The sequence below is a fragment of the Salarias fasciatus genome, chromosome 6, assembly GCF_902148845.1.
Source record: "Salarias fasciatus chromosome 6, fSalaFa1.1, whole genome shotgun sequence".
Lineage (NCBI taxonomy): Eukaryota > Metazoa > Chordata > Actinopteri > Blenniiformes > Blenniidae > Salarias > Salarias fasciatus.
In genome coordinates this window covers 13,230,966-13,474,646 of record NC_043750.1, presented here as the reverse complement: position 1 = coordinate 13,474,646, position 243,681 = coordinate 13,230,966, and the positions used below count along the sequence as shown (strand labels likewise).

Genomic DNA, 243,681 nt, shown 5'->3' with positions numbered 1-243,681 from the left:
TTACCATTAGAATCCAAACAGTGTCTGTGGACACAAACTGTCATGGAATATATCCCCAGAATTATGTGTAACACTGGAAGAGGTTTCTCATAACGGCACACACCCAGTCCTGAAGGCCTTCTGGTTGTTCTGCAGCTGCAGCGCTGCTGCTGAGGTGCATGTGATCGGGGCGCAGACAGGAGCCGCAGCGGGTGGGGTCGAAGGTGTTGGGCTGGAACTTGCGGCAGTAGTGGTCCTCAAAGGGGGGCGCCATGCTGATGGTGCTGAATCCACCTCGTCAGCTGTGGTTTGAACTGATGCTGTCAGGAACCTAAAATAGCCCCAGATTGATTAGTGTCAAGAGTGCCGGAGTGGCTGTTATTTCCCAGGAGGCTCTTGGAATTTAAACACAGTTCATTAACGTCACATTAATAATAACCATCATTAGAAAACACTTGAGTCCTTATTAATTACAGCTAGGCAGGATATAAGATATGGAAAGTTGATGTGAGAGATTTAAGTGTTTAAATTGTGCATTTGAGGAAAAATAGCACTTCAAAGAATGAATACTTTCTGTTTAACAAGTCATGACACTATGTCATCCACAAGGTAATGTCTTTTTTTTTACAAGAAAACTTTCTCAAATATTCTGTTGAACAGATACACACCGCTCTTGCTGGTGTACATTCACAGGTCCACAATATAAACATTACCTAAACACACTGAAAATAGTTAATAAATGCAAAGCAGTGTACCTTCGCCACAGGATCCAAGTTCTTCATTTCCAAAATGTGTGTTTCACTGTGAAACCGTGCTGAGAACTTCCATTGAAAGCTCTTGACTCCACAGTGGAGATGAGTCTGGTGTGTCCAGCAGGTGAAAGAGTCTGAAAGAGTCTGGGGTCTGTTTTTTTTTTTTTTTTTTTTTAATCAGGAAACAACTTGTCATTGGTTTCCACATGGGAACAACATGGGGAGTGTGTCCTATCAAATATCATCCTCTTTAGAAAGTGAAACACGGCACTGATGCCCCTCAACAGATGTCTTATGGACAGTGGGAGGACGACGCACAGATGGTTCCTGCGAAACATAAAAGAACAGAGCAGAGACGTGCAAGACAGGGGCTCAGCAGCTTCAGCTTAGCTGTCAGTAGTTCCACACGTTAATATGGATCAAGAATAGAATCTAAATGCTACCTCTCTGGTTTTAGTATAAAATCAACTCTAGATAGATGGATAGATAGATAGATAGATAGATAGATAGATAGATAGATAGATAGATAGATAGTGCAACAAGCTGCTTATCACTGGAAACATGAGAAGATAGCTCATCAACAGCCTACAGCTTACAAAAACTATTTTTAAATCTAATTGGGTTTGCTGAATTTGATAATCTTCAAGAATAAGAATGGCTCCAGTGTTCTTGTGTAATGTTGTCAGCAGAACTGCTCCAAACTGATTAGGAGTATTATTCATATTTATTCTTCTTCTGAAAACTGAGACTGTTTGGTGTATTTTCTGTCCATGGGTTTATTGGACTGTTGCGAGACAGGTTAGTTTCACTCTTCTGATGATGTGTTGTTGCAATAGCAATAAATTCTTTTTCATCACATCATGGAATTCCAGTATGAAGTACCAAGTTATTTCAGGCAATACTACAAATTTGTCTCATGAATTTGCTGGACTTTCAAGTTATGTGTAAAATTTGAGTCACATTAGAGCGTTTACAACCCACTTCCTGTTTCCAGCAGGTGGCGCTACTGTTGATGGTCATTATCATCAAATGGCTGTAAGTAGGCCTGAACTCTGATGCAACAAGTAAAGTCTGAACCTGATTGGAAAACAATGGGATCATTTACACAGCACTTCCTCTTTCCAAAAAAGACAATGAAGGACATGCCGTCTTTTCAAGGTGGACAAACTCTCTGTTGCATTTTTTTTCCATAATCACATGACGGGATGAGGTGTGTATGGTTCTCTGCTCCACCGTGTGAAGTTTGTGGCAGATCTGATCATCCTCGAGCTCCAGTGTCCTGCGTGTTTTCGCTCTCTCCCTCCTTCACTGCTGAAGTCTTCATCGTGCTTGTTAAAAAGCCCAGTAAGGAGCTCTTACTGCAGTTATTTGTGCGGCAACTCGACCTAAAACTTTTAGGATCCCAAACCTCGAGGAACAGGACTGAGAAGCCCTGGCTTGATGTTTCAGGCCAATCGGATCATGTTCAGGCTTTTCGCTTCCTTTTATAGGAGATTTTATCAGCTTTTTCTCACCAATGCCTGTTCTGTGAACCGACCAAACTTGAGGTAATTTGGCATCAACCCCCAGGATGAGTTTGTACTTTAAAATGTATGAATAATTTAGCTAAAAATCCACCATATTTTTCAAAGTAACTGGCTTTTATTGACTTTTTGTTCCACGTACCCTGCATGTTTTGTGTATCTTGGGATGTTACCTATAACCGCTGTAGGTAAAATGGGATGTGGATGCTTAATGTTATACATTTTTCAGGTGGCGCTATTGAGGCTTGTTGTCAGTCACATGTGCATTTCCCCAAAAAATTCACATTTCTCACTGGGTTTGGTGTGTGAACCAAGTAAGATAACTTTTTGTGTATGTTTAAGGCCTCAAAAGCGCACAGAGAGAATTTTTTTTTTTTTTTGATCACTTCCAATATTGTTCTTACGTATTCAGACACCCTTGCTGCTCAGACCCGAATTACACTATTTCACCACCAGCAAGTAAAGTATTGAGTGATCTGGAAGAATATATGCATATTGAAATCTGAATGTTGCTATGGTAGCACTTCAGTAATTCAGCATCACGTACACTTTTATTTGGCGAAACTCTTCAGAGTATTATGATTGGATATTTTAAGTCTTTGAACCGGCAGCGAGCTGTTGGCAGTTATTTCAACCTCATTAGCAGCAGTGAAAGCTGTTATTTTGATCTCTTATACAAACTGACACCATTTCCAAAGATGCTTAACGTGGAAAAGAATTAAACTTTTCAAACTTACTTGGAAACAATAGATAAGTGAGTATAGCGGATGGATGTTCGGTTTGAGTTTTAATAAAAGAGGGAGACGAGAGACAGTCAACATCAGCTTAAAACTCAACATCTCAATATCTGCAGCAAACCTTCAGGAGGTGTTTTCTGAGAGCTGGTGGGGTCATTAGTTAACCCCCCGAGGGCAAGAAGCTCAGGGACTGTTTCTCAGCTCGGTGTTTTGACAAACCACAAGAGGGTGTCTGTTGATTTCACAAAGGCAGAGGTGTGTGTGTGTGTGTGTGTGTGTGTGTGTGTGTGTGTGTGTGTGTGTGTGTGTGTGTGTGTGTGTGTATATACTGTGTCGAAACTGAAGGAAGACCAGGACTGTTCAATGCTCATATGAACTCTCTCTCTCTCCCTCTCTCTCTCTCTCTCTCTCTCTCCCTCTGCTACCTGCTGTGCACTCACACTCTCACCCACAACAAAAATGGCCGTGCACCATCTGCTTGCAGATCCCACTCTGCTCATCAAACATCCACAGAGATATCAGTGTATTTATAAGTGGGCTTTAGTCCTGTTTTAATCTAAAATGATTGGTGAGCGTCCAGCGCCGAGGCCCACTTTGCATTTGCACCAGTGTGCGCTCGCGTCTGCTTTTAGAAGTTTGTGATGATTAATTACGGTTTTGTAAACCTACATTTTGTCGTGCAGCGTTAGCGAACGCGCTCCTCGGGCGCAAGAGTATAATTAAACACTTTTGACAACCGAAATGACAATTAAGGAGAGATATTTTTGTCCTCTTCTGCGTGTGACATGCAGACCGTCGCTACGTTTAGCTGCTCTGGCAGCAGTTGCTATAATGAGGGAGCAGGAGCAGTATCCATGGAAATGCAGTCAAGAAAAGTTCATCTCACACTTAAACTCACAAACCAAACAGGAAGGTAAACATTTTAACGTCTGCATCGAAGCTGCTTTGTGATCACTGTGACATTTTGATGTGATTTCATTCACATCAGTATTTTAAGAGCAGACCTTCTCATTTTCTTTTTGTTCTGATAGATTTGTCAAGATTGCTCATGAGAAACCCTCCCGGAAACCGAGGTCTGAAAATGGCTTTTCATATTCACAGATAGTCACAAAGAATGATCTTTTTTTATCTTTTTGATCATTCTTGGATTTCCTTAGTTATTCACAGTAGTTGGTGTAATTTTTTTTTCTCACTGATTGGAAACAAATCTCAACAATCTATCCTGTGAATCATCTATAGATTTAAAACATGTTAAAAATATTCCCCTCACTGTTTCCCAGCTGTCAAGCTGAAGTATTTCCATGTGATTCCTTGTGTTTGACTGCACCTCAGCAAGATGCAGAGACACGTGAGGGCGCGTGCCATGTGCTCCGTGTTGTGGGGTTTACGTCACAGTTACAAATGTCATCACGTGTGATCGATCATTTTCCCCTGCATCACTTTGTCTGCTGGAAGCCAAACGACATGAAAACACAGCCGTGTGGAGAACGAAGACACAAGATCAAAATCCCTGATCTCCAACCACACATGAGTGATTAAATCTCTAATTATTACTCTGGGATGTGGGATCAAACTTGACCGAGCCTCCTAACCCTCATCCTCTCACCTCAGGCAAGTATTGACGTTTGACCACTCTGAATAACCTTTTGAACCCAACAACTGTCTTTTTCTCTGTCAGATCAACGAGCCCACACATTTGACAAATCAATATTTTATCTTTTGTTAAACGAACTGTGGTGCTCATCTTCAAAGAGCGGACCGATAGAAACTCTGAAATTACACAGGACAAAAACTACTCTTTGAAATACATCTCCAGATTGTATCACATTGTTTTAACCAACCACAGATTTTCCATCTGCAGGTTTTTAATGTACTTTAATTCACTGCTGCAGCATATTGCTCGATTCCCTAGAACACTACACTTTATACCGTAACATTCATATCATTCATAAAACCCTCGTTGCTTTGCTGTGAATAAAACACATTGAAATCTTCCAGTTTTTACTCATTTTCATTGTGGTATAAACAGGGTCTAACTCTCAGGCTCCTTGGCTTCCCCGCCTCCTGTCTGACTGCTGTTTCCCGTCCTGACGTCTTCCACCAGTGCCTGAGTGTTTGATTGTCGTCACCTGGTGGCTCGGGTGAATAACGGGCTTGTCTTGTCTGCTCTGGTTGTCGGTCCGTCTGTGTATCTCTGTCTCTGTGTTCCTGAGTTTTGTTCTTCCTTTTTCAATGATCATTTGGATTATGCTCCCTTCCTCCCTTAAACTTTGAAGATGTTATTGTTTGTTTTAATTTTGTTAAATTTCTTGAGGGTTTCATCTTCAACAACGCTGGTGTGTGGCTCTGAGTTTGAACTTATTTGACCAATACTCTCTGAATGTTAAGTCAATTCAGGCAGTTTTTAAATTGATCAAAAGAGACAAAGCTGAAGAAAACATACTTTATCGTATTAATAAAACCCTGTAGTCAAAGAAAGGGCTTTTTTTAAGTCTCTGATGATGGAGAGATCTTTGAAAGAAGGGTTGGAGCTCAGGTGAAGATGGAGGTCTACAGGTTTACAGGATGTGGAGGTTCTCCATGGACAGGATTAGGAATAAGTATAATAGAGGGGCAGCTCATGTCAGACAGTCTGGTGGGAAAATGAGGTTGATACAGTTCATTCATGAGAGATGGTGCCCATGTAGGGAAAAGGATAAGAAAAGGATGGAGCCGTCAGCCAAGAGGAGAAGAAAACTGCCAATGAGGAGCTTCAAAGATGCGCTGAATGAGGGAGGAGATTTTACAGGAAGCTGAGGGTATTGGAAGATGATCCTCTTGGGTAATTCCCAACATGGAGAGGCAGGAGGGAGAACAGTCAAACAAAAATGTGAAAGCATGAATGACTCATCCTAAGAGTTTCAAAAAAAGAGTAACTTGGACTGTTACGTTTATGAATCCATATACCGTGCAAGAAACCTTCAGCTGAACAGATCACCAAAGCAAACTTTGTGGTAACAGTTAGACAGTCATCATTGTGTTAAATGACTCATTTAGTGTCTAATTAACATGAAAAACAGGAGATTCAAGCTGCCCGCAATGATTTTTGAGAACTGCCACGCATGTTCCCACCCTCGTCACTGTCTGGAAGAATAGGTTGGAAGGTGTGGGTCAGTCTGTATTCACCAATCGTCACAAATATCACATTTCCAACAGGGATATTAACATCTGAGACACAAAAGTTTTCGGATGGTTTGACTTTCATTGCATGAATGGATTGTTTTTCCAGCATTTTGTAGTGGATGCTGTGTAATTTAGAAATCAGACACTTTAGCCACCACTAAAATTAAAATGATGAATGCAGCACTTATTTATAGGAGAGAAAACACAAAATCCTGCAAAAAAAAAAAGAAAAAAAAACATGCTCTGCTCCTATCTCTTTGTTAATCTCATTGATGGATGAAAAAACATGCACTGAATGAGAGCATCCACAAAGACAGAACTGAGTGCTTCTTTTGTTTCACATGTTAGTGAAATTATTCAACTGCGGAGATTGATGTTTGGCGCTGATTTCACCCTCCTCCCTTCCCCTCCGGCCTGGTTTTCTAAAAACACGTTGACCTGGATCAGTGCTCAGAGTGAGAAATGAGGCAGCCGCCTGCTTCCCAGTAAATTGGCTCTCATGGCATTCGTGGGGGAGTCATCAGGCAGGGCCGCGGAGACGGACCACACGACAGAAAATAGCTCCCATCAGCCTGCTTATCACATTTAAAAAAGGACCAAGGGAGAGTTATGTGTGCTGATGTGTGTGTGTGTGTGTGTGTGTGTGTGTGTGTGTGTGTGTGTGTGTGTTTATTTCTGCCATGGGGACCCAAATCTGGGGTCGCAGTAGTAGTTAGCACTCTTGACTTCCAACAGGAAGGTCCCCAGTGAGATGGGATTGCGGCATTTCAGCGCTGAGTTTGCATGTTCTCCTTGTCTGTTCATGGGTTTTTGTCCACATACTTCAGTTTTCTCCCAAAAAAAAACATGCATTCAAAGTTGATCACCATCAATAAATTGCCTGTAAGTGAGTGTCTGTCTATGGTGTATCCTGCCATTGATGCTGCACAATACTGTCAAGAAAGAAGCTTCAAACATAAGAGTATGCATATACAATGACACAACATGCAATCACCATGAATTGGACATACTATGTACAGTACGTTAGCTAAAATCAAACAAAAACAGGATGTGACAAAATCACACATCTGCTGCTATATAGCTCTCCTATCTATCAGTGGCTGTCATTTGTTTTTCTTTTACATAAATGGGTTTTATTGTAGTAAATACTTTGAATTGGCCTGAGATGTTTCATCACATCAACATTATTACATATGTGATGGAGACATGTTGAAGGGTCAGGCTATAGGCTGAGGGTCAGGGTCACAGTAGGTCTGTGCAACATTAATGTAAGTCAATGCAATGTTGCTAAAAGGCAGGAAAACACAATGCGCGTGTGCGTGTGTGTTTGTGTGTGTGTGTGTGTGTGTGTGTGTGTGTTTGCAGGGTGGAGTGTGGCAGTCTCATCATGAAACACAGAAGCGCCTTCAACAAAATGTATGCCAGCGAAATGCTTTAATATCTCACTGCCACCTAGATCGGAGCTATTTCTACACACAGATGGCCGTGTTGGCAGGAACGACGGTCTTTCCTTCACCTAACTCAGCTTCATGTCCCGCTGCATGACTTAACACTCTCTAATTAGAGGGTTTTCTAATAGACACCGTGGCTGACATTTCTACTGTGCCTGCAGAAGGAACCTGTTGTAGCACAGGTTGTTTTTAACCTTCTGCTCAGTCATATTCATTAATTCTCACTTCTTTGTGCACAACCCACATTCGTTTCCCAAGTGTAAGTGTCACCCTGTATTTGATTGTAGAAGCGATTGTAAAGATGAATCATCAAAGTGCTGCTGTTAATGGCAAACACATCAACAACTTTTATTTCATTCAAACTTACGACATGAAGTACAATGTGTTCCTTGGGCGGTGAGTTATTCTCAGCCTGCTTATTCCCTCTTGAGCACCCACTTAGTTAATCTCCCGACCTCTGACCTCAGCCCACACAACTCCGTCCAGCATGACTGCACCCCAACAGCACGCCTACGCAATGCAACACCCACCTGTTGTCTCATGAAACTAGAAAGAAAGGAGCTTTAAAAATAAACTGCGCAGAGAGAAAGAGAGGGGGAGTGTATATTTATGTGAGAGAGAAAGACCAGAAAGACGGGTGAAATAAGGTTTCCATGGAAACTAAAGAGTTGTGTCTCTAATTGGCAATAATAGTTGAAAGAGGTCTGAAATATGAAACCTCAAACCTGGACTCACATGTCTGAGAGGAAATGGTTGACACTGCTGTAATCAAGCAAGATTTTTTCTCATATTTATCATTGTTGCTTTTAGATTTATTTAGACTGGTGGAAGTTGTTCAATCTGCCCATCGCAACCAGAATGTTTTGGCAGGAACATCAGCTTGTATTTTTGTCTATTTCTGACAGGAATGAATGGTGAAATGAAACGAGAGTAGGAGGGAATCATTTTGGCACACAGGTAGCACTCCAGATTGATTCAGTGTCCCAAACAGACACTGATCAGTGAGACCGCCAAAGGAAAATCCCTCTTGTCATAAAGCCTGTCAAAGCTCGTCACATGACACTGCTGCAAATGATTGGGTTTTTTTTTTTACGTCAAACATTCATTATCTGATAAACTGCTAATTAGTTTAATCTGTAAAATGTCAAAATATAATCAAAGCTAATTGATCCAACTTGCCATTCAGAATTGAGAGAGAAAAAAAAAGAAGTAGTTTACTAAGGCAAAAGATCATCCATCCATCTTTAAAACCACTTGATCCGATTCATGAGGCGCTGGAGACGATCCCGGCCGGCTGTGGGCAGTCCCTCTCACTGCAGAGCAAACACAGAAACAGACACTCACATTCACACCCACAGTCAATTCAGAGGCACTAATTAACCTCGAATTCCACTTTTTGGACTGCGGGAGGGAACCGGGCCCCCCAGACAAAACCCACGCATGGACAGGGAGAACGTTCAACGTTGCAACGTACAAACTACACAGAGTTTTGTCATTTTAAACGACTTAAAAAGAAATAGGAAGCAGAAGTGACAAAGCAAAACATTTTCTCTGAAAACTCACCGGGCTTACACAATGATCATTTTCTTTGTGGTGTTTATCGAGATTACTTGTTTCATGACTGTTTTTTATGACTTTAATGAAGCATTATTACTTTTCACAGACCTTAAGAAATTTTAAATCTATTTTAGATTACATCATATAATTATACACATTATCAATGTGCTTTAACAATATATCAGCAATTTAGATTTTCATTGTTATTGCCATATTTTCGGAGAAAAAAGTTAGTTATTAGTTTCTCTGACCAAATTAATATGTGGGCTAAAGCCTGGGCTTATTGTGCTTGCCTACAGCACTAATTAATAGTTATGTAATTCACTCTGCCACAGCAGTACAGCAACACTAATAAATACACAACACTGCTGAAAAGAAATGCATAACTAAACAAAGGATTCATGTTTTTTTCTTAGGTTTCATTTTACTTTTTACACCTTTTTGCAGGCACTTTTTTCAAAACTTATTTTCATTGTATATATTCTGTTTAATCCACAACTTGACCCAGGCATTCAAATGAACCACTGTCTTTTTAAGTCTTCCACTGAATGGATTCCTCTTGGTGGTGCAGTGTTCAGCTTTCTTGGCAGGTTTGGGAGTGTTGTGGCGTTTCGGTGTGCATGCAAAGAGTTTCTCAGGTACTCTGATTTAATCCCTCTCTGGACACACGCTCATTGAGTGAAGGAGTGTGTCACTGTTGTTAGTGTGTTTGATGGTCTTTCTCAGGCACTATTTTTCTGACGACAAGCAGAAGTATCTTTGCTTTTGTAAATGCAACTTGAATAATAATGAAATTAAACAAATCAGGTGTTTTAAGGCACGTGGATAACAGCTGTACTCAAAGAAAGCTTGTTTTATTGATCTCCCTTCTGTATTTTAATCGAGTTGCTCTGGAAAGCGGTCTTAGCGAAGCTAGTTCTGTCAGTAATTGTCTCTGCCTCTTGAAGTTGTTGACTCGGTCTCGTCTCAGGTTAGGTGCAGAAGTCAGAAGAACAGGCTCTGTTTCCAGTGTACACTAATATCTGAATGAATCAATATGGAACCAAATGATGGATGTCAGAGAACCAACATAACTTAAAACACATAACGCCACTGAGGCACAGTCATTGAGCAGTAGTGTTTTATTTTTGCTTCGTTCAACGTCTGTAATCGAAATGAAAGAAAAGATTCTTTCCCTTGGAAGCAAAATCTGCTCTTCCAACAGCTGTATGCCTCTGTTGTGGCTTTTTGTTGTTTTGATGTGGTTTTTGCTGTTGTCTTGTAACTTTTCCTATTGTGTTGTGGCACTTTGATGTTGTGTTGTAGCGTTGGCCCTTCTGGGCCTCTGTAGGTCTTGATTTATCACTAGACATTCATATTTACATTTGGACCCAGTGGAGCTAGTGGGGGTTTGGAGTCATTGCTCAAATGCCCACAGTGGTAACTTGTGTCTGCAGTGGAATTAAAATAAATTTATGGTTCAGTTTTTTTTGTTTTTTTTCTTTTGTTTTTTGACATTAGTAGAAAAGATCAGGTACTTTTTTAACTGGTGCATCTACATAGGCTATACTCAGCAATCAGACTTTCAGTGTTGCCACTGACAGCTATAACAGATCACTGCAATTTTCAGTATGTGCAGGAGTGTTTAATATAACTACAAAAGTCTTTACTTTTATCGTTGGAGTATTTGGAGTGGGCGACACTGAATTATTCAGATCCACATCTCTTTGCTCAGGGAAAAAACAATAGCATATATATAAATAGGAACACAATCAAAGCTCTCTCTCTCTCTCTCTCTCTCTCTCTCTCTCTCTCTCTCTCTCTCTCTCTCTCTCTCCCACGTGCACGCACACTCTCGCGCACGCGGGCGCGCACGCGGACAGCAGGGATCGGGGCAGATGAACAACCAGCAGGAGCGACTCGTTCAGCCACCATGGAGCGACGAGACGGAGCTCAGACTGGAGGCAAAAACAAGTTTGTGAGAGAGAAGCCCGGGAGCAGACTCGCGTAAATAATGTTTGACCGCTAAAGAAACACGGAGGAAAAGAAGAGAGAGGACTGCAACTACCCTAAACCTATCAACATCTCTTCTTTAAAACAAAAGAAATATTATTAGTAGTATTATAAGGATGAAACCTTTGTTAATCTTCAAGTGAATCAGCCTGCCGTCGCCCACAGGTGAGTGATGAAAGCTTCTTGTTTCAACTTTTTTTTTCTGGTGGATGTGTGGTTTGCCGCGGAGGTTATTTCCGCAAGAAGTTATTTGTTGTCGATGCGTTTTTATGGTTGATAACTCCAAAAAGTTTTGACCTCAGTCTTACCTTATATCGGAACTTAAAAATTGTGCTGTAAGAGACCTGCTGCAGCCTCCTGTCCCTGTTCAACAGTGTCAGTAATTACCTAACTACTCAGAAATCACAGTCGATGCCCCAACAAAACGCCGGTGATGCTCACGAAGTCAGCCGGAATAAATGTACTCAGTGTAAACAGAGAGAGGAAGAGATTTTAAAGGCCAAAATCATTTTCAAGGTTAGGGTAGCATACCTCCTCTTCCTCCTCCTCCTCCTCCTCCTCCTCCTCCTCCTCTTCCTCCTCCCAGCTGTCGATTCTCCCTGCAGGCTGTGGATTGATTTTCAGCACTGGACAGCTCCCGTGGCCTCAATCAAACCGACACACGTCACCGCCGCTGCTTCGTTTACAAACTGCCCCGTCATAACTTGTGGCGGCACAGTGTGGAGCATTGATCTGCGTTCAGGTCTTCCTCATGCAGGACTGCAGAGGAAGCTGATGGAAACACAGTTCACACAGAGGGGCCAAGATCAGGCTGGTGTCCCAACATCTCCCTCTGACTTGATGCAGCCTAAAAAGTTGGATTCCTTTATTTTTTTTTCTACATCTTTTTTTCAGAATTAGAGGATGAAAAACGTTCTAACCTCAAGTAAAACATGGTAGCAATTAATTCAGCCACCCTAATGTTGCTCATGCAAAACAGTGCATTAAAGCACACACTATATAGCATATAGCTACATCAACATGTAAGTTATATGCTAATGCGCTCAATAATCTTGCAAGCTTTATATGTAACTGTCACATATTCTTTCAGCTTTGCGTTGGATGATATATGGGGAATTATTGAATTCAAATGTCTGTCCTTATTCCAACACAAACTCTCCTGTTTCGAGGTAACTGTCATCTATTTTAGGGAAAGAAATGGGAAATTAAGTGTTAAAAACAAGTTTTTCTTTTTAAATTGTAACAAAATTCAAATGCAACAATTTAGTGAAAGGATGATGATATATGTGAAATACACAGCACAAAGCATGTGCATCTTGATTTTCTTTTTCCAGATATCTTTTTTCTGCACATTTACAGAAATGCAAAAAAATTGTGTTTATTGCACTGCTATAGTGCATACACTGAGGTCTTAGTTGGCCAGCCTGATTTATCAATTTACTGAAAAAAAAAAACTTCATTATTAAAACATTGAATTTTTAGGAAACAAAAGAACAAATAAATGAATAAATAAATAAATAAATCAGCTCCTGGCTTCAGTTCCGAAAAATCAAAACAGCCCAGGATGTTTGTCAGGATTATATAATCATTTTTTTGTGCTTAGTTAAGAGAGCACAAACAGACTACTGTCCATTGTTCATCTGTTGCTGTTAATTTATCCAACATTACTTCCAGTATTCTGTGTGTGGGAGGACTGAAGTTCTCCAAGTTAAAATAACTACAGTCCCGCTGAGCGCCCAAGCCCCCTATTTTTGCTTTTCTGTAGGACTAGGACGCAGCTTGGAGCGAGTGATGTCCACAGGGACATCCAGACTTTCCTTCAAGGAGAAAATATTTTATAGAGAAATGCAGAAAAAGATTGGGAAATTCAAACCCAGTCACCCTAAATTCAGAACAAATATAACTCTTTTATGCATTTCTCTGGATTCTAAAGCAAACGTTTGCACTGTACTCTGTACTGTGCACTTTTCATGGTTGCGGAATGTGTAAATCCTGTCTTCTATAAATGACATTACATGTTGTAGTAACATCCTCTGACATCATAATCTCTTCATTATAATCTGTATATTTTTTCACACTCTGTCCATCATGAAAGACCCTCGCAGCTGTAAATCCCCACACATTTATCTGTCTCTCTTCATCTTGGATGTATGTATATATGTATGTAGGTATTTTTGAATCTTTGTCTCTTTCTGTCTTTTTTTTCCTTCTTCCTGTCCGCCTTTCTTTTTTTGCCCACCATCCTGCTCTCATGTCATCAGATCTCAGATTACACAAAAGGGCTTAGGCGATTGTCGTCCACCTTTAACATTGTTGTTTGCATGGGAAGATTAACAGAAATAGTAATCTGGTATTCGGTGAGGGCTTCCTCCTATCTTACTTCCCTTTGCATGGGATTATGATGTAAAATATGCCAGTTGGGTTCCTGTGACGTAGCTCAATAAGAGCTCTGCCAGAGCCGGGCGTCCCCTGTCATGATCGCTGTAAAAATAATAACATGTCTTGCCGAACATTGTAATTACTGCCGTTCGGGTTGTTTTTGGGTTGGCTGCAGTGTGCACGGCTCCCTTGTCATGTCAGTCAGTTTTTCTGCGATTGCCTCAGATGATACACCTTCAAGCACACGCAGCAAATCATCCCCATAGAGAGAGACGGTGGGAGAGGAGAGACGTTCCTATGGAGACAGCAAATACAGTAACTATGACCAAGATTAATTACAGCAACTCCCTCACAGGACTTCTGTCAGCTGAGGTAAAAAAAAAACATCAGACAGGTGCATGTTCACAACAGTCTGCATCTGTATTGGGAATGTGGAGTTTAAAGGGTTGTAACATGTTTAGCCAGGTCTTGTTGACAGATTTACACAAAACACTTTGATAAACAAAACCTTTAAACAACTTGAAAATCCAGGTTTACCTTCAACGTGTTCACTTGGATCTTTGAGTAGAAAATATTTGAATTGTCTAAATAAAACACTTGATTGATCAGCGTCAGATGCCAATGTGATGATTGCAGCAAACTAATTAATTAAAACTCCCTGTTTATATATGTAAACATAATAATAACAAAACATCAAGTATAGTTTTCATGGTGGTCATGGGGAGGAAAGGTTAAAAACTCCCTGGGCTTTTTTCTTCTTCCATGCAAATATTTGTAATTCAGGTTTTTGACTTTGCAGTTATTGTGTTCATCTTTTGTGTGAATAAAGTGGTAAATTAAAGCATACTTACCCTTTCACTTAAGAATCCTAATATCATCAAGTCATTTACTCTAGATGCAAACTCTGAAAATCCATCAATGAATTTTTGGGAACAACAGTAAATCGTAATGTTTAGGTAAATGCAAATCTTACCTGAGGTAAAGGTAAATCTATATTTTTTTAATCAGTATAGCAAAATTTTTCGTAAACCAGTGTTGAAAAAAACTGTCTTTGACTGATCATAGATGTGCCAGCAGATCTCGTTCAAGTGCAACACAGAAAAGAGTGCCCACTTTGACAAAAGTCAAAATAAGATTATGTTTTATTGAAAAGCAACATTTGACAAATAGCGCATAAGAAAAATTACTATATATTTATCGGTTTCCATTGTGAATCCCGGTGAAGTCGGGCAGCATGTGAGCTGCCCTGCGTTGGTCTGATCCCACACTGCTGGCACTGACTCAAGACAGACCCGGCTGACCTGGCGTGTTGACTGGCATGTCTCAATAAGAAAAGGCCGTGATGTCATGGAGGAAGACGTTCTCCCAACTGTGGGGGTTATCCAGCTGACGTAATCATCTGCCCTTTCGGGATTATCCACTCGAAGATCATCCCTCATCTGGCCACTCAGCAGCCAGTCCTTAACATCTGTCCTTGGTGTAACACGAGTCTGGAAGCAACACACACAAGGGAGGCACCAGGCCGACATTACATGACAACAAATCCCATCAAAATCTGTACGTGTGCGTGTGTGTGTGTGTGTGTGTGTGTGTGTGTGTGTGTGTGTGTGTGTGTGTGTGTGTGTGCATGCGTGTTCATGAGCAAAAATGTGTGCACCAGTGTCTGTGTTTATTATTGACGCGGCAGTGTTATCGAATGAAGCCTTTTAAACTGCAGTTGTTAGAAATTTTCCCAAGACAATCCATTACTACCTGTCATTAGCACAGGGGCTGTCAGCTGATTCACGTCAGCTGGAGTTATTTCACGTACAATAAAACATAAACCACGAATGCCCTCTTGTATTGCGTGCGATTGGCCTTCCTATCGGTTATGCAACCTGCTGCTTTTTGGTCCTCCTGGTTCCCAGCGTGCTGACATAATAAGCAGAGCGAAATCACCCTCCAACCTTGTCATCAGGCCAAACAGCAGATCAATTGTTCCTCTACCAGTAGATTACCACTGATTCATCTCTTTTTTAAACCTTTGTCCCTTCCACTGCCTGTCTGGTTTTCCACTCCTGGTTGGCCTGAAGGTCCCTAAGGCTAATCACTAGCACGGACCTGATCAATAGGCTTTCATTACAAAAAAACTGTCTGGTCTGCTCCGTGCATTAGGGCAAGGCCAAACTTTTCACTGAGAGATTTTTGACTGTGATTTTTTTTTTTAGCCTGTGCACCTCTCTATGGAAGGTTATTTGGCCCGTGGTTGGTTTTAATGCTTTCATACAGAGAGAAATATATCCGTAATCATTTGATGGTTTTCAAAAAATAATGTTCTCCCGACTCTCATGGGCCACAGTGGAAATCTGACCTCATATCATTGTTCCACCTGAGGCTTATTTATGTCATTTTTTTTTATGAAATACTGGCTGTTGTTACAATAAATCAAATACTAACCATTGGAGAACTCTGGGATTCCCCAAGCAAAGGACTTTAGATTCAATCAAATAATCATACTTTATCATTTGAAGGTGCCTTTTCTATTTATGCTTCAGGTCATTGGAAAGCAGAGAGAGAACCACACATCAAAGTGGCATATTTAAAATGTCACGCTCCATAGCAATTTATTTTGTATTTTGTTCATTTGAGCACCAGAGCTGTATAAAAAATATAACAGAGATATATTTTGATATTTTTTCCAGATGTTCCTGTTTCCCTCTTAATAAAATACTGTGAAGATGGTAAACACTGCTTCCTGACGTCAGAATTAGGTTTTTTTTTTTAAAAAAAAGCAGTAATATCGCTGGTGTGAATATCTAGGATGTAGACAGCATGTTCCCCATGACACTATGTGTTTTTTGGCATTTCCACACAGAACCAAAAGGTCTTCTTTGCCTCATCCACAGAAAATGTATCATGAGATATCAGCGCTGACGACAAACTTAAGACAGACCTGAGCTCCTACTGCCATCCTGTCCAGCAACAGTACGTTAATGGTTGGAACTGCCCGCCCCAACCTACATTACTGCCCCCGCAGACACAGCCTGATGATCACTGGTGCCATGGGAGCGGTGCGAGTCAACAGGTAAGAGCAAGGACAGGCCGAATCATGTCAGTGGCTTCAGCTGCTACTTTCTACTCTGACGTCAAAAATGTTCATTTGTGTTTCACTACTAAGTCAAACAAGAGCACAATATAGGATCAGTAAGTATTTGCCAGAATATTTCCAAGTTGAAACAATGTTTGAGTTCCCAGAAAAAAAATATTACTGGCTGAATCATCAAATATGTCTTCGAATGAAACTTTTCTTCTCTGAGCAAGAGCTGCAGGATATTAGTATGCAGCTGTAGGAAACTGAGTTGACTGAAATTAGGTTGAGAACCATTTTTTTGAAAAACTATTTTTCTTTCCCTACAGAACATGAGTGTTTTGTTTTTAATGTAGCTCAGTTTTGCCAGATGAAAACTAGCCATCTTATTTGCAACCAATCGTAGGGTTGCAGGAAAGGTATATATTAATAAAGCGCTGTGTTCGTATGCTGCAGTTAGCAGGAGGGGCTACAGCCCTCTGCTTGTAATGGTGTTGCAGACATTAGTTCTGTGGCCCATTCACTGCTGCGAGTTACGACAACCATTACGAATTTTTACTTGCCCATTATTGGATTTCAGGAAGAGGTTACTTTCTAGTACCTTCAGCTGCAATCACCCCAGTTAGTACTACTTGTCTGAGCGGTTCTTGGGGAAAAAAAACTTAATTTCACAATGAAGCAGGCTGTCGTATCACAAGTTCATGTTCCAAAACTATGTTGTAATTATTTTTCTGAATGATATCTGTGGTTTTGTGTTTAAAAGGATGCACCTCCATTTCTTCTTCTTATATGCATGCAACTGCAATGCAATGCAATTACAGAAAGCTGCAGGTAATTCCCATAGTTTAGTGTCACCATGATTCCTCATCAGAACAAAAAAAAATCTCTTTTATGACTTTAGATGCCTCAGTGAGAAGATGTTGAAAAATAAAATACAAGCAGACTTGTCTCATTTTTAAGCCATGTGGATATAAAACCAAGTTAAGAATGAACTCAATGACCATCGTTGATGTGAAAGAACCATCTAATTTAACATAAGTTAGCTATTTGATAAAAAAAAAAAAAAAATCACTGTTCTTGTTTCTTAGCTTACCACAGCTGATATGTTTTTTTTTCTACTTTTTGATGTTTCTCACAGTTTTCTCTGGCTTCCTCCAGATACAGCATCGTTTCCACAGACGACGATGCCCTGAAGATCTCCAGCCTGGGGCTCCACAACGGCCACAGCCCTCTGACTCAGCAGACTCTGTCTGGGGCCATGCGAGGTGAGGAGGGCGGAGGAGGCGGAGGAGGAGGAGGAGGAGGAGGGGACTGCCCAGGAACTGATGAAGGCAGAGGCGCTTTATCTCTGAGGGTCACCAACGAGCCCATCGTCCACAACAGCTGCCGCGCTTCGCCTTCGTGCCGCCTGGGCCTGGATCTGAGCACGGGACGCCTCCGAAGCCGCTTTGTGAAGAAGAACGGCCAATGCAACGTGGTTTTTAACAACATGGAGGACAAGCCGCGGCGCTACCTGGCCGACATTTTCACCACCTGTGTGGATATACGCTGGCGCTACCTGCTGCTGATCTTCACCACCACCTTCCTGCTGTCATGGCTGCTGTTCGGCCTGATATTCTGGGGAGTGGCGCTCGCGCACGGGGACTTTGACCTTCGCGTTCCCGTGAAGGACGGGGATCCCCGGAGCGCCACGGAGGAGGGGAAAGACGAATGGCGACCGTGTATTCTCCACATCCAGGGCTTCATCGGGGCTTTCCTCTTCTCCATAGAGACCCAGACCACCATTGGATACGGTTTCCGGTGCGTCACCGAAGAGTGTCCGATCGCGGTGGTGACCGTGGTGGTGCAGTCCATCGTGGGCTGCATCATCGACTCCTTCATGATCGGCACCATCATGGCCAAGATGGTGCGGCCCAAGAAACGGGCACAGACCTTGCTGTTCTCTCACCATGCTGTCATTGCGCTGCGCGATGGCAAGCTGTGCCTCATGTGGCGCCTGGGGAACATGAGGAAGAGCCACATCGTCGAGGCTCACGTCCGTGCTCAGCTCATTAAGCCGCACATGACTGTGGAGGGCGAGTACCTCCCCTTAGAGCAGACTGACATCGACGTCGGCTACGATGACGGTTTGGACCGGCTGTTCCTGGTGTCGCCGCTGGTGGTGGTCCACGAGATCAACAAGAACAGTCCGCTGTACAACCTGAGCCGGGCCGACCTGCAGAAGGAGGACTTTGAGATTGTGGTCATCCTGGAGGGGATGGTGGAGGCCACGGCCATGACCACTCAGGCACGCAGCTCATACCTGGCCAAGGAGATCCTCTGGGGGCACCGCTTTGAGCCCGTGGTGTTCGAGAAGGGCGACCGCTACCACGTGGACTATTCCCGCTTCCATAAGACCTACGAGGTGCCCTCCACGCCCCTCTGCAGCGCCAGGGAACTGAGTCATATGAGCGGCCGCGGTGGGCAGTCCTCGTCCTCGTCCTCCAGCTGCTCCCGGTCGCCGTCGCCCTTCGCCCCCAGAGCAGCCCGACGCCTGCTGGGCTCCCACTCGCCCAGCGCCTTCTGCTACGAGAACGAGGTGGCCTTGTGCTGCGGGGACGACGAGGACGAGGGGGACGCGAAGGAGGAGGTGGCGAACGTCAACGCGAGGAGCGACCGGGAGGCAAAGATGCGAGATGACATTCATTTGGGTTTCAAGGAGACGTTTGTGGAGGAGCAGACGGTGGAGATGCTGTGCGTTCTGGACACAGAGAATCAGCTCGGCCTTGATAGACTACAGCCCAGCCTACCTTTGTACATCAGCAGAGAGTCAGGGGTCTAATCAATGGTAATGGCTGCCCGTCCATTTGTTCTCTCTCTTTGTGTGCATCCAACCAAAGTATTGAACTTGTGTAAAAATAAAAGATGGAGGACACGAATTAGACTGTACATGCACGGGGAACAGAAAGATCTTTTATGAAGATGCCATTAAAAAATGCACATGCACACACACACACACACGCACACACGCACACACACAAATTCAGCTCATCTTTCAGTCATAACATCAGCATCTTCAGGACACACAGCTCATGTACTTGATGGCAAACAGGTAATAGTCTGAAATCACGGTGTCCCTCAGTTAAAGCATAATACGAGTTTTGTTTTCCAGTTTTGTAAATATAACATAATCTTGTTTTAAGTTTAAAGGGATTTTACATCATAAACAGATAAGTCTTAAGGTATTGAAATTTATTTCATTAAAAAGAAAAAAAAAAAGCTTTTCACAAATGCTTCAAACTTCAACACACTTGTTTTCTCTGTAAAAAATAAATTATTTCTGTATGACTTGTTTTCTGACTGAGTACTGTCACTTTTAATATTCCAAAAGTAATCTAGTTTCCTCTCGGTGTGTTTCTTTTGAATCCAAAGTAACTGAGCACAAATCAGAAACCATGCAGCAGAATCCAAACACCTCGTCTAACCTGTGCAGATGAAGTACCAAGCACTTTACTCTTACATTTATCAGTGGATACCAAGCACAATTGTGTTATGTTTTGTATAAATAAAACATCCAATAAACAACAGAAAGCTACGGAGCCCCGGACATGACATGGTAAAAAAAAAAATTTAATTGTGGCCACGAATTACTAATTCGTTCCCTCGAATTAATAAATCGTGCGCACGAATTACTAATTCGTTCCCTCGAATTAATAAATCGTGCGCACGAATTACTAATTCGTTCCCTCGAATTAATAAATCGTGCGCACGAATTACTAATTCGTTCCCTCGAAATAATTAAATCGTGCGCACGAATTACTAATTCGTTCCCACGAATTAGTTATATCATTCATATACTGAACAGTTCAGTAAAGTTGGCAGCATATTGACAGATACGGACTTTCAGTCTCAATAACTCTTTAACAAAATGTCAGTAACATACAAAGGGCGCTGCATCCCATCGTTGTGAGGTGGACGATATGCTACAAGTTCGTTTTTATTAAAAATGTCTGTCTATCAAGCAGCAGAAACAATATTGATTTCAATCAGCACCCGGTAGTGCTGCGGGCTTCAGGGACCGTCTACAATTTACAAGACGCAGCAACAGTGAAGACAAATAGCTAAAAAAAAACAACAACAAAAACCCAACAACTAAAACAACAACAACAACAAAAAAAACATAATACCACCACTGGGATTTACTACAGTGTCACCATAATCGCTACAACATTCATTTGTCTCCTATCAAATTTATTGGATAAGGTATTTGTCTTCACTGTTGCAGCGTCTTGTAAATTGTAGACGGTCCCTGAAGCCCGCAGCACTACCGGGTGCTGATTGAAATCAATATTGTTTCTGCTGCTTGATAGGCAGATATTTTTAATAAAAATGAGCTTATAGCATATCGTCCACCTCACAACGATGGGATGCAGCGCCCTTTGTATGTTACTGACATTTTGTTAAAGAGTTATTGAGACTGAAAGTCCGTATCTGTCAATATGCTGCCAACTTTACTGAACTGTTCAGTATATTGTAATGACTCTTGAGTCAGTATTAGTTAAATGTGCTGTTGCACCATTTTTCCTGAGGGTGGCACTCTAGGATTAGAGAGGTGGCTGAAGCCAGCCTTTTGCTGTTGTTCATGGACTGTTGGAAAGAGTTAGTTTTTGAGAGATCGGCGTGGGTTACGGCCGTAACAGTAGCCCTGTGTTGCTGTTTGTTTTGCCTAAGTGCAATAAAAAGAGCCGTGTGGAACGACCTGGAGACGTCTGGTGCTTCGCAGATTGCAGAACGTTACAATATGAATGATATAACTAATTCGTGGGAACGAATTAGTAATTCGTGCGCACGATTTAATTATTTCGAGGGAACGAATTAGTAATTCGTGCGCACGATTTAATTATTTCGAGGGAACGAATTAGTAATTCGTGGGAACGAATTAGTAATTCGTGCGCACGATTTATTAATTCGTGGGAACGAATTAGTAATTCGTGGCCACAATTTAATTTTTTTTTTACCATGTCATGTCCGGGGCTCCGTAGAAAGCACTGTTTAAACATGAAATATTTCTGTTCTGTGTCTGTTACACTTTTACTTTACAGTTTTAAGTACTAATTTTCAGATTGTGGATGACTCATCTTGATTAATTTCCTTCCAAACAGGGGAAATTTTAGAAAATTTTCAAATTGATAAGCACTTCACAATACTAAATATAATCCATCCCATCATCCACCTGTCTGTCCTTTGCCTTCTCTCACCTTTTTCAGAGCGTGTTTGACATTATTATACAGCCTCCTAAAAGATTAAAGCAGAAAACTGAACATGATAGTCAATTAATGCATTCAGCTGTATTTATATTGCCAAAAAGATTCACTGCGATCAAGAAAAATAAAACATTTGATGATGATAGTCATAACGGAAAGTTTGCTCAGGAGGCCTTGATGAATGAGAAGAGACAGGTAATTCAGGTCTTGGTATCATTTCCACATACATACAAGCCTCAAAACTTACTGAGGGTTAAAGTTCAGATCACTATAAAGCCAGGGTCAAAATTGTGAAAGAGGCTCTTTTTCTGGTTAATTCTGAAGTCTACCAAGTAAAAATGTCATGAAATTGGCATAAAGAATAGAAAAAAAGATCATAATAACAATAATTGCATTAGTGTGAAGTATTTTTGGATCATTCTCACTCACTCAGATCATAGTGAATCCCCTCTCATCTGAAAGATTTCAGCAGTTTTATGCATTTATTAACAGCGTACCCATCGTCCAAGTGTCTCACTCCTGATGTAAACTCATGTGACATATAGATGAACTGTTGTTTCATGTGTACATATATTTAGACCCTTTCTCAGTATGATCATCCAATCACAGAAAAGATTCACAATGGGGGGTTCAGGAGGTGTGTTCAGATTAAACTAGAGAAACTAACATATAGTCACACCAAGCGCAAAGACAGAATTTAATGTGAATCTTTCTCTCACTTGACAAAACCAACATTAAAACCTCCACATATGGAAAACCTAACATCCTGTAATCTCACACACAAAGCCCCCATAGTTGGACTTGAACTGAAGAAAGAGAGAATTGTATGAAATGATCACTTTCTCTCATTTTTGAAGATCTTCCATGTACTTTTATCTGTATTGAATCGTATCAACAAATGAAGATGCGGTCCATGAAGCTCTGATCATGTTCTGATAAAATGAAGTCGCCTGAACTTACAACAAAGACAAAACAACCTCTCTGGCTGTTGTGAAGGCGCCACCATGTGGCTGAAGGGCCGCATGTCCATCCGTCCACCCATCAAGCAGAGAAACAGGCTCACGTTCAGTCCGGCAGGTAAACTGGACTCTTCACACACAGGCGCGGGGAGAACATGCAAACTCCAGGCAAGAGCACGACCCAACTGCGTGGATGAAGGTTTTTCAGGTCAGTTTATTCTACCATCTAAAGACTTTATCAGAAAATGAAATGACTACAGTGTGTCTGGCGAGATGAGAAAGTGGAATTGTTTTTCTTTCATGAGGCATTTTTTATTCGACAGCTGCCGCTATGTCCTCAAACTGTATGGAACACAAATCATTAAAAAGTGTAAATGTGCTTATGTGGCGTTTTTTTAGGAGAGGTAAGTCGAACGATTCATGCACAGCCGACTGTGTCTCGTGTCATTGATTTAAATTGTGAATGAGCAAAATAGACATTTTCACTAATTAGCACAAATGTTTAATGGCTAGTAATTGAATAAAACATACATGACAATAGTTTCAAACTACTGCAAACACGGTTTTCTAGCAGTGTAAGGATGGCATCTGTAAGGTAAGTTTTTACAAAGTGTGATGAAACAGTAATGTTGCTGCTACATGATAAAGTGTCCACCGATTCAACACGTGACAAAAGTAATCACTCCCACACCCACGATAAAGCAAGGCAACTTTATTGATGAAGAACATTTTAACAGTTCAAGGAGCTTTATGAATGCATTAACACTCATTAACATCATGTAGAAATCACTAAAGAGAATAAAAAGGAAAGCTAAAAGCATGATTCAAAACTTAAAAAAAAACTCAAGCAAGAAGAATTTCATAGAAAGCAAAGGATTAAATACTGGGCAGTATAAAAATAGCAATTGTTTTATTGAAAGACAGCAGCAAACTCCAAGCTCTTAAATCTTGTTTTGAAAGAACGAGAATAAAGAATAAGAATCTTTCCTGCAGTTTCATTGGAGTTTGTTCCACGTATTTGGTGCAAAATAAGAAAAAATCGGTTGGTTCTGACTCTTCAGATGGAAAGTAAGTTTTGATCAGACAAAATCAGAAGCACAACAATTCAGATAAGACCAGCTGACATGAACCCAAACCAACAACTATGGGCGAAAAGATATGAAAACATTTTCTCAAATATTTAATGTGTATGTGTGGCTCAATATGAACCATGAGCCACACATGGTTCAAATAACAATATGAACTATTTTTGTGATTTTCACTAATTATTATAATTTTTTTTTTTTTTGTAATTTTTCATTTGATTGAAAAAGTGCTGAAATTTAAATGACTCTTTTGAGACAATATTTTCTCCAGATTGCAAAAATTTAGTTTATAAATCTTTTGCTGTTTGTAAGATTATTGGCTTTTTCATATTACTGAATGAAATTTCGAGTAAAGTTGATCAGATTTCATCTTTTTGAAAAATATTTACCACCTACTCTGTGAATGTTGCTGGAGTTTTTACCGACTCTTTCTCGAGGTCACTTCACATGATCAGATCTTGATCTTAGCTTGAAACCCATCGGAAAGCCTCATGTTATCTTCACACAGCCTGAGACTCAAACCTCTTCTTGTTTCGGGATGAAAGTTCCTCATTATTGTTAATTAGTGCTCTAATTTCATCCCTGCAGCTCTTCTTTTGCTTTTCTGATGTCTTTGCATTGCTTCACTGAACCAAAGCAGATGAAAAGTGGTCTTGGTGAATGTTCTGTCCTTTCCTCTCCGACGAGACATTTCCACTCATTGAGGCGCTCGCCTCTCCCTGCTGTCATCCCATCCTGCTCTGCGGCTGTTTTCAGATGCCGGGTAATTATCCATATCGTCACATCCCCCTGTCATCAACGTCAAGGAGGGAGAGCAGCTGGGTGACCCCCGTGGCCTTCTCTCAGGCCGCTAATAGCTGAGTGGGGATCCTGCCTAATAAGTTGGTGTGCGTTGATCCTCGTGTAGGTTAAGTGTGTGCGTGTGCTTTCATGTGCGTGACTCCCTGTGTGCCTGCGTGCCCTCTCTGGCCTCGCTGGCTGTTGGCGGCCCGAGGCCGTGCGACCAGAGCTGGTGACGGTGCGAGTGCTCCGCGGGGGACAGTATTCAGGCAGCGGGAGCCGAGGCCGAGCCATCTTTGATTCTATAATGAGCTGTTGTCTGCCGTGGAGCTGTGAAGCAGCTCGCTGCAGAGACAGAGGAGTATTGTGTGTGTCGCTCAGCAGAGGAGGCCCGACTGGACCAGGCTGAGAAACACCACAGGGCAAACACCTTCTGGATGAGTGAGTGTGTGTGTGTGTGTGTGTGTGTGTGTGTGTGTGTGTGTGTGTGTGTGTGTGTGTGTGTGTGTGTGTGTGTGTGTGTGTGTGTGTGTGTGTTTTACAGCTCTATTTTTAACTTTAATTGCATCAGACATTTACAATAAAATCCGACTCAGAAGCATTAAAATGACTTTATTTATCCCTGAAGGACAAATAAACATACAGATCAATATGAACAAACTCAGAAACACTGACATCGAGGTTACAATAAATTAATGAATCTTTCTGTCACAGATAACACAAATAGATTCACAGCTAAGTGCTGGTTGGTTGAAGGTAAACTGGGAAAAGGCGTGCCTTCCTCTCCTTAGTCCAACGCTGATTGAGTTTACATTGGATTTTTTATTCCTGTTTCAATCCAAATAGAGCATAAAATGCTCTAAAATGACCGTCTAAACGCCTGAAAACTTTGTTAGGAATTAAGTTTAAATCTGAATAAACCAACCGCTTTATTCTCCGTCGGGAGCAGAATTATGTGTAATTAGGTGCGACTTTTGTCTAGTCGTTCTGCGCATGCTTAAAGGTCACGATGACGCAATATTCCAAGATGGCGGACCGCATCTCGCGATTCGACTTGTACTGACACGATTTATTTAACGGGAGCTTTAGAAGAAATGGATATGATGGACGGGCGCATAAAAATGCAAACAATCTCAAAGCTGCAGCATCAAAGTTAATCAAGAAACAAAGACGAGAAAAACTGCTGCCAAAATGCATTGCTGCTTCTGGGAGACGCCGCTACGTCACGGCCGGCCCTTGCCCAATCAGAACGCTTTGCAAAAGTTCAATTATTTCAACTCGAGCGGCGAGTGAATTTTCGCTGGAAACGCTCGCCGCTCAAGATTGAGCGACAGTCGCATAATTACATTGACTTTGTATATAGTCCCATCAAAAATTTCGCGTCGCGTCCGGTGGAAACACAGCGTAACTCGAGCGGCGAGCGTTTCCAGCGAAAATTCGCTTGCCGCTCGAATTGAAATAATTGAACTTTTCAAGCGAATTCGCTTGTTGACGCGCCAGGACAACCTATCAGCATCCTCCTGATAGACCTACTCAAAGGCTTGGAGTGACGTGATGCCACGACGAGGGTTTTTGCATATTCGTACCAGCGATAAAACTCGAGCGTCTAGCGCTGCGCGATTTCTTTTCGCGTTCACCACTTCTGGTGGAAATGCAGTGTTAGACTGGATTGAATCCCCGGTTCTTCTCATGTTTCCCAGCTCATTAATGTAAATCTGAATTGCTTATTTCAGAACAAACCAATTCCAAATTGAAAACACCCGTGTAACCACACTCACTGTGGGCAATCTGGAGTCAGCGGCGAGCGAGGAAGAGAACATGCTGGATGTCTCGGATGAGATGTGGAAAATTTCGCCCTCAGGTTACAGACGCTCATCCCTGAGAGCAGCCAACAAGCCAATTCTGAAATATTTTTAAATGATTTGTTTCAAATGTGATGACTCAAGGAAAGAGCATTTGAACCACATTTGCAAATATTCTGTAGCTAATAAGCAAATACATTCTATTATATTAGGACTTGATTTAATAGACGTACTTCAGGGACATCCAGTTCAGTTCTCTTATGAAATTAGTGCCAGTAATCATCATATGCCCTTGTGGTTAAAGTCATACAGTCAGTCACAGGAGGGCCGAGGCCTTTACAGTAAATGCAGCTTTGCCTTTTATTCTAAACTATTTCTCCTCTCTGCTTTTCACTGTCTGCCATAACATCAGAAGGAACGACACTTCACCGGAACTTTAAACCCACAATAGCAAGAAAGACATTAAAAGCTGGTCAGGACGGTCCTCCTTCGCCTCCTCATCATATAGAACCGCTCGCGTTCTCGTGTTGTTAGGCCGACGATCTTATTTCCACTGAGCAACATGGTAAAATAATTTATTCAGTGCCACGGTAACAATAATAAACACTTGTACTCTTGGTTATATTTAGGAAAATGCATGTTGCTCGAGCAGCTACAGTACATTAGACGGTATATCACTCTGATTGACGTCTGTTCAAAAGATTAGTCTCCATCTCGTCCTCTGTCCGCTATACTCTCACGTATTGCTTTGACTTACTTTCTTGCTGATTGCTATCATCTATGTCTTGAAATGACTGTCTTGTGTTTGGCACAATATAAATAACACTGCACTGAACTGAAAGCTGAATCTTCACCTTTATCCTCAGTTGGGATTAACTGCATTAGGTCTGTGGTATTGATAAACATCGTCACCGTCTATTCAGTTGGCACCATAATGATTCAATCCAGAATATCTGTGAGTGCACATGGCAACAAAAACTGTCCTTTTCACCATCATGTGAACATCTTAGTTTGGTTTTACGTTTGGAAAATCCTTCATATGGAAATCAGTCTTCACCCAGTAGTATCAAGAAAAGGACGACTCAAGTCATTTTGGCTTTCAAAAAAGGAGAAGAATGTAAAATCAGTCCAAATGTCAGAGAAGGTACAGAAATAAATCATATTCCTTTCTCTCTACTGCCAAATATCCCATCAATCTTTCTGCCTTTTTCTCTTTTTATCTGAGTCTGTGCTCGGAAAACAACGGCCTCTTTCATGTAAGCTGTCTGTTCCAGAGAGCCTCAGGCCCTCTGCCTCTTGTTCACACACACTAATTAAATGTTCTGAGAAGTCCTCATGATTGGAAAGTTTGCACCGTCTACTTTCCCTTTTTATCACATTCTTTTTCTCATACAGAAGAAAGAAAAATCAAGTAAAATCTATTTTAGTGAATATCCTTGATGACTTTTCAGAAGTTGTTTTTCTTTTTAATGAGGACACAAAACTTACTTTTATTTAAGGTTTGAGTATTCAGAAGGTAAACTGTAAAATCAGAAACAGGAGGTAAGTTTATTAACTTGTTCTGGAAAAGAATGGCTGACAGCCTTCATTACTTTTAATAAAAAAATAACATTTGGAATTGTCAGAGCAGGAACTTTAAAGTAAGCAGTTTCAATCTCTTTCTATTTGTTTATTAATTTATGCAGGTAAGTTCTTATTTGATTCACAGCAGTCATCCAGATATAATCCAATACAGCCTGCATGGATGTCCATGTGTGTGTTTCCTATGGAAGTCTTGAATCAGCCTGTCTTCGGTCTCTCATATGAAGAACTAAAGGCTTAATTGCTCGACTGGATGCTGATTGAAGAAAAGCCTCAGAGACAAAAAAAAGTTCCTGACCTGAGAGTTCACCTGGATCCATCTGGCTCCGATTTACTCGTGTTACTTTGCGGGACTTTAATCTTCTCCGTTTTTGTCTGCTTGTCCTTGTTTTAAAGAAAGAAACTTCCAATGAGGACATAGCATGAATGAATACAGACCTATGTTTAAATTCAATCTGGAAAATAATAAAGTAATTGGTAAAAACTATTTTGATGACAACATTTGGTTTTTGCAGCGCCGCAGGGTAGAATATTAAGCGTAGCCAACAGTCGGCATAAATGCATGACTAAACAGCGAGGGGCAGCTATGACTGAAGGGCAAAATCGTCATAAAGTCGCACCATGAATGCCACGATTGTCCCTGTCACCATCATCCCCATATTCATCACCGTCATGAGCTTCAGCATCCCAGTCAGACGGGTCGCTGACTTCCTTTCAGCTTCTGTTTCAGCCTCCAGCGTATCTTCGTTCAATTTTTTGCATCATTTCAGCAAATAAATTGTGTTTTTTTTGTTTTTGTTTTGTTTTTTTTTCTGCTCCTGTTGTTCATCTCTTTTCCCTGGGCTGCTCTCAGTCAAGCTGAGGCCGTTGCAGTAGAGATGCGGACACAGCAAACCGCTGAACAATAGGCCATTCATGATGCCCTGCAATGCAATGATGATCCTGCTCTGCCCTCCACCCCCCACCCTGCACCAGCCTCCACAGCTGCACAGGAATGTGGTCCAACAAGTTACCCCCGCCGCCGCCGCCGCCTCTCCTCCCTGCTGCGGCCGCCACCATCTCCACCAACACCACCACCTCACCAGTGCCATCGCAACCCAAGCCCCTCTTCCCCAAATAAGAAAAAAAAAAAAAAAAAAGATGAAGAAGGCAAGAAACTATAGAGGGGGGGAAACTCTGCAGACGGAGCACAAAGAGAGGATTCATGCTCGGTCACATACACTCCCAGAGAAAAAAGAGGGGCACCCATTTAAGTGTGGTGCAGCTGCACTAATTCACTGGATGAAAATGGGTGAAAAAGGAGTGATAGAGGTCAGATAGCAGAATCTTTTTTTATTCATGCCCATGGACGGCGTGTCACTGCATCATCGCCACTTACACAGTCTGCAGGACGGATAAATCAAGAGATAAGTCCAGAAAACACCTGCGGCCATTGATTTCTCCAGTTTGTTCCAGGACTAAAGTGAATTGAGGAGTAAGACTGTGACCCACTTCTGGCTGTCTGGGCAGCGGCTCACCGCTCCATGAACTTTTACAAGATTCAACATAAAGCTTTGCATGATGAGTATGTTACTGAGCCACAGAGCCTGTTTATCATCTAGAACGACGGTAAAATGGTGAAAATGTCTCTATTTTTTTGAGTGAAATCACTCCGCAGGTTTCAGATACCAACAGGCGGAGTCACATGAGCTCCAGTTTTATTGATAGAGCAGTTTAAGAGCGCTGGAATTCCCCCGAGGAAACGCAGGGACCTCAACTCTTTTTGCTGACGCCTTGAGAGGAAATTGTGTTTATAAATTATGGACACTGTTTTTCACTAAATGCAGAAAAAGAGCATGAGAAACGCTGAACTCATAATTTCATTTTGTATTCGCAGCTTCAGCCTCGCAGAAAGGTCATTCGGTTGTTTTGGTTTGGCTTTTTTTGTTTTAAGCCACGGGGCTGGTCTCTGCCATTTCTGACACATAATTTCAGATCATTTTTGTCAAGTTCGTCATCATTTGGAACAAATGACGGCATTCTTTTCAGGTCAAATGTGCCTATTGACACGGGAGTGAATGCTTTCCACCAATTATACAACAGCTTAATGCAGAATGTGACCCAGCATGTGAATATTTGACCGCAGTGCATGCTTTCCTTATCTGCATCCCTCTCTCTCTCTCTCTCTCTCTCTCTCTCTCTCTCTCTCTCTCTAACACTCTTCGCTTCTGTCTGTTTTCCTCTTCCTTGCCTTTTCTCTCCATCCATCACCAGATTTCAGGAATTTCCCTCTGGAAGCCGGTCATGTAGCTGAAGCTTCCTCCATCTTTTCTCATTAGGTATTTTTGTGTCGTTCCTCAACCTGATAACTTAATGTTCCTCCTTAACAAGGTGCCTCACCCTAAAAGAATATTTCCATCACATGACGGCTCAGATTCACATGAATCTGGCATAACCCATGAGAAACCGTGCACCTGAAGACTGACTCTTTGACCCCTTCCCTCGCGGCCGGCGGCCGGGATCTTTGACCTCCCTCCTCGTCATGGGACCGACTGTCCTCCCATCTTCTCCCTGCTCTCCCCCGGGAGCTGCAGGAAGCGCGCTCTTGTGACACGGCGCTCTGTGCAGTCATGGAGAGGCCCATTACAGCGGTCACATGGCAGGTTAGCAGAGACTGATGCGACCATGTGAGCTCTATTTTCTAACAAGCGCCAGCTGCCCCGAGGCTCATGATGGTTTCACACAGGGCCCAGAAAATGTTAGAAAATGCACGCAGGGTTTGGATTCGGGGCTAAATGTGGGTGACTGTTTCCTGATTTATGAGGTTTTTCTTTTTTTTATTGTGTTGCACATGTCAGATCAGAAATGGAAATGAAGAAAAGATTAACTTCCAGGGCCTTGTTTTTGGTTTCAGTTTAAATGCAGGAAATATTTATGTGCTGAGATTCTCAAGAATATGATTTCAAGTAAACTATGGGCTTCAAATAAAGAGTTGACAAAAGTGTCCCTGAGGAGGATTCTTCATGCCTGCTGTAATTACATATACATACAAATAATTAATTTTTTCTTACTTTTTAAGCTAAACTCAGTTGTCCAAAGTAAATTCAAACTACAAATACATTAAAACAAGTGTTTGAATCTTTTAAAAAAGTACACCAAATAATTTATTATTGGTTATTGGTGCTCAGGCCTTTATATAGAATAGAATAGAATAGAATAGAATAGAATAGAATAGAATAGAATAGAAGTGATCACATTTATTCCTTAACTTTCTAAAATCCCTATTTCCTCTGCATTTAGTCAATTAAATCTATTCTCAAGAACTAAAGGTTGAAAACAGAATTAAAGAATTAAAAATTAAAACGATGTCAATTCAAGCATTACAGACACATCTCTGTCTGTGTCCGGTGGCAAAGACCTGCAGGCAAACATTCAGAAAGTGACTTCACCATAAAAATTGGGAACCGCAAAGCCTTTTAATCAGAGGAGAAATCTTTATAGACGAAATTAAATGTATAATACATTGATCCGTTTCAGACGTTACAACAATTTGCGGCCAAAGACAAACTGAAGTTCAACATAATGTCAAAATAAGAGCTTTGGTGACGAATGAATTAATTTCCCTTTGTGTTCCGTTCGTTAAATGTGAAACACGTTCTCTCATAACAGAAGTAATAAAACGAACAGCGGGGTTTTTGTGCGAATCAACGGGACTTCAAGAAAGTCTCTCAACTTTGATTTCGGAGATGAGTTCAAGGCCAGAACCGTCTCTCTCTCTTTTTAAATTACTGCTGGAGTTAAAGACGAAAAAGTTTTGGATTTTCTATTCTTTACATACTGAGTACGGTAGGTTAAAAAAACAGAATTTTATTCAGTGTTCTCGAGATTCTGTTTTTAGAGAAAACAGAACGAAAAAGTCCGGTTTATAAAATGCGCTTCGATTGTCTGCGTTCTGATCACAAAAAGACGGAAACTCCTTCATAAAGATTGCACAATATAAATTGTGTGCCGTGATTTTACTTTTCGCCCGCAGTAGAAATGCATCCAAACTATTTATTTATTTATTTATTTATTAGCTCTGACTTTCTTTAAGCTGTCTGTATTGATAACGTAACAAATCTAGCATGAAGCAAAATCAACACTCAGCCAGAGAAGACAGCAGAGAAACTAAATAATAATAATAATAATAATAATAATAATAATAATAATAATAATAATAATAATAATATATTCTGACGGTGACGATATGTTAAGATGACGCCTGATATAATTGTAAATAAATGCAACATATTACTTAAAAGATTATCTTTTTTGTTGTCGCTTTTTTTATTAAAAAAATTAAACGACCCATTAAATCACCTTTACTAGAACATTTTGTTTTCTTTTATGGAGGACACTCTTACTGAAACCACCTTCCCCTATCAGGTCCGCTCCCTGGGGGCCTCGCACATCCAGCTGCTCTAACCAAAGCTCCTGCGTAAAACCGCAGTCTGATCCTCCAGTCCCTCAGTCTGCTCTGCTCGGGCCCTGGTGTCAAAAAAAGAAATAACTTGGAGAAGAAATGCGCACATTTCAGACACAGGCGCAATCCCCTTACATCGTTCAACATCGACTAAGAACAAAACAAAAACAAAGCAACTCACTTCCGAGCCTCGAGGCCTCACGCAGGATCCCAGTCTTGCCTGTTGGTTAATGGGGTGCGGCATGTCGGTGTCTCCCCCCCCCACCACCATCTCCACCTCCACCTCCACCCATCACCCTCTCATCCCCAGTCACAGCATCTCCGAGGCCTGGATCCAGGTGCTGCAGAGCCTGTTCGGGGGCAGAAAAAGTGTCGGAGCTGGAGGAACTCAGAGATCCAAGCGCGGCCCGTCTGCGGCAGAGTATTTTCTATGTGTGCGCGACCAGTGTCTATGCTCGGACATAAGGGGAGAAAGACGCACACATCGCTCTCTGTTATCATTTTTTTTTTCATGTTTGCAGCACAAAACTGCTTTTTGTTCCCCATTTTTTTTTTCATTGACGAGGGTTAATGGATAGAGGCTTGGGCGTTTGATCACATGGCTACAATTCACCTGAGATGGAGACAAAGAGAGCAAAGAGAGACGGGAGAGGGAGAGGGAGAAAACCGGGAGTCAGGCTCAACATGAGAGGCAACCGGCACACAGGGGTCATTGTTGAAATCATTTTGTGTGTACGTGTGTGCGCGCGTGTATGTGTGTGTGTGTGTGTGTGTGTGTGTGTGTGTGTGTGTGTGTGTGTGTGTGTGTGTGTGTGTGTGTGTGTGTGTGTGTGTGTGTGTGTGTCCGTCCGGGTGCGCATCAGATGCTCCTCTCATCTTTCCCACCACTCCATGCTTTAAAATCACAGCGTGGACAAATCGTCCATCCGTCCATGCACATAAAGGTCGGAAAGCGATTAAAACAGTCAAGATAAATAAATTATCCTCTGATTCATATGACAAACTTGGGCTTTGATTTGTTGTGAGTCATGTTTTTATTTTTTTGGAGCTCGTGCGTTCACTTTATCAGTTTTCATTCAACAAGTAATAATGATGGATTAATTGTGACTAAAACCCAATTACGATTCAATGTTCATTCATTCATGATGTATTAAAAAAAAAAACCTTCAAACGACTTCCTGAAAATGTGATTTATAAAGCTCTAAACGCATTTAAGTTTTCTGTGAGACTAATTTATGAAGCTTTAATGCCAGATCTTTTTAGAGGCCGTGAATCTGAATCCCCATCTAAGTTTTTCTTTTTTTTTAAATGTTTCAAATGGCACCACGTTTAAGTCTGATGAGTTTTATAGGAGGCACACATCCGGTACCGGAAGAAATAGCGTTAATTCAGAGTTGAACTTTACAATTCGTGTGCGATTTTTATGTATTTTTTTTTCAGGAATGTAACCACAGAGGGCAATAACTCCCCTCGCGATTGTTTATTTGTTTGATATAACATGTCAACACGTCTCAACAAAGCTGGCCTTCTCCTGCCTCTAAATGGACGCACTGTAGAGTCATTTAAGCCACTCCGAGGTAAAACTCTCACCTCTTCTCCGCTGGAAAACGTTGCAGTGACGGACGGACGGACAATAACAGTGCGCCGCTCCGGGCCAATCAGAGGGCGGCGGGGTAATTGAAGGACCAATAGGAGCGCTGCTTTTGGCCGAAGGGGCGGGGCTGACGGTGTGCTGGAATGCTGCCTCTCTGGGAATGTTTTCCACTTTCAATCACTTTTTTTTTTCGCTCAGTCCTTCTCACAAGGCGCTCTTTAAGCCCCGGTGTTGCCACACAGAGCAGCCATTCATCGGCTCTACAGTCAGCCACACACACTCCTATGCTGAACCACTGGGCATCTAAATTGGTAAGTTATGTAATTTTACCTATAAAACAAAATTTCTTATAGAAATCGGAATATTTCGTATTGATATTTCGCTGCGTCTATAACATGTGTCTCGAATTACTTTAATAAATCAGGCATTATTTTAATTGAAGTTTGTGCCTTCCAAAATATGTCATCGACGGATTACATCTTTTCCGGATGTTGCTTCTATAACAAACATAAAAATTACATCCATGGTGTAGATGAACTTTTGACTGTAATATGGTCACACGCGATGCGCTTTGCGGTTGATTTGCGTAAATTTGGAATGGCCCGTTATTTACACAATTACGTTCAAATATTTTTAAAGAATATTTTTTCTCTAAGTGTGTGTTTTCCTGAGTGGTTTTTGTTGTGTGTGTGATTTTTAGATTTAGCTGCTATATCTGAGGAGGATTTCCATCCGGCGGTGGAGACAGTTTGGACACTTTTACGCAGCATGGCTCTGGCTGAGAAGAACCAGCAATAACCGGAACAGTTGGAGACCGCAGACTTTGATTAAAATAACTTTGGACTATCTCATAATAACATCGCATTTGAGGGCTATCTTGTCATCTTAGTTAAACTTTGGGAAAGAAGAAGAAGATAAAACAGAAAATGTCCGGTGAGGAGCACAGCCTGTCTGAGGCGGAGCTGAGTCCCGGAGGGTCAGACGATGTCCACTCATTGTCACCGACCCAGGCCGGAGCGCCGCCCGGTCAGGACTCCCCTCTGACCGGGCCGCCGCCGCAGCTCACCGCGCTGTGCGTGGCGGAGGGCGACGACCGGAGTCGGAGCGGAGCCAAATCGGAGGAGGAGGACGACCGCTTCCCGATCGGCATCAGGGAGGCGGTGAGCCAGGTGCTGGATGGATATGACTGGACACTTGTGCCCATGCCGGTGCGCGTAAACAACGGAAATAAAGCGAAACCGCACGTCAAAAGGCCCATGAACGCCTTCATGGTGTGGGCGCAGGCGGCGAGGAGGAAGCTGGCCGACCAGTACCCCCACCTGCACAACGCGGAGCTCAGCAAGACCCTGGGGAAACTGTGGAGGTTTGTATGAGGAGGGGGTCCCACTGGGCAGCAGCGGGACGTAAAGCGACACGTTTCCTCCACGCTCGTGCGTAAAGGTTAAAATGTAACATTTTGACAAATTCTCAGCTCAAAGTGATGTTAAAAATTGAACACATCTCATCAAACAATTATCATGATGATTTTCTTTATTGTATTGCTTCAAGAAAAGGAAAAAAAAAAGATTAAATCACCAAAATGACAAATCACTCCCAAATTGATCCATTGCGCACGACATCAGTTGGAAACGCATATCCGAATTTCCAAACATATTCTCAGAAAATAATTTTCCAATCAACCCCGAGGGTAAATAAGACTAAACCAGTCCGTTTTTCTCCCCCAGGCTGCTGAACGAAAACGACAAGAGGCCATTCATCGAGGAGGCGGAGAGGCTGAGGAAACAGCACAAGAAGGACTACCCGGAGTACAAGTACCAGCCCCGGAGACGCAAAAACGGCAAGCTGACGCCTGCCAGCGAGTCCGACAGTCAGGGGGAAGGGGAGGCCAGCCACTCCCAGTCACACTACAAGACCCTGCATCTGGAACACAACGGAGGGGCAGGCTCTCCCCTGAGCGACCTGCACCACCACCACCACCATCACCACCATCCTGCTGGTAGGTGGCTCACGTGCTTCCGTTTTCCACTCAGTGGGGAAATAGGTTTTCAAGCATCTCATGTAATTTGATCAAGAAAAAAAAAAGGCAACATATGAAAGACAGTTAGGTTTTAAAGTTCACTTGAAAATGTTGTTGACTCTTCTTTCATTTCTAGGTCAGGGTCACAGCCCGCCCACACCCCCCACCACCCCAAAGACAGAGCTCCAGTCTGGGAAGCTGTCAGATGCCAAGAGGGAGGGGGGAGCCGGAGCGGCTGGGGGATCAGGGGGGTCCAGGGGAGCCCTCGGAGTGGGGGCCGATGGGGCGTCTGGGGGCCCGTCATCGAGCGCTAAACCCCACATCGACTTTGGTACTATGGACATCGGTGAGATCAGCCACGAGGTGATGTCCAACATCGAGCCGTTTGACGTGAACGAGTTTGACCAGTACCTGCCCCCGAACGGCCACCCTCAGAGCGGCGCCGGGGCCCCGACGGCGGGGTCCTCGGCCTCGTCCTACGCGTACGCGCTCGCCGCGGCCAGCGGCCACTCGGCCTGGCTCTCCAAGCAGCAGCAGCAGCAGCCTCAGGCCTCGCCGTCTTCGTCCGACCCCTCCAAGGCTCAGGTGAAGATCGAGTCGGCGTCCGCCAGCCACTACGCCGAGGCCTCCTCCTCTCCCTCCTCAGGCACCCATGTCACCTACACCCCGCTCAGCCTGCCTCACTACGGCTCCGCCTTCCCCTCGCTGGCCTCCAGGGCTCAGTTTGAGTACGGAGAGCACCAGGCCCCCGGGGCGTACTATGCCCACTCCAGCCAGGCCCCGGGGCTGTACTCAGCCTTCTCCTACATGGGTCCCACACAGAGGCCTCTGTACACCACCATCGGAGACCCCTCCAGCGTGGCCCCCTCTCACAGCCCCACACACTGGGAGCAGCCTGTTTACACCACACTCACAAGACCCTGAGGGAGACCAGCTGAGCAGAGGAAATATGGGAAGCGTGTGAGTGGATCAGTGTGTCTGTGTGTGCGAAAAAATGCAAGCATGTAATTGTTTGTGTGTATGTGTGCGTGACTGGGTGTGCATGTGTGTGTGTGTGTGGGTGTGCCCGTGCCATATTGACATTATTTTAGAGGTTTTTACAATTTTTTTTTTTTATTTTTTTTTTTTAGCCAATATAATGCGAGATGCATCCACGGGGCCTGATACAGTTAGAAAAACTGCCACAAACACACACACACACACACACACACACAGTATAGAGTGTGACTTTTCAACAGCCAATCATAAATAAGAAAAACCTTAACAAACGTGTGCCATCATAAATTTGCGTACGCAGACGAGTGCGGACAAATGGACGTCAGATTGATGAGTGACCGATCGGACTCAGAAGTGATGGGTTTAGACTGACATAATCAGTTTTTATTAACCAAACTAAAGGATGTTTTCTGTTATTTTATATGAGTAGTAAGTTTATTGTCATTGTCGATATCTAGGGTGTAACTTTATTGTGACTGTTTGATATTACGTGTATACATCAGCACCACTGCTTTGGGAAAAAGCATGTTTTATTTCACTAAGATAGGGTTGTTGTTTTCATGGCCAGCAAAAAGAATAGTTGCGTCTTTTTTTTTTCTTGATGTAGATAGCTGTGTGTATCTCTGTCCTTTCTTTACAGTGACTTCAGTGAATTTAATAATGAAGCTTTTTAAGGGGAAAAATAGGAAAAAGACAGGGAAAGAGAGCTTTTAGAGACGCATTTCAACTCAGTCTTGGACATTTACCTCAATATTATTCATTTTGTGCCAATAGAAAAGGAGAAATATGACCCTGGGTGGCTGATCAGCTTAATTAAATTATTACAGAGCGTTCACTCTGTTCTGTTCTTGCATTTCGAGTGCCTAACCGTTTGCTGATTTACTTTTGATATACCAGTAAATGAGTTAAAATCTATAAGTTCAAAGTCTCAAACAAATCTCTTGAGATAATTGGCCAGCTTTGGGTTCTACTTAAGGATTAGAATCACATGTACGGCCGTTTTACGCCACATGTAGGCCTGAACCATGTTTTCCTCTTTACAGTTTCTTCCTATGTTTGCGTCTATACAGCCCTCTTCCTCTTCACCAATGTGAATAATGGTCATTACCACGGCGTTGCCTTCACCACGTGACACATACTTTATCATTTTATACTGACCCTTTTACCATGTAGTTATTATTTTTATGTAAGTAATAATGTGTCGTGTGTCACACTTTTGCTTCTTCCATTTTGTATAATTCTGGATAGTTTTGGAAAGTGTTTGCTATACATTCACTTGAGTATTTTGCTTCCTTACAAGAAAAGCAATGTTGAAATATTATTGTTGTCATCTATTAAATCAATTTATTTATAAAAAAAAAAAAAAAATCATGCTGTGTTGGACTTATTTCATGCAACAGTGACGCAGTTAGTAAGCGAAGGGTGAAAAATAAATTAAAACCGTACTGCTGACGTGTGAACTGTAATAACACAATCAGAGCGCCACCAACCTAAGCTGTTTAGTGTGTTTGTGTGTGTGGTAGGCTAAAATTGACTACTAATTCCCCACATTTAATCGGCTGGGGACTGCGTGTTACTGAGAAAGACAAAGAGAGCCATTCAGTACGGCCGACGGACAGAAACAGAAAGAAGGGGTGGGTGTAAAGAGCCAGAGGCAAGGCCAATTTCAGCTCAGCAACCAGTGTACACTTGGACTTTTGTACATGGCTTTCCTTTCACGCTGCCTTCTCCTCTCCACCTGAGGCTCCCTCCCTGCCTCCACATTCAGCTGCAGTTTAAACCCTTTTCTGAGGGCATCCAAAACAAAAATGTCAAGCTCATGACTGGCATTGTGTTTGAGGGAGAGCCTGACAAACAGGGTAACACACGCAACGAAAATCACAGATAACAATCTGAAAAAAAGGAATCATCTGTAAAATTATTGGGAGTGGATGAAGAAAGGTTGCCAAAACATTCAATTAAAAATATTTTGAGAAAGTTGGAGGCATTACGATGAACTTGATTAAATCCAAATGATTCATTCAAGTGGCCCTGATAAAATCATGCAATGGTCGATGAGCATAAAATAAAATACTCAAACTGTGTTTCATTAGTTTGAACTGCCTCCAGGCCATTATACAAACTGAGAAACAAACACATTGTTCAAAAGCTTCAGAAGTCTGTTCATGATACAAGAGCTCAGGCAGAAAGTTTGAATTAAAAAAAGGTGGTCACTTTCATTTTTGTTTCTGGGAGAGAGGTCAGAAAGATCTGAATTTATGAATATATTCATACTTAAGGTTGTAGCTGGTGGGCCACCATAACGTAAGGTGTGTGTAATATTTCACCTCCATCACATGAGCAACATGCTTGGCCTGACTATTAAAGTTTCCATAATAACATACAGCAAAATACCACTGCGATCTACAAGCTCAAATGTGACTGAACTCATAAAACAGAATAAAAAAGTATACGGGTATATGGGCACCAGCTTAAATAGGAAAATACACACTGGTTTTACACTGTGTGTGAATGTTATATTCTGCTGTAGTTGGTGGTAACTGCAGCATCAAAAGTACCCTGGTAGATTTTCATTACCTTACAGGCTCACCCAGTAAACCAACATGAGCTCGGCAATATAATTATGCTTGCTGTAATTTGTTTAACCTCCCAATAAGAACTAAATATATATTCTTTATCTAAAACCCTGCAACTGCTGAACCTGTTCCACGTACAATCTTATGACTGCATTTTTTCTTTATTGCATCAGCATAAGATTTAGTTCTGAACTACATTCAATAAAATATTTGTTTTTTTTGACATAATTTCATCTCTCAAATTGCACAGCACAGTGATGTCCAGCCATCCATCCATCCACTTTTTACAACTTTTGGTCGAGGAGAGTCAATAAAGCACATTTTGGTTAAAGGCAGGAATTGCTGCGGTGAGGTCACCAGTCCATTACAGGGCAAATAGTTTAAATGACATCTTTCTGAGAATCTCGCGAAGCCAAACGTTATTACCTGAATTTATTGGGGACCTTCTGCAATGAATTACATCAGATTGTTCATGTTGAACCGACTCGGAGTTCAGAGTATGTCTCAGTGTTACCCTGCAGCTCCGCTGGAGGCGCTGCGGCGCATCGAAGGACCGATAGAACGACAAAACGAAGAAGAAGCCCGTGACGTCAGCACAGGGCGCCAAATGCGCGAGACAGAAGAAGTGGTGGAATATTGAGCGGAGCCGCTTTAAAGTCAGAAGCAGGTCAGAAATAACTTTATTCACATAAATCTAGACATCTCCTGCCTCTCTGCCTTGACTAATCAGAGAAGCCAAAATATATTAGCGTCTGCAAGCCTTCTGTTGGATTGGTGTGAAGTTTATAGCTTTTAGCTAAAGGCAGAATGTTTACAAATTAACGACGGAGATAAAACACGTTTCTGTCCGCTGAGCAATTAATTAACGGTCCCTGTTGAATATCCCTGCGGCTGTCGGGAAGAATTATAACTCTCAGAGATTACAGATTAAGGCGTAGACGTTGTGGATTGAGCGCGTGTCCTTCCTTGCAGCAGTCATGGACCTCGGCTCGTTCGAGGCGGATAACTCCTCCAGCTGCCGGCTGGCCTCCCACATCCCCGAGGTGTGCCGGACCGAGGACTGCTGCCTGGGCATCGACGAGGCGGGCAGGGGGCCCGTGCTGGGTACGCAGCCTCATGAATTACTGCTGTGTATCAGCAATCAGCAAGTGTTGCAGAACTGCATCTTCCACCGGCACAAAACAAGAGAGATCCACTCAAATCAGATATATATGACTGTACAGATGCCATGCATTGGTTCAGTTATTGTTGTTATTATTGTTTGTGATGCAGGTCCCATGGTGTATGGAATATGTTTCTGTCCAATTTCCAAAAAGGAAGATCTGAAGGACTTGAAAGTGGCAGGTAATCCTCTTTCTGATTGAACCTCTGCCATAGGCTCAAAATCAGCCTTTAGAATACAGATACATATGGTCAGCGTGTGCCATTGCCTCTTGAATGATGTTATTCTAGGAGCAGGTCGTAACAGATTTTGTAGTTGTTCCTCACTGCTTATTTGTCATCATGATAGAAGAAAATGTGATTAACTGACATCTCTATACGAATTCCACAGTGTAATAATGTCCCAGCACAAAAAAATACACATTGCTGTAAATCCAATTTTTCATTGGATTCTCAGATCTGCATCTAATCCCCCAGATTCAAAGACTCTGACTGAGACTGAAAGAGAAAATCTTTTCCAAAAATTGGATGAGGCCAAAAGTTACATCGGCTGGGCTCTGCAAATCCTCTCGCCGAACACCATCTCTACCAGCATGCTGCAGAGGTACCCGACGCTCTGAGCGCATATCGTTCATTGCTTCAAAACACACTCTAACTTATTCTGTGTTTTTTTTTTCTTTAGGACAAAATACAACCTGAATGCTCTTTCCCACGATACTGCCATTGGTCTGGTACAGTATGCCTTGGACAGTGGCGTACAACTGAAGGAGGTATGTGATCTAGTCGCAACATGATCTGTCATTGTCAAGAGATTATTTATACAGTTTCTTTATAGAATGTTCAGTCCATTAATGTAATAAATAACTTGATTTTATATTTTTTGTGTTTAATGAACCCGATGCCTTTTTTTTTTCCATTCATTCTTCATTGGATGCTTTCTCCTTTTGTCTCCACCTGTCCTGTCTATCCGTCTGCGTTCCTGACCATGCAGGTTTTTGTGGACACAGTGGGCCCAGCAGAGAAGTATGAGGAAAAGCTCTCCCAGCTGTTTCCGGGTATTGAGGTGACTGTGAGGCCAAAAGCTGACTCCCTCTTCCCTGTCGTCAGTGCAGCCAGTATCTGTGCTAAGGTAAGTGGCCATGTGTGTATCAGTGTACACCTGTCAGGTTGTCATGATGGTTTCGGGTCACCGAGGTGACGCTGAAAAGCTCGACGTCTATTTTGTTCGTATTATCGTCTTGATATTTCAGGTTGCCAGGGACCGTGTGGTCAAAGACTGGAAGTTTGCTGAGGACCTGGGAGAGGTGGACACAGACTACGGGTCAGGATACCCTAATGGTAATACACAGCTGTTTCAGTCCTCCCAAAGCAACATCCTGGAATGATCTGTGCACAAAAAGCATGTAATTAAGACTCAGTTAAATTCTGTATGCCTCACGATGCTATCTAAATATGACTTCTGACTTCTTGGTCCTGGAGGGCTGCAGCTCTTCAGAGTTTCACAGTGGAGCTTCATGATGACACATTCTTTGAAAATAAGTGTGGTGGATCGAGAAAGAGTTAGAGCATTGACATGCCCAATAAAAATAACATCATTATCTAAATCCTGGAGCTGAAGATTTTGTTGATATTTCTCCCCAATATTCCAGTGTCTGAACTATTTAATCTGATTTGAATTTATTCTTTTAAATCCGTGCATGTGTAAATAAGGAATTAAAGAAAATGGGACGGGAGTGGTTGAAAAAAACAACAAATGTAAGATGCAACAGTGGAAAATCAGTGTAGAGCCACTTCTGGAGTGGAGGAGACTCAAATTTTATGTCAACTACAATGAAAACTACCCTTAAGGCTGTGCTCAGTCAATGGCACTATGTTTGGGAAACAATGGGAAATTTGACTCTTACTTCACTATTTGCAAATGAAATCCAATAATTGACTGAAACATTTCCAAAACAGATGCAAACCTCCTCAGATTATTCCTCCTAGTTGTCAAACATCCTCTTTTATATCATCGTGGATTCATACCTTGGCTAGATGTGACGTAACAGCTGTATGTGTACGACGCGACAGTGACGCCTGCTTCTTCCTGTTTCCAGACCCCAAGACCAAAGCCTGGCTGCTGAAGTACATGGATCCCGTGTTTGGTTACCCTCAGTTTGTTCGATTCAGCTGGAGCACCGCACAGACTCTGATGGACAGCAAGGCAGCGACCGTTCATTGGTAAAGAGCCTCTGTGCTGCAGTCCTGGAATGGATGCAATTAAAGGGTTGATTTAAGGCACTGGGGACATTATTTTGCCCTTAAACATGATTTACAGTCGACCGTGAGCTCCAGGGGAAACTGCTCCATGGAAATTAGTGACAGCAGGTTTTGGGCTGAGAATTTTTTCATTAAAATTTCTTTAATAGCAAGAATATGGTTTTCAGTTTCAAACAGAATTCAAAAGAACAGAAAACGTCACAAAGTGTGTTTAATTTAGTGTGTGTGTCTCGCCTGCATCAGTGTGTGAAAACCGCAGGTCCTTTGATTTCCAGTTTACGCGTGGTGCCAGTGCAAATTGTCTGACCCGAGGGGACGGGCCTTAACCACAGTGTGAAAACCCGTCTGGAGTTGTTAAATCTTCTCCTCAGGGACGACGACGACGAGGAGACGGGGGAGAAGGCGGCTCAGCGACAGAACAACCGGTCCATGCTGTCCTACTTCAGCGCGTCCGCTGGAGGTAAAGACCACAATCCAACCCGCAAGACGCACCGCTTCTTCACTGAGCGGCGGCTGAAGAGCCTCAACACACTGTGAAGACTCACCAAAGGACACACAGCTCATGGGAGCTCTCTTTTTTCACTCTGTGGTGTCACTATAAATCCCTCAACCATCACTGACATTGTTTTTGTATGAACAAATGTAAAGTCAGATCATAATCTTCTTTTATTTGTACTCATTGTTCTTGTTTTTTTGATACATAAAAACTTCGCTTAAAGCTGGTTCTTTGCATTCCTACAATCCATATTTTTAAAGTCCTGCTGCAGTGTTTTTTTCGCCTCTGTCACTCATGGTTTCGTCACCAGCTTGTTTTATTAGTTTTCCTGCTGCAAAGCACCTGTTCAGAGCTGAAAAGTGAGAAAATGTCTTCTTGACTGTAGGAGAGGGAGAACACTCCAATGTGTAGTTTTGCCAGTTAGAAAGGTAATACTGCCCTCTAGTGGCGACATTATAAAAAGACTGATCATTTGAGTTTTCCATATTTTCATCATAATTTGGAAAATAAATTGGTCTTTAAACACTGAAATCCTTTAATTTGTCCAAATATTCACAATAAGTTCTTAATCCCTACAAATTTATCAGTCAGTGTTTAAAGGAGGATCCATAACTGTTTTATACCAGGAAAATATAACAGTGTGTTTATCATAGAAGCTGTGAATCAGTTAATCTGGAATGAAAATCACCCTTTTTTCCACCAGGATCCCGTTCACGCAGTTCAACTTTTGAAAAATCAATTTTAAAAAGGTAGATCAATACTGCTCATCATCACATACAAAAGCCGTTAAAAATAATTTATTAGGAACTCTCATACCAAGTAAAAGACATTTTGTTCAGGCTGATTCATTAAATGGAAATGTCTTGGTTTGTGTTCTTCTGAGTTTAAAATAGGATGGAGACTCATCTTTGATGTTCAGTCAGATTTGAGCCGAACTGAGTTTGTTTTTCCGCTCAGTGTATTTTTAGTTTTTAAGAGATGGCTTGGCTCAAAAAAAAAAAGAAAGAAAGAAAAAAGGAAAACAATGTCTCATTACAAACAGCTTCACTAACTAATTTAACAATCATGTTATGTAACTTAATCAAAAGACAGTGCAACTCCTTAACAATGAATTTAAATGTAAAAAAAATAAACATTTAGTTTTTTTTCTATGCTGAGTCCAGACTTGTTCTTAAAAACATTTATTTGTAAATTAAATTTACACACTGAAAGTAATTTCCTTGGGCAGTAGGTGGCACACTGTGTCTACACACAAAACAGAAGGATCTTTGGGCACAATGTGAGCAATCACTAAAATCCTTCACTTGTGCAGTTTGATCGTAACATTGTTCAAATCTGAGGTGTAAATATTACTAATACACACTCCTAAAAAGCATGTCTGACGATATAAACAGCTGTCTCTTTCTTCATTTGTAAGATTTCAGATACCTGATGAGATCAGTGATGAATGACTTTAGACGTCAGCAGAAACTCTGAACCAAATCATTTTTTACACTCTTAGCTGCAGTATTACACATTAAACAAAGTGAACACAGATATTGTAATAAAACTATTGTGAAGGGTGAATCCGCAGGAAGCTTGATGGTGTCGCTGGGCTCTGGATTAATCCAACAAACTGTTCAGACGGATGAAATCACAGCAGCTCTTCTCTAGTAAATCTCTCTGTCTCTTGATGGGCTTCATCTTCTTCAGGCTGACGCACTTCACACAAAACTTTATCACAGGAACACAAAAGGTCTTCATAAAAATATATATTTCCCATTGCTTTGCTATAAGGGTTCCCTGCTCGTTCCCCCTGCTGCTAGTCGTCGTTGGGTTTGTGTCTGGCCTCCTGGATCTTCTTCCCACAGTTCATCGCTAGAGTGGAGACGGCGAACGATGACAGGATGATGATGGAGGTTCCCACAAAGTGAGAGGAGGCGCCTCTGGGGGCGGCTCGCAGGGCTTTCCTGGGGAAGCTCTCGGCGTTGAGGGCGGCGGTGGCGGTCATCGTCTGGGCCGCGGGCTCCATGGTCGTAGCTGGTGCCGTGATGTCCGAGAGCTGGAGGCAGAAGGTCAGCGGGTCCCTGGAGGTCCTGTGTCCGCCGGAGAGTCCGCAGGAAGTGTCAGGATCTCTCTGCAATGACCAGCAGGTCTCGCTTGATCTGTTGCGTCCGGTCTGATACGCGTCTCTACTCCTTCTTAGAGGTCCATTTATAACCTTCCCAGCCTTTTGAGCTAATTCCTCCCAGTAGCCCAGTGTCCGACTGCGTCAGTGGGATTAAAATAGAGCGTCCACGCCTTGGTAAGACTGGGGTGGTGATCTGTTTCAGCTTAAGACCGTCTAATCTAATGCTATTAGATCACTCTGGCACTGTTACACGGTGAATGACTGGACTTGTTTATGGGAAAGAGGCTTGTTGACCTTGCCCTGTAGTCATATAATTAGCAAAAGGTCTCAAACAGCGATGACACTAAGACACTTGTAGCTGTCCAGGGATTTCTGTCGGACCTCCTAGTTTCTCTGGCAAAACGCTTCAAGTGTATCTCGACACCTGCCACTTTGGGTAATGTCACAAACTGACAGAAAGCACATGTTGAAGAAGAAACTATCTGCCAAACCATGGCAGGTGTTCACAAACAGCATTCGGGAGAAATAACCAAGTGTCTCCAGACAAAAGGAAACTAAGTGCTCAGGAGGGGAAGCAGATTAGGACGCACCAACGTTTGGCTGCATGTCTGTTTTTCCATTGATTAGCGGCTGTGGCTGCAGCCAGGATGAGTCACCACAGACAGGCCAACCAGGGCTGCCACATTTTTTCTGAGCACGCACTGTTTGTTCTTCTTGTGAAGATAAGGCGGTGTACAGCTTGAAAAGATCATTAAAAGATCCAGATTAGTTTGGCGAGGAGAGTACGTGTGATCGGGAATCTGCAGGATGACTGCACGGATTGACCTTTAAGTTTTAATTAACATCCTGTGAATCCAGTCTACCGAAGCTGAATTAGGATGAAATATCCACCGAGGAGGACATCACTCATCGATACATCACACTGATGTTTGCACACCCGATTTATCTTAGTCTACCGTCTTCAAAATCAACATTATTTTTGCTATTTGAAAGTTTGTGTGATCATCTGCAAATTGTTTAAGATAGAAGATAAAATATTGTGAATAATATTCGACAGACAGGAGGATTTTCTGCAGCGTCCTTGTCAGGAAACGACAGCACGTCCAATGAATCGATTACACGTCTTCTAAAATGTGGCACTTTGTTGCTGGACTGAAATGAAGAAAGTAACATAGCAGGAAAATAGCCTTGCATGCAGAGAAAACTCATTTGTTTATACACTTGTCATAAACCAAAGCAACATCAGGAAGGTGTTTGATATGATCCTTCCATCTCATCTGTAGCGGAGCCAGAGTGGGGGCAAGGGGGCGGTCGCCCCAGGGCCCACAAGGTCATAGGGCCCCGTTTCATGTGATGTGTTCACATTTAATCGGAAATAAATTATTATGATAAAATGTGCAGTGTGTGCGAGAAGGTATACGCATATGAGTGTGGGCTCCAATTTGCCAATTCTTACATTACGGCTGTCCGTGAATGCATCAGAGCTGTAAGCCAGCGCTGATTGGCTGTGCGGCATGAACGAGTTTTTTCTTTTGCACTTGATCTGAACTCTTTGGAGGGAAGTTAAACAATATGCTAAACACTATGCTAGCCGCTAGCAGTACTACCCAAAACCTAACATCGGAACCACTGGTGAGTCAGTGAAACCTTCAAAAATATTATCTTAATGAGAATGCTGTGGTCTTAAACACCTGGCTATTTGAATGTACCTTGTGTTGCTCTCAACTACAAGAGACCGCCGAGTCTATTTTTTTTCTAATATACGTGAATTCCAAAAGATACAGATAGCTGTGTCTATATCTGTCTGAATAGATTGTGTCATTTTAGACCAGCTGTGTTCATTTTATATTTAAGCTGTATCAAAGATGGTACAGATGTAGCCCGTGACCTTTTAATGTGAGCTTTCAGCACCATGGACAGCGGACGCTCTGAGATTGACACCATAGATCGTTAATATGAATGGATAGAGTTTTCGTGACGTCACCCATAGCGTTCCGTTCCCAAATGCTGTTCTGCAGACTTCAGTGAGTCCAGCAGGACGTCTCCATAATCGAACATTTGAAACCGGATGTAAATGGGATTGGCCCAGCCTGTCACGTGACCGCATCACGAGGACAGAGGAGGCTCTGTGATAGGGCGATTATGCAAAACTTTAACTCGTAATATAAAATCAACAGATGATTTATCTGAAAATCAGAGTCTGGTGAAGCCAGCACGGTTGTAGAAACTAGTGATAGAGACCCAAACCTGGCGCTTTATATGTTTATTTTCACTCAGAAAATCGGCGTTTTTGAATGGGTTCCAATTAGACCGGGGCTCTTTTTGAAACCAGCATCATCGCCCCCTGCTGGAATTTCCCCGGAATTACAGCTTTTTGCACTTCCGCATTATCTTCATGTTTTATGAGCGGAGGTTGGCGCTTGATTGACACCTGTCAGGCTGCATTTGTCTGTATGTGTGTGTGCGTGCATATGTGTATTTGTTCTTCAGAACAAGTTTGTGAACTGGTTTGTGACTTTATTCTGCTTTCTGAGGCATATAGGTTTTCTTGGCTCAATAAAAGTGAGCATTATTGTGTTGTTTGATGGTAGGATGAGGTATTGTTTGAATGGTAAAATTACTGTCATAAGGGCCCGTCGAAAATGCTCCGCCCCCTCTGTACTGAGACCCACGCTCCGCCTCTGCATCTCATCTATAAAACATCCCATCAGCAGTGTCTTGTGTGCTGTTTTCAGCACCAAGGTCAGTGTCATGACCCTAGTTAAAGCGGTCCGCAGGTCTCTCTTAATCCCTGCAGCTGTCACACACAGCCCCAGTTTCTTTTCACGGCATCCTTTCTGCTAATTGGATTGCACTGCTTCCTTTCCACGACTGACACAGAAAGCTTTTATGAATGAACACGATGCAGACCGACAATGAGTCAGAGATCGAGGAAGGGAAGACATTGTTACATAACTTGAAAAGCGCGACGTCTCCTTCTCTCATATGTATGAACAAACTGTCTATAATTACATGAACAGCCTCATAAAAGACCCATGTCTGCTGTCCTGCAGTTTGAGAGCTCGATCCTAATGCATTATTCTTTAAATATTGTAAAATTACCTGCATTTTAAGGGAGATATCATTAAATATGTGCATGCAGCTCCCATCCTTCACTCAGTCATCTGGTTCAATTTGGCCCTCTGCTACAGATGATGAATTTGTGGCCCTCATGATCAGGCTGCAAATCTCTGAGCATAAAAAGCCACGTCGTTATTTTTTTATAGGCTCCATTCTGCATGGGTATGAATCCAGCGCTACATTTTTAATCGATGTTTCTGCGACAGTCATTAAATCTCTGCTGGAAATCCCATAATGCTCTGTGTATTCCCACAGCAGCCCGAACAGTTTGATTTAAAGCTGCTCCTTCTCTGTGAATCCGCAGCGTGATCGGTAGCCACGGTATCCTCGTTCTCCATGGACGCTGCTGTACATCAAACTTAGATTAAATGATCTCTGTTGGGCTGCCTCAGGAGGTCTGGCATTTTCACCGGGCTCACTCAACATATGGTGGCTCCTCTTAATTGGACTAGCTGATCCTGACCACATGGTGTCCCTATTGCCTCAAAATCATCAGCAGATTTCTTTTCCCCATGGCTTGTCTAGATGATTTAGTTCTCAGAGTTTTTTTATTTTTTATTTTACATTATTAATGATTTAGTTCATTTTTTTAAGTCCTCTACAGAGATGTGTTTTTTTTTTCTCTCCTATAAAGACAAAACCAGCAGCAGTTTTCAGTGACAGCTCAGGGGCCAGCAACAATGATATCACAACCGTCTCACAAGCAGATGTCATAATACTCAGTCACAAACATAAAGTCACTGGTGGATTTAAGAGAATAAAACAGAGTGTCTCATCATGCTGCTGCCTGTCAGGGCCGGGATATATAAGGCAACAACTGAACTTAGCTCTCGAGGTGCATGTGGTGGAGGCAAAAGAAAATGAGCAGGTTGGGGGACAAATTGTGATGGAGAGATGACTGACAGAGAGCAGCAGGCCGAAAGGTGTAAATACACAGTGTTTCATCGGGGATTGTGTGACTGCAGACAGGCCAGAGTCCTCATTGTGACAAATGTCCGTCATTAAAATCACTCACAATCACATGTGAGTTTGAGAACCTTCATCACAGAGGATGGAGCATGTTATTGGCCAGGAAGGCAGTGTGATGCTTTGAATGATCCTTTCACTATAATCTTTAGTCCTGTGTGATATTTAAATGTTATCCCAACACGTAAAACCTTTCTGGACACTGCAGCAGGCCATGGACAGGACTGCCATGGCATTAGTATTCGCTGATGGCTGAGGAGTCTTTCACCACGATCTGCCCTTTTCGACTCAAAAAAAAAAAAAAAAAAAACTGTTTAGAGATGTCTGAGGAACATTTCAACTAACTGAGCATGCAGCCTCACAATTTCCAAGATCTTGATCCGACTGAGTGTTTGATATGAGTACTGGATGAACATGGCGGATCTCTGCACGGTCTCTGCACGTTTGACTTTATCAACTACAGGCTAAGTCTAATGTGTGAAGTACATGACCCAACAGGTTCTGGGAGCTCTTTCAGCAGACCTCCACAGCAATAATCCCTTGTTTTCGCGCCATTCTGAGTGGGCAGGGAGGGAGAAAGAAAGAACTCTTGGCTCAAATATTCTGGAGTCAATGGATTTCATTGTGATGCGAATCAGAATCCAATGAAAATCTGAGCCGGTTGAAGTGTTACTTTCTGTGTATGTGTTTGCAATAAACTTATGTCACAGATATTGTGAACTTATGAGCCCCAAACTTTATCTTCAGCCAACACACGTGTCTGGACATGTTTCATCAATATGTTGTTTTTCATGTTGTAATCATTTAAGTTATGTTTTCTGCCACGTTTTATGGGAAACCCCGTTGACAGCGTCCCACATTGTGGATGATAAAGTTTTTCAATATTTCATAACGGGACCAGAAAAAAAAAAAAATTCAAGTTGCACACATTATCTTTACCTCTTGCCAGCTTTGCGGGTTTATGTATGTATGATGATTCACCCCAGAGATTGTGGATTGTATGGTGTTTTATTTAGAGAAGCTTCTCTTCCAAGACTAGGCTTTTAACACAGCTTGTAGTTCTGTGACCCACTTCCAGGCAGACGAGCGCTGGAAATGAGACGAGGTTGAAGCTGCTGTGGCTTTTTAAAGAACTGAGGTTTAACGGAGCACATCACTGATATTTTATTTAATTTTCGCAAAAAAAGCACCTGATTTAACTTTATCTTGCACAGGTAAATAAATTGAAACACTTAAATCCTCCTAATGCTTTGGCAGTTTAAACCCAGCTGTCATTTAATTGAATGTCAATTAGCTCCAGCTCATCTGCAAAGAGACACTTAACAATCAGACACTTTGTGCAGAATCAACCAAAAATGTACAGGAAATCAAAATGTCACTGTAATAGTTTGGAGAGGAATTCCTTCAAATTGCAAAAAGCATTGTTGCTGTCCTGTATTTAGCATCAAATGTTTATTTCCTGAGTATCCGGTGAGGGTTCGTCATGTGTTGTTCAGAATTAATAGTCTCAATAATGCGTGGTTCAAAAAATAAAAGCACTTCATAGGGAAAACAGTCAATGCAATATTTTAATGCTTTTTGCCTCTATTCTCATTCATTCATAGGTCAGTGTGCTTGAAATATCAACACATTATATGATGTAAAATGGAAGCAATTAGTCCCTTAATCAATTAGTGCTGTGATTGTGAAAGGGGGATGCCGGAGGATTAAAGGGGTTAGTCCTAATTCCCTGCTTTCATGCAGCAAAGCTAATGTGACGTTGTTAACCTCAGTATCAGCTGCAGGAAATTGAAATATAATCTGCAGCTGCTGGGATAAATGCATAATGTCTTGTGTCATTTGAAATGTCAAAAGGTCACCGGTTCTAAAGTCTGAGTCAAGGAGACAGATTCCATTTCTGTCCACCGCGATACGCTCTACATGTACCGAATGTGCTTTAATGACATGGACACAAGGCGATTTATGTAACTATGAACATATTGTGGTTGCCGATGCCAGACAGGCTGATCTATTTAGATTTTGTAAGCACGACCATTCCCACAGTTTAAAGAAAATGTGAAAAGAGCCATATTGTGGGATTCTGAAACATGCCTCACACAGCCACACAATATAATTAAATCCAATAACATCTCTAAATGCTAATGTTAAACCATGAAGATAATGGACTCCAGCAGTATCACTGCCAACCACAGCCAAAATTAGACACAGTTCACCTAAACCAACCAAAACGAGGCCATACAAGTGGAAAAAAAGGTCTCATGATATAATGATTTTTTCTTTCTGTGGCCGCTTTAGCTGGTGAAGTTAGAAGTTGTTGTAGCCACCATGAAAGCGCGCAGCCACATTGCCATGTCTCAGATCTCACAGGCTGCTGGTGGTGTGAGAATGTGGGAAGATTTTCTTGGCACACTTTGGGCATCTTTGTACCAACCGAGCCTTGTTAAAAAAACACCACAGCGTACCTGAGTATTCGTGCTTTTTATGTTCAACTCTTCACAGGTGCCGTGTTTAAAAAAGCCCAGCCATCCCAAACTGGTGTCTTGAACTGGAGAATAAGTTCCCTGTACCCAAAATTACTGCCACAGTGAACAGACCTCGATCCAGCAGAGCACGTTTGAGATGCACGGGAATGTTGCATTGATGTGAAGCTCGAGTCTGCAGCAACTCTGTGATACTGTCATGTTAATATGGAGCCAAATCTCCGGGGGATTATTTCCAGCACCTCGTTGAATGGCACAAAGTGGAAATGCAGCTCTGAAGCAGAAATGTGATCCAGTTCTGCTGCTTGTACCTCATGTTGTGGCATGTCAGTGGAGAAGTCCTATCAATTAACCAAACGTTTGTGGATCTGTGGATCTAAGAATGGCAAATACAACTCGATCTTGATTCCTTTTTTTGAGAGAGATCTGAAATATGCAGTGTTTATTGCTAGGATTTAAACTGCATTTTAAAAAGAGTGCAATCATGTTTTCACTCCCACTGGTTGTCTGCATGTTACAGTTTGTGTTGGCTGCCCTCACACGCACACAGAGCGGATGTGGAAGCAGGGGGAGGCACTTTCAGGCTATGAAGAGATGCGAGCTGACGTGGCTCTTGTGAGACTGGCTTACCGGGACGGGAAATGGGATCGCACGAGCGGCAGGCGTACTCCAAATCCCAGCCCTGCCAAGCTGCTGGCTGCAGGGAGCCGGCCCGGCGTGACCTCCCCGGGGGCATCTTTTCAGAAAACTATGACATCATTTCAGCAGAGCGAAGGGAAAAAAAGGTTTCTGCCTGTTCTAACTGTGCGTTTTACGAGCTTCAGTCAGCCGCCACCTCCTCCCCCTCCCCAAATCTCACAGCAACTAATGAACAAAAAGATGTAAAATTCATGTGCCTTCATTCATTATTTAATATTAATGAGAAAAAAAGAAAGCTGCATAAGCTGAATGTGGTGGAGACGTCAGGCAAGCTAGTATCTGGGTCATTCCCAAAAACATCATTTTTCACCTGCTGACACTTAAAGCACATTTACATGTAAAGGATATTTCCGCATATTCTTTTTCCTTTTTGAAGATGGGATAGAACAAGATCATCGCAGGGCTGACTCGGGCTGAAAAACCAAGATGGGATTACAACTGACCAAATTGGATTTTGAAATGTGCTAATTAAATATGTCATGCCGGCATAAAAGTGAAAGGTTGAGGGAGAAATAGATGATGGGAAGTAACACATTGTGATCACTGAAACACCAGCTCAGCTTAATATTTGCAATGATATCTTAAAATAGTTCTTTTCAATACAAAGCAAGAAACTGTGTTTTGTACTAAATACAGTAAATGCACATTGTGAGGGAGCTATAAATGTGTGTGTGTGATGGGGGGGCTGCATTGTTAAATGAGTAGAGCGGGGCTATGTATAATTTATCTTCCAATAGATTATGTTCAATATCACTACTACCCATTTTAGGATATTTTTTTTTCTTCCCCTCATATCTAAAGCAGACACCAAGTGAACATCAGTCTATGTCGTCTCTGCTCTGAATTGAATCCATTAGTCATCCATTTAAAACCTCACCTCACACCGTGCCGCTTCGGCTGTCTCTTCGCTGGCTGCATCACAGGTCGCCTCCGTCCTCGCCGGCTTCACCCCTCTCTGGACCACCGGTCTCCTGATAACACATTATTATACATCATATTAAAAATCATGTACCACAAGGTAGATTATTACTGGGTGGGATTTTTTTTCTCCCTTCCTGTTCTGTCTGAAAACAGTGACACACTTACAATAGCATTATTATGACAAAAAACAAACACCTGACTTTAATACTTTCTGCTTTTTCTTCTTTTTTTTTTTTTTTTTTGCTTTTTTTGATGGTGGTGGCGGCATAATGTTTAAACAATGTTAATGAAAGTATTTTTTGTATGAAAACAGTATGAAAGTTTATACATATATATATACATATATACATACATATAAATATATATATATATATATATATATATATATATATATACATATATATACATATACACACACACACACACACACACACACACACACACACACACACAAGAAGACCCTGTGACAACTCTGGTTTTTATACAGCAGCAGATGTTCTCATACTCAAAAGAGCTCATCTGGATGAGATCGCTGTACAACACTGCCACTAATATCAGCATGTTACAAATCACATAAGAGACCACATTTTCCATTCCATACTTTATTGCACGATGTAGACACGTATTTACCCAGTTAAAGCGCAAATTGCTACAGGCTTGAGGAGCCTTGTAAAGATACTATAGCTAACAGGAGCAGCACTCACTGAAGACTACATAAAACAAGATGCACTATTAATTTTGGTGATATGTACCATGACCTTCTGGGGTAAAAAGATTAGAATCAAAACTCAGTTTTTCATAATGTCACAGTTACGTTCAGACTTTGGATTTTTTTTTAGTGTGGGAACAGAGAACTAACCACTACACCACCGTCTGGCCTGATCACAATTCACATGAACTCAAAAAGTCTCATTTTCTGAAATATTTCAGCAATATAAACCATTTATCCAACCAGCTGCAGCATCTCAAGAGTTTCTCTCTCGACTGGTCACCTTTGACCATTCCTCCCTCTGTGGTACTTTTTCTTGTGAGAATGTTTAACAGTGTAAAATTACTCAAACTTTGTGTGAACTGAAACCTGGACTTTACCCTTGAAAGCTGCCTTGCAGTCAGCGATTACTGCTGTGTGGCGTTGCACTGATTTCCTTTGTGTCGATGAGACTGTGCAGCCTTTGTATTGACGGTGCATCCACATGTGTTTGCAGACTCAGCGAGAACAGAACAGTCCATGAGATATGAATATTGGACAAATAGAAAACATGTGGTCTCAGTTCATCTGGCTGCATCCCAAAATGTGTTTTCTCTCCAGAAGCACAGCGGTGGGAATTTCCATTCCGGCGATCACTCATTGGCATGTTGATCAGGAATGTGGATAACTGAAGGGTGAAGAGCTGTGAAATGTTATGTGGCAATGAATCCCGCTTGTGACAGGTGTGAATGTTGAATAATGCATAAAGCTCGCTGCCATTTTTCATTGGAATAGCAGTGGGAACATGACAGCTGGACGTGTTGACTCATGGGGATGTTTTTGTGCCTCGTACAATAAAAAACAAAACTGTGTTAACTCCTAAACCCAGAAGTAACTTAATAACTCTGCAGGGTAACGTCATCGTGAAAGCTGTTGGTATTTTGAAGATAGATGTCAAGTTAGTTCATAAGAAGTGTTGAAATCGTTTAGAATATTGATGCCGTATCAAATATAGAACTTGTAATTTTACCAAGTAGATTTTAGACACTTTGTGTCCAATTCAAATTCATTACCAATAGTTGCCTACTGGTGTTAGTCTCTGGGCCATTAGTCCTGACATCTAACATAAAACTCCAGAGATAAGTGCAAAGTGACCTCTTACACACAACAGATCACTAATGATTGCAAAAAAGAAGACAATGCTGTCATAAGAATATGAAAACACCTGCAAACACGAAAGGGCAGAGACAGAAATGAGCACAACCACAAAAAACAACCAGAGCGATGCTAAGGTAACAAAAAACAAACTCCAAAAATACCCCCAGTGCACCCAGAGACAGAAAAAGGACACAAAACAACCACAAAGGCAATGCGATTGCAGAGACAAATGACCTGACACACACAAAAGAAATGAGACAAAATTGCCACAAACAGACCAAGAGGACAAAGAAGAGAAAACTGCTCAAAAAAGCAAAACAAAATGGCGACATAAATACTTGAAGCAATAAAAACCAGACCAGAAATGAAACGTCTCAACTCCAGCCTGCAGGCCAAATGTGACCCTTGCTTCATTTCTAATTTCCCTGGAACAATTATCATGATTTACCTACAACACAGGTGAAGTGATATGCTCCACTCCTGTTGAATAGCCAAGCCCTTATGTTCTTCTGTAAGCACCTTAGGGAAACGCCTTTCACCCCTATTTCATCCAATTGAGGAAAGTGGAGGTCCGCTGCAGCACATCTCTGCCCGGGGACTCTTGTCTCATTGTTGCGCCCATGATTTAGTGCTGAATCGCTAAATGGATGGTTCAGTCAGTTGCAACGTAGTGATTGTATTGATTAGGTTTGATAAGTAGCAGTCAGGGCTGCAGTGTGGGTTGGCAGAGGAGTGCTTTTGTCTCATAGTCGGAATATCTCTGGCAGGACGGGGGGCCGCAGAGTTTGCATGTTGTCCCTGAGCGTGCACTGACACAGTCCAAAAACATGGGTGTGAGGATACACATTGCTCTTAAATTGAGACGTGTGTATGAGTGTATTAGGTTGTATATCTCTCTGTGTTTGCAGTGATGGACTGTTGACCAGTAGACAAACTGTATTTTTTTTTATTTTTGGTCCAGGTCTAGGAAACTGTACACTTTTCCATTGGTGTGAATGTGTCTATTAACTGTGTGATGGAGAGGTGATCTGTCATGGTGAGCAGGTATCAGCTTCAACACACTGAAATGGATCAATGGATTGATATTAACAATAATAATACACCGGTAAACTACTGCTTCCTGCTCTCATGCAGGCATGCTCTTTGAAGTCACTGGATGAACCAAAGTGATGGAGAACCACGGCACAGCCCCGGAGCCTCCGGTGGTGGAGGGGTTAACCCTCATCTGGTAGTAGGAAGTGGGTGGTAGGAGCCGAGGATGGAGCCTGTGTAGCAGCCACACTGATCGCTTTTCACTAGAAAAGCGGCGTTACACCCGCGGAGGACAGACTGATCGCATCGTGCACCCCGGTCTGACCGAAAACGGACTGATCCCTCCCGCAGGACGAAAGCGAGAACGACCAAGAAGCCCCCCCCCCCCCTCCTCTTGTAGTTTCTCCACCGAATATGTGTTTGTATATTTCACCAGAGGGGGACGAGTAGAGTCGCTACAGATCCTCCTTGATCGTGCCTTTTTTTTCTCTTTAAAACGCGATGTACCGTTAAGCCCGGATCTGCAGGTTTACGTGCAAAATGCATGCGGCGAAGCGTGTTTGCAGAAACGCGCCGGTGCCTTCGCGGCTCGTCGTCCCGGCTGCTGCCTCCACTCTCCGGTAACATGTAGAGGATTTCGGCTGGTTTTTTCGAGCTGGGCTGCATCGGCGAACCGTCTCTAAATGATGACAGTAGTTGAGGTGATTTACTTCGGCTGTTATTGGTGCATCGGGCCGCTGACGGGTTCAGGGGGTCGTCGTTAGTCCGGGGCCGTGATTCGGTTTTTTTTTTTTTTTTTTTTGTTGTTTTTCGGGAAGAAAACCCGGGGGGGAGAGAGAAGTGTGCAAAGTTGTCGGCTTTATCTAATCGGTGGTGTGATAACCTGAGGTCTGGCGGTCTGGCCTCGTAAGGGTGGGGGTTTCTCCCGTGTCTCAGCCGGACTTCAGTTCACACAGAGTGTACCGACTCCCCGGTACCGCCGGGCTTTGTCAGCATGGGGGGTCCGCTGGGGTCCAGGACGGGACCGCCGCTGCTTCTGCCCGGTTCAGACACGGAGGCTCACGGGTTGTGAGACGAAGTAAAGTTAAGTCAGGCTAGTTCATTCTCAAGCGAAGGGTTCGTTTTGTTTGTTTGTTTGTTTGTTTTTTTGTCACCTGGAATCCACGGAAGGCGCGAGGTCCTCGCGCAGGTGTGACCCGGACACGCGCCATGGATGACTCCGGGATCATCCGGAGGAGGAGGCTGCAGGTGAGGACGGCTCACAACACGCGCTCATTCAGCGCATGTCTGCGGGAGAAATTAGAGCCGCTGCTCGGTTTCAGACATGCCACACGCTGGACAAGTTCTTACACAACACGGAGAAGAAAAGAGGACAAGTTTTATTACAACACCAGTCTGGAGTTGACTCAGAGCTAAATGTCTGAGGCTAAACTAATGTTAAGATAACATTTAAAATATATATGTACATTTTTTATGCTTCTTTGACCATTCCTGACCCTATTACACACTTTGACTCTGACTATTTAACACAGGGGTGTCAAACATAAGGCCCATGGACCAAAATCGGCCTGCAATAGCCTCACTTATAAAAAAGTAGAACAGTAAAGCAACAGGATGCTTGATGATGGAGTTATTAGCATTTTCATTGTGTGGGTTTTGTCTAGGTACTTTAGTTTCCTCCCACAGTTCGAAGACATGTCTGAGGTGAATTGGCATTTGTTATTTGACAGTATGCATGACTGTGAGTGTGTGTGTGTGTGTGTGTGTGTGTGTGTGTGTGTGTGTGTGTGTGTGTGTGTGTGTGTGTGTGTGGTTATCGTCATGTTTGCCCTGTGATGGACTGGCGACCTGCCTTTGGCACACCATTAGCTGGGATCGGCTGTCACGTTGATGGTAGTTTTGACGAAATGTGATGGGAGATGAATTGATGGACGAGAAGCTACACTGTTTGTTATTCTGTAAGGACAACATTTATATTCTTTTTTTTTACAAGAAGGATAGATATGGTCAACAATATAGGATTATTATTATTATATTGATACATAAAATCACGTGTTTGGAAGAGGCCTACAGATCTTCACAGGACTCTGTGCCAGATCCATGCTTATATATTTTGAACTTAACAGGCACTCTGTGCATTGGAACATGGTAAAATGCAACACTGTTGGTGACTGAAGTTGGTGACTAACGCTTAACAATTAATAAGAATTCCTTTTTTTTTTTTTTTAATCTTGGTTACTTATGTGCAACATTGTCTCCTTTAGCCTTGTCTTTGAGACAATGGAAGGATATCTTCCACAGTGTCGACAGTATAGAAGAATCTTATAGCAGAAGCTTTGCCTTTTGTAAAAGGCAGCACAAAGCGATGAAGCTGTTGTGGACCTGTTTTTGCATTTGACTTGTCATTGACATGATCGTGAGACTGTGATAATCAGTCCAATATTGAAGGTGGTCTACCTGAAGGAGCGTGAGTAGGTGGATTACATTACTCTGTTGCATTTGCATGTTGTTTTGTCACTTTGCCCGTATTTTGTACACTGTGACTGACATGCCAGAGCGCTGGTAAAGCTTCCTTGGAGGCTTTCCTCTGTGGTGGGCGCATGAAGCTAATCAATTGAGGCAGGCAAAGCTCACTATGCCGGGGCACTGTCTGCCAGTCTGTCTCAGCTTCCGTTGAATTAATTTACAGTACAAATAGTTTGCTGCACACTGTGCCAAAATACCCTGCTCTACTTGATTTCTCATCATTTATGAAATGCAGACAGTGGATTTCCTGCTCAGCTTTGATTGTTCAGTTTATAGAGTGCGGTAATACCTCTTCTAGGCTTTGGAGTTTCCATCCCTGCAGGTCCTGTGCTCTTCCTGTAAGGCAGTAATAAATTAAAGATGCAATGATAAAATGCCCATCTGTGAGGGAGCTCGTCTAGACACTGTCGTTTTAAGGACAAGACTCTCCGCTATCTCTGCCTCTGTTGAACTGTACTTATTGAACTCTATGTTGGAGATTTCCACTCATCTGTATCTCAGTGACATTTAGACTGAGCCATTTGATAATTGCTCTTTTTTCCAGAACAGTTTAAAGTGCAGGAAAAGACAGTAGTTTTCCTCAGGCAGTCATATGATGTTTGTGTCTACTTTGCGCATTGGGTTTGAGTTCCCTTTGTGAGTGAATCACCATTATGACCCAGAGCACTTTTTTTTCTTTAAACATTGATTAATTTTCCAATTATTGCCTGAATTAATTGTTTTCTGCATTAATTTATATCGGTAACCACATAATCATATTTCCCGAAGCCACACTTGACATATTCAGACAGCGTCCATGTACAAAATGTTCAGTCTGAAATTTAATTTGATGAAGAAAAAAAGCAATAATACACATATTCAATGGCAAAACATGTATGTTTGAGGTAATCTTTAGGGATGGGACGAGATCTCGTGTCACGAGATCTCGCGAGATCGCAATGCCGCGAGATCTCGCGAGATCGAATGCCGCGAGATTAAGTAAGTTTATATCAAGGCAAAAACTCTTTATTAACTGGAATATTGACGGAATGATACATTACAAGGCGCAAAGCCATATAAACACGTGCAAACCCCTGAATATGCCCATATTCATATTTAAAAATCCGGTCGAAAAGGACATGAAATACTGTTCTGCGCATGTTCTATCTGCAAGGAATCTTGATCTTTTGAGTCCACAAACTACACTTGTGATGCAGTTTAATTGATACGACGTAAAGAAAATGTGCGGAAACGATCGTTCAGTTCTTCTCTTTTATTGAAAAAACAGTGCATCGCATCAATGCACATTTTACCACGTCTTACCGGCTCACACTCTTTTTCTAACAACATGCAGAGAGAGCCTGCAGCGGCTGCAGCGCCCTTCTTCCTCTGTGGTGTCTGTGTAAAATAAGGTTGAACATGCAAACAGCGCACCTAGTGGCATGAAGTGCAAATGCAGTCATGGCGTCGTCTGTGCGCCGCGGTTTGAATGGGAATAGGGGAACTAGGCAGCCGCATAGGGCGCAGTGTAGAGCGGAGGGCAACGTGGCCGTACAAGAGGCACTCCGACCCGACACTCCATGCTCTGACGCTGCATGTGAGTACCGCGCTGCCCCCCACACCTTAGCCCCCCCCCCCCCCCCCCCCCGCCCCCCGTCTCGTGTCGTCTCGATCTCGTGGACTCAATTTCGCGAGACATCTCGTCCCGTGAAATTTGTGTCTCGTCCCACCCCTAGTAATCTTGCATAGAAATTTGGAGAAATAGCAATCAATCAGTCTTGTAGTTAATATAGACATCGTTTAATGTCATAGAGTGGTTAATATGCCATTGCTTCAGTTAGCTTTTAATATGAATAAATTCATTTGAAATTATTCGAATGATCAAATGGTTGTTATTGGTTGAAATGTGTGAAAAACAGAGGGAGTAAACGGAGCATCCAAACATCCACATTTTAAAGCGATACTTCAACATTTTGGCAAATTGGCCCATTTAGCGCAATTCCTTAGTCATTTCGAACAGCATACTTACTTTTTTTGTGAGGGCGAGCTCTTGTTTATTCAGAGGCGAGTCGGGGAAGGTTTTCGGGACGGACACAATGGAAGTGAATGGTATTTTTGTTCCCCCTCGTCAAACTCATCAAATACAAAATCCAACAACCCCAAAACACTTTGGTGGACACGTTATAATCCGCACATTCACTACGCTGTGGAACACCAACAAATAATATTGTAGCGTTACGACATTGAAGCAAATACTGGGAACTACTTTTTCTTTTGAAATCACTACGCCCAGACGCCATGTTTAGTAAGTAGTTCCGTCTTAGCAATCTTCGCATAAACAACTCAATCTCGTAATTTTGCATTAATATTTCACAGCGTAGTGAATGTGCGGATTATAACGTGTCCACCAAAGTGTTTTGGGGTTGTTGGATTGTGTATTTGATGAGTTTGACGAGGGGGAACAAAAATACCGTTCACCTCCATTGTGTCCGTCCCAAAAACCTTCCCTGACTCGCCTCTGAATAAACAACAGCTCGCCCTCACAAAAAAAGTAAGTATGCTGTTCGAAATGGCAAAGGAATTGCGCTAAATGGGCCAATTTGCCAAAATGTTGAAGTATCGCTTTAAATATACTCAGTTTAAACTTCTGCAAGAAAAAAAACAAAACCCTGCAAGTCCTTAAATCTAGAGCGTTTGAACCAAACAACCTATTCTTTTTACTTCATAAAATTATTGTAAGTCTTTCTTTCAGCTCCACTCCAAAAATATATCCTTTGATAGTCTTCAAACCTGGACTTAAACTAACTTAACTCCTCACACTGGGGCACAGACCAGAAAAGGAAAGACTCTCAGATCTTTTATGAAATGTAAATTTCCTGCAAATGATGGCCAAAGTTTGTCAGAATAAAACTTCAGTTCTCCTCCTTCATGCAAGACTAAATGTTTGGCAGAGTTCATTGTGTAGATCAGAAGACATTCAATCACTTTGTCGAGCTCAATCATTTTCGTGACGGAAATCTTTCTTCAGAAGTTAATTGTATCTGAATTTCACACCATAAGAGACGGCTGGAAGCGGCCAGTCTGGCAGGAGGGGACACAGGAGATAATTTGATATGAATATAAAGGCTTGAATGTAAAGTACATGCTGAGACACACACACACACACACACTCCTGCACAGTGAACTTCGTATCCGACTAAAATCAAGATCCAACAGACGTAGGAAAATCACTGGTTAGTATGTGTGTGTGTGTGTGTGTGTGTGTGTGTGTGTACACATACTGTGCTTACACTGAGGATCATGTCTGGGCTTGTTTGTGTGTGTACGTGCATCACATTCATACTTGGATGCACAGTATTAGATGTACACATAAAATCGACTCCAACCTCCTAGCCTTTGCTCTCCATTTCCATCGAAGTGGTCGATATCCATATCTCAGACGGGGGAGGTCTAAATGCTGAGGATGTGGTGCAGTTGTCAGGCCCATTAGCAGGACTAATGGTGGCCTAACAGCCCTTTGTACCCTCAGGGAGGAAGACCAACCACCAGCAGCGGGACGGGCTGAAAGGACTCGAGGCCGGGAGGAGGAGGGGGGCAGCATAGATTAGAAGTAGGCAGCAGCTGTGGGCTGCAGGAGACCCCATTTAAGTGGCTATTACGATATGTGGATCTCTTTACGGCCCAGATCAACTTTCACACCAGACATAAGGGAGGAGGACTGTATGCATCTATTATATGTTCCTGCTCCATACATGTGATCGCTCCACTGGACATCAGTGGACTGAACTCACAGATGATGCTGAGTTATAGTCAGTTAAACCCCAAAATTTAACTAAATATATCTTTTTTTTTCTTTTCGAGGCACTAACAGTTTTTAAAAACAGGTTTATCTATGTCAGATTTTCAGTTTTAGCTGGCACAGTGCGGGTGTGCCGACTGCAGGGATGTGGGTGACTTGTCTATTATCTGATTGACAAGATCTCTCCTACTGTAGGACACAAGTCACAGCACAGCTGCAGTCCCAATTCTTGAAAGTGTTGACAACAACCCTAACATTCGATTTGTCGTGTGAAGCGACGATTGCAGAACTGGTTGTGTGTTGGAGCCGGTGACGTCACACGTAAACAGGAAAGGAGTGTGTCGGGGATGTGACTGAGCCGGTGTTTCTGATCTGCTGGTTTCCATGGTAACTATTGACCACCTTCCGACAGTCTCAGCGGTTGCTGCTAGTTACAGCAGATATTACAAATGAGTGGGAAAAAACGTATAGCAGCCCTCAGAGCTGCTGTCCTGTTCGAAGCTCTTGACTTCATCAATACGTCGATTGCTTTTTTGGATTCCACTTCAGTGAATGTGGGCAGAAAATGTGGGCAATACAGTTAACAATGAACAATGGCTGAGAATGGAAAAAAATCACAAGTTTTAAGTATCAGTAGTTGATCGTGTTATAAAACAATGCACCGCTGAAGACCCTCACGATTTAGGAATGGGCTTTTCTTTCTTTAATGTTGCTTAATCCTGGCCCACGAGGTTCTGGTCAGTGTCAAAAAACATGAGGTAAGTTATTTCAGTGAAGTGAACCTTTACTGCACCGTTGTAGCGAACGGCCAGTCGCCTGCACGGTTAACATTCCTCTGCTACAGCACTGCTCAATCTAATCTTTGTGTCATCTTCAAGCTGTGTTGAAAGCCTGATAACAAGCCAACTCTTGCTGTGAGGTGTGCTGGAACCATGACACCCAGAAACATGTGGTTTTGTGGCTTTTTTTGTGTCAAGTCTTTACAAAGCGCTCTATAATTTCGAAGACTATTCACAGCCTTCAGGTGAGAAACAAAGCCACTAGCCATGAACTTGAAACTTAGTGCCTTGCCCATAAACATTTTAACCTGTGGCGGCAGAAACGACTGACTCTGCGATGAGCCTCTTTTCCCCCTGGGGGATTTCTGTGGCAACTAATTTCTCTGTTAAATAAATGGATTTTAAATGGATTTTTCAGTAAAGTGTAGTTGTCTAACCTAATAAAGAATACATACAGCAGGCGTAACTTTACACCCTGTGTTTGGCTCAACATATTTCATTAACTTCTACAGGGATTTGCTTTTATGTCTGCTACTGACTTGTGAGGGGAAAGTTGTTCTGTCAACTAATTGTGTACATTCATACTTTTTAGTGATCAAAGAGTTGCTGTTGTTTGGTTGCTTGCAGCGATGAGGAGCGTCTCCTCTGAGGGTCTATAAAGAAAAGATGGATGCCATTCTTCTCCCGCAGCCTTGGTTTGGGAGTTTTTTGAAGCTAGGCAGAACCTTTTAGCTCAAGTGGTGAAATATAACGCTTGTGCAATTGGTCAGGAATTTTAAGTGGATGTGGATCATGTGCAAAGCTGAACATGTCACCTGCATTGATGGATTATTTTTCCCATCTCCCTCCAAGAGTTGTGTACATGATGAAAATTAACCCTCTAATAAGTGTCAGGAAAGTTTTAAAGTATCTAGTATACTACTACTAAATATTCACGAACAGTTTTACACAACGGCTACATTAAAATAAATCACCTATCATTTGCTTTTCTTTCAAAAAGCCTAATATATTTAAAAAAGAGTTCAGCTCTGACGATGATGACTGTCGTTCCTGTTGGCGTCGTCAAAGCCCCATTCGTAGCTGCATTGTTTGCTGTGGGAGGGAGCGTGTCATGAAGATGAATGTTTTTTTTCCTGAAAATCGAGATTGTTGTGCTTCCCCAAGCCGCTGTAGGTGTGCGGAGTATACTTACACTTAACCCATATGCTCCTTCACTGACTCGCACAAACAAACACAAGTCATGCTGCGTGCCTCATCCCTCGCTGATGTAGGAGTACGCTACTTACACGCATGCACACACACATACACACGCACGCATGCATGCATGCACACACACTCACTCAGTGGCATAATTTGTCCAATATTTTGTTCTGGGCAGTGTGCCCATTTCCAATATGCTAAGCACAAGGGATAAGAGTGTGATCACTGCAGAAGATCCAGCTTCCTTTGCCAAGTCTTGTCACTCACTGCCATGCCCACTGCTTTGTTCTGCCTCGTCTCGCTCCTCTGATGTCAGTATCATTCAGAAAGGGTCGCTTTTATACTGAGGGAGAAAAGTGTACATCAAAGCAACAGATTGGTGCACAAATATATTTGGGAATAGCTTCAAATATCTGAACTACTTTTGCAGGGTTTGAATTATCGTGCCAAACACAAATAAAGCGCAAAAGGATCGTGTCCAAATTAATCCCCAAAGCGGAAACTAAAGAAATATATTACAGTTCTTGAAGTTTTGACCTGTTCTGTCAAGGGTAACAAAGAAGCCATAAAGGTTAGAGGGAGTTGTGTACTTCACTGAGATTATTTCAGACCTCTAAATAAAGGCTTTCAACTCTAACTTGAAGGCTGGTAGGCTGCTAAACTGAAAAATGCGGGATGTGACATTTGCCTTGCAATCTGCTGTCAGTTTTGGCAGTGGAAACAGAACAGAAGCCTCACGACGCTGCCCAGAGCAGCAGCATATTAACATTTTTCCTTTCTTTAGTTTCCAGTCGGCCTTGGCTTTGTCCTTGAGTAAATATACACTGGGGGGGGGGTGCCGTAGAAAGACCATGTGACGCCCTGTCGTCACTTCCCAGGCAAAGTTGGCCAATAATTTTATCTGTTTGAACTGTCCTGTCATAACAAGCATGGTGGCTGAGGAGAATGTGAATTATGTGCTCTAACTTGTAGTGGAGAAGCTGTGCATAATGGATTAAATGTACCAATGAGATGTTTGTTTTGCATCTCCACGGTGCACACGGGTCACACGAGAAAACCTCTTAGCCCGCTTTCCATCTCTTTATTGTGTCGTCGATGGGGTAAGACTGCCCAGGGAGTGTTTGTAAACTGGTGAGTAGATGTAAATGTACTCAGAGCTCTCAGTGATGACACATTGTGGGGCAGTGGACCCACATAACCCCAGATATCCCCAGATTTTTCCTTGTTAAATAGTCACATTATGTGTCACAACAAGGTCACTTTTTCAATTCCATGATCCACATTTTTGCGGCAGTGGTGTCCTCGAGGTTACAGCTCCAGTCTTGCACCACTGTATCCTTGAGGAAGGCCCTTATTTCCTAAGCCGCTCAAATTGCACCAAGAAGTGCATCCGGCATAAAACTTGAGACAAATGAACCAGGCGGGAGCTTCGGTGACCCTGAAAGGATCAATACGGTCTCTGTCACTCTCAACTCAACTCCAGAAAATCCCTGTAATTAGTCTTTTTCGTACATTTACACGCTCTCTCTTTTGGTGTGTGTGGGTTGCCTCAGGACACTGAGTTTTCATCCCACAGTCTAAAAACGTGTTTGAAGTTTACTGGTGACTTTAATCTACCCGCTCTTTACCGATTGTTAGGTGGGATTCACTCCAGCCTCTGGCAACAAGCTGGATTAGCTCAGTCGAGAAGACAGATTGAAATTATGATGCAAAACGAGGCAAATGATGGTCACAGCCGTGTTTATCTGACTGGGACTCCGCTTCTTTTGAACAGGTCGTATGCTGTTAATTTACAAAAATCAACAACTGGACACATTTTCTCACCTACCTAAAGGCTTTGCACAGCACATCTTGTGAATACACAGTTTACTTCAGGACTTTTACTTCTGATCTCAAAGATTATAAATTGAAATAAATAGCAAGGAGATTAAATGAATGGGAAATGGAAACTACATGATCGATTTTTTTTCGTTTTATAAGCTTTTTTGGATTGGAATTTACCAGTTCATGCTATTGAATGCGACCACGTGACGACACTCTTTTCAAAATCACCACATGCTGAAGGAACAACTGCAGTTGCCTAAAATTACTTTCCAATGTTAGAAAAGTTGAACTGACAGGTACCAAAAATATAATTTTTTATTTAAAAGCCTGAAAACCTGGAGACATTTTGTTAGCAGGACTTGTCAAGTAAAAAATCTGCTTATAAATTCATGCGAAAAAATGTGTCCTGTGACAAATGAGAAGATGATGCAGCTTTGCTCTGTGTGCGCTTCACTGCTGCTGAGATTGCTGCTGTGTCGGTGTCTTAAAATAGTTTATGGCGTTTACCTTATGAGGCTTTTCAGTGCTCTTCAGAATGGAAGAGTTTCATCGATTGCTTTCATCGATATGTCATTGTTTGATCGATTACATGTTCAAGCTTTTACATGGTTACCAAGAAGAATAAAACTGTTTTGAAACGGAAACATTGCACTCACAGATGTGCTATTAGATTTACCCTTCATTGATGAGAGGAAGATTGCCCTTTATAAATGTTGTGAGGCAGCAGATTAGTGCTGCAACTATTGATTCCTACATAACTGATTCTTCTGAGTGGATTCATCCCAATAACTGATTGTTTTTCAGGCCTAGTATGTATGTTGTTGTGTGTTGTTTATCAAGGTCGATTTGAAATGAATTCATTGAGATACAGTTTACTGAACAGAAGCTAAAGAGATGGAAGGTGATGATTTTTGAGTATTTAAGATCCTGCGATGGTAGAAAACCTTTTCAGTTTGTTAATAAAAGTGTTTGGAGAGAGTTATTGCGCCAATAGGTGGGAATAAGATTTTCAGTCTCACCACAAGTCAGTGTTTCAGCCCAGAAATTGACCAGGTAGTTATTATTCGTGTGTGTGTGTGTGTGTGTGTGTGTGTGTGTGTGTGTGTGTGTGTGTGTGTGTGTGTGTGTGTGTGTGTGTGTGTGTGTGTGTGTGTGTGTGTGTGTGTGTGAGAGAGTTTTATTGTAAAATCAACCCAAATAATACATAATTCAATATTCACTGCATCCTGATTTGATTTCAGGACAAATATCCTTTGTCTACATATTCAGCTGTGCGTTCGCATTGTGTGATTATCAGACTTTTTGTAAAATTTTCTGGGAACTTTCACAGAATGACGTGTTCGCCTGCACTGAGGCGACTGTCACTGTAAGAAATGTAAGAGACGGCCAGTAACATGGCAACAGTACGTAGAGTCGACGTCTGTCGGACAGAGAGTGAGAGGGAGCAGGTGTTCAGGTTTTATCCATTAGCCACTCTCATCACCCTGTGTACACACACACACACACACACACACACACACACACACACAGTTCTATCACTGTTGGACCTTCATATTTTTAATGCTTATTTTCACCATGCCAGCCAGTCGTCTAACCGTGACCTAATTCTGATCTCAGCCTCAAAACCACAACTTACTTCTTCAAAATGTGAAGATGAAAAAAAGAAAAAGAAACGTCGGTGTGGTGTCCCACATTTTGGTGTCCTCCATGTAGGTCTGGCTCCACAAGTGTAGTAAGCTCTCTGAGAGAATGAAATGAGGACACACACACACACACACACACACACACACACACACACACACACACACACACACACACACACACACACACACACACACACACACACACACACACACACACACACACACACACACACACACGCCCGTATGAGACTCCTGTGGGGCTCTCTCTGAGTCAGCCTGGCCCGGCTCACTTCCTCTTGATAAAAGCGTTGTTGCGTTCCAGACAGAGCTCAGTGCGACCTATGATGTCATCCCATTGAAAAAACTGCCCGTTTCCCGCCGGATTGACAACGAAACTCTCCATATGATGTGACCAGTAAACTGATTTGTCTTTATACAACGTCGGAACTCCAAAACAGTTAAACGAGGAACATTAATATCTTACTAACTTTTTTTTATGGTTAATGTCAAGTTACAGTGTGGTGTTGATTAGCTCAATTCAGCACGAAGAACATGAAATGAATGAAATATGGCTTTGCACCACACTAAACACACAAATCAGTCATATTAGACATCTAGCTGGCCTTCCAACAACAAATACTCCAACTTTTTATGTGTCTTACTATAACGCACTTTGAAATAAAATTAAAGGCATAGTTCGGGATTTTTGACATGAATCTGTATGGCATCCCCGTCAGCAGTGTTGTGCATTCACACAGACTTACCCCTGACAGCGTCCACCGATCCTGTCCGGTTTTGGTCCAGACGAAAGCAGTCTGGCAAGTTTGGTGGGGTCACCAAAATAAAGCGTTTTGATTCTCAAACCAATATGTGTTCCAAAAAGTTATTTATTTGCGTCACAAACCGTTGACGATGAAAAAGTCAGCCCTTGTAAACGCTTGGCACTATTTTCTCTCCCTTCATATCACTCCACGCCGCCTCCAGCTGGCAGCCGCGCTGGTTTCGCTTTGTTTACCGCTAGTAAAGAGCTAGCTAGCTCTAGCTCTAGCTGTTGGCATCTCCGCGCCAAGTCTGTGTCAGTGCACAACACTGCTGACGGGGACGCCATACAGATTCATGTCAAAAATCCCGAACTATCCCTTTAAGGTGATTAAAGCATGCTCTCTCTCCATTAATATAAGACATGTTATAGCATTATAGAGGGAAATGCATTACAGATTTACCTATTTTTACTCATGTTTTGTTTTAAAGGTACTCATCCGATTCTCTCAGAACTAGAATTAAACTTTGTTCAGAAACAGTCAAGTCTTCATCATTGGTCTGGGCAGTGAAACTGTGATGCTTTTTAAAACATAAAAAGTTTTCTCCAAATAGTGAATTTGATGTGCTTGATTATTTTTCAGTTTTTTAGTCATGGATCACTGTATGGTCTGTACTGACTGTTTTACTGGTCAGATTTTTCCTTGAGCGTTTTAGTGTCACTGTACCCCGAGCACAAACATTTCTGCTTCACAACTTGAATCTCGGTGCTTTGTGTTCTCTTGAAATATGACTTTGTAATTTCTAGATTCGAATTGACGATAAGTATTAATGTTTCACAGTGTTTGATTGAGGGGAGTTTCTGTCTTGCGACTGTCTGGGGAACAGGAGCTGCAGATGTCAAGTTATATTTCATCAGCTTAGCTGTGGATAGTTTAATGTCTGTTTATACAAAAACAACTCCAGAGAGAGAGCCTCAAGATGAAATATCTCTCTGCTACAAAGACATTATTATCTTATTTTTCTGTCATGACTTGTGATTCTGGTCATTTAAATTCATTTCTATTCACTGACATGGTTCGTTGTCATTAAGCCTCCCCTGAGAGGAAAAAAGCCTGATTGATAATATCTTTCTTGAGAAGCCATTGAGCGGTAGAAAATAGCTCGATAAGCAACGCCGGACGATCCGACGATAGGAATTGACGGTAAGCTGATCTAACCTAAACCGAATGTTAAATGGTTTTAAATTGGTAATAGATGGGCAACAGATTCATCCCAGTAGATTCTAATCACATCAGTGGCCTTGCTGTTGTGTCCCAGTGTCATAAATATAGCAGCAACATTTTTTAAATTGACTTAGGCTCCACTCAACCTGGCGGTTCCTGAATCTCTGAAGTCTCCGAGCACTCAGGCGGGATCAGTTTACAAACTGCTCTCCAGTTTGCCTTTGCCTCGACGTGAACCGATACTCATGCACATTGAGCCATTTCACCCTCAAGTATGGCTGGAAGTCACCATGCTGCTCTGTATTTATCCCAGAGCTCTCTGGTATGACAAGAATTATACAGATTTCACACCACGGTTCTGCTGACCTTTTCATCAGACCATCAGAAACACGAGCTTTCAGTGTCTGGTCAGTTTATTAGCATCTACTGGATTTATTGACTTTACTGGTTGATTAAGTATTTTAGTTTTCAATATAAATATCTTAACCGTAACTTATTACAGTGATTTGTGGTTGGTGAGGATGGGTTTGTGTAAACTGGGGAAAGCAAAGAAAATCCCCTTAAAAGGATATTTAAAGTTGCGTTAAGTGTGCCAAATACCCCATCTCCCGATGCTATTAGAGACGGAAATGATTCCTGGGTGTCCTCTGGGATTTGGACCGTCTGCAGCATTTAATGGACGATTCCTCGACCTTTTCAGAGGTCAAAATCTTAAAACTATCTGGACTTCAGCAATAATCAAACTGCAAGCTAACTCCTCTAAAAGCATAGCGTCCTTCACGGGGAAAGCAAATGCCGTTTTTGTGACGTTGTGGCTGCACTTTGTTGAATAGAAATAGTTTTAGGGAATTCGAGGACTTTAGTGAACTGAATTAAAGCAGCTGCAGTCTATTTCATGAATTCTAGGATTAATACATGAACTGTCGATTTCAAAGGCCAGTAAAAATTCTCAAAAAGGCTTTTAAAGAAACTGTCATTCGTGATGAGCGGGCAGATGCTGCAGGTTGATATATTTCTTGTCGGCCTCAAGAAACCCTTCAATGTAGAGACAACACTAGTATGAGAAACAATGATAGGTATTCCAGTGAGCAGTAAATACACATTAATGAAATTTAGCTGGTGGTGCAAAAAAAATCTTCTAATAGAATCAGCGATATGACTGAAAACTCACTAATTGTGTTTCGTTGTAATGTAATTGTATCATTGAAACAATTCAGCCTCGAAATGAATTGCTGCTGTAACTGTGCTTATAAAGAGACATTAGAGGTATTATTATACTGACGTATATTTCATTCACGCACAGTAAATTAGAAGCTTTTCTTTAGTTTGCTGCTCATAAACAAAACTGCAGAAACATGCTGAATGATGTGTTCATCTGATGAGTCTCCTAACTGTATTTCCCTTTTCTTTCTTCCCCTTTGTCTTCTGGTTGCTCTTTCTCATCAGAAGGATCTACCTCTGCCTCGGAAAAGTAGCAGGTGAGTTCAACTGGGGCATGGTTTTTTTTTTTTCTTACTTTCTATATATTTCTATATAAATGTTATGAATGGTTACTGCTGCGGTTAATGTGCTGATGTAAGTTTCCTGTAGGTGTGTGTGTGAATGTGTGCGTGTGTGTGTGTGTTTGCTCATAGTAAACTGCGATCAGCACCAGGATTTCGGGGGCTTTTCTTTTTACTCTGCAGGTTTTCTGTGGTCTCCCTGGTTTCTTACCACAATCCAGAGACTCTGGTGTCAGGCTGATTGTTGTCTCTGAATTGTCTGTAATGAAGTGTGTCATTGTTTGTCTCTTTGTGTTGGCACTGGCATCCAGTCCAGGATGTATCTGAGAATCCTCCCGAAGTCTTTTCTTAAAATCCCTCTTTTATCTCTCGAGTGTTCTTTTATACTTCACATGTTTTATTTTAACATTTTATTAGTAACATGATTTGAATTGCGTTTTTTCCTCACAACAGTAATTCCTACACAGTATTTATCATATCTACAAAAATGAAAACGAGTATAAGAAAGCAGAGGAGTAGAGCCTTGTGTCCCGATATTAATGAAATTCTTGGAATTGTTTATTCACAGTCAAAATTCATCAGTCTGTGACTCATTTATAACATGATGGTACCATACAAAACAGAAATATTGAATAACTGGCAGATAGTGATAGATGGAGTTATGTTGGAAAAAGCAGCACAAGCACGCTCTAATTACACGTTTTGACAGTCGAAATAAATTCAGTCGATCCCTTAGCAAAAAAAAATCAATCTAAATAGTGGTGGAGTATACATTGTATTTTTAAAATATTATCTCCAGTTTCTGTGTTTGACTATCTCTAAATACTTACATATATTTCTTTGTTGTGTGCAATGTTGTGTGCATTTTTCTTGTGACACTTGCATAGTTTACTTCTGACTGTAACGGCAGGAAATTATGTGGATGATATGAAAATAAATTGGGGAAAAAAAACCCACTTATATTTCTGTTTATGGTGCTGTGTGTTTTCTAAGTGGAAGAGTTAGAAGAGGATGGAATAGCCTATTTTCTGACACTTGGACTCTTTCCAGTTTTGTTATAGGACGTCATGGTCAATGATGCTATTGTGCGGCGGGAGCCTTGTCTCCAGACTGCAGCGTGCTCCAGCTTGGCATGAGCCCTTTCACTCATAGAGCCTCTCTGTCGGTCCAATCTGTTGGACCAGTGAGCTGTGCAATGAAAGTTCAGCTGCAGGAGAGCCCTGCTGTGACCTGGATGCCCCGTGTGGACGGAGGGAGGCGGGGAGGGGTTAAAGAGGAGAGCAGAGCGGTACATGGTGTGAGGCACACGCCTTAAGCCATCAAATGCTAAGTGAGCAGAGTGAACTAGTGATGGCCTGTTTGTTGTTTTCTGGCCCCTCGTCCTGTTGAGGTACCAGACAGTCGGGAGTGCCCCACTGTGTTTGCTAGTAATTTTTAGATGTAATTGGAGATGTATTAATTTTCATCAACACGCCTTTCATTGAAAGCCATGTTTGTAATCTAAGATCTTGTTTACATGATGCCAGTGTTGGTTTTTATATATTTTAGAAGATATGACTAAATAAGCAACGTGGTTCTGTACTACACTAATAACACTGTTGAGAACAAGAATTTCTCAACTGTCGAAACAGCCGTCGACTTTCGGGTTGAGACTCATGTGAAAGCTCATGTTAACTGCTACATACAGATGTAGCTTTACCACCATCAAGTATGGAATGAATGAATACTGTCATAGTAAAGCGACCTTGAGTTCACTGAAAAAAGTTGCTATATAAAACCAATGCATTATCAGTACTTTAAATTAACTGTTCTATTCAGTGTTGAAGCGATAGGTGAAGAGAGAAGAGACTCGAATGTCTCCTGAGTTGCCTTTTCTGAAACTGTAATGCATTTTTGAATTTGTTTCTGGGGTAAACAAACAAAACTATATACTGTATGAAGTTATTATGGAACCACAATTGTTTTGAATTCATAATATTACATTTGTTTCAGATTATAAATGTAAAGTTTGAAGAATAAGTTAATGATTTCTAACGAAAGGACTACTTCTACGGAAGATTTGTGCTTTGCCAAAACTTTCTTTATTTGCTTCTGTGATGCCTTCTTGCAAAATAAGTCGAGAAGCGAATATCTTCTCGTTCTTTTGTGATCTGTCTTTTTGCATTTCTATTGTTTTGTGTAACGAGCTTCGTTGGTAAATGTGCTTAAATGACAAAAAGTCATCGCCGTCTTTCTTGAGTTGTGACTTGGCCTTGTTGTGTGGACGTCGCTGGCTGCAGTGCCAACAGGAACTGTTAAAAGTTAATTGAGGATGCTTCAGTCCAATCAATCACGGTTGCAGTTGACCTCACTACCCTCTAATTATTAGCCATTATTTTAAGTGCTGTTTTCTGGATGACATCATGTAAGTAGAAAGCAGGAGGAAGCAGCCCTCTCATGTTTCATCTCAGCTGTGATTGAACCCTTGAATGAGATGATTAATGGAAATTCCTCCAAAGTATCAGCATTAAAGCCACGTATTAACATTCACAGCCTGACTCTCAAAACATGACTGACTTCTCGGAGAGAAAGAGATGGATACAGCTGGCGTCTTCGCAGATAGATAACATTCAGTGGCTAAATTAGAAGCCTCTGGAGTCAGTTTCTGTGTCATTTAGGAGTGAGTGGGATTGAATGATCCTGAGAGGTTTGACAAAACTGATTAAAGTATCTTCATTTGCGCTGCATGCAGGAGAAACGTTCACGTTGGAGAAAAAAAAATGGTTTCAGATGTGAAATGAGATGCATGGTGGTGTAGCAGTTCACACTCTGACCTCACATCAGTAAAACGCTGATCTTTTTGAATGGAAGGTTTTCTCCAGTTACTCTGACTCCTTTCTTAAGCTCCAAATACATTTTAAGTTTTTTTTTTTTTATTATTCTAAATTTGTTCATAAGTGTGTCGTTTTCTCCTCGCCCATTGTCACTGAGGATTAGCTTCAGCCCCTCCCCAACCAAAATGTGTAAAAAATCGTCCCCCTCACCCACAAATCCCGCTCTCCTAACTCTCACATCACACATGGCTTGTCTCATTTAGTAGTAGTTTTTCGTCCTTGTTGGTTGAATGATGGATTGCTGAGGGGTTTTCACATGATATATTATTATAATTGGCCATTGCTTATGATTTGCCATCACTTTGACCTTTAATAACCACTGTTATAAAAGAGGGATTAGATGAAATATGTGTAGAATTACTATAAACTGTGTGCGACTCTGTCCATGGTGCTGAAAATCACTTCTTTTAACTTTAATTTTACATGGAGTGTTTTTGTATCATCCTTTCCCTCTCATGATAGCTTCTTTTTTCTTCCATTTGAACAATCCTATATCTAGACACAGTTATTTTTTTAACATATTTTGTCTTCATTATTCATTAGCTGCATGATAGAAGCATTAAGGGGACTTTAGTTTGAAGGGTCACTCTTTTGGTGGTGAATCTAAATTACTCTTCAGAGTTTGACCACGTCCTCTCTGTGACTGCTGCTCCTGAAAGCACTCCACAAATCAGGCATATTTTTCAGAGAGTATCTTCTGTCTGCTTGTCTGAAGATGCCTTTGAACGTGGAGGGTGGTGTAATTTTCCACAAAATGCTTACACTTTGCCAGCATCATTTCAAGTTTTGAAACCCTTGACATTTTCCTGAAATCGCCGGAGTCCACAACAACATATTGCCCCGCCACCTATTTTCGACTTTCCCACTTTTGTTCGATGTGAGAGGAATATGAATCACTGAACTGTCACAAATGTCAGTTTTTCATGTCAACTGTTGTACTGAAGGCGCTGGAAAGTCAGAGTGTTGTAAATATGAAGCGTGACATTCATTCCCCGTGTGGAACGGAGTTTTTACTTTACTCCATTTTCTTGATGTGTGTACTTGTCTGCTTAGTATTCCGTCTCCGTCTCACTCTGGGCAGAGGTACGGTCTGCCAGCAGCAGTCAGGCTATGCACGTTTATACACGCCTGGAGCGTTTAATTTGCATGTGTGTCTGTATCCATGTGTAATTACAATTTACAGCCATGCACAGTTTGGCCGCATACTTTTTTGTGTGTGCGCTCTGTGTGTGTGTAGCAGGAATGTGTGTGTCCGTGACTGCTGTCATCTGGTGTGTTTTGCCCGTGACCTTCGACCCGTGTGCTGGGGTGGCAGATGTCACAGCATGACGTGAAGTAGACACTAGAGCCGGGGCTCAGGGTTCACTCTCTCCCCTCGCTGCCTGTTCCCCCCCCCCCCTCCCCACAACCTGCCCGGTGCTGCTGTTGGGTTTCTCCTCCTGTGGGTGGAGCTGGTGTCTTGTACTGTGGCCACTAATGACTCGGTGTTTGTAGGAGGATGAGAGAAAGTGAATTGAAGGACGGCCAGGTCACCAAACACTGAAAAGCTGAGGGCTTAAATACGCTTCTGTCAAAGCCTGGAAGTCGCCCATATGGCGCACAAGACGACTCTTCCTGTCCTCTATATGATATCATGCCACCCATCCCTGTCTGTGACCCCCCACGGTGTTTCAGTGATATCACCTCCCTCCTCTCCCTCCCTCCCCTCCTCCCCCTCCATCCCCGTCTCTTCTCTCACATGTATATTTTATCCATCCAGACTCCCACATTAGAGACGGCATCCATTATTGAATTACTCCCCTCAGCACTACTGTGCAACTGTCACCCCACGTCAGCTCTAACATTTGGTGGATTTGTTTCAAAGGGGAAGGAGGGGAGGCGAGCACGCGCGCGCTCGCTCGCACACACTCTTAAGAAATGACATCTCTCCTGGCCGGGCATCGGGGAGCAGTTCCTGCGATATCTAGGACAAATAGACGATGCCAGAGCTCATCCAATGTGGCATTTGAAGACTTTGGGGAAAGGAAAAAAAAAAAAAAAATAGAACCGTGTCCGAGCGCCTGTAAAAGGACAAGGCTGATGTGGTTTTCTGATGTAATTCAATATTAGGTAGCCCAGCTCAGTGTTGCAAGAACAATGTCCAAAATGGATTTAAAGAGCTAAATTAAAGGAAGAAAAAAAATACATTACCTTTATAAAGGCTAAAATGAGGATAGAGCTTTTGCATGAGATCACATTATTTTGTACAAGTATACATTATAACACAGCTTTTCGATATATTTTCATGTCAGTGAGTCCTGTAAGCAGATTTACCCTGGTCTTTGTTTGAGTACACACTGTTCCACCTTTTTTTTAACTGTTTGTTGGATAAATCGTGTTTATAGACCAAGTTAGTCTTCAGTTTATTTTCCTGCTCTTCATAAATCCTACACTTTCAATCTATTATGTATGGGCATCGTCTCTCCTGACAAGGCTGGTATTATTCATTACTTTGTGCCATAAACCTTCAGTATTGTCCTGAATCAATTTTACATGCATCCTTTTCTCATGGCATTTAGATACAATAAGAGAGCTGTTGCTTTGACAGAGTCAGCCTCACTTGCAGCTGTGATAATAATGATAATAATACACTATCTGCTATTGAAAAAAAAAATCACTTTACACCATCCTGCCTGGCTGATGGAGTTTGAGCAAAGCAAGAAAATGTCGATTCCAGGCAGAAAAAACATTGATGAAACATTGATGAAATGTGATGTTTAACTGAGCTTTTAAGCTTGTGTTTGTCTAAATGTGATGGTGTAGCAAATCTCAGTTGATCCGTCCTGCTGACAGTGACCGTTGTGGTTGCTTTAAATGCAGAAGTAGTTCCGGAGAAAGTTACATTTATAATCTGCTGCGTGCAAAAAAAAGTCATTTCAAAGGTTATTGTAGTTTTGCTTTTCCTTATAGGGGAAAAACAAAACTACATGCATCATTACTATCATATGACTGGATTTATTTAGCTTCTGTGGTGGTATAATTGTCAAAAAAATTTGTCATCCATCAGTGCTTCGGCTCTTTTTTCCAAGATAACTTTGACTTTCAAAATCTAACGGTAATTGAATCTTACTGTGTTTGCGACAGTAAATCTTGCCTGTGATTGGCCGGTCTTAGTGAGGAAGTCCCAGCCCCACCATAATGACTAGGATATTGGTACAAAGCTTTATTTTTGGCTCTCGGGTTTTTAAAAATCCCATAATCATAGCTCCCAGGAATTTTATGACATCTAAGAAGCACATGTGTCAAATCCTGTCAGCATAGTTATGAGGGTGTTAAAATGATCCTTAACTGTGACACAATTCAGCCTGAGAGTTTTGTGAGCTGATCCTTAAACACGACCGTTAAAAAAAAAATAAATAAAATTATAGGGCATGATTGTAAAAAAAGGTTGGACATTGTTAGCAGATGTGCTCATGGTGAACAAAGCGGTGATACATAATAGGGCTTCTATTTGGTTCTCTGCTTTGAGGAAGAATGTTTCACCATTTAATGCTGCTTTTGGTGTAAAAAAAACAACAACAACATGACAATCCCTTTCACATGTCGGCTTTAACGAGCTGAAAACACACAGCGTGGCACATCTGAAGCACCTTGCAGCGTCCCTCCTCTCTCTGTCTTGTCATTCACATTCGCTCGCGCTTCACTGCTCCCTCATCCCCTCCACCTCTGATTGGCTTCCACTGCCGTTTTTCTCGCAGTCTCGCTTGCATTCCTCCCACATGCTGCTTCTTTCATGCTCTCATTCATACTGCATATACATGTGTTGACCCCCCCCTCCTCTCTCTCTCTCTCTCTCTCTCTCTCTCTCTTGCTCTGTGCCCCCCACCCCCCTGGCTTTGTCGCTGCACATTTCCTGGCTTGGCACGGTACCCTTGAGAGCAGCCCCACAGTCTTCTGTCTTTCCGAGAGGGATACTGGGCAGCCTGCTTCCTCCATCGCTCCTCTCTCTCCCTCCCTCTTTCTTTCTTTCTTCTTTTTTTTTTTTTAATTCTCACTTAATTTCTCGTTTTCTCCGTCTGTAACACAGCTGACATTTCCACATCTCTCTCCTCTCTCATGCACACACTCCTGACGGCTCACTCACGTGTACAGACTCACGGCGAGACATCAGAGGGAGCGAGAGTGTGAGTGTGTGTGTGTGTGTGTGTGTGTGTGTGTGTGCGCTAAACTGGACTGAGGAAGCTGACATGCCAGTGTGGAGCGTAATCGCCGCTTCTCGCCTGTCTGAGTGAGCGCGTGCCAGCGTGTGTGTGTGTGTGTGTGTGTGTGTGTGTGTGCATGCGTGCGTGTGTTTATTCCTGTGCACGTACGTACGCGTGGAGGCTCAGCTGCTCTCATGTTCGTCTGCCAGCACAGCCTCCGCTGCTAGCACCATGTTTCGACGCACAAAAAGGTAAACGGCAACAATCTGTCAACGCGCAGTCTTTGTGACCGGTGCGGCGCCGCGCTGTTGTTGGTGTGTGTTGATTCATCAGAGGAGGTTCTTGTGTTTTTCCATGATGTTTCCATTGTCCCTGCCAGCTATCATGCTGTTTCACAGTTGTGTCCCTGTCTCCATTTAGCTCCGACAATATGGTGTGTGTCTTTACATGTGTTTGTCTGCACAGGATGTGATTTTTTTTTTTTTTTTTTTTTTTTTAGATCTGGCAACTTTATGCATTTGGTGTTTTTGAAGTGCGGGGTTGGTTGGATCGTCTGTGCAAACTGTGCAATTATTCATCTGTGTATTCTCACGTACCTCAGCAGAAAACCTGACAGATATGTGCTTATTGTGGAGATGGACATGTGAAGGATTTAACCCTCTTTAGATTACAGTTTTGAGCTATTCCCCATCTCTATCAAACACACACACTGGATGGAGTGTGTGTGTTTGCAGCCTGCGTGTCAGAGATAGCATTATGAAGTGAAAGCATTATTTTCAGTGCCCGGGGAGTGCTTGTGGAGCGGGGAGCCAGCAGTGGGCAGTGCTAGAGGGCTGTCTGCTTGGCACAAGTCCTTGTTGTTCATCCCTCCTCCTGGTCACTTATTTCCCCTCTTTTCTACCTCCTCTGCTGTCTTTATTTCCTGCCGCTAATATCACCCCTCTATTTCCTCTCCTCCTCTTCTCCCGTCTCCTCTCCTCTCTCACACACACACACAGTCTGTACAGACCCCTCCTGCCGTTCGCTGCCTTCATCTCATCTGATCTCGGGGGGATTAAGTCTGAGTCTTCACTGTCACTCCCACTGTGCGGGGAAGGAACAGCAGGATACTCTGTATATGAACATGAGTGACGCCTCCCTCACTCAGACTGTCAGCCACGCCAGTCACAGTGTGTGTGTGCGTGTGTGTGTGTGTGCGCATATGAGGATGTTTACTTAAGCGGATGGACACGTGTATTTGCTGCCTTTGTTTTGTGAGCTTAACATGTTTACGGTGTGCGTTTCTGTGTGTATTTGTTTGTGTGTGTGAGATTACCTTGTTTTTCTTTTCCGTGTGTCTGCTGCACAGGTGTGTTTACGCGGCCATGTGATCTGCAGCATGACATCATATTGATCCATAGTGCACCTGTGTGAGGATTAGGTCTATGTTAATATTTGTAGCTCCAAAAACACTCATATATATCCATCATTGTTGCCCAATCTGTCATTTTGGTATTATTTGGTGATAAAATAGTGAAAAATGTCCCTCTTTATAAAGATCCTCATTGCTTGATTATATCAGGAATGTAAAATCCAAACATATTTACATTTGTACGAAACCGATAATCAGATGTTCTTATCTGTGTAGTTGTAAGAAGAAAATGTTAGCTGTTTTCATCATTGCACGTACATTTTCTTGGTTTGACAATTTCATTGAGGAATAGGTATTTGTAGAAGCATTACTCAGTATTTGCCGTAATGGATTTTCTAAGCCAGAACTTGGGAACATGTCAAATACTGGAAACTTTCATCAAATGCCTGCTTAGACTCATAAGCAGAAAAAAAAAAGAATCCAAATAACAGTTTTTCAGTCACAGAGCCTGAAATGCTGATATCATATCGGCAGCAGCACTGAAAAGTGTTCACTCAGCCCTATTCCTCAGTTATAAATATCATCAAATCATGTTCCCTGCTTTCTCTTTGGTTGTGTGGTTTTTTTTTTATTATCTTGCTTTCTCTCCCTCTCCCTGCTTTCCCGCACACTGTGTGCATTTTTTTTTTTCTTTCTATCTTGGCTGGTTGTGGCAATTAAGGAGAGATAATGCTTTGTGTCCACTCCAAACAGATTGAGCTACAGGAAGACAGTAAAATAGTGTGAGTAAGAGAGAGAGAGAGAGAGAGAGAGAGCAGGAGACGGAGACAGCGGCCGAGCTGCAGGAAGTAGAGAGTGGGATGGGATTAAAGGCAGAGCCTGAGGTAGTGTCTCAGCCTACATTTAAGAGTGGCCCGCCGGGGTTAAATGCACCTATGACGATACACTCTGTCTTTGTTTTGCTTCCTTCCGTCTTCGGCGTTCTCCTCCACTTGAAGGTGAACAGTGTCGGCTTGTTTTGAGTCTCAGGATGGGGGAGAACGAGGCGAGCTGGAGGAGACTTTGCAGAGCTCGGAGCTCGATGACAAACAAGTGAAGGAGGCCTTAATGTGTTTGTTAGCAGGAACATTATCCCACTCACACGCGGCTCATAGTGTTTTCCCACACGTATGCATTATTGCCTTCATACATGAAGCGGAGAAAAAATGATCCCGCTGATGACCGACACAATCACCAGAACGTTTCATACCGCTTACAAGCCGCACTGGCTGTTACAGTTTATTTTCTGAAGGTGAAGCAACATAAAACCCATAATTCAGCAGAGCCTCCATAAAAATGTATTTTTCCCTCATAATATTAATTTTTTTTGTCTGCTTGTTCTGTTTCTTTGTATGACTGCTGTTTTCACTGACGGTCTCCATTGTTACAGAACGCCATTGAAAAGTAGTTTTATTCCACACATATCTGACGTCTGTCGATGTGTGTGTGTGTGGCCTCTGTGACAGGTAATTCTGGGTATTTCAAGCTTCAGTACAGCATACATTATACTAATGGCCCTGAAGCCCCGACATAGTTATCAACTTAAGCATCACTGCATGAATTATAGCTACAATAAAGAGCACACTCAGTGGTGTTATGGCTTCTAGACGTCACTAAACGAGGGCCATTTTTCAACTATTTTAGTTTTTTTTTTGTCAGTGTGTGGCTCATACATAACAATAAAAACAGGGACATGGATGTCTTCCCTATTGCATAAATGCATAAAACATGTAAATTCAGTTGCATGCATATATCGAGCCTCTTAAGAGGACCAGTGTTGGTCCGGAGGTCCGGAGGTCATGAAGCAAACTTGTAATTCACTGTTTCGATTCGCTGTTGTTTTCCTGAACGACGCCTGCAGCCTCCGACTGCTATTGTTGTGCCAGGAACGGGATGCAGCAGCAAAATTTGCCACATCAAACATGATCCGCTGTGGCAAACCTGATAGGGAGCTCTCTGCCTCTCTCTCTCTCAGATGGAGAGCCTGATTGACTGGCACAAGGAGGACATTTCTTGAAAAAAAAGAAAAAAAGATTTAAAAAGAAATACTTTTAATATGCAAGGGAAGCAACAAGCCAACAAAGATAACAGAAAACATACTTGTTTTTAAGCAGTTGTTTATTTTTGTAGCACTTTTCATACAATTGGGAAAAAAAAAAATGTATGCATAATAGCACTCTGAACTCACAGTTCCCACAGTTGAAGCGACTTGCTGGCTCTAAAGTGTGACTGTAAGGCAGTGGGACTGTTTTAAGGATCGACCAATTATCGGCCTGGCCGATAATATGGGCCGATATTGGGCATTTTTCTAATAATCGGTATCTGTCTTTTTTTCCACCAATAGCCGATAAAATAAATTTATTTAAAAACGTGCTCTTTGGATCATATATACAGCCGTCTCTCTCTCTCTACCTGAAGTTACTACTCTGGACTGTGTAACAATGTCCCACCCACAGCTAAATTTTGACTCCAAGATTGTTAATTTTTACTGCAAATGCATATCGGTTCGACATATCGGTTTCCATAAGTACTAATAATCGGCATCGGCATCGGCCGTAAAAAAGCCATATCGGTCGATCCTTAGACTGTTTCCCTGTTTGCCCTGCCTTCAGCCATCGTCAGCTGGGACTGACTTTAGCCCTGGGTGGGATAAAGCAGTTCAGAAGATGGATGTATGATTGATTGATTGTTAGTTTATTGTTCGATTTGTTTGCTTACTTTACTTCAAACAACATGAAAAGGTTCAATAAAGCAATATAATTTTTATGATCTTACCGTCATTGCTCAAGAAGAGATTACAAAGTCTATTCGGGTACAGACATAATTTTTTCATTCCAAGCTTTGTACAGTACAGTGTAAAACTTTGATCTCAGGACCCTTTTAGCCTGATTTACAGTTTGCACTTTCAAAATGTTGCATTGCACAGCATGCACAAACAGGCTGCTCAACGAGTGGTTTGCATACATTGGACAATAATTATCTGTTGGGTATGGTATCGCGCAAGAGGTACAACACAGAAAATGTTTTCTAATAATTTGCACAATTAAAAGTTGAGGGGAGCCAGCTGAGGAAATGTGTCTTGCAATACCTCTTCAAGAGCATTAAACAGCAAGCACTTGTCTGATATTCCATATTCATGAATTCAAATGCACTAAATGGGTTCTGTGTGTTCGTTTAGTGGACTTTATTTCTGAGTACATCGCAATCCTAGATCAGGATTCCCATTTTTATATATGCACAGCTTTCGTAGATCAGGCCCTTTGTTGTGTCGTTTTCTTCTTTTTACACAGGAAAATGAACATCGGGAAAGGACGGGCCAATGATTCAACTAATTTATACTGAATTCCATCAAGCGTTTATCTGCTAGTGCATGATCAGCATGTTGTAGATATATTAGTTTGAATACAGAATGGTGTTTTTCTGCATCTTTGCAGTGGCAGATATATAAAACAAGGATTTTGTAGATTTAGTTTTCTATTAAATGGAAGTGTTTCTTGGCTGTTTTCTTGGTTTATGGTTTATTTAGCATATTAAAAACAACAGAAAAATTGTGGTGGGATTATTAAAAAACAATGATTTAAACTCTGAATGAAAGAACGCAATAAGAGAAAATCTAATATAGTCTCCCCCTCTTACTGAAAAGCAGTATAAAAACACATTATAGCATATATATTTTTAATGAATGAGCTGCGGAGTGGAGGACGGCAGAGGAAATGTTCAGCACTAAACATGGTAACTCCTCTCGATGCTCTTCTCCTGTTGTTTGTACCATGACAGCGCCATCTGTTACTGGCTGGTGTTCAGGGTAGCCTGAACCAAAACACACAGACTGTTTGTGGTTTATCTTTGATATTACCATGACACGATAACACAACTTAATCATGTTCAGCCCTGAGTTGGACGACAACCCGGCAACATGGGTTGCATAAAAATTAAATTGGGTCCACATGGAAAGAAGAAGAAGAAAAAAAACCCAACCTCCAGATACAGTCTTCCTGTTGAAGTGGTTTATGTAATATTTATAATCTATCCTGGAGTTTTTTTTTTTTTTTTTTTTTTTTTTTTTTTTTTTTTTTTTTAATTGAAGAAAGCTTTGGGCCAGTCTCAGTTTTGGCCGTCCTGTTTTGCTAATGTGATCATAAAGAATTCATGCAGTAATGACCTGTTGGATTATTAATCCCCTACATGCAGAATTATGAAGCGCTGTAATGGAGTTGAGGAGGAGGACCGAGCTCAGCCGCTGTTTGTGTCAAAGTTCACACATTACTGTAGAAAAAAAAAATGTAGACGGTTCATTCAGGGCCATCCGTCTCATCTTTAGTTGCTCATTGGCCTGTTAACTTCCCGAACAGTCATGCGTTGAGAAAATGACGACTGGTTTTAGTTTACATCTCGGATTCGACAATGAAATTAAAGGGACTGCCTGCAGTTCTGAAATAGCACAAGATGAACGCACCGGAAAGAGGAGGATCACACACCAGAGGCAGGGAAACACTTCCTACCATGAAAATAAGAGCACACAGGAGAACGAGCCACTCATACAGCATGTAGCAAGTGTGCAAACATAATTTGATTAACTACCAGTGTCTTGACATGACTGCCTTCCTCACTGTGTTTTGTGTTTAATTTGTGAAGCTAATGCTGTGTCATAGCTACCAGATGGAGCTGCAGTGTGGATGCATGTCACACTTCATTATTTCCTCTGAAGTTTTTTGGTTTTTTTGACACTTTGTCATCTATTAAACCTCTCACTGGGATATTTGGATACAGACATACCAGCTTAGCTCTGCAACACGCTGCGTTGAACGTTGTTAAAGTCCACATTTCTTTCTTTGTCTTCTAAAGCAAGAGATGTGAAGTTGAATCAGTGTTCCTCATGCTTCTAATAATGGTATCTACTTCAAATAAGTCAATTTATGGTTGAACAGTGGCACTCAACAACCTTTTACAGATATTTTTCAGATCGACTATTTTGTCATATTTAGAGGTTATTTACTCTTTAAATATCCTCAAATCAAAGTGTGTGACTGAAGTTTTCAGTTTCCAGGTGTATTTGTAAAGGATTAAGGCCACCATGTCAATACTGTCATTGGCTTGTAAAATATTGACGCTTTAATCAACCTCACCACTCTTGTTTGGGAAGCCGACAGAGGCCTGCTTCTCAAACACACTCAGTTATTTGTTCACCAGGATTTACGTGGGTGCTGTCACAATACAAATGGCCTGCAGTAACATTAAGCGTTTATATCCTCTTCTTTGTAATCCGGCTAAACCTGAGCAATAGGATTGATTCTTCTTATTAAAGAGAAATGGAGTTTCTCAGTTTTTACCATTGTGGCATTTTTGAATATTTGAATTATTTTGAGGTTTTTACTTGTATTTCTTGTAAATTTTCTAACAGTGTACAAACACATAAAGACGAACGGTGGACAAGTGGTGTACGTGTGCGCAGCCCACGCTCGTGTCGGCAGGCAGACGGTGGTCCATGCTTGTTTAATGTCATCAGATATGAGACACATGACATCTTACCTTTTATGGTGGGTGTTGCTATAGTGTTAAGTGAACCCAGAAAGTATTTACCACTTGGTAAATAATCATCCAGTGACAAAATGTCAAAACCATCTCATTGAAGAGGCTTAAGGCTTTGAAGTTTGCTTAAACCTGTTAGTATCACATCAGACGGTTTTGAGTTTGGGCCTCCTGCTGCTGCCTCGCGCTCGGCTGTGAATCCAAATGCATTATCTATAATCAGATACTTTTAATGTCTGTTAGACATGCTGCCAGACTCTCCACTTATGCAAATGAATTCTGCTCAGTAAAGGAAGTGTTTTTACTCTTTATGAGGTGACGGCTACGGATCGTTTGCCGTGAATGAGGTCACGGTGGGAACAAAGTGAAATGTCGTTATTGCGGTGATTCAAAGCCATTCTCCGGTCTCCACAAAGAGTTACTGCAGGAAGCTGACACCGACACACACACACACACACACGCATACACACACGCCAGAGAGACGGATGCAGTGCAAACAAGAAACTAGAAAGCCACAGACTGATAGATACCAGCGGAAATATCCAGAAAAGCAGTGTGCCAACACAACTTCCTGATGCATCCCCCTGCCCGAGGACACACTTTCGCACCCTTCGAGGACATCTGCCAACACCTTCACCCGCAGGAAAGTGATAGGACTAAAATAGATGTCTGGACGTTTTACTGTGTCCCGACGGCTTCTATTTACGAGCTGTGCTCAGGCCGTTCACCCTTTGGACACCACTCTGCACCATCAGATATTTAATTATTTAGCTTTATTGAGCTTCGCCGCGCCACTGCTTGTTTTAAGCTTTTCTCCCCTGTTTAAGGATGTAAGTGAAAATCAATGCATTATAAAGAAAACACTGTAGATTTAATGCACCGGTACGTTCATCTCTAAAGTACAGTTCCCATTCAGCCATCAGCTCCTAGTGTTGCTCATGCTGGGAACACAGTTAAGCTTAACTCACTGGTTCATACAACAGACTAAAGATTATTAACGTATTCATATGTTCTGAATTGTGGGACATATTTTGACATTTATTTGCATATGAACAAAATGTACCCATATGAGTATATTTCAAACTGATTCGGATTTCTTAAAGCTTTTGCTTGTAGTCGTGTTAACTGATCCGTCTGCACTGTGTGGGTCAGTCTGATGACTTTACACTCAGCTGAAGTTTCCAAACGCTCTGTAATTTAAATGTGAGGCGTTCTTGCGAGAAAAGTGTGATTATGAACTTACGACGACTAGAAGCAGCAGTGACACAGCTGAGATGGAAGGCTAGTTGAGGAGCTATGAGGCGCTTTAATCCAGTAACAAGCAACTGAAGCGGAAGACTAACAGGCCTCATCAGCAGCTTTTGTACAATTCAGGTTATTAACCAATCATTAAGCAGCAATGTAGACACAGTTATGGATCACTGGTTCATTTTCACAGGAAATGTAAGAAAGAAGCGTAAATTGGATGTGGCTTTGATGCCTGGTGCCAGACTTGCTGGTTTGAGTAATTGGAACTGCTGATCTCCTGGGATCAGCCGGAGCGCGGTTGTAGCCTGGCCTGATGAGGCTCCACTTCTGCTGATACACACAGATGGTAGGCTCATCATTTGGCACATCGACGGATCCGGCTCGCCCCGTGTCAACAGTCCAGCCTGTTTTTGGTGCACTATTGTGCAAAAAAATGATTTTTTTTTAAATACATTTTGTTTTCATCAAAACCAATGGAGCAGGTTTCTGCCAGTTTGAGCATTCTTGCTTTCGTTTTATGGCCTCAGAGTAGCCATCATCTAATGATTCCCGCCATTACAATAAAGAATATTGTCAAACAGCAAGAATCAGTCATGTTTTTATGGTCATAAAATTAATTCAGGGCTTATTCAGTGCAGTCCCAAGTGGCCAGACTTTAATTTAGGAAGGCATTAGGATGTGGTGGGGGAGATTAGTGGCGTGGATGTCAATCAGACAAATCTGCTCAAAATATGCAACGCAGTCATGTGATATGAATCTCAAACAAATTGCCTAATTTCAAGATTGAAGGTTATTTTAAGGGAAAATGACTCCGACAAATTATGTTTTGTCTCATCAAAATCAGAGATTGCTTTTACAGTAAGGTACACACCAAAAAATATTATTTAATCAATATTCTTAGAAGGTGCCACTTAAATGTCACTCAGTGTTCCACCAGTATTTTGGGACTAAAACATTATCAGACAACATTGTGGTTGAAAACTTAAAAGATGTTTGCAATACTGGTGCGATTTCACAGAAGGCTCATCTAGGAAACAAAAAGAAGATGGCATGTGGGCCGTGTCAGGACAATGAAAGACATTTTACTACAGAGGAGTGTTTTACAACTGCGTTAAATCATGCACATGGATATTAACCTGCACACTGCTGCCATCCGCAGTGCTGAGCCACACTCAGTGTAGTCGGTCATCATTTTAGCTGTTTTCTCACCCAGCCTGAGAAGGTAATATCGCTCATCACAAAATCTGCTTCAACTTAATTCATTTGAGGGTGAAGACATCAGGAAGTATGCTGAACGTGAATACACCATGTCTGTAATGTTAATGATTGCCGTATTTTGATGACAGTGTTTAAAACACCTCTTAATTTGTACTGTTTTTATCGTTTCCTCATCGTTTTCCTTCTTCGGACTGCTTGACTAGTCCGTGTTAAAAGCTTAGTCAAGAAAAAGAAAGTACATCCTTGCAGGACTTCGTGGCACACTGCAGGCTTTAGAAATAAAGTGGTTACGAGAAGCTGTGTTGAAAGTTGCCTTGATGGGAGATGGCCTCCCTTGTGTGCGGATTTACAACATCCCAGGTCCCAGACTGGCTTGACTCACTTTGTTATTCATTAGTCGGGCACTTAGTCAGTTCACTCTCAAATATGCTGTCCAGGTGAGCAAGCTGCAGTCAAAAGTTCAGCCAGAAAGTCAGTGTGAACGTCAGCCAGGAAGTCGATCCATCACTCAGCCAAAACGTTGGGTAATTCCGGCCGTCAGCCTCTCTCTCTGACTGCCAGCTTCTGCGCTCCATCATACAGCAGCTCATTACATAATCTGTTACTGTATGTAGGAATAATAGCACAATGCACAACCTTTTCTTGGTTACTGAATCAACTCTGAGGCTTATTGTACACAGAGAACACTCAGTCCTAAAACCCTCTTCATTTCCTACATGCTAAAATGTTTGGGTGACTCAGTGGAACCATCTTTTTTTTCTGTTTTTCTCTGTTTGTAGTTTTTTTTAATGATGCTTTTTTTTTTTTTTTTTGTTTCACTGGGAAGAGACAGCTTTGTCATCTTTGCTTCCTCTACTTAGCCTCTGTTTCACTGGGAATAACACCAAAAGCCTCTATTTATGGCTTTCTGTGCGAGAGGGCTTAGCAGCAATGGGGTCATGTGACCGAGCCCGGCAGCATTCCTTAACACTAAGGTGGTCTGGTTTCTCCTCCCCGCTTCCTGCTTTAGAAGTTCTTGATCATCTTTCATCAGCTCTTGATATATTTTCTCTTTTGATTTATCTGATTTGTTTATGTGTGGTTTTTTTTTTCCTTGTTTTGTTTTGTTTACTTTTGAGCCGCTGCCTGTCAGCATCTCTCAGCTGTCTTCACAGTCTCCATCTAAATGTCTCATGCTTAATAATTCTGCCCACATGGCTTGATCTGGACACGTTCCCAAGTTTGGCATCCCATCCAGGTCCCGGTGGATCTCTGAGGCCCTGGATGTGAGAACAGAACGGCGGATGTTGTGCAATAGGATGCAATAACATGGACCGGGGCTTGTTGATGAAGGAAACTTTTTTTTAAAGGGGCAGCATTTCATACCACCACTTCCATCCCGTTTCCCACAGTCATAAACATGTACTCACCTTTAAGACGTTCAGAGAGTGTTGGGGAGACGTCACCTGACAGGAAGTGTGACTGGATGGATCGATGGTGTAACCGTCAGGAAGGTCTGGTGTCCTGTGCGGTCTGTGAGTCAGCACTTAGAGCAGAAGATGACACCACTGACTGACAGACTCCCCACACACACACACACACACACACACACACACACTCTCTCTCTCTCCCGGAGTTAATAATCTGCTGGGTAAAACACATTAAACATGCACAGACACTCGCTCGCACCTGTCTCCAGCTCACATGTGCATGCAAATGGATGATCAGTCATGGTCCATGCAGCACGTGCACACAGTGTGCACGCACGGGGGAAGAGAAAACACATGTTGTTCTCCAGGTAGATGAACTTTCTCTCATCATGAGCCATTAGGCTGCATCGGGTGCTTTTTCAGAATTAGCTTGTCCCTCTAATTGACTGTGGGCCATGAGTTGCTCTCTTATTTAAATTTTCTTCACTGCCGTTTTTTTTTTTTTTCTTTTTTTTCTGTGATCGTCCATTTTGAAGATTGTTCTCTGCTGTTGGACAATAACAAAGCTGCTTCGGGTAACTTTAATGATATTGACTAGAAGACATCTCTGATGGAATTTGTTGAATCTTGTCCTGCAGGTGTTTTACAGAGCTACTAGTTTAATCTTCTTATCATTTAGAAGCGCGTCGACTTTAGTACACGAGCAAACATTGAGGGCGCTGTTTTACATCGAGCACTAATCAATGGGCAAGTTTAAAACCTACTTACACCCATCTGTTTGCCCACAGGTTCTTCTTCGAATAAGGTATTGTCAGGATCAATAATAGTCTGCTTTGAATGAATGAGTGAATGAATGAATGAATATCAGGTTTAAGGTCGACGGACTAATGTTTTCCTGTTATGGGAGCGGATGCAGAGTGATGAGTCTCCACATGCTGCCTACATGTGCTCTCAGGCAGCAGCAGGGTCTCCACGTGCAGCTTCAGCTTCGGACAGTTTTCTGCATGTTGCACAACAGCTGTACTTTCACAACGTACATGTAAGTTATAGACATGGACCTCAGGATGTGTGTTCTGTTAGATCACTATCGCCACTATCACAGCCGACCAGTCACTCTATGGTAACCGCCATCAACAAAATAGTGAAGTTATCTCGTATCATCCTCAGGGTCTCAGGAATGCAAAACCCCGGTTGAAATGCTCCTGGTCATGCATGATGTCAAAATGTACACAAACTGAAAGATCAATTTATCTCATGGGGGTGCAGTTTAGCATATCTTACTGAGCCAGGCCCATATAATCAAGAATTCATATAAAATACAGACTAAAATTTGAGGAATGCAAAAATCCATCAGTAAAAGTCCATAGAATCCTCTACAGAGGGATCTGCAGTAAATCTGCATCGCTAATTGCACTACGGTGCAACCACACCCGGCTCCATGGAGAGATTGTGCTCTGATTGGTTTATTTATTGTTGCAGTCAAAACACGCTTAAGTTTTAACATGAAGACACACACATTACGGCTAAAAATCAACAGTAAAGTTGCAGTAATTTTCAAACCACTGAACACTCGTATGAGCAGGACTGAATGAGACATTTCAAAAGTAGTTAAAATGAGTGAAATGTTAAAATGTTCACAGTTTCAACGGCGAACTTGAATTTGAACACAGCTGAAAGTGCATGTCTTTGTGCTATTGTTATATTATATTTATGTTATGTAATGAATGAGTAGCACACAATGATGCGGTGAAATTTATGTTAAATTTCTGTTGTGTGGATGTTGAGACGTTTCCTATTTATTATTATTTTGATTGTATTGCCACCTTTCTTTCTCATTTGTGATACTGATTCAAATGAAGACAAGTCTTTTTTTGTTTTCCTTTTTTCCTTTTTTTTTGTCACGTGAGCATGCGTTGTATGAGTGTGCCTACATACACTACAGCTGTAACAAAATGGGATGCAATTATACATGACGTATTTATTCAATTGTATATATACATATCTACATAGCATTTTTTTTAGATATTTGGATGTGATCTACATGTCTCAAAATAAATTTCCATCATCATCCTCATCAAAAATCTTAGTTGCCACCAAATTTATTGTCGCCATGTTGTGTGTTCTCAATCATTACCTCTGTGCTCTCGTAAGTGAAGTCAGGAATTTTAATTAACCCAAATTGCCCTTCAGAGACAACCATTACACAGAAAATGTGCTAATTCTTTTGTGTGCCACCGTTGCCTCGTGTGGAGAGTCCTTACAGCTCGGGCATTAAAAATGTCGTTTTCATAGCTTCTGTCCGTTTGTTATTGTTGGCGTCATGGTTATTGGTGTTCTGATTGTCGACCCTTTCTGACAGTTTTGGGCCAGCGTGAGGGGTCTGACCCTGTGCTTGCCTCAGAGTGTGTGTGTGTGTGTGTGTGTGTCCATTCATATTGTGTGTGTGCGTGTGGGGAACTAATGGCCTGGTGCCAGCCAGAGGCCTGTGGGGGGATAATTGCACATCAAAGCTTCTGTACGAGTCATTACCACAGATTTAACCTTTGACCCTACAGCGGTGGAGCCTCACAACCAATGACAGCTGTTGGTTTGGGTGGTTGGAAAAGCGGGACACTGGGCTAGCGGCTGTTACAGTGTCGTTTTTGGTTTTTTTGCAGTTATGGTGGCAGCAACAGAGCCGTCATATTGACATGCTTGCAGGTTGTTTGTCTGATATTTTGTGGGAGTTTCCTCATTTTTTACTGTGATTACGCTCACTGGCAGTGAGATATGATGTAGTTGGATTTAGGTTCATCTCTTAATTTATTTTTCTTGTTATGATAAGAATTTAGTATATTACTGAGTGCTACATTGATTGGATGTGATTACTAGGTGTGAATAGACAACATATAAACTATCAAAAAATGTTATTAGTTGTCTGCGTAGGCCATCGGTATCAGAAACAGTTATTGTGTGTCTGTAGTATGACCTCATTGTTTGGACAGGCTTTCAACACCACGCTGATAACTTACATAACAATGTGTTCTAATGAAGTCCTGTTATTTACTGTGTTCACACACAGTGGCTTCCTTACACGTCCTGGAGTCATGTGTCATGTTACTTACTGTCATTTAACTCTGTCTAGTTTCTGTCAGCTCCTTTTAGTTGGTAAATGGTCCTCTGTGTTTGCCAGCTTCTGTCTGCTGGACGACTTCAGTGTTTCTTTCACAGCTAACACTATCACTGAGAGCAAGATTTTGACCTCATTTGCAGTTTGTAGACTTGTTGAATTGACACACATTACATTTATATATACATCTGTAAGTATTACTGTGCTTGAAGTGTCAGTAGCAAATTGATTTCAATACCTATTGTATTGAAAACTGGAGACATTTGTGTTATATACATAGACAGTGGTGACCTAGAGGTTAAAGAAGCGGACTTTGGACCGGAGGTTCTCAGATCTGAATCCCACAGCTGACAGGTGTCTCTGAATAAGGCCCTGACCCCGTCTATTTCTAGATATACCATGATGTGAGTTCATACACAATCCAATTTTATATTAAAGTTTGATGAAGTTTTATGATATAGTATGGTCATATATTGCCATGTTCAAGTCCAGAATTTCACCCGTTTTGCTTCCATAAACCTGATGATGATGATTTTTCTGATTCAGTGAGTCAAAATAACAAGTAAATCTCAGGAAAGCCCCGAGTGCAGCGGTTGTCATTGCTCATGTCCTTGATTGTCATCCTCCCTGTTCAGATTATGTAACGTTATTTTAGCCTGTAGATAACGCTGTGCACCTTTTAATGCTGTAGGGCCGTGCACCCATTTGTCCCCTTCTTGTAAGGCCTCCGGGAGATTTTGTTACATTTAGTCTCAGAATAATAATGAAGATTTAGTGGTCAGCGTTGTTGCTGTGATCACGTCGGTAAAAAACAAAACACAAAAAATGTAAATGATTTCACATTAACGGCCAGTTCAGCCATCTGTGTCAACTTCAGCGTGTTGTGCAGTCGTACATTCATGAGCAGTAACTCCGTCTCTTAGTGACGCTGTGAAAGCAGCTATGTATACATGGTGTTGACTGTTTATAGTGTTGAATGACGGCATGGACCTGTTGAATGTTTAACTTTGCCCCGATGTTCCTAACCGTCCAGTCTGAGACACACAAACATTAACATAAGAAGGAAAAGAAGAGAACTCGCCGCACGGATGAAGTTAGGTAAAGCGGTTTTGAAGATGAGCCGGACATGATGGAGATATTTGATCTGTTGTGTCGTCTGGGAATGATCTGTAGAATATCTGCATTTAGTTGTTAACGCTCTCATATCTGCCCACTCTGAACCCATTCTCTTTTCTCCCCCATTGCTGTTTTGGTGAAGTCTTTTCAAGGCCACCTGGATGCAGACGCCTGCAACGCAAAAAGCACATATCTGCTTTGCATCTTTTGACAGGCCGACACCAACACACGTATTAGAAAGCCGTGTCACCCGCCGGCTCCCGCGGCCGTCAACAGAGGCCCACACAATACCAGCATGCACCATTGACCCCAGTGAATCATTGTGTGTGTGTGAATGACAGCACCACACACCTCAACGCTACTCCTCTGTCACACTCAGATTGAGCCCGGGTGATGGATTACACATTGGATTATGATGGATTATAGGACGGGCATTCGTATCAAAACACACACACACATGCACAAACCCTCATTGGCTTGGTCAACAGACTCTGACTCACAGTATTGTGGTTCGCTGCAGGATGAGATCACATTATCAGTTTTTTTGTTTTTTTTTGTGGTTTTTCCTGGCTGCAGATCTGAGCCCGTGCAGTCTGCTCCTCACCTTCATTGTTTGTTTGACACAACTTGTCTGTTTCTTGCCGTGTGCTTGGGGTAGAGCAGGAAGCAGTCGGAGATGTCACTGTTCGCTTTTTATGAGTGCGACTCTCGATGCGTTGCCATGGTAACAATGTGCTTTTCCCCCCTCTCTCATTTGCAATTCATCTTTTCCTCTTCTTGATCAGTTCATAATGGACAGAGAAATTTTGTTCTTGATGAACCTAATTGGCTTGCATATTTCAAAGGAACGTGACCTGTTTTGAGTGGAGCCCCGGGTTACTGTGGAATTTAAAATACGTTTATGCACAAGTGCATGACTGAATACGTCCAAATACCACCATCTGTCAGAATGCAGAGAAGGTAGCGCACGGTGCCGTGCAGTTGACAACGTGTCGGTACTTGACCACCAAACTGAGGCAGCTTTGGATTTATGATTCAAGGATGACAGCATATTGCATACAAACTGTTTCTATTTCAATTCACCGCACACCCGGCCCCACACGCACACATGCTCACCTTCTTAGCCAGATTGGATGAGGATGAGCCCAGACTGCACAGCCACAACCGTGACAGAGTGATTTAAAGTCACATTCACACACATATTCCCTCCACCACCATCAACCCCCCCCCCCACCTTGCTCTTATCTACTTTGCACTCCCAGTCAAGTGAATCTGTAGCACACTGGTCAGAAGCCCTGACAGCCCCCTATAGCTCCTCTAATCTCCACTGACCGACTGCTGCTAATAATCAAGAAGGGATTTCGGCGCCAGACATGCAGGACGATTGGACGAGCGAGATTAATGTTACCTGCAGTTTAAATAAGCTGTCTTTCCCCATCTCTGCTTAGCCGAAGAAGGATGTGAGTGGAAACACTGTTTTATTCAGCTTTCTGTGAATTTCTGAGTTTTATTGCTCTCGAACCAAAGTAGGGCTGCAAATGTCATTGCTGTATTTCCTGGTTTGTCCACTTTGAGGCTGTTGCAGCTCTCTGGAACGACATTAAAGAAAAAGCAACATGATGTTTCTTAGTTGGTGGTTCGATCTCCCATCTAGGAGGAGGATGTGACATGGCAGGTTCTACACACTGAACCTCCTGAACTTTACACTAACACTTTCAACAAAGGGACATTTTGACAGGGAAACTTGAATGAGTGAAGATGCATAGCTTATATAATGCTTTTATACAAGTGTGCAGTCTCATTCAATGAATTCAGGCCCATCCATCACTTTTTAGTGATGTTTGGTTTGTGAGATAAGCCTGAGAGAAAAAGACTTTTCTAACCAGTTTCAATATAATAAAAGATAAAAGTGATGCTTCTCCTCAGACTTCTTTAAACAACCACACAAACCAACAGCCAGCAGTTACACTGCTCTCTGTCGAGTGGTATAATTCTCATTCTTTTCATGCTCGGACTGGGATACGCTGTCTAAAATAATGCGGTCATGCTTGTTTTGAAGCAGGCGCTCTCGGCAAATTCACTTTTTTAAACTGCTGAGTCAAACAGGAGTCTGAAGGCAGACTGAGGATATGATTCTTTGCAAAAAACACAACTGGCTGGAGAAAATAGCAGATCCAGTATATGACCACCAGCGGAGTGATGTTTCCACCCGCACTCCTGCTGTGTCTGTCGTATGTGCTCTTTACAGTTTCAGCAGAAATCAAGTAACAGAGCTCTCAGTGTGACCTTTATGTGTGTGACTGGCAGCTGGAATACAGAATAAAGAGCAGAGGCCCTATTTAACCCTTTTTACAGTACAATTGCTTTGGGCAAGATGCCCTTTTGCTGCATTCATTTAGGATAACAATGCTGTAAAGCAGAAGGACTTCTGGCTTCTTGGGAAGATTAGATTGCTTTTCCTTTTAGTGGGTTCTCATTCCGTTTCTGTCTTTAATCATCCAGTCGAGTGTATAATGCTTTAAAGGGGACTTAGAATGAAAGAATCAGTTTTCTTGACTTCACACTGATCAATTATTCATCATTTAGAGAGTTAATTTGGGGAAACGAGAATTCATGATGAGCAAAAAAAGAAAAAAGAAAAAAAGCAGATTGTGGGGAAAAATGGAAGAAATGAAGGAGAAGCACACGAGTGATGTATCATCAAAAGACGTTAACGACATTTGCTTGTAATTGAGAATAACTGAGAGAAAGGGAAAAGCCACAGGAGCCAGGCAGCAAATATTCAATCTCCTTCCCTCCAAGACGTGTTTAGATACTTCACCTGAAAGTGAATCACTGCCATTTGACGGCTGGCTGGTATACGAGAGTTCTGTAGGTGCAATGAATCATGAATCAAAAGCTAAGAATATGCTGTGGAGTGAAGCTGGTGCAGGCTATGCTGAAGTGACTCAGCTTTTGATTGAGAAAGAGCAGTAATGAAAATGTGACTGTTTTTTTTTTCCCTCCTTTCCTGGAGACCACAGGTTAGAGACGAGCAAAAATGAACGTCAGCTTCTAAAGCTCAACTAAGGATGAGGAAAAGTGAGAAAATAACTGTGTTTATTTGACTTTCTACACCTTTGCGTCGTTTTTCATCTCACTTCCGTCACCCTTCCCCCTTCCCCGCCGCTCTGCTCTCATTTTCTGAGAGCTGAAGCGGAGGGCTGTGTTAAGCCACTTCCAGCCTTCTGTCCAAAGCTAATGCATTTCCCTTAAATATTTCAATATGCTCCTTCTCTGTTCTGCAAGGTTGAGTACAAGCTCTCCCTCAGCTGGCGCCCACAGAGGCGCACTGCCACCGATAAAAATCCTGCCAGGGGTTTGATGTCTCGGAGTGCTAGAAGCAACTGCTGAAGACTCGCATCAAAAAGAAGGAAAGATAAGGGAGGGTGTGGGAGCTCTGCAAGACAGGGATATAGATAATAGATACAGGGCTTGTGTGTTATTTAAGATGCATCAAATAACTAGTGTCTTTCTGTGAGACCATGCTTTTTATTTATTTTTATTTATTTTTTTATTTTGGTGTGCGAGCGCTGTGATTTTTTTTTGTCCACTTCCTGCACAGATGCAGAGCAGCATGTTGGCTGATGCAACGTGAAGCAAACTGTTTGTCAGATGTGGTTCTGCTCTGCAAAATCTGGTCTGACAGGCACTCCAGTGAAGCACACACGTAGACATGCGACGGCCTGTGAACAAACCCAATACACAAATGGAAACAACACCTGAAAGGAAAAAAAAAAAAGCATCTACTTCCCACTTCATGAGTGGTTACGTAAGACAATAACCTGTGCTTCATCTTCTGTGTGTTCTCCTTCAAATTGTTCAGTGACACATCCAGTGGCGATACCGGCGGCAGCAGCAGTCTTTATGATTCAGTAATTCATTACGAGGTGTACCTATCCTCCGCGGTGCTCTCCGTCTTCCCTCCGTCCCTCAATCACCTGTGCCATTATGTTCTATGGCAGCAGCCGTCGTGGGGATGGACCGAGAGGAAATTAAAAAATCTTTGTTGCTTTGTTGCTCTCCCCGCTGGATGGGCTGATGTCAATAAAATCCTGTATTACGTCCTCACACATGTGCACACAAACACAGGGACATCCTGTCCATACGGTGAAAAGCAGAAACATGTTTTATTCCATGTTTACGGAGTGTAACAGGTCGGCACGTGGCCCAAAAGGGTGTGTTTATTAAACCGGGGGTCTCCGAGTCATCTGTCAACACTTTTTATTGATGCAGTAAAGAGAAATACTGAACTTTTGTTTTTTTTCATGTTCCAGTTGCAGAACCAGTAACCGGAAAAGCCTCATCTTGACCAGCACATCGCCCACCCTGCCAAGGCCGCACTCGCCACTGCCTGGTCACATAGGTCAGTACCAACACCATTTCTGTCTTCTTTTGCTTTATTTTGAATAGTGAGGCCAACAAAATGATGTTTTTTGACCTTCCTATGAAATGCAACCGGCTCATTGCTGCATATTTTCTGTTGGTCATAGATGAGAGAATCTGCCGGGACGAAGGTTTGAAGGGATTTTGTTTTGAGGCTCAAAAAAATAGTATTTAGCTGAAGAAACAACATAATACCTTTTAACTGTAACTGTTCTATTGTTCACCAATCAGAAACGAGTTCAAAGTTAATGCTTGTCCTAAAGATCACTTGTATCCTTCCAGCCCAACATTTCTTTTAAATACTTGTTTGTTACACTGGTTTATGACACTTCCCTCACAAAGGTTGACACACTTTCTCGTTAAGCTCCTGGCACCAAATGATCAACACAACATCCAGCATCCAACCCAAATGAGCGCTTATTCACCAGAACGCTGCGGCACGGAGCTGCGAGCAGATGGATCAGGGCTGAGATGTACATTTTCTGTAGGTGTCACAAAAGTAGGTGTTACAGTGAATAAACACATCTGATGTTTACATCAGTTCTGCTCGTGGGCTTATGCCATCGAACGGTGCTGAGCGTTCCCGAAATCCTTTCCTCAAAAGACAGGCTCACTTTCATACTCACTGACGGTTTTGCTTCATTGTCCGATCTGAATACCAGCACTGATCGTCTGTTTTCTGTGCTCCTCTCTCCATATGGATTTCAACAGGAAGCAGTCCGTTGGACAGCCCGCGCAACTTCTCGCCAAGCGGACCGGCCCACTTCTCCTTCGCCTCCTCCCGAAGGTTGGCATCCCTCCTTGTTTCACACGATAAGTCACACATGCGCCAGCGCAAGAACAGTTGAGTCGAGCGAAATTGTTGCAAGGAGTATTTTTGCTCACGAACACACAGTGGAAGCCTTGAGGGAACACTCCCACGCAGTCTCAGACGTACGCAGGATGAAATCTCCTGCTCTCGTCCCGTGTCTGTCCCCGGCTGCTCCCGCTGCGTCGCCGTGGCAGGTGCCACTCCGGGCCGGGATGAGCCAGGCGAGGCGACGAGACTTCGCCCAAATGCATATCCCTCATCAGCCGCTCAGGAGAAAGTGTCAGACGAGGGGTTTGCTGAACGAGGCCTCAGGAAGGAGAGCGAGAAAAGAAGCACGTGTGTAATTGGATAGATTGAAACAAAATGAACACGGCGGAATTGCTGTGATTTGACAAATGTGCTGTTCAGAGAAACTTGACATTGAATTGAATTGAGATTTGAGTTTTGGCTGTTAAAATAAATGAAGATTTCTTCGAACGTATGCGTCTGTTTTACCCCCGACTTCCTCTCCTTTCTCAGGGCTGATGGTCGAAGATGGTCTTTGGCCTCCCTGCCTTCCTCAGGATATGGCACCAATACGCCCAGCTCAACGGTACGTTAAAAACCAAAAGATGAAGTCTGCATGGTCGGAACATCCTCACAGCTGTCACACACAACACACAACATAACACAACACAATACTGATGCTTGTGTTCACTCATTTTATTGGGTGTTTTGAACCCAGTGTTGTTTATGTCCTGCTAGTTTTATATTTTCCTCTTTCTTTACTCTTTGCTGTTACTTTCTTGCCTGATACCTCGATGCCTGAGACCTTTAGAAAAGATTCAACTCAAAGGGTGGACGAAGTCCCAGTGGTTGGAGATAAGATGGAAATGCACAGGTTACTTTTTGGTCATTAATCACTGTAATAGCTATAAGATGTTCTTCCTCTGTGTGGACACTATCGGTGAAGTTGATTTGTTCTTAACAAATGTGCCTGCTTCCACCTGTGAGTGTTATGTTCTCATATATTTAACCACTTCAATCCTACCAAGTTATTGAACTATGGAGAGACTTGTTTTTCTTACTTTTAAGACATAAACTAACACATTTAGATTTAAATTGTTTTGAGCAAATTATGTTGACAGGTGTAAAATTGAAGAAAGGTGCTCAGATTTAGCTATTTTTACCTCAAAACTTTTTTGTTAGTGGAAAATCGTCCTGAAAATCTACTACTATGAAACGATGCATTGAATAATCTGTAACGGAGAAGCCTCAATATGATGCATAGAACATATGTTAGAAAGTCACTCACACTATAGAAGATTAATTGCTCATTTCAGGGTTGATGTTCCTTAGTGAATATGGCATCCATGACTGACTTTATCACACCCTTCATGTCACACACAACAAAGTCCAGCAGTGCAGTGATACGATTTAATCTACCATATTAACAGTATTGTTCTAGTAGGTGAGAGAGTACTGTTCGTTTAAGGGGAAAAGAGGCTGATTTGATTTCATGTTATATCCAAAACACTTATTTTTCTTTAAACAATGGCCCATTTTTAATAGCTTCTTATCCTTTTTTTCACACTGAGATCACGCAGTGATTTTTCATCATATCATTTCCGCAGTAGATTGGATTCGGATATAAGCATGTTTCAGCCGCTGCACTCAGATTATTGAAATGTAGGTCATTGAGTTGATATTCCGATCAATATTCGAGTGTTTCCATAAAGCAGCTGGGCCTCCGTGCTGTGATGGGTGTCCATGTATGGAAACAAGTGCAGGAGGCAAATTATCAATCAATTTATCCATACAAAGTTTTAAAAGCACTATACAGGCACAGATGATCTACCATTTATAGACAACAAAGGCTTTCGCCGTCATGTGAGGGAGACGACCAATAACGGCAAGTCGTGGTCGATGCAGCTCAAGTACCCTTGAATACTGACTCAAGGACACTCATATTCAGCGCATGTTGTATAGAACTATGTGAATGCAGTGAGGAAAATGCGTATGTTTTCTGAGTTCTCCTTTCAAGTGGGGAAAAAAGAATCAATCATACAGAAAAACTTGACTGTTACAACTTTCCAGCGTCTGTTTGTTTGAATTCTCTGCAGCTGCCGCGATGCTTTTATCCTCTTTGAGGATGTTTGAACGTGTCCTTGTATTACAAAGCTCGTGGCTGTAAACTAGATATCACGGTGTTGCTGTATGAGCTGCACGAGTGTCCTGAAATAAAACGTTGAGTTTGTATGGGAGTTTAAAACATTTTCATAGGTTTCATATTTTTATCGTCAAAAACTTTCAGTGTTGTTCATCCAGTGTTTCCACAAAGACATTAAATAGAGGGAATCTCGAGCGAGTGTCTTCTTTTTAGTCTTTCATCCGCCTGTAAGTCATAAAGTGATCACGCACAATACAGCTGAATTTCACATTTTTCATCTGCTGTGTAATTGATGATGTGGGTTTTGTCTCTTGTGCATGAATATGTATCGAATGGAAAAAAGTGATTCCTTGTGTTGTCTGGCAGCTGTGGGGTCGGTGAATTCCTGCTCTGTAGTTGCTTTAGTTTTGTTCTGTTTTGCTTTGAAATGTTTCACAAGCCCCTGCTGCAGCTAATATACCCTGCATACACTAACTCACACACCCCTGCCTTTTTTCGACTTTGTACTCGCTGTTGTGAGTCTGAGACGATTATCTTGAAACTTTTGAGGGGGGGGAAAGAACGTGCAGCACATGTAAACCAGCACTAAAAATAACTAATCAGTTGCTAAGATATGATCGACCTGATTTATCTGCAGCTTCTCGACTGATGACTTTCTGGAAAATGTGGAGCAGGGACGATTGAATCGAAAACGTACCCAGTGTGCATTTCTTGCCTTGCAGTTGCGATCTGCTCCAGTAACTAATTCTCAGTCCATCGCGGTTTCCACAGTGGGGGATAATAAAGAGGGACTACGGAGACGAATACAAGAGAGTGTAGGTGGAAATGAAAGATGATTTGATGCAAACAGAGATGCGACGGCAGCCTTCACTTTTGTCTGGGTGCGAGATGTTTGCGGTATAAGAGGCTACTCAGAAAAAAATGAGCCCTGCCAAGGACCATTTGGTAAATACTCCTTTTGAGGAATGGACCTTAATATGTATGATGCTCAGGTGGAGGTGTTGACTCATAATCCACTCCGCGCATGCCGAGCTCAACCACTAACACCGCGCCTCCTCTGCCTTTCACACATCATCTCTTTCATCAACTCCCGTCGCAGCCGTACGTATACAGACACACGCGCCCATTCGGTGAGCCATTCATCTATTTACAGGTGGATGAGATTGAAGAAGGTTCCCCTGTCTGTCTGTACTCTCCTCCACCTTCATCACAGCCCCATCCCATCAGCTCTGCAGTGCTCTGCTGGTTCATACATGGACTGTTACTCGCTTCATTAGTTACAGCAGGACCCTTGCATACTGAATAGGGCAGATGAAAGGAAGAGATGTGTGTGTGTGTGTGAGTGTGTGTGTACGTGTAAGGAGGAGTTTTCTATATAAAGACGTAGATGGGAGCTAAATTTATGCAGCAAAGCTGCTGAAACAGTCAGGGATGCAAACACTTGAAAGTGGAGTGCACGAAGTGCGATTAAAGGGGACTGCAGTGTGTCAGAGCATCCCAATTCCAGCGCCTGTTTTTTTTTTCTTCTTCTTTCTTTGACATCCATTGATCAGCAGCAGATTGTGCTCGCTTGACGCCGTGTCACCACAACATTGCAGTTTCACACCAGAGCTGTCAGATTACCATCATATTAAAGTTTAATTTGATTCAAGTTACCAACTAGTTAAAATGCGCTGATCTGTGTTAACTGTAGGTTTGAAAAAATATATATTTATTCTGTATTCACAAAGAGAATTGACACTGGGGATATAGGAAGAAAAAAATCACTTCATAATGTCAGTTTTTTTTTTTTTTAGAACAAATGAAAATATATTATTTATTGATGAAATTATAGTTTGAGAATGCTTGAAAAGCTGCACAGCCTCTCAAATAACGTGCAGTCATGATGATTTTGTGTTAATTAGGATGATTTCAGACCATTTAGGGATTGAGAAAAAAAATATATATCGTGGAATGAAATCCTTGCTGCTGTCATGTCCGATGTTTCGTCGGTTCAGAGTTCTTTGTTCTCGTTTTGTTCTCACTTCTCTGAAGAAGCCACACTGCAGTTTGTTTGTCAGCAGACCAAGACCTGCTACTCGAGGGACCCCTGATTGGTGGGCGCCATTTTTAGCAGAGCAGCATTAACATTACCACAAATTAACCACAGTAACAGAGGAGTCCCACTAGAGCTCTCTTCAACTGAAAACAAGAAGACGCTGTCAACAACGATCCCCGTTGTTACTTTGTCTTAATTTAAATTTCCACTTTAGGGAAAAGTGAAAGAAAAGGCGTTTAGAACATAATCTCACAATCTGTTCCATTTCCAAGGAAACAGCAATAACAGTATTAGCTTTCATTAGTATGCAGTTTATTTCAGAAGGTTTTAAGTCCGGCTCAATAGAAGAGTCCAAACGTGTGCAAACTGAATGCACATCCTCTTTTTAGTGTTTCTGTGCAGCTTGCCACTAGCTAAGACTTGAATGGAGTTTCTAACGGATTTTTATAGACGGAAATCATTGGGTGACCGAAGCCAGCCGCGGTGCCCCGTTGGGAGATGTGTTCATTAAGCCCCTCATTGATCCAGGCTGGCTTTTTCCCTCCTGCGCCGAAGAAAAATCTTTTGTTTCGGACCAAGTAGAGCCGCTGTTATTGCCCCCCCAAAGACATCAAACGCTTAAAGCAGCAGTCAACTTTCACTTGGGGTGACTCCTTCAGTCCCTGTAGTCTCTTTTTCTTCTGTTTTTCAGTCCACAATGTTCTGCTTTGCCCTCCTACACTTAACTCCTTCTGGATATTTTTCCTAGAATCTCCACCTCTCTTTTCGTTCCTTTCAACTTATTTGCTTCTTTGTTTCTTTCCACCCCCTCAAATCATAGTACACCTTGTTCTCTTCTCTTCTCCTCTCTTCTCTTCCCTTCTCCATGACTGAATATCTATTTTCGCACTATTGATGTTGCAGCTCGTACAAAGGCTTTTAAAAACAAAAATCAAACAAAGCACGTTTCAGTTTTTAACCTCTCCTCTCTTTCATGTCTCTCTCTCTCTCCCTCGCCCTCTCTCTCTCCAGTCATCCAGCTCGTCCCAGGAGCGCCTGCACCAGCTGCCCTTTCAGCCGACCATGGATGAGCTGCACTTCCTGTCCAAGCACTTTGGCAGCACAGAGAGCATCACGGACGACGACGGGGGGCGGCGCTCGCCGCACGTCCGCCCCCGATCCCGAAGCCTCAGGTGAGAGCGCGGCGGGTCACGGGCAAAATCAGGCCCAGCCAGATGAGGAGCTCCCACCTCCAGGCATCCGTCCCACTTTGATACAGCTTATTTTTATAAATGCAGAGCAGGAGTCATGCGAGGACACGCTGTATGTGCTGTTTTTTTTTTGTTTTTTTTTTAAGCTGCAGGATGTAGCCACTGCCTCAGCTTTAACTAAACATTTAGCTTTTCACACACACTTGAAATTATGTTGTGATAGCTCCAATTTGTTAAAAATACATGAATTCGAGAGATTATCTGGTCCATGAAATTAAACAAAAGGAACCAGGATTCAACATGCCAGGCTGCTATAAAAGGACATTTAGCAGTGCTTCAAGTTTATGAAAGCAGCATTTTCATTAGTGTACTGGATAAACTTCCTTTTGTAATGAAGAGCTGCAAAGGGCCCTCGATTCTTTATTTAGAGCACTAATCTTGTGTGATTCATTTTCTGCAGGTCCATCAGGGTCTTACTCACTGTAGCAACCATTCGAAAAGAAGAGACTCCTTTTTTCTGTTTGCTTTTTACCTGTATTTAATATCAAATTGACATTATTCAAATGTGGGTGCTATTCACTCACTGCATGTTGTTAAAGTGAGGCAGCTGTGGCTCATTTGGTTTAGTGGCCTCCTTTGTAAGTCAACGGTTCAATCCCCAACTCAACCTGTCCATGTGTGGAGACAAAAAGCAGTTTCAGTAAAATTCCTAAGTAGGTTCAGTTACATGGATGATGATCAATCTCTGAGAAATCGTGTCTGTGATTAACATTTTATTGAGCTCGGTTGGCAGGAGGAGGGATATAAAATAGACTGGAATGAACATCGCATTTGTTCTAATACTATATAAAACCCGCAGACCAAACAACATCTGCTGAGCCAGGCTGTCATTGATGTTTACATTGGTGAATTTAACAAAATACACTCAGCCTGATAAGCCGCTGCACTGCCCGTTATGAGGGTAGTTATCCAATAAAATAACATTTAGCAGTTCACAATCCAGATATCCAAAAGATGACTAAAAAAACCTGTCAAGTTTAATTCAGGTCGTGTGACAAACGCAAACAGGGAAATGCATCCATCCATCTGCTTTACTGCTTTAAGTGTGTGAGTGGACGCTGCTGATCCCAGCTGACTGCAAAGACACGAGAGTGACGGAAACTCTGGACACGTCACCTGTCGAGTAAAGCTAAAAAAAAATCCCCAGAAACGAAAATATTTCTGATTTCAATTGCACTTCTGCCTCACATGCAAAAAGTTCCCAGTTGGAACCTGATGGCTTCCTGGGTGGAGTTTGCATGGTCTCCCTGTGCTTGCATCAGCTTTCTCCAGGTACTTCGGCGTTCTGCCGTGATCCAAACGCAAGCTTTTTCATTTTGGTATCATTTTGGTGATACTCAGTGACCACCCGGCATTTTCCCACCATTTTGGCTTGAACTCGCTGAGACAGGCTCTGTTCCCTGCGGTCCTGACTTTAATAAAGCAAGTGCAGAAGATGGATAGCGCCCCGATGAATCTAAGAACCCGTATCTTCTCGACTTGATGTTATGTTTTTATGGGTTAAATCGATACATAAAAGTGTAAACAATACTATACTGGCCTATTTTTTTCAGGGTTAGTTGATAATATCAGTATCCACCTCCTCCTGAAACCCTTCAGCCTCTCCAGAGTGCTGCAGTTTCTCTATTAGCAGAAGCCTCTGGTGTACACTCCTTCCAGCCACACCTATTATAGCCTCCCCTCTGGATGCAGCTCGCCCTAACTACATACGACACATCATTCGCTATCAGTATTCAGTCTCCATATTAAGCTTCTCAGCAGTCGCTGGCCTAGATAATATCTGGTGGGTTCAGCGCACACAATGCTTCTGTTGTGTACCTTGACATGTTTCATTATCACTATTCATATCACTGCAGTGTTCTGTGAAGCAGCGCTATAACGTGTTTGCCCGCAACCGTCTTTTCAGAAATTGCTTTTGTAAATGTGGATATCGGCAAAAGGATAAGTCGGTGAAAGTATTTTATTTTGTGCTTTGTCGAGGCCACACATCACTTTAACTTCCTCCTACATGTGTGGCGGAATAGACAGGTGTGGCTGTGATGGTGTAAATGTTTGTGATGTGTGTGTCGGGGCCTGGGTGGATCGAGGTGGAGGAGATGGCGTGCACGAAGATGCTTGTTCCATTAGAGGAACCGAGTGTGGTGAATTTCTGATCAGGCCATTAGCATAACACACCAACAAGACGGACACGGAGGGAAGCGAGCTATACCTTCATTCATCTGAGAAACAGAGAATTGCCTCGCTCCGGGTCGCCTCCCCTCGCTCTGTTTTGCCCGGCCGTGCCTTCTCTGATTTTTCTCTGTCGGTGTTTTATATTACACTCCTGCTCTGTGTGTTTGTCTCTCCTCAGCCCCGGGCGCTCTCCATCCTGCTATGACAATGAAATAGTGATGATGAACCATGTCTACAAGGAGCGCTTCCCCAAGGTCAGGCTCGCACAAACAAATACACAAGTGTGTGAACTGTCTCTCCACAAACACACACAGACATTATGCATAACAGCAACAGTCACCTCGGAGCTACATTTACAGCTCATTGTATATTCTTTCACTGAAAGTGACTCATTATTTGCAGGAATAATGTTTTTTTACATGCACAGCAAAAAGATAAGTTCAGACAGCAGAGGAAAAACATTTATAAAAGAGTAAAGATGCTGAAATCTGCTTTTAATCTTCAGACGGTATATTAGGATGATAACGGGACTCCTGTTTTAAATCTTGAAAGTCAAAGTTGAATTTTGCATAAGAGCTGTGTGAAGTGGTAGGAATGGCATAATGATAGAAACAAACATCGAGTTAAGGCAGCAGTTTGACCAAATTGGTCTTTCAAAAGAATGCTTTGCACTCTGCAGAATTACTTGTATGCAGAGTAAATTACGGTATTTCACTGGTTACTCTGCGCTGAGATGAAAGGTTTCGTTGTGTTTGTTGACGTTATTATTTTGAGTGGAGGAAACTTCGAGATGTACAGCCAGCAAAAAATGAAGAAGCAAGCAGAGCCTATCCAGTAATGTATTTTTAGCACCAAACGCAAACCATGTAAATAGCGTCATGACCAAATTTAGTAAATTCACTTATGTGTTGAAAGTGCATAACTGGTTAGACCAGCAGTGGCTCCTCCAGGTACCAACATCGCACTGTCGTTACTTATATAAATGCACTAAACGCAACGATGCTGCATAAATACGTAAATGAATAAAAATCTCCTTAAACCTGAAGGAGATTTGATTTGATTTTTATGTTCAGTTTGTTTTAATATCAGAGCAAGATGCCAACAAAAAAAAGAAGCATTTATACAGTCAGTTTTTCTTCTATTAAAAGACTTGCATTTTTATTTTTATATTTTTTTATGTCACTTCCACTCATTAAGCCGGGTCTGATTTATGGTCCATTTGCCGTGTGTCACAGCAGCAGCACCAGATAACCATTTATTGCATCTCGCCATTACAAACTGCTCTGGCTGTAGTCATAAAGCTCGTATCACACTTTTATTACATATAATTATGAATCGTTATCTCACTGACATCTCTAACATTGGTGTTAAATGTCAGAAAGATAATCAACGGCTAGTTTATAGTGCTCTGTCTGAGTACTGTGGAGTGCTTTACAATGAAGCGCAGTGTTCAGTCAGACTGGGAAATGTGGCTCAAATGTAAAAAGGTATATTGCATTGAATTATTATTGTATTTTTGTGTATAAACCTGCATTTGACTGATGATATTCTTTGCAGACTGTAAAAATATCAGGGAATTGCTGAAAATCCTGAAAAGTGTAGCTCACTTCCCAGATAGTTTCCCGTCTCTCATCTGAGACATGAAGTCTCTGTTAAACTCTCTCCTGTCGCTCTCTGTAGAACAGGATGTCCACTCGGACTGCTCTGTGTGAAGTCTGCATCTTCCCTTCACACTTTCTTTTTGAAGTGGAAGCTTATGTTGCGTGCGCGCTTGTTGTTGCGCGCACGCATGAGACATCTGGCTGCGGAGCTCCGCCGGGATCCAGCGCGAAAAACTACAAGAACAAAGAACAGCGTTGGCGTTTTTCGAGAGTGCCTTTGTGAGAGGGAGACTCCAGGTGTGCAGCACATCAGACGGTTCTCGTGAAAGTGAAAAGGTTTTCGCTGCAGCCTGGGAATTAGGCAGGTGCCGGCAAACTCTTTCTGCGTGAGTAGTTGAATGGCTGTGGTGAGCTGGAGCATGAGGCAGGGTGTTTGAGGCTACGTCAGTCGCAGTGTGCTGCGCGAAAATATCCGACTTTTGGACATTGTGATCTGGAGGAGCCTGAAGCAACACCTGTAGGTGTCAAACCGTTCTCCTGAAGCATGAAGTTGCAGAAACACGCTGTTATCTGAGTCAGGATGTGTGAGGCTACCACCCCTCGCACTACGGGAGCTGTTACAGGAGGACCATCATGCACCTGCTCTGAAAGCAACCGGGTGCAATGAATGTTCAAAATGTCTCATATCCTGGTTTTATCAAAATCTCATTAATGTCTATAACCTTTCAAAGAATTTCATAGGACTTCAGTTTTCAGTGGTAACATGTCTCTGTCTGCTATCTTACTCCTTAAGGCTGTTTTTCAAATAAAATATCTTAAAAGCCCTGAAAACATTTTGAATGGTTGGTGACATGATAGAATCAGCACAGTGCAAACTGCTTCCCTGACTGTCAAGGGCGTTTTATTGTTCCCTGATCAAGAACTCTTTAACCTTTGGACACAAAGGGAGCTGAGGATCAAGCAATTACTGGATGACCTCTTTCACACGCTATCAGAGCAAATATCTGGTAGATTAAATTTGTATTTTAGAACCAGTGTCTGAATTTGAATGAAGCAGAAATAAAGATTTGTATCAATGCTATTCTTTCAGATTCCAGCTTTGTTGATTCTGGACACATTTCCTGATAGTGTTTGGTAAATAGTGGATTATGTGTTCACGGTCTATTGCTGCTGAAGACGGGATTGGCTCCCTTGATCCTTCTGCAACTTGTTACTCTGATTGAGGCTTATGACTCTCCTCTGACCTCCAGAATAAAGATAACACTCCAGTCAGAGTCAGTAGTCGCTTGACATTTCATTTGCCGCGCGTATCGTGTTATTCTGTTGACACTGCTGTGTGCAGCAACTCTCAGAGGGTCAGTCCCGTCCTAAATGATCCAGCTGATTATGCTCATAAAAAACTCAATTAGACAATATGTTGCTCCAGACTAATTTGTAATGTTGCTACAGCCCATGTTTTAAATTGAATCTTCATTTTTTATTACTTGGAACATGAATACATGACTCTGGGTCAGAGAGCCACTGCTTTTTATATGATCAAGGTGCGCAGAGAGGTGTTAAACACCACACACACACACACACACACACACACTCAGTTTATCTATTCCCAGTGATGCATTGTGAAGCAGAACTAATAAGTCATCCCACGTACACGACCCGGGATGCTGAACACAATTTCAACATGGCTGCGCTCTCACAGGCTTTACAAGGAGAATTATCTGCTTCAAAAGTTCAACAGGAAACAAGTGTTTAAAGGAAACTAAGCGGAGGATGCATTGTCATGTTCTGTTTTAAAACAAGCTGTAGAAGATGTTTTAAGTCTTTTATGCATATTCATGGTCTAAAAAAGAACAATTTCAATGCATTTGACTATATTTTTAATTTTGTTGCTCATTTGCAATGTTCCTCCCAAAAACATGAATGTTTTCAAATGATATTTAGTTTTTTTTAAAACTTGCACAGCTGTTTGCTGCACACTACATGCAAACGTACAAACACAACAGTGCAGTCTTGCCACTAAAAGGACCATCATTTACCACATGTAGCCGCAAATGCAACTGACACATAAACAAAGCATGACTGAAATATTACTCCCAATAAAATATCTCAGTGAAAAATAAAAACTACATTGAGTTATACATCTATACGTAACTTGCACTGAGGTGCCACTTGAAGTTGTGAGGGTTTGATAGCCGGAGTCTTAAACCGTAATGCTGTAAAATTCCTGCTTTTAACAGATCAGACACTGACAGTAAGGTGTCCTCATGAAAAAAACAACCCTTCTGAAAGGTTTAAATGAAAGGTGTGCAGGTCCTTTGAGCTATCTACCAGAGAATCTGTGACTCAGGATTCAGATCACGTCCCGATCTGTGCATTGAAGTCTGTGACAAGTGATGGTAATATCCTCCTCTGATTGATTTTTACCACCATTAAACCCCCGATTAGGCCACGGCTCAGATGGAGGAGAGGTTGGCAGAGTTCATCCAGAACTACTCTCCGGAGATGGTTCTGCCGCTGGCCGACGGGGTCCTGAGCTTCATCCACCATCAGATCGCCGAGCTGTCCCGAGACTGCCTGACCAAATCCCGCGAGGGCCTCATCACCACCGTCTACTTCTGCGAGCTGCAGGAAAACCTGGAGAAGCTGCTGCACGACGTGAGTGCACGACGCCGTGTGTGTGCGTGCCGGAGAACATCCGAAGTGACGGCCGTCACCTTCACGCCGCACAAACTGACCCCATCTGTCTCCCTGTGTCCTTCTCCGTCAGGCGTACGAGCGCTCCGAGAGTTCAGAGCTGACCTTCGTCATTGAGCTTGTCAAAAAGCTCTTCATCATCATATCTCGTCCCGCCCGGCTGCTGGAGTGCCTGGTGAGCTCCCACAACCTCCTCGTCCCGGCTCGTCTAACCAGTCCGTGACAAATCCTGACTGTGCATCACATTAGGGTTTAATCACACATGTTTGGAGGCCTTTTCCCCTCATCTCCTACCTGTCCTCCCCGCTGGAGATGGAGAGCCGCCTCCTTCACGCTGAGCTGGCTGTGAAGACCGAGTGGAAGTGGGGCAGAGTGTGCTGTGCACTCGCACTGAACTGATGAAACGCGGGTTTTATAAGTGTGTCACAGCTGGAAGCTTTGGTGTCACTCTGCAGAGGGACGGTTTCACCGGCTTTATAATGTTTTCATCCTCACTTGTTCTTGTTGTGAATGAAAGTCAGGAGACAAGTTGTCATTTTTTTTATGCGTTAGAGACGAGGTTTGCTGCAGATTCAAGGCAACAAAAGGCTTTACAGTGACAGCGTTTACATGTCATCTCGTAAATTACCCGCCACCATGCGCATGATCTACTAACGGTTTGCATATAGAAGAACGGGGAAAAACTGCTATTGCACACAGTCACACTCGAGCACACCACATGTCCGTGGAAGCTTATCGACTATTCTATGAGGTTTAGTCTGAAATAACATAATAACACACACTTCCCATTTAACACATCCTTTATGAGATGTCAGGAATGTGTTCCAGATCATGCAAAGCAAACTAAGAGCAGTTTGTTCTCCATCAGATTATCTTATGGTGAACTGACTTAAACTAACATAAAAAAAAAAAAGGCAAAAACTCTGTTTCTCACGTTCTAACATTCAGGATGCTTTTTTTTTTCTTTTTTATTCAAAGAGTGACTTTCTATGAAAGGACAGCTGTCACTGCCGTGTGCTGTGACCATGGAGAAATGTCTATTTCATCACTTTCTGTTTGTAATTCTTCATATAATCGTCTCAAAGCAACACTCTGGTACGTTTGTATAACCACCATAATGCACCTCCCACATTTTCAACAAAATAAACAATAAATGTATTCCAAAAGAAAGACAGAAAAACCTTGTAAAACCTTGCAGATTGGTGACATGAGGCCAATAGGTTCATTGACAGCCCCCCCCCTCCATGTTCATGTTGCATATAGAAATAACAGCTAACACACACTGGTTCGCCTTGGCTAAACGTTCGCTCACCTTCAGCATGCGGGAGCTGTGCTCCGGCTGGAGGAACACGCTGCATTATGCAGCCGAGGGTCACGGGTTCCTCTTGGAGCCGCGTCGGTCGGTGCATCAGACATGCTCTCCAGTGGCTCGCTACGTTGTTATTGCCGCTGGATATTTTTTTTTTCCAACTCAAGTTAAAACTCTGCTGTACTTTTTTTTTTTTTTTTTTTTTTCTCGAGCTCCTCAGTTTTACGAGCTTTGTGTGAAGCGCACGAGACCAGCTGGGAGACGGAGCCGTGTCCTTGGCATATTGAAACATAATTCACTTCAACTTACTTAGTAATAGAAAGCCTTTCAGTATTCGCAGGCGGCCGAGCCACACCTGAGCATCAGCCTCGTTGATTGATGGCCTCCCATGGTCGTCGTCTGAGTCGTCCCGCCTCTCAGCGCCCCCCCCCCAGCTCATCTTTCCGTTACCAAGGCGACAGTCAGAGTAGGTCGATAGGGTCAGGCAGGATGTTGAGAGGACTTTTAGATCCTCGTGGCCCGGAGGTTAGAGAGGAGGAGACGCGCCGAGATAGAATGTTGTCGGCGGCCCGTGGAGTTCATTCAGCATTCAAGTCAGCCGCGAAGTCTGATTTGTCGAAAATGTCACACGGAGAGTCGGCCGTTAGCCGCAAGAATATTATTCCCGAGCAGAGCAAGCTATCAGAGAGCCAGGTTAATTCTCCCGCTCTGTACTCCTGCTTTTTTCTCCGCTCGAAGATATGAGGGAGCTGGAAAGGAAATGATCCCGGCTGCCCCGGGCTCTCTAATCAAAATGTTATTCCACAAGCAGGAATGAAACGGAATCCCAAAGGACACAACAAAAAGCCCGTTTCATCAGAAAAAAAAAGGGATGTTTTCCAGAAAGCAATTTAAAGTTTGGGAGTGTATTAACACTGATTGTGTTTGTATGACAGCCTTGCAGAGGTGTGTGATCCTGAATCTGCTGCAGGTTGAACTAAATTCCATTTTAGTGATTATGAGTGGGGGATGCTTTTATAAAAACTTTGATGGGTGAATCGAAAGAGCATCACATCAGTTAGTTGCCAGCTAACGTTTCTTATCATTAAAACATAAAAACAACTTTTTTATCTGTGCAGTCTGATTGTTGCTGTTTGTATCCAGCTGAGGGGAAAAAAAATCAATATTTCAGAATATATCTTTTAAAAATGTGCTTATAACCCATTGACACATGTCACCTCACAGACTCTGAACCTCTGCAGATTTTAATATTTGAAAGGTTTAAAAACAGAAACAGTTGATGTAGCTCACGTCTTTCTCCTGAGTTAATTTGACTTCTCTGACTGTGGATTAATTATTTTATGAACGAGGGGAAAAAGAAATCACAGGCAAAACACAATTAGTTTTTCAGTTATTCAAGATCTTATCTTTGTTGTTCTTTTTACATTTTGTCATTTACGTAATTGCTTACAAGATGCCTTTAAGCACAAATAACAATGTCTTACCATGATGAAACATCAGTGTGAGTGTTTCAAAACATAAAGTCTTGAGATATCACAATAAAAAAATACACATTTTCCCTGCTGTAATTCAAAACATGCTGAAAAATGCGCTGAAAGTCACGATACTGACTGCGAACACTGGTATAATTAACTGCATTTGTCACAGTATTTGTCAGCAGTGATGATTCTCTCTGTTTAACACTCCGCTTTGATTCTTTTGATGTACGCTAATGCTGTTTGCAGTAACACGCGTAACCAGTCGCCCTTCAGCAGTTTAATCTCCTGAGTTATTTATGTTTTGCATCTTCATTGTCTGACGTCTACATTGTGTTTGGATCAGATCGCTCGACCGCCACCAGCCCAACACGTTGTGTACGGTCAATGAATCAACTTCTGGTTTGTCTCCGGGTGTCTTTCCTCTTCCTCTTTGAATATCCTGTTAAATATTCGCCTCTGATGCCAGATTTTCACTTCAGGCTCGCGTCTCCTGTCGCAGCAGTAAATAATTCCTCTGATTTGTGCTGTTTTAATAACAGGAGTTCAACCCGGAAGAGTTCTACCATCTGCTGGAGGCGGCGGAGGATCACGCCAAGGAGGGACAACTGATGAAGACGGACATCCCCCGATATATCATCAGTCAGCTGGGGCTGACCAGAGACCCTCTGGAGGGTAGGAGAGAGAAAAGAAATGCATGTTTAGATTTCATCGCAAATGCAGAGAAATCCACAAACAAGAGCTGAAAATACGTGAGAAGTTATTTTTTGTAAAATCTTAACTACAAAGATACAACTGAGTTAAAAAAAAATGCTTGAAATAATTATGGCCTTCACAGAAAGGAGTAAGATCTTAAATTTATTAAAAGATATTTCTTGTTTAAGATACTGTTTTCTTCAGTTTCGTTTCTAAGCTAGAATTTTAAAGAATAAAATAAAAAGTTCTGTAATTTCTTTAATTTCTTTCCTTTCACAATTTGAATTAAATTATGGGAAAAAAATCAACTCCTTTGTAAAGCACCTGTTTGTTTAGAGAAGGAGATAAGTTTCTGAAATGCAGATCTACTTAGATGCGTTTTTTTCAACTCTCATTTTCAAAGTGAGATTAGGAAAGTACGTGTGTCTTATATATGAAGTTGGAGGTTCTAGGTGCTTAAAATAGCCCACAATGAAGTCTGAGCTCCACTGGTAATCGTTGGTTTGGCTCAGTCCATGCAGAAAATATACAACCATCGGCGTATCACAGATTAACACACTTGTAACACACGCGTGTTATTTACACCATCAAAAATGATAACATACAAATGACTGCGGTTTAGGATGAGTTATGCACTTTGACACTTTGTGAGAGGCAGTGTTTTTTTTAACAATCCATTTTCACATGTTGTAACCTTATTTTATTTCCTCAAACTTAAGTAGTTGGATGTGTGAAAGACTGGAGGCATTTTCTTACATTCATGCTGGAAAACTGCAAAAAAAAAAGAATAACTATTTTCTGAAGGATAGTTCGTAGTTTATTATATTTTCAAGATCGATCTAAGTATTGATTCGATCAATTCACTAGAAGGAAACTAGCTTTGTTTGGGCAACAAAACATACCAGCAGCAGCACCTACCTCAGTGTGTAGTTCATCACTGATTATGTGATTGTCATTGATGTGCAGTTTGACAGAAACATGAGCCAAGTTACTAAATACTGTCACTAAAAGGATGAAGTGATAAAATCTTCTTCTGCACCTACACAACGATAACCTCCAATGCTTTTAGCATTCATTCATTCATCTTATGGAGTTTTTACACTGCTACACACAAGTTTCTGAAACCGTAATCGTAGATTATTCATTTGTCTAAGGACCTTGATTCAGAGTTTTGTTTCCACCGCACGGGTTGCCCTTTTTGCTTTTGGCGTCATTTGGGAGAGACGGATACTTCCTGTGACACGCGGTATCCAAACTGCCACAAATGTGTAGAAACCAACTTTGAAATGTTCCTCCGAGCAACAATCAAAGGCAACATCTTGTGCCTGTTGCCTGCTGTTTTATTATTAATGTTATTGCTCCATAAAATGGAGCAAAAACAAAAGCAAGGGAGCAATATAAACTGTAATAAATACCAAAAATAATATGTGCCTTAAAAATATTGAGGTGGAGTCAGCGTTGATATCCTCCCCAGATCGAATAGTAATAACTGCGGCCCAGCGGTGCTGTTAGACTGCGGTGGTCTCCTGAATGACACCAGATGAAATTTAGTAAGAAAGTTAGGAAACAAAGAGCTGCAAATCACAATCCGGGGTTCGGATTACCTCCCTGCTGCTGAAGGCCGGCGTCTTCTCAGCAGTTCTGGACATCATGCACGTTTGTAAAAGCCCCTCTTACTATTCACATACAGTTTGATCCAACCTGAGGTCCATGGACCTTTTCCAGGTCCTGAGGATTTCCATTACAACATGTTGAAGAAAACCATCATTAGACCCTTTTCCAGTCAAGAGCAGAGCAGAGCTGCCGCCCCTTGATTTATTGTTAGGATTGCGTGTTGGTGGAAGTGGGCGTGTCTGACAGCGTGTTGCTTCACTCTAATGTTTTGACAAATAAGCAATTGAAAAGGGGGTCGTCCACGTTTCCTGGAGGCAGCCTGAGTGGACCTCCAAGGAAAAGCGCAGAGAACCTTCCTCGGCGATGGCAGAAGGAAAATATGTTCCCAGTCAAGGACAAGTGAGCAGAGAAGTAAACAGGATCAGAGCCCGGCTTTCTGTTCCTCTCTGCTTTCAGCTTCTGAGCGACGCGACACTAATCACCACTCTGCACGAGCTTCACACGGCGGCTAATGAGAAGACGCCATTTCAGAAAACCAGTGCATTTTTAGACTCTAATCTTTTAACTCAAAGTTTTCAAATGGAGAAGAACCATAACATTCAGATCTGTTAATATAGTTCATGTCGTCTTGATCTCTAGAAATGATTTATTTAGCTGGATTAGCAGTCGGGGAAGCATTAAGCTATTAAAATATTCCTTTTTCAAACTATTTATTCATCAATATATTATACGATATGCAATGTAATTCTCACATTTGCACCGTTTTCCTTTTTTAACTTCACCACTGCAGTATACAGTAAACCTGTTTTGGGGTCACTGCATTGACTTACTTCAAATCTACAAAGTCTTACTGTTAAATAAAACACACTTTGTTTACTGTAAGAGTCTATATTCACAATTGTTTTGAATTTGAAATAGGTGTTTTGTTTGAATATTTTAAAGCGACAGCCTTGTAAAAGTTTAGAAACAGTTCCTTTAATCATCTGACCGTCTCCGCCGGTCGTCCAGGAGGAGGATGTATTGAGACGTGACGGCTGAACTGTCTGGACCGCCGGCCGGACGGCGGTGCAGTGGCATCACTGTCGTCCATTAATCACCGTGGTTTAAATTCGGCCCCCAAACTCACAGGTCTAATTCACATCTGCTCGCCGGCTCCAGGTCTAATCCATCAAGAGCCGCTCATTAGCTGATGTGTTAAATGGCTCGGAATGACTCTTGACAATAAAGCACTGCGCTTTTATGTCTGAATTCATGAGAAATATTTCCGATTAGGTCCTTTCTGAGTTCATCTCTGCTAACGGTGTTCGTCTCGATGTCTCATTTCTGCGCTCTCTTTTAGCACCTACATTGTCATGCATGGGCACACATGCACACTCACATATTTGCTGCTCGCACGTCCACAATCTCACACCCTCCTTTCTCCTCTCGGTCGCTCATGGAGACCGTCGGCAAGATCAGTTGTTTTGTGCGTCAAACAGAAACTGACAGAGTATTTGATTCTCGGCTCACCGACTTCTTTCTTCCTTACATGACGTTAATATCTAGAGAGGATCTTTGTAAAAAGCTTTGCAAAGTTAATTATCATTCGATGATTTGACTGGTTCGACAAAACAGTGGTATAATCAGTGTATTCAAGCAGCCGTCACATACATGGGCGTGAGAACAGTGGAAATTAGCTGCCAGTGCTGCTCATTGATGGAGGAAGAACAAAGTGAGGACGAGCTGAAGGAGACGAGAGAATTTAAAAGGGTAGAAGCTATTTGAATTCTTAAATTTGGCTTTTTGTTCTGCTTTTGTTTTTTTTTTTGGAGATTTGGCACATTCGTCTCTTCAGCTGTTCCGTCGAAGATGCCTGAGCAACGAATCTTTAATCTGCTCCCAGCAGCGCCACAGGCTGGATGTTTTGGCTTCGTTATGACTCCAGGTTTCATTGTTTACATCTTCTCTCAACAGAGATAGTGAGCCTCGACAGCTACGACAGCGAGGGTCCACACACTCCGGAGACCGACGACTCTGCAGAGGTGATGAACAAACATTCATCTGCGAGCTGATCTGTGCTTCCATACTGTACTTTTACTCTCACAAGACAATTCTTTTCAATGGAATGTCATCACAGTTTGGGCTCGGTCAAAATCACTGAAAAACTTTCTGATTGTTTTTGTTTCCACATCAACATCGAGGAGAAAATGTTTGTTCCTGTATCTCATCCAGTGAGATGTGTTGTGATAAAGAGGGCGTTATTCACTTTACCGGTCATAATGTTATGGTGATCTCTGTGGGTGAGCCCACAAAAGAAAAAGAATCACTTTGCTTAGATCTGCATCTTCAGCTTTCTTTGTTGGACATCAACAGGGGAAGGGGAGATCCATCAAGCCGCCGACTGAAGAGGACTTTCAGAGCATCAAACTGATCAGCAACGGAGCTTATGGGTAACTAATGAACCTTCGCCTCATTGACTTCTTACAGAAACAAATCCATAATCTACATAACCAAAGGGGTTTTGAACGTCAGCGAACTTCACAAAATTAAAAATAAATCATCATATTGTCAATATTTCGTTGTTTACAGTTGAGGCTTTTCCCTGAGAATAATAATGTATGGAAGGGATATTGATTAACTCTCCGGCTGCCTCAGAAAATATAGTTTCCTTAAAATGGTTAAACTGAAAAAAAAAAAAAAAAAAAAAAAAAGGCTAGTCATATGCAACTGCATTTAATATTGATGATTTTAATCACTCACCAGTGTGGAGCACGTCCAAATGCACTGATGCTTTTGCGAATTCAATGAATTTGCTTCAGCTGCTCGCCTGTGCCAGTGTTCCAGCTGAGTCGTAAACATTGCAGAGATAAAAATAGCTGCCTCGAAAGCAAAGGGAAAATATATATACTTCATTTCAACAAAAAAGGAGGTGGTATAAAACAGGATTTTTTTTTCATGTTCCAAGTGGCACAGTTGGCAGCAAGTTCAAACGGGAAAAATAAGACGCAGCTGGGAAAACCTTGTTTTAAAGCCGAAGACGCACCGAGGATCCGCATCACAACAGGAAGTGATTATTTTACGGCAGGCTGTGCCTCAGATGATGGAGCAGGTTGTCTTCCAGTCCCAAGGTTGTCACTTCAATATCCCGTCCCACCTTCATCCGCGCGTCCTTGGGCAAGACGCTGAACCCCGTGCGGCGTGTTTTTAGACTGTTCAAGTGGTCAAAGTGGCAGTTTTCAGAAAAAGGAAGAGAAAGTTTTCATTAGTCTGTAATTCTTGACAAAGAAACAAACATGTTTCAATATGAGAATGCAAAAAAATATGACACTTAAAAGCAAATGTTAATCAGTCTTACTGGATCCAGAGATACTTTGTATTGTTACTGTATATCGGTGGAAGATCACTCGTTATATTTCTGGGTCGCAGCGTGTTGTAGAGCCACAAGAGACGGAGTATTTATGTAACGTGACGCAGAAAAAGAAACAAACTAGTCCAGACACTAAGAGCAGAGCTCCCATCTTCCTCCAGGCACAGAGAATAATTAAAACACCAGTGAAGGAACAAGCTGAGGGATTCAGCTGGATGCATGTTGAACATGTTTCCTGGGTCTGGTCTGTTCAGTGACTCCAACCAAAGTGGTATAAATTTAAAATGTACACCGCAATAAATAATTAGACAGCCGGGAGTTAAAAACTGGACCAACATGCAGTCTCCTTTTGATCTTGACTGGTGCACATGCCGCTGCATGATATCAGCTTTCTAAAGCTGTAGATCAGAAGAAGAAGGCATGGTGCCTGCCAGGCCTCTATTATTGCACTGTTACCTACCAGGAATAAAGAAAATGGATGTTTCTCAGGTATGCTTCAAAAATTCAGTCCAGGATCAAAGAGAAAATAAAGGTCACTTGCTTGAGGCTTGACATTTTTTGCCAGGACTTGTTAAGTCTTAATATCCACAGTGGCATGACAAACTATATCGAGTTCACATCTTAAAGCAGATTGTTTTTTTCACCACCTGCTGTGTTTTCCTCCTTTCTCTTTGTTTTGCTGCGCCTTTCTCCGTCTCAGCGCGGTCTACCTGGTGCGCCACAGAGAGACGCGTCAGCGCTTCGCCATGAAGAAGATCAACAAGCAGAATCTGATCCTGAGGAACCAGATCCAGCAGGCGTTTGTGGAGCGGGACATCCTCACCTTTGCGGAGAATCCGTTCGTCGTCTCCATGTTCTGCTCCTTTGAAACGCGGCGGCATCTCTGCATGGTCATGGAGTATGTTGAAGGTACTGCTGCAGGCTGTGAGCGGGTCAGCCAACGGGCGTATTGATTATGGTGCAGGAGCAGATATCTGATCAGAGATTCACACAATTCAGAGAGATGTGTCGGAAATACCATGCATTCAAGTTGGAATCCTCAGTTTTATGAAAAAGTACTTTACAAATCTGGGTCACAGGGGATTTATCAGGAGAAAGTGAATCGATATACGAACAACAAAAAGATATTGTTTATAAGATATATAGGGTGGAAAAAAATGCAACATAATTGACCTACAAATCCAGATGGATTCTCAGGTACAAAACTCATAATTAGAATATTGTGGATTATCAAATCACAGAGTTTCTCCTTTCATTTTGCTTTTCTTGATAAAGACCTAATCACAGCACATTCATCTCAAGGAACTTTCACAGATAAAAACCCAACAATCCCACATGAGCATGGATGGGCGATGGTGAAAAGGAAAAAGTCTTTTTAACAGTAGAAAAACAGAAGCAGGCAGAGGGTGAGACTTCCTGCTGTTCTGGGTAGGATTAGGGGATAGAAGCAGATAAAAGGACAGGATGGATACAGAGAGCATAAAGTGAGAAACTCCAACTCTTAACTTTACCTCCAAATCTTTATAAGAAGTAGACAATGCATGTTTTCATATTAAAATTCTAGATTGTCCCTGAACCTGTCAGTGCTGCTTTCACTGGATGAAATGATGACAGTCATTCTGAAATGCAGCAGCCAGAATATTCTCCCTGCTGCTGCTCGTGTCTGTTTGGACTGATTGTTGTGTAGGGCAGCGCAGGGCAGCCCTGTGGCACCGGCTGCAGACATGCTTGTGTTTACTGTTGCTGTAAAGGGACTCCGAGGGAGCATGGGTAGGCGTTAATTCGCGCCTCATGTGCGGCGTCGCTGCCCAACATAGATTAGTCAGTAAAACTGAATCACAAGTTCGAAACATGAAAGACTAAAACTTCTGTCCTGTTCAAAATCACTGGTTCAATCTGATGATATATGAAAGATCTGTTAATAAGAACACAGTTAATCACCCTGCAGAGTTCCTGTGCTTCTGCATGACATGAATAGTTTTTATTTGACTCGTCGAACACAGACTCTGTGCTTCCTGTCAAAACTACAAAGGCGTTGAAGTCTCCTAATAACCTTTCATGTTTCCCTGCTCTCAGGTGGGGACTGTGCCACTTTGCTGAAGAACATCGGCGCTCTGCCGGTGGAGCTGGCGAGGATGTACTTCGCTGAGACCGTGTTAGCCCTGGAGTATCTGCACAACTACGGCATCGTCCACAGAGATCTCAAACCTGACAAGTGAGCGTCTGAAGCTGCTCTAATCTGAGTCTGTACATTAATTGCATTTCTGACTGCTTGTGAAAGACTTGCTCACAAGTAGAATGTGAATGTGTCTCTGTGTTTTAGTAGTTGATATTTACACCCATTGGTTTTATCTGGTGATTGAATTCTGATAAACCTCATGCTAAACACGCTGCATGTTCACCACCATGAGCAGGGAACACAGGGGAGCTTGAAGCAGCTAAAGCGATATTTCGCTGAAAATGAGGTGAAAACCAACTCAGAGCGAAATCCAATAGCTTCTGTTTCCAGCTCATTTTGTTGCCACACTTTTTTTGGACGTGCATAACTTCATTTATACTTCCAATCTGAACCAGGAGGATTGTGTTTCTGAACACTGCAGCGGCTCATTTCACTCTCCTTCTGCCTCGATTGACTGAGTGCTCACCTGCTCCAGCAGCGCAGCTGCACAGTCAGATTTCACAAAGCATATTACATTTACATAAAGTAAAAAAAATACTCGTTTACTGTGTAGCAGTTTTTTAGTTGTTTACTAAGTTGTCTAAAAGTCAGAAGATGTTGTCCTATGATCAGATATTAGACCTGAAATCATCCCTTTAGGACAAACCCCTCCCCAAATCCAGGAAAAACTTTCAAACTTTTCTCAACTTTTCAAATGTATTGTGTAAAACAATATGACACACTTTAAGCTTAATGTAATAGAATGCATAATCACATCTTACAAACGCAGACTATGAACCATAACAGCCAGAGAGCGACCATGCTAGACAGAGAAATACTCCTTTTTACTCTCAATTAACAAAAATTTAATTAAACCCAAATCTTTTCAAGTCAGTAACTTTTTAAAAAAAAACCCAGAAATGCTGTTTTCATGTACAAATGTGTGAAAAAAATATCTCTACTGAATGTTTCAAATACACTCCAAGTCTGTAGTTTTAACAGAAGTCAGACTCACTGAATATAACCTAAAGTCCTTTTGAAAATATTCTGTTGCTCACTTAAGTATTAATCATAGGGTTCACATTTTAAGAGCATTTTTACATGACATCAAAAAGTGCAGCCTCTTAAGAGAGATTAAAAAACTAGTTCAACTACAACCAACAGACCTCCGTTCAGAATAAAAATATTTCACATGCAGCCCCACAAACTCAAACCAAAACAGGTGAAATTAAAAACAAGTTGTTGCTTCTAACAAACACACTGCACTCGAACAGAGAGAGGCTTATCCTCCACGAATTCACTTCCCAGCAGGGGGTCACATGACAGCTCCTGCTGCTTTATGCTTTCACGTGCCAACATCTCGCTGCTCTTAATAATTTAAAGTCCATATCTAATTGTAGTCTGTATCGTGTTTGCTCAGTCACACAACCTACTGCTTTTTGTTTTTTTGCTCAGTTAAACACCTGCAGCCCACTGAAACGGCTCTCTGCCAGTTCAAAATCACTGTTCAACAAGCATCTGCATGATTTTCTCTTGTGCAGAAAATATAAATGCCCTTGAGGTTCATCCTCCTCTATCCTCAGATGCAACGCGGCTCATCTGATCCTGGGGTAAAAAATGAATTTCCTGCAGATTGGCAGTAGGCTCTCTGTTAGAACAAATCCTGAGGTGATTATATGATAAGTAGCCAACAATATTACATCCAGGTATCTCCCAGTGTTTTAGAATTAAACCATATTAAAGAAACAAAAGAGATGAGACTTGTGTTTTCATAAAAGTGACCTCAAGGAAGAATGTGGGCTTCTCATGTTAATTCATATTTGTTTATGAATTCTTCCATGTAGCACAGGAATGGGTAATTCTGATTACTGACTTCATCCTCACTTCCAAAGGGCAAAAATAAGACCAAGCACACGAGGAATTATCAACCGCCTGGCTTTTAATCTTATGAACATTTTCATTTGATTTAGTTTTCACACTATAATGCTATAAATTAGGCTCAAAAGTGTTTAAATAACTTCCCGCTTTTCATAACCCACAGAATCAATATCAGCCCCCATATCAGCGTCTGGACTCATGCAAGTTTATGAAACTGCCAGCAGTTCAGCTGAATTATCTTTTCATGTAGTTGGTCGGATCTTTATTCATAAGATTATCTGTTTTGAGCAGTGTCTCCCTGTGTCGCACCAGGTAACGCACTGAAACCCAAACTGTTGTGTGAGTATGAATGGATGAATGTGACTAAAGCAAGGACAGACAGCATCTGTGAAGCTATTTCCAACTGCTAAAGCATAAAAAGCAAATGTGATGAGTTGAAGTGCTTGTCAGACGGCTAATAGCCAGGACACAAGTTTGGAATTTAAGATGAACAATGCAGCTCTCCAAGTCGTCACAGTCTCTAATCTTATTTTCATTTTTTGTCATTTACCTGAATTTAGACTTACTACTATTACTTACCAGGGCCGGGTCTACGCAGGGGCAAGAGGGGGTCTGGCCCCCTCAAATAAATGTTGTGCCCCCGGCCCCCTTCGCTGAATGCACATTTGTGCCCCCCCCCCCCCCCCCCCCCCCCCCCAATACACTTGATATGCGCCCCCTGAGACGAATGTCTGGTGACAGGTCTGCAGTGACCAACTGCTACTTTGCATGTCAATGGTGGATTGGCTATTTCAGCACCATGGACAGTGCCTTGGATTTATTGGTAAACAGCAACCCACTGTTAAACTTCACCACAACAGTCAATTGGCTATATCAGCAGCATGGACAGCAACTGGAATTCATCAATGACTAAAGACCCACTGTTAATCTTTACCAAAACGGTGGATTTGGGTATTTCAGCACCATGGACAGTGCCGAAGATTTTTAATGATACTGCGACCAACTGATACTCTGCACCACAATGGTGGGTTGGCTATTTCAGCACCATGGAGAGTGCCTGGGATTTACCTTTAAACAGAGACTTAAAGCTGGGGTTGGCGATCTTGGAAAACTAGCATGGAGCACGAATGTAGCATCTCCCCAAGGCTCTGCCCAGCTCCCACCCCATTGGAGGAGCTCCGTTGGGAGCGGAGACGCAGAGACGTTCCGCGCGTGCGGTGCGCGCAGCACTTCCGCGTCCACTGCGTTCCTGGCGTAACCTGTCCTCAGCGCTTCGTTTCTTCGTTTTTCTTTATTTACACTATGCCAAGTATGGCGCACTCACCGGTAAGTAAAGCCCCAAACATTCTTCTCCGCCATTCTGCAACGACGCTCCGTCCTTCTACGCGCGCACTGAATCAGGGTCAGTGCACGCCATTGACATGTACGCGCAGGGGGCAGGTCGAACGGCGAAGGGATTTGATTGGTTTAAAAAAAGGTGTCCCGTCAAGACGATTGGTTGCTGTTTTTCCCGTTTTACTCCTGCTGTAGATAGCGGATATTTTCCAAACTACTTTAAGAACACGCTATGAATTGTTTCCCATCGGGTCATAAAGATCATTTTAACCAGTATTTAAAAAAATGTATCTCATTCAAATCGCCAACCCTAGCTTTAATATTAATCTTTACCACAACAGTCAATTGGCTATATCAGCACCATGGACAGCAAATTGGAATTCATCAATGAATCGAGACTGACAATTAATCTTTACCAAATCCTTGGTTTGGCTATTTCAGCACCATGCAGTGCCTTGAAAACATTTTGAAAGAGTGAACTCCTGATATTCTGCACCACAACGGTGGATTAGCTATTTCAACAGCATGGACAGCGCCTTCGATTTTTAATGATACAGTGATCCAGGGCCGGGTCTACGGAGGGGCAAGAGGGGGCCTGGCCCCCTCAAATAAATGTTGTTCCCCCTCCAACTAAATCCCCCAAAATATATCAGCACGAGCATGCACCGCACCATCCACCCCCACCCCCCCACCCCCACCCCCCTGCTGAACGCACATTTGTGCCCCCCCATACACTTGATATGAGACGAATGTCTGGCGACGGGTCTGTTACTTACTATTAATGCCTGTTGTCTTCTCTTCATACAGTCTCCTGATTACCTCAATGGGCCACATCAAACTCACAGACTTCGGCTTGTCAAAGATGGGTCTGATGAGCCTCACCACCAACCTATATGAAGGACACATCGAGAAAGACGCCAGGGAGTTTCTGGACAAGCAGGTATATCTGTCTCCCAGCGACACCCAGGATTCGAACCCTTTTTTAGACAATATTTTCTGTGTTTAATCTATTTCCTCAAAACGTTTCAAGGCTGCTGACAGATCTGTTTTAATGAATGAGGATTTGTGAGAGACAGGACGCACAGTGTCGCATCAGTCGAGAGCCATTTAAAACACCGTCTCCAGTCATGCGTACAAACTCACCAAGTCATCCGGCAAAATCAATAATCTCCAAATAAAGGCCCCATATTACAATGTTTCCTGTTACTGAATCGTTAATGCGCTACATCTCCATCACAATCCCATCTTGCAATTATGGTTATTGTTTATGCTGCGAATTAAACCAGTAATAATCAGTCAGTCTGGCCCGGGCGTCCTCTGGCTCTTCTGGCTGGGAGCAGGCATCTGTTTGTTGTGTGCCAGTAATCAGCCCGCATCTGCAGATGAAACAGACCACAGCTTTGCTTTTTGTGTTTGTAGTGGAGGTTCTAATGAGGAGGAAATTTCCTATTCAGTCAGTAATGATGTAATATTGTGTAAGACCTCGTGAACACGTGCAGCCACTCACACGCTGACACAGACGCATGCATTTGGACAAAAACGCTCCTTAACTGCTGATCATTACCGAACAGAGGACACCGATATTAGAATAAAATCACGACTGAACAGACAGCATCCAGATAAACATGGAAGAAAAGCGTCCAGCACAATATTTTGAATTTTTATGTTTTCACTTTGTTCTCACTGTTTTTGTAGCTGGAAATCCCATTTGTAAATTGAGAGTGATTTATTTTTGTAACATGTAGCATTAGTGCTTTTAAAAAATACTAAACAAACTTGTATCTAGCTCAGACTTGTTTTCACATACCAGAAGCACCAAACGCTGCTTCATCATAGGCTACAGTGCGAGCGAATAACGGATTTAATTTCCGTCACAGTTAATTAAGGTCCAAAGGTGTTTTTAATAGTATTTCATGCAAATAAATACATGAAACCATGTTATGTAATGTTTCTGGAGGCAGGAAGGAGGAGCTGGCCTGCCATTTCTCAGCATAAACAAACCAAGCCTCAGGGTTTGCTGTAGTGCCAGTGGAAGAGCATCGCTTTATCACAAAAAAACGGCCATTAGTGAAACGATGACAATAAATATGGTTGAAATTTTTCCAACAGCTTAGAAAAAAAGTCAAGCCCGAAGGGGCTCAAGGTAGCAGCAACATCTCTGATAGCATCAGCTAATTTGAACTTATCAACGATTTATCGACCAAGTATTCCTATCTTTAATGGCAAGCATGGTCTTTAACGTCTGCTAGCGTGTTTAGCGTCCTCAGGCTCCTCCTCGTGTCTCCGCTCAGGTCTGCGGTACTCCGGAGTACATCGCTCCAGAGGTGATCCTCCGCCAGGGCTACGGGAAGCCGGTGGACTGGTGGGCCATGGGCATCATCCTGTATGAGTTCTTGGTGGGCTGCGTGCCTTTCTTCGGGGACACGCCTGAGGAGCTGTTCGGACAGGTCATCACAGGTAGGAGTCGTGTAAAAGCCTCGACACACAACAAGTTATAACAAGCCTCAGTGATCTGTTTTGGATGTAGGCCCAGATTATGCGGATCTGAGAACTTTTTTTTTTTTTAGTTTTGGTTTTTCTGTAATTTATCCCTTTGAAATACTCTGCAGGACGCCGTTTCTTGGTGTTTTGCTCTTCACACCCTTTGCTCTCTCCTGTCTGCCTCTGGTAGACGACATAGTTTGGCCGGACGGGGACGACGCCTTGCCTGCAGACGCTCAGGCCCTCATCTCCGCCCTGCTGCAGACCAATCCACTCATCAGACTCGGCACAGGTACTGACTGTTGCATCTGCTCCATCAAATAAAGTATTTCATCTGCAGCTACAGCAAAGCAACAAATTATTATTAAGTGGATGACTGATACTTTTTCAGGAACCGTGTTGGTAAAATGTAATCTCCTCTCCACATTTCATGAGATGTAACGTCAGTTTTCACAGATGTGCTCATCTGTGCATCAGGGGGTGACGGTTCTGCGTTTTTTTGCCTCCAGGCGGGGCGTTCGAGGTGAAGCAGCACCCGTTCTTCACCGAGCTGGACTGGAACACTCTGCTGAGGCAGAAAGCAGAGTTCATCCCTCACCTGGAGTCAGAGGAAGACACCAGCTACTTTGACAGTATGTCTATCTGGATTCATGTGTTTTCTCAGAGCCTGTGGTACTTTAAGTTTAGCTTTACGGGTTATGCAACATGTTTTTTTTTTTAAATAACAGCAGTCAGGACGACACATTTTCCCTCAAAATGACAGTCCTTCCCCTCCCCTCCCCTCCTTCGCTTTCGTCTCCGCTAGCCCGCTCAGATCGCTATCACCACATCAATACCTACGACGAGGACGACACCAACGACGACGAGCCGGTGGAGATCAGACAGTTCCAGTCCTGCTCTCCTCGCTTCAGCAAGGTGTGACTTTGCCTCCGTCTCCTTTAATCTCCGTCTTGTTATTTACCCAGTTTTACCTTGGTTCACACTGCCGTAATGTCACTCACACTTCAGATTACTCGAGGATCAGAGGTAGAAAAGGAAAGGGGAGTTGATGTGTGGGGAGTGGCAGCTGCAGCCTGCAGCCAGGTCTCAAACCTGAAGTTCATAAAGTCTAACCCGAGTTTCCAAAGCTTTCATTTTCTTTTATCGTGTCTCTAGTTTTCATTTGAAGCCAGCTTATCTCCGAGGTCTTGTGCTACATTTTTGCTCTGTCTGTGTTTTGATGACCCAGACATCTTTTCATCCTGTCTTTCTTCACATCCTCGACTCCTTCTTTGCCAAGTGTGCCTCAGTTCTGTTCTACGGCTCTCCTTTGCTGTCACACTTTTTCCTCTCGGGTGGGATTTTCTCTTAAACATCTTGTTTCTGCACTCAGCTGTGGACTTTCACTCTCTGTCTGTCTGTTGAGCTCGCTCAGCCTCCCGGCTTTTTTCCAGAGGCAGCCGAAGCCCAGAGCTCTGCAGTGTGTTGAAACTGTCTCATTAGGAGACTGATTTCAGTTCAGTTTGAGGTTTGAAGTACTGCTGTTAAACTGCACTGCTCAATCAAAGCAGGTGACACACACATATTGAGATCTACACACACATTTATTTAGTATCTACTTATTAAATGAGTGATCAAGAGAAGTTTAAGCCAATATTTAAGTGTCATGAAACAAAAAAGCTAAAAAAAAAAAAAAAAAAAAGAAAAAATTGGGATTTTCATAATGAAGTTTTCATTATGTTTTATTTTTGTAGAAATTAAAACACTTAATACTACATTGGTTCATGTAAAATATTTCAAGATGAAAAACACAAAAAAATGTAGCATAACATTTAACTCAAGATCTTAGAAATAATATTTGGGACCTTAATTCCATAATATTTGTTGCGCTGTAAAAACTGAAAGTAAAACTAAACAGCAGTGTGCAAATTATTACACATTAAGCCATTCAGGCTTACGTGTAGACTGAAGAGAGAAACCAAACAATCCCACATGAGCAATATAGGTGGCGGCTTCGCGGATTAGTCTCAGACAGACAACAAAGATGATTGAATCACTGCAGACTGGAGCAGCGTATGAAGCAGAGACGAGTTCCACTGTTTGAGATCCTGCAGGAACGTACAGAGAGGAAAGAGGAGAGAGCACAGACTGCAGGAAAGACAGCAAGTTGTTGAGACATGAGAGTGATTTACAGTGACCTGGAACAGTATTTATCCCTTTCGAACTTTTCTGCAGTTTGTCACATTACAGCCACAAAGGTAAATGTATTTTATCAAGTGCTTTGAATACTTTTGCAAGTCATCCTATGAATGTATGAAGAGTGATATTAAGACAAGACGTCATTGCAAGAAAGAAAGTCTCCCAGCAGCCTGGACCGACAGGATGTCCTGAGCGAGCTCTGACTAGAAGCTTTATCAAATATTAAAGTTCTAGTCCTGATCTTAAAATTGGAGTCTGATAGCTTCCCGAACTGAAACTAGGAGCTGGTTCCACATGAGAGGAGCCTGACTGCTGAAAGCTCTGCCTCCCAGTCCACTGTTAGAAAACCCTCCAGTAGCACTCTGCTGGGGTAGTGTGAGACGAGTGACTCTTTAGGATATGATGGAGAATAGTAGTTCAAAACCACATATTGAATGTTGAGACTTGAAGACTGTATGGAAGATTCATCTGATTTCAAATTTGAACTTCAAGAACGTTAGAACACGTCCATCATCAAGTACATCAGGTTTTTCAACTTCATGAAGCATTTTTGAGTTGTTGCTTGTAGCATATTCAGAAGGAATTATTTGTGTCCTAAAGTTTATGTGAAGGCGCAGGAAGGTGCTTTGTTTTACCGCCTGTTTGAACACACACACACACACACACACACACACACACACACACACACACACACACACACACACACACACACACACACACACACACACACACACACACTTTTTTTTTTGCCCTGTCCTTTATGATTCTCTAAGGAGATCATTTGTTCTCATTATCCTTTCTCTGCCCGTTATAACAAGAGACGCTGTTGTGGTTTAATCAATTAGTTCATTGAGCATCGCCTCACGCAACCTTGCTGAATTTGTCTTGCCTTAATGTCGAGTCATGTTGTCTCGTAACGCCGGCAAAGATGAGATTGGACGATGAAACACAAAGAGCCGGTGTAAATCACCCCATTGTGCAGGTGAAGTAATGAATCCCAAAAGGATTTCCATCAAATAATTACACTCCAAAACATAAAAGCAACAAATGTCCCATGAGCAATCATCCCAGTTTAAATCAGCCTTTCCTAAATGTGTTTTTGCTCCTCTTTATTTTGACGAAATTAAATTGCAGCTTTGTGAGATTGTTTCTGACTGCTAATGTTGTTTTGGTTTTCCTCCAGAGGAGACAGCTGGGTCTTCAGCTGATACTCGTTTCCATGGTGCGCTGCTGAGATTTCTTTAGGCTTTCCTTAACGCAGATCATCTTGTTGTCCTCCCCCACACAGAGCCCAGCTCTCCTCACTTACTCTGCACATAATAAGAGTCTTGCAGTACATGGTAATTGCGTGCATGTCAGTGGAGCTGTTATGTTAATGCTCACATGCACGCACACTGATAACATAGAAGCCATGTTGTGCTTTGGTGTGGCAGGCCTTTTTTTTTCCCCCTTTATCTTTTGTTTTGGTACAGATCTGATTTTGGAAGTCAAATGTCTCTTCTTTTTTTCTGCACACACATTTAATATGCGAGTATGAAGAATTTGTGCAGTGAATATTATATTACCAGCATGAATCTGTTCGGGAGCCGTTGTGTTGGAGGTTTGCATGTTCTCCCTGTGTGCATGTGGGTTTTCTCCCACAATTCACAAACATGCGGTTGCATTGGGTGCCACAAAAATTACTTGCAAGTTCTTTTGTATCTCCCAGAAGATTTGAAACACAATTTGTTTAGTAATTATGGAGTCGGTAATAATGGATGTGGTTTCTCTGCATTCTAACGCTATTCTCAGTTTAAAAAAAGAAGAAGAAAGAAAGACTAACAGAGTCATCTCATGCTGGTAAAGTCATTTGCAACCTGCGTCTGCACAGCAAAGACTAAACGGTTTCGCCTCTTTTTATGCCATTAGCATTATTAGAACAGCTGAGCGTATAAGGGGAAACATACAATTGCAATAATTATGTGATTAAACTTTGTCATTATTGGAGGAGAAAAAAAGAGACATTCTGAATGTACTTTGACTTCTTAGCCTGGCGGGCGTCTCATCTGTTAACATGATCGCAGCAGTTTTAAAACCTCTTCTGTAGTCAACCGTTATTTGGCTTTGCTTTTATGAGGAATATGTTTTATGAAACACTCCAGTCACAGTCAGTGTCTGTCCTGCGGTGGCCAGGTTGCCAGTTTGGTGATGGTGACCTTTTCCGTGTCAAAATTCCTGATGCTCTCAGCAGTGTGTGGAAGTGTTTGGGTCGGATGTTGAGGTATTTTTTTAAACTACAAGCTGAACAGTTTGGACTTCCTTGCGGAGAAGTCGCTTAATGTTTAAAACCCCACGAGCCTGCTCAGTGCAAAACAGGAATCTAGCAGAGCCAAATCACTTCTCTCATAATATTTTCCACTTGCACGCCACATTGTAAATTTGGACCTCTAGAGGAAAGATTGTGTTATTGAACTGGCATCGTGCTCCTTAAAAAAATTACCTTCCGTGTTCAAATTGTTCAGGTTCAACTCTGTTTTGCAGAAGCTGCGGCAGCCTTGAGACTAACGCAGGGATGAGCACAGCTCCACAGAAGTTTGAGAAACTTTTTTTTTATAACTCCATACTGCCGTATTTCTTTTGTTGTTCGACTTGAGGCAATCTATTCTTACAGACGGTTTAATGCGCCTTTTTCCTATACACAGTAGACCAGTAAACAAACTTTGATGTGCAAAGTTGGAAGAATTCCCCTTTAAGAAAAGCATCCTACGCTGAGTCACAAATCCAAATTTACAGAAAGAAATTAAATACCTGAAGTTTTCAGTCTTGAATGGCTCCAGCTCTACAGCGCCATCAAATGGCCTGATGTGTGTTTAGTTCATTCAGGTTGCTGTTTGTGGAAAAAAAAAAAACAAAGGGCTTCAAGATTGGGAAAAAAAAAAACGAAGAAAGCTCCAAGTGGTGAATAAAATGAATTTTTTTCCTTTAAATAAGCCTGAATGATGAAGTGAAATTGAGGTGAGACAACGTGGTCATGTGGTTTGTGAAAGGGAGAATTCGTAAGAGAGTTTGGAAGTGAGGCTTTGCAGCTTCACTCCTTTTAAAATACATTTATATGAAGTCCTGTTTGGAGGCTAGCTTGCTTTACTCACTGCTGAAGTGTCCTTGGGCAAGACGTCAAATCCAGAGTTCCTCCAAATGGGGAGTGAGCACTTCTAGTAGATGCTATTTCCATTACTGTGTGTGTCTGTGTGTGTGTGTGTGTGTGTGTGTGTGTGTGTGTGTGTGTGTGTGTGTGTGTGTGTGTGTGTGTGTGTGTGTGTGTGTGTGTGTGTGTGTGTGTGTGTGTGTGTGTGTGTGTGTGTGTGTGTGTGTGTGTGTGTGAATGGGTGTAAAGCTGCTTGAGGCCACTGAAGCAGTGAAAATCCTCTATAAGTGTATTAACTATGAATTTTATGATCTGGTTTTAAACAAAGGAGTTCCTAAAACATTAAAATAGACCCAAACTGGGCAGTGAAATTATCGACACATGAAGGTGTTGCTACAGAAATTTCATGTACACACTTTTCTAATATGCTTCTTAGGACCATGCGACACTGAAGCAGTGTGGGAATCCCGTCTGTATGGGTGAAGACTGGGTACAACAGTGACCTGCCGCCGGTCCATCATAGTGCAAATACGGAGAGAGTGACACATTTCCAACTGCGGGCAGTTATTAGATTTGCCGGTTCCTCTCTATCGCTTGTTATTTGGACTATAAGTGAAAGCTGGGCTAATCGGAGAAAACTCCTCACAGGTTTCATTGAAGCTTTGCATGGAAATGAAGCCAAACGCGAACTTGAACCGGGGATATTCTTGCTGCGTGGGGCGAGTGTTCACCTCTACCCTGTGAATAATGAACAGTAAACTCTTTACTGATGGCCGACCAATGGTTGTCTGTTCTGACTGTGTCTGCAGGTGTACAGCAGCATGGAGCATCTCTCTCAGCTGGAGCAGAAGGCGTCCAGCTCCGTGTCTCGCCGGGACAAGGGCTCGCGCGAGGACAAAGTGACCAAGAGAGAGAGCCTGGGCAGCTTCAGCATGAGGGACAAGAGCTGGAGGACCGGATCCCCTGAGATGTGAGCGTGGGGCGGCAGTGGATGAACGGACTTTAAACGCTTGTTTGTGCTGTTCGTTTGTGTGAGTCAGTGAGGTGGGTCGCTCTATAGACGAGTGAGATGCGAGGGTGTTTAGAAGGTTATTCCCCGAAGGGATTTTTCTTTCCTCTTCTTGCAGGCGGGCTGTCACATGTCCCGGCTTGCCTGGAGAACTGCTTTCTGTCTCGCTGACACCAATTTTGACACTTTTTGTATAAAAAGAACTTTGTGTGAGAGTTCACACTCACTTCCAGTCAACAGAGCCGCCGTCTCCAAAGTTTGAAAACTCGGAGTGAAAAAGTGAAAAGGGGGAGCTGGTTCATCAGTTTCATGAAAAATAATGGAAATAAGGCTCCTCTCTAAAGCCTGATCAATTAATTTACCTTTATTAGGTTAACAGAATGCAAATAGATTAATTAATTAGCATGTCATTACTTTGTCATGGAGAAATTTGCCCCATATTCAATTTGATTTTAATTTCTTGAGTTGTTCCATATGCAGTTCCCCCAGATGAACTTTAAAGCCATTTACTTTCAGCACAATTAGCGAGTCTTTCTGTTTTGAATAATTAGTTATTTCGCTGTAAACGGCTCATCCTGAACACTGGATTCATATAAATATTGTTTTCTGCTCTTCATGCAAAGCTGTGATTTTCTGAATTGCGATTTGTGATGGAGAGCACAAAGACAAATCAGATTATTTTCTGATTACTTTATTTTACCTTGTCAGGCATGAAATCCTTCTACATTCATATATTAGCTGGATAAAAACGGGGTGGAGGCGGCTCATCATTCATTATCTTCCATATTTTCTTCCAAAGCGAATCAAAGTTATCCGTCTCATCTCTCCAGCTTCGATTCACTTTTTCCCACCTCATTACAGAATTAATTAAGAAATAATTGAGTGATAACATGACTCTGATCGCCTCGTGCGATTCCGTCTCCTCGTCAGCCTCTGCTCACCGTTAGAGCTGCGTGGTCGCACCAGTGTGGCCCAGCTCAGAGAACGGTTGACGTATCGTCACTGGGATTTTAGGAAATTTAGGATGAATATTTATGCTGACGTAACTGAACACACTTTACAATAAACACGCTGTTCTCTTCCTTCACCCATAGTCAGCTGGGATCCGCTCTCCTGCCCTGAGACCCTAAATTATGCTTTTATTTTCATTTAACAGTCACTATTGAAATGGTACAAATCATAGGGCCCATTTTCTAATTTAAACATCATGAAGTGAATATCGAGAGATAATTTTGCTTTTATGTAGCCTTGAGTTCCCAGTTCAAAGGCATATATCTTTTAGCATGAAATACACCAGGAACTGGGGATGCAAGCACCTTTACTATGTTTCTTGAGTAAACTAGGCCCACCCGTCTTACTTTTATGTGCTGTCATTTCTTATTTCTCCTCATCTTTGGACTGTTACAGATGTGTCTTGAGATGCTGCTGCTTTGGCTCTTGATTATGTTTTGGTAAACCCTGTGTGTGTAATATCCAGACTCCACCGACATATAAACACACTCTCTCTGTAGTAATCTGTGCCTTTGAAATTACAAAAAAAAAAAAAAAACACAGCACTATTTAAATGAGATCTATTTTTTTGTTTTTCAGAAGCACAGCTGCTTTCAGCCGACTCACAATGCGTCACTAATGTGGCTCATTTTACTGTCATCACATCCAGAGGCCTGCAATTTCGTTTTATTTGTCTGAGATGCTGAGTGGGAAAATGACAACTGCATGAATATGAAACATATGAAACTAGTGAAGTTACTTCAACTGTACTCAGTGTAATTTTGCTCGACGCATAAAACTGTGTGTTGATTAACTGGATCCTGTTAATAGAATTAATAGAAGATAGATAGAAGTATTAGAATGTTTTTAAGTTCTTCAAAATGTAACACAAACTACAGTTCTGGTATTTATTAAACTATAAAGGCTTGGATATCATTGTTTTAGTGGTTAAATATGTTCTGTCGCTCCAGACAGATTCTGCTGGGTTTAAAAGGTATTCTTTTATTATGTTTTTTCGTTATAAAGATTGCAGAGCGCTGTGTTCAGTGCTTAGTAAAAATGTCTTTGTCCATGTTAGCGCCCCACCGCCGAGCCTCTCAGAGTCCCGGCGTGTCAGCAGCCTCTCTGTCATGTCGGATGAATCGTTCTTCCATTCGGAGGAGTCGATGTAATTCCCCTCCGTGACTTTGTGTGTCCTGCAGGAAGCGCCTGTCCTGTTCGGAGTCCTTGTACATGGAGGGAGACGCGAGCCCTCCCCTCGGCGCCCGGCGGCGCTTCTCTGCCCTGATGGATACGCATCGCTTTGCCTCACCTCTGGAAGGCGAAACTGAGTTTCTGACCCGGCAGAATCCCCTGAGGGTCCGTGGAACCTCACTGGACGGGACCACCGTCCCCTCGTCCAACATTTTTGAGCAGAGGAGCAGCCTGAAGGAGATCAACGGAGCAGGTGAGTTATCAGGAGAGGAGCTTTAGAGTCAGATAAAGGTGAAGAAGAGGACGGAAATGAGATGGCAGACTTGTGAAAAAGCTGCCTGGGCTGTCTTTTAAAGTGACTACTGCTAAGTCAGTGGACAGCTGAGGAATTGATGTTTTCACCTTTAATTAATAACTGTAATTTCCTCCTGACTGTACGTATCACAGACAAATCCCCGCGGCCAGGAGAGACGCCGGGCGTCACTACGGCTGTCACCACGTTATCCCCGGGCCCAGCAGCAGCCGGCCGGGACGTGATGACTCCTCTGTACGACCCTCTGGGGCCCCGAGCCACCAACGACCTGGTCCTCCGCAGAGCCCGCCACCAGCACCTGTCTGGTGACGGAGAGAAGCGAAACTCCCGACCGGGCAACAAAGTCATCAAGTCGGCATCTGCCACGGCGCTCTCGGTCATCATACCATCAGGTGAGAGGGGGGGAAAAACTAATGCCATCCTCCAGGGAATACTGATGCCTGGCGCACCAGTTCAATGTCTTACTTCTCTGCCTGCAGTGGATCAGCATGGCGGCTTCTCCCCTCTGGCCAGCCCCATGTCTCCCCACTCTTTCTCCTCCAACCCCTCGTCTCGAGACTCCTCGCCCAGCAGAGACTTCTGTCCGGCAGTCAGCGTGCTGCGCTCCCCCATCACCATCCATCGCTCTGGGAAGAAGTACGGCTTTACTCTCAGGGCCATTCGGGTTTACATCGGCGACAGCGATATCTACAGTGTGCATCACATTGTCTGGGTAAGAAGCTCACTTTAACCTACCGGTTAAAACTTTGACTGTTCTGTCTGAAACCTTCCTGAACCTCTGGTAATGAGTGTGGATTTTTTTTTTTGCAGTGCATTTAAAACAAAAGTAGCGTTATAAAAGAGACACGACAACTTCAAAACATTTACAAACTGGAAGGAAGAACTGAGAGCAGGATTATGTTAGTGTATTATGTCAACATGAAACCAGACCAGGGTTGGAAAAGTTCTCTCTCTTTACTGAAGCACAAATTGAGACACTTGACTTAAAAAAAAAAAAAAAAAATGTCTGGTAAAGGTGCCGATTAAACTTTTTAAGTGAAATTTAAAACAAAAAAGAAGGAAAGTACAGGTTCTGAAATGTAGTCGCATCCAAGAGTAAAAATGAAATATTAGCTTTCTTAATAGATCTGAATTCTGCTGTGTGACGGTTGAAAGAAGGAATCCGCCAGTTTCAAGGATGTAACGTGATCATTACAAACTGCATGCCTAATGTTCTAACCTGTGGTCTTGAACACTTTCTGTGCGTCGGCAGCATGTGGAGGAAGGCGGCCCGGCTCAGGAAGCCGGCCTGTGTGCCGGTGACCTGATCACTCATGTCAACGGGGAGCCCGTCCATGGCCTGGTCCACACTGAGGTGGTGGAGCTCATCCTCAAGGTCAGCATCAGCAGGCCTGTCTGTTCCCTGAAACACTGGACCGGTGGTATAAATGACTGGTTTATAAAGATTGAAGTTTTAGTTAGTTTTAGATGTACAGCACTTTGTAAAATCTTCCAAAAAGTGACTTTTCTATCAAGCAATGCCCAAAAAAAAAAAAAAAAAAAACGAAAAAAAATCTGTTAAGTTTCAGATGTATTCTTCAGCCAAGGACAGTGACCTCAATCATGTAGCAAATAATCTTTTTCAAAAAAAATCCTAAAATTAGGAGTCTCACAGCCCTGAACTCAGGAGTCTGTTTGGGACAGAAGAATTTGAACCAGCCGACATCCACAGAATTTCTGTGCTCAGCTCTGAAAATTGCATCAGAAAAACCTTCTCTCATAATACAAGAAGAATCGATGATGTTTGGAGTGAAAAAATGTGGCAACCTGAAATACTGAACACTTTCTTATATATTTGCTTTTCAGAGTGCAGAATGATGATTTACTGAGTTTATACTGAGTTTATAAATTTGGTCGCTTTTACCTGAAACTTTTGTGCAGTGCTGTGAGTGTTATATGAGCGTGACTGGTCTTGTGCAGAGTGGAAACAAGGTGACCGTGACGACCACACCTTTTGAGAACACCTCCATCAAAGTGGGTCCGGCCCGCAAGGCCAGCTACAAGTGTAAAATGGCCCGACGAAACAAGAGGACGATGGGGAAAGATGGTCAGGACAGGTGGGACTGAATGCTTCACTACACTGATGCTGTCACTACTGTTTCTCAGGATTTATGTATGTAATTCTAAGAGTAGCAAAAAGCAAAGTGTTCTTGTGTATTTAAATGCTGCTTTCTCCCTTTTTATGCTGTTTCTGCTTCACAGTAAGAAGCGCAACTCCCTGTTCCGAAAGATCACCAAGCAATCCAATCTGCTCCACACCAGCCGCAGCCTGTCCTCTTTGAATCGATCCCTGTCCTCCAGCGAGAGTCTTCCTGGCTCCCCGACCCACAGCCTGTCTGCTCGGTCCCCAACTCAGGGCTACCGCTCCACCCCTGAGCCCTCGTACCTGGGTACTGAACATAAAATGACCTACACTCAGTCGGATGGAGACAGAATCAGATTCAGTGCGACAGAAACAGAGCACAGAGATGTTAAACATAAGGATGAATGCTAATCAGATTTACACAGCGTGGAGCCTGGAAAATGCGCTTTCAAAGTCAGACTGGATTTTACTTTTAAATTAAATGTGCACCATTTCCTCCGGAGTTCTTTCCACCTTTAATCATTCTGTTCTGCTCTCTTCAGGCGCTTCGTCCCAGAGCAGCTCTCCAGCCTCCAGCACTCCCAACTCCCCAGCTCCCTCTCAGCACATGAGGCCCAGCTCCCTGCACGGCCTCTCCCCGAAGCTGCACCGCCAGTACCGCTCCGCACGATGCAAGTCAGCCGGCAACATCCCCCTGTCCCCGCTGGCCCACACGCCCTCCCCCACCCAGTCGTCCCCGCCACCCCTGCCCGGCCACACCATCGGAAGCTCCAACACCACCCAGTCCTTCCCCGCCAAGCTGCACTCCTCGCCGCCCGTCGTCCGGCCCAGGCCGAAGAGCGCGGAGCCCCCGCGGTCGCCGCTTCTCAAGCGGGTGCAGTCGGCAGAGAAGCTGGGCTCGCCGTTGACTCAGTCCAGCTCCACGGGGGGGCTGGGGGGCCCGCTGAGGAAGCACAGCCTGGAGGTGCAGCACTCGGAGTACCGCAAGGATGCCTTCCTCTGTGAGCTCGGGCTCCAGAGCCTGCTGGAGACCGAGGGGGAAAACCTGCCCCCTAATCCTCCGCCCCTGCCCTCGTCCTCAACCGTCCCTGAAACCGGCGTGTTGAAACCCGTGAGGAGACTCGGGAGACAGGAGTCGCCGCTCAGCCGGGAAACGCTCTTGGCCGGGAGGGAGAGGGAAGAGAGGGAGAGGGGAAGAGAGAGGGAAAAAGAGAGAGAGACAGAGAGCGGGACGAGTCGGGTCGGAGCAACAGGCTCACAGTCGTCTTTAGCTAGAAAGCCTCTGGCGTCTGATCTGCCCTTAAACTCCCAGAGCTCCAGAATGAGTGCGGAAACCACTAAAGCTATAACACCCAGCACCCCCACCAAAGTTACAGGAAGTCTAGTTGGTCAAAAGGGACCCGAGAAAATCTCCCAAAGTCAGGCAGACATACCTCCAAAACGCGTCGACTCCATGGCTGCAAAAAGTGTGCTGTCTAACAGTAAAGACGCACAGGGGAGCAAAATGGAACCAAAGCAGGATGCAGAAAACAGAGGCAGGTCTGCTTTATCCGGCGCCGCTTTCAGCAAGAACTCTGCTTCTGCTCCAGATAAATCTGTTGGCATCACCGCCGGACTGAGCGGAGGTCCTCTTGGCCTCAGCAAAACCTTTAAACCATCAGGTATGGGCGACGGCCTGAGAAAGGCCGACAGCGGCGATTCAAGGACTCCAGACCTCGGCTCTAAAAGCCCCAAACTCCCCGCCCGGGTTCTGGCGCCCGTCGTGCCTCCGCATGGGCAGCCGCTCTCACTGGGGAAGGTGAGACAAGGACTCGGCCCCGTGAACTGCTACCGGGGCACCCTCGACTGGGAGGACAAGTGTCGCCTGGAGGTGGTGGAGGAGCATTCGCCCTCGCCCTCTCCGTCCCCGACGGCGGTCACCCCCTCCCTCTGCGGACCTTCGCTCTGTAAGTCGCGGCCCGTCTCCCCCGGCGACAAGACGAGCTTCGTCAGCCAGCTGACCACCGTGGCCAAAAATGTTCTCGGGCCAATCAAGCTTGGCTCTCAGGAGGGGGCCAGGAGCAAAGAGCAGCAGACTAAGGCAGCGGAGGAGAAACAAGGAGGCACAGCGGGGAAGTCTGACACTCCTGCTGGCGGTCGAGTGGCCGTCGGGGCTGCAGTGGTGACCCAGAGTCCCGCCGGTTCGCCGCTAGAGAAAGCTGCAACAAGTAGCAGCAGCAGCAGCCCGCCAAAAATGTGACCCTCTAGGGTCCCTGAACGGGACTTCGCTGGAAAAGGAAGGAAACGAAAAAGATGCCTTTTTTGGAAGAACAATGTAACAGAAGACAAGCACTTAAAAACAATGTACATTCCAGTTTCAGAGTATATAAAATGTTATTTATTAATTCCAATCATTGACTGAATCTAACTTAAAAACAGGAGTGAAAAAAAAACTACTGTAAAGGTGCATTAACTGTTGATTTTCTATTCTAAATAATTTAATAAGAAGACTCTTAATGTAACGTGATACACTTTATCAGATGTATATGTGTGGGTCTCTGTGAACGCATGTCATATGGTATGTACTGTACATGTATAATAGGTACAAGAAGGTCAAAAAGTGCTTTACCGATCAAAACATGCTGAATACTGTGAAGACCAAATCAGTCGCTGTCTTATCTCTCTGCGAGCCCTTTCTTCTTTTTGCAGCTTCTCACGGTGATGTGGTAAAGCGGTAATAATTGTGTCGAGCGACGCGGACGTCTCCGGTGAACTGGAAGCGAGACGATGAAGCTTGTTTATTCATTTCTCACCAGTTTGCTTTCTCCGAGTTCTGTGGTCAGACAGCGCCGAGGCAGGTGCATTGTTTGTGGATGTCATGGTAAGCACTGACGAGCTGTCTGTCGCAGAGGCGTGTGTGTGTGCGTGCGTGTGTGTGTGTGACCTCTGTGAGCCTAATTCAGATGCTTCTCGAAGGCAGTGTCCTGCTGCAGAGAGAAGAGGGAATGACAGAGCTTAGGCTCAGTGCTTATCTACACTTCGCAGGACTGCTACCACAGCCGTTTTTTTACACCCCCCACCCCAACACCCACCCACCCACACACACACACACACACCCACCAAGGACTAACTGCAGCCACATGCACAAACGCACACTCATATTACCGCAGCAGTCAGCAGCGGATTCTCATTGCATTTAAATCCATACTCCTGTGGCTCGCGAATTAGGACACAAGTGCGCTTGTGCGCAAGCAAGTCAAGAAGGGAGACGGTTGTGAACATTTGTGTGTCCTCACACTCGGTATGATTGACTAAGCAAAGGTCATGACTGAAGGCATCCAGATCCAGTCACAGGAAAAAGATCCCCCACTGCTTGAACAACGGATCACACAGGTACAATGCTTTCACGAGGAGGTAAAGGCTTGGGGACATGTTGGAAGCACATATACAGTTTGATTCATGTGTTGTTTTGAGCCAAAAGTAGGAAAAGCAGGCCGTCGTGGATGTAGCATATCCAAATTTATTTGTCGAAGGGCTTTAAAGCTGAAGTAGAGTTTGTGCATATATACAAAGAGTGAACTCGTTATTGTAAAAACAAGGTTATTTACAGTATAATCAGAACGATGGTGTAGTTAGGTGCTTATGGTTAGGTAGGATTGATGATTACAATGCGCAGTGTATCATACTAATAAAGGTGTTTGCATCATTCGTCTCACCAGAGAACTAAGAAATGTTCGCTGGATAAAACAATTTGTGTTTTCTCTCACTGCTCATAATTAGTTCCTTAGTGTTCATAACTTACTAAATATCCAATGTACATAAACTTATGCAAATTATTTACAGCTGTTTGTGAGGGAATTTGGGTTGAAAGGGAGCTCAGCAATGTTTCATCCAGATTTATTGGATCTATTCCAGGTTGTACAAATGTGAAAGAAAATGAAATTCACACATCAACAACATTTGCATTTTACAGCGAGGACAGATTTGAAGCTCTGAATTTTGAAAAGGGGCCTTTTATGTTTCCTGTATTGTTTGACATGTGTGTCGGATAGTGCAACAGAGGATGTTCATATTACATTGAAAAAGAGAAATAATTCTGTTACAGTCAGTGCTCTGAGGAGCGAACTTGAGCTGTGGGCGGCTGTGAATGCTCAGTTTGAACCACTTTCTTCACATTTCCTCATATGGTCATCCGCTTCTGAGGCAGGGATGCTGATGTTAAATTACAAACATGCAGTGTTAGGTGTTGGTAAGTTAGACCTGTTAGAAAACAGGCTTATTGGAAGCTGACCAAACCAGACAATGGCCTTCAAATGACAGGGCCTTTAAGAGTCAGACTTTGAACCTGTTTTCTGGTTTTCTGATTATCTTGAGCGCTCTAAGAATGGATCAGCATAAAGACTAAGTGATTATGGATGGGGCACTTTGTTTCGTTTCGTTTCGTTTTTTTTAAAGATGCAGTCCACAGTCTGAAATTCAAAGTTAGAATTGGACCTCAAGCGATGTAGTCTGGATAACAGATTGCTAAATGTAATTTCTGCCGCTTTTGCCCTTGACAGTGTTTCACTGAGTTTTTAATGTACAGTTTTACCCGGGAGCTGTTTAGTTTTGTTTCATGTTTAAATCAGGAGCTGGCAGAATGTAGAAATCTGCCCTAAAAAAACTGTTCTTCTATTTACAATGTGCTCTCATGTCCACACATTAGCCAGTGTCCCTTTTTTTTTTTAATTCAGAACAGTGCTCCACTGCCCCCCAGTGGTTTTGAATATCTATTGTTGGACAACCTTGATTATAAAATGTTGCATTGAGAGTTAAGACCACAGGCATTTGCAGAATGGATGTTACTAGCCATAGGGTTACTGAATATGCATTTATATGTCGGATGACAAAATATTTGCAGTAATAGTCAAATGTTTCAGAAACACTTGAAAAGATTGTTTTTTGTTTTTGTTTTTGTTTTTTTCATTGTCTTCACGTGACTGTTAATTCTACCTTTGGTAATAGGGATTACGCTTTTGATTATACTGTCTTATGTAATATACTGACAGGACAGGATCATTTTATATCTTGGTATATTAAAGGAGTCATCAGGTCAACTCTAATCACCCAATTCAGAAAAATACACCTGTAAGACTATACAGCTGGTCTGTCCATTTTCAGGCCTTTTTCCAAACAGCTTTGTCTCTATTAGTGTTCCATGTTTGAAACCTTTTTTGTGATTGACAGAGAGAAATGCACTTTATTTGAAAATTTTTAATTTGATGATATTGTTTGTACTGTTACTATCTTGTAAACTAATATGGATTATTAAAAAAAAATTACCACAAATGTCCAAGTATAAAAACATTCCACATTTCTCTGTTCACTGGGGTTGTATTTAGTTGTTCCACTGGAGCATTTTTGTTTGTGATGTGATTCAAATGCAGACACCTGAAGTGCAGTAAAATGAATAAAATTCAGAGATTTGTTCCCAAATTTGCCTCGTCACACTTTTTTTTAACAAATGTTATTGGTTACCAAGATATCTCCAAGACTGAATTAGCTGCAATAAATAGTTTCCATGTGTATTATTGCCCTGCAAATTCAAATGAAAGAATTTCTAATATGAAAGAAAAAGTGTTCACAAAAACTGTGTGATAAACTAATTACTGTAAAAACTGTTGACGGCTCAATTATTTCATACCTTATGAATACAAGGCAAAAGCCAAAATGCAGCATTTTAAAGCACTGAAAGCTGTAGCAGAGCCAAAGTGGGGGCAACGGGCCGGTCGCTCCAGGGCCCACAGGGTCATAGGGCCCCGTTTCATGTGATGTGTTCACATTTGCTCGTAAATACATTCTTATAACATAATGTGCAGTGTGTGCAAGAAGGTATACGCATATGATTGTGGGCTCCAATTTGCCAATTCTTACATTACGACTGTCCATGAATGCATCAGAGCTGTAAGCCAGCGCTGATTGGCTGAGCGGCATTAACAAGTTTTTTCTTTTGCACTTGATCTGAGCTTTTTGGAGGGAAGTTAAACAGTATGCTAAACACTATGCTAGCCGCTAGCGGTACTACCCAAAACCTAACATTGGAGCCACTGGTGAGTCAGTGAAACCTTCAAAAATATTATCTTTATCAGAATGCTGTGGTCTTAAACACCTACCTATTTGAATGTGCCTTTTGTTGCTCTCAAATATAAGAAACCGCTGAGTCTATTTTTTTTCCTAATATACGTGAATTCCAAAATATATAGATAGCTGTGTCTATATCTATCTGAATAGATGTGTAATTTTAGACCAGCTGTGTTCATTTTATATTTAAGCTGTATCAAAGATGGTACAGATTTAGCCAGTGAGTTTTTAATCTCAGTTTTCAGCACCATGGACAGCGGACGCTCTGAGATTGACAGCTGTCAAGCTGCATTTGTGTGTGTGTGTGTGTGTGTGTGTGTGTGTGTGTGTGTGTGTGTGTGTGTGTGTGTGTGTGCGCGCGCGCGCGTGTATTTGTTCTTCAGAACAAGTTTGTGAACTGATTTGTGACTTTATTCTGCTTTTATTCTGCTTTTATTTGCTTGGCTCAATAAAAGTGAGCATTAGTGTGTTGTTTGATGGTAGGATGAGGTATTGCTTGAATGGTAAAATTACTGTCATAAGGGTCTGTTGAGAATGCTCCGCCCCCTCTGTACTGAGACCCACGCTCTGCCACTGATTGAAAGCATACAGTCCCTAGGTTACACCCAGGGCCAATTTGCTTCCCTGCATATTTTATTTATTTATTTATTTATTTATTTATTTATTTATTTATTTATTTATTTGTGTATTTATTTATTTATTGCGGATAGTTTCATTTATTTTATTTTATTTATTTAATTTATTTAAACAGACTAAGCGCTATCTATATTATCGCGTTATTTGCGGCCCAGGTGAGAGATTGCATAACCGTAAGAGTTAAAATTAGCCAATGGCTCACAGCGGATGGCCATTGTCTGAATTCTGACCAATCAGATTTCCCGAGTCGATTTTTTTCAGCCAATCACGGAACACCAGGAAAAGACAACAGGAAGTAACCCACCTCTGCTGTCACAGGGAGATGCTAAAAGCGGCGGACAGAAAACCCGCTGTACGGAGGATTATCTCCGCACGGCGCGTCCACATTACCTCGTTTGTGACATTGTGTAAAGCGTACCGGGCTGGGAGGAGCTGCGTTGTGCGGTGAAGTTGGTAAAATCTACGGGAAGCCCGGTTTCAGTGCCATCGAGGTGACGCCGGGGCTAAAGTTAGCTCGTCCAGCTCGCTGGGATCGGACTACAGTCCTGACAGTCCCGTGTTTCAACGACGGTCACAATCGCCGACATGAGAGAAATAACGACAAGACTGCGACTACTTTAACACGATTTCACTTCGGGTACGTACCATCTGGACTCTGCAGTGTTATTTTAGCTCAATATGCAATGTTTAAAGGACGTGTACGTGTGTAAATGCACAGTAATGAGCGAGGATGATGAACTGAATTTCAGCTGACGCTTCAAAGATAAAACACACGCGCACACACCGTGCCTTTGTGGCGACAGGCAGGATTTCTGCAGCCAGCAGAGCTAATGTTCCGAGCTGCGTCGACGTTAATGTTAAATTACGGCCAGAATCAGATAACTTTCCTTTCTCTAAGGCTAAAAGAGCCCGACATACCGGTTGTCAAATGTGAATCACATGATGTGTGTTGTTCTCTCACAGTCAGTGACTATGTAGTGTGTGTGTGTGTTCCCTTGTGAAACCACTAATCATCAGTTTCAGTGTAGACTGAAGGAATCACTGTACTCTTCTAGAGGGTTTTCATGCATTGTGAAATCAATGGTTAAAAAAAAGGATCACTTCATTTGTGCACTGACTGTGTGAAGTTTACTCACACTTGTTCAGGAAGTGAGGGTTTGAGTTTTGCTTGCAGACGCTAAATCAACCCGACCACAGAAACCTTTTGCATGGGGTTTTAATTAAGGGTGAAAGTCACATTTCATGCAATTTGATCGAAGGAGGGACTTATCTGATGAGGGGAATGTCTCATCTTTGAGACGTTCTTTCATCTTTGTGACATTCACTATCAATGTCACAGGACTCATTATAATTACAGTTATGCATGTGAATAATTGCTCTTATCCATATTTGAGTCCTGACTCCTGATGCTAAGAATATCTGCTGTTGACTGCCGTTTTAAGATGTTCTCAATTATCAGAAGATATCAGGTACCTGACTGTGCAACCAAGCTCTGGGACAGAGTGAGGTGAAACACTTGGACACTAATATTTCAATATTGTACAGTGACTGGGTGGCACTGGTATGCTGTGGTTTGGAGTGTTACCTCACAAAACTAAGAATCAGCCGTGATTCAGGTTTGAATGTTTTGTCTTCAGCAAGTTTCTTTTCCAATCTTCAAGCTTCATCCGTCAATATAGTTACATACTTGTGCAGTTGTTTTCTAATTCTTGATTTGCAAATTATCCCCAAGTCAGTGTTTATTATTGATTGTTACTGTTACTTTCTGTTGCGCTGCCCTTCGCCCCTTGTTTGTTATCGGCTTCAACAATTGTGTCCTTAACGTCACTGTAGTGTTCACCGGCAATTCAAGGATTTATGCGGGACGAGTGTTTGTGAAACGAAACTGCGAAGTTCAAAGACATCAATCAGTGAGCTTATTTTAAAGAGTGAGTCAGTTAAATCTCTCAGATTCGTCTAAGATGTATGACTCACTCGCTTCCCCTTGAATAAGGTAATCAATAACTTTCAAAAAATGTAACGGTGGGGGAAAAAGACAAACACTGTGGAGACTAATTCATTCAAGAAGTGTCAGGTACAAAAAAGATCACGAGTGTAGGGAGTTGAACAGTGTCAGGCAAAGTATAAGAAGCATCGCGGTAAAGAACGAAACGGTATTTCAAGTTAATTATTTACAGTCCCTTACGTCTTTCTTCTGTTTCTGCCCCATCAGTTCTGTGTTGCAATGAGAAGCAGCGGCGTCCAGCTCTGAAGGCTCGGTGCGATGAACTCGGTATCGCCTAGTGCGGTGCAGTACGTCGGGGGAGTGATGCAGGATGAGCTGGTGGAGAGCCGGAGGCAGCAGCCGCAGCAGCAGCAGCCTCTGGAGCGGCAGGGCAGCTTCGGTCTCAGGCTGCCTCAAAATGATGCCAGCAGAGAGGCAGCCGGAGAGCCAGACGAGATGGACAAACTGAAAGCCAAGCTGATGTCAGCGTGGAACAATGTCAAATATGGTTTGTACTTAGTGTTGGTGAATAATGACTGTAGATTACAGGAAGAACTGCAGCTTTTGCATATTCTTCGGCCAGCTTCAGTTTTCTTTTCTCTGTTTTTGCAGGTTGGACTGTGAAGTCTAAAACCTCCTTCAATAAGAATTCCCCTGTCATTGTTCTGGGACACTCGTATTTGCTCAACAGCGAAGGTAAACTCCACTTCCCAAAAAAACATCAAACTAGTAGAGAAACTGAAACTTCAGGATGAGCAGACGTCGCAGGTGTTGCAGTAGACAGTAGCGGCTCACACACTCTTTCCTTTGTGAGAGCTTATTTGGTTCAAAATAAAACTGAGCACTGAGGGAAATAGGACTGTTTCCCTTTTCTTTGATTTTGAGCTGACTCATATATGGAACTGAGTATTTTCATTTTGACTGAACGGCAAACATGGCAACTTACTTACTTTACTTTACAGTAAACAAAATCTAAAAGTTGTTTTTGTTTCCACCTCCATCTCAGATGAAGTGGAGCGGTTCCGGCTGGCTTTCGTGTCCAGAATCTGGCTCACCTACAGGCGGGAGTTCCCTCAGCTGGAAGGTTCCACCTGGACCACCGACTGCGGCTGGGGCTGCATGCTGCGCAGCGGGCAGATGCTGCTGGCGCAGGGGCTCCTGGTCCACCTAATGCCCAGAGGTTTGTGTCTGCATGTTCTACACACACACTCGTTGGTTTTTGCTCTCACATTTTGCTATCTCATTATACTGTATTACTTTTGTGTTTATTTACTGCTGGCTGTTTATTGTCAATGCCCTCCTTTTTATACTCGGTCTGTTTCCAGTGTATTTTATGTTTGGTTAACATTTAAAGAAATCTAATCTCAAAGAGTACCTCGCTTTACTGAGCTATTAAAACAGGCCTCTTTTGTGTTCTGCACAGACTGGGTGTGGCCAGATGCTCAGCAGCTGACCGACGTGGACTTTGAGGTCTTTCGACCACGGTCTCCAGCCCGGGCTGCAGGGGTCCCCATCCCGTCCTTTGGCTCGACACGAGCGCCAAACACTCCAGAGAAATCACACAGCCAGGCCCCGAGAACCAGCCAAAAGAAAAGAGCCGAGTCCGTGAAGGACAGACAGGCAGAGCCCGTTCACTACAAGCTGCTCACCTGGTTTGGAGATCAGCCCCCTGCGCCGTTTGGCATTCACCAGCTGGTGGAAATTGGCAAAGGTTCAGGAAAAAAGGCTGGTGACTGGTACGGCCCCTCCATAGTGGCTCACATACTAAGGTACGGCTTTCTTTGCTTAGGGAGGATATAATTTTGGAGGTGTGGCTTCACAAAAAGCATTTACACATTTAATGTAGTTATGTGTTTGTAAAAATATCACATCTTTCCTCTTTCTTTTTTTCTGTGCCAGGAAAGCAATGGCTAAAACCTCTGTGATCCAAAACCTGGCTGTATATGTGGCTCAAGACTGCACAGGTACGATGTACAAATAGTATATTTGCTCAGTTTAATCATTGATTTTCAGTTTTCAGGTATGTCAGTAATCATTTCTTAGGACTAGTGTGTACACTGTGGGTCGTTTCATGTTTTTTGTCCTGAATGTTCCCTCCAGTGTATAAGGAGGATGTGGCCCGTCTGTGTGATATGTCACCGAGTCAGAGTCCTGCTGATCCAGCCAGCCTGGGCTGGAAGTCCGTGATCATTCTGGTGCCGGTACGCCTGGGAGGGGAGTCCCTCAACCCTTCATACATCGAATGTGTCAAGGTTTGTGGTTCTCCGTCGTCACTGCACTCGTTCATCTAACCCTCAGTGAGGTCTGGAGTGAAGTTTCTTTAGGAATTTAAATGAATGTAAAGTGGAAACATCCGCTTCGTTTCAGAACATCCTGAAGCTGGATTGTTGTATTGGAATAATTGGAGGGAAGCCGAAGCATTCACTCTACTTCGTTGGCTTCCAAGGTAAGAAAAGATATTTCCTTGTTCTTGGATGAATCGCAGGAAGAAAAGCTCCCTTGATGTTTTTATATTGCGAGTCAATCAATCAGCTGTAAGGCAGAACAGCCAACATCCTGCTCTTGTACTGAGCCTGTTGTGCTGTTAAAAAATGCACCTTTCCAGTTGTTTGTCTCCAGACAACAGAAAGCCTGAAACTGTTTGTGATAGCTTTTGTTGCACTTCAAGGGGAAAGAAAACTGCCTTAAACCGATCCACAGAGCAAACGTTTCTCCAAGTAATCTTACAGCTAAGGGATGATTTGTTTTCTTTCTGGAACAGTGATCCTCGAAATGTTCTTGGAAAAAGAAGCAACTTTCATGAACAAAACTTGATTGTGATGGGGTTTTTTTTTTTTTGGTTTTTTTAAGTGAGAGCATTTTTGTCGTCAGTGTTGTTGTTGTGTAGCGATTGTCACTTTCTTTCAGGATTATTTCTTCAAAGATGTAAAAAATTAGGCAATAGCATCACAGATCCGTTGAATCAACTGATTATATATCTAAAAATGTTGATTCGTCCTTCCCTTGCAGATGAGCAGCTGTTGTATCTGGACCCTCACTACTGCCAGCCTGTGGTCGACGTCTCTCAAGCCAACTTCTCTCTGGAGGTGGGTTGTCTTCTCCAAATGCCTGATTTCAGCAGTGTGATCGTCTCACCCAGCATTCGTTTGTCCATACAGGTTTATTATGTCCACTTGACAGCATTAAATGTTCACTGCATGATCCGAGTCTCCTTTTATCATCCTGCAGTCCTTCCACTGTAGCTCTCCTAAGAAGATGCCCTTTAATCGGATGGACCCCAGCTGCACCGTTGGTTTCTACGCCAAGAACAAGAAGGACTTTGAGTCTCTGTGCTCTGCTGTTAGCATGGTGAGTCTTTACAACCTCTACCTACAACCTAAAGTGGGGTAGCGTTTTATTTAGCTCCCAGTATGATGCCAAGTTTGGAAGAACGAGGACACGAGATCCTCAGACACAAGGAGAACATGTTGTGTCTTGTGATCTGAGGACACTGAGTCATCAGGTGCACGTCAATAAACGGTGACTGGCAGGAAAATTGATCAGCCAGCTACAGGTGCTTGAGGTTGTTGTTGTTTGGGCTGTGGAGACGCCACCAGCAAAGCAGGAAGTGTGAGGAATGAGGTCAGGACACTGCAGGATGCTCTTAAAACCCTTTAGAACAGGGAAGTATTTGAAAACTTGGACACTATTGCACTGTAAAATGGGTGTGTGTCCATGTATTGTGAAGCAAGACCGAATTACTATGAAACATTTTTCCACGCGCTCTGCATTCACAATCCGTACGTCTGCGGAGCTCTTCGGCATGAAATGCCCGCCTGCTGGTTCACTACCGATGTAAATTAGCAAGAAAAAGCTCAGTTATCGAGAAGAACAAACACAGTGACATGAACGTCATCTACATCAGTGTTTGTGTGAATAAATCATATCAGTGTACTCGATAAGATTATTGTTTACAGCGTGTCCTCTCCATATCCTGTGTCTACAGAGCATCCCTGTCCCTTTACAGTTTTTTAACTGCGTCTTTAACAGTGTCATCTCTCCATTTGACAACAAAGACTTGTTCTTTACAACCCTTTTCAAAGTGTGAGTCTTGTCAAAGGAGTTTGTCATGATCGGACTTTCCAGTTATTGTTGATGGTTTCCAACAAAAGAGTTACAGATCGTAGAGTCTCAGCTTCATTGTTTTTTGTATCGTTTTAATGTGTTTTCTCTGATTTCAAGATAAACTGAGACATTTTATATTGTGCACTTCTTATACATTACTCTTGCTTTGATTGACAATAACCTCCTGGGCAACCAACAGATAGTGAGAAAGTAGTTTTACATTTCTTTATTTTAGGTTTTTTTTTTTTTTATTACTCAAATACTATTTAGTTTTTAAGTGTCGTAATAGCTTTCCTTCATTTTCTTGGTAGTAAATTCATAAAGTAGGAAATAGTTCCTCAAACCTAAGTTAAATAAATGTGTTTATTGTTCACTCCAGCTACGATTTGCCTCATGGTAGTTTGAACTGATGTAGTTTTTGTGTTTTTTGGACAGTTCAGTGGAAGTGTGAGGTTAGATCTGATGACATGTTGCAACACCGAGTAACCTCAGTTTGCTGATTAGTGTTTTTCCAGTGCCTTGCTTTAGGAATCGGCTGAAAGATGTATTGCTGTGTAATTTGTTTCACTTGTCTCTTCTCATTTTGGGATCACGTTTTTAATTTGCGTTTCTCGTTCTCTCAGGCTCTTGCCTCGTCAAAAGAGAAGTACCCCATCTTTACCTTCGTAGAAGGCCAGAGTCAGGACTATGGGCTGGAGGGTCACAGCAGCAATCACAGCAGCCCCCCAGCCCACATTTTACCTCCGGCCAGACCGGGCCTGAGCAGCAACAGAAGGAGCAGCGACGAGTTCGTCTTCCTCTAAAGCTCTCCCTGCTCCGGCCTGTAGGGGGCAGAAGTGGACAAGCTATTTCTTGTGAAGAAAATGAGAACTCCTGTTGATGATACAGCTGTCAGGTGATATGACTCTTTGAACTTTGCTCCCCCCTCCCTGCTGTCTTCGCCTCCACCTTAGTGGGAATCATAAGCTAGCAGGACTTCTGTGGGCCGACTGGAGCACTGCTTTACCGGGTGAGGAGGATGGCCGATTGGACCTTGGTTGGAAGTGCTTCTTCTACTTGAAGTTTCCAGGATTCACTCACAGAAATGGAAATTCAAAAAAACAACAACAACAAAGTCGATTACATATTTACTGAGCATACTGGACAGACGGAGGTGGGCTGCCTCACATTGTTCTTGTATTATATGCCATCTGCTGTACATCTCAATAATTTCCACTTTGTACATTTATTTATCAAGTTCATGAATGTGTGTGTTTGTATGCACGCGAGTGCCAGGTTTGTGTAATTTATTTGTTCTGTCTATAATTGTACAGAGTTGAAATCTGTTGCGTTGCAGGAGTCTGACTTTCTCCGCAGAGCCGTGTGTTTCGCTCAACTGTTGTAGTTTGGCCTGAATCTCAGGGCAGATGACCTGAGGGCCTCTCTTCCACACACCTCCAGCTTCATCTCATCATTATTTATAATTAAGAAAATGAAACACTCCCAGAAATCTCCTGTTACGTTTTTCCCGCTGCTTCAAGAATTAATCAGAGTCCCAGGTTGGCTGTGGGAGAAATTATCCTCTCAGCTGGAGGTGGAAATGGTTCTTTACCTGCTCGTCTCATCCAGCGGAGCTGCAGAGATAACTGGACATGTCTTCAAAACATTTCTGGCTCAGCACAGGTTTTAGAGTTTAACTCACACAGCCAAGGCAATAAAACCGACTCAAGCTGAAGGGTTTTTTTTGCTCAATCGTGAATCATATGTTGCAGTGGTTTTTTTTTTTTTTTTTTTTTTTGCATAAGAAGCTACTGCAAGTTGCACTACTACTGTTTTGGGGATTATTGTTCTGATTAAACTTCAATCACTGGATTTATATTTTACTTGTGTCTTATTCTTTGCAGGTTTTTTTGTTAAGTCATGGTTCTAAACACGAGGATGTTGTTTCCTCTGAGTGATATGCTCGGTGAGTTTTAACTGGTTCTGCAGTTCATCAAATGGAATCAGTCGAGAACTCACCTTTCCAGGAGAAAATAACCGTGTCAGGTATGTCGATAAATGGGGACAATCTTTTGATTACAGTCGATTGCAGTAGTTGGATAAATGACTTTTCTTTAACTATGAGAACATTACATTTCAGCATCTGAGAAATATTTATTTTTCAAAGATTTTTATTTTTGTTTTTTACTTTTTTCCAGGACTTTTTTTAGTTTAGCACACCAGAAACTAGGGAATATGGCAAGCGTATGCAGAGACGTTGTAACAGGTGTCAGATCTGTTCAAATCATATTAAACACACTATTTCAGTGAACAACTGTGCTGTCCAAATCTTTAACACGGTGTGGGATGTTGCTGAAGTTGAGTTTATTCAAGTGGTTTTATTCTCTGTCATCAATTACAAAGGAAACATGACAAAAAACATCACATTTTCTTCAGCAAAAATAAAAACACATCTTTTTATATCATTCTTCAGAGCAGTCTTGTTAGTATATTTCTTTTATTTCAGTTCATTTAGACAAATTTATTCTATACTCACTCAGTACAAGTATATGCCTTTGATTCATGATTTCAGTACTTTTTTTTTTCTCACCACAATGGGAGGACTTTTCTTTTCTGGACACTTCACTGGACATTGCTTTGGGAGTTGGGTAAAAAGGACTTATTATGCTACAACTGGCATGTTCTGTCCTACTATGTGTTCCTCTGAGCTAAAATGAGGTTAAAACACCTGTAGCAGCCATTAATGTGATACCAACTAATAATTATTTTAGCAATTTAAAATGGCCAAAAATTTAGTAAGCCATTACACTAATGAAGTAGCAGTAATAAGTGCTTTGCAAATTGTAGCCACAGCAACAAATAATGTAACATATAAATAAGAAAGCATTTCATAATGATAAGCATGTTTCTTTTTTTAAAACCATTTCACATTTAAATCGCCAAAAATAATGTATTATTGACAGGTATTAAGGTATTTATTGGTACACAGACGAATGATTTAAAGTCAGTGTGTCATTTATTATTTGAGATGATATTTAAGAAGGGTAATAGATCCAGTCTGGATGCACACAGCCTCGTCGGAGCTGCGCGCACATGCGCAATGACGCACAGCCGTGACTAGACATTCGGTCATAGGAGCGGTGGAGGGGGGCGCTCGAGCCACGTCGGTGAAACAAATCAACGCTTGAAGGCAGATTTCAAACCGGGTGAGTAGACTAATTGCGACAACTGCTCAGTCTTCTTTTATATCCCCTAAAAACCAGCCCGGGAACGCAGAAATGCACGCAGGAGTGCGTGTCCCGTTGATGCGGGTAGGTCAGTCGCACAAGCACAGTCCGCCATTCCCTTCTTTATATTTAACGAGACAACCCTCCCATGGTCTTGGCGAGGAGATTCTCGGCTGCAGGGACTCATGTGCATAATTTACTGTTTTTCCCCGTGTTCAGTTCAAGTCCAGTGGCGGACAGCTGCGTTATTGCATTTGCGCGCAACGGGTGATTTGGTGCAGCGCAGCAGGAGAATGGAGAACCCTCCTCTGATAACGCGTTGCTCAGAATTCACCCATATTCTGCAAATACTGTGTTCCCCTTTCACATTTAATAAAAGCATTTAATAAAAATCCTCATTGACATTGAGTTTTTAAATTGTAATTTTCAAAAAAAAAAAAAAAAAAAAAAAGCCTCAGATAAGCAGACATGCCATGCCACATTTCTGAGTTTTGCAGAAATATTTTCCCTTTGTCCTCTCTCTCATTTCTCCCAGGTCCCTTCTGCTCATCCTGGAGCAGGAGATCCAGGGAGATGTCCACGCCAGACCCCCCCATGGGAGGCACCCCTCGACCAGGCCCGTCCCCTGGTCCCGGTCCTTCCCCTGGTGCAATGCTGGGTCCCAGCCCTGGTCCCTCCCCAGGCTCCTCTCACAGTATGATGGGCCCCAGCCCTGGTCCTCCCTCCTCTGGACACCCCCAGCCAGGGCCCTCTGGTTATGGAGCGGATAACATGCATCCCCTGCACAAAGTAAGGACCTTCCAACAGCAGCAGGCCTGCTGAGACGTCCAGCTCTGCCGCTGATTCCCTTCATCCTGTTGGAAACTGCAATGATTCACACGTAGTTCAGGTTTCAAAAAGATCTGAACTTATCTGTAACATGCATCTTTGCAAAGATTTTAAAGAATTAACATCTTCAAATAGACACATGTGAAAATCACTGATGTTTGGTTCATTTTAATGTGTTTATTTTCTTATGTTTAAGGTTCACGGTGCATTTTAAAGATGTTATGCTTAATTGTACTATTTTCTTTATGCAGTCGTTATGCTACATCCAGTGTAAAAAAAATCCTTTGGAAAACCAAGATCTCTCAGTAAAATGATGTGTATTTTTTTTTTTAAGTTGTAATGTTTTGTGGTAAAGGAACTGTCCAAATGTAGTCATGATTTACAGAGAATCATGTCTTTCATGTGTTTCCCCTCAATAACTTTCTGATAATTATTACAGCACAGTGAAGCCAGACTGAGACAAATGTTTTGCAGCTGTCACTGTAGTTTTAACAATTGGTAAAGCTGATGTTGTTTTCTCATTTTTTAAAGATAATTAAAAACGTGCACAATATTCTGATCAACATAAGATAAGATATCATATCTTACTACTGTACCACTGACATTCTCCAATTATCTTTATGCTCTTGCAACTCCTGCTGTTTACACATTTCCTGAGCAAAGACAAGATGTTGCAGGTTCGTTTTTAGATTGGAATTGTGACGCACTGTTTATCTTCTCCCACAGCCCATGGAGGGCTTGCACGAGAAGAGTTTGAGTGAGGAGAGCCGCTTCAGTCAGATGAAGGGACTGTCTATGAGGCAGGGCGGGCACAGCGGCATGGGACCCCCGCCCAGCCCTCTGGACCAACACTCGCAAGGTGGGAATCTTCATTTTAAGTAACTGAATTCTTTCCAGCGTTGTGTAAGACGGTGGTGTGATTTGAACGTTGCTCTGCGGCGATGTCACGCGGCCTGACACACACGGGGAGTGTTTCTGCTGTCACAATCTGTGATCTCCAGCGTGAACTAATGACTCCTGACATGCGTTTGATAAATCAAATCCTTTTAAACAAGCAGAGTCACAGGTCGAACAGCTTGAATTATGCTGGATTAAATTCAGGTATGAACTTTTCAGTTTGGCCTCCGCTTTGCTGGCTGCAGTGATGAAGACATGATTCATTCAGCTCTGAATCAGAGCTGAAAAGCTGTGCGAATGGCTGTCTTGCTGGATTTAGCGTTATTTGTTGTGCGTTTTGCTGTGACTTCTGGCACCAGAAATCTTTTACAGTCTAGGAAAGAAACTTGACTTTGTGGCCTGAAGTTCCTTGAGAGGATAGAAGTACTAGCAGAGAAGATTTGGAAAATCAACATTAATTGTCAGAGTGCATTAAGTCTTGTAAATAATCTAAAAACATAAATTTAATCACTTTGTTTTCTTGATTTATATTTTGTATATTTTCAGGACTCGAATAGATTGACACTCTCAGCATGTCTGTTTCTTCCAGGCTATCATTCTCCGTTAGGTGGCTCTGACCACTCCAGCCCCGTCCCTTCAAATGGCCCCCCCTCCGGCCCACTGATGCCTTCATCGTCTTCCTCCTCCTCCTCTGGTGGTCCTGGCTCCGCCTCAGCACCTTTAGATGGCCCCAGTGGAGATCAGCACACACTGGGCCCCAATAATCGTCCCGGCCCTCCTGTCACTTCTGGGCCAGGCCCCAGTCCCGGACCCAGTCTTGGCTCCGGTGTCCCAACCCTTGGTCCTGGCCTTGAAACTAGCGGGCCCACTGTTCCTGGAGGTCCCGGCGGCCCGACTCCCTTCAACCAGAACCAGCTTCACCAGCTCAGAGCCCAGATCATGGCCTATAAGATGCTGGCCCGAGGACAGCCGCTGCCAGACCACCTTCAGATGGCTGTCCAGGGAAAGAGGCCCATGCCGGGGATGCAGCAGCAGCAGCCCATGCCCACCCTGGCTCCAGGAGCTGGAGGAGGGCCAGGAGGTGGTCCAGCAGGACCGGGGCCGGGGCCAATGGGATCAGGCTACAGCCGAGCTCATGGTGAGCATGCCCTGACCGTGACTGAAATGCTGATGTAAATGTCACTGGCTGATGGGTAAATGGTAAAAAGAAGACAAATTTATATCCTGATGTGATGTCAATTGCAGATATTCTTAATCCCCTACAGTTTGTTCAGATTAAATGACTTGTCCTGTAACTGTGATTTACAGCTTCAAAACGCTTTTCTGTGTGTTTATATTTGCCAGGAATGATGGGTCCAAATATGCCGCCTCCAGGTCCATCAGGGACCCCAGCTGGGATGCAGGGACAAAACCCCAATGGACCTCCCAAGTCCTGGCCTGAAGGTATGTTTTGCTTCGGGAAGGTCTTATGAAACCTGTTCTAACCCTGCAGGAGCACCTTCGTTGAAACTTAGCTCAGTTATTGATCGAAGAAACACAGAGTGAGTGTGTGGCGGCGGGGCGTGGCCCAGCTTGTATGCATGGCAGAGGGAGAGGGGAGGAGCTGGAGGAAGCTGGGGAGAGGAGAGTGTGGGGGGATGATTGCTCTCAGGTGTGAGTAGTTAGTCCTCTCCCCCTCCTCCCTCTCCCAGCCTCCAGGAGGAGGACACAGGAGGAACCCAAAGACGACCCAGAGAGAGTCTGAGGAGACAGACTGCAGCGTACGGCTGGCGTCTGGACGAGCTGCAGGATGTGGAGCTGGAGGCTGCCTGAAAGAGGGCCTCCAGCGGTGTGTTTGGTTTTTGGTGTCACCTGGGGGTAAGTCCGAAAAGGCTCCCCAGGTGGCAGAGCTTTGTGTTTTTGGTTTTTGCTCAGAATAAAAGACTTGAACTAACTATGGGCTGCGTCCAGTCACTGCGGCGGAACCCGGGGACGGCCAGTGGGCCGTCACAGTGGCGCCCGACGTGGGGCCGCAGGAGGAAGACACAGCCTGTGGAGCTGGGAGAGATGCTGGGCAGCGCGATGGTGGAGATGGCGCTGCAGAGGCAGGAGCAGCGGTACCTGGAGGCGCTGGCGGCCAGGCAGGCCGAGCTGCTGGATCGGCTGCTGTCCTGCCCAGAGGGCGCATCCCACATTGACGGCGGCGAGGGTGTGCCGTGCAGCTTCTCCACGGGGGGACCTGGGCGGCATCAACAACAGTGGCGGCCCGCCTCACAGCTTTGCAGCGGGGGGGCTGGTGATCGGCAAGTCACCCTGGTGGCCGTCCCTCTGAGAAGTCCTGTCTGTGAACCTCTCTCTCTCTCTGTCTTGCACTGGGTGGAGGGTTGGGGCCATTTTATCTTTCGGATACTGCCTCCTGGGATGCCCATTCACCCTCTGCTTGCGCTGCGCTTTGCACCAATGGCCCCACCGCATGGACGATGCCAACGCCCGGACCACCCGGTGGCATCTGGCTTTAGAGCCCGTTAAGGTCCAGGTGGTCCTCGGGGCAGGGCCGCAGATGGCTGTGGTGGGCGTCTTCTCCTTCCCCTGTGGCTGGGGGTAAGGGGGGGTAGTCGGCTAGGCCGGTCAGCTCCCTGGCCTGAGTGTGGCAGTGGGGGTATGTGGGTATGTGTTTTTGGTGTCACTTGGGGCTGAGACTGAAAAGGCTCCCCAGGTGGCAGAGCTTTGTGTTTTTGGTTTTTGCTCAGAATAAAAGACTTGAACTGACCATGGGCTGCATTCAATCACTGCAGGGGAACTCGGGGATGGCCAGTGGGCCGTCACGTAGCCTCTTTTCCACCAAACCAGTTCCCGGGCCGAACCGGGGCCTGGGGCCAACCTGGTTCAAATCCAGGGCCTGAAAAACCCTGCTTTGGTTTTCCACCGCACTGCGGCCACGGAGGGGGAGGTGGAGGCGGAGGTGGAGCGATGTCATCGCGTCGTTGCCGAACGTCAGTTCCAGTGGTGGCCGGTGGCGAGGGGCGACGGCGGGAGCACTTGTTTTGTCCCCCTACACCGCGAGTGGCGCGCGGCGTTAGTTCACTGACGCATTGGCGGGAGCACTCGTTTCCACACCCGCGCATTCCAGGCGGGCAGTGTTGAAGAAACCAGTTTATTGGAAATATTCGTGGAAACGAGCGCTCCGCCAATGCGGAAGTGAACTAACGCCGCCCGCCACTCGCGGTGTAGGGGGACAAAACAAGCGCTCCCGCCACCGCCCCACGCCACCGGCTGCCGACTCAGTACAGTGGTATGAAAAAGTATCTGAACCTTTTGGAATTTCTCACATTTCTGCATAAATCACCATTGAATGTGATCTGATCTTTGTCAAAATCACACAGATGAAAAAACAGTGTCTGCTTTAACTAAAACCAACCAAACATTTATAGGTTTTCATATTTTAATGAGGAAACAATGACAGAAGGGGGACGAATAAGTAACTGAACCATCACATTTGATATTTTGTGGCCCCCCCCCCCCCCCTTGGCAGCAATAACTTCAACCAGACGCTTCCTGTAGCTGCAGATCAGTCTGGCACATCGATCAGGACTAATCTTGGCCCATTCTTTTCAATTCCAAAAGGTTCAGACACTTTTTCATACCACTGTATGTTATCGCATACAGTGCTGCTCAGCCAGAGTTTTTTATTTTTTTTTTTTATTGCAAGAATGATCAAAAATACAAACACATTGGCATTCACATTTTACACTGAAATAATCCAAGGCCTATTAAACTAGACACATATCCACACACACACACAAACACACACACATTACCGCCCAGCCGGAGTGTGTTCAGAGATCACCTATCGCCGTAACTCCGCCCCCAGGGCCGGGCTCAGTCGATGAGTGGCAGGGGCCTGATCGGGGCCTGATCTGGCCCAGGAAGAAAGTGATTCCTGAAAAGCCCCGGTTTTTGGGAGCTGGAGTTGGCGCGAACACAAGAACCGGTTCAATTTTGGGTGCCGACCCCGATTTGGCCCGGGAACCGGTTTGGTGGAAAAGGCCCCTCTGGAAAACTAGATGTCTTTATACTCATGTCAACCTGCTATTACACTAACATTTATAATTCATCTTTTTTTTTCTTATTTGCATTGTTAAAAACAATGATGCTCACAATATATGTCTGGTAAAATTATGACAGTGAGAAAATATTGAGCATTATAGTAAAGATTAGATTACAGCTTCAGAGTTGCAGTATAGGATATTCTGTCTTCCTGTCCTGACTGCCTTAAACAGCGACACATATAGTACTAACTCTCATCGCCGGTTTTGTCTTGAGATGTACCTGACTCTGTCACTTGGCTTTGATCCAGGCCCTTTGGTGAACGCAGCAGCTCCATCCAACGCGCCGCAGAAGCTGATCCCCCCTCAGCCCACCGGGCGGCCCTCTCCTGCGCCCCCCTCAGTCCCCCCGGCCGCCTCTCCGGTGATGCCGCCGCAGACCCAGTCTCCCGGTCAGCCGGCTCAGCCCACTCCCATGATGCCTTACCACGCCAAGCAGAATCGCATTACACCCATTCAGAAGCCGTGCGGCCTCGACCCGGTGGAGATACTGCAGGAGAGGGAGTACAGGTACAGCAGGAAACGCTTGACTCTCTCATCTTTGGTTCTTTGAGAAGAAAAATCATTAAAATTTATTTCTATTATAACAATTTTTTTTTTTTTTTGTGTGTGTGTGATCGAAGCCGAAGAAAATTCACGGTGAATGAGTCTCGCTCTGCTCTTCCCTCCAGGCTGCAGGCTCGTATAACCCATCGCATTGCTGAGCTTGAGAACTTGCCAGGTTCTCTCGCAGGCGATCTACGTACCAAAGCTACCATCGAGCTCAAAGCGCTCAGACTACTGAACTTCCAGAGACAGGTGGATATCCCATCTTTACCTTTAACCTCTTAAAACGATGCGTCTTCTCACGTCACTGTGTATCCGACCTTCACAGCCTGTGTGTGTTTTCAGCGGACGTGGCTCTGCTCTCTCTCCGCAGCTGCGTCAGGAGGTGGTGGTGTGTATGCGGCGCGACACGGCTTTAGAGACCGCCCTCGACGCCAAGGCCTACAAGCGAAGCAAGCGCCAGTCTCTGCGAGAGGCTCGCATCACGGAGAAACTGGAGAAACAGCAGAAGATCGAGCAGGAGCGCAAACGCAGACAGAAACATCAGGTAGACGACAAACGGAAATCACTCCGGAGGACGGTTTTTACAAAATACAATCTAAAAGAATCAAGAAATGAATTGAACAAAAACAAATGTAACAAAAGCCTGATTGATACATTTTGATGTATTTCTTTTGAGTCACTCCTGTTTTTTCTGTATTTTTTTTTTAACACCAGGAGTATCTTAACAGCATCCTCCAGCATGCCAAAGACTTCAAGGAGTACCACCGTTCAATCACCGGCAAAATTCAGAAACTGACCAAAGCTGTGGCCACGTATCATGCCAACACTGAGCGAGAGCAGAAGAAGGAGAATGAGCGCATAGAGAAAGAGAGGATGAGGAGGCTCATGGTGAGAAAAAAAACCCCCAACATATTAATAAACGCATTTACCTGGGAGACAGCCTCTTCCATACTCTGTAAATGTTTTGATGTTAACAGGCAGAGGATGAGGAGGGCTACCGTAAACTGATCGACCAGAAGAAGGACAAGCGTCTGGCCTACCTGCTGCAGCAGACGGATGAATATGTCGCTAACCTCACCGAGCTCGTCAGAGCCCACAAAGCTGCTCAGGCCCTCAAGGAGAAGAAGAAGAAAAAAAAGAAAAAGAAGAAGGTAAGAAGAATGTGATAAATACACTGGTTCTGTATCAAAAACACTTAATTTCAGACTTAAATGTGTGTTAGAGAATTGAATAGATGTTGTCTTGAGCTGCATCTCCTCAAAAAAACACACATTTATGTAGTTAAAACATAATGAGGGTGTATTTTGTTATTGAATCTTATCTCTCTTTGGTCTTTTTCTTGGGGTCACGGAAATGAGAACAGAATCTGATTTCAGCTGGTGAAGATTAGCAGATCCTGACATGGATACTAATATCAGTGTAATCCGCATCACTTCACTCTCTGTTACAATCGGGATACGAGATGGAAGCTGTGTGCCGATGCTGTCTTCTGCTTTACTCATCCCTCAGTACTATATTTGCCCACCTACAGATGGAGAACGCTGAGGGTCAGACTCCTGCCATGGGGCCTGATGGAGAGGTGAGCTTTGACAAACGCTTCACAGATATAGGTACCGATGAGTAGTCTGAGCCCGATTGTGTTAGAGTACACTATAAACATTTCCTCTGCTCCTCGTGCAGCCTTTGGATGAGACAAGTCAGATGAGCGACCTTCCGGTGAAGGTCATCCATGTGGACAGTGGGAACATCCTGACTGGGGTGGACGCTCCCAAAGCTGGACAGCTGGAGACCTGGCTGGAGATGAATCCTGGGTGAGGCGGAGCAGAGAGAGAGGAAGAGCTTTCACACTTGTGTCAGTTAATCTTTGTAGAAAAGAATTTCATGCTCATTTGACCTGAACTGCTGCCCAGAGTTTAGCACTGCGAGGCGGTCTTTTATGTCTGAATGGATTAGCAAGCTGTCACAGATCACTCCTGACTCTTGTTTTGATCCACTTCACCCCTGAATGTACTTTCTTCTTTTACATTTCAGTGTTGAATGTCTTACACAGACTAGCTTCAGTCTTATGAAGCAACAGTCTTCCCGTTATTTTCTTTAACTCTCTTCTCAATTTTTCCTCACTTGTCTGCTCCTCTTCTCAATTTACAAACTTCTCTATCTCCCGTTGTCCTTGTTTGTGGTGTTGTCTTCCATCTTCTCGTTGCACAGCCTCGCCACTCACCAGTACCACCCTATCTTTATCCTTCGTCACTTCAGCCTGCTCTTCATCTTTCTCAGTCTGGTCCCTCTACGTCAATTTATTCAACTTGATACCATGTGAAAACAAAGTTTTCAGCTAAAGCGTTGACAGGAGGGCTTTTGAAAGACAAGACCTTGTTTTAATGTATTTAATTTGACTTGTCGTTGTTCAGATATGAGGTGGCTCCTCGATCTGACAGTGAAGACAGCGAGGAGGAGGAAGAGGAGGAGGTAGGTCTCAACACACAGAGGGACATGCTGATTCGAAGGTGTTTTCATACTTGTTATTCCAATGAGTGAAAAAGCAGAGTGGCACTGGTGCTTGGCAGGAGGAGGAGGAGGAACCGCAGCCTTCTTCCACTCCTGTAGAGGAGAAGAAGAAGATCACAGACCCTGACAGCGAAGACGTGTCGGAGGTGGATGTCCGACACATCATCGAGTACGTCCCTGTCCATTTTAACTGCCACTTGCTTCTCTTCAGTTCCGTTTGTCTCTCCTCTTAACATTTCAACCAGTTTGACAAGTGCAAGCTCCAGTCAGGAGGGTGAATTTCTTCCTATTGCAGGAACGCGAAGCAGGACGTGGACGATGAGTACAGCGGCGCGGCGTTCGCCCGAGGACTCCAGTCGTATTACTCGGTGGCCCACGCCGTCACGGAGAAGGTGGAGAAACAGTCCAGCTTGTTGATAAATGGACAACTCAAGCAGTATCAGGTTAAGAGTTTTGACTTGCTGCGCTCTGCAGAAACGACAATCTTTGTCTGCTCATCTAAATCATTATTGTCTCCTCCGTCTTTTAGATTAAAGGCTTAGAGTGGCTGGTTTCTCTGTACAACAACAATCTGAACGGGATCCTGGCTGACGAGATGGGCCTGGGAAAAACCATCCAGACTATCGCCCTGATCACATACCTCATGGAGCACAAACGTCTCAACGGACCCTACCTCATCATTGTTCCCCTCTCGTAAGATAACCGCGCTTACCTGTAAAAATAATTTACATGTTTATTGTCTACATCATCATTACGCCTGTTTTTTAAATGAAATGAAAAAGGGACTTTGAAGAAATCAGAAAATGACAACTGAGCTGTCTTTGGTTGACAGAACTCTCTCTAACTGGGTGTATGAATTTGACAAGTGGGCACCGACCGTCGTGAAAGTGTCCTACAAGGTGAGTTATTCCAGAAACCTTACTTTTTTATTTCCTCCTTTTTGTTTGTCTGTGCTTTCTGTCCTTTTCTCCAAAGCAGGGGTCACTTTGAGGAAATTGCCTCAGCTTTGCACAGGAGACTCTCCGTGTTGATTAAGTGACTGATTCATTTCATGTTAGTAGTTCAGAGTTAAAGCCGTTTTTACTGTGACCACACGTGTCATTTTTGCAGGCAATTTTCTAAGAAATTGTGAAGGTAATTACTTAGAATGTGTCATAAATGTTAACATCGACTAATGATGAACAGATTAGACTGAAAAGAAGTCAGAGTTCAGGGTCTCCTAGGACTCATAAAACAAGCTGACAGTGACTGATGGCTCTCCATGCTTCTTATGGCTAAAGATTAGAACCATGTTGCAAAGAAAGCTCACTTTGATTTTGCCATAAAGATGTGTGTCACACATAACATATCAGGACTTTACGTATATTAATATATCTCTGTTACTCTGATGGTTGAAGAGGTGATTCCGGGTTTATTTGTCTTTCAGGGTTCTCCAGCTGCTAGAAGAGCTTTTGTTCCACAACTGCGAAGTGGAAAATTCAATGTGCTGCTCACCACTTACGAGTACATCATCAAGGACAAACAAGTGCTAGCGAAGGTGAATGAAGACGAACAGGCACAGATACACGGAGGAAGTCACTTTGATGTTTTTTTCCCTCAGCACATGCACAGATGATAATGTTTTTCTGCTTTTTATTTGACTCTTTGAGGTTTTCATGGGTGTTTTTTGTTTGCTTGTTGGCTCCCGAAATCCCCGAAATTCCTCAAAGTATTTTGAGTTTGGCCAATCTGACCCCCCACTGTGCTGCGTCTCAGTTCTCTCCCCTAGGTACTGCAGCACATTGACACGGCCTGTAAACCACGTCTCCCACTGTCCTCTGTGACCATCATGCTGCTATGCACTCATGTTGTCATATAGGGTTCCTGACTGTGCTTTCAGGTGGGTGTTGTAGTCCAGGCAGGGGTTTCCCATGTGGTGGCTCCAGGCTCTGGTCTGGGACTGGTTTGAGTCATGAGAACGAAGTGGACAAGAAATCATCCCTTGATTACTTTTTTTACTTGGCTGGGATGGACAGAAATTATAAGACAGGATACTGAGTGTGTAGCTTTATTTGAACACACTGTCCTCTTTAACCCAGATCCGCTGGAAGTACATGATTGTGGACGAAGGCCACCGTATGAAGAACCATCACTGTAAACTCACCCAGGTCCTCAACACACACTACCTTGCTCCGCGACGAGTCCTGCTGACGGGGACGCCGCTGCAGAACAAACTCCCCGAGCTGTGGGCACTGCTCAATTTCCTGCTGCCCACCATCTTCAAGAGCTGCAGCACCTTCGAGCAGTGGTTCAACGCCCCGTTCGCCATGACCGGAGAGAAGGTGTGCAGCACAGAGGGACACAGCCCGGAGCATGTTAAGTAGCTTGCAACAGCAACCTTTCCTGCCCTAAAGCATGTTAAGTTTCCATTTGTGTCATTATTAAGGTGGACCTCAACGAGGAGGAGACCATCTTGATCATTCGGCGTCTCCATAAAGTGCTACGCCCTTTCCTGCTGCGGCGACTAAAGAAAGAAGTGGAGGCGCAGCTTCCAGAGAAGGTATGCCTGCCCTCGTTTAACACACAGGCTCCTTTGAAAAGACACCAAAGGTAGAAACGTACTCTGCAATGTTTTAATGAGATGCTGAGAACAAGAATAAATTTAGACATGAGCACTAACTATGAGCATTTCATCCTCTTGTGAAGTTACTTTCCAGGGTCTTAAAAAAGACAAAAGAATTACCTTCATGTTTTCACACATATTAGAGAGGATGAATATCAAGAAGTCAGCTGTCATTCCAGGTTTTACTCTGTTCTAATGGATCCTTGTTTTGTCTGCTTCAGGTTGAATATGTGATCAAGTGCGACATGTCGTCCCTTCAGAGGGTCCTGTACAGACACATGCAGGCCAAGGGTGTCCTGCTCACTGACGGCTCAGAAAAAGACAAGAAGGTGAATGCATTACCATCGAGGGTTAAGCTTAGGATGGCATACTGACAGAACTTTACCAAAATAGATCTAAATAAATATGTTAAATTTAGATTTTAAAGCAGGAAACAGCAAAAGTGGCATGAAGCTGTTTATTTGGATTTAGGTAAGTTTTGTTTTGCATGAAAGCTCTTGAGCAGTATTTTGAACTGTACGATAAACTGAATTCTAACTTTTACATGTGATGGTTTTCATACCAGTACTCTGTAACTCAGCAGTGCATTGAGATGAAACTGCACCACAGTTTTTCAAACACAAATTAAAGAGCTTAGATGTTGTAATCTTTTCCATTACCAGGGCAAAGGAGGAACCAAGACACTGATGAACACCATCATGCAGCTGAGAAAGATCTGTAACCATCCGTATATGTTTCAACAAATAGAGGTAAGATCAAGACTGAAAAGCATTATTTATGACAGACGTAGAGTGATTTCTCATCTTAACATTGTTATGCTTTTGATGGTTGAAAGTGGCTTCCCATATCCAGAAAACCCTTCTTTATTTCGACTTTCTGATGAACAGATGGCAGATTGATTAAATGGTGCCTTTTTAATTGTTTTGTGCAGGAATCTTTCTCAGAACATTTAGGATTCTCCGGGGGGATCGTTCAGGGGTGAGCGCTGATTTGATTTTGGGTCACGTTCGCGCACACACGCACACACACTGTTTCTGATGTAATCGGGTCCGTCTGCCTCTCCGTCAGCCCCGACCTGTATCGGGCGTCAGGAAAGTTTGAGGTGTTGGATCGAATCTTGCCAAAGCTGAGAGCTACAAACCACAAAGTGCTGCTCTTCTGCCAGATGACCTCCCTCATGACCATCATGGAGGATTACTTTGCCTACAGATCCTTTAAGTATCTGCGTCTCGATGGTGAGCCACCGGAATGTATCTGTGCTGTGCTGTTCTAGCTCTACGGGGCCATAATGGCTCCCATCGGCTTCTTCTTTATATTTTTCTTTGATAACTTCTTCCACTTGCTGTCTTTCCTTGTTTCTTGCTGTCCAGGCACTACGAAAGCTGAAGACAGAGGAATGTTACTGAAGACCTTCAATGATCCGGAGTCTGAGTACTTCATCTTCCTGCTGAGCACCAGAGCTGGAGGCCTGGGCCTCAACCTGCAGTCTGCCGACACCGTGGTCATTTTTGACTCTGACTGGAACCCACATCAGGTGTGAGCAACTTTTATCTTCATGAAGAAAAGCTACGTTTACCTGCAATTTGAAAAAGTACTTTGAGTTTGTTGTTTTAGCATCTACAAGCAAGTCTGCAACTCTACAGCAGACATCACACATGGACAGATTGACGGATTGACTTACATTCTTTGAGAATACTCTGAAATTTTTCCTTAAAAGGTTGAGATTCTTCCTTCGCGTGTTCACCGTTAACTGTCACCTCTCTGGCAGACGGAATTGCTGCGATGGGACTCAAAATATTGACCTATTTCTTTGCTCATGTGTTCTCGAGGACCTGCAAGCTCAGGACCGAGCGCATCGCATCGGTCAGCAGAACGAGGTGCGCGTGCTGCGCCTCTGTACGGTCAACAGTGTCGAAGAGAAAATATTGGCAGCAGCTAAATACAAACTGAATGTGGATCAAAAAGTCATCCAGGCTGGCATGTTCGACCAGAAGTCCTCCAGCCACGAGCGCAGGGCCTTCCTGCAGGCCATCCTGGAGCACGAGGAGCAAGACGAGGTCTGGGGTCAAGAAGTCTGTCTACGCATGAACGTGTGTGCGTGCACCAGCAACACACAAATTACAGTGAGTGCTCTCTTATGGTCTCCACGCCAATGTGTGTCTGCTGTATTCAGGAGGAGGACGAGGTGCCGGACGACGAGACGGTCAACCAGATGATCGCCAGGAGCGAAGAGGAGTTTGACCAGTTTATGGTCGGTGTTTGTGGTTTTAATCATGAGTGGCGGCTCCAAACTAAACGTTGCAAAAAAAAATTGGGGGTTTTTTCCTCTTTCCCAGCGCATGGACCTGGACCGGCGCCGCGAGGAGGCCCGCAACCCCCGCAGGAAGCCCCGTCTGATGGAGGAGGACGAGCTGCCCACCTGGATCATGAAGGACGACGCCGAGGTGGAGCGGCTGACCTGCGAGGAGGAGGAGGAGAAGATGTTCGGGCGGGGTTCTCGGCAGCGGAAGGAGGTGGACTACAGCGACTCGCTGACAGAGAAGCAGTGGCTCAAGGTGCTTCTGGGTCCAGGCCGACAGGCGGACTTCAGAATATGATTTACTACTAACACACAGGTTTTTCATCGTTTTCTCTGCATGCAGGCGATCGAGGAAGGTACCCTGGAGGAGGTGGAGGAGGAGGTCCGTCACAAAAAGACGACCCGCAAGAGGAAGAGGGACCGCGACCTGGACCTCCCCGGCCCCTCGTCCTCCTCGGGGAGCCGCGGGCGAGGGGACAAGGACGACGACGGGAAAAGACAGAGGAAGAGAGGAAGACCTCCCGCCGAGAAACTCTCTCCAAACCCTCCTGCCCTCACCAAGAAGATGAAGAAAATAGTGGATGCTGTCATCAAATACAAAGACAGGTAAAAAAACAAAAATCAGCTTCAACTGTAGTTTCTACCACATGCATTGCTTGAGAACAAAAAAGGTTTGTTTTGGAACATTTTGCTAGCATGCATTGTATTCCAAGCAACAGGTTACTGTGTGAAAATATTAGGATTTTGGATATATTAGGACTTCATGCATTTATTGTTGCATTGTGGTAATTTTGAAATTTGTTTAAAAGTTAGGAAATTCCGATCTAATCTGATACCCGATCGAAGGATAAAACAGCTTGATGTTGATAATATTTCAGTTCCTGTTCATAGAAGACAACTGTTGACTTCTTATGTTTCAAACTGAATGAATTTGTATCAAGACATTTAGAGTTGTAACGACTGACCGTCCTGCAGTGCCAGCGGGCGTCAGCTGAGCGAGGTCTTCATCCAGCTGCCGTCCCGGAAGGAGCTGCCAGAGTACTACGAACTCATCCGCAAGCCGGTGGATTTCAGGAAAATTAAAGTAAGAGCAGGGAAGGTTGTTCCTCTGGGAAACATCGTCTCCTTTGTGCAACGTGACGTCCTTATGGTGTCTCCGCTGCAGGAGAGAATTAGAAGCCATCGCTACCGCAGCCTGGGCGATCTGGAGAGAGACGTCATGCTGCTTTTCCAAAACGCTCAGACCTTCAACCTGGAGGGATCGCTGGTGAGAAACCCAGACCAGCGCCTGCTCTCTTCAGCTTGGATTGTTAATACAATGTTATCAAAGCCTTGATGAAGCACGTCTCCATATTCCAGCTGCACGTTCCCTCTGGCGTCAGTTCCTCCCTTTGAGTTTCGTCTGCTTCATACAGATATATGAAGACTCCATCGTGCTTCAGTCGGTGTTCACCAGCTTGAGGCAGAAGATCGAGAAGGAAGAAGAAAGTGATGGAGAGGAGAGCGAGGAAGAGGAGGAGGAACAGGAGGAAGGATCAGAGTCTGAATGTGAGAGCTTTTTGAAGGAAACATTTGTGCTTTTTTTCTCTGGAAATGTGTTACTTTCTCTTCCTCTTTTCTCAGTGTTATAATGAAAGACTGGATAATCGGGTTTTACCTCCAGCTTTTCTTCTGTAAGCACGTTGTTTGTGTGTGTTTGGTTCCAGCTCGCTCGGTGAAAGTGAAAATCCGCCTGGGCAGAAAAGATAAAGGTGGCGATCGGGGAAAAGGGCGCAGCAGACGAACGGGACGCACCAGAGCCAAACCTGTGGTCAGTGACGATGACTCAGAGGATGAGCAGGAAGAGGTGAGAGTGTGTGTGTTTGTTATAATTCCCCTTTAAACAATCCTGTTTCATCACTGTAACTGATGAGTTTTTGCACATTATTTCATTTTCTTAGAAACTGTTTGCTTTGTATTTATTGGGATTATCACATTGATGTAAAGCCGAAGTTGTTTACAGCTACGACTAATTGAATACATCGAGATCTGCTCCAGCACCTGCAGGAAGATGTGAGATCGCGTCGCACCCAGTTTTAAAGCAGGGTGGTTGCTTTAGATCTCCGTCTCTTTGCTCCACTGCACCCGACAGTGGATTTGTTAAAGCATTTCTATAAAGTTTTATGCCACTTTTATTTCAGTCGCCTATTGTGAAACAAGAGAACACCCGCAATTTATAAGATTCTACAGGGCCCTATACAAGTGTAGGGAGTCACAATGAGATGAACACAGGGTGCTGTGGTCTCTGCATCTGCATCCATCTCTTAAACTTTGTTAATTCAAATAAGTAAGGTTTGTCTTTTTCTTTTTTTTCCCCCTCCTTCTTTAGGAACGTTCCCCCAGTGCCACTGACGAGGAGGTCTGAGCTGACGCAGGGTTTAAAAGAGGGATGAAGGCAGAGCTGCACATAATTTATTAATTAGATCACATAATATAGACTTAATTCATGTTATTTAGGATTTATTTTTCCTTTTTGTTCTGCTGAGACTTAAGTTGAAAAACTGTCACAGGGGGATCAAACGAGCTTTTAATCTTTTTGTGCTGTTTCTCATCAATGTTACCAGTACTGCGGTCAGTGAGTACAGGTAGACAAAAGAAAATACTTGAATGAACTCAACAGTCTCACCTGTTTACATGTTCAAGTAGAGCGGCTCAGAAAATAAGTAGTCGTTCAGGCTCCTGACAGGAAATGACAAGTTGGTAGGTAAATTAAACGGCAAAAAAATCGCTTGCAGCGTAAAATGTACTAATGGGATGTATTTAAGTGTTCCTTAAATAAGAATAATGCAAATTCCCTGAAGTGATTAAAATTTCAAAATGACTATTGTCATAGTTAAAGTCTGTATGGATTTTTATTAAAACCAGTTTTGAAGCATTTAGGGAATATTTAGGGAATTGTTCATAACATCATATTTAGTAGTTCCATCTAAATGAATTGACCCTTGTAAGTCTTTTGTAAAGTGTAGTTTTGCCTGTCATGACAAATTCTCCATGAAGACTCCTCATTTTCTTGATATATTTATTGTCTGTTTATGCACCAGCATCCTCGAACAGCAAAAGCTCTAGCTGAACTCATGACATCAATACAAACACATTATATGGTGTTACAAAACCATGTCTCAGTGACTTCTAAAAGCTAATCATAACTAATACTGAGTGAAAGAGGAGTTGATATAACTGTATTACATTATTTATAAAGATGTTTTTACCTGTGAAACCTGTTATGAAGTCTTTCTAGTTATTTGAACATAAATAAAAACAAACCAGTCGAATTGGAAATAGTATGAATCAGTAATGTGGAGTGAAGAAATCCTGAATGTAAACAGAAAATGTTTTCACCCTCTGCGGAGCTGAACCTCACCTCGCCTCACCTCGCCTTGGATCTGGACATAAACAGCCCTGACATTTCACCTCTGTCTCACTCGGGGTCGAGTTCCGCCTCCGTGGAGCCACTGTGATTGCTGAGGTGTGTGTTGTTGCTCCCTTCCTATTTGAGTTGGAGACGCAGCCTCCTGCCGGCGCTTCCACACTCCTCACACGCTGTTGAGCAACTGGCCACAGTTATTTGACTGAGGTTGAACCGAGCCGAGGCCGGGCCGCTCTCTAGTATTGTATATATGGAACAGCATCAACACAACCTGGATCGCCATGCTGCTGCTCTCCTCTTACACTTCCAGTAGAATATACCTGTTGATTGTACTCTTTAAGAATCATGAAATGTTATTTCATCAAAAGAACACTGTAACTTTTACTTGCTTCTAATTTGTTGTGTAGTGATTTTTTTTTTTTTATTTTAGTTTTCAGACCTCTTTTATCTACTTTGGCACTTTTTTCTTTTTCGATTTCAAGACAAAGGACCAGAGGGACGGCGGCTCTTCTCTGCTTGTGAATGCCTCGCGGCTGTACGGTGTTGGATATGCTGTAAAGAGTATTTTTCAGAGTACAGTGTCAATGCACGCGTGTACAGCTTTCGAGTTCAGTGCTGTACTTTTCTCATTATGGTAGGTAACTAGCGTCAACCAAAGCATCAGTGTTCTCTCCAGTGAATGATCTGAACCGTGTGTGTTGTGTTGTGTCACCGTCTGTGGTACAAAACAATAAAACGATGACATTGTGCATTTATTAAAGTGGAAATTATGACTCAATGCTTGGCAACTAACGCCTCTGAATTCAATAAATCAAAAGTTATCTAAAATGTGGGGGGGAAATGCTTCGGCAGACTTGTGGAGTTTATATGATCTCCTTTGTGTGGATTTCCTTCCCCATGAATCTGAAAACGCTCTCACTGGTCACAATAAATTACCCATCAACCTCTCTGTCTTGTGACGGACAGGTGATAGGTCCAGGGCGTACCCTGCCTTCGCCTGCTGGGATCCGCTCCAGTGCCACACAATCTCACCTTCAATAAAGCAGTAAAAAGAAAAAAGATGAATGGATCAGCACATCTGCAAACAGCCGGGATGACGGACGACAATGAACTGAACGGATTTTTCATTTGTTTCAGGATTTGCTTTCATCCAACAACTTTTACCAAAACCCCCTTAAAGTTTTAGTTCCAATTCAACCTCACAATAGCTGAATCCAGTGTAATGAGACTGTACGACCACAGGGAGGAGATCTCTTATAAATACCAAGAATTCTGTGAAGCAATGAATGACAATGCATTTCAGTGTTAAACAGCAGAATACAGTGAAACCTTTTATGCTCCACAGTTAGCTTTAAATTGCCTCTCTAATGATTTCATAATCAGAAAACACCGTCACGGTCTGATATTGAGCATGTTTTCACACTGTAGGAATTGTTTTGTCCTTGTTTGACCTCATTCCTCCAGCATTCAACGGCCTGCACCTCAGATTTGGCTTCGCAGGGTAAACCTTCCCAGACTCCCTTCTCCATAAGGTCATACCAATACACAGAAACAGTAACTCTTTATCCAGATGGCCAACGACATCGCTCTACCCTGCGTGTTTGTGTTTACTCGGTCAACATGTTGGCTGGCAGAGGCAGGGAGATGCTAAATGTACAGTGCGGAGCCCAGACAGCGAGTCGAGTGTTTTGGGGTGAATCGAGTGGTTTCCTGATTTCTAGGAACCCTTAAACTCCACCCACAGCAGCTCAAAACCAGCTGTTGACATCTGCCTGAGGAAGAGGGAGAAGTTAACAGTTCCCGAAAACAGCAAACACGGTGGCAGCGGCGGGAAAGAAGCTGTCAGTGTTTCTATAGAAAGCATAGTGATAAATATGTCACATTTAAAGGAGGCATAAGAAGTAAAGCTGGTTCAGAGAACAAATAGAAATGTATTCCTTTACTTGAAAACGAAGCATTTTTACCAGAATTTATTTTGTGTTTCTGCCTTAATTATACCCTTCAAGCGGCTGTGCTTCAGTGCTAAATCTTAACACTTCACACTGATAAACTATTATTCTGTTTGTAAACAGCAGAGTCTTCATCTGCCTCGATTTAAATTCTCCATCCTCTGACGACACAAGCATTTTGATACATGGGATTTTATAAGACCTGGCGTGTCAAAGCTCTATAAATCACAGCAGGCTTATGTTTTTAAAGTCTGGTTGTTTCAACATTGTCTGCATCGAGGCCTGTGACGAGGATATCACTATCACTTTTACACACTTGAGCAAACGTATCCGACAGGCTGAACTGTGACGTCAGGTTTAATCGTCTGAGCTGATATACTGTCCTGACTTTTGATGTTCCATTTGTCTTGTTCTCTGCTTTATAAACACTGATATCATCCTTTATGAGATAGACTGACTCATACTTGTTACAGATCCTATAAAGAGTCCCAGTTTAGTTTTATCAGCTTTTTTTCCAACTTAAAACTTCATCAGAAAACTTTTTTTTTTTTCAAACAGAGAAGCAAAGAATCAAAGACCACTTTGAATAAGCCTCCATGTTACACAAGCCTGAAAGACAGATTCATTGCTCATTTGTTTATAATCCAGTGTTTCATCGGTCCATTTCCTTCATTCTTTTTCCAGTTGCGGCTCTTGGACTCTGTGCGTTACCTTTTCCATGAAGAAGTCTTCTACCACCTTTCGACCCCTTGTTGGTGTGTTTCTTAACCCATATTTCTCATTATTAGTTATGTTAACCTATTTCTACGTGTTGATTGGCATCACTTCTTCATACCAGATGAAATCTCACTTCCTGCATTGCAGGTTCAGTGGGGAAGCAGTGGGGTGGTTGTGTAAGATGACTTTCAGTTGGATTTACACACTTTGGTTAAAACCTGAAGGCTGACTGGGTCCGTTTGTATGACTAGATGGTTTATTAACACTATTTTGTGTCAGTTTCCTCAGATATTGCAAAAGGACATTGCAGATACACTTTGTTACAGTTTTCCACATTGTCTTCAAACAATGTGTCTTAGCACAAAATAACAACCAATAATAACTAAAAATATAAAAAAATATATACAATAAAACATCTTTTTGACAGATGGGATATCTGAAAAATGTGTGATTTGTTAGAACACACAATTTAGTGAGCAAATGCAAACATGGGATATCACAGAAGGCTTTTATGGAAACGCACATCAGAAGATCAGAATGACTTGCATGTGACTCACCGCTTTTTTCAGAAGTCAGTAGAGTTAATAATTGACTAACCTGTGTACAGGTGACAGGTGGAATTGAAAACGCACACAGCGCAAGCACAACGAGAACAATAACGCTGCATTTTCAGTGAGTCTCGCCGTGTGTGTGTGTTAACATTGTGTGTGGTGCGGTGTAGTGGGTGGTGCAGAATATATAATCCCGCCGCTTTTTTGACATTCCAAGAATGCCTCCCACTTCTCTCAATCCATGCCATCTACAACACACACACACACACACACACACACGCAGAATATTTCTGTTTCACTCTCACGCTTTCATCTGTATCCTCTGAACCAGCCTTCTGTTCACCTCCCCCATCACAAATTAAAACCAAATGTTCACTCAGTGAACTCATGACATCTTGTTTCATTTCTACTGTGATACTCTGTAACACTATCCAACATAACAAACTATTATTAACACACTAGATGGCTTTCTTCTGTGATGGGAGACACATGCTGTGCTTTTGGAGGTCAGAGTGGGGGATGAGGAGACGGTGACGCAAGCAGCGCTCACTGTGAGTCACTTCCAGGAAAAAAAAAATGCTTGGGAAAAAAAGGGCCTGTCTCCCAGATTCTCATAGAGTTCCTGTAAATTACAGTTCTGTCTGCAGTGCATCACAGGACACAATTTGCATCTCTCTAATGATGAGGAGGTGTTTTCCTTTGCAAATCATCTGTTCACTGCTTGGGGGGACTGCAGACAGAAATTATCCTAATGTTTAACATTTGCATGGTTTCAGATGAAACGTAGCGCTTCAAGCAAAGTTGTGGCAGATCCATCCAGACGAGTCAGTCTAAGCATTTGTGTGTTGTTGCAGTGAAGTTATTGACACTTTAATTATTTTAAAAAAGTCACTTAATATGAGATTACATTGTATTGAATTTTGATTGAATTAACTTTACCTAATATTTAGAAAATAGTATTTGGTATTTAAGTGTTGGTTTCCTTTATTGTCTGGACTACAGCGAATTTTTCCATTTTTCTCTCTGGTTACTTGAATATGGGGAATACAGAACACCATGTTGGTGAATGACTTCAAATGGGTATAAAATAACTTAGCATTTAATTATTGTATGAGAAAATGGTTTTATATGAATAAAAGTCCTCCATCCAGGAAGCGAACAAAAAGAACAAAGCAACTATGCTTTGAGTTACTCACCAACCTTGACTGCTTGGAGGAAATGCATGTGGTGAGGCTGCACATGCTCTCAGGAGCTTTTCCTTCCTCTACTTTTACTAATGTATAATCTCAACTCACTGTATAGTCTGCATGACTGCACGGGGGTATTAGTGAACACTGGCATTAAAGGTTAACTATTTTAAACACTTTTAAGTATGTATGCACCTGTGTGTGTATATACTTTACTAAAGCTTGGATTATTAAACAATTGACTTAATAACTTCATTGTGTGTCAATGCCACACACACACACACACACTCTCACACACACACACACCGGTGTGGGAGGAACACATGCTGCTGCTGATGAAGATTGAATACTTTAATGATGCAGCAGCGCTGTGACTCCTCCCATCGACGTTGCTCACGTACAATTTATAATATCACACCACTGTTCTAGCACCGCCCTTCTGTCAGCCACACAGAAAAAAGTCAAACGTGACTCGGACCCTTCATCATTTCGCTCGTATTTGGCTTTTACGCGCAGTTTCAGCGGGACTCCTCCGCCCGGAACCACAGTCCTATTTTTTACGCACAGGCTTTGAACGATAACGTGAACACTCGTTCAAATTTATTTAGAAAGCTGAGTTTTCTTTTGCTGTCAAAGGGGACAAAAACCAAAGACACAGCCGTGTGGACATGTCTGGGATGCAGGACAGACTCGCCGGGCTGTCTGCATGCTGCTGCCTGCTCATGCTGATTCATTGCTTGGCGCAAACAGGTGAGACATTTCAGTTCCTGTTTTCTGCTGTTAAAACGTGTAAATTTTTCTGAGTTATAATTATGTCAGTTATAGTCTGCCTCCTGTTTTTATTTGAACGTGCCTTTATACTTAGGAAAGTTATTTATGCGTGTCTATCTGTCACATTTTCCAAATGTCTCAATGGGCTTTGCGCGTCTGCAGGATGACTTGACTCAGTTTCTTTTTTTAACATTCACCTCTTAAATTGGCATTAATTATGAGAACAGCAAGAAAAGGAATATTCCATAAACCATTGTCAGTTTTTATGTGATTATAGTTTTAACTCTATTGAGATAAATGAATGGGATTACGCACGGCGCTGCCATTGGCTCAGAACGCGGCGCAGCAGCCAGTCGCGGGGAGACGCTCGCCGGGCCGGGCTTGAGTTTCAGGTGGGCGGAACAAACGCTGAAACAGACGGTTGTCAACGAGGAAGGGAGGGTGCGGCTGACAAGCCAAGCTGGCGTCTTCTCAGCCGCAAGCCAGGTTGAAAAGGATGCTGGAAAGTCTGGATTCCTTCTTCAGCTGGTCAAGATCATCCATAGTGAATACTGGCGTGTCTTTGGCAGTGATGCTGTACTAAGAAAGACATCACATGTTGCCTGATAAAGTAACCAGAAATGATACAAAAACAGGATCAAACATAATGTAGTTATTCTTTTGCATAACTGATTAATTTCCACTGATCATTACAAAAAAATAGCTGTAATGTCAATAAGACAGGTAATGGAGGAATAACTGTCACCACTGAGCTTCATTATAACATTCCCAAACCCATAAATCTCTTTCCCTCAGAATTGTTTCAGATTAAAGCTTTTTTTTTTCTTTATTCCGATGGATGGTGCTCATTTCCAGTCATTAGATTACCTCATTGTGTTCAAACTAGTTTCTTTTCTTTGTTTGAACATCTGACACTCATTAATTTGGTGTTTAGAAAACTCTTGGCTTTCCCCCCCTACATGGGGAATTTTCCCCACTGTGTGTGAACTACCACAGAAAGACATTTCTATAGAAATACCACAGTTGCATGCCACATAGTTATAGTTGCAGCATCACCCACGCATTTGCATCCATCAGTAAATTCAGATAAACCCTGGTAGCTATTATTTACCTGCAGTGGCTTAATATCTGTGAATGCCATACAGGAAGCATTCAGCAGTTTGACTCTTTAGCTTATCTTGCACTCATTATCAGCAAATGCTGTTCAAGCCAAACATATTTAACTATAGCTGGAGTGACTTGTGGCCTGTGTGAAATAAACTTAGATTACTGTGGCGTACTAGTATTTATAACTGGATGTTCTCATCTCTGTGCTGCAGAGGCAATTTACTGAAGCGATGCAAAAAGGCAGAGATGTCAGCCCTCATAATTCTAGTTATTTATTAACTCACAGTTGTATGTTAAACTGAATACAATCATATTAAAAAAAAAAAAAAAAACTCGAATGCATTGTGAGAGAATAAAGTTGCATTTGGTCCCAAGGGAGGATTGTTGTCATGTTGCACTATGACAACTGGTTTAACTCTTCATGAGTATCTGCTTCTGGTTCCTCTTTCTGCTGTCAGACATATCTGGCTTCGAAGATAATATGAACTGAGTGATGGAGTAAAATGTGGTCTGTGTTTGAGGCAGAACTTGACCTTACATGGTGTACCCTGTGCAACACTCCGCTATAAATAACTGACATCCTGTTACCTGCAGGTTTTGGTTTTAGCTTTTGGTAGGTATAACTGTTGGTGGCTGATTGTGTTCTCACGGTTTTGTGTGTGAACCCGCTCATTTTTCCGAGGAGTTTAAGAAAGAGACTTTTTGACACATTTAAACAGCAAATTAGAATGATCACAGATACACATGATCGCTGTTCCATAAATATCAGACAATTTTCCATATGAATGTTCAAACACGCCCTAAATGAGGCCATGTGAGAGCTACTTTTTCCCCCTTCTCTGGGAGATTTACAGCAAAGAGAAAAAGTCAACCTCATTTCAACAAACCGACGTCCAGAGAGGCGGCTGACCCATATGTGGAGATTGCAGGAAAGATTAACAGTGGAAAATGAAAACATCAGCCTGAGCAGTTTAGTTTCCAGCCTTACAGAGGAGGTGAGGAGCTTGAAGGTCACCAAGTGCCAGCGTCCGACCTACTTATGGACCTTCTTCTTAAGTGTAATAAATGACTGATTCCTAAAAAGGGAAAGTGAGTGGAAGGCCTCTCAGTTTTGTTTTCAGTTTGTCACTGCTTATCCTCTGAAGCAGCTACAGTATAAACTGTATTCCTGGCTGCACGCCTGGCTTCCCTGACATTTGTCTGACCTTCTGTGGTGTCTGTCAGAGATTAAGTGTATACAGGGGTTGCACAGGAAGAGTTTTTTTCCCTCATTGGAGAAACAACATATAGTCAGTTGTCACTTGTTTGACAATTTTTTTTTACACAGTTTCAAAGAGAGGAAGTGACTTTCTCTTCCAGCATTAAAAAAATGTTTCCTGTCATCATTTCACAAATGTCTGTGCCCTGTTGTCATCAGTCCCACCTTTCCTGTTCTGTCACTCCTCAGTGACAGACCTGCTCGTGCTGCTTCCTCGCCTCCGGGTCACTGTGGTGATGCCGTTATGAGGAATGCCACCCTGCGACCAATGAGCACCCGGTGGGGTGATAGTCGGACTCCTCCCAGGCCATTGTCTTAAAGGGAAAGCCTGTCACTGTCCCCAGCCTGCAGGTCACAGAGAGATGAGCAGTGATGGAGGACGAAGTGCTCACTTCAGTTCAGAACAATAGCGGCCTCTTAATTCCACGTGTGTGATTTGACAGTCCACCTGAGAGTGCACACACACCTAGAAAATCACTGCCGCACTCCTCTTCAGAATCCAGTTTTGCGTCAGAAAATTTTGGACGAGGCGTTGACTGGATTTTCACAAACTTTTGAAAATCATTCTACATTTTTTGCAAGTTTTTTTTTTTTTTTCCCATTGCATTTTCCACTTCAGTTCTCATTTTATCGGTTGTCTCTAGAGACTTTGTTGAAGTTTTCAGTCATTCTTTCCTTGATTTTTTTTTTTTGTGTTGTGATCAGTGGCTACCAGTCTCATGTAATGTAGGAATAAGGAATAATCTCGCAATACACTACATGAATGCATTAGGAATACATGAGGATACATTGAGATACAGTCTGAACAAATGCATGCACAAAATACAGACTGAAATTAATGGAAAATGTGTGTAGAAAATTAAACAACAAGCAATAATGACAAAAAAATCCCTATACACAAGTTTATGTCATATCTGTAATATATCGCTTGCATGCATTAAATAAAGATAATGTCGTTGGACTTCCTTCATCTGATGATTAAAATCGCATTACTTTTTATCTCCTAACGTAAGTTATCAAGCTGCACAGTGTTGTTAACTTCGTGTCGCGTAAAGCGGCAAATAAAAGGTTTGGCTTTCACACTGTCACTTATCTGAACTTCCCTGACCTTGGATTGTAATTCCCTTCCTGTGTGTGTTTTTCTATTAAACATTAACTTCAAAAGGATTTTTTTTTTTAACTTTGTGTGTGTGTGTGTTGACACAACCACACCTTTACTACAAGGTGCACATGATGGTGAAGGTGTAAATTCAACAGTAAACGCTGACAGTGTTGGTTTGTATTTTGTCGCTCTGACCTCTTGTGCTTTTTTTTTTTTTCTCATTTACAGATGCGGCTTCCACATGCAGCCCCGCTCAGTTCAAGTGTGGAAACAACAGGTGCATCACCCGCAAGTGGGTTTGCGATGATAGCGACGACTGCGGCGATAATACGGACGAACTGTCCTGCGGTGCGTCACGTTATCAAGCAAATGAGTTTGATATGTTCATGCAGACAAAGTGAACATCTGCATGCAGCTGCAGATATTATTGTTCTATAATTTTCCAACAACGGCACGCTAAAAGATGTGTTTTCCTCCGTAGAGGCCAAAGTGTGCCGATCGACTCAGTTCAGCTGCGAGGATTCTGACAGGCAGTGTGTGCACAAAGACTGGCGCTGCGACGGCAAAGCCGACTGCCTCAACGGCGCCGACGAGAAAAACTGCAGTAAGTTTCAGACTAATTCAGTTAAAACATCTTCGGTAACATGTCAGCTTTTACTGAACGACATAGAGTTCACATGAATAGATGAACGGACAACAGGATGAAATAAATTGATATTTTCCATCTTTTTATTTCCCAGCCACTAATGAGTGCGGTGCTGGCCAGTTCCGTTGCGCGAGCGGCCAGTGCATCTCCACCTCCTTCGTCTGCGACAGAGACAACGACTGCTCCGACGGCTCGGACGAGGTTTCCTGTCCCAAACCCTCCTGCAGCTCTTACTCGTTCCAGTGCAACAACACCGTGTGCGTGCCCAGCCTGTGGCGCTGCGACGGAGACGCGGACTGCGCCGACGGGTCCGACGAGTGGCCGGAGAACTGCGAAGGGAGGGTCCCGGTCAAGAAACCCTGCAGCGTCCACGAGTTTCAGTGTGCCAGTGGAGCGTGTATTCACATGAACTGGCGGTGCGATGGAGGCGTGGACTGCGACGATCACTCGGACGAGGCCAACTGCAGTGAGTTCCTGCTCTTTATTGATTTGTTCTGTAAACCAAGTCTGATTAATCCTTTTTGACTCACACTCTGTGTTTACTTTAATTAAGCCTGGCTCTAACAGCCTATTCTCACATGAGCATGCAGTCCGTCCTGCTGCCGTTCGGCCCCACCTGCTAATACTCTCTGCCATTAACGCTGACAAAGGCGGCTCAGTAGATCATACTGGCAGTGCTTGTCTCCTCCCTTTTTTTTTTTCCCTTGCACAATTCTGAATGTTTTAATCCATTTGTGTTCTGTTTCTAGCTCGTCCTACTTGTCGGCCAGATGAGTTTCGGTGCACAGACGGCTCCTGCATCCATGGCAGCCTCCAGTGTGACGGCAAGCGTGACTGCGCCGACTTCAGCGATGAGCTCGGCTGCCTTATTGGTAACTTTCACAAAGATTCAGCCCATTTTTACTCATTTTTTCCATGGACATGTCTTCTGAGAACAGTCCAGCAGTGTCATAATCTTAGATTACGGAGCAGCCTGTAATCCATTTTTCTTTTCAACAGCGAACGTATGTGAAGGACCGAGCAAGTTCAAGTGTCGCAGTGGGGAGTGCATCAGCATGGAGAAAGTGTGCAATACAGAGAAAGACTGCATCGACTGGTCCGATGAGCCTGTAAAAGAATGCGGTACGCACACCTTCTGCATTTCTTTTCACCCAAAAATAGCATGAAAGATCAGCTGGATTGCAATTGCAAGAGAAAAGAAGCAGAAAAAAACACGTTATCAAATGATCAGTAGCAACGTCTCCTCCCCCTCCTAGCCTTGATGCTTTGTGGTTTGAATGATGTGATTTCCTCTTGATTGCATCTCCCATTAGAAATTGTCTGTCTTCTATCCTGTTTGAATGCGTGGTGGCTTCTGGTCTCCGCAGGCACCAACGAGTGTTTGACAGAAAATGGCGGCTGCTCCCATCACTGCACTGATCTGAAAATTGGCTACAACTGCTCTTGCCCTGCTGGCTATAGACTGAAGATGGACAAGAAAACCTGTGAAGGTGAGAGGCCAACATTTAGTTTATTGCTAGCTTTATTTCAAGAAAAATCAGTAAGACTTGTTCACAGCATGCTGGCTTCTCTGTCTGAATGTGAACCGTCGTCTTTCTGCTCCCTCGCCTCGTCTGCAGACGTCAATGAATGTGATGAGCCGACACGTGTGATCAGATCTGCTACAATCTGCCTGGATCTTATAAATGCGACTGTGAGACGGGATACACCATCGACCCGGCGACCAAAACATGCAAAGCTGAAACAGGTCAAATTTCCAATAAAGATTATTCCATATTTACTTCTAAGAGAGAGATTACAGACCGCAATGTCTGCTTACAAAAACGCTTTGGTTAACACTGCGGTTTCTCCTGCAGGCACGCTGCCCACCCTGTACTTCACTAACAGACACGAGGTGAGGAGGCTGACAGTGGACAAGAGAGAATACATCAGTTGATCCGAGAGCTGAAAAACGCGGTGGCTTTGGACATCGACATTCCAAACCACATGATCTTCTGGTCTGACCTGTCCCTGAAGAAAATCTTCAGGTAAGGAAAAACTCTTTATCTTTCTGTTTTGATCACACACGTCCACTCTTTATCTGGACAAATGTGAAAGAGATTCACTGCGGTGCAGATAAAGCAGGATCCGTCTCCAGACTGACTCTCTCTCCTCTCGCCTTCTTCTCAACAGCTCCAGGATAGACGTGGCTGGTAACTCCTCCTACCACAGTGTGGTGATTGGAAGCGACGTCGGGGCCCCAGAGGGCATCGCCGTGGACTGGATCCATGGCAACATCTACTGGACTGACAGCATGTTGAAAACCATCTCCGTGGCAACAACAGACGGAAGTAAGAGGAAGACGCTCGTCAGAGAAAACCTGGAAAAGCCGAGGGCCATCACCATCGACCCGGTCAATAAGTAAGTCAACAGACAAGTTGCATGGGAAGAGTTGAACTTTAAAGTCTGTGTTTTTCAGTCTGTTCTTATCTGTTTTACTGTTTCCTTTTCAGTTTCATGTACTGGACGGACTGGGGTGAGAAGGCTAAGATTGAGAAGAGCGGCCTGAATGGAGCAGACCGCGTTGCACTGGTGACTGACAACATCGCCTGGCCCAACGGCATCACTCTCGGTTAGCACTCATTTCTAACCGGCGATAATAAATGCCTTTAAATTCTGTTTTCCGCATAAGGAACATGGTGACCTTTCTTTGCCTCTCTTTGGACAGACATGGTGAACCAGCGTCTGTACTGGGTGGACTCCAAGTTGCACACGCTCTCCAGTATTGACGTGAACGGAGGGACCCGGCACGTTGTCATTTACAGCCCGGAGAAGCTCGCGCATCCTCAATCCCTGACTGTCTTTGAGGTCAGCGACAAAAACTCAATACATGCTCAAAAGTTTTCCATAAACTCCCAATTTAGTGGATGTTATCTGATAAATAAGCTTATTGATCCTATTTTATGTTTGTGGTGAGAGCAAATATGAAACAATACTCAAGCTGCATTTCTGTTTCGAACAGGAAACCGTATTCTGGACTGACATGGAAAACAGTGCCGTTTTTAGTGCCAACCGCCTGTCTGGGGAAGACATCACAGAGCTGGCTAAAGACCTGGTCCGGCCAGAGGACATCGTGCTGCATCACAACCTCAGGCAACCAAACGGTAGTGAAACACATCCTCCTCATAAAATCTGTTGATGTGCTTTTTCATCAGTGAACAAAATGATGACAATGAGGAGATCAGTAGCAAAGCTGCAGTTTTCCAATGTTCTGTGCTTTTGCTGTTTGTTCGGTTGATAGGTACAAACTGGTGCAGAGAAACTAACCATATGAACGGAGGATGCGAGTTTCTGTGTCTCCCTGCTCCCCAAATCAACGAGCGGTCGCCGAAATACACCTGCGTGTGTCCCGACAACACGACCATGGGAGCCGACATGAGGCAGTGTGTGAGAGGTGTGTGTCCCCTGCACACATCGCGGAAGAACTTGGTGGTTTTTCACCTTGTGTTTTTCCAAATTTAAGATGCATCTTCATTTTCATTTTCTCAGAAAACTCCAGTGTCCCTTCGACTGAAAGGAAAACTGAGGCCCCGCCCCCGCCCAAAGCTCCTACCCAGCATCCTCCGAGCACAACGACTGCATCGACCACGAGCACGGCTGCTCCGAAGAAGCCGACCGCCTCGTCTGTGAAGCCCAGACTGAGCACGAGGCCGCCTGCTGCCACTGCTAACGGTACAGCGAGAAGTCATTACGAAAGACCAGCAGCAGAAAACTCCAAATACAAATTATGGCGCAGTACATTTCAGTGTTTTAATCTTTGAGTTTCTTTATCTTTAGGTGCAGGAGTGGCAGGGCCCCCTGCAGAAGCCCCTCCGTCCCATCCCGTCGCGCTCTACGTTGTGGTTCCTCTCTGTGAGTTGTTGGTGTATTCTGCTCACGTTCTCTGCCGCTCCATGTGAGCTCACCTCATGACCCTGGACTCCCGTCTTCGCTCCACAGTGATCATGTGCCTGCTGGCCTTGGGGGCGGGACTGATGTGGAGAAACTGGCGTCTGAAGAACACCAACACCATTCACTTTGATAATCCGGTGTACCAGAAGACCACGGAGGACGAGGTGCACATCTGCAGGAACGGCTCTGACGGCTACGTCTATCCTCAGGTATCAGACCACATGATTTCCAGTAAATACTTTTTTTTTTTTCAGAGAATAACACCAAGTATGCAATTTTGCAACTTTACTCATTAATGTTGTTTGTTTTTGCAGAAGCAAATGGTGAGCATGGAGGACATGGATATTCCATGACCTAAAGATGAAGGGGAAAAAATAAACAGAAGCTTTTTATGAAGTGAAAGTTTCTTCCCTGAAGAACACACAAAGCGAAGGCCTTCTTTTTTTTCCTGCTGCTGCTGCTGAACAACCGCTCGCCTTCTTCGAATGATCTCATTTTGTGGCCTGATGTTTCTGACCTCCCACTGTGCCGTCCAAGTCTGCAAGGGGACTGAAAAACAGAAAATATCCTTAACTACAAGAAGCCATTCATTGTAAACCACCAACAGTTTTGTAGAATGGAGGATGAATGCACAGTTTCGCTGGATGATGCCTTGAATGTCTGAGCCTCGACTCCCATGATGCTGTCTGAACATGTCTACTTGAAAATCCTTGCTTGGATGCAGTTAATGAGTTTGCAACCAAAAAAAATTGCCTTAACTTCTTGACTACCTAATCCAAGTTACACTTGAAGGCCCCTCGCTTTGCTCTCTTAACACTGATGTGTGCCTTCCTCCAATGAAGTTTTGATTGTATGTTTTATATTGTGACCTTTTTCTCGCCTGCAGATGTTGGTTCCAGTTGGGAAGCATTTGCCTTTACTCTTATTCTCCACATCCTGTCTCACTTCTGAAGCTCTACTGTTATACTGTGTTCTGTCCCCAAAGAAGACATGCCAGTGAGTGTGGAGGGCCACAAATGGTTACATTGTAAATTTAAGAGCTGCTGAGTTTTCTGAAGTCAACAAAAATGAAGAAAACACTCATTCTATGTGAAGATTATAAAAAAGAAAATGATTGTACTTTATCTGCTTTAATTAAATGTAAATACTTTATGTGAATATTTTTGTAAAACCTCAAGTTCACTCTGGTGTTGCCTTTTTAATTGTGTAAAATTTTAATCAGAAGATACTGTAAATATGTAAGTTGTTTTATTTATATATGGAAATATATAAGAGAAGGGCTTCGACTGTTGTAAGTTGGCTGTGAAGAGAGAAACCGACAGCCTTTACGTCGTGCAGCCGTTCTTTAACGTTTGTCAGTCACGCCTTCGGGACTTGTGCTCGGTTTCCTCGGTCGAGCGAGTCTGCTGCGGTGTTGTTGTATAGTGTCCTTGAAAAATGTCTTTGTTCTTCACGCCAGGTAATTTATTTTGGTTCTGCTTCTCTGTTACAAAGACTTTTTTTTTTTTCCTTGGGAATTGGTCATGCATGGTTGTGCGCAAACTTACTTTTCACAGCGGAGTGTGTGAATGAGTGAAGCGCAGCAGTTTGCCTCAGCATCTGAGTCCATGGTTGTTCTTTTTTTCAATAAAAGGAAAAAATAATACCTGTTTCTCTTGACAAATGATTGAGTATTTATGTAACATAAGGATGTCTCGATTTAAAAATATGTATTTAAGAAAAGGGTTATGTGCTCTTTATTTCTATTTAGGGTGTGTTTTTACACAACCTTTTACTGGGCACATAATCAACAATGGTTTCATGCCAAAGGTTGGAAAAGGTCCTCCTTGCTTTGCAGTTTATTTGACTCATTTATTTCCATAGCTAGTTGGAACTTTAAGCTTGTCATGCATTCATATGAAATCTTTTTTGGTTGTTTTTTTTCCTTTTTACCTTTGGAAAACACCTTTTGCTCCAAGCCATTGCACATGGTTATATCAAAGCTTTTGTTTTGAAAATCTGACATTGAATCCCATAAGATAATATACACACTGTTTCTAATACCTCATTAAAATCTGGAACAAAATTACATGTTTTGACAAGATTGTATAAAGTTAGACAAATCCATTGACAAATATGAAAATCAACTTGATGAATGTGTTATATTATTTATTTATTTATAATTTCTTTTTTGTGATTTTTGAAAAGTCTGTTTAAAAAGAAGACCATTGGGTTTCCCTCTTCAAAAGCTTCAGTGAGTACTGGTACACTGTAAGGGTCAGTCTCCTTTGATCAAAATTAAAGCAGGGGGTTATAGAGCAATTTTTCTCAGAGCTCTCTCTGACAGAGCTAACTACCTTAACATGCGGTGGTCGTCCATGAACCTGTTATCTTCTTCGTTTCCTGGAAACGTGGGCACGACTCTCCATCTGTAGCACAATAAACCTCAGAAAAGACGACTGCTAGAAGCTAATTACCCCAATCTCTTGTCCTTTCTCTGTTTTGTTCGGTTAATGACTCATGGGGGATTTTTATGTTTCTGAGCCAACAGAAACTGATACCTTACCTGTCATTTGAACAGTCTGGTTTCTATTCTGGCACCTTCACTATAAAATAATACCAAATCACCACTTTCCTGTATGTGTAACAATAGGTGAAGACAGTAACTTTTTCCAATGACAGCAACAGATAAAGAGGATGCTCACTAGAATCTATTTTTCCTTTATAAACAGTTGATCTCAAGGTTGATTGAATCACAAAATTCCAAACAGTGGCTGATAGTTTCATATAGCGGCAAAGACTGTAGCATGTTTTAGGTGTTTTCCTGCACCAATACACCTGCTACGAGGCGCACCGGGGGACTCATTCATCAGGTCGTGATGTGCTGAAAGGAGCAGAGAGACTTTTAAAACGTGCAGTAGGCGAAAGGTTAAAAAAATCAGCAGCGCCTAAAGGGTTCAAGGTGGTTCACAACCACGTAAGGTGAACAACCAGAAATGTATTGTGATAAACTACCTCCACAGTTCATCGCTAACATTGATTGCTCTCCATAATAAGATACACACACTTTGTTTAATATAGAGCTGTTGATGTAGTCACTGAGGAAGCTGTGGCTGGGCACTGGCCACGGAACTAAGAAAACAATGTATCCATAACCTTGTTTAAAAAAGGAAAGTTTCAATATTGAAAACAATGATATTAGTGTCACTGAGCCTTGAATTGTGGGTAAAACTGTTTGGCCAAGTGGAGCAGCAACTTTAATATCTGGTTCTTTTATGAAATGTGAATATATTTTACCCAATCAGGATAATACTTCAAAGTGGGGAAAAAGTCTTCAGAATACAAGAGAGGTTCAAGTCTTACTGCAGGACAACTTTTTAACTTTTGTGTTTTTTGTGGAAAAAAGTCCTTGAATTGCTGATAGATCTTAGAGCTCTGAAAGCTGGAGTCGTCAGAGGTTCAGCGTGGAGGCAGGACTGGGGTTTTGACGTCAGGGACTGTCCTTGCTCAGGGACATCATTTTGTGTGTGGGAATCTGTGGTATGTCGTCTGTCAGGATGTGGGAGCAGCACGCTCAGAGTAAAAAAAAAAAAAAAAAAAAAAAACATCCACGCCCATAGAACAAACACCTGTTGAGGTCAAATATATCATCTTCATTTTTCTTAACTTTATTCAACTCCTAGTTGAAATCACCCTTATTCCTCCATCTCAAGCAATCACCTGTTCAGCTACTTTGAAACTTTCAACAACTGGCTGTACCACGGTGCGCCAAAAGTGCAAACCACGAGGAACAGATACCCATGATGCCTTGGTGGACAGATGATACTTACCTCCTGCTGCTCGTCATTTGCACCCTCTCATGATTGTTGCATGTTTGTTTGGTTCCCAATTGGCCAGGTGGCATCTCACACCACTGACTCGTCAGCGAAGAGGAGTGTCTTTGAAAGCCGAAGGTGGGGAGGGGAGGAGAGTGCAGACGAGGGGAGGTATTCCCATGTCAGGTTATGAGAGACAAATTGTTCTAATGAGAAGATAAAAACAATGCTATGTTGGCCTCTGCTTGACAACCTGACCGTTTCAGTGGGCTGGTCTCTAACAGCAGCGAGGGCGAGGATTCCCCTCACTGCCTTTTCATATAATACAGTATAAACTCTAAAGGTTTTCGTCATATGAAGTTTCTCCGACAGCCTTTTTCTCTCAGATGTATCACGCTGAGCTCTGCTGCTCTGGTCCTCAAAGTAATTTCTCACTTTTACACAAGACCATCTACCCAGGGGTTTTTTTTTTGTTTGTTTTTTTTTAATCTTCCCAACCTTTAACAATATCTAATATTTCATTGTCTTATATTATATGATACTTCAAAAACACTGAAATATTTTGGGAAACCCAGTTCCCCTCATTCACCATCACAAAATTTATTGTGATTCTTTTTATTTAAGAAAACCTGATTAGTTATGATAATTAAAGCCATTTCAATTTGCACCAAATGGTTCAGTTCCGTATTTGCATCAAAGAAATCACATTTAAAATTCTATAACATTTTTTGGGGATTTTGAGATGAGTTTGATTTCCAAACCCCATTGTTTATAGTCATTGTGGAAATATCTGAACATGTTGGTGCCTCCAGGACAAAATGTATCTCACACCCTCCAATTTTTTCTTGTTGTGTTTGTCATATTTTCAGAATGTGTCATCGCCTTGTTGTTTCTAAATGTTTTCTTCTTTGTGGTGTGTGTGTGTGTTGTATGTGTGTGTGTTTTTTTTGCTTTTAATACCTACACATTTTTTCCTCAATTGAACTTGACACCAAAAAATAAAACCACTGAGATTTTCCAGAGTTTCATGTTTAAATAGGTTATGGATGATTCTGATTCTGGTTGATTCTGTGACTCACGTTTGTTGAAATATTGTCATTTCAATTTAAATAGGGTTTCATATGCAGAATCATTTGTACAGGAATGATTTAAATCTGATATTTTTTCAGTAAGTCATATGTAGGTCACTTTTTGCATTAACTGCAGACGTACACATTTTTTCACTCCTAGTCTAAGAAGGATTTTCATGTTTGTGTTGGACTCAGTCCAGCTGCTTATAAGAGGCCTTGATGATAACCTGAAGAGCACAAAATCTACAAACCTCTCAGAGAGAAGACAGTGAGCACTCCAGGATTTTAACAAATGTTTCCAATAAATGACGTGCATTTGACCAAAGGATCTGCGGTGTGCTTTGCTGTGACTCATATCCTGTGTGAAGAAAACAGCCTGAGGCGACGCTGTCTCGACTGAGATAGGCATGTCTCTTTCGGTAACAGCCCCCAGATAAGAGGCACCAAACCTATATGGACAAAAGGAGGGAGATGTTGGAAAAGACTGGACTCCAGCTGGCCTTCAGAAACACACATTCACACGCCTCTTGTTTGATCGAGTGTTATTGTCAGTCACAGCCTTCCGACACTCAGCTGATAAGAAGCAGAGGCCAGGATCTGGGGCACAATACCACACAGAGGGGCCCGGAGGGGGTTTACGGCTTGAAATGGTCACAACACATGTGAGCAGTGAATATTTCAATGATTGTAAACCTGAAGGCTACACTCACAGATCAAGACCTGGCAGAAGAAATAGAGAGTAACTAAAGTAACTGTAAAGCACTTGGAGAGCGCAGACTTGAGCCAAACATCCACTACGCTGTTTGTAATCCACTTACATCGTTTTCAAGACTGTGTTTACAATATTTACAACGCAGTGTGAGGACAGTGTCACTCAGTGTCAATGCTCTTGTCAGAAATTTCCTTCCTCAATGAAAGTTTTTAGGTGTGATCTTAAGAGTGAGAAGTATTTTAGGTACATTTTCCCTCCATCATACCAGAAGGTTTAAGCGTCTGCACTCCAAGATTTCTACATGTTTTCAAATTTACAGTGTGTTCATTTATTTATTCATTCACTGTAGTTCTTGACAAGCAGAATTCAACAACAGAAAAAGTTCTTCATTACAAATATATTCAGTCGTATTTGACATCACCATGTTAAATAGAATTTTTACTAGTTTCATTCAGTGACACTTCCTGCATTTGATGTTCCATTCATGGAGAACAACCTTGTTCCTCTGGTGATAACTGAGTGATTCAGTGACTAATCTGTTATACTTTACTTCTGCATTTAGTGCAATTATGGATAAAATTAATCAGAGCAAAGGGTGGGTGATGGGGGGTGTGGGGGAGGGCTCTTATTTGAAGGACCATTACTTGAAAAACCAGAGAGAGAAAAAAAAGAGAAAAGAAATGATGTTTTCTCATCATAAAGTGAAGTTTTCCATTAGACACGCAAGCAATGACACGGCGATCCAAGGCCACCGCTCTTCATCGAGTATCAGTGGCTGATAGCTCTGACAGTTAAGTATCTTTACAAGGTCTTTGAAATCTGTTCACAAGCGTGTGTAAAAGATAAATACCGGACATAATCACATGTGCTGAACAAAATGTCACCACAGTTTGACAGTAGATTACAATATCAACTGATCCATCTTAGAAAATTATTCAATTTGTTTAAGTATGATTGGTGACAGTGAGCTACTGAGTACTAATTTACTAAAAAATATGATTCACGGGGTTAAAAGGGGGTATCATCCTTTATTTTTTGGTATGACTCCTCTAAGTTCCTGTTATGAAAAGGTCTGGAAGCCGAAATATTTCATGTGCAAAATATTCACATTTACTGAACTAAGAAATGCTCAATAACAAATATGAATGTGGATTAAAAGAAAAATAAGTAATGCCAGGAACATTTTAACTGAAATGTATAAGAAGTAAAGATCAAGATTCATATCCATTAGTAAGATGCTATTTAAACCATACATATTATGTGCACTCACAACTTCATGAGACAACTTTATTGCTGAAGAAACAAGTGTAAACAAGAAGTAAGAAGAAACAGAAACAAAATGAGTGTCACTATTTTTCAGTGGTGTCCTACCTAACAGGAGGAAGACATGTGTGTAGTTTGAATGTTTGTGTCTGTGAGAGTTTCTGTTTCATATTTCTTTGATATGCATTCCAAAAATGTGTGTCTCAAACTAACTGCACGGTCTGCGGATGTACTCGGCCTAATGATCTGTGCTGTCTGGGATGATTCCTTCCCTGCAACATTGAGTGTTCTGAAGGTTTGTGAAGTGGGGGAAAAAAAAAATGAAAAAAACGTGAGTGGGGAAATAACAGTGAAAAGACAACCCCTCTACGAACCAGAATAACTGTGATAAAAAGCCTGGAATCTTTTTCAATTTACTTGACAATTTTTGCTATTATCTCCTTACATCTCCTTTGATATTTTCTTACAAACTAGAAAATGCTGGGTTAGCTTGGGTTATTTTGGTAACCCAATTCATGAGTTGCTAGTGTTGGTTTAAATGTTTGGGTTGTTTTTACAAAGAGCAACCCATTTGCTGGGTTATGAGGCTATTATTTTAACCCAATTTCTGGGTTTTCATGCTCATGCACCGCAACCCATTTTTGGGTTACAGGCTTGTTTTTTGTTATTAAAAAGTTTTTTTGAAAGGGAGTATATTATGAACATGATTTATTATTACACGTGTCATATACATGAAATGCATCCTTTACCTTTTAAAGTGGTCCTAAACACATAAGCATGCTGTATGTGGCTACAATGACCACACACGAAAATCTTGGCGGTATTAATAATAATTTAAACCGAAAATTGGGTTGAAAAAAAATAACCCAACCTATTGGGTTAAAATTAACCCAAAGTTGGGTTCTGTTTTAAGTGTGTATCTTTACCAATGTAAAAATTAAAAAAGACATGAATTTGTCATGAGTTATAAATCAAAGAGTAAGACCAAAGCACACAAAAAATAACAATAATAACTTTTCACTGATTGTTTTTTTCAGTTACTTATAAGAAAAGAAACATCAGGAAAAGAGCCTGCAAAGCTCAAGCGGTCGGTCGACACTGGTTTCATTTATGTGTCTGTGGCTCCCTCTAGCGGACAGACCCATCATTACACCCTGCCTCCATCGTCTTCCGCTCAGGTGAGCTGGTAAATGTTTCACCTGTGCGTGGTGACGTCAGAGCGCCGTCAGGAAAGAGAGACGCTGGACTCCTCGGTCGGTCCAGCTTCATCAACTTCTCAGTTTTCCATGGACAGACTGAACTTTTAGCGTCGAGGACTGCAGCTGAACTTTACCCCGAGTTTGTGTGCTTGTTGTGTTCCTGCCTGTCGGACCCAACACGATGTCTGCCTCCGCGATATTCGTGCTGGACCTGAAGGGGAAGGTAAGCGCAATATTATAATACCCCATTACTGATGTTTACTTATTCCGCTGCTTTTTTGTTTTGTTTTCAAAGTTATACTCGCTTTAGCACCAAACTCTTAATCTCCCCGATGCTTTCTTTAAAGTTCAGCTGTTCCTTTAACTGTTAAACATTAAAAAGCGTCGTTAAAAATTAATGGAGCGCTTGCGACAGACTCATTCATTGGCCATTTCCCCCTTTCACACTTCCGGATACACGGCTGTGCATGGAAATGCAGGCTGCAGCCTCAAAGAACGCAAGTGAAAGTGTAGAGACAGTGTCCCCCCTCCGCCTCCAGCAGCCATGACCTGTCTTTCACTGCTGTTGTTTTGCCCCGCACTTGGAACAAACACCCTTTTGTTCTCAGGCAGAAGAAGCTGAAACCTGACCGAGAAGAGAAACAGGAGGACGATGGTTTCAGATATTTTTGAACGAATGACAACAGTTCGAAATATTTCAAGTTTTATTAGATTAACTTCAGTTCTGAAGCATTTAAATTTGCAAGTAGCCCCATGAAACAATCTTGAGTGAATTGGAAAAAAAAAACCGTTTGATCTGTTATTGAAGGTCACCTTGAATCATACCCTGAATCTGTGTTATTATGGCTGAAGCAGCTTTATCCATCCATGTTCCATACTGCTTAACCCAATTTAGCGTCACTGAGTGCCGGAGCCATTAAAAGCCACTACAGGTGGAGGCAGGGTTAAACCTTGAACACAGGTCACCAGTCCATCACAGGGCAGACAAAGACTGACACACATACGGTACACCCACAAAAACAATGGAATTGTGGAGCTCCTGCATATCAAATTCATGTCCTGATCTCCCTTCTAGGTGCGATCTTTCTCAACTGTCATAAAATTGGTCTTCTATCCATAATTGTCCACTTTTCTATTATGTAGAATCTAAATATTTCAATACAAAAATTAAATTATGTGGAAAACCATAATAAAATACTACTTTTTTTTTTACTATACAAACAGCCTGATCTGCACTTCTGGCCATGCAGCAGGTTGCATGCAGTGGTTTATTATTTGTGGCTTATCATATTAACCATATTGCCTGTGATTTTATGGACAAATGAATCATATTAAAGATTTTGTTTTCCATGGGTGTATTGAAAATACCATCGTCAAACGTGCACTCAGGTCTGCAGCACATTTAACTCACATGTAATCACCATATGCCTTTATTCTCCCTGCCCAGGTGCTGATTTGTCGGAACTACAAAGGCGATGTGAACATGGCCGAGATTGACCACTTCATGCCTTTACTCATGGAACATGAAGAGGAAGGCCTGCTGTGTCCTGTGCTGTCTCACGGCAATGTTCACTTCATGTGGATCAAACACAGCAACCTCTACCGTATCCTTGTGCTGATGGTGGCTCAGATTGTGACGGTGGGTGATTGTAGGGCTCAAGAATGTGTCCTTGGCAGGACTCGACCTTCAGGTACAAGGCAAAAGAATTTAAATGCCTTGCAAATGTACAGACATGCAACATTGTTGTTGATCTTGCTCCTCTCTTTTTGTCCTCATTTGTTCTGACTTCAAATTGCTGCGAAATAGGAGCTTTATTATCCTCTATAGTTGAGTTTTCATCGTCTGGTATGCGTCATCGCAACGATCCTGCTGGTATTCACATAATTGTGGGTACTTTGAGGACCTTGATGCAATCTCTGGACTTTTCAGAATATGGTGCTTTTTACTTAATGCCTGATAAAAGCAAGACTCCAACAATCTGGACAAATAGACAAAGTTTTCATACATAAAGTACTTTTCCAGCAGTGACATGACATTTTCACAGCCAGTGTGTGAAATGCTTCTTAACTGGATCTGTGCAGTGTGGCCACCACAAATAAGAACTCCAACGCCTCCCTTGTTTACTCATTTCTCTACAAACTCGTCGAGGTGAGTGACTCATTCGGTGCCTTCACGCACTGATAGATTACCATTGAAATACTTGTAAATATTGTGCAACAGTGCAATGATAGACTTTTGAGTGGGATGTGTGAGCGGTGACCACAAGAGATTAGAACAGGCACTTCAACAAAGCCTCCTGCTGCTGTTACTGCGCAGGTGTTCACGGAGTACTTCAAAGAGCTGGAGGAGGAGAGCATCCAGGACAATTTTGTGGTTGTTTATGAGCTGCTGGATGAGCTGATGGATTTTGGATTTCCTCAGACGACTGACAGCAAAATTCTACAGGAGTGAGACTAATACCGCTTTACATTCAAATATACTATTGGGCCTTGCAGTGTGACACTGCTCTTCATCTACATCTTTTGCAGGTACATCACACAGGAGGGTGCCAAGCTTGAGGTGGCAAAGACAAAAGTACCGACCACCGTCACCAACGCTGTGTCCTGGCGATCGGAGGGCATCAAATACAAAAAGAATGAAGTCTTCATTGATGTTATTGAGTCGATCAATGTGTTGGTAAGAGAGATAATGAGACTGATTTCTTATGAGATGTTCCTCTTTAAAGTGACAGCTGTTGTTTGGACCAATCAGGCCTTTTGTGGGAAAGTTTTTGATAGTTACAAACTTGAACATTTTTTGTCCCTAAACTAATATCCCTAAACAAAAGTCACAGAAGCACAAATATTGAAAACACCAAGACAGATGCTGCTTATGAAGGATTTTTGCATTTTGTGAAAATGGTGACAATGTTCTCATCGTAACAGAAACACTGCAGTATCTGTGGACATAAAGTTGTGCAATGATAATTACAGCATACTTTGTGATGCATAATTGACTAAACAAACACATATAGTATGTAGTGTTATTTTTTTGCGTCAGCTGTTTCTTTCTAGTAGTTATTAATATTATTCATGTGTTCTGTATTTATCGATTGATTTAACAGACTTATAATGAAATCATGTCTTTTGATTGAATGTTTTTGTTTGTTCAGGTGAATGCCAACGGCAGTGTGATGAGCAGTGACATTGTAGGCAGCATCAAGCTGAAGACCATGCTTTCTGGGATGCCTGAACTGCGCCTGGGCCTCAACGATCGTGTGCTTTTCGCGCTCACTGGACGTACGCAAGCCGCCACTGCCTCACAGAATCATTCTTTCAGTCCGGCCGCACATTTCTTCAAAGTGCAAATAATCCTAATGGTCCTGATGGTTTTCTGTTTGCTCAGGTGACAAAGGGAAGACAGTTGTGATGGAGGACGTGAAGTTTCATCAGTGTGTCCGTCTGTCACGCTTCGAGAGCGATCGTACGATTTCCTTCATTCCTCCAGATGGAGAGTCTGAACTGATGTCCTACCGCATCAACACTCATGTATGGTCTAATTTTGTCTCTTTTATTTAGCAGTGCATATGTTAATATGATCCTACTATTTAATACTGTTAGTGTCAATATAAATTTGAATTTTCTTTATGATATATATGAAAACTAATTCATATTTGATCTTTAACTAGTAAGAAATTCACTTTACGGCAAGAAATTTCTCAGTGCTTTAAACACATACTATTTAGATGAATGAAAGTGTGAGAGCAGTGTTATAAAAAGTGGAGCCACATTGACCTCATTTACACGTTCTGTTTCCAAGATAGTTTGTCCATCTGTTCTCTGAATGGACTGTCTGAATGAGATGAACTCAAACAGAATATGTGAGATGGTCATTTTTGATTTGTTTGACTTATCAAATTATTTCTATGATGAAGTCTTTCTTCATATCTTTTGCAGGTGAAACCGTTGATATGGATTGAATCGATTATTGAGAAATTCTCACACAGTCGAGTGGAAATCATGGTTAAGGTATTACACTTTTTGAGTTTTGTGTACATTGTCCACTTTGATGTATTGCTAGTAATGTAAGTGGTGTTTTTATTTAAAAACAAATTTGTATATTTGTCATTTCAAGTAGTGATTGAGTTACATGTGCAGTTTTTTTGTTGTTGCTGATAAACAGTGCTAATAAACGTGTCCATGTGCTGGCTCTACAGTGACATTACCAAAATGAATTATCTTGAAGCCAAAATGGAGGTTTTAAGACATATCTGAATTGACTGTATTTACAGGCAAAAGGACAGTTCAAAAAACAGTCTGTGGCAAATAATGTGGAGGTCAGGGTTCCTGTCCCCAGCGATGCCGACTCACCCAAGTTTAAAACCAGCACAGGCAACGCCAAGTATGTGCCTGAGAAGAACATGGTTGTGTGGACCATCAAGTCTTTCCCTGTAAGAAATTCAAATTTATACAGCATGAACCTAAATTTAATGTCTCTCTTTTTGCCTGTTTAATTTTTCTCTCTGTGCATCTGTCCCTGCAGGGAGGGAAAGAGTTTCTCATGAGAGCTCATTTTGGTTTGCCGAGTGTGGAAAACGATGAGCTTGAGGGCAAGCCTCCCATCACTGTGAAATTTGAAATCCCCTACTTCACAGTGTCGGGAATCCAGGTTGTATGTTTTTTGTAAAAGTTGTTTTTTATTTGGATAATCGAGAAATACAGCCTGAGCAAACAGATTATTCTGGAGCTTCAAGTAGTCATGATGTGGTATCTGCTTCTTGTTTATGAAGCTCCAAAGTACTACTGATAAAACTCATCATTCTGTTTATATTCTGTAAAGCCTTTAAAGCAGTCAAGTTAGGTCTTGTAAACTGAAGTGCTTATTGGCAGAAAGTGGATTTCAATTAATTTAATGATGCACGTTCATGCCGCATGCTTCTTGCCTAAATGTGTCTCTTGTTTTCCAGGTGAGATATATGAAGATCATAGAAAAAAGTGGCTACCAGGCTTTACCATGGGTGCGCTACATCACACAGAGTGGAGGTAATTTATATTAACTTTTGAGAATGTTCAGATTTTGTAGATTAATTTAGTGGCCTCAAATTGATTACGAAGCAGACTTGTGGTTTCTTTATGATTTTTGTTTTTCTTTTTTGCTTAGATTACCAGCTGAGGACAACGTGTAAAGGACCTCTCATCATGCCACATTTCCAGGACTTTCACAGAAGCAAAAATGATCACTTCTAGAGGACAAATTGAATGTTTTTAAATGTTTCCTGCTCCTTGCAATATTGATTGTTGATGAATTGTGTGTTCAACCTGATTTTAATGTTTTAACTGTGAGACTGCTGCAATCTATTTAAATGTTGAATTAAATAAAAATTCTGAAATAATTTCTTTGTTTTTTTATTATTATTATTATTATTACACTTTAATGGGCTTTTTTCGCCATGTAAGTGAAGATTTCGTCATTGTTTTGTGGTGAGGCGTTTCGTAATCTCAGTCACTAAATTCCGCCTAAAATTAAAACTCACACCCGCCTTTTTTCCCACACTGGCTTCGGCAGATATACAACTAAAGGTTAGAAATCTGAATGAACTGCCTTTGAAGACATCAACGTATACAAATCGCCCGCTTTCTGCGCTGAGCGCGCTGATTGGTCAACAGTGACTGTTACCACAGTGACAGCGTAGTAACAGAGTTGTAGCGCCGCCCCTTTTACCATATATGGCGAAGCGACACCCTCGGAGCGAGCTGCGATTGGTCGGCGTGTGCTCGGGTCCAATGTTTGTAAATTGTAGTCGGGAGACACCGCTGTAAAGATCTCAGCGCGCAAATGTATTTTGAAATGTTTACAAACATTCCCCTTTTTGGATTATATTTGAAAAATTACCAGCTCGGAGAAACAGTCGGGTGGGAAACCCTAACGACGGAGTGGATAATAACGGAGCAGAAGGTACGTAGTGAACCGCTACAGCGTTAGCGGCTAGCTTGGAAGCTAAGTTGTTTGTTACAGTCAGTCGACGCGACTTGAAATAAATATTTGTCAAGATGAGTGAATTTACACCGCTTGGGTGAAATCGAGCCGATGTTACAGACTCGGTGTCTAATAATATGGCGTCAGGTGGGGGGGACTACAGTTTACGTTAGCCGGATGCTAGCTGCAGTCCGTATTCTTCCTGCCTCTTTACGCTCTTTGTCGTGTTTGTTGTGGTTGCTGTGGCGCATCTCCAGCAGAGCGGACGGAGAGACGAGAGGCGATAATGGTCCTGAGACAGATGGATGCCGGGAAAGCTTGACGGCGGCGGCAGCCAAGGGGAATACGATGGAGGTGCAGCGGATCCTGGAGGAATGCAGAGTGCATCCTGACACTCTCAATGAGTTTGGCAGGACGGCGCCTGCAGGTGACGACCTCTCCTCACACACGACGGCTCTTTGTTCAGCGTGTCTCCTATCGCGGGGTCTTAGCCTACCGTGTCAATCCCTCTCCCTTTCCGAGTAATGATATATAAGTACGTGAGTGAAATATGCCGGGAACAAAACTAAACTAAAAGATAAAAGAAAAAAAGCCGGGCCACGGGACACCGGCTCTTGAAAGCGCCCCACTCCCTTCCCCTCCCCCTTGTCCCAGAGCACCAAGACAGCCAGACACAAAACAAGTCCAAACCCTGCTCATCTCACCGGTAAACATCAATACTCGCTGCTGTATTTCAGTCATTTCAGTCTGATTTGCCAGTTTTTCCTTGTATAATTCTTCTTGTCAGGTTTGGTGTCATTTCTATTGTTTTATTCTGTCATATATGTCTTTCTGTGTCATTTTCTGTAGTTGTAACCATATTCCATTACCGGCTCTCTGGAGATATTATGGTTCACTTTGTGACCCAAGTTTACTTGTTTTGTGTCTGATGCACTTTGTGCAATATGAGTCGTGTTTTAAATGTTATGTTGCTGTGTTGCTTGCTTTTATCTCTTGTCAGCTGCTTCCTGCCTCTTTGTTTTTCTCCTCTTTTGTGTCTCTTTGTGGTTGTTTTGTGTGTCCTTTACTGGATATGTCTGAGCTGAAAGCTGAGCACTGTGTGCCCAATCGTTGAGTGGGCTGTGATAAGATTTGTGTTTTTCTGTCTTGTATGTTAATGCCTTTGTGGTTTTGTTATTACATCTAAACACACACCTGACATGAACATTGCCTTTGTGTTGCTTTAATTACCTGAACAGTCATTTTATAGGACATAGCTTGTTCTTCTAGTCAAAAGTGATGAATTATGTTGACATTTTTCAGTTATTTAGCCCACAGTCATACGCTGTCCAAACTGGATGCAGTGCTTTCTCCTTTTTCTAAAGAGTGCAAGGATCACATCATTTCCTTTGTCTCCTGCAGGTGATGATGATGGGGAACGCCAAGATCGCCACTTTGTTGTTGGAAAAGGAGCCGACCCCAACGTCCAGGACAAGCACGGGATCGCTCCCGTCCACGACGCGGCCCGGACCGGTTTCCTGGACACCCTGCAGGTCCTGGTGGAGTACGGCGCCTCCGTGAACGTCCCGGACCAGAAGCGGCGCCCTGCCAATCCACATCGCCATCCGGGAGGGCCACCGCGACGTGGTGAAGTTCTTAGCACCGCGATCTGACCTGAAGCACGCCAACACCAGCGGTCAGACGGCGATAGACGTGGCACGGGCCTCGTGCGTGCCGGATATGATTGACTTGCTTTTTGCTCACATCCATAGTTAGTCAGACGTTGGGGTGTTTTCCTCGCAGCCATAACCTCACAAGTTGTTTTGCTTCAAACCTGGTGACTTGAATTCATTGCTGTGTAAAGGGTTATTTTGTGTGATTGGGGCTCAGCATTAATATGTGAAACAGGACATATTGGTCTGGCAGATTAATTTCAGTGGATGGGTGGCTATATACTGTAGACACTCTTTTGCACAGTGCAGTTTAGGCACCTCTATAGTATTCGTATATATCTGTTTTCCCTATTCATTGGGAGTGCACATTTGTAGATAGTTTCCCCCAGTGTTTCTTAATGTTGTGTTTCCACTGTGTATGAATTGTAACAGTTGATTGATTTTGTTTGTTTATCATTTTTACAAAACTTGACATGGTGCACCCTGATTGCTTTGCATAGTTGTGTTTCTGTTAATTAGATGAACTTAGACTTTATGCTTACTTATTTATTGTTGGAATAGGACTAAATATTCCTTTGTAAATAGCGACATTATTGTGATTTGTTGAGATGTTATTTATACAAATACTTTTAAAACTAAGGAGGTTATTCACTTTGCTATTTGAAGAAGAAAGCACAAAAAAAGTTGAACTTGAAGTTACTCACTTGTTTCTCTGGTTTCTTTATTGCATAATGTAACATTTATTGTATAACATACACAATGCACAAGAAGAACATGCAAACCTCACACATGAAGGCCTCTCGCCCGAGACTGAACGCTTACTCGCTGTGAGGTAAAAGTGCGAATCATGAACATTTCATTTAGATTAGAAAAACCTTGCCTCTTTATAAATTAATATCTTCAATTAGATCAGACTCAGGAAATTAATTTGAAAAAACTGCTGATGAGATTTATTTTACAAAATAAAACTTCTCAAACAATACTAATTTTTTTCCCTGTACTTTAAGGAAGATATTTTGGTTAAATGATAAATTGGATCATGTCTCTTGGTCTTTCTACATAGAATGCCAGATTTCCTAAATGTGGGCTAATGTAAAAGAATTTGAAGCCAATCTACCACTTATTTCCTTTTTTTGCAATAAAGTCATAAATGGAAAAAAAGATCATGGAGTTACCAACGAACAGAGAAAGATGTGATATTGTTATTGAGACTCAAGTCTTGTATTTAGTATCTCAATTCATGCCCAGGCAATGAATCTAAAACATTTTATTTATTACGAGGAACCTATAATCTCCACAATTATTACAGTTTGAACAGGAATGCTCCGTGGAATGGACTTCGTAATCACCTGAGGTGACCCTTCTCTGGGTTAACTATGGGTTCATGCTTCCTTCAGGTGATTCATTGACACCGTTTGTAATGTTGGAAAGCAGAAAACAATTAAAACGCCCTTAAAGGTCAGAAAATAGCAGCACATAACTAAAGTGAATGAGGGCCCTGTCCGGCCGTGCCCTGTAGGTAACGCTGACACAGTTTGCTGATGGTTGTTGCTCCGGGCTCTTGCAGCACAATGGCTATTTTGTCTTGTTGTGCTCCGCCGGCCAACTTCTCCCGTCGAGAAGCGAGCTACAGTTCAAGCCACTGTGCAGCCGGCTCAGTGTGGAGGTGGATGATCTGGCAGAAAGATGGTGGATGTTAGTGTGTTATTCAGATCGCACATAGTCAGCGTGCTGACTGAAAGACTAATGAACATTTTTGGAAATTCTAAAACTTCCAAATGTTGATTGTGATTATATGATTAGTAGAGCTCATGTGTTGCAGAGAACAGTGTTAGAGTTGACATGTCTTCATCTGCTTTCCTGCTTAGTCCACATGGGGCACCAGATATCCCTGCAACATTCTCACAGATCGGATCTCTCCAGTCCTGGGAGCCTCTCCTCTCAACCTCCCAGTGGGACAGCATTGAACTCAGTACCCTCTAACACTTACCTGGATACAAAGGTTACATTCATTATGTCATCATGAATAATCCAACTGCATCTTAAAAGAACTTCATACAACCACTTAAAACACACTGTTTAAAACTTTCTCACTTGTGTCTCAGATGTGTGCTGGTGACACAACCCCACCCGCCAGGTCGAACCCAAATGACCTCACTCCGCGTGAATGTGGGAGTGCTGCTGTCTGAGTAAACACTTCTGAACGATCTCGGCTGCAGCTGGTTTGTTCTGCAGGTGGGAGAAATGAGGGAGACTCATAAGTGTCATCAAGTTCTTTCACTGGAAAAGTTTGGTTCCTGTCAACCAAAAGGATAAGTGGTGTTGAACAACCCGTCTGACCACAGCAATGTCACATTACACACGTTTAATTTCATCAGTTTTTTAAAATACTATACTCGAAGAATTTTGGAACAAATATTATAGTCTTCTAAACTGAAGCTGGGAATCATTTCGGTCAACATGGTAAAATAAACTAACACAGCAGGTAGAAAATAAACGCTTAGGTTTAAGAAAAATAATGAACATTAAAATACTTCTTTGTGCGTTCATGGTGGACTGAATTGTCTCTATAAGATCAGTAGATTCTCACATACAAAACCCTGGTAAGAACAAAACTGGACCTAAGTTTTATTTGACTGAAGGTTTGCGAGTGTACAGACAGTCCATATTTTATCTTTATGACATTTAATGAAAGTTTGTGTCACGACTCCTTCACACCTTTTGGATGACAGCAGAAGCATAAGGTTAATATTCTTATTGCACCCCATGGTTGAGACAGGAAGGGCTGTAACATTAGCAGCATTTGGGTGGTTACACTTATCCAACTTCTAAAAAAAATAATTAAAAAAAATAAATGAATTATTATAAAACCTAAAAGTTTTGGGGATTAATTACTGATAATTTCTGATCAGTGTTATAGATTTTGAAACATTATTGTATGTGTGAGTGAAATTGGAGACAAAGCCGCATTAACAGTTATCTAAGATTACAGAAACATATGTTCAATGCTCCACCCTGATAATGTAAAGGTTCATGTAAGCAAACAACAATGTCCCTCTTTCCTATTCAGCAGGAGAATCAATCAGCAAGTGACTGAAGACAGACCTACTTTTGGAATTGTCATCTTTCCCCAGCATTAAAACATCCCCTCATCGTGCTTATCAATGTGCTTTTGCTTCGAGATACTCAGCTGGGACAGGTGTGGCTGAAAATGTAAGTGCCTGTATGTCTGTGCCAGTCCCGAAATGATGAATTATCAGCTCTTTGGTATTTACAAAGTACAATGTAAAAATAAGCACAGTACAAAAATATGCCGCGTGCAGCATTTCAATTTTTTCTATTAGAGTCTATAAAAAATGATTTACGATCAGATGAAGAAACATTAAAAAAAGAAAGTAGAAATAAAAAGCCTGTTGTGATGATCAGGAAGAACAGATGGGAGATAAAACTTTGATCTGACTGTCTAAAGGCCTCAAACACATTTTAGTTCAGAGACCACGTATAGTCCAACTTCATGCTGAGTGGGCCGACTGCTAAAACAATGCAATAATAACCATTAAATTTAATCATCAATTCAGTTACTACTGGAAATGACTGCACTCTCAACATAAAACTGATGTCAGTGATACCTTCTGGTGCAAAACACAGTGAAATGTCCCCCAGAAAACATCTATAGCTGCTTATAGGTTTTTTTTTGCAAACTCATTCTTACAGCTAATGATCTCAGGGCCTCTGTGTTGTGTCTGTAAAAGACATGTGTTAAAGAAAAATCCATTTTTTCTTTGAAATGTTTACAAGTTGATCGGTGATCTGGCAGACCGGATTGGAGCCTCTTGTGAGCCAGTTTTAGCCCAATGTTCATGTTTGACACCCCTGGAATAGACGTATAGTTTTACTTAAAGTATTCCAGACATCTATAATAGTTGTAAAAAAAAAAGTTATTCATCTGAAATATCATCTGAAATATATCAAAATCATGATTCCTGTTGGACACAGCTCAATTTTTGAAATGAAATCCTCTTAGTTGAGGAGCTCTGGCGCCTCCCAGTGGCCAACATCTGCTCTGAAATTTAACAAAAAAACAAAAAAAACAAAAACGTGACAGGATCAAAGCCATAAAATGAAAAAAATGATCACAAGAGAACAAAAGTACAATAAACATATATTTTACTTTACAAGTCTTATTGTACAGAGTATTTTTTGCTGGAAAAAAAATGTACAAAGCAGACCTTAAATATTCTAATTCTCATTCCAACCACTGACTGGACAGAAAAACAAGTCCCTTTCAAAGTTTTTGTTTTTTGTTGTTGCTTTTTTTTATCCCTCTTATTTTTTATTTTTATTTTTTTTTATTTTTTACAAACATTCAAAATTAGCATCAACAGGCGGCCCTACTTAGTTACAACGCATGCTAGTTATTCAAAAACACTACACCAGAGTCCTATTCAATACAAAGCTGATGTCAGTTCAGAGGAACAAGAAAACCAAACAGCATCTGAACAAATAAATAAAAAAAGTGAGCTCTGAAATTCTGTACAAGACTTCTTAGAATATCAATGTACAAAACGTCACTTAAAAACCTTTGTAGCTTAAATTGCTGTTACAAACACACTTCTTTTAAGCAAGTCGTCGTCATTAGCATACAGTGTTTGGATACTAATGCACAGACATGGTCACTTCTGTATTTGAGGTCTGGTGGATGTGAAAACCAAAAAAAGTCAACTGCAGGTGAGAGGTTATCAGTTCTGTCAGAAATTAGTGTTTTTAAATATAAAACACATTCAGTGAGATGTTCAAATCCAAGTTGTTTTTTTTAAATGCTACAGTGATCTGTGTCCTCTACGTGAAGTCTAAACTCTTTTTATTCACACGGTTGGCATCCTGCACACCGACGATGGCCGAGTCTGTCAACAAGGTTTCAACAACACATTTTTTAGAAAATGGTGGCTGTTAGTGAAAGGACACGCGTGTGTGAGGTTCTGCGTCTTCTGCGTCGACACTTTCAGACAGTGGGGCTCATGCAAGCAGCACCTTCATTTACACACTTTGTTCCCGGTGAAACACTTTTAAATCATTGTTCCGAGTCGTTCTGTCAATGAAATGTCGAAATAGTGAAACACGTCAACCTGTGATGAAGCCTAAAATGTGCTTTTATATCCTGTTAAATACTTCACAACTAGTTTTATTATTATATTACTACGAGAGAACAAAAATAAAGATAAAGTCATTCATGTGGTGGTGGTATAATGCCAGTTTTATTTTCATACCTGATTATTTTATTTCATCTTTCAACTAGCAAGAAAAACTCTCATGAATCTTTTGTATTAATATGAGACATGGGTATCTGTAACAAAGCTTTAGATGGGAGAAGGATCCTCTTGCATGAGGCCCACGGCTGTGTGAGAGCTTCATCCTCTGGCTGTCTGGGTTCACTTCATCAATTCCTACACAACAAACAGCGACTCTCCAATACAAGCATCTCCAGACAATATACTGATATCAGTGACGCCCGCAGGCTTTGTAATGGCACTTTGAACTCTACTGACAAATGCTGCTACATTTTTAGTTTTTTTTTTTTTTTGCCTTGTCTCCAATCAGTTCATGTATTTTCCTCCTCTGCTCTTCAAAATAAAAGAGCCGCTGACTCCCTCTGAGTCAGAGAGCTAACATTTTGACTCAGCGGCGCTTTTCCTAAACCCAGTGAATCGTGACGTGACTCAGCTTATCGCGTTTGGCTTGACACGATCCACGGCAACCAGGATTACACCACAGCTACAGAAACTGGGTTTTGCACTTGATTTGGACTTTTCAGTGCTGAGACTCATATTTAAGTTAAGTTTCACCTTGGTGGAGAGGAATATCAGCAACACTTTTCGTATTTTTAAATAAAATGCTACTGATGTGTCTGTGTGGTTTTGCTCGTGGGGGAGTTCACTTTGTTTGTGAGCACAGAGTTGAGGTTTGGAGAGTTTCGTCTGAGGACACGTGTGTGAGACGGGGTGAGAAAACGAGCTTCATGCGTCTTTGCCAAAGTTTCCACTGTGCCGCTGACCGTGGTGGAACCCGGAGCTGGCCGGCTGACTGGCTGGTGGGGCGCCGCACTCCCTCTCAGGCCGCTCACACTGCGGCGGGTCCTTCTGGCAGGGCTCCATGGTGACGGCCACGCCCACGCCGCTCCGCCCAGACGTCATGTGCGTCACCTCTGACCACGTGTCCGTCTCCGGGTCGTAACACTCCACGCTGTCCAGGAAGGTGTTGCCGTCGTATCCTCCTGTGAGCACGACAGACACGTTCAAACCACGCACAGCAGGGAACACACAGATGAATGAAAACTGCGGTACTTTCCCTCCACTTTCTCTTGCAATCTGACTTACCCAGCACATAGATGCGTCCGTGTAATGCAGTAACTCCCAGAGCACTGCGTCTGTGCCTCATGGAGGCAGCAAAGCTCCACGTATCGGTTTCCACGTCGTAGCGCTCCACTGTGTTCAGCTGGTTGGTGCCGTCGTACCCGCCAATCACAAAGATGTGATTCCCCAGCGAGCAAACGCCTGACAAAAGCATTGTCGTCAATCCATTCCAGCTCATTTAAATGTGGCGCATTTCAAAGGCATGTGTGAGTAGTAGCAAAAATATGACACAACGGAGAATAACTCACAGTGAAAGACACAAGTGAATACATTTGTGACTTTAACCAGTTCTTTCCTTACCAGCTCCGGCGCAGCGTGTTCATGGAGGCCATGGTCTTCCACTCGTCCCTGTCAGGATTGTAGCACTCACAGGAGCTGAGGCGGTTGGCGCCGTCGAACCCCCCCACGGCGTAAAGCAAGCGGTTGATGACGGCCACGCCCACGCCGATACGCCGCGTTAACATCGGGGCGACCAGCTGCCACTGGTCCCTTTCTGGATCATACCTGTGCAGAAAAGTTGATTTCCACATGATTACAACAGTTTAATACCTTGGTTTTTATAGACGCGTTACTAAATGTTGCACCAGAACCCAGAATAATACTGACAGAAAACATAACTGAGTTCAACCACCGAGTGTTGAAACTCCAGAAATCCACTTGCTTCATTTCGCAGTGAAACTCAGCCAGCTGTTGTAAATCACATGTCTATTGCAAAGTCATCCCTCAGACAGGTTTGGCATGTTCCTCTTTCGCAGAGGTTGTGATTTGCCTGGTAAAGTTTTTTGTATTTGAAGAACAAAGCCAAAGTTCAGGCAAATTTTGAGCTTTGAATAATTTATGTAACACAGATCAGCTGACGGTTTCAGGATCACAAGTCTGACTTGACACGTTTTGGAAAACATTTCCACAGGCTGGGTGGTGAACGGCCAACTTTTCTCTATTGACTTTGCTAATATTAGTTTCCCCTTCTGATCCAGAGTCACAAAATATTTTCATTTACAATAGGAAGTGTCTCACAGTTTCATACATTCTCTTAGTGACACAAGATGAAAAGTTCTTCAGAATCAACGACGGTGAAAAAACCCCCAAAAAACAAAAAAACCGGTTCAATGACAATAAAAAAATCCCCAGATTAAAAGATTGTCTATGTAGCAGCTCTCTGCAAACTAAAAATAAACTGCAGGAAGTGGAACACTGCCTTTTTTTTCCAGGAAGTTCCACGAGTTGTTTTTTTTTGTTTGTTTTTTTTCCAGTCATGCGATGAACGCATACAGTAACCAGATGAGAACAGCAGTTTGGATTACATAAGCACTATAATTTTAAAGGGTCATTATTATCATTTTAATAAAGACAGATAAAAATCAAGTGACTTTAAAGCAGAGCATCCGTCTGGGTCACCCCTGCAGTGTTGATCTCAGCACTGACTCTGTTCTCTTCAGAGATAAGTATGAATAAAAAAAATAAATAAATAAATAAAATGAGAGCTCGGCTTTATTTTCTCACCTTTCCACACTGTTGTGATGAATGCACCCATGCGATCCACCGACTGCATAGATCATGCCGTCGATGACGCCCACCCCGATCCGGTTCCTGGGCATGCTCATGGGCGCGCACGGCAGCCAGCAGTTGTTCATGGGATTGTAACAGTCCAAAGCGTTTGAGTCCATGTTGCCGTCGGCGCGTTGTTTCTTCCGCCGACGGCGTAGAAAAGCCCGCTGATCACACAGGCTGCCAGACCACTGCGGGGCACTTGCAGGTCAGCCAGCCTCCAGGCCGACGTGCAGGGGTTGTACGCCTCCAGGTAGCTGAGAGACTGGCGATAATAACCCCCGCTGTGTAGATCAGCTGCGGCACCTTGGGAGTTCTGCAAGGAATGACTTTCGTGGGTTTGTGGAGAGTGAGGTCCTGGAAGATCTGGGCTAGGTAGTCTTTACACTGCGGGTCCCAGTCCAGAGACTGCAGCTGGGCCTGCAGGAAGTTGGGGGTGAGGGAATGGCAGCGGACGGCCTGGAGCAAGGCTTGGACGTACGGCCGCCGGTTCTCTCGGTCGTAGCGCACCCAGGCCACGCACGCCTGAAAGACTTCAGACTCGCAGCGCACGTTGAGCTCGTCGCGGCTGATGAGGTTCACCAGCTGGCAGTGGGACAGGTTGAAGAACTCCTCTTGGGTTGCCACCTGGAAGCAGGAGAAGGAATCACCCAAAACATATATGAGTAATGTAAAAGACACAAAAAACAAAACAAAAAAAAACATTCAATATCACATCAGACAAAGAAGTAGGAACCAGATAAGCTCAGTTGAGACATTAATAAAAACATTCCAGATTAATGGAAACATTCCAGCAGTGTGAGTGACGGTATGCTTCAAACAACGCATGACTGAATACTCTGCAGCTTCTGAGACGCTGACTGACACTTAGGAGACAATACAGGAACAAGACACGGTTCATTTAAAATAACATACAAGTTACAGAGCCATGAAACCAGACTTCCTGCTTTCACAGTCATATCGCTTGGCACAGGTATGTCTGTGAAGATGCGGTTTGAAATTTTTTTTTCTCCCTTTCTCGCTGAGATAAAAGATAAGACCGACTATAACACAACTCTAAAACTCAAATCTAACCTGCCTTTGCTTATATACCCCACAAGGGACGAAAAAGAAATCCTTTTGTTGCACCGTCTCGTCATTTCTTGCAGCTTGGTATGCGCCAGCCACAGCTAAACCCGCACACCAGTCATCATGACTCATCGCTTTCATTCTCGGCGCATGAAGCCACAAGTCTAAAACAGAACAGTCAGTCGACATAAAACCACCGTAACAACTGAAACGGCGTGCAGGTTCACACATCACACCAAGTTAATTCAGATTTTACTTCAGTTATTTCAAATGCAACCACATTCGTTAAGTATGAAGATTGATTTAATGCATTTCATTTCATTGCTAAAACTGCCTTAACCTTTTCACTTTGGACAGAACTTTCCTAAATGAAAGAGAAATACTATAGTTCTAAAGTTATATTCTGATTGCTTGATGTGCACTAATGCCACTGCTGTTTGTCAAACTGTGTATTAAAACATACTGTCATAATTGGTTTTAGATAAAATGTCTACTAACTCACTGCTGTTTCCAGATTAACCAAGTATCTCATTTTCTTGAAAATCCATCCCCGGCCTCACCTGGCTGAAGTTCATGTAGATGTACTCTCGGGCCTTCTGGTGGAGCTCTGTGCAACCGATCTGCTCCGCGAAGCTGGCGATGCCAATGGCGTTGCTGGGGTCGAGCTGCTGGACGAGGAAGTCGCAGCAGGCTTTGACCACGCTGTCTATCTGGTACATGACGGCGCCGTTCATCACGTGGATGACGCACTTCTCGCCCACGGAAATGCTTGCTGTGTAGGCAAACTCGATCAGTCTGTCCATAACCTGAATGGAAGAGAGCGAGAGCAGAGTAAATCAGAGGGATTAGATCAATGCACACAGGAATAAGTAACTGATGGAGGAGAAGGAACAAAACTAAGCTTTTAATAGTATTTAGAGCAGATGGATTAGCATCTCACTGACTGATGACTAATGCCTCGGTGATTATCTTATCATCTGAGAAAACATTAAACCAAAGCAACAGATTGCTTCGAGCAGTCGTGTTGGAGCGTTTATGGTTCACACTGATGTGGGTCACCTATATCTTCAACGTGCAGGAAATGTCGAGCACATTTCTGTTTTTTAACTGAACAGAATGTTTTTAGTGGACATAAATGTGCACACAGGCTTTGAGATATCATAGGCCCCCAACGGTATAAATTCTCTTACTTTAATTTTATAGATGTTGCATTTTCGTGGCATGAAGAAAATACATGTTACTCAATGAATACTCAAAAATCTGCAAAATGTGCAACATGTTATAGAAGATCCTATCAGGATTACAACACGCACACACACAGTTTGGGAAAAAATAAAATAAAAGCAGCTTCTGTGTTGCCTTTAGAAAATAGCCACCTTGCTTGGCTTCAGTTGAATAATGAACTGAGCAGCTGAGTTAGACAGGACGGACACACCCTTGGCCTACATGAACACTTGTGTTTAGGTCAGTAAGTTCACAGCCGCTGTGGATTCCCTCACAAACCGTCTCCAGCAACGGAGAACAAACACTTTTAATGACTGTTTAACTGCAGAGGAGGCAACACCAAATATTGGTCTGTAGTTATAGAGGCAGTCCCAGCACTGTGAGACCCTAAACTGCACAAAACAGCAGTGAAGACTGACGGACAGAACTGGATTAGAATCTAAAACTGAATTCACACCACTTATAAACCCTGTTGCTTTTTGACGAGCAGAACTCCGAGGGATAAATGTTGAACAAATATGTTAAATCTGTGTTGACGGTGTTGCAAATTGCTCCTCAAATCATATTTATAGATAAACAACTCAAGCTGCATGTCGGATTAATCAAACTACAGGACAGCCTGAATGTATTTATTTGAGCTGAGCTGAGTATTTGTGTAGAGGCGGGTCTATATCTCCTTGAAAATGCAGAAGCTTAGAAGAGGTTTAGGTGGGAATGTTTAACATGTTTCTTCGTAACACCGACAGATAAAGAATGATTTGACAGAAGTGACTCTAAACGCTGGAGGCAGTCAGGGCTTCAGGAGGCCAACTCCTGGAAAATGTTGTGGAACTCTCCTCTTTGGATAAAGATTCACAAAATGCTGCAAATTAGACTCCATCTTGTTCAACACCTTCCATTACAAATGAGGAAAAAACAGCTTTTACTCAGTTTTCAAAAATCTCCAGGCGACTCACTCTCGGATGAATCCCTTCGATCGGCACCAGCTCCATCCCGCACTCCTTCAGGCCGTTGGTGAACATGGCCCTGAAGACCGGCGACGACGACGCCAGCACGACTTTGTGGGCCACGAAGTCCACCGCCTCCAGGTCCTTGTAGCGAACTCGCAGCGTGACGTCGCAGAGCTGCCGCTCCAGGCGCAGCTCGTTCATGATGGCGAAGGCGGCCGACGTGTGGCTCTCGAGCGTGTAGCTGAAGACGCGGTGGCCGTTGCGCGTGGATGGCGTCACCAGCGCTTTGCATTCTGTCAAACACTCTGTCATTTCCTACCCGTTCTTCTCCTTTTCTCTCGCTCTCTCTCTCTCTTTCAGGAACAGCGGTGGTGTTATGGGGCATCCTTGCACCATGTGCAGCCATGGGTAAAATGAAACAAAGTGCTTAAACTGGCAGACGGTTAGCTAGGCTCCTCCAGGCTCACCTGGGTATGTCTGATTTATGTGTGAGTGGATGAGTTATGCCTGATTTATGAAGACATGAGGATTTCTGTGCTCTTCTCAGTACTTGAGTCCAGCCATTCTGTTCATTACGGCATTACTAGAGACTTATATGCCGGCTCCCGCTCACGGCTGTGCACTCTGGTCCGTGCTGCACTTCCAACATAATGGAAATATCTGTGGTTCAGGATTCCTCTGGCGTAGTCCAAAGGCTAAATCTCCAGGGCTGAGTTAGAGGATGACAGAAAAAAAAGAACTTTTATGAAAGCAAAAAGTTAATAGGAAACACAGCGATCTCCTTCGGGCCAGCTGTTTGTGTTGGCAACACAACTGTTTGACTTTCCACTCCTTTGGGATGTTGACAGAAAGCTGCCAATCACTCCTGGGCAAAAAAAAAAAAAAATCCAGTACGCCTTGTCTATTGAGCTGCTTTCTTTGGAGGCTTTAAATTAAATGATATTGATCCGGCTTGTTCAGAGAAGCAACTCATGAGACACCTTGAAAGTGAAAAGGCAAAGTTTGAAAGACTCCCACACAGTGCAGGTCAGTGATGCATATTGATTTCTTCGGAGGGGCCGGGACGTCTAATTTACTGCCTAATTTTTAAAAGAGGTAACAACTGAAACTTGCTTTAGGGGGCTGCGCTTCAGCTCAGAGCTGCAGTCAGGAAACCTAAATCTTCTCAGGAAAGAAGCGTTCAAAGTGTCACAGGTGTAACATGGAGCCCTTGGGATTGAACAGGGGAGGGAGGACCACTGAGGTGTCTTCCGCATGGTCGTCCAGCTGTGTTCACTGGGAAGCAGTTGGTTCAGATGAAGACTGGAAATAAGAGAAAGAAGAGCGAGAGAGAGACGAGTCATTTGTCAGGAAAATAATACGTTTTGCTTTTTAGTTCGTGTACACGCGCAGCAAAGCTGACGACTCCGCGTGAAACAGAAAGTGTCTCAATACAATCATGTGACGGTAAAGTTCACGCGGCAAGGTTATCAGCGTTCAGATAGCATTTCTCCTGTTGACACAATGAACTTCACACCCTCGACACGTCCTTTCTGATACAGTTCATGGAGGTTAAAGTCCCTCCTTTTAATTTTGAATGCACTTTTTAGCCATACCTCATTGCCCCTAAATTGCCAGGATTAAGCGGTACCGTACAGAAGATGGATGGATGGCATGCTAGCTGCTAGATTTGGATTTGCGTGACACAAACCCGGTAGTTTAAGCCACTCAGAGGAGATACTGCAGAGCTGCTTCGGAATTTCAATTGGATTCTGAGTTTCTTCATGCAGTCAGTCTGGGATGAGTCATCTAAAATTTGACAACATGTTTTTTCAAAAGAGAAGAGGTTGAAATATTGAGTGAACGTTACTAAAATCCATTATTTTTGGATCAACAGTAGATTTAGATTTTAAAAATAATAAGCAAAGAGCAAGACTGTAGACATGACAAACTAGGAAAACAAATATGCAACAGTTATGAGGGAAGATGAAACTGGGCATAAGAAACGTTGAGGAAGTGATGCAGTGGAACTACACACAAAATACTGCAGCCTTTTAACTGTACTGAAACTCATCCAAGTGGAACAGTTTACGCAACAGTCAATAAAATCCAAGAGAGCGCTGACTGATCATTACAGCAGTGTAACAGCTTGGTTAAAATGTTTCTGCAAAAAACGTAATCTAATCTTTCACTCAGAGTGCAGGGCAACTTTTTTTTTTTTTTCCCTCCAAGAGATCTGGAGAAATCCCCCTGCACAGCTGATGAAGCAAGCAGGAGTCTGCTCTGGACTGGCTCAGAAAAGAATACTTCCAGGGGGAGTATGTGGGCTCCACTCCATGAAGAAGAACATTTACACTGTTGTACGCGTGAAGCTGATCGAGAAGGATGCTGCAAAATAAGCCCTTCACTCTCCTGTCATTCCAGATTCTTGCCTTCAGGCAGCAGAGAACAATCAGAAGCTATCAGTTCATGATTCAGAGTTACTCAGCAACAATGCTTCTGCGCCTGTACAGTTACATAACAACGCACATATACCCTGAACAGACATGAATCATTACCTGAATGTACGGCAAGGGTGTTTGACCTCCCAGGTGAAAGCAGACAACTGCACACACTTGTAAAGATACTGGAAACATGGCGTTGATCATGTCAGTGATTTTTGGTTATTTAATCATCAGGAGGACACATGTGCGCCTGCTACAATGTGAAACACGCCACGGTTTCAGTTCACTGCCCTGCTTCTCTCCCTCCAACGTTCTGAGTGAAATAGTTTCACAGGGGAAGATATTACTCAACCTGCCCGCTCTCCCAGGTGGGCAGAAACTCCTCTGACACAGCGGAGTGTGATTCAGTACTGACTGCACAGTTTAATGTTTGATCAATAACGAGACAGAATGTACTCGGTGTGACTAAATCCGACAATTAAACTTGTTTACCCTCAAACACGCAGGCTATAATTTGGTTAATCAAAAGAGAAATATGTATCTGAAACAATTAAGGAATGCCAAAGCTCATCTAAAAATGGTTCGAGTTATTTCTCACGTAACATTCCATCTAAAATATCTCACTCGCAGCTCAAAGGTGAAGAGTTGCATCATTTCTCACACGGCAACAAACACATTTTGGGTTAGGTTTCACCTACATCCTCACAAACAACAAGCTTGAACTCTTGAACTAAAACAGTCAATGATTTTGTTCTATAATGAATGAGTATCTGTTAACCGATTCATGAATAAATTACTTTCAGTCCTTGCTGGACTGAATCAGTGCCTAAATACACACAGACGAGACCTGTGGCCAAGACTGACAGGTAAATCAGTGTGCTCTCTAAGACAGACAAGTTTCCAAAACGTATTTGATGCTGGCAATAACTTTATCACTAAACCTTAGCAAAAAAACAAGGTATGTGTTCTGATATTTTATTATTAATTTTAATTTAAAATCCTACATTGTCTGACACTCACACTAAATGTGAACAGTAAACTAAAACTTTGCAGAGATATTTAATAAGACATTACATCCTCCCATCTTCTAACATTTGAGCTGGAACAAAGCCTGATGCGTATTCTGTAGGACACAGAGTAGTACAATTCAAGAAGATATCGGAATTCATCACGATTTTCTCAAGTTAAAATGAAGTATTTGACATTTCTTTACTATTTCAATAGAATTGTTCAGCACTGAGCTTAAATGTGGAAAATTTGCAGCTTTTCTGCAGCTGTAAAGATAATTTTACAAGGGTATTTTTTTCCTTTTTTAACTGAGGGATCTCCTTGAGATGAGAAACAATATGCCCTCTAAAATGACAAGCTAGGCCAAAAACAATAAATGTTTGACACTTTAGCTTGAAAGATTGCCTGAAAAAATTAATCAATGACAAGTGTCTCCTTATTCTGGTAACTCATTGTAAAACAACTTAGACTCAGCACATACTGCATATGTATATTATTCATTTATTCACATATACGAGCTGACAGAGTTGTTTAATATGCATTGGTCTGTATAACTACAAAATAAAGAACCTCTTACCATCTTAAATGTTTAATTCCCTTACACTGACTTTTTAAAGGTGTCATCTTAAGAAAAAAATCTTCCGTAAATCCTCACACTCCTGAAAACCAAAGCAAAAGACATTTGGTTTTGCTGAGTAAGTTTCCTCACTCCAGAAACAGATTAATGTCTCAGCTTCATAAACTGCTTCAGCCTGTAAATAATCAGTGATGACAGTGATTCTCAGTTGCAGCCATGAACTGACACAAAGTTAGATTCGTGATGCAGAAAGTAGCAGCATCAGTGGTTCCAGGAAAACAGCGACAACGCTCCCTTTCTGTGTCGCAATCTGGGTGACAGGATTTAGCTTGGCTGTCGAGTGTTTGGGGATACTATATCAGCTTCAGGGGCCCCTAAAGTGATCCTGCACCCCAGATTGGGAACCACCCTTCGGGCCTGCGATCCTTGGATGCCATTCAGCGGGGATCTGCACAACAACCGGAGTGTGACTCAGGCAACTTCTAACAGTTGTGTCTGAGCAATATCATGACAGCCGTGTCAGCGATTCCAGAGCACCAAACTAACGCGGAGGAGCGATCGCGGCGTGTTTTAACGGGGATTTCTTTGGCGGAGAGCTTCTCTCTCGGTGACTCATCGTGAACTCTTCACCGAGCAAACAGTGGAACTGGATGTACCAAAACATGACCCAGAAGTGCAGCCAGTCCTTACATAAACCGAGATGGAGTTAGATTTCCGCGCCATCTACCTGACACACAAAGCCTCGTTTCCCCCAGCAGCTCCAGTCACTGCGAGCATTTCTGCGCTTGTTTTCATCAAAATAATCCACGGAGCCGCCGTGTTGAAGGCACAACACGCCGAGCTCGATCCCTTAAAGCGCCTTGTTTTGGTTTGCCGGAGCACTAAGCCGAGCGGTGTCACTGCAAAACAGCCGGAGACACCGCAAATAAGTTAAACGTTTCGGAAATGAGAGCTGAAGGCAGAATAGGCTCCCTAATAATAGACAGCGGAGTAGCGGCTGTGAGCCGAACCCCGAACAACAATGCTCACAAAAAGCGACAGCGGAACATTTTAATTCCATCAGCCCGCCGTTCTGCTCCGTCCCTCCACTTTGTTTACACCGCGGTAAAAGCTTTAATAAAAAGAAACTCACGTAGCCCAATGCCTCCATCGCGGTCTGCCGAGCTGTGCTACACCGAGGAAGGAGAAGGAAGGAGGAGGAGGAGGAGGAGGAGGAGGAGGTGGGGGGAGAGGAGGAGCGGAGTGGGGGGCAGCGGAGTGGGGGGAGCTGTAACTCACCGTGACTAAGCATTGTGCCGGCCTTCTCGCGTCTTCACAATAAGAGCGACTCGCCACAGCCCCGTTGACGTGTTACGGCGGAAAGAGGAGAGGGCTTTTATTCTGAAGGAGCAGTGAGAACGAAGGATGAGCGAAGCCAATCGCTGGCCTGGAGCCAAAACTGTGACGTAGACGTCAATCGGACCAAGTAATCAGCGAGCGCCAGTCGAATTCAAGAAATAATCTGCAAACACAAACTTCTGGAAATGCGCATCGGCTATGCTTTGGAAAATAAAGAACAGCCAAACGCCACATTTCTTATGAGCAAAAAAAACAAAAAAACAAAACCAAAACAAAAATCATAAAATTGCAAAAAGATTTTTTCCAAGAAAAAAAACACCTGACTTTGCAGAAAGGAAAGAAGTTCAAGGGGCTTATATGAAATCCTCCCAATTGATAAATTTACAGTAATGGCAATAAAAATAAGAAATCATTCACCTGAACCACACAGCATATCAACTCAGAATCAGAGGAATACTATTTGTATAGGAGATAATTTAAAAATACGCCCAAAAAAGTCAGAGGAAAGCAATTTTAATCATTTGTCCACTGAGTTTCAGAGTTTATGAAACGTGATGCTGGATAAACTGATAAATGATTTATTCACAAAGTAATGAAATGTATCTGCTATGATTTGAAAGAAATCGCTGATAATCAATAAAACCAACACCTAAAGTAATGAAGAAAACATTTGAGTAAATGTTGAAATTAAATCAATGTTCAATGAATGTTGTTAGAAAACCAAAACAGTTTGTTATGTCAAGTGCAGCTCAGTTTTGTAGTCACGCATGTCTCTCCAGTCCACATACTGAAAATAAAACATGCTTGTGAATGGCTCCTGCAGTAAACAGCTGCATGAGAGGGAAACACTCGCTCCAGACAGGCGCTGGCACATACTAAGTTTTTTTTTTTTCTTATTGCAAAATACGTAATTCAGGTCATGGAGTTCAGACTGGGCTGTCACTTTATTTGCCACAAGGGGGCGCCAGAAGATCACAGTGGAAATATGCAGGTGCAAGAAGACACTTTTAATAAGCAACACTGTTACAAGTCAGGTTTCTATACAACTCAGGATCTTGGGTGCTGAAGCTGTCAGTCACACACAGTCACATTCATAAAAACAGACAATTAAGTATCACCAAACAACCTCAAATGCATAATTGTGAATTGTGGGAGTAAATTGGATTACCTGGAGAAAATGCACAGGGGGAAAACATGTAGTGCTGTCAATTTTAATCGCGATTAATCCATTGAGGTCTGCCAATTGGGTCAAAGAAAAGAACTAGAGGATAATAGTGCTTTTTTCCTGACATTGGGACTGATTTATGAGGATTAGATTCTTCATTGCAATTAATCTCAACTTTAAAAAAGTTAATTGTTGACAGTTCTCCATGAATTAATCACGATTAATTTGCGATCAATGCGATTAAATTGCGATCAATGCGATTAAAACTGACAGCACTAGAAAAATGTAAACACCACAAAGAAAGGGCCCTAACCCCAACTTGAACTGGGGCCCTGCTTGCACTGGTTAGCTACACCGTGTAGTAGGGCTGAACGATATGGGCAAAATTTCATATCTCGATATCTATGCCAGATATCTCGATATCGATATGATATATTACAATGGATTCAGTGAAAGTTAAGCATTTTTTCAGAAAAATAAAAACATCATAATACAAAAGGATGTAAAAAAAAAAATGTAGTTTTATTTATGAGAACTCACTGCCACTCGTATGTGCAGATTCTGCAACCGCCCTCTGCCATCAGCTGTCAACCAGTAAACAAGGTTTGTGGTTGGCTGGCCTTACCTGTGCATGGGCGAGCTGACATGCAGGGCAAGCAGGGTATCGTTGATTTTGAGAAAACTAATGTCCTGAATGTTCATATCGCGATATTGATATGATAACGATATATTGTTCAGCCCTACTATGTAGCCTGCAGCCCAAACAATCCATCAGTATTGCATGTGTAGGAACATAATCTGTAGCAGAAACTCAGTTGAGCAGGGAATTTTTATTTTTTTTGTGTGTGAAAATGCCAAGTAATTTTCATTTTCAACTTCATGTTGTTGTAAAATATGACGACGTTGAATTTTTGCACATTGACAGTTTGAAAAACTGGTGTGAAAACATTTGCAAGCAGTGATGAAATCACCTCTGTCCCACAGACCAGAGTCACCAATTCACTGGAAACATGTCTTTTAACCGTCAGAGGAAATAGTACACAGAGAAACTCAAGCATGAGAAGCAGATCAGGTGTCATCATCTGGAAATGAATGCAAAACAGGCGGAGATCATAGATAAGGAAAAGAGAGTCTGGACTTGATTTCAAGGGGGAAAAAAACGCCACACATTTGCTTCCGTCTTACCCAACTGAGGAGCCCCAAAGGAAAACTGGATTTCCGACCTTCCTGCCAAATGAAATGTTTGACGTTTGATTGAAGATTTTATGTCAGAATATACCACCTGATGCTCCAACTACTTATCACTGACAAAAAAACCATATAGGCATGAAGAAATGAGTACTAATCCCTCATACAAATTCACAAAACTTGAGTCAGCCTTCACTTTGAATTCATCAGCAGGGCGACGACTCTGCTTTCACTCTGCGTAATGATCCAGTTAAAGGAATCTCATTAATTTTGCCACAAAGGAATTAAATATTTAATCCCAGACATGTCTTAATGCTTCACAAACCTGAAGTTGAACCCACTTCAGGCTCAACCGCTGCTCTTGTGATAAGCTTTCACCAGCCTTCATCCCCGTCTACTTCATCACTCACATCAGAGCCGTCAGTTCGTCCAAACCTCTGCCAGATCCGGGAATGTCCCCAGTGATGCTCCGTGACTTATTACTTGTAACCATGTAGTTTATCTTATGATTCAGCAGCAGGAAACAGAACAGGAAAGATTCCCTGACCTCTTGAACTTGTCAGCATGGACCATGCTGGTGGATACATCCAACATCTGGAGGAACACCTGCACACCGATAAATCTCCTTCAAAGGTGCCATAATGTCATCTGTCACCAGGTCTTATAGACTTGCATCATACTGGGTCTTTCAGGGATGGACTGTATTGTTCGACCGTTTTCTGCTTGCTTTGTTTGGCAGTTTGAGTAATGAACATTACTACATGCAACCCTTCTCCATCTTAATGCAGTTTTGATTGCATTTGATCGCTTACTGAGTATTTTTTGCAGGTCATGGTCAGTAAGAAACATTCTTGCAAACTTGTTTTTTTTTTTTTTTACTTCAAGTTAAAATCTTGATTGACTTTACTTCGATATGCTGTAGGTCAAAATGTATGTTTCGCAGCTTTAATTTTGATTTGCACATTTGAAAAAAAAGTATAAGGAGGGAGTAAAGCTTAACATGCTTCTCTATTCTATCGAGTCATACAGCAGGGCCATAGTGATACTGGGTAATTATCACATTTCACTAAAAAATAGGAAGATTTAACAACGTAAATTTAAAAGGAATACATGGAAGTATTGTAGCCAATTACTTCACAAACGAGCACTGAAAACAAAATGTGATTTTTTTTTAAATAGCTTTCTGAAGCCTGTGGAGACAGTCTGTTAATGTCAGCCATGCACCTAAGTCATCTCTGAGACCTAAAATATGATAAAATTGTTACATAAATTGTTTGGTAAAGGAGGGGTAAATCTTACTATGTCCAGTTAAAATGAAGTGGTGTCTGATCCAAAGATAAAAATATTTTCAAAGGAAATCTCATAAAAATGCAAAAATGAAAGAAAACATTGGGTGTGAGAATAGACAAATGGAATGCTTCAGAATGAGGGCTGATGGTTTATGCTTGCTGAAATGATCACATTTTTAATGGTGTTTCTGGATTAGTATGTTGAAGAATGTTAAAATGCAACCATTCATCCATTTGCCTGTTGCTGCATCCAAGATAGGGTCATATGATGCTGAAGACAATCTCAACTTTAATATGGGTGAAGGTATGTTTTGGGAAATGTAGAACACACTATTCACCTAACATGCTCTTTTTGCACTGTGGGTGGAAACCAAAGTTCTGAGAAGAAAAACCACAACGTATAAGAAGAACGAGCAGACTTCTCTCAAAAGGGCGCACAAGCCCAACCCAGACCCCGCTGCGGGCAGGGCATACCATGCTGGTTTGGTGACGTTACATGGAAAAAAACAAAACTATAATTAAATGTGCAGGTACATCAGGAAACTAATGTTTCTGCATAAGCCAAGTAGCTTTATTTAGCTGAAGTTCACTAGGTTAAAAACACACATTAAACCTGATGTGCGACATTTAGAAAGTTCTCTTACTTTTATGTTTTGTCTGAGAATTTGCTTTTGTTACAAAAGATGGAATTGCATTTTAGAGTTCTTGAGTTCCTTATTAATCTATAACTATTTAGAACCAGTGGATAAATCATCACTGACACGTAGTAACTCTGAATTCATCATGCCAAACTACGAGGTGATTCTCCTCAGCAATTATTAAGAAGGGAAAGGGAGAATAATAAGTCAATAATGTAACTCCAATAATAATGGGACACTGAATACTAATTCGTTTGATGAGATGCCATTGAAAACACAAACTGCTCCCTATTTGGGTTTGCAAACTATTTTTCAAACAATGCACTGCGCTTCAGCAGATCAGAGTGTGGTGACGGTGGATCCTCTCCACATGTCGAGGAGCTACGGAAAGAGAAAAAAACTGCCTGCTCAGTTTTTAATAGAAGGTGCATTGTGTGCCGCCTTAGCCGCTCTGAGACGAGTAGAACTTGACGTATGTGCTGTATGTAGGCCAATGCCATTACCAGATGTGAGACACGGGGGCTGGCTTCCTGTGGTACCGCTTCATGCAACCACAGCCTCAGGAGGAGAAGTACACACAGAAAATGATGAACGTTACAGTGCACAATGAAAATAAATCCCAACTCTCCAGAATCGTTAGGGAAAATGATTATTCCTTTTATAAAAGGAAAGGGTTTACTCAACTTTTCTTGTTACAAAAATATATAATTTACAAAACTGATGCTATAAAAACTTCAGAGATACAAAAAGTTCACTACATGGATTTCATTACAAAACAAAGAACTTAACATCATTTGCCAACTAAGGCGAGGAAACAAAATGCTCACACTCTAAATGTCAACCTAATTTCATGGTAGAATAATTGTGCAACTTAAAACTACGATGTTCTGTGAACACGATAAACAGCAAGTGGAAGTGGAATAAATGCACAATGATTCCGTCTTGATTCCACATGATTGAGCTCCAAGTGCAGGAACATTCCGCTCCCTTAAACCTCATGCAGCTTGAAAAAAAAAACAAAAGAAGATTTAACTTGATTGGTACATTGAAATTGAAATCCTCCATGCAATGATACACTGAGCACTAATGCAGCTGACGTGGGGTCCGTCGGAGTGAATGTACAACATGTCACAATTGAAAGAAAGTATTTATTACTTCCATCAGCTTCTCACATTATACGCAGGTTGACATTTGTTGATTTTGGAACAGCATTGCTGCAAATGCAAGATTGACATTTAGGGAGAAAAAAAAAATGGACACAGACCACAGTAATGTTCCACTTTCACAGCAGATAGGTTAACCATCTGTCATTTCAAAACTGCATCGAGTTTTAATGTAGCGCTTTTCCTCCCACACCGTGCCACAGCATTATTCCCCGAGCTGTGTTTTCGTTAGAAATTCAGAGGAAATGCCACCTTTGTCTCCCTGTAACTTCAACTGCATCAACTACAAAGACATGTGTAGACCTGCTCTACATGTTTTTATCTGAACAAATCTGTAGCACAATGGTCGTTTGAACCAGCAAAACCCCAGGTGACTGCAGATACACAGAATATGCAAAACAAGCATTCAGAGTGTGTTGGAGAAACGGGGGAAAAACAAGCTGCTCTTGTTCATGATTGATCCAACAGGCCTGGAAACAATACTGAATTTATCTTTTTGCAGTGATGACAGTTTGAGTTTACAGACGTTTTTGTTTTGTTTTGTTTTGTTTTTAACTGTTGAACCACAGGACAAAAGCATGTTCAATAAACCTTGTTACATATCGTGACGTTTCAGTGCAAATTAATGAAGAAATATCTCACTGGCATACATAATTCATAACAAACTTTGCTTCCTTCTTCACATTTGAGCGGCATTTTCATGGCCTCTGCTTTTCAGTTTGTTGATGCAAAAAAAAAATATGCTGTAACTTCCACTCTTGACTTGTCAAATATCAGATATTTGTTTAAACATGTGCCTTTTTTACATGTCATATGCGCCTCTGTTTCTGGCTGTGCTCCAGACTTGAGAGCACCACAGCTGCTTGCTCTCCACAGAGGATGTGCCACATGTCCTCTAGTCAGTGGGAAACCCATTTGCACACTTTTGGACTCAGTCAGTCTCAGTCTGTCTTCATGACTTGAAGAGTTTGGGGGTAAAGGGCTTTGATCGGAGACGGCCGTAGTGATTATGTTTCCAGATGAAACGGTTGTCTCCAGTCCTCCCTCTAACTTCTGCGACGCCACCTCAGTTTTGCTGAAACTGCACTCGAGGAAAGGCATCCCGATCTTTTTTCACCTGTCCGTCTCTGGTCATCAGACAGGGCCGGCAGAGCAGCCTCAGAATGGCTCTCCTCATGTCCTTGCTGGTCAGCGTATAGATGATGGGGTTGAGGAGAGAGTTGACCATGGCGACTCCCAGGAAGTAATCGGCTTTGTAGAGGAGGCTGCAGCTGTGAGTGGGGCAGAAAAAATCCAAGAGGAGGAGGAGGAAGAGGGGCAGCCAGCAAGCGATGAAGACACCCAGCACGATGGTGACGGTCTTGAGGAGGGCGATGTACTTCTGCGACTTCCTCGCCAAGCCCTTCCTCATGCTGCCCGACAGGCCCAGCCGCTGGCGCTGCGTGTTGGTGCGGACGATTCGGAAAACCGGGCATAAAGGACGACGATGGCGAGGAGGACGGCGCTGAACACAGACACACAGCAGAGGATGTAGCTTTTGGCGTAAAGCGGCAGCAACGTGGAGCACTGCTCCAGTCTGTGGATGCAGTTCCATCCTAAAATTGGGAGCACTCCAAAAACCTGAAACTGCCCAACTGGCGCCGATCAGCGCCAGCATCCGTCCTCGCTTTGCTCCGTGATACGGCCTATAGTAACCATAGTGACGTGGCGCTCAATCGCAATGGCGAGCAGACTAATAATCGAGGCAGCCAGGGTGATGAAGACCCCTCCCTCCCGGAGGAACCACAGCAGTGGCGTCAGTTTTAGAGTGTTTGGTCCTGACATGATGATATTAGCCATGTATGTAATTCCAGCCAGCAGGTCCGACAGAGTCAGGTTTCCCAGCAGGTAATACATGGGCAGGTGGAACTTCTTGTTCCTCCAAATGGCGATGAGCACCACGGCGTTCTCCAGCACGATCAGCAGACACACCACCAGAAATGCGATGCCCTCAGGTTTGAGCCCTTCACGGTAGCGGTCTTTCTGCAGCTTGCCAGTGAAGTTGTAATGCTCCACAATGACAGAGTTCTCCTGATACTCCCAGAAGAACTGCAGGTATCCTGGAGATGAGGGAGTGGGGGAGGTCAGGAAGATGGATGTGGGTTGCAAAGTCCCTGCAAGAGCAGAACTCACGGCCTCCATGCTTTATCTTGCTTTTCTCCCGTTCTGCCTGCAGTCAGTGGCTATAAAGTCCATTTTTTTTTTTTTTTGTCTTGATACTTTTGGCAGGGTGAGTTGAGAAGAATGTCTCTTAAAGATACACAAAAGTGTCAGATGACCTTCAATATGAGGAAAAAAAAACTGAAGTTGATACAGTGTAATCCACCAGAATGACTGGGTGTTTTCCCAGCTGCCAGAAGACGGTGCTCTTGAGCTCTGCTGGTTAGAGGTTCCAGATGCTGCAGAAAGACGAGAGGAAAAAAACCACACAAAAAATTATGGAAAGATCTGAGGTAGAAGTAGAACCACTGATACTTGAAAAATGAACATTCACAGGTTCACCTGAACTAAAGTAGCTGAACATTTAGACATTTTGCACTCATTAGCATGACAGTGTAACATTCAATGAGTCATAATTTATGAGAGGTTTCACAGAGAAACCAGGAGTAGGAGGATTGTGTGGTGTGATGACTGAAGCAAAAAGCTTTGTATCTTTTCCTGACATACCTCTGCAGGATTTCTTTGAAGATTTGATGAATGCATACCGTTTAAAATGTTGAAATAATGAGTCATACAATTTAATGTATCATTTGTTTTTTTTGTGTTTTGTAAAACAGGTTACCAAAACTGTTTGTGCTTATGACGGTAATGTGTAGGTTGATTATTTTCATGTCAAATAAGTAATACTTTTTTCCCACTTGTGCTTAATGTATATATGTCAATCACTAAGGCTGTTAGACAAGGACCATCACAACATGTGCTGTTAATGTGGCACACATGCAGCTGATTTGCACAGTGTAGATGAGGTGTTTGAAGTTCTCCCAAAAGCATTCTCCCACACACATGAGAATACACTTTAAAGTTTCAATGTTTAAGCCACAAACGGCACGTTCAAAGTTACGGCGCCGGTTAACTTTAATCATAAATACACTGAAAGGTTTTCAGAATGAGGTTGGGAACAATCAGAGGTGATTAGAGTAAAATTCCTCTGAGTCTTTTTTGTGTGAAAGAATGTTTTTCCTCACTTAATCAGTCATATGTTAACATTTAACAAATTGTCTGGAAACTTCAGTCTATTCAGTCAGCTGCCTCAACTCTCAATATAAACTTAAATTCTCCATGTACTGACAGTGAGCGAGCCAACTTGAGATGCATTGGATAAAAACATAAACATAGATATCTATATTGGAATATTTCCATTTCCATGCAACATCATCATAAAACTTCTATGAGATACAAACTGTTTCAGTCTGATTAATCTATGTTAATCAAAAACTATTTACTTATAGTTAAAATGACTTGTCTGTTTCCACACATTGACGATAGTTTAACACCAAAGTATAATTCAGAAGTTTCAACAGTTTACTGTAGTTTAAGAACAGCTACAAGAAAAAGCAGTTTCAAAGTTTTCAAACAGATTTCAGAAATATTCAAACTCATCATTGAATAGTTCTTTTCTTGCCATGTTAGTTGAAACCATATGATGGTTTTTTTTCCATAAACAACTTGGAAATAACATTGACCTGCAAGTCATGTGAAACATGGAAATGACAAAGAAATTACCTTGAAGTCATAGTGGCGTTTCTCTTATCCCACATTTCATCTGCTTCTCAGTGAGGGGAATCCAAACAGCAGCACAGAGTCTCAGTCACACTGACGGAGCAGAGAGAGTGAAGTGAGACCTTAGTTCAAACATGCAAGTGGCCTCAGGGGGTTGGTCTTAACCCAAACCCTCTCTCTCCCACACACATTCCCTCTCTCTCTCTCTCTCTCATGCATACGTTTACACAGACGTTTGTTTACAAGCGCTCAAGGCAATGCTGATAGAAATGTTGACTGCTGACAATGGAGAAAATAATCAGTCGCTAGGCACTGCCTCTAATCAGTTGTTGCAGTTGTGAAGACCTTTCAAGTCTGAATAATGACAGTGAGGCTGATCAATGGGCTCATGAAGATGGATGATAATGACTGAATACACCTGATTTCATTGTAAAGGCTGGACAGCCACCTACACCATCACACACTCCACACACACTTATTACTGCTGAAGAATTTGCCTGTTGTCTTTTCTAACGATTATTAAATGAAGAGACAGAACGATTACAGAGCTCCTCAGACTTGTAGATAAAACAGCATTTAACATCAGCAATGTATTTAAAAAAGGTTAAAGAAAGTCAATAACAGTATTTTCAAATTTGCAAAGGAATACAACATATGAACCGTTGCTGTTTTTTTTTTTTCCCCCTGGAAAAAAAGTTTTAAATAGAACAAGGTCAACAGTAAACCCCCAACTCCCTGAGCCAAGTGAAACGTCAGCACTGAGGTTCTGTGCTTCCTGAGTTTCTTAAAATTCAAATTTATGACTCCCACGATTATCTATTCTACAACCCCCATTAAACTGTCAGGGGAGGGAAGTGAATCTAATTCACATGGCTCATGTGCAAGATGACATCCTCGCTCCCAGAGCCCGTCAGCGAGAGTGCGGCGTGCTTTGACATGCTCGGTCGGTTCACCTGTAATACCTCGCCTGCAGGGTTTCTGAAGGTTTCAGGACAACAACAGGGCAGAGGAGACGCGGATGGGTATATTACTTGATCTGATGTGGGTTTTTAAGGCCAATACTTGGAATAACTCTGCCCATAATATTCATGTTCACACATGACGCTGCACATCTGCAACCGATAAACTGTGTGGATCTAATTCAAACAGCCCAGACTGACATAAGTGCATTAGTTTCTTTACTCGCGGCGCTTTGACAGTTGGGAGTCCTGCCCTCTATCCGGCTGCTCCTCTGAAACGTTACACTGCAGTGCTTTGCTGTCCAAATAAAAACTTACTTCCACTGAACCTGTTTGGTGTGGGATTACCCGTTTTATCCGAGGGACCCTTTGGCTTATATGTGCATGTCTGCGCCAGAAAGAAAGCAATGAAGCAAACAAATGAAGGACTTTCCTTTTTGTGCCTCTTTCCATTTTTGTCCTTTTTTTTTTTTCGCTCCTTGCTTTTCTCTTTACATTCTTTACTCTCTCTCTCTTTCCTCTATATTTAACTCTGACTCTTTCTGAGTCACGTGCCTTTCATCCAGTTTTTGTGTCAGTATCTTGACAGGGTCAAGTGTCAGCTTCTCAGGCTCCTGATAATGCCAGTGAAATATGACTGTCAGCGTACCGATCACATCAGGGAAGCAGTCCATCCGTCATCCACAGCAACTTATTCGAGCAAGACAAGTGTGCTCAGAGGTACTAGAGGGGTAATATGTTCAGTGGGCATATAAAAAGAAAGGGAAAACAACGTTTTGAGTATGTCATATTTCAAGAAAGGGCATTTAAATGAGAAAGACACTTTGAATTTTTTAATACAGTGTCTTTTCCTATGGTTTTATTTTAACGAATGACAACAAAGTTTGTTGTTGGAGCTACTTACCAAGGTGAAATTGTTTCAATACACTCTTAAAAGGCTCAGTTGCCACATCAATTTATTTTATTTGTACAACTTCTTAAAGGACTTGAAGTTGAACTTTTGATGTTTTGTGCTTCACCTCATGTGTGTGTGTGTGTGTTGCTTGTTTTTTCACCCGTGCTCCCTGCTGTCTGCACTGGCAAGTGCAAGAAGGGAGTCTTATCAGGAGATCATTAAAAAGTAATATCCTGTGCAGAAGCTTCACATCAAAAGACTGGAATAGAGAGAGAGGGGGTCCGACACTGAGGATGAGTAGTCTAACAGACGGGCTGGACTTACTTTTCCTTCCTGCTGGTGCACGGGAAGGACAAGTTGTTTTCTTCATCTTTTGTGTTTGATCATTTCAGGGTACCGACGTCCTGTCTCCGTCTCATCTCCAGTTCCCTTTAACCCCACAACTTCCTCACTTCCCTCCCATGTTTCTGTCTGCTACATGCTCCGGTTGTTGTTCATCAACCTGAGAAACACACACTGCATGGATCTACCTCTCTGGCATTGTTAATCTGTGTTTGAGGCCACACACACACACTGCTGTGATGCTGACTGCGTTTCAGCTGAGTCAGCTCCCCTTGGGTGTGGATGCTGACTTTGATGGACAACTGCAACCACGGACATGATTGTGGTGCCGGGGGTTTATTTTTGGTGGACCACAGCCACTCTGATGGTTTGGTTCTCCCAGAAGGAGTGATGGCTTATTCAAGCAGGCCGTGATGTCTTCGCAGCCTGTGCAGAGAGACGTAGCTGTGTAAAGCTGGCTTTTACTTCCATCGGAAACTCTTGGACATCAGGACCACCTACATTTTAAGAGTGGGAAGCATAACTCTAATGGCATTCTTGTATTTATTTCACTTTCTGAAGGTACTCTTTTGGCCGACATGTGAACCTGACACATACTTCCTGTCAGTGCAATTCAACTTTAAAGCAACCCAGATGTTTTATTTTTTATTTTTTCTCTCTGAGCTTCATCCGCCAGACATTAATAAGAGTTGAGGTTTATATTATCTAATGGGCAAAGATCCAAGCAGGGCACACTGGGCTTAAGAACCCCATCATAAAGGATCAAGCCTGCACAGTTCTTTGCTCTTCAGATTGTGGTCTCTCCGAGGCTATCACTCCGATGACCCTTCTGCAATCTATCGCCACTCAGGCCTCAGTCTGAATGCACTGATAAGTCCTCCAAATCAGACCAGCCAGACCAGGTCTGTTATGATAAGAAAACATTCCTCTCTTTTTTGTTTTACTTCTCTGTCACACAGCAGCGGCAGTCTGTGCCTCATCTCAAAGTCTTCATCCTATCCTGTCTATATTTCCACATAGACTGCGCAATGTTTTCTTCCCACGTATCCAGTCACTCAACAATGTCATCACATGACCCAAAACGGTCCAGCCCACTCATCAAAGTATTGTTTGTTTGGATTTTCCAGCCAACTCTCGGTGGTTTGAGGGCCACTCGTGGGTGATTTATGAAGATCTGCCCTCTTTTGAGGTGCTTGCAGTGCATGGTGGTTTCAGAAGGAGGGATGACTTGAGGAACGAGTTCAAGAGGGGAGGCAATAGCGGAAGTGCAGGGATTTTGGAAACAAGGTGCAAGTGACCTGGTTTTCATCTGACAATGGCTGAGCGGTTGAAATGCAACGATGAGCGGTGACTCATCAAAATTAAGTGCCTTATTTCACAGGAAATGACTGCCTCGTGCTCCAATTATAGCGATAACAGCAGATAACACTTTAGGCCGAGAGAAACCACAGACAAGCTCTGCGTGTGCTCATACCCATGCATGCATGCAAGCATACTTGCACACTTGCACATGTATTGGAGTTCCATCTGTTTTCTGTGTGTTGTTTCAGACAGCAGACATCTGAGCCCATGTGCAGTGGTTTCCATCCTGGGCTGCAGGGGTTGTTCAGGTCATTGAGCTCTCTATTGGTGATCCAGCGTTTCTCTCTGGGCTTGGCTGTGTCTCAGTAACCAAGCTTTGTTGGGTGAGGGTGAAGGCCGTCTGGTTGTGTTCATTCAGCACAGGCGGGCTGGAAGGCCTAATGAGATCCAGGTTTCAGAACCCTCTGGCTTTAGAGTGCGATACTGACACCCCACTTGGCTCCGCAGTGTTGTAACCATATCACTCAACCATCAACACGACATGTTCATTCCTGCAATGTCAGAACTTCTCAAACCAATTGAGATTGGTTCTTGCAGAGATTTGTGCAGGCATCTTAGTCTTTCTCAGTTAACTTTGTATATGCTCACTATTTTAGGTAAACACGTACATTCTATTTCCATGAAAGTGGATATGACTTAGATGCAGCTGCAATACATATTTGTTCTCTATGTGCCAAACCTTCAAACACATGTTTAATCTAATACACCTAAATTATTCATTTACAATATTCAATATTTCAGAGATAATCAGTTCCATTTTTTATGATAACACCTTACTCAACGGATGTTTTGTCTTATCTGAAGTGTCTGGTAGAGGACATGTTTAGAAGTGACCTACATTGGGATGTAGGTCATTTCTGAAGTTATGATCAGAGAACTGCTCTTTTAAATACGTCTTTTGTTCAATAATGAAAAAGCAAAAGAGCAACTGGAGCAAGTCTACCAATCCACAATAGAAGGCAGATTGACTGAAAAAACATTTACATTTCAAGCAGTCAACTTTGACATCAAAGACCTTTTAAATTGATTTTGTTAAATCTCAAGCCAGAACCAAAGCTGTATTGTGCTCTTAGTTTAGTGGTTGAGCTGGAGGCAAAATCCAGGTTTAGCAATCAACTTTCAATTCATCTTGATGACTTGTTGAATGCATTTTACAGTTTTGTGGTGAATTATCTGCACAACCTGTCCAAGATGAAAATAATGTGTTTAAATGTGTACAGAACCAACAACTGTTGATCAAGATGCATCTGCAAAAGAAAACTATTTCCTGCAGCCATTATATTTAATTTACATTACTCCTGTAATCCTGTGTTGTTGGAGTGTTGTAATTTGATAAAGTAATAAGTTATTGTGAGCGTATGTCAACATATGCTGTGGATCGGTTGATAGACTGGTTGCCTCTCAAAAGGCTGAAGGTTCAATTCCCGACCTCCACATGTCAGAAGTGTCCTTGAGCAAGACACTGAATCCAAATGCTCCCAATGGATAGGCTGAGTGCTTTGCATGGTAGCTGGCTGCCTCCACTGTTGTATGCTGTGTGTGTGCTATAAAAGCAGTGCGAGGCAAGTTGCTTTGAAAAAGTATGGTAGTTACACTGCAGTTACGAGTTACTTCTTCAAAAAAGTAACTGAGCTAGTAACTCAGTCATAATATTTCAATATTAATGAATCACTAGGCAAAGTAACTATTGCGTTATTTTTAAAAAACATGTTTAAATATGTCAAACAATTCAGATCTATGGAACTTTAAGATGCATGCTCAGTTATTTATTATAAAACTATATGATTAATGAAATAAATAGACACTTGACAGAATAAATTACAAACAGAAAACATATTAAATTAAATATTGTGTGATGATATGAAACAAGACACCAATCAAATTCGATTTGTAACTGCAGATAGCATTTCTAAATTTGTAAAAGAATAATAAAGCTCAACAGATGTCTGTACTTCTATTTAAAAGCTGCCCCTGTCGTGTCACCTGATGCACTTTGCATCAATACTGTTCCTTCTTTCTGTATGATACATCATTTAGAACTTTCCTGTTTGAGGAGTTGGCAACAGTGTATCAGTTTTAGATGATGTCATCATCTAATTTGATTCAGATAAGCAAATGAGCAGCCATGCAACCGAGATGATGATGTCATGTGAACTTTCCTGACTGAGTTGGCAACAATGTATCAATTTTAAAGCAACATTGTTTTTTCTTTTTTTTACAAAACACAATAAGTGCATCATATTTATTTAAATTATGAGGTGTTTTATGTAAATATCATTATTACTATTGCACACACATCATCAGTAGGGTAAAACTAATCTCTGTCAATGATTTAAACTGGCTCACGTCCTTTTTAGAGGGTGAACAATCCAAAGCTTGGTGAATTCCGCTTCACAATGAGTCGACATGGAAGGACCAAAAAGTGACGGTGCTATGAATGCTTAGCTGCCACAAACTGGTTATCAATGAGGTAACTTTTCTGACACCTGCTTAGAACCCAAAAAGTCAAAAGGATCGTGAAGACCCGCTTCCAGTCTGTATCCACACTGAAAATCAAGGTCAAGTGAGCTTTTGCCCTTTTGCTCTACGGGAGGTTTCTTTCCTCTGAGCTAGCCTTAGGACACCCGTGTTACCATTTGACAGCTGTACCACCACAGTCAAACTCCCCACCTGCAACTGACACCAGTCAAACTTCATTTGTAACCGTTCTGCATTCATTGACATCAATAGATGTCCGTACTTCCATTTAAAAGCTGCCTTTGAATGACCAGAGCTCTCTCTGAGGCTGTATTTCTGTCACATCACATGATGCGCTTTGCACCAATACTGCCTAATGTTATTGTCAGTAACAGTAGTAGCGCTGTAACACCGGGAAAAGTAATTAGATAAATTACTCGTTACAAAAACAGTAACACCGTTAGTAATGCTGTTTATTTTAATGCAGTTACTCCATCACTGTATAGGAGTGAAACCCAAACTCAATGCGAGTTCAAAAAAGGAGACGCTATCAAAATACACAAACTTCTAAGTGTGCAAGTCTAAAAAAATGTTGTAGTGCAATAGTTAAACACAATGATGCTGTAAAAATTCAAGCAAGTTTGCTGAGATACTGAAATGTCCCCAATAGCCTATGAGGCTATGTATCAACATTTTATGTTATTGAATAACGGGTCCCCAACGGCTGCTGCAAAGCCCAGACCCCACCGATCCTTTCTGATGTCCAACCAAAACAAAACAAAACAAAAAATCAGTTTGGCAGCTCTTGTGCTGCTTCAAGTCCTCAAAATCTTGAAACACAAGTTCATCTCACATTTCCAAAGAGATTTCTTCGTAATGTTTCAACATCCATAACAAGCCTCCAGTACCATTCCCCTTCTAAACACAACATCATGACTGCAGTGGAATTATCTGTCAGACATTTTCCAACACCCTCATGCACATCTTTTCAAACGCACGAATCCTTCCCACATGGACCTCTCAAGAGACGCGATGGTAATCAGAGGAGATGGGCGGACAAAGACATTGCAACCGCACGGCAGCCATACGGATCCCTGTGGGACGCTCACTCCGGGATTTGTTGCCTGAACGATTCCTGCTCTGTTTCTTTTTGGCCCATTGAAATTCCATCTTGCTTTCTGTTCATGAAGGAGAAAAAAAAAAGAGAGAGAGAGAGAGAGAGAGAGAGCAGGGGAGGCATAAACCAGTAAGAATGTAAATGAATGCCAGATCTCCTGGCTTTGGCCTCCCTTTTCCTCTGAGTTTCACAGAATAATTTGTAAAAACGTGCAGCCAGGATGCTGATAAGGTAAGAGAGAAGGGGCGCGAGGCAAGTTCCAACCAGAAGCCTTTTTATGCTTTGGTTTTCATTTCCTAAGTTTGACCTCGTCTCATATTGTTTTACCCTAACACTTTCACTTATACCTCATCCGGGAGGTGTTTTATAAAAAGCAAAGCCCAGGAGAAATGGCCAAGCTACTAAATATATGGTAAAGTCAGCGTGACTAGAAGTGATTTACATTTCAGCCTGGTTCGTTCTTTCTTTGTTTCGTTTAATGTTTATTCTTGAGTAACAGAGCTCTGAAAGAGAAAATGCTAAACTCAGCAGAACAATTAGCCCCTAACATTTTCCTCGAACTAAACCAAAGTGATGCTGGAACAACGCTTCAAAGACTTTTTCCTTTTGCTGCTTCAGTCAGTACGATGTGGCCATGAAGCGAACAGAGGGAATTTGAACCAGGCTGGCTGGTGTGGCTTCAAACAGATGACATTCACTTCAAGGAATTATAATATCTGGGAGTTCTTTTCAGAGCTAGATGAGAAGAACAATAGCAGTCTCTGGTTATGGCACCGAATACAGAGGAAAAATTATGACACAATAACTTTAATTGACAGATACAATAATAACATTATTATTCACATTTTTTAAATGGGTGTAATTGTCAGGAATATTTTCAGAACACTGCGATTAGACAGAAACACTAGTTTTTCTATTGCAGACTTTTTTTCCTGTACTTTCTGCAGACAAATCTCTAGTATCTACAAAACTTTATACGCATTCTGAAGACATAATATATGTTGATGAGGTGGCAAAAGTACACAATCTTTATTTAGTAAAAGTAAAAGAACAGATTTAAATAAATGCATGGATTGAAAGTACAGGTTTTCTAATACAAAATTCAAACTAAAAGTAAAAATGTATTTTTTTTACCTAATTTGACACATCTCAATGCATTTAAACCAGGGGTGTCATAATGCACACGCACACTTTATAGCTACTGTTTTCGTAATCGAGATGTTTGTTGGTGTGAATTCACTAGTTTAATCACTGTCAGTGACTTGGACCATGAGTCAGCTCCTGTTATTTTAGGTCAGGATGTAAAATAATGTCTGAATGATAGAATAGAGGACCTGGCTGCACTTTAAGGATGCTGTAACAACCACAAGGTTCACTTCTTCAGATGGTCTGTTTCTTTTGTACAGTTGGACAAAGGCAAATTCAAACAGTCATCCAAAATAAGTGACACATGCGGTAGGTTTTGATTAAAAATAAGAGAAAAGAAGCAAATCCCACATCGCTAGTCTGAGAAACCTGAAAAAAGCAATGACAGTTTGGAAAATATCTCATGCCCTAATGAGGTGCTTGTGGCTGCCCGCAAGAATAATTCTGTTTCTAAGCTGCTCCATTGTTTTGTGAGAGTGTTTGAGGCTTTGTGAAGCAGACAGAATGGGACAGATTTCTGTCTTTGGTCACAGACATTTAATATGCCAGAGCTGATTTGTCCTCACGTTTTGGCTCAAATGTTTGTTCAGGCCAAAGACACCTCGACTCAGCAGCTGTATGATTTGGTCCAGTGGCAACACTACAGTGTGAAAGTGAACCAAAACAAATAAAGATGTGAACGTTTTCGGCTGTCTGCATCCAACTGAACCATCTATCCTGCTGTGAAAGCACCGCTGCAGGATAAATACATCTCTATTGAAACAGTGTTGAATTAAAATCCTCACTCTTAAACGTGTTAAGATGTGCAGCTTCCCTCCGTTGCTTTGATCCCTTCACTGAAACTCTAAATCTTCAACGAGATTAAAAGTAATGAACCCGTTTCAAGGACGTAAGAAGTAAAGATTTGAGTTAAAACAGAGTGAAGATTAAAACACTTAAAATAAAATAGTCAAGTAAAGTACATTAAAAAAAATAAAAATCTACTTTTTGTTACTGAACACCATATTTAGACATTTTTATCAGAGAAAGGACAAATGATCCTCTAATAAAACCATTTGTGCTTTGCTGTCCTGCTCAGTGACTCGGCTATCAGCTTCAGCATCAATCACAGCTGCTGTCTCCACTGATGTTAATAGTCGTAACTTCACTCCCAGGGGACCGCCATCATGAATCCTCACCAAACTCAGTCGTCCTGACAGCAAGACAAGAAATATCTTCAATAAAGTAACATTATCCTGCATGAAATAAATTTGTTTCATTCTCCCACCCTGCTGTAGTCGGCATGTTGGTTACACTTCAGCTGTCCTGTTGCTGCTTCTTCTTAATAAATGGGGTCTTTCAGAATATCAAGCATCTTCCTTAACCCGAGGTAGCTTCACTTCGCTTCACGAGTGGGTGAGTTATTAGGCTGACTCACTGCCATTATATCACTTCCCTAAGAAAGCAGAAACTTTTTTTTGCAGTAGCTAGTAAGTTAGAAAAGCCAAATAATGTATTAAACAGTTAATTGCATGTAAATGCAATAAACTGTCATTATCTTGAACATGTTGTCTGATCGTAACACTGTTGTTATTTCACATGAATTAAATGTGAATGTAACAGCAGCCTTTTATTAAAATTTAATTGGAAAAAGTGGCTCATATGGCTTCAATTCACCATGCATATCACTAAAATGTCACAACTTCATAAATAATAATGGCTCGCGACAAAACCAGCGACCCGCTGAAGTCACTCTTGGCAAGAAAATAATAAGCCCATTTCTCAAAAATGTCAAACTCTTCCTGCAAAATAATAAACATTCCTAACAATTATTCTGGCCTCTTATCAGGTCAAGCTAGAAAACACATTTTGGCACCTTTTAAAAGAACAGAAAGTAGGTCACTGATCGGATTTGTATTTGTAGCAGTTCAATTGGTCACTTGTGTTAATATAATCCTGTTCCTGTTTAACGAGAATTAAAGTTTAAATCTTTAAATGCATGTGCCAAAAATGTTAATGTCAAGCAACGCTCTGCTGTGAAAACGACTGAACTAAAACTGCAGTTAAAAAGAAAGAAGGCAGACTTTGTCATCAGATAAGGCTTATGTATTTTGCCATCTTGCTATCTGATTATTTATTCTGCAAACATCTCCTGTGTTCTATGATTACAAAGTTGGTTTGTTTTATAAAGTCTGATGTGCAAGAAATGTATCTCATACTGCTGGGCTGCCAAACTGATGCGTGACATAAGACGAGCAGAAAAGCCAGGAACATTTTTAAATCATCATCCAGATAACGCTTCCAATGTTTTCACAGATTATTAGATTCATAATATCTGCACCGCGTTGTGCATAAAATGTCATGTGAAATATCCAGTTGCATGTTTTGTTTTGAGTGACACCTCAGACTCTTTCAGCGATCCCATTAGTGAAAGTCAACACTCTGAAGTCATTCAAGACCTGCAAACAATTATGTGCGGTTCAGAAATAATTTCAATGCAGAAACTTAATGTGGTCCCTGGTTTCTGAGCCCCCTCGTCTTTGTGTCAGTCATTCCCCACTTTGCCCCCACTCCACTATTTACCGCTGCCCTCCCCCAGTTCAGAAAACCACATTTCCAAGCTGCTTGTTCCATTGCAGGTAATTAGAAGTCGGGTCGTAAGTGGCGCAGCAGCTGGGTCCTGTTTCAGCGTGCCACAGCGCCAGTTCAGTACAGGTTTCATTAAATTGGGAAGTACGTCAGGCGACTGTACGCAGACACAAACCAGCTGGCCTCTCGCGCTAACGCGCTCTGACGGCGAACAGTAAAGTCAAAGCAAAGACTTTTAATTTATCTGAGAGTCTTTCTGAATCGAGCTGCTGACTTTCGCTGTGAGAAATAGCAGTGGAAGAGCGATCACGATGGCCTGCACACTTTCATGTACAGACAAGTACACGAACACTCGTATATCCACGAGGGAGCGGGGCAAATTCTTCCAGAGCCGTACTTCATTCCTCATTTCTGAGGCAGCTCCTCTCGTTGCCCCAATGGTTCAGTGAGCAGATCAGAAATAGATCCAGCTGACTGCCAGTTGGGGACCCAAAGAAAACTCAGGAGTCACAAAGTTTCCAGTCAAACATCCGTCAGAAAGTTTCCCATTTGTCCTAATGAATTCTGACTTTTCATTAAACAGTTTTCATTTGATTGCGATCCACGACCGCAGAAGGACTCAAGTTACTCTGAGGTTTATGTCCAGACAAATCCAAAGCCTGCAGTTGCTGTTCAATTGTCAGCAGAGCGCAGCTCTAATCAAGGTTGTCAAGCCAGTTCGGTGATGATCACAGAGCTTTAACTAAACATTGTGACATTGTAAAGATTACACATCAATCCTTCAGACTTTTTGGAAGTTCTATCATAAGATTTCCATAAACCAACACAAATGGTACTCTAGTCAGGGGGAAAAGATTAAAGAGATAATGCAGCCTGAATGAACTTTAGGAGAAAGTCCACATGACGATGCACAGCAAAGTTCTTATCAGGAAATAACAGTCAGATTGCAATTATTCTAATTTAGTGCTGTAATGTGCTGTAAAGTAGACACACATAATGCCGACTACGGTCATGTTCCGATAAAACCAGCTTTATCTTATTTTCAAAGCAGCTCTGGGAATTTTCTTAGAGATTTGCTTCGACCGGTATAGATGAAATCTTATATTTAACATGGTGTTTACACATAGTTGTGTGTCAGTGCCAATCACCACAGTGGGACTACAAAGATCAGGGGGTCGCGCTGCGTTTCGACCTCATGTCTTATTTTGGTGTTTTGTTTGGGTGCGCTGCACGAGGGAGGGTATTTTCAGTGACGGATTGGCCCCGTTGTTTTCGGAAGCACTGTTATACGAGCGACTGGGCAGCATGCTGGTCCCAGATGAGTCCCTATGGCCGCCCCGTAACGTAAGGCTAGTGTCTGTGCGAGCGGCTATAAAGCATTTTACTGTTGGACTAACAATGGGAACGCTGTGCCAAGTCAGTGTTTGCGAGGTCCTTCTTGTTTAATGTTAGCACTGAAAGGTATTGATAGAGACAGAGGCATTTTAACATGTTGAGAAGCTGCTCAGGCAGCCAGGGGAGATGGATTTCACCAGTTTCCTGATGTGCCTCTGACATTTCCCTTGGGAATTGTCATCTGGGACTTTTCTTCCTCTGAAAGTAAAAGGGCTATAGAGGGGCGGTATATGGATGTGGGAAGTATAGTTAGGGAGTGCAAAGAAAGTCACTTTGAAGAAGCTGGAAAGAGAAAAAAAAAAAAAATCTAATGAAAATGATGTTCTGCTGGTTTAAACATAAGCCAGTTGCACATCAGTTTTCTCTTGTCTCGCACATGAAACAGCTTTAATGAAAACATGAGAAGAGATGTGACTTTGTCTCTGAGCAAACAGCCAGGAAAATGCCAGCGCTTGAAGAGAAATGACGCTCTTATTTATGACTTGTTTAAGAGAGAGAGAGCGCAAAAGATCCCTGAATAAATCCTCACATTGTCATCTGGTGCCTTTTTTCTTTTACAAACTAAACCTCTGTCTCTCTGCGATCGTACTTTTGTCTGGTTTTTACTCCCTACGTCGGGCTCAGGGGCGAAACGTCTGTTGGCGCACATCTGTGTGTGTTTACTCAGAAAATCAGAAACGCTATACAACGGCTGACGTCTTTCGGCGTGGTCGGTGGGAAACCTCACGAAAGCTTGTGTACAGAGGAGACACACAAGAAGTCCACAGACACAATGTTTGAGGGGAACAGAAAGATGGATGCTTTTAGACGGAGGGTGGCCGAACGGAGGGGAATGCACCGTGATGACATGCAGTCTGCAGCGCCGTTCAGAGTGCATGTGTGAACTCAGCTGGACTCGCCGGAGGGTTCTTTCCACATCAGGAGTGGGGGCACTGTTTGTTTACTGTACACTCCGCTATTCCACTACACTTCCGTTCCCATCCGGCCCTCTCTTAAAAATCAAATCCCTCACTTTTTCCTGCTCCTCCACCCCTCAGCTGTGCTTTTTTATTCATACTCCAAAACAGACTCCCACTCTTTCCTGCAGCATTTCATATCGGGATCATTTGTTCCTTATTCGTCATTTCTTGGTAATTTACTGAGCTTGCTCCTGTGCACAGAAAAAACCATGTTCTGTGTGTTTCACACAATGCATTGCTAAACTGTCTCTAAAAAGTCTGTCCCAAACAGAGAGCAGTTTTTTTTTTTAAGCCAAAAAAAAAAGTGCAAAGTGAAAAGTGCATCCATTCACCTTCGATAATGCCAGGTGGAAAAGTTTATAGAAAATAAAATTGATGATTGTTAAAGAAAAGATCTGCACTCTTTTTACAACATATTTTTGTGTGCAAGAGTGAGTGCAAATGACAGTGTCAAACTGCCTGATTGCCATTTCTTTCTTCAACTCCTCACTCATCTCTGCTCCATTCATTATTACCACCGCCGTCAGCTCATAGTAATACCATGCCAGGTTTCAGTTATTCCACTCAATGTTTCTCTCTGTTGATTATGAAAGGCAACAATATAGCCGTTTCAATTTGTGGAAAGGACAAATTTAAAAAAAAAAAAGATTCAACCAAACCCACTGTTTCAGGTGTCACGGTTTTTTTAGGCACATTTCTCCAACATTTTCCTCATAATTTCTCCAGATTGGATCTAAAACCCGATAATGACAGGGACTATAACATCCTGATTATTCTGTTGCTTCCCCATTAAAAAAAAAAGAGAAAAAAATGTTCCCATGATTAGCTGTACTTCTCTCTCTCGAATTTGGATCGGACGGTAACGTCTGCCTATGAGTCTGATGGAAACACAGTACAGATGGTGACCAAATCTCCCTGCAGCCTTCTGCCAAAAAAACTCTTCCAGGACAGCTGACAATTTCATGCCCAGTTCTGGACAGCTTTATCCGACTTGCTATTTAGTGCAAAATGTCCCATCATCCTTCCCTTCAGTTCAGTATCTCTGCTGGTGCAGACAATGGGAATCACAGTATATGAGGAACGGAGTGAAAGACGGCCATGGCGCCTTGGCTCCTATGAGGCTCCGATTCCTATTAGCTTGAGACAGACGTAACCATGCCAGCAAGACATGGAAGAGCGATTAAGTGAACAAAGCAGATTACATCTCCAGGCCATGTTTATGTATTTTTCCAAATGGGACGACTTGTTTACGTTGGTTCTGGTTCAAGTTCACACTAATTGTAATGTCATTTTCCTATGGCCTGTGTATAAAGATACAACCTTTAACCACAGGTGACCTTACAAGTTCCTACAGGAAATTGTAGAGCTGAAGGAGGTCTGCTGATGCCTTGCGCCCATGTGTTGGCATGTGTGTTTGCATACGCTAAGACATGTTTTTTCTGTCAGTGTGTGTGTAATACTGCTCCAGGCCAGCGAGACAGGTAGCGTCAAGGCTGGAAAAAACAGAATTCTCAGGAAAGAAAGTTCTGCAGAAAGATCAATCAACTTTCACCAGACTCTTAATGACAATTCCCCCGAGCTTGTTTGCATTCTTCACATTTACCTCATTCACCCTTTTGCGTTCTCCCTGATCCTGTTACACTTTCCCTGCAAGGCTCGGGTGTGATTGTTTTTTTAAGTTTTTTTTTTTTCTTCTTTTCTTGTGTTCCTCTGTGACCTTTTGCATTGGCTGTTAAAACATCAATGTACCCAGTTAAACCAGAATGCGTGAAGAGTTAGCACGTTGCTGCTATTGGGCCAAATATGTAATCGAGCTAATCGCAGCTGTTCGGGCCGGATCTCATAACACATTCACATGTTCCATTAGAGGCCAGCGGTGGAGTGACTGGATCCAGATGTTCCTCACAGCACTGAAACAAATCCTCGCAGGATACAACAGGGCAGCACTGGAGATGTGTTTTCTGACACAAGAGAAGGATGAGAACTGTCCCTCGTGATTTCATTATGCGTTAAAAGAGGCTTTATTTTTCTCTGGTTCTGAATCTATTGGTCTTTGCCAAAGCCTCATGAGTAATCATGGCACACGAGCGGTCCAAACGATAAGGCGTCAGAGATTCTGTTATGTTTTGGTTCGGGGAAGTGCGCACGCCGGTTGGGATTAAGCCATGTTTGTGGTGTAGAGACAAACAGTATTGGGTTGTTCAAGAGCAAAGTTTTTTTTTTTTTTTTTTTAAGAGCAAAGTTGATCAAGGAAGACTCGGGCTTTTCTCTTTGATGGATCTGTCTCATGGCCTTGTCCTGAACTGATTAGAGCAGAATTTGTTTCTGTTGCTATTGTTTGGTGCAGAGAAATCAGCTTCTCATAAGCAACATGTAAACTCCTGATGCAACTTTCCCGCCAGTGAACAATGTGGAACCCAGACAGCTGTGTTCTCAAGGGAGAGTCGTTACTGTTGTGGCTCATCGCAATTTGTGTATTAAGCTTGTCAAACTTTTTCTCATGACTAAGAGTTTCTTATTTACCAGCTGTCGAACACTTTTTTTCTGTTAATTTACCCATAGAATTCTAGCTTGATTGACCTGTGATCTAGAGTACCGACACAGATCTGACTTTTGGTAAAAGCTGAGGAAATTAAGCAGTTTTAACACACTTTACACAAATACAATCTCATATTAATTTAATTTGAGTCAAAGCTATTTCAAGGGTGCAGAGCTACTTAGAAATCTCCTGAATAGTGGAGCAACAGAGTTAGTTGCACTTTTTATGTTAATGACAAATCCAAATCCATGTATATGTGAAGAATCTGACGTATTTAAGGAGTTTTTTTCAGTCTACCTCACTATCGTTCAGTTTTTCAAAAATGGTACCTCTAAATGTTTTAATCAATGTTTATTGATCATTTTACATAAATTAGGACAAGTGATGCTTTTTTCCCTAAATCACTCTGTTCACAATTTTGTACAGTCACTCGATTTAATATTGACGTAAATCACACTTCAAGTTTAAATCATTGCATTTCTGCTGACCAGTATTTTAAAAACATGCCTTATTTCCATTTTTCACACAGGCAAACAGGTGTTTATTGGCTTTACTTGCATATCTACAGGTAATGCATCTTTTTCTTGCAGCTATTTTTTCATCTTTTTACCAGTCATCCTTTGGCTGTAGCACTGTAGTCATTTTTTTTTTTTTTTTAATTTCTGAAGAATTGAAATTTTGTTCGAAATATGATTTGCTTATAACTGTAACTTTTCATTAAGTGAGTCACAAATAAAAAAAAGTGAACTATTACAATTCAAAGCTGCATAGAATCAATTTTTTTCCTGCGTCACGGCGTGTGGGGTTTATGAGCCCGTCGTCTCATCTGTGCTTAGTTACCTCTGGTTGTGCTCTCTTGTGGTGTTGGTTTATGTGGCTGTGATCTCTGCAGCCAGCGGCTCCTCAAGCAGTCGGCTCAACTGCAAATCCTAAATTTTAGGCAGCTCTCAAATCAAGAGACGAGTTTGGCCACATCACAACTGAGGCAGTAGGTAATTGGCATCTGGGGACTTTTCAACGATCCACTCATTTGGGTGGTTTTATGGGCTTAATGATGCTCGTGTGACTCACATCTGCTTGTATGGAGTTAAACATTCTGCTCGGTGAACTGAATGGGTGCAGTGTGTTTTATGTACACAAAGAGAAAGCGCAGAAACAACAGCTTGCTCTGTGATCTTCTTTCCGTTTCGCCGTCTCACAGAGTGCGGCTGCGCGATTAATCTGCTTGGATGGGTTTCTAAGGCAATTTGTATAAACACTTTGAAAATAAGCCAATATTCCAAGCAAAGGAAAAGACATTAAAACAAAAGTATTGCGATGTGTAGGCGGAGAGCTTGTATATCTTCTCACCCAGCAGTGATATAATGACGATGAGCCTCATTGATAAATGTTCATTCTCACAACCTGCCGTCAGCACATTCTGGAGTGAGTTCAGCACAATCGACCTTCGACTGTAACTTACATTAAACAAGACAATGGCACAGTAATGGTGCCGCAGCATTTGCGGTTTACATTAACAGCACTTAAGTAATCCGAATGTGCTCCATGCTTTAAAGCTGTGGCATTAACATGAAGTATATAACCTGCTAGTTGACAGACAAGAGACTGCTCAGTCTGAGCGATGTCACATCCTCCGCTAATGAACCCTTGAGAGACACATTAGACAACGGAGAGACGTGCCTCGCATTCCTG

General features: G+C 42.5%; 11 protein-coding genes and 1 long non-coding RNA gene across 16 annotated transcripts; 9 read left to right on the top strand and 3 right to left on the bottom strand.

Moving 5' to 3' along the window:
* The first annotated feature begins 11,259 nt into the window (after positions 1 to 11,259).
* Positions 11,260 to 19,502, top strand: LOC115390600 (ATP-sensitive inward rectifier potassium channel 12-like). The gene is made up of 3 exons (XM_030094515.1): positions 11,260 to 11,318; positions 16,418 to 16,596; positions 17,758 to 19,502. Exons 2-3 carry the CDS (start codon positions 16,505 to 16,507, stop codon positions 19,418 to 19,420), a joined length of 1,755 nt encoding a protein of 584 aa, XP_029950375.1. The 5' UTR covers positions 11,260 to 11,318; positions 16,418 to 16,504; the 3' UTR covers positions 19,421 to 19,502.
* Positions 19,503 to 32,852: 13,350 nt separating this feature from the next.
* Positions 32,853 to 37,086, top strand: LOC115390325 (transcription factor Sox-10-like). The gene is made up of 4 exons (XM_030094143.1): positions 32,853 to 32,859; positions 35,008 to 35,447; positions 35,809 to 36,080; positions 36,238 to 37,086. Exons 2-4 carry the CDS (start codon positions 35,011 to 35,013, stop codon positions 37,023 to 37,025), a joined length of 1,497 nt encoding a protein of 498 aa, XP_029950003.1. The 5' UTR covers positions 32,853 to 32,859; positions 35,008 to 35,010; the 3' UTR covers positions 37,026 to 37,086.
* Positions 37,087 to 40,258: 3,172 nt separating this feature from the next.
* On the top strand, positions 40,259 to 43,816 carry LOC115390327 (ribonuclease H2 subunit A-like). 2 transcript variants are annotated; one of them, XM_030094151.1, is made up of 9 exons: positions 40,259 to 40,340; positions 40,646 to 40,777; positions 40,946 to 41,017; positions 41,312 to 41,438; positions 41,517 to 41,604; positions 41,826 to 41,963; positions 42,085 to 42,172; positions 42,931 to 43,054; positions 43,465 to 43,816. In XM_030094151.1, the coding sequence occupies exons 2-9, from the start codon at positions 40,651 to 40,653 to the stop codon at positions 43,628 to 43,630; spliced, it is 930 nt and encodes a 309-aa protein (XP_029950011.1). In that variant the 5' UTR covers positions 40,259 to 40,340; positions 40,646 to 40,650; the 3' UTR covers positions 43,631 to 43,816. The 2 variants fall into 2 exon arrangements, with proteins under 2 accessions (XP_029950011.1, XP_029950010.1); XM_030094150.1 differs by having other exon boundaries at positions 40,281 to 40,340; positions 40,649 to 40,777.
* A 13,766-nt stretch (positions 43,817 to 57,582) lies between these two features.
* On the top strand, positions 57,583 to 143,724 carry mast1a (microtubule associated serine/threonine kinase 1a). Of its 3 annotated transcripts, none has more exons than XM_030092875.1 (27): positions 57,583 to 58,011; positions 71,948 to 71,976; positions 98,390 to 98,478; positions 99,210 to 99,285; positions 99,829 to 99,901; positions 104,508 to 104,668; positions 107,097 to 107,172; positions 110,965 to 111,174; positions 111,287 to 111,388; positions 114,540 to 114,672; positions 118,261 to 118,328; positions 118,660 to 118,736; positions 120,354 to 120,562; positions 121,730 to 121,868; positions 125,832 to 125,964; positions 127,316 to 127,481; positions 127,696 to 127,797; positions 128,015 to 128,137; positions 128,311 to 128,420; positions 133,617 to 133,777; positions 136,009 to 136,253; positions 136,448 to 136,705; positions 136,793 to 137,025; positions 137,566 to 137,688; positions 138,273 to 138,409; positions 138,555 to 138,742; positions 138,978 to 143,724. In XM_030092875.1, exons 1-27 carry the CDS (start codon positions 57,973 to 57,975, stop codon positions 140,672 to 140,674), a joined length of 5,157 nt encoding a protein of 1,718 aa, XP_029948735.1. In that variant the 5' UTR covers positions 57,583 to 57,972; the 3' UTR covers positions 140,675 to 143,724. The 3 variants fall into 3 exon arrangements, with proteins under 3 accessions (XP_029948735.1, XP_029948733.1, XP_029948736.1); XM_030092873.1 differs by having other exon boundaries at positions 71,945 to 71,976; XM_030092876.1 differs by lacking the exons at positions 57,583 to 58,011; positions 71,948 to 71,976 and adding an exon at positions 78,913 to 79,305.
* Positions 114,528 to 125,924, bottom strand: LOC115389479 (uncharacterized). Its single transcript, XR_003931598.1, has 4 exons — positions 125,801 to 125,924; positions 120,477 to 120,627; positions 119,330 to 119,495; positions 114,528 to 114,665 (listed from the first exon to the last, which is right to left on the bottom strand). It is a non-coding gene; the product is annotated as an uncharacterized LOC115389479 (long non-coding RNA).
* A 1,712-nt stretch (positions 143,725 to 145,436) lies between the features above and the next one.
* On the top strand, positions 145,437 to 153,112 carry atg4da (autophagy related 4D, cysteine peptidase a). The gene is made up of 11 exons (XM_030094782.1): positions 145,437 to 145,807; positions 147,383 to 147,662; positions 147,767 to 147,850; positions 148,161 to 148,334; positions 148,578 to 148,923; positions 149,054 to 149,118; positions 149,255 to 149,406; positions 149,522 to 149,600; positions 150,164 to 150,240; positions 150,383 to 150,502; positions 151,882 to 153,112. The coding sequence occupies exons 2-11, from the start codon at positions 147,434 to 147,436 to the stop codon at positions 152,059 to 152,061; spliced, it is 1,506 nt and encodes a 501-aa protein (XP_029950642.1). The 5' UTR covers positions 145,437 to 145,807; positions 147,383 to 147,433; the 3' UTR covers positions 152,062 to 153,112.
* Positions 153,113 to 154,355: 1,243 nt separating this feature from the next.
* Positions 154,356 to 171,947, top strand: smarca4b (SWI/SNF related BAF chromatin remodeling complex subunit ATPase 4b). Of its 2 annotated transcripts, XM_030093463.1 has the most exons (34): positions 154,356 to 154,443; positions 154,984 to 155,253; positions 156,019 to 156,151; positions 156,779 to 157,327; positions 157,534 to 157,632; positions 160,526 to 160,784; positions 160,946 to 161,072; positions 161,194 to 161,367; positions 161,538 to 161,711; positions 161,801 to 161,974; positions 162,355 to 162,402; positions 162,504 to 162,634; positions 163,235 to 163,292; positions 163,391 to 163,500; positions 163,627 to 163,774; positions 163,861 to 164,024; positions 164,164 to 164,230; positions 164,758 to 164,868; positions 165,410 to 165,652; positions 165,757 to 165,870; positions 166,155 to 166,262; positions 166,596 to 166,682; positions 166,865 to 166,911; positions 167,002 to 167,168; positions 167,304 to 167,467; positions 167,763 to 168,023; positions 168,107 to 168,184; positions 168,270 to 168,488; positions 168,576 to 168,838; positions 169,208 to 169,316; positions 169,398 to 169,499; positions 169,648 to 169,780; positions 169,939 to 170,078; positions 170,601 to 171,947. In XM_030093463.1, the coding sequence occupies exons 2-34, from the start codon at positions 155,038 to 155,040 to the stop codon at positions 170,634 to 170,636; spliced, it is 5,013 nt and encodes a 1,670-aa protein (XP_029949323.1). In that variant the 5' UTR covers positions 154,356 to 154,443; positions 154,984 to 155,037; the 3' UTR covers positions 170,637 to 171,947. The 2 variants fall into 2 exon arrangements, with proteins under 2 accessions (XP_029949323.1, XP_029949324.1); XM_030093464.1 differs by lacking the exons at positions 154,356 to 154,443; positions 154,984 to 155,253; positions 156,019 to 156,151; ... (20 more) ...; positions 167,002 to 167,168; positions 167,304 to 167,467 and having other exon boundaries at positions 167,915 to 168,027.
* Positions 171,948 to 176,485: 4,538 nt separating this feature from the next.
* Positions 176,486 to 185,225, top strand: ldlrb (low density lipoprotein receptor b). The gene is given in 20 exon segments (XM_030094444.1): positions 176,486 to 176,792; positions 180,509 to 180,628; positions 180,762 to 180,884; positions 181,021 to 181,392; positions 181,676 to 181,798; positions 181,926 to 182,048; positions 182,294 to 182,416; positions 182,546 to 182,566; positions 182,569 to 182,673; positions 182,783 to 182,851; positions 182,854 to 182,953; positions 183,099 to 183,326; positions 183,419 to 183,537; positions 183,634 to 183,773; positions 183,928 to 184,069; positions 184,207 to 184,359; positions 184,455 to 184,637; positions 184,743 to 184,817; positions 184,905 to 185,065; positions 185,171 to 185,225. Coding segments are annotated over 20 exon segments (2,601 nt in total). The 5' UTR covers positions 176,486 to 176,710; the 3' UTR covers positions 185,210 to 185,225.
* Positions 185,226 to 192,916: 7,691 nt separating this feature from the next.
* Positions 192,917 to 198,260, top strand: ap1m2 (adaptor related protein complex 1 subunit mu 2). The gene is made up of 12 exons (XM_030094092.1): positions 192,917 to 193,117; positions 194,342 to 194,508; positions 194,977 to 195,043; positions 195,212 to 195,342; positions 195,424 to 195,571; positions 196,047 to 196,173; positions 196,280 to 196,422; positions 196,831 to 196,902; positions 197,166 to 197,324; positions 197,417 to 197,542; positions 197,841 to 197,916; positions 198,035 to 198,260. The coding sequence occupies exons 1-12, from the start codon at positions 193,076 to 193,078 to the stop codon at positions 198,118 to 198,120; spliced, it is 1,344 nt and encodes a 447-aa protein (XP_029949952.1). The 5' UTR covers positions 192,917 to 193,075; the 3' UTR covers positions 198,121 to 198,260.
* Positions 198,261 to 199,136: 876 nt separating this feature from the next.
* Positions 199,137 to 201,183, top strand: cdkn2d (cyclin-dependent kinase inhibitor 2D (p19, inhibits CDK4)). Its single transcript, XM_030093971.1, is given in 5 exon segments — positions 199,137 to 199,164; positions 199,167 to 199,269; positions 200,245 to 200,291; positions 200,294 to 200,421; positions 200,423 to 201,183. Coding segments are annotated over 5 exon segments (489 nt in total). The 3' UTR covers positions 200,606 to 201,183.
* Positions 201,184 to 204,652: 3,469 nt separating this feature from the next.
* Positions 204,653 to 216,959, bottom strand: keap1b (kelch-like ECH-associated protein 1b). The gene is given in 9 exon segments (XM_030094378.1): positions 204,653 to 206,773; positions 206,877 to 207,057; positions 207,215 to 207,416; positions 208,416 to 208,587; positions 208,590 to 208,745; positions 208,748 to 209,087; positions 210,089 to 210,334; positions 211,709 to 213,004; positions 216,843 to 216,959. Coding segments are annotated over 8 exon segments (1,860 nt in total). The 5' UTR covers positions 212,015 to 213,004; positions 216,843 to 216,959; the 3' UTR covers positions 204,653 to 206,516.
* A 6,334-nt stretch (positions 216,960 to 223,293) lies between these two features.
* Positions 223,294 to 226,344, bottom strand: LOC115391123 (sphingosine 1-phosphate receptor 1). The gene is given in 7 exon segments (XM_075410423.1): positions 223,294 to 223,498; positions 223,500 to 223,604; positions 223,606 to 223,958; positions 223,961 to 224,106; positions 224,108 to 224,183; positions 224,186 to 224,929; positions 226,254 to 226,344. Coding segments are annotated over 6 exon segments (1,233 nt in total). The 5' UTR covers positions 224,673 to 224,929; positions 226,254 to 226,344; the 3' UTR covers positions 223,294 to 223,432.
* Between the last annotated feature and the right edge of the window lie 17,337 nt (positions 226,345 to 243,681).

Excerpts from the sequence above, each read along its gene's own strand:
- LOC115390600 (XM_030094515.1), top strand. The coding sequence starts at position 16,505 with ATGGTTGGAACTGCCCGCCCCAACCTACATTACTGCCCCCGCAGACAC. Across the intron at positions 16,597-17,757 it reads GGAGCGGTGCGAGTCAACAG|ATACAGCATCGTTTCCACAG; the intron begins GTAAGAGCAAGG and ends GGCTTCCTCCAG.
- LOC115390325 (XM_030094143.1), top strand. The coding sequence starts at position 35,011 with ATGTCCGGTGAGGAGCACAGCCTGTCTGAGGCGGAGCTGAGTCCCGGA. Across the intron at positions 35,448-35,808 it reads ACCCTGGGGAAACTGTGGAG|GCTGCTGAACGAAAACGACA; the intron begins GTTTGTATGAGG and ends TTTCTCCCCCAG. Across the intron at positions 36,081-36,237 it reads CCATCACCACCATCCTGCTG|GTCAGGGTCACAGCCCGCCC; the intron begins GTAGGTGGCTCA and ends TTTCATTTCTAG.
- LOC115390327 (XM_030094151.1), top strand. The coding sequence starts at position 40,651 with ATGGACCTCGGCTCGTTCGAGGCGGATAACTCCTCCAGCTGCCGGCTG. Across the intron at positions 41,439-41,516 it reads TCTACCAGCATGCTGCAGAG|GACAAAATACAACCTGAATG; the intron begins GTACCCGACGCT and ends TTTTTTCTTTAG. Across the intron at positions 42,173-42,930 it reads CGGGTCAGGATACCCTAATG|ACCCCAAGACCAAAGCCTGG; the intron begins GTAATACACAGC and ends TCCTGTTTCCAG.
- mast1a (XM_030092873.1), top strand. The coding sequence starts at position 57,973 with ATGGATGACTCCGGGATCATCCGGAGGAGGAGGCTGCAG. Across the intron at positions 99,902-104,507 it reads CCAATACGCCCAGCTCAACG|TCATCCAGCTCGTCCCAGGA; the intron begins GTACGTTAAAAA and ends CTCTCTCTCCAG. Across the intron at positions 114,673-118,260 it reads GACCAGAGACCCTCTGGAGG|AGATAGTGAGCCTCGACAGC; the intron begins GTAGGAGAGAGA and ends TTCTCTCAACAG.
- atg4da (XM_030094782.1), top strand. The coding sequence starts at position 147,434 with ATGAACTCGGTATCGCCTAGTGCGGTGCAGTACGTCGGGGGAGTGATG. Across the intron at positions 149,119-149,254 it reads TGTGGCTCAAGACTGCACAG|TGTATAAGGAGGATGTGGCC; the intron begins GTACGATGTACA and ends TGTTCCCTCCAG. Across the intron at positions 150,241-150,382 it reads AAGCCAACTTCTCTCTGGAG|TCCTTCCACTGTAGCTCTCC; the intron begins GTGGGTTGTCTT and ends ATCATCCTGCAG.
- smarca4b (XM_030093463.1), top strand. The coding sequence starts at position 155,038 with ATGTCCACGCCAGACCCCCCCATGGGAGGCACCCCTCGACCAGGCCCG. Across the intron at positions 161,368-161,537 it reads AACGCAGACAGAAACATCAG|GAGTATCTTAACAGCATCCT; the intron begins GTAGACGACAAA and ends TTTTAACACCAG. Across the intron at positions 162,403-162,503 it reads CCATGGGGCCTGATGGAGAG|CCTTTGGATGAGACAAGTCA; the intron begins GTGAGCTTTGAC and ends CTCCTCGTGCAG.
- ap1m2 (XM_030094092.1), top strand. The coding sequence starts at position 193,076 with ATGTCTGCCTCCGCGATATTCGTGCTGGACCTGAAGGGGAAG. Across the intron at positions 197,543-197,840 it reads TCACAGTGTCGGGAATCCAG|GTGAGATATATGAAGATCAT; the intron begins GTTGTATGTTTT and ends CTTGTTTTCCAG. Across the intron at positions 197,917-198,034 it reads CTACATCACACAGAGTGGAG|ATTACCAGCTGAGGACAACG; the intron begins GTAATTTATATT and ends TTTTTTGCTTAG.